At 40.8% G+C, this 288,358-nt stretch overlaps 13 protein-coding genes across 23 annotated transcripts in view; 2 read left to right on the plus strand and 11 right to left on the minus strand.

Moving 5' to 3' along the window:
* Positions 1–2,267: 2,267 nt before the first annotated feature.
* On the minus strand, positions 2,268–14,295 carry mst1 (macrophage stimulating 1). 2 transcript variants are annotated; one of them, XM_056436378.1, is made up of 18 exons: positions 14,150–14,294; positions 12,841–12,985; positions 12,205–12,320; positions 12,006–12,120; positions 11,086–11,222; positions 10,358–10,478; positions 10,119–10,237; positions 7,948–8,122; positions 6,192–6,322; positions 5,643–5,745; positions 5,098–5,234; positions 4,934–4,966; positions 4,726–4,840; positions 4,555–4,632; positions 4,147–4,293; positions 3,929–4,035; positions 3,490–3,629; positions 2,268–2,557 (listed from the first exon to the last, which is right to left on the minus strand). In XM_056436378.1, the coding sequence occupies exons 1-18, from the start codon at positions 14,196–14,198 to the stop codon at positions 2,396–2,398; spliced, it is 2,130 nt and encodes a 709-aa protein (XP_056292353.1). In that variant the 5' UTR covers positions 14,199–14,294; the 3' UTR covers positions 2,268–2,395. The 2 variants fall into 2 exon arrangements, with proteins under 2 accessions (XP_056292353.1, XP_056292354.1); XM_056436379.1 differs by lacking the exon at positions 4,934–4,966 and having other exon boundaries at positions 14,150–14,295.
* Positions 14,296–14,579: 284 nt separating this feature from the next.
* On the plus strand, positions 14,580–18,631 carry abhd14b (abhydrolase domain containing 14B). 5 transcript variants are annotated; one of them, XM_056436381.1, is made up of 4 exons: positions 14,580–14,789; positions 15,720–15,934; positions 16,138–16,379; positions 17,537–18,631. In XM_056436381.1, exons 1-4 carry the CDS (start codon positions 14,659–14,661, stop codon positions 17,714–17,716), a joined length of 768 nt encoding a protein of 255 aa, XP_056292356.1. In that variant the 5' UTR covers positions 14,580–14,658; the 3' UTR covers positions 17,717–18,631. The 5 variants fall into 5 exon arrangements, with proteins under 5 accessions (XP_056292356.1, XP_056292358.1, XP_056292357.1 ...); XM_056436383.1 differs by having other exon boundaries at positions 14,703–14,978; XM_056436382.1 differs by having other exon boundaries at positions 14,704–14,960.
* A 245-nt stretch (positions 18,632–18,876) lies between these two features.
* Positions 18,877–165,759, minus strand: cacna2d2a (calcium channel, voltage-dependent, alpha 2/delta subunit 2a). 3 transcript variants are annotated; one of them, XM_056436375.1, is made up of 39 exons: positions 165,384–165,759; positions 159,801–159,882; positions 125,034–125,150; positions 96,800–96,859; positions 75,674–75,718; positions 71,917–72,055; positions 58,336–58,467; positions 58,065–58,122; positions 47,305–47,355; positions 46,594–46,693; positions 44,697–44,858; positions 43,144–43,254; positions 41,640–41,718; positions 38,296–38,345; positions 36,122–36,211; positions 35,693–35,761; positions 35,021–35,095; positions 34,861–34,935; positions 34,641–34,712; positions 34,405–34,476; positions 34,169–34,230; positions 31,839–31,915; positions 30,705–30,719; positions 28,820–28,880; positions 27,935–28,032; positions 27,373–27,463; positions 27,226–27,288; positions 26,975–27,081; positions 26,755–26,853; positions 26,210–26,301; positions 26,070–26,117; positions 25,907–25,978; positions 25,667–25,819; positions 25,447–25,499; positions 25,253–25,308; positions 24,735–24,858; positions 24,289–24,398; positions 23,949–24,031; positions 18,877–22,760 (listed from the first exon to the last, which is right to left on the minus strand). In XM_056436375.1, the coding sequence occupies exons 1-39, from the start codon at positions 165,497–165,499 to the stop codon at positions 22,638–22,640; spliced, it is 3,342 nt and encodes a 1,113-aa protein (XP_056292350.1). In that variant the 5' UTR covers positions 165,500–165,759; the 3' UTR covers positions 18,877–22,637. The 3 variants fall into 3 exon arrangements, with proteins under 3 accessions (XP_056292350.1, XP_056292352.1, XP_056292351.1); XM_056436377.1 differs by lacking the exon at positions 75,674–75,718; XM_056436376.1 differs by lacking the exon at positions 30,705–30,719.
* Positions 165,760–222,014: 56,255 nt separating this feature from the next.
* hyal1 (hyaluronidase 1) lies at positions 222,015–227,000 on the minus strand. 2 transcript variants are annotated; one of them, XM_056436756.1, is made up of 4 exons: positions 226,699–227,000; positions 225,212–226,110; positions 225,034–225,123; positions 222,015–224,533 (listed from the first exon to the last, which is right to left on the minus strand). In XM_056436756.1, exons 2-4 carry the CDS (start codon positions 226,106–226,108, stop codon positions 224,204–224,206), a joined length of 1,317 nt encoding a protein of 438 aa, XP_056292731.1. In that variant the 5' UTR covers positions 226,109–226,110; positions 226,699–227,000; the 3' UTR covers positions 222,015–224,203. The 2 variants fall into 2 exon arrangements, with proteins under 2 accessions (XP_056292731.1, XP_056292732.1); XM_056436757.1 differs by having other exon boundaries at positions 226,694–227,000.
* A 1,000-nt stretch (positions 227,001–228,000) lies between these two features.
* Positions 228,001–232,932, minus strand: hyal2a (hyaluronidase 2a). Its single transcript, XM_056436753.1, has 4 exons — positions 232,705–232,932; positions 231,178–232,150; positions 230,524–230,613; positions 228,001–228,963 (listed from the first exon to the last, which is right to left on the minus strand). The coding sequence occupies exons 2-4, from the start codon at positions 232,105–232,107 to the stop codon at positions 228,571–228,573; spliced, it is 1,413 nt and encodes a 470-aa protein (XP_056292728.1). The 5' UTR covers positions 232,108–232,150; positions 232,705–232,932; the 3' UTR covers positions 228,001–228,570.
* Positions 232,933–236,272: 3,340 nt separating this feature from the next.
* tusc2a (tumor suppressor 2, mitochondrial calcium regulator a) lies at positions 236,273–239,873 on the minus strand. The gene is made up of 3 exons (XM_056436770.1): positions 237,737–239,873; positions 237,091–237,211; positions 236,273–236,998 (listed from the first exon to the last, which is right to left on the minus strand). Exons 1-3 carry the CDS (start codon positions 237,883–237,885, stop codon positions 236,915–236,917), a joined length of 354 nt encoding a protein of 117 aa, XP_056292745.1. The 5' UTR covers positions 237,886–239,873; the 3' UTR covers positions 236,273–236,914.
* LOC130207954 (ras association domain-containing protein 1-like) lies at positions 238,874–250,439 on the minus strand. 2 transcript variants are annotated; one of them, XM_056436760.1, is made up of 7 exons: positions 250,140–250,439; positions 248,694–249,048; positions 246,849–246,973; positions 241,024–241,128; positions 240,648–240,933; positions 240,438–240,553; positions 238,874–240,040 (listed from the first exon to the last, which is right to left on the minus strand). In XM_056436760.1, the coding sequence occupies exons 2-7, from the start codon at positions 249,013–249,015 to the stop codon at positions 239,894–239,896; spliced, it is 1,101 nt and encodes a 366-aa protein (XP_056292735.1). In that variant the 5' UTR covers positions 249,016–249,048; positions 250,140–250,439; the 3' UTR covers positions 238,874–239,893. The 2 variants fall into 2 exon arrangements, with proteins under 2 accessions (XP_056292735.1, XP_056292736.1); XM_056436761.1 differs by lacking the exons at positions 246,849–246,973; positions 248,694–249,048; positions 250,140–250,439 and adding an exon at positions 243,253–243,741.
* A 401-nt stretch (positions 250,440–250,840) lies between these two features.
* On the minus strand, positions 250,841–256,763 carry zmynd10 (zinc finger, MYND-type containing 10). Its single transcript, XM_056436754.1, is given in 12 exon segments — positions 250,841–251,239; positions 253,437–253,562; positions 253,643–253,764; positions 253,842–253,967; positions 254,376–254,548; positions 254,647–254,741; positions 254,857–255,107; positions 255,286–255,339; positions 255,425–255,478; positions 255,480–255,542; positions 255,730–255,838; positions 256,666–256,763. Coding segments are annotated over 12 exon segments (1,362 nt in total). The 5' UTR covers positions 256,755–256,763; the 3' UTR covers positions 250,841–251,139.
* Positions 256,764–257,642: 879 nt separating this feature from the next.
* On the minus strand, positions 257,643–261,564 carry nprl2 (NPR2 like, GATOR1 complex subunit). The gene is made up of 11 exons (XM_056436759.1): positions 260,850–261,564; positions 260,359–260,450; positions 260,066–260,234; positions 259,832–259,940; positions 259,516–259,652; positions 259,127–259,224; positions 258,902–258,938; positions 258,527–258,620; positions 258,321–258,438; positions 258,074–258,216; positions 257,643–257,989 (listed from the first exon to the last, which is right to left on the minus strand). The coding sequence occupies exons 1-11, from the start codon at positions 260,928–260,930 to the stop codon at positions 257,922–257,924; spliced, it is 1,146 nt and encodes a 381-aa protein (XP_056292734.1). The 5' UTR covers positions 260,931–261,564; the 3' UTR covers positions 257,643–257,921.
* Positions 261,565–261,728: 164 nt separating this feature from the next.
* hemk1 (HemK methyltransferase family member 1) lies at positions 261,729–268,337 on the plus strand. Of its 2 annotated transcripts, XR_008834349.1 has the most exons (12): positions 261,729–262,014; positions 263,315–263,488; positions 263,596–263,687; positions 263,770–263,863; positions 263,960–264,097; positions 265,692–265,750; positions 265,835–265,884; positions 265,975–266,080; positions 266,263–266,358; positions 266,606–266,716; positions 266,872–267,175; positions 268,249–268,337. XR_008834349.1 is itself a non-coding variant. In XM_056436763.1 (11 exons), exons 1-11 carry the CDS (start codon positions 261,952–261,954, stop codon positions 266,933–266,935), a joined length of 1,047 nt encoding a protein of 348 aa, XP_056292738.1. In that variant the 5' UTR covers positions 261,729–261,951; the 3' UTR covers positions 266,936–267,793. The 2 variants fall into 2 exon arrangements, 1 of the variants encoding a protein (XP_056292738.1); XM_056436763.1 differs by lacking the exon at positions 268,249–268,337 and having other exon boundaries at positions 266,872–267,793.
* On the minus strand, positions 267,602–270,540 carry cish (cytokine inducible SH2-containing protein). Its single transcript, XM_056436768.1, has 3 exons — positions 269,414–270,540; positions 268,710–268,873; positions 267,602–268,492 (listed from the first exon to the last, which is right to left on the minus strand). The coding sequence occupies exons 1-3, from the start codon at positions 269,431–269,433 to the stop codon at positions 267,996–267,998; spliced, it is 681 nt and encodes a 226-aa protein (XP_056292743.1). The 5' UTR covers positions 269,434–270,540; the 3' UTR covers positions 267,602–267,995.
* A 3,137-nt stretch (positions 270,541–273,677) lies between these two features.
* Positions 273,678–283,829, minus strand: LOC130207956 (twinfilin-2). Its single transcript, XM_056436764.1, has 8 exons — positions 283,492–283,829; positions 278,829–279,007; positions 277,293–277,388; positions 277,081–277,185; positions 276,618–276,743; positions 276,354–276,504; positions 274,913–275,034; positions 273,678–274,398 (listed from the first exon to the last, which is right to left on the minus strand). The coding sequence occupies exons 1-8, from the start codon at positions 283,586–283,588 to the stop codon at positions 274,231–274,233; spliced, it is 1,044 nt and encodes a 347-aa protein (XP_056292739.1). The 5' UTR covers positions 283,589–283,829; the 3' UTR covers positions 273,678–274,230.
* Positions 283,830–284,747: 918 nt separating this feature from the next.
* Positions 284,748–288,358, minus strand: part of wdr82 (WD repeat domain 82) — a 6,777-nt gene continuing 3,166 nt past the window's right edge. The window contains exons 3-9 of the mRNA XM_056436765.1: positions 287,291–287,357; positions 287,093–287,192; positions 286,846–286,962; positions 286,611–286,766; positions 286,243–286,312; positions 285,952–286,094; positions 284,748–284,968 (exon numbers count right to left, since the gene is read on the minus strand). Coding sequence (XP_056292740.1) covers positions 284,939–284,968; positions 285,952–286,094; positions 286,243–286,312; positions 286,611–286,766; positions 286,846–286,962; positions 287,093–287,192; positions 287,291–287,357 — 683 coding nt within the window. The 3' untranslated portion in view covers positions 284,748–284,938. The remainder of the gene's footprint in view (positions 284,969–285,951; positions 286,095–286,242; positions 286,313–286,610; positions 286,767–286,845; positions 286,963–287,092; positions 287,193–287,290; positions 287,358–288,358) is intronic.

Consider the following 288,358-nt stretch of genomic DNA (forward strand, 5'->3'; position numbering starts at 1 on the left):
AAGGGAGAGAGACGGGCATCAGACAGGAGGGTAGAGTCTGGTTCCGGGGTTCCCAAAGTGGGATCCGGGGGCTGGGAAGTTCCCCACAGACGAGAGGAAAAGGTTTCGGAGAAATTCTAGTGAGATCAGGCTGTCTAGACTGTTTCGAGCAGAAGTTTCATTCTCTCTCTCTCCTCACGCACCGTGTTAGAGATATCACTCTGAAGTCATGAGGCATATCAAATGGGGTTTCTGAGAAGAAAGTCTGCAGAATGATCGTTTGTTTTCGGGGACGAGTTGACCCCAGTTTGGTTAGTTTAATCATGCATTAGAAGTGAGTATAAAGAAAAGAACTTACTTTGTATTGGACCCAGTCTTTAATTACTCTGATCTTTTTTTCTGTCCTTTAGTTATTCTCTCTTTATTTGAGGAGATACAAACTTTCCATCCTCCATGTGGACCTGTACTATTTTTAAATATGACATATTCCCATTGTAGTTTATGTTGAATATTTTTGTGAAGGTTTACAATCCTTTTTTAAAAACTTGCCTTTCGTGATTTCCAAGGCGTAATTTTGTAAATTTGCACAAACTGATAAACATGGACCGACATGACTGAACCACACTGAGTACACATTCCAGGGGCGGCTGCATATAGTCATGTCAGGTGAGCGTGCTGGCAGGAGACCAACATATACAGCTTTAAGTTACAACAATGAAGCACATGGCTCTATTATAATTATTTATAGTTTAGGTTAAATGATGTCATTCAGAAATGCACAGATGAAATAACCCTTAAAATCTGACTGTTGCATTTGTAAAAAGAATCATAATCACATGTTGAATTCAAAGATACAACATGCTTATCTCATTCAACCTTCAAACCTAAAGGCATGAAACAAAAAAACTATTGGCATATTTCTTTGAAGGCATTTATTTAAAATGTATTCATGATTTCCCAGAACCATTAAGCTTTAACAGTTGGTGAGAACTGTAGTCATATTTGAATTTCATAGTCATCTACTATTAATATTACTATAAATGAAAGTGAATCGAATGACGCTGAAATCATAACTGTCAACCTGCCATTTCACCACGGTGTGCAGCAGGAGGCAATTAGTTAAATCTTCTACAACTCAGTCAAATATCCGTATATTGCGATTTTCGAGACAAAAGGACAGATATGGGGGACAGGGCAGAGCGGGTGAGGGTTTGCGTGAGTTCAGTGGCCCTCTGGTGTGTCTGAGATTCGGTCCGACTCTGATCTTGAGGTTTATTTAAGCTGAATTCCGTGGGCTCATCAGGACCGGGTTACAAAAATCCTCCTATAGAACTAGAAAGAATGTGCAGTGCATACAGTTCTGCATAAGGCACAAAGGCATGTCTTTTGAGGTGGGGGCAGGCATCAAAAGACATGGCAGAAGAGGGATTTCTTTAGAGGCTGGGGGCAAAGAAGGTATTTTGGAGCTCCATTCAATGCCAGGGAGAGGAGGGGGAGGCGTACCGTTTTGTGGTAAAGGGTGCATTTCCAGGGGATGTTCAACCTTCAAATGTGTGCAGTAAACCACCCACACCTCCTCCCTTGTTATCGGGAGTTACTTACTCTCTGTTATTCTCTTCTAAACCTGTAGGGCTACAATTAGATGTTATCTCTGCATGCCTTTTATTTAGAGAATAAATCCAACACTTCACTTTAAGTCCCAATGGTTAGCATTTCTAAGCAGTATAAACAAATTCAGTAAATGGTTTGTAACGCACTAAAAAGTGAATGTATTTGTCAATGGATATAACTCCCCCGGGCACGCAGCAAGTGGAGGCTGCGTATAAACAGATTAAGAATGACTGAATAGTAAAGACACAATATAAGAATATAAAATGTATTAGAGAATTTATAACCATGGAACAATATTCTCCACAAGTTAACAATGAAATGTCTTTATATCGGCTAACAACTAAATTATAGTTAAAATGTATATGCATTGCTTAGAAATGCTAAATGGGGAATTTGCTGAATTTTACTGAACTGCATTTATGTGATGAATTGTTTTGCATCTCAGCATACTTGATCATGTTTTGGAAATATAGATGTCTTCTGTGTTTTGTTTAAATGCCCCAGCTGATGCATCTCAAGTCAGTTGGTCTGTTTTTGAATATTTGAATCTAAATGCACGTGTAAGAAACTAATATGCTATCTTTACAATTTCACCATTAATTAATGATGATTTCTTATGATAAAGTAAAGTTTTAACTTCACGTTTTAACTCATAAAATCTGACATACATATTAATGTATTATTCACATTTTTTAATGTTTTAAAGAGACATCATAGAAGGAAAAAATGTATATGGTGAAGTAAAAAACTGGTCTTGAGGGTTGAGCAGATTTGATCAGTTCCTGTTGGATGTCAGTCTCTGGTTCTAAGCCATCTCCATGACCTTCTTGATCCAGTCAACATAGACGGAGACACGGATGAAGATGTTGGGCTGCCCCGGGTGTCCACAGCGCCTCATGGGGATGATCACACCCTCAAGTACCCAGCAGTCGCTGTTCGGACACACCAGAGGGCCGCCATAGTCTCTCTGCAGACACACAGGAACAACACTCTGGAGTCATTATTTGTCTCTGTTATGACTGACTGTCACTGCTGAGGCCAGAAAAACATCTTCCAGTCACATACTTGTCCAGTCCTCCTCCATTATCCAAATGGTGAATGTGTTTAATTTATAGGAACATATAAATAGCCCTATGCCCTTTACTTCAAGTGATTTTCATCATCAAAAGATGTTCTTGAAGTATTAATTCTCACCAAATACCGTTATACTTGTTTATTGAAATTAATAGTTTCGACATTCTGGGGAACTCGCATATTGGCTTTCCTACTGAGAGTTAGATGAGAAGAATGATAGGCTACCACTAAAGCTACACCCAGCAGCCGGTTAGCTAAAAGTGGGGAAACCAGGTAGAATGGTGGTAAAAAAACAAAAACAAGATAAAATGTTTTAATTAGTTAGCCATACAGGTTTTAGTAGGTAGATTGTGTATCCTTTAGACAAAACCCAGCTAGCTGTGCTAACTGGCTACTGGCTCTAGCTTCATATTCAGCAGAAAGTGGTATTGATCTTCTCATCGAACTCTCAACAAGTAAACGATTGAGTTTTATCCCCAAAATGTCGGACTATTCCTTTTCTTGTTAAGACATATACCATATTATGATTTACAATGCATCTCTTCTGGAACCTAATACATGCAGAAAGGCATACATAAAACATGTCCTTCCTTATCTTGTGTTGTTATTTGCTTTTGGTTTGTTTATCTATTTATTTGTTCCTTTCACCCTTTCTTTCTTGTCTTTTTTTCATTTCTTGTCCTTCCTCAACAGTATCTTGAGTTTTGGTGTTTACAGTTAAAGTGAATTGAATCTGCCGATTTGTAAATATATATAAATGAATACAAATAATCCAAATTGGATAATAAAGCTCTAATACTGTGAACACTTTTCATGGACACCTACCTCACAGGTGCCCACCCCACCCTGGAAAGAGCTGGTGCACATCTCATTCTCTCGAACACGACCTCTAAAGTATTTGTTGCATTCTTTGTTACTGAGAACTGGCATGTAGGCCACATTAAGGACAGTCTCATCTCCAGTCCCTTGAAAACCAACGAGAAGGAGGAATGAGTTAGCAGCCAATATGTTTAGGGACATCGAGAAAAGAGAAAAGGAAGGTGGACAGATGTTGAATGGTTCTGGAAACAGCCATGCCATCTGTTGCTCAATGGGCTGAACAGTTCTCTCATTTAGGTGCAACATTACTTCAAGGGCAGAAACAAGATGCCTGTTCTCAGGAAGTAATCTATTATCATTTACTGCAATTGAAGCAATTATAGTTGCATGAAGCACCACTTGTAGTCAGTGTCATGTCATCATTTTTCCAAAGGATTATACTTGCCTCTAGTCTCACCCCATCCTGCGATCTCACAAGTAGTCCCCTCAGCTACGATGTAGCGCTCAGGAGGGAGGCAGATCTGAGAGATACGCTCATTGAACTGTGCCGGGCTACAGAAAGAAGAGAGAGGCAGAGGGACATTATTATGTGTGTGTGCATGCATGCATGTGTGTGTGTGTGTTTGTTTGTGTGTGTGCTGGAGGGCTCTTGAAAGTACACACGATTCCAGTTGAAGCATGACCAGCTGAGACTCTGAGGGTCCGCAGACGATCTTGGTCAGAGGGATAGTTTGCACGTCAGGCTCTCCTTCTTGAGGATCACGATACAGTGTTCCCATCATGGCCGAGTATCCGGGCAGGTCCACGTAGCTGTGTACAAAGGCAGACAAACAAAATGCAACACTTTTTATTTCATGCTTCTAATTCTACAAGGGGACTGGATCTATTTTTAAAAAGCTGATCCATAAATGCTGTGCAAGAGACATTTTCAAACAAGTCTGCAGTCATGCTAGCAGCTCTGTGAGGCTGCAGTGAGGCACAGAAGGGCTGGGAGCTAAATGCTAATATGTTCACAATGACAATGCTAACAGCCTGCTTTACTCCACAAACTGTTAAATAAACAAGCTTTACCAGGAGGAGAAACACTGCTTGGTGCTGATCACCCATCTGGGGTTGACCAGGGATCCTCCACAGAAATGGTTTCCTTTCCTGCACACAAGAGGTCAGAGGTCACATAAAGCACAGCAGAGTGTATTTTACATTTCCACGGTGGGCTCAAACACCGTCAGCTTGCAGACTCACCTGTCTCTGAGGCTCACTGTCCACGGCGAGTTCCCAGGAATCCCGCCCACGATACGCATCCTCGACCTCTCGATGCGGTCCTCTCTCTTGCCGCACTCACTGAACTCTACTTTCTCTGTGTTCACAAAAGAGTGACGTATTATCGGGGAAAAAAACAGACAACAAGGCGTGTTGCAAAATATTGTTTCAAATTCTTTCAGAAACTAACCCACTGGTTCAGTCATGGACATTTTCTCTCCAGCTGTTTAAAAACAACCAGACACAGATGAATCGTTAAAGTCAGAAGACAGAAGCTCGGTTTGAGAGGTCAGCACACAGTGCATCAAGCTACTCGAGGATGTTGAAATACACTAAAAAAGCAGCGTTTTGTACCACACTGTTTGATGGCGCAGTAGTCAAACTCAGTTTTGGGGTCGGTGGTGTAGCACCAGGGTCCGTGCTGGTCCCCATCTGGGTTACGACAGTAGTTCTCTGTCAGGTTGGCCTCAGGATGCATCCTTGGGTTTATCCTGGGCAATCATATAGATTGAGAGTTATAAAAACTACTATATATACTAACTTGTATACATTATTCACTAAATACTAGTCCTGATGGAACTTTGTAATCTCTATAAAAATAATCAACATATTGAACTGTTGTAAAAAGCCACTGCTGATTACGAGTTAACAAAAAGAGTGATACACACTTCATTTTATTCTGTGATGTTTTCCTGCAGCTGTTTCACCAACATCAATAATTAGTTTGGATTTTTCTATCCGTGAGTTGCTCCCTCATTTCCGTGCTATGCATTTTGGATTTTGGACACAGCATTAACTCCATGTTAATGCTGTGTCCAAGCAGGACCCATTGCATTCTTTGTTTAGAGTCATAGATGTCATAGGCATCTGTTTTTGTAAGACTTAAACGGTCGCCGTACCTGGTCCGGTGAGGTGTGTTGACGTTCCATTTCTGGCAGGTGATCCCCTTACGAGTTTTGCGCACGATTCCTCTGTAGTTATTTCCATTTTCATGATAGCAATCTGAAAAAAATATTATTATGAAACTTTCCTTGATGAATTATTGCACACAAAATGAAAAAAAGAAAGAAAAAGGACTACAACGGTGAAACTCTCTCATTCTCACGCAGGATCATAGCTACCATTGAGGTTATATTCTACATATTTCTGGGGGGAATCTGGAGCTTTTAGTAACACTGAGGGAGTTACATTAGAAAACTTGGTGGGCATTATTTACACTGATCATGTACAATACAATATATAAATGAATAAATAGATCCCGATCCAGATATTCTTGGGTTACATTGGAGAAAACCTGGACTCATGACCTCAGTGGTTAAAGCCCTGCATGTCTCATGCAAATATCCACACAGTCTTGGGGCCTTTATAACATCATCTTTATCATTACATTTGACAGTAAGCTTAAACTGAATGAATTTTGTTGCTAAAATCAGAATAAGAAATCATACCTTCAGCCTCTATGTCGTCTGCACAGCGTTTGATCTGTAAGCAGAGAGCAGTCCTCATCTCTGGCACAGATGTGAAGCACCACGGAGCCTCCGAGCCATCTGGGTTACGACAGTAGTTCTCCTCCAAACCTCTGGATGAGACGTTGCACACAGTCAAACGGTTTGTTTTAGGTTTTGTTCTGCCATAGACAACTTACACACAGCACATTGAATACATATAATCTATTAAATATCAGACACAACTAACAAACAAAGTTAGAAAGTATATAAAACAAAGTATATTTTAGAAGGTTTCTTCCATTTTTCCCCCGTGAAAGGGTTGTTTGGGAGTTTTTCCTGATCCGATTTGAGGTTCTGGGACAGGGATGTCTCTGTGTACAGATTGTAAAGCCCTCTGAGGCAAATTTTAATTGACTACTACTACACCCATATTGATCTCTGAAGCGCTCAAACACCTGTAATAAACTGGTATTGGGCCATTTAGACATTATAAACATGACTTGCTGCAAGATATTGAGCGCTTTAACATTTAACCATTGTAGTAGTAGGAGTTTTCCTGATCCGATGTGAGGTCATCGGACAGGGATGTCGTGTGTGATTGTAAAGCAAGGTCAAGGGACTACAGATGCAAATTAGCTGCAGCAACAATCTAGTACAGTCCATCAAATGGTGATATTTATGTTTAACTGTACATGGTCCCTTTTAAATAAAGATATTAAAACATTAAATCAATTTTTTTTAAATGACCACATTACAAATAAGGTGAATATTCACTTCACATCCACATCGCCACTCAGTGCACTCAAAAAAACGATTCAAGCCCTTCTTAGAGGTGACACATTTAAATATTGTTTGATACATTTAAAAAATCAATTACAAAACGAAGATATTTATTTTGAATGGGTGTAACACAAAATGTATGAATACTTTCATTTATTAGATTTATTTAGGTTACACTCACAAAAACGATTCAAGCCCTTCTTCGAGGTGACACATTTAAATATTGTTTGATACATTTAAATAAATCAATTACAAAAATAGATATTTATATTTAATGGGTGGAACACAAAATGTATGAATTATTTCATTTATTAGATTTATTTAGGTTAGATGGTGTGCATATCAACTCAAAATAAATGTGTTTAATTGAGGACTACCCTTTGCGCATGCGCCAGCTGAAAATGAGTTGTTTACAAGGTGAAGACACTTTCAGGGCTGTACAGTGGTGTAGTGGCTTGCACCGTCGCCTCAAAGCCAGAGGTCCGTGGGTTCAATTCCCAGTCGGGGCATTCCTTCTGTGTGGAGTTTGCATATTTTCTTAGTTAGTTTATATTTTGAGTTGGACAAACACAAATTAATTTAATTTAATGAATATCGTTATTTTATTTTAGATGTATTTGATACAAATGAGTTGGACTAACTTAATTACATTGTATTGCACTGATGTGCTAAATTTGAGTTGGAGTTGCATATAATTATTGGATGGAAAACCTGCCAACAATTTAATTGAGTTCATCCAATGAGTCATTTCTTTGAGTGTGTGGTACCGGCTCCTTAACCTGTAGTTGCTGACCATTTATCATCTACTGTCTACTGTCAGCGGGGAAATACGATTGCAAGAAATGTCACTGTAATTGCATCTTGACACTAAAACATTCATGTGTGAAGCAAATAGAGCAAATAGAGCACTTTCAAACGAAGTGCAGAAAATAACCCTAAAGTACTCCATCATGCCGAATGTGAAACTTCTTCTTACTTGCATTCGTATGTGTTTGGGTAGAAGGGATGCTCATGAGGTTGTTGGGCATCCCACCGCTGACAGGGGATACCTGATGTTGTCTCGTTGACTTTACCGCGGTAATCCTCCCCGCGGCTGCGGAAGCAGTTAGTCGTGAAGCTGGAGCGCTGCCGTTTCTCCACCCGCACCTCAGCTGGAGGAAAAGAGCAAATTGAAGAGGAAATAAACGAGTTATAAAGGTCACTTCTGGGTTGCACAGAGGTGAAGTTAGAAGGATGAGACTGGTTTGTGAACAGAAAGTATAATTATTTTTTGTCTATCTTTCTCTTTTCCAGTACATTCAATGTGATGACAGAATGACCTACAAACTACAGATTAAGTGTTTACCTGAAAGCGTTTAAGTGAAATTATTCAAGCCCTTCACTGAGGGTGTATGTGCAGAGACACTGAAGGCTGTTTTTAAAGCCACCTGCTCAAGGTGGAGCGTTTCTATGTGCTTACAGATGTGTAGACGGAGTTTGTGACATCACAGCTTGCCAATCATTGAAAGCCATCATGTTTCAATATGTAATTTACACAAGTGTGATGTGGAAACTTGACGTCTGCTTTTGAAACAATTATCATTTGCATATTCCTATTATAAATAATAGATGCTGTTTATTAAGGTAGACTCGTGATAATTACACATTATTATTCCAAGTAGAGTATTTATCTGTCTGTTCATATGTCTTGAGGAGATCTTTAATTAATCTGATTCCAAAATCTTCTTTTCAATGAACATCAATACTGGATAAAAATCGACCAACTTTTCTGTTGAAAGTTTGAAAAGTTTAAATAAATATATATCTTTTGCTTAGATTTCTGAAATGTCAATATCTTGATGTAAAGATCAATGATTTATTTATTCCCTAGCAGGTCATTTTTAAAACCAGGAAATTATTTGCCAGACTTAAAGTAAGGAAACCTACATATCAGCTTCTTCTTTGTTTGTCTGTTGCAGATACTATTATAATATTAAATATTGAATAAATGCACTGGATGAAAGAAAAAGATTGAACTTAAATATGAATTATTTCTCTAAACACAAAATAAAAAAACGGATCAATGTGATTTTTTAAAATGATCTTTTTGTTAATCTATGATGGGAATGAGAATTGATTTGGAGCAGTGTTTATATTTTTGACTACGTTGCCTGCACCACTAGATGGTGCTATCTTATAGATGTTGCCCCAGTGAACTCTGTCCTCAGTGGAAACGCCAACACTGCCAGTGTCATCTTACACAACTTGTTTTGAAATTCTGGAAAAAACATCAATGCCCTGGTTGGGTTTATTTATTTATTCATCTTCTGAAGTTAAAGTTTAGCATGTGATTGCTTTGGCATATAATTTATTACACTGCACATGTATCCCAAACGGCTAAATAGTTAGAATCAGACCAGAGGAAAGAATAAGTCTAAAAAGGATTCATTTAGAATGTATAATTGTATATTAAACAAACCACGTAGTAAAAGTACAAAATACCTTTCACATTTTATTATACCTTTAAAGTTTATGAAGGACTCCCACTAATCCTAATGGAAACTAAAGTATATACCACAATAAATACTTATAAAAACAAATAACCTAATTGTTAGTTTAAAACATTGTATATAATCTTTAATTAATCTAAAATCCTGTTGGAAAATGAAGGGCTTGAATCTTTGACAAATTTTAGCCGCATTTACTCTTAAATCAAAATGAATCATTGTTAAATGTCACAAAATTCGGGAAGTAATTTGCACAAGCATCAAAACGGTAATTTTTCTAAATTTAATTACAGCGACTTAATGAGACTCTCTAATTTAACTGTGTCTCCTAACACAGCAGGAATCAACTTAATTTAGTTCATGTCTCCTCGATTTTGCCAGAGGAAACTAATGGAAACAACAAAACAGAAGAAACAACAACACTTTACATTTAGATCTTATTTCCGTATTATTTTATATAAATCTTACTCTCTCAATTAATTAATTAATTAATCATTTGATCACAAAATGTTGATAAATGCCTTTTATGGAGAGAAAAAAAAGCTGAAATTGATTCTTCTTCTTTTCATCGACTAACCAATGAATCAGCTAATCGTTCATCTTTAATCTTATCATGAGCATTTCTAATCAAGTTGTTATGTTTCAAAAAGCAACATCTTACTGCACTTGCTGATCTCACAGTTCTCCCTCTCCACCTCAGTGTCTGTAGTGTAACACCATGGCACCGGGGAGGCGTCGGGGTTACGGCAGTAGTTGTCATCTAAACTCTTATCAGGGTATCTGAAAAGTACAGAAATATTATTTTTGTCCACAATAATAAAACAAACGACTGAAACGGTTTAGAACACACCAAGTTATATGATCAATTAATTGGGAAAAGTAGTGATGAATACTGAGTACTTTTCAGGCTGGTAGATGTGTTGGTGAGGGTACTGCTGGTCCCATCTCTGACATTCTCTGCCAGTCACAGTGTGGTCAACCTGCCCTCGGTAGTCCTCTCCATTACATGTGATACACACCTCTGAAAACCAAGGTCAGAGTTGTGACCGAGAAATACAACATCACCCACTCAGAAACATTTTACAGGTTCCATAGTATCCAAATACTTCCTTTTAAAGGAACTGATATAATTGTTATTTGTTAGGAAGGTGTTGTAAGAATGTTATTCTGTGCTAATTATGGGAGAATAGTGTTCTATTGGTGCACTTTGAATTACAGCCTTCTTTTACCAAAATAATCATCTTTTAGTCAGTGTGCAACCACCAGCAGATCAGCTGACTATGCAAACAACGTGAAATTCGATTGTCTGTGTCGCTGTAAATTACAGGAAAACATATTCATCATCAAGGGAGTTAAGCATTTAGTGAATATTTCCTTGGGTTTGAATGGATTTGTGTGCTCTAATTTATTAAGAAATAAACTCTAAATATAATAAATTCTACACAACGATGCAACACAACCCCAGCTTTCTTTAAAAACTAAACTGAATGAATAAAAAAATATGTGTACTTTTTCAGAGTATTGTTTTTATTTCCTTTTTTGTGTTTTCTTTTGTTTTTGAGACCCACAAATGAGGACTTCCCTAGCACACTTTGTATCCAGCATGTATGGAAATGTGTTGGCGGTACCATCTTTGCACTGCGGGATGTTGCAGCTTTCATAGCGGTGCTCCGGGTCGGTGGTGTAGCACCAGGGGCCGATGCGATCCCCGTCTGGATTCCTGCAGTAGTTCAACTCCAGACCGTTGGTAGCTGTGGGAGTCCACCTGACGGGAACAGGTGGGAGAGTTTCACGGTGAGTGACCGACTGCTTCAGTCAGCATACAGTGCAGTCACAAATGTTATAGTGTCATATTTGTTTATTTTTTATATTGGAAATGTCACATGTTTAAGTGTGGACTCGCATCTTTGATTTGAAGGTGTTAACATTCACAAACGTAAAGCTTTATCAATTTATCTTTTGGCCAGGTGGCAGCAAAAAAATTCCATCATAAGCTAAAAACACGCAATGATATACCAAAGCATCTGCCACCTGCTATTGGAAACATGGAAGATAAGAGTATAATATTTGGGCCTAAAAAACTAAACAATGCTCTAAAAGACCAACATCCACCTGGACTCAAGGTTGAACTGATTAGATTTTGGTAATCAAGATCACTGTGACCTCATAAAACTCGTCTTTGGCCATAACTCAAGAATGTAAATGCTAATTACAACACTTTCATACAAATGTCTCTTCGAATAAAATGATGAATTGATGAATTGATGTAAACTACAACACAACTGGTTGGTGGAGGCATACTGGTGGTAATTCAAAGCTTAATAAGCAAGATAATTAACATTTAAACTGTTAAAAACATAGTATAAAACATGTATTGTTTGTTTGATGATTATCTTTACAAAGGCTATGAGTCCTTCACTGTTCACCCAGTATGGATGTTGATGTCAGTTGAGCTCATAATCGTCCTGCCACTTTCAACCCGATGTGCCTGATAACGCTGCGTCAGAGACAGGAGCCTCTACTCAGATCCATCAGAGGAACGTCTCACCTGTGATCATGAGGAAACTTGGACCACCACTGTTGGCAGGTGAGATCGCTCCTTGTGGTGAAGACTTTCCCTCTGTAGTCTTCTCCTTTACCCACGATGCACTGTCTGACATAGACTTCAGAATAGAAATGCACCAATCAAACAACTCCAGCATTGATCCGTCACATTGATCTCTGTTAGGTCACACATTGAGTCTTACCTTTCTTCTCGTAAAGGTCACAGTTCACGTTCCTCTTCACCTCTGCGTTGCTCCCGTCACCCACCCAGGGCAGATGTTTACAGGAAACATTTGGACGCGTCTCGTAGTTGAATGCTCTGATGTTGAGAAATATTGAGGGATAGAAACGTACAACAAGGTATATAAATTACAGGGTTTATAATTTTGAAATAAATCCCTTCCTAAATAAAAAAATCTGTTGGGTTGTCAATGTGTAAACCGAAAATTGATTGGACAACGTTCTGGCTTATTACAACAAGGCTGTGTTGACCATCATCTCTGAAAACCCTACATCCTACACTCCGTCATGGAGTGCAACAATGTGGCTCTATGATTATCTTTTATAGATATTGGACAACAAAAGAGCTCTTTATGGCCCAATGAATAAACTACATCAGGCTTTGGCTACACAGACACATGCTAGTATGATCATTCCATTATTGGTTTTGTTTGTTAAATTAATAAACAATAAGTAAAACCCAACATATCACCAGACGTGTCCTTTGATTCACTCCAGGGTGAGCCATCAACAATACAGGTCTAATTATGGGCTTGCTGGAAGAACAAGGTTGCCGAGTAATGCTGACAACCTGCCGTGTTACAGTAGAGGTCGGATACCTGCAGTCCAGAGACTGAGAGCAGCGGGTGGCACAGTCCTCCAGGTTCAGACTCGGTAACAACAGCACTCGAGCTGAGTTCCAGGGGGTGGGAACCAGCTCTCTGCCCTCTGAGCGCTGGAAGTCATTCAGGGGACTTCGGTAGCCTGTTTATGCACAACAGAACAATAAAACTAAATAAAAGGCATCTGGCAGGACTGTATCTCGATCCATTGAGTCCAGGTTTGAATGGGAGTGCAGCTGCTCACGGGTACCAGCTGCAACATTTGGGCACAAGCCTGCATACATATAACCTTTGGACCAAGATGCTGGTTTGTGAGGCCAGAGACCAGAAATAGCATTAAACAGCAACTCAGTACACCACTGGTAACTATCACCACTTATACTCATACGTATGTTACTATTACTAGTATACATTCATGCGGGGCTGAAATGTAACATAATAATCCTACTACTCACAAACAACACAAGATTTAAAATAACTGATTGTGTTTTAGGGATTTGTTTTTGTTGTTTACACACTAGTTTACCAACCCTCACACAGCGATAGTTACTCAACAGGTTCCTCGCTCTAATATATATAAAAAATAATAACGTTAGACTCCTCATAACAACACAGACAATGAAATATCATAGAGTAATTTACAGTAGTGAACTTTAACTGTACATTTTGTCAAGTGCTTTACTTAAATACACATTTTGAGGTAGTACTTCACTGGAGGATTTCTGATTTTGATTAGTTTAAACTTCAACTATGGGAGGAAGATATTGTTCTTTTATATTTTACTACATTTGTCTGAAGTTACTGGTTACAGTTTTTAATGCTCTTTCTTTTCCGTAAAAACAAAAAGTAAATTTAGGAATAAGTGTTCCCTTAGTAAAGGAATAAGTGTGTCTTCAATAAAATGAATACCAAAACATAATATTTAATATTAAAACAATAACAGGGACCCATTTATTGGAGAATGAGTAATTTTTACTTTTTAAACTATACTTTTCAATAAATTCTGCTGATAATTCTCATCAGTTCAGGATAATAAAATGCAGGACTTTTACTTGTAGAGGAATGTTAGCACTTAACTAAAGTAAAATATCGTAATGCTTCCTCCACCACGACAGGAGTTCAGATGTATTACATAATAATCCTGATACTCTCAAAAATATTCAACAACAAATATGGGAAGACTTTTTTGTTTTGTTACAAATTTCTTCATAAACATTTAAACTCTTCATAACAACAAAATGAATACAACACAATTAATATGAGTCATCTATAACTGAAGATATTGAGGATCATAACAGTTTCTTACCAGCAGTCAGTCCGACTGTCAGGAGAATAAAGAGCAGCAACAGTTTCATGGCTTGTGGTCTGCGGACGATAAAGAGTTTGATAACACTGCATGAAAGTCAGAGCGAGATCTCTGAAGTCCTTATTGAGAATTAAACATCCAATCATAGGTCGATCTGACACTGAAAACAACTCCCCCAACAAAAAAAACAGCAGGAAGTTAGAAATCCATGCAGAAAACATACAACATTGACTTGACACCACTCACACTGAGCTCTTACTCAAACAGAGGCCCTAATTCCCCAAACACGGTCGATCAATACTGCGCATCAATCATTAATGACGAGTGGCACATCAGTCCTCGTTCGTGTGCCTCCTTCCACGATACTCAACTAATTTCACTCAAGTTAACTGACGATAAAGCAAATATTTTACTGGGGGAAAACATACAGAAATTGCCTTTATAAAATTGCCGTCAGAACAAACGCAATTCTCTCCTCAAACACTAGACGTCAGTAGAATATTCGTCCAATGTTTTGTTTTTCTCTCCATGTTTTCCGGGGTGTAAGCGTGAAGCTGCAGCCGGTTACAGGCTGGACGGTCCTGCGTGACTTTGCAGGTTACTCGTTGGTTCAGTTCTGGAGGATCTCGGGTAATAAAAGGCGGGTTTATTTCCTCCTCGTGTTTTAGATGAAGTGCTGAGAGCAAGCTCGATATTACCAATCAAATGATCTAACCTGGACTTTGATCAGACTTTTCCGCGAACTCTTCGTTCTAGTCTGAACTGGACACACCGTCAGTCCGTCAGTCAGTTCCCTGCAGCGGACCACAGAGTAAGCAGCGCGATGCAAGTGTGTAACTAGAGAACGGAAGTACACTGTTGTCTGGTGTGTTGATGTCAGCAGCTCAGCTGATGAGCTTTGTTATGATAATGCATTAGTTTGTTGTCAAGTACAGTCTTGGGGTACTTGTAAGTATTTCCGATTAAAATTACTTTAAAGTCTCCTATTGCGCATTCAATAAAGGTGTATGTCCCACTTTAATGTGCTTGTAAACAGCCATAAGCCGATCCCTCCCACCCGGGTCACATACTCTTTGAGGTCCTTCCCTCCGGCAGGAGGCTGCGGTCCATCAAGTGTTTATTAATGTACAGTAGTTGTTAGCAATGCTTTTTATTCATCACAACGATTGGTGGAATGAATGTACTCAACTGTCCAACGTTGAGGTACATTTCATGCTGTTTTAAACAAGTACTCCACTCCATTTATCTGACTGCTTTGCTGATTCAACTCATTCACGTGTATGTAATGTTATAGATTTGAATACCCAGAAGCAAAGAAAGTAATTAAAAACAACTCCACCTTGACCAGCCACACTAGCTGTGATGCTTACTCATCTTTGTATCCAGTTATAATTTAATAATAAAATATGATTCTGAAAAGGATCATTCTGCTTAATGAGTAGTTTTACTTTTACAAGTAATCTGGAGTATATTTGTTATGCTTATAACTTATTATTTTTCTTTACCACAACATACTCATAGTGTGTGTACCATGAACAGTGTGAAGTTAAACGTCTTCTTTTCTTTTCAGGATGTCGGCTGTTCGGATAACAGAGGGGCGCGTGCAGGTGGAGGGCTGCAAAGCGCCGCTGTTCTACAGACAGAGTGAACCTACTGAAGGGGAAGTGAGGATGTCCGTTTTGCTTCTTCACGGCATCCGTTTCTCATCAGAAAACTGGCTCAGCATCGGCACTCTGGAGACTCTGGCCAGAGCAGGATGCCGTGCAGTCGCCATCGACCTGCCAGGTGATTCTGGTGGCCCTGAGTGCCATCACATAAGGAGCGCTGCTTCTGATGCAAAGTAATGCAATGGGTTCCTTAACGGACTCCATGAGCTAATTGTCAGAGTAGCTGGTGCAGCACCAACGGCTGACAGTGTCAGTAAGCTCGCCAAATGAGTGGTCCAACTACAATAAACAACCTCTCTCTCTCTCTCTCTCTCTCTCCAGGACTCGGCCACTCTAAGTCAGCCGAGGCCCCGGCAGCGGTGGGCCAGCTGGCTCCCGCCGGCTTCCTGAAAGAGGTGTGTGAGCAGCTGATCCTGAGCCCGGTGGTGGTGATCAGCCCGTCCCTCAGTGGGATGTACTCCCTGCCCTTCCTCCTCCAGCATCAGGCTCTGATACGAGCCTACATCCCCGTTGCTCCCATCTGCACCGAGAACTTCACAGCAGAGCAGTACCAGAGTGTAAAGGTACAGTCTGTGTGTGAGGTTTGACTTAATACTCCTTTGCACTCTTCATGTCCTCTTTTAAGGATAACTTGAGAGCGTGAATGTCAAACCCCTTTTTCCAGCACAACCTTCTCTCTCTTTGACATGTGGCTGTGAGGAGCAGATCTTCTGTGACTTTCACATTGGCTTTTATCCCACTCCCAACTACTTAAAAAAACTTTTTTCAAATGGCAAACCAAGAGAAGGCGGATTATCCAGGAAGGAGACGTGTTTGTCACTTAAAAGTAGTTCCCTTCCGAATCATTGTCGTAGCGTGGTGGCGGCTTGATGTTCAGTGATTTCGGGAAAATAACCAAGTAGAAAAGCAGTGACATGATTACAAAGTGAGATGTTGATATACAATAACTAAATACATACAGTAATTAAAGCTGATGAAAAGCATGTGGTGAGCGGTAACCTTGACGGCTATAATTACTAGTTACGTTGCAAGGTTGAGATTTTGCATACATTATATAAGCTTTTTAAATATGAATTTGTTTAAATGAGCTCCATCTTGACATTGTACAACCTTTAATTACCTTTTCACATTAGGGCAGCAGTAATTACAATGCGATTATAAAATAAGTAATAGTATGCCGCTCACCTTTATTTGTTTAACCCCTTGAATGTGATGTTGAATGTCATCAGAAGACAAAGGTTTTAATATCTCTGACAAACGGCAACATTCAAAGGTGAGTTTCCTGCAAGTCTCCCAACTTTATGTAAATGCATAACAACATTTTTGGAGAGCCCATTTATTGCAGAACTTTTTTTGTCATGGAGTGTATTTATTTCTATTGTGTGACTTTATTTAAGTCAATGGTATGAATAATTTCTCCGCAGCTGATAAAAGCTAATATTGAGGTCTGCCTGACTAGTCTTTTATACACTTTTATTTATTAGTCACACCAAATGAGAATAAAAAGCTTGCCATCTTTTTATGAGATTTATTTGAATGCTTTTTAATTTTTTTTACTTGAGGTAAAATAGAGGACAAATAGAAAATCCCTTTAGTTATGGATTTGACAAACAAAAGAAACAAACAGATTAAATACAAAGGAGAGAAAGGATTCTGTAAAGTATTCATCAGAAGGATCTCTTACCTTCACGCGTGTTTTTGTGTCCCGTCTCTCCTCCAGGTCCCATCTCTAATCGTTTACGGCGACCAGGACACTCAGCTGGGAGAACTGTCACTGAACAACCTGAGAAATCTGGCCAATCACAGCGTGGTGGTGATGAGAGGAGCGGGTCACCCTTGTTACCTGGACGACCCAGACACTTGGCACAAAGCTCTCACCGACTTCCTAAATACGCTGTGAAATCAGTGGAGATACTCATCAACAACAGTCCGACATAAAGGATTCAGAGGAGCCACACAAAAATACACAATATTAATTCTAGAGAAATTTAGGCCGCAAACGTCAACCTGATTTTGACTTTTTAAATAATACCTGTAAAAAGACTAAGATGTGAAAGAAGAGAAACGAGGCTCAAACTTTTAAATATCCTATTTAGCGTATACGAATAAGAGCGACAGCATAATTTACGGGGTTGGATAACCAGCATATATGACCTTTCAGTGACACCATAGCTCTAATCCCTTTTTGGCAAGAGAACAATTTCATTTTGTATGTTTTTATCTAAACATAATTAACCTAGTGAAAAAATCTGAGTTGGTTATAATCTAGGGCAGAGAGCAGTTTACCCCAGAGTGATTACATCTCCTACAATGTCACTAAAATGGTTATTTATGTCAAAAAATTACAAATGTAAAATTACCAGTTATATTATTAAAAACATGGTTGTGTTTTGTTCTTGTAGGGGTATCTGAAAAAACTAAAGCCCTTTTAGAGGATTTATGCCCTTACAAGTCAATAACTGTCTCCACTACCGTTGACATCTAAATTACGCCCCTGAACATGAATCGTGTTAATAGTCTCGTCTCTTTAACCCTTGTGTTGCCTTAGGGTCATTTTGACCCGAATCAATATTACACCCTCCCCCCGCCTTTGGGTCATTTTGACCCGATTCAATGTTTCACCCTCCTGTTACCTTTATATTTACTAACATATTTTACCCTTTGGGTTCAATTTGACGCCAGCAATTAAAACCTCCAGAAAATTATTAGAATTAATATTGTTTTCCAAGTTTAAGTGTGAGGCACTTTATGTTTGTTTGTTGACTACCGAAAGAACACCGACATTAAACATTGAATGGGGTCAAATTAATCCTAAGGAGGGTGTAATATTGATTCGGGTCAAAATGACCCTAAGGCAACACAAGGGTTAAGAAAGCCAATAAGTGTTTTTTTCGAGATTTTTAACTTTTCCTTTTATATCATGAAATCCAACTAACTTGTGTATACAAATAAAGGTGCAATCAAATATTTATACATAGATTTTATATTTTCAATGTAGCCGGAAAATAAATGAATCTCAACCTGCGTGTCAACGAAAAGACAAAACACCACACGTTGAAATGAAGTGAAAAATATGAACATTATTTAATAACTGATTCTCTGTAATAAACAATTTGAAAATATTTTACAAGGAGTCACAGACACAATATTTTACAAATTTTGCTCTCTTCTTTTTTCCTTTTGTTTTTTAGCTTCATCTGTACAAAAGAATGGAGCGACATGGACCAGTGTCCAGAAAAGAAGGAGCTAAATCTTCCAAGCACACAAACATTCACACTCACAGACGTACAAGAAGACAGAAGAAAATGAATTCATTTAAGACATTTTGACTTCAGATTTCAAATTTATCAACAGTGCTGTATTCCTATATTTTTTATAACTTTACTTAAAATTTGACTGATTTAACACTTTTTTTTTTTCTTCTCTAAATGTTGCCGTTATTTTTACACACACTTGTCAAACATGGTCACATAGCACCAGACTACAGACTACAGAATCACATACGCACGTATCTTTCCCACAGAGACGCACCAACACGGATGCAGCGAGGGTCGGGAGGGGGCGAGAGGCTTTCTGAAAACCAACCCATACTTATTTCAGGGTCCTGTCCTGAAGCTGACCCCTCCCTCTCATCGTTCCCAAGCTGGTCCAATTCTCAATTTTTTACGATTTTTTTTGTTGGCAAAAGTAAATTTGTCAAACCACAGAAATCAGACGTGTGGCCCCTTTCAGAATACTTTTTTTCTGTCGGGATGCACACAGACGTTACGATATGATTCCTCCATGACCTGCTGTTCGACCGTGCTGCTCTGTGGAGACCCACTCCCTGAGCTCGCCTCTGACATTCACCCGCTCACCAAAAACACACCTGGGAGGTGACATCCTTGGCTTACTTCTGCCTGGTGGTTGACATCACCCAGCTGGGCAATAAGTGTCATTACATGTTCGCTTATAGGTGTGTGTTGTGCATAATGTCGCAGTGCAAAAAAACTGTAGGCCTACATACTTAGTTTGTGTATGAGGATTGTAAGCGTACAGAACCAGGTAAAGAGAGGACGTTGCAGGGGGTACATTTCCACAGGCACGTGTAGCACTCATTTACAGACAGTGGAAATGGGGAAATACAGACAGATTTAAATGGCACAGGACAGAGACAAACAAATGCCAGAAAAGTACAACTGCATCGGCATCAGATGATAGATAGGGAAGTGAAAGGAGCCAAATTGGAAATACACATTTCTTAAATTTTGTCATTCTTTTGTTTCTGAGTCCGATTTGTTCGGAGCCGAACTGCAGTTAGTGTGCCAGCATGTTTGTCACATCAAATAGTACCAACAACTGTACACAGTGAGTAGTTAAGGATCAAATTGTCGTGTAAATCGTCCATCCGGAGCAATAAAGTGAGGTTTGGTTGTGTGTGAACATTGAAGGTCAGAGGCTTTTTGAAATGTAACACTCCCACTTGGCTTTCAAGCATTTAATCAACACATCAATCAGGCATCAATCAATAACGAACCATTTCAAGACGCAAAGATACAAAATTAGAGCTCACTATACTTACTGCAGAACACCAAGAAAACCCAGGGAGTGAATATTTTGGAGGATCATTTTGTGTGTGTGTGTGAGTGAACATGAGGGAGGGATACGCATCAGAGCTCCGTACTGTGTAACACTAAGGCATTTAGAGAGGCTTTGTTAACTATGTTGCATTTGAAGCAGAAAACACGGATGAACTACACATTCTTTTGGACACCTCTGCTCTATTAGATTAACATTTAGGCAGACTGATGGTTAAAGATGGATTATGTTTGTTTCAGTCAAATCCCTTTTTTTCCTCCTCCATAACAACACTGGGTTTTGTCCGTTGCAACACAGGAACAGGAAACACAGCTATGCTACCACAACTGCCGTCCCTCATACACTCCACTTCTCATTTTAAAGACATTCCCTTTGAGGGTTTTCAATGCAAATTAACACACACGCGCACACATCCAAACACAAACACATACGATTCAGGCAGAACTATAGAAGTCAGGTGGCCCTAAATACGCTCTATGGCCAGTTAAGTCGCTGTATACGGACAGTGTATCATAGCTCTATACATGGCTTTGTAAAGGAACGGTATAGTAACTTTATAGGATGACAGTCAGGTGGCTCTGGAGCAACCTCAGTCGAGAGGGCAAATACATGAAGCGAAAGCCACCCAGTGCCATGGCTCTGTAAAGCTATTTTTATAGCTGACAGATTCAGTCTCAGAAGCTCCCCAAAGGTAGTTGCTTTATAAAGGTACTATACAGTAGCTCTACTCTTATACAGCCAATGTGGTCCAAAACAAAGTGCATCAAGGCACTATGAAACAGAGCGGCTCCTAAACATCGTAATGATCAAATGATTAACGGCGACGGATTACAACCAGACTACTACGATACGTGATCACCATATTATGTTGATAAGCCCCAATCCCCCAGCAGCGAATGGTTTTGAAGTTTGAACAGCATCAGTCAAAGGTAATAGAAGCCCCCAAAGAAAAAGCCCATCCAGTACTACTACGACGAAACAGCCATGAGGCAGAGATCCTGGTGAGTCTGTTGTATGACCAGAAGTGAAGCACATATACAAATCGTGAGTGTTAGTAGAGGTTACTGGAGAAGCCTCAGGAGGATTGGCAGAGCTGAGCTTTCCTGTCAGAGAGCACAGGGAGTTCTTTTTTTTTTTTTTTTAAACGTCAGTCCAAAACCAGAGGTCAAAAAGGTCAATTGAGAATAATACACATCAACGATGTTCCGAATCTGCAGTCACCGAATAGTACTGATTCATATTTTACAGCTGTCATTAGTGTGTAAACCAGACAGCACTAGCCTTAGATTGTAAATATGAGAGAAAATACTTCAAGAAATGCAATTATTATCGTGTCATTACCATAATCCCCAGTAGACGTCTTTTAAAAACTTTAATCTGTAATTAGGCACTGCACAAAATGAATCTGCATTCAGTTTCTGAGTGTCTCCTCGTCCTCATGGATTATCCTAGATCTCAATCAGAAGCCATTTCCTCCTTGTGTTTTGGCTCGACAAAATAAAACCTCATGAAAGTCTATCTCATTTTGGCAAGTAGATATAGTGCATACATTAATTTATGTCTTTTTAGATAAACAACTGACAAGTTCCTCGTCAAATTAAACCTACATATACTGTTTGTCTGTAATACTCATCACTTCAGCGATTATACTTGACATTTTGTATACTTGACAACTCTTTTTTTCTGTTATTTTCTTTTATGGTGGCTATAACGGGCTGAATGGTCCACAGCCTCATACCAGAGGCAAATGACAGAGTGTGAGACTCTGAGATGGAGGAGAGAAGAAGAGGGAGAAGTCCCAGCGTCTGTCTGACCAAAGGCAGACGGACATCAACTCTCCAGTCTGTATGAGGCGGAGGTCTGTGGCGAGGACATCGGCCTGTCCTCTTTCCCCTCCCTTCCGCGGATGTTGGAGGTGGTGGGGGTGGTCATTAAGGGGGGTGGGGTTGTTTTCTCTTTTCTGACATTGCCTCTGAGGATCCAGGTGGTACAGCACAACCTACTCCTCTTGCAGATGAAGGTTAACTGGCTGAAGACGCAAATATCCGGCAGTTGTCACTAAACGACACAAACTGAAGCGAGCTGGGTAGCGCGGCACTCAGGGCTTCCAATGTGCCGTGGAGAGAAGTCCCATTATTACCTATGACTATATCATGACGGCATAGGGGCATGGATGTGGGAGGTGGGGTCAGAGGGATTTATGTCGGGAGGGCTAAAAGGAGGATTAGTCGAGGAACATTTAATTAATGTAGCAGAGAGCGACAGTGGGGGCTGACGGCTGGATAAAGCAGAAGCAGCTGAATGAGCAGTAAGGTGTAGAGGGACGGACGGAAGGAGTGTCCCCGTCCACAGTCGGATGTGTTCTCCTGCAGAGGGAAACACGAGCTGTCAGAACATGTCTGGTACATCAGATGTGTGTTTAATACCGCATGCTAGCAGACAACATATGAATTCCTTACGCTTTGTTACTTATCAATTTACCAAGTAATTTGTACAATGGATTAGGAAGCCCCCAGTTCCCGATTATTATTGTGTTTCAGTCTTTCTGTCAACATGCTGAACCGTTTTCTTTGGACAAAAACTAGGATGGTTGACTTTTTTCTCTCTTTGCATCCAAGTTTGGGAACAGTTCAACATTTTGTGAGAGACACTTATTTGTTTTTTTGCCAAAGGTTAGATGAGAAGATTGATATCACTCTTGATATCTGTCTGTTAAAAAACCAAGGTAACCAAATATGCCTACCATCCAACTAATTAACATGTTACATCTTTATTGATGGCAATCCATTTCTCATTACTGCATATTATTTCTCAAACTGCACTGCAACTTTTATTCTATTTCTTGCTTTTTGACTGTTTTTAATGTTTGAATTAATGTTCTTAAATCTTGATTTATTTTGCATTATGTTTTGATGCTGTTAATAGTTTTATGTGAAGCACTTTTAATTGCCTTGTTGAAATGTGCCATATAAATAAACTTGCCTTGCCTTTTCTTAAGTGTTACATCTGTACAAAGACACAGTAAAAGAGCAAGCTAGATGCTCATTCACTACTCTCATCAGACACTCAGCAGCGAGCAGAACATTGAGATCTCTGACACTTACTGATCATCATCATGTTGCGTCATTACTGACGCCCACTTATAACTTTCACATTGATACAATTCGGAGTGGGGACGTGACAAATGGTAGTGCACATATGATGGACTTCCATTGTTGAATGTGTGAGGTAACTCCATAGATGATAAACTCAAACACACAGTTTAAACACGTCAATAAAATAGTGGACAGTAAATGCATTACAGAGTGCTGTACATAATTACATATGAAACAGCTGATTATCAAAGTAATTGACTGTTTCACTGTTTTTGTCCTTTATATGTTTGAGTAAACTTTCATTTACTAATTACGGCTCAGAATCATTCATTTGGACAACGAAAAATAAAATTATAAAATTATAAGATCACATAATCAAAAAAAATATGATTCTCATGAAAACATGATAAACAGACTTCAAATAAATGTGCTTATTGATATTGTGTCTGAAAATCGTACAGAGTTATTGTTGTCAAAGCAGGTGGAGGGTCCTTTCCGATAGCGCGCCACAGTCAATTCTTCACATGGATTTTCCTCCTTGACTGAAAAAGTACTAAATGAAGGAAAATTTAAATATTGTTTGAATTTGGAGCAATGTTTCATCATCCGCCCACATAACAATTCCTTATGCAATCCAACAGATCTTAAAGAACTTGACACAATTCATGGCATCAGGTTACAAATAACCTTGAAATAAATGTGCCATCCCCCCCCCCCCCCCCACAGGTATGCTAATAAGGAGATACAATCTGGTTTGTCTTCCTCTCTGCCAGCTGGTCTACAACGTGAAAAAGGATACACTCCTCCTCCTCCTGGGACAGCTTTTCTATCTCGCAGGTGTTGCATGGCATCTTCTCTGCCACCACAAACAGCAAGTTGGTGTTGTTTATCTTCTTGGCATGAATCAGCCTGTAGAGAGATAGTGAGAGTGAGAGAGAGAGAGAGAGACAACTCTGTCACGACCCCCCTCTGCTCGCTTACATCACAGCCTCATTTGCTAATGGATCAGCGAGATTCATGAGACAGTATCGTAAGGCTCATTGCGCCAACGATAAAACCGTTTCATTAAACTGATGCAGTTTAATCATCAGCAGAGTATATTTCTCCGACAGAAAGATGAATCCGTCCTGCGAACTGTGCCACGGTCACGATGTGATCCTTTGTGGTGTGAATGTGTGTGCGTGTTTTTTAAAGTTTGTGTGTGTGTGTGTGCGTGTGTGTGTGTATTTTATTGTGTGTACAGACCTGGAGCAGTTGCCACAGTCTTGCAGGATGTTGTAGGAGCTGCTGAGATTACTTAAGTAGTACTGGGTCTGGATCATTACACAACTCCGCTCTTTGGAGTCCATTCCTTCTGCATTCACCTCATCTGCAGCATCACCAGAGCACAACGACAGAAGAGTTACTCTTGTCAGTTCAGTTGATTCATTAGATCTGGTTCTAAAAATGGGATTTCAAAGATGAACGACTATACTTAGTCTGGGAAAAGCTGTAAAACCTCTCTACTTCATTTCTTTATATAGTTTGTATTTACAGTTTGTTCACCGAGGCTGTTAGAGTGTAACTGAGTAAAACAAACTAATTTCAAAGGAAAACTGACTAATTAAATATAGACAATTATTTTTTAATGTCGTTGCAAGTGGTGGGAAAAAGTTGTAAAATAAAGTTATTCCTTTTCTTTCTGTGACTTTTTACTTTAAACTTTACATGCAGGCATGTGAAACACCAAGATAACATTCAATGATTGTCTTGTTTGCACACACCTGTGACGAACCAGCTGTGATAAGCCAATCCATATGTAAACTGTTGGAACAAAGACCTGTGGAGACAGGAGATGCTGCTCAGTAATACTTCCCAGACACGTGTTATGCAGTGAATATGGTACTGTTTCTATAACCAGGAGTATCCATCACATCTCTATTCTTATTTTGTGTGTACTGTATGTTAGGACTCTCACCATGCAGCCGCTGATGTCCACCAAGCCACGTTCACAAAATCTGCAATTGTGGGCTGCAGATACAGACAAACAGTAGGATTGAAGAACATTCATGTCATGCATATTCCAATCAAACACCCATCAGCCCTCACTACGCCACCAATTCAAAGTATTATCTTCTCGTCTACTATTTTAATTCATTACGTCTCGTTCTCTCTGGTGGTTAAGTTTATGTTCTTACCACAAACACTCCTCTGGGTGCAGCCCCAGCTTCACTGTTGGGTATCCGTTCACACACAGACTGGTAGTCAAATGACCGCTTGCTTTTGTAGAAGGAGTTATTGTAGAGCGCGTACATCAAGTAGGGATCAACATCACTGAAGAACATGCCGACCTGTGGGGAATCAGAAACACTGGTTAAGCTCAGTGTAATGATACACAAGAAAGCGTGCTAAGTGTGAACATTAATCATTAACTCCACCATGTTCCAGTCGTCCTTCTGATTAGACATGATGAGGAATCCACCATCGTCTACTAAATAACACAGGAGATCCTGCACACAGAGGCACAAATAGGCTGTTAAACAGAAGAAGTAGCTTGAGCTGAATACAGGAAGCTCATCAGAAATTAGCAGAAATATTTACCTCACTGTTGGCTTCACAATCCATTTCACAGCCCTTGTTTGGTCCACACTGGCACGGAGAAAAAACAAAATGAGAAGGTGAAATACTGGCGAAACCGTAAGCTTGTGAACATAAAATACTTTTCAGGTAGAACTTATTACCGTATTCGAGCCCTGACGGCTGTCTGTATGGTTGCTTGCAAGGATCTTAAACTTATCTGTCCAGGCTTCAAGGTCTAGTTTCACACCGACCACTGAGAGAAAAGAGAGAAAAATCCAAAACATAAAGACAGATGCAACCAAGAATACCGCCTTACAGTTATATGCCTCCGTCAACATGTTGCACTTTACATCCATGTCTGTCTAAAATGTCCTAATTCTAACCTTTATTAACTTAATCTATGTGAAATTGTCATATGGATTATTGATTCATGTTAAAACGTGTTTTATGAGGGCACAGTGACCTTTAACCCCCTAAATCTAATTATTACATCCTTGCGTGCCAGTGGATGTTTGTGCCAAATCTGAAGTAACTCCCTCCCAGCATTCCTGAGATATCGCGCCCAGACGCAGAGGCATAATAAAAGGCCCTTAAAATGAATGCAAAGCACAAAGATATCCACACAAAGTAACAAGAAACACAGACGTGTTTATGTCTCTTCCTTGCTGTAAAACAATTGTCTCCACTGTTTCAGAGCTGAACGCACCTGCAGGTTTGATGGTCTTCCCTCCAACTGTGATCTCCACAGCCGTGCTCACCAGGATCCCGATGGTGTCGTTCTCTGGGTTCTGCTGATCGTCCCGGGCTTTGAGAGGGAAACAAAAAAGAGAAACAAGCCGGGAGAGGGGGTTAGAAACAAAGAGCCAAAACACATTATGAGGCTCAGTGTGAGATGTATAACCCAAGACCAAGGGAGCATCATTCACGTGTTCGACGATAAGGCGCTTGGAAGATGTAACCCTTGTTGTCCAGACTGCGGCGGTAATAGTTGGCATTAAACGGCTCAGGGTCCTCCTCCCAGGATTCTGCAGCCCTTAGATTTAAGAGCACAGACACTGGAGCTGTAAGTCTCTAATGTACAAGCCTCCTGCTATATTGAACACAACTTACTTCATCAAAAGAGAATCAAATGAGAAACACAACAGACACACACAGCCTTGATGAAGGGTGCACTCACTTGTTTGGAAACACTCGTGTGACACCGCCATCTGAGGCAGCAAACACAGCCAGAAAGCCATATCTAGATGGATGGAGAAAAGAGAGAAATACGTTTGAAATCGTACTCAGAGTCAAATCTAAAACGTGGTTCTTTTATTGTACTCACGTATTCAAGTCTTTATTCTTCCACACTTTCTCGACCAGCTGCCTGATGATGCCAGTGTCCAGAATCAGGTTATGAAGGAGCAAATTGTCACCTAAATAGAATCAGATAGAGATGACTAGAAAGAAAGAGTGCACACAAATCACTTATGTTGACATCAGATGTAGCTTTCTCTCCTTATTGTAAAACTCCGTCTACTTTAGGTCAAAAGCAAACAAAACATAAAATACTCATTGCATAGAATTATTCTTTTGCCACATTCGACATTTTCAGCAATAAAACAGCTAAATTAATCTCCAAAACTCAACCTGTCGCTGTAGAAGATTTGTGTTGGTGCAGATGGTGGCAAAATTGAATTAAATTAAAATGTGTATATAGATTAGGCGACATAGACACTAATCACTAGTAGTATAAATGATTGTTGGTTTTTGGTCTGTTCAATGGATTTTTGTGTGGGATTAATTGACAATAATAAAAATAGATAACATCAAACCACATCAATTAAAGTCAACGCCTTGAATAAACTTATTTAAAATCAGTGCGAGTGGAAATAAATACAACTCACATTGTTTGGAGTCTGGTGTCACCTTCTCCATGAGAGCAATGAAGTTGAGCAGGAACTCAGTGTTGTTGTTGGACAGTTCCAGATCATTGCAGTATTCCCTGAGGAACAGACGAGGCATTTTAACTCAGAGAAAGAAGCTAAAAACAAACATGTGTGGACAATATTTAGACTCTGTCTTCATAGAGGGACACGCAGCACAGACTGGAGATGCATCATGTGCAGCATGCATTTCTTGAAGCTTAAATTCCAACATGCTGTCGATTTCAACAACATGCTGATTTGACTGCAGCATGCAAGCATCACAATGAAGGAGTGATTTTTATTTGTGTATTTCAGAAGTCAGGTTGCAGCTGGAGGCTATGAGAACAAAAGAGCACATGCAAAGATGATCTGTTTTTTCATACATACCGTAGTGTTTGTTGTTAAAAAAAACCTATCTTAACACATCAACCTTTTGTCGTACGATTTAACCGATAACCCCTAAATGTATTACTGTAATACAAACATTCAACACCACAGTAGTAGCATGCAAAGAAGATTTAAGGTGGCTTCAAATACTTTATTGTAATGAGGTTAATTTAGGGTAGAGAATGTAATGAAAAAAGAATCAGGGTTATCATGAATTCTATATTTTCCTCAAATTTGTTGCGGTGAGTTATCAAACCACTGAAAATAATGAACAATGAATGAATAAAACACAACCACTTCCACAGAGTGCAACTCATCACAAGACATAAGTGAAGAAAACAGATAACTGTTATAAAAAGGTTGAACGTAGAGCCAAAAAACAACAACAACAACAACACTCAAGAATATAGTGCATCAAAAGACAAGACCAAACACTGATGACCGTCAACGACACCAAGCATTCACACACAGGACTACCTGGGAGCAATGAATACATGTCCTTCAGACTCAAAACTGTTTGGCAGCAGTGATTCAAAATCTGCAACAGAAAGGGGAAGATTATCCGGGAAGAGCGGTGGGCAGGGCAGTGGGGAGTTGTGGGTAAACAGCAGCTGTTCTTCAGAGGTGCAGGGACGCAGAAGGGAGTTTACCATAGCAACACTGAGGTATCATGGGAACACTAGCGTTAGCCAATATGGTGCCGAAAATAGAACCCGACTCTAAATGGACGACGGCTTTAGTTTCACAAGCACTCACTTTATCTTTATCACTTTATCGTCAAACATTTTCTGATTAATTTGGTTTCAATCTAACACATTTTGGATGTCTGAGAACTGACTTGCAAGTCGTGATGAGTCAGGAAGCAAGTTCTCAGACAGATTATTCACAATGAGTGCTTTTTAGATCAGGCAGGCATCAACATGGCCAACTATTGCAGGGGAGGATGGTGAAGGTCCTGATGGAAGTGGTCACCCCTCAGACTGGCAGAGTGGAGGGCTCCGAGAGACTCATAATCATAGGAAATGCATTGCATTGTGAAGGGCATGTCGAAGGGCAACTTCATTTTAATCTATCACAGACAAAACCAAACAATATCAACCCTCATTACAAGCCACACCATCTGAGTCTGCGACCAATCCAAGGTGTAATCTTCTCATTATGTAAAGAGCTAAAATAGAGTGCCCAGGTAGTTTTCCGCCCACAATGCCGTGCACATCCGGGGTCAGGGTTACTGAGGAAGTGTTGGGCCGTGGCCCCGGCAGTCTGAGGGGTGAGGGGGAGGGAGACAAGCTGATGGAGACAGTGAGTACACAGGGACGACACAGGAGTCAGACGGCACCCTGACACCTGACAACATGGGAGGACCTGGGGGGCAGGACGCAGCTCGGCCCTGAAGGGTCAGTCTGCAGGCTGCAACATCTCCAGCTACAGTATAGACGAGCTACTAACAAACATTACAGAACCTTTTTTATATGGAGAATTAAGTATATCTTTGTAAAAATATTATGACCGCAAGAGATCCCTATTAATTCTACTTTAAATAAATAGCAGCACTTACATTCAATGCATGTTCTGATACATTATCGTAGCTCAGATTGAATATATCAGCTTAGTGTGTTCGTCAACCTAACAGAAAATGCTTAGAACTATTTTACCTAACGTAAATTAATGAAGCAATTGTTCTGACAAGAGGGAGTTTTAAAACAAAAAAATCTAATTAAAGAATTAGAATTAGTTTAAGACATTTCTAACTAATGACATTGTAAGAAAAACAATAGAAAGAGAGAGAGAGAGTGAGATAGAGAGAGAGAGAAAAGTACGGTGAAAGAGAAAGTGAGAACGATGACGAGGAAGAGAAAGAAGTATGGTGAAAGAAAAGGAAAAAAGTGTAAGAATGAGAAAGAGAGGGAGAGACAAAGGAGGCAGACACAACCCATTTGGAGCTATCCACAGAAGGAAAAGGATTAGGAGGGACAAAGGACAAGTTTTAACAGAGAACATGAATATTTGTCTTCCTTGGGTGCAGTAGGTGTTTGTTTTTGCTTCTGGAGCAGCGGGTACGTGGGGAGGAGGGGGAGGCTGGGGACCAGAGGAGCCATCGTGAGAGATGTGGGATCTGAGCTGCAGCAAGAAGGTGAAGAGAAGAAGGAGGGATAAAAGGAGGAAGAGGAAAAAGAGAAAGTCCTGAAGGCAAGACGGGCAGGAACAGAGGCAAGCAGGATGGGACAGGTGAGGGTAGGAGGAGGAGGAGGAGGAGGAGGGGGCAGCAGGAAGAGGTTAGGAACGAGAGGTGTGGGAAGGAGGCAGCGGTAGGGAGTAGGAAGTAAAGAAAGGAACGTGGACCAATTCGGAGTATACTTGCCCTTGGTGTTTGGCACTGTGAGGATCCATCAGAGAAGGAGAGAGCAAGAAAAGAAACAGGGGGTCGGGTGGGAAGGGGGGGATCACAGACAATATTTTATTCAATTACTGTTTGAATAAAAATATTGTTTTCTTGAAAGAAAGAAACCAATTTAAGTCAAACAAGACAAAAGAGAAAAAGAAATGAAGGGCAAACATCTTATTTGCAAGAGCAAACGAGGAAACAAAAAATCAACGGAAGAAAAGAATGGAATAAAAGAGAAAACCAGGAAAGGAAAAAAGTAAAGACAAAACCAGTAATTGTGAGAGATAATCATGGTCAAACAAAAAAAATAATCAAATGAAACAAGAAAAAAGGGAGAAAAAGGGTCTGGACAAAGGAAGAATGAGAGTGACAACAAGTGTCCCCATTCAGACCCACAGAAACCCAAACTCCCACATTAGACAGACCCTTGTCCCGGGCCATGTGGGAGTTTTTAAACACTGAATGATTCCAAAGCTGAGAAACATCTCACACGATCTAACAAATACATAAATAAAATTAGAAAATAAATTACACACATAACAGAAGGAACAAATCCCCAAATAATAAAACTCATCATAAGGAGTGAAAAGCATGCGTGTTTTCACAGTTTTCCAGAACATCAAACACTTTGAACACATATGCTTCAGAATCATTACTTAGTGGAGAAGAGGCGAGAGCATTTGGCAAAAAAAATAATAGCAGTCACCATTATTTTCACCTGAGTAATACAGTAAAACCACAGCTTTCACCTTTCTGTCAGTTAAGTTATTTTTTTCTTCAGCCAGTGTGAAGAAAAAACATCACCATTTTACAGCACAGCATGAAGACAGGAGGGAACAGGGGACAGAAGAGGAGTCGGGGGACTCAGGTATGGTCCTGCCTATCGTAGAGCGCAGAGAGGGGCAAGAAGGGGGACAGAGGGAGCGGGGCAGGCGACTCCGCTCGGACACTCCCTGCGATGATGTCGGAGACCCAGGGCAAAAAGGACTGGATAAGAGCATAAGGTCATATTTGGGAAAGAGAGAGGAGGAAAGAGTGGAGAGAGAGAGAGAGAAAGAGAAGAAGAGAGAGGCAGCGAGTGAAGGATGCTGGGTATTTCCAGGTACTTACACTGCACCTGAAGGATCTGGTCACTAAGGTTGGCCTTGATGTGGTTCTCGCTATATGTGGGCAGTACCAACCCTAGACTGAGGTAAGAGGAGGCAGACACAGAAAACCAGGAACACGTTACGAATGCACATAGAAACTCTCCGATATAAAACACACACAGTCGAGATCGCTCACCAACAGCCGCGACTAGTTTCAAGGTCTCGTCTTTACTGTGATGGCATTAGACAGGGGGGGCTCAGTCTTAACATCTCTGTGGTGTTTTTGACCTCTAGTGGAGCAATGGTGTCATCATGGCTGGTTTGTTTTTATGTGGCGCCGGGAACATTTCATACTCCACTGATTGTCAGGTGGCAGTAATGTGCAGAAAAACACAGCTACTGTATGTACCAGCAAAAGGCTGTGAAGTGGAAGACTGCTGACAAGTAATGTGGATTTAAACAATTCAGGCTTTCCCAATTTCTTGTGAGGAAGTAAATTAATCAACCAGCTTTGTTAGAGCTCGGAAGAAACTATGAAATCATAAAAGAAACATAACTTTGGTAACAAGTGACACTCCAAATGACACACATTTAAGCACTGTCTATTAGTTATGGATATAATGACATGTATTCATTTAATAGCACGTGAGTGTAGTCTTTTTGGGTTATACGTACACACACTCTTATGAAGCCACTACTAAAGTAGCAGTTTCAAGTTTCCAATTCAGAGGATTTTAAGCCGATTCTCATAAATCAAACATTCAGAATGCACATCTGCACATTCTAGATGCCCCCTGCTGTGAGCAGGCTGGTGTCTGCGTTTGGAGCGAGGAAATTCTGTGAAGTATCAAACATGCCTGATATTTGGGCCACATATTGTGTTTCTGATTCAATCGAGTGCAACTTCAAGAGGGCTCAAACTAAAGAGAAAAATCTGTTTCACTTTGAAATATGTCACTGTTGTATCCTGTTAGTTTGACCTACATATGCTTTATGTTCGTAAATATTTACTATTTTACCAAAACCATAAATCAAATGAGAATAATAAATACATGTCCCATCTCTTAATCTGTGGTGTCACACAAAGCTAAAATATAACCAAGTAAGAGGATTAATTGGAACAGATAGAACATCAGACAGTGACAGTAACAGGATCAGACTGAGCCTCAGCTACAGTAGACAAAAGTAGATAAGGCAAATTTAGATTTAAAGAAACATCCAATGCCAGTTTTATGAGTAAATAAAGTCCCTAACTGCTAAAATGTAGGACGCTTGACAGAGAAGAGCTTTGAATGTCTGGTTAGAGTTAGATTGGACAATTGCAGTCCACAACAGTAACACTTGAGGATCGTTAAATACACTGGAATGTCTTTGAGTTGAAATAAATAGAATTGCGCAGAGAAAAGCCTCATATGAACTCAGCCTGGCCCGGGCATACGCTGCCAGCCGATGTAATAAAAAACACACATCAGGCATTTGTGGGAATATTGAATATAATAAACTGTAATTTGCAAAGTGTTGCCTGGAGGAAATGTCATTACGATGCAACCTCAAATGTTCAACCAAGTTTTGAGATGAATAAACTATGCAATTATTTGGTGCTTAGAGTAAAGTGGAAGTTTGCTTTTATGAGAGAACAAAACAGTTTTTTAATATGGGTTATTCAGATGAATTATTTAAGTGCAAATACAGAAGGCAAATTAGTAAGTTTCCCTTATTACCTTCGCATTGAAAATGCGTTGAAAATGCGGAAGGTTATGTTTTGATCGCCGTGTATTTATTTATTTGTATGCGTGTTATTCGCAGAACTCAAAAAGTATTGAACCGAATCGCATGGAATTTGGTGGGATGATTGGTTATTATCCGGGGACCAGTTGATTAGATTTTGGGATCAATCGGGTCAAAGGTCAAGGTCAAAGGTCATGAACAGGTCAAATCTTCTTGAATGGCATGAAATTTGGTGGGATGATTGGTTATTATCCGGGGACCATTTGATTAGATTTTGGGATCAATCGGGTCAAAGGTCAAGGTCATGGAAAGGTCAACATCTTTTTTTTACCATAGCACGATACATTTTTGTCCAATTGGCATGCAACTAATGCCAAAATGTTCATAATTCAATGCCCAATCTTGTGATATGCGAAGGTATGCGCTCTACCGAGTGCCCGTTCTAAGTTCATTGCTGTGTTTAGTCTATTCCAAGAGCGAGATAGTGGCAGCTACACTGCCGGCTGATTAACGAGCTGTCAACCATACATCTGAGACTTTTGACTCAAACTGGACGAATCAAAAGTATCAAAGATGGACGTCACTCACAGTTTCAACTTGAAGCATGTTTAGTTTCCAACAGACCTGTAATCTGTGCCATCCACAGGCGTCCATGTGTACGTACGCATGGCCTCGTCTATGTACCTCTGTTGACAACCACAGAGAAATATGCAACACGGTCACATCCTCAGCACATCTCTCTTCCCATAATTGGAAGGAAACAACAGATCCTAAACATACTGATTCATTCAGGTTCATTACAACACCATTCAGGAAGGGGCTACTGTGGCTCATGATTGAGTCTCATATTGATGACTTGCCTCATCAACCGACTTAATGAGTGTCTTGATTTTCTTTTGCCCTGGTTTGCCATCAATCATCTGTCGACGGATCTGAAAGAGAGAGAGAGGGATAGAGAGACAGTGAGAGAGAGGGAGAGAGAGCACATACAGACACATAAATAGAAAAAACAATTGATTAATAAAATTATTATGCTAAATGCATTTTAAACACACAAGCTGAAAGTAATGATGCTGTTTCAGAGAGGTTGTTTTACCTCCTCCTTGTTGCTGTCCTCCAACTCTGCATCCAGAAAGTCCAGAGTGACGGACTCCCTGAAGTTATTGACCTGAACAAGAAAGAGAGAGCAGGGGAGGACGGAGGAGAAGGGGGAGGAGGGGGGAGGGGTTACATTAGTCAGCAGAAAAAAAACCAGTCAAAATGTAAGCATTATTTAGACTGATTAAACACTGGTCGGCGTTCTCAGCTGGACCTACTTTGAGTTGAAGGTTGGGATGCAGCAGTACGTAGCCATTCGGGTCAATGGCAAAGGTGTAGCCATTGGCTCCAAGCTGAGAAGAGCGAATGGAGGTGTGATTCAATAATGATCAATATTAAAGTGATATGAGAGTGATATTGAGTATACAACATGCTCACTCTGTATGTAGGTGTCTTCCTTTTGATTTCGTTAATTGCAATATCTACTCCCATGACTCCGAGGATGAGCTGGTTCTGCAGGAAGAACATGTGAGGTAATCATTATTATTTAATCCACAACCGCACTGACACCAGAGAATCACAGCTGTGAGAGTACTAAGAACATCCCAATGCCACCTTTGACTTATCACTTTGTGTGCATTCTGATTAGTCCACATTCTTACAGCCTATCTGAAACTGTGGAGGTTTGCACTGTTGCTTCAAGCCGGTGTGATAAGCTCACATTAAATACTTTGGTCATGGATATTGAAAGCTGGATGCAGCTGTGCTTTCTGGATGATGATAGAGACTACCGATGGGTGGCTGTTGTGTCTGTTTTCCCCTCAGGGGGGAGGTGTTGCCTCGAGCAGCAGCTGGGTGGACGCCATTACAAATCACTGATAATGGTCGACAACAGCAAAGGACAGAAATAAAACCTTAAGCATACCTGCTACTCAATCTCCTCTTGTTTGAATATCCTTGTCTAGTCTTAATAACAAGAATGGCGATGGAAATATTGTTCTTACATAATGAGAGAGGTAAAGGCTCATTAACATGACGGACATCTGTGTGCAAATATAAAAAGTCCAGCTATTTTAAGCTCCATGTCTTATAATGCAGTGTTGTTTTTACCTGAGAGCTTGCAGTATCAGCAGTGAGGTTGAAGACCGGCATCGTTCCAGTGATGACAAGGCCCAAACCCTGATAAAGCATATTATAAGTAGTGTGTAATTAAAAATCCAAACAATTTAATATTATAAGCTGCAAAAAAATCAACTGCAATTTGAAATCAATATGATAAGAAGTGAAATGAAAGGATCTTGTTGGATTTTGTCTTCAAGAACCATACACTGCATAATAACATGATATCATAGTGCCCTTAGAGGACAATGTAACAGTAACCATGCTTATATTTGGACAAATTAAAAAAAATCTCATCATCTGAATATGTTTGTATCTATTGAATACATGATTTTACATAGAATGATAAATATTTGGTAAATCCTACAATAGTTACTTTACAGTTTAATCAAATAAAATGTTTTTGAAGTTGTCTCTCACCAGAGCATCATGGTAGACGTTTGTCCACTGCACCTGCTTTGCTTTATTCCCAGCCAGCACCATGGGACGACCCATGACGTCCAAGTACTCCTGCAACGATAAGAAAACAATGCTAGTGAGACCAAACACCACAACCACGTACAATCAAACACACATTTATAGCACTTGTCATGTAGAGGCAGTAAAAGCAGAGAGCTGGAAGAGCCAACGTTAATCTCTCATAAAACTATAAGACCCTGACCGGCCTCCTCTCTATCACCACATAAACCAGTGGGCCACCAGCAACAGCCTCCAGTCCTAAACCACTCACGGCCGTTTCTCATCATTATGAAGGAGCTATTAAAAACACATTAAGGGTGTCAGCTGCACAACGTGCAAACAGGCCATTCTCCCAGAGGCACTACTGTCATCACTGCCACTATGAGAATGTCCCACAGCTATTGTGAATAGAGGTGGGGGGTTAAGTCCACTTGCAATACATCATATATACACAGTATATTCTTCCGTTCGCAGGAGCCACCTCTCACAATAGCTGAGATGTCATTTTGTTGGTTCACAATCTAAAGATTCTTGTCATTTTAGATGTGATGCATAATTGGTCAAATTATTGAGTGATTGACCTCCTGACATATGAAGCAACTGCACAGTCGGTAGCATCGCAGAGCCCTTAGTGTTTAGTTGTTATATAGACCAGACACAGCAACATTATTCTCTAATCATACAAAAACACAAAAATCCTCCGATCCCATTCAGCAGTTGGTGAGTTATAAAGCCGAATGTCTACCTTTATGTTACAACACAATATAATCAAGTGTAAAACAGGACAAGTGGAAATGCAGCTGCTATCACTGGGTCAAACCCATTTTGCTGAAAAAATAGAAACATTATGTCAAATTTCTGATCCTTGTGTCCACCCTCAATAGACAGGCACCCAGTGTAAGCACCCATCAATTTCAGTATTATGCTTTTGACTGTTTGTTTTTCCATCACCTGAACAGTGAGGTGCTGACAGGCGTAACCTATTCTATTATTAACTCAATAATAGTCTGGTTTAACGCGCCACAGGGAGATATTCCATCAGGACAATGACAGCCAGACCTTTTCACGGGATATGGGGGAAATGTTCCGTCTGGATAGAACAATCTAGGAAACATAACAAGTCAGCAACTGGAGATGCTGTCCAAAGGATCCAGAGCCATATAGACAACATCCCTACACGTTGATTAAATGCTATTGTCTATCTGGGTACCGTGCAAACCATGATGACGAAGAGGGGACTCTTCCAAAGACAAACATCTTAGTTAAAGCCTTATTGATGCTTCACCAAAAGCTCCTACACAAAGAAGCCGGAATGGATGATGAACTTCAGTCTCAGATAACTACGCAGAAACACCAAATATAGACATTTATTTTCAAAATTAGTCCACTCTTCCTACATAATCGCATGAGTCAGGACGGTCTGAATAATAATATACTTGCCATCTAGGGTCCATCTGTTATTTGAATGTTGCCATCTTAGTCAAGTGAGACTATGTGATGAGTGTGTGATGTTGAAGGGCAGAGCGTGATTAAATAATGTGTCTTCTGGGCCTATACAGAGAGCTGTAGTCACCCACCTTCAGAAAACCTATTAGAGTAAGTGGCAGTTCTTGGAAAATAAATATGCTGGAGTTAATGGAACCGCTGACAGTATATTCTAGGGCCTGATTGCTCACCAGGTCGGACGGGGGAGGGGATGTAGAGAAGGCAGGAGAGAGTGGGTGGAGGGTTTTGCAGTAGCTCCCTACAGAAACGTGTGGTGACTCAAGCAAGAGTGGAGGGTAGCATTCCCCTGTGTAAGGATCCTAAGGTGTGTGTGTGTGTGTGTGTGTGAGAGAGAAAGAGAGAGTGATAGTAAAAGACCAAGAGATCAGAAAGTCTTTACTTCAGAGCGTCCATAAATATTCTCAAAGAGACTACAACCCTATTTGTTATCACTCCATCTCCAACTCCGTCCCTTCCTGTCTGTAGTCACCCAGCTGCATCGCCTTCTGTCGGTTTGTTGAATACTTATCTACAATCTGTATAATTCTCATCAAAGCAACCATGATGGAAAACTGGACTAGCTTCTTGATTATAATTGCATTTCCTTTCTGTATTCATAAATGTGCATCTCAGTTTTCCATGTACTTTACCTGGGTGTTGATTCTGATGGCGCCGATTGATGGAATTTCAAAGTAGTAACCTGAAGATCAAGGAGGAGAAAATCAATACACTATTGTAACCAGAAGCTTTGCATACAACCTTTGTCATGGTGCCTGTCTGCGTCATATTCTGCTACCAGTTTCAAGATTTTAAGAGTCACGGTGTGTACAAAAGTGATCCATTTCTTGATTGGAGTCTAATCTCTCCCGTGCTATGATGTACATGTAATGCCATCATCTCCAGCTGATGCTGGTGAGCCAGGCAGGCATTGGTAGAGCTTGTGGAATGCTGAGCCCGAGGCACTGCTGCTGCTGATTAAGAATGAAGGAAAGTGACCGACTGGGTCAATAACCACGCCGCTCCCCGAGCTATTAAAGCCATGAGTGTTTATACAAAGAGCGGGGAAATGGAGACAGCATTACCAGAATGTTAAAAGGCTGAGATGACTCTCATTATTTTTTTACATTATGCACTGAGCCACAGCGGGCTGTGTCAAGATTTGCCTTCTCCGTCTCATTCATTTGCACATGCCAGCATTTTGCACACAGGTACACATCTCTGCACACACAATCTACGGCTCACATGCACACACAGGGCACACATACTTATTATAAATGTGTTCAGAGCAGTAGTTTATTCCAGTGCTTTTGGCAGTGTGCCAGAGAAGTGGGATCTGTGGGTGGAGGTCAAAGCACAGCAAGTCGCGAAGAAGGGTAAGATATATAGGTGTAACCAAAAAGTAAGATTGTAATGTGCATTTCCAAAGTACTGTGCAAGTTAACAACAGACGTCTGCTGTGTGAGGGGCAATTCTGAATTTAATCAATAACCTATTTTCTTTCTGAAAACTCATTACATAAGGCCTGTGTACCATTAGAGGTCAGTTATCCGCTTACATCATCCTAAAATGTATATAGTAATCTGAGTCTGTTTTGAGAAAAACACAACACAATCTTTTTGACTTATGACTAGCGTATAACATACATCACATCCATTCAATTAAAAATATATCACGCGTTCTACATGAAGCAATTGTGTTGTTTGTTCAGGGTTATGTACATAAAGCCAATGTTTTGAAAACTCCACTTTGGCCAGTATGTAAAATCTCCTTCAAAGCCCAGCGCTCTTACTGAGGGCTTTACAAAGGGTGAAATTAGGTTTCTGCTATAGAAACAAATGCGTTTTTTCTTTTGCTGCAAGGATGTATTTAATTAAAGTGACGTTTCTATCAGCAATTCATTATTGTGATATATATTATATATGCATGCAAATTAATTCACTTTGAAAACATTGGATTCAGTGTCCCGTGCTAAGTTATGATTCGTCTCTGATTTGGTTCTCACACACATCTGTAAAATAGAGATGCTTTTTCCTGCTTAAACAACCGCAGAACGGAACATTTGTATGTTTTTCAATTTTCGGACAATTTACAAAACCTGCCTCTTTATCTATGTTCCCTACTGACACCAAAAATTGTAGCAGCAAACTCTTATTTTGCAGAGAAATTAAGCACCTATCTATAAACTAGATTATTATAAACATGCAAGATTAAAAATACAGGATTATGGATAATTTAAGCACTGAATGTACTTATCCTGATAATGTTGAACATTATTTGATTGATGCAATTTGTTGGTTTGTTTGAATTCTTTCATCTCTTTATGCAAAATGTGATGATTTAATGTTAATTTTTTTCGAGTTTAGTTTTTATCTCAATGGAATTATCTTAAAGGTTGAATAAAAATAAAAATAAAGAGTGTTAAGTATGAGTATGCACTAATATACATACACATTCAGTATTCTTATCAAGCATGGCCTCGCCCACAGAGACACAGGGAGGTTACTTTATTCTTGAAATGGCATTGAAGCTCAAGTGAGACACAGCTAGCGTCTCCATGTGGCCAAGTGGTGTGTTCTTGTGCACGTGTGGGTTACTGTGTTTTGACAAATGTGTGTGACACAGGTGAAAGGTTAGGGCCTGAGAAAGTATCATGGAGCTGGCTCTGTTGGAGTGAGATACCAAAGAGTAATACGAGTTGAAGATATGAGAAGACAGCTCCATCGAGGGTGGTGTGTCAACAGTATTGTCTCATGTTGGCATAGACTTTGGTACCATGCTAATCGCTACAGTCGGGAACAGCAGAGCGCATGTTGGCACAGCATGTTGGCGTAATCCTGGACTTTTGCCTGCATGACAGGGAGATGGCACGGTAATCATCCTGCTACCAGACTCCTCCTGCTAATTAATAATAATTGATAGGAAGATACTTCTTAAGAACTTGGCTCCACTGGAAATAAGCCAATGAGCAGCAGCAGTTAGCCGAGGCTTCATGCAGGCAACTAAAGGCCTTAAAGGAGCAGCTTCAGACACACTGGAATACTGAGAAACAATATTAAATCAAGCCACAACAAGAGAGGAGGAGAAGAGGGGGATTAAAATATACAACTGTGTTCCAAAGTGAGCACAGAAACAGCAGTCTGAGTTAGGTTGGGATTTAATGTGGTGAGTCAAGATGAGATACACGCAGACAAAGTATCTAACAGGAAGAGCAGCTGAATCATATGGCAGAGCTGCCTGTTTGCTGGGTTATTTTAGGAACTGTGGCTGCTTTAGTTGAATACAATATTATGGTGACAATCAAAGGCAGTAAGATCAATCTTCGTCATTGTGGGTTTGTAATGGCGCAAGCAGGTTTTAATATATGATTCAATTCTGTCAAAATGTATCCGAAAACAGTTAAAGAGTAACTTAACACCAAGCTGGTGTTTTACTGGACTTTGGGTTGTTTTACATTTGACCACCACCGGCATCACTGAGAGGTGTGGTCAGAGGTGGGCTTTGTTACACCCGTAAAACCACATTCACCAGTGATGTCACAGGGTCCTGGAGTACGCCTGTAAGAGGTTCAACCACTGGAGATCAGCAAAAACAAAATTTTAGGGGGCTATAGTCACACCATTAGTCATAAGGTAAGCAGTGTGACCTCACAGCAAGAGGGATGGGGCTCAGACTGATTCCACAGGACACATTTGTTTTGTTTATAGTTCTTTTGTTGAATTACTGGGCTTTGCATTTCCCACTTGAGAATGACTTGACTTGAGACGATGCCATTCACTAGAATGATCCAAAAAATTGTTTTAAACAATGTATTGATCAGGGGTACCCAATAAATGTTAGGTATGATGGAGAATGTCTCTACCTTTTTACCTTTTTATCAGTGGCAATGTGGAGACAAGGAGACAGGGATCAAACCACCAACCCTGCACCAACTCATATCACTATTTTCTATTTACATACAAACATATGCTTTGATAAAAGCAACTTATCCACATACCTTTATTGGCACAAGCTATCCACTGCAAAGGGGTGACATCATAATTATGCTGGCCAACAGAGAAGGTGAAGACACGGACCTGGATGGAGGGGAAAAAAGAATCAAAAGAAGTCGACGTCAGAATGAACAGCCAAACAACGTCCTGCAGAGACAAAACACGACCACTCAAACCTTCTTCTGGATGGCAATAAGCTCAATGTCATGTGATAACTGCAATACAAAAATATTGAGTATGATACAATTATCCTCCCAGTCCACTCACACAAACATCTCCAACACAAGGATACAGTGAGAGAGTTTTCAAACTGCAGACTATTCCTGTATGACAGCAACTCTCATGAGGCAACAGGAGAGTAAACAGGAATACATATTGGTGGCCTGGGAAGTGTTGGACGGAGGGTGGAAGTGAAAGACACAAACGGAGTATCTATTGGCTGTAATTTAATATGCCCTGATGATAAAGTGGCTAATTAGTCAGCAGGTCAGAGCTGTTAACACCAGCAGCTACACAACAAAAGAAACCGAAGAGGAGAGAAAGACAGAGAAACAGACAGGGGGAGGCGGAATGAGAGAGTTGAAGAAAGGCCAAAAGGATAAATCACAAGAGGAAGAATCAAAACAGCTAAAATGAACGTGACGAAAGCTTGGAGAGGAAGTTATGCGCACCGATTGGAGGGCTCCTATTTGACAAGTACGGTAGCTCCCATGCATTTGCATTTTTGTCTTTATTAGTTGTTTATGTTTATCAGTAATGGCACGTGACGGAATTCATTCAGCGACATCTGAACAAAGGATGCGTGGGGATTAAGTGAGACGGTCACCGCCCACGGCCGACGAACCAGCCAGAGCTGCCGGACCGAATGCCACCAAACTGCCCACAGGGGAGAGATGGGAGCTAACCCCATAAGGTTACTCCCCTGTCCAGCCTGCTGCTGGCTGTCTGGTACCCGGTCGCAGTAAAATAAGATGGATGAAAGTAGCGGGAGGTCGGTGACTGTTGAGCCCACATCTTCACAGAGACTTGGCTCCATCGCTCATCAAGTTGCACATGACGGGCGGAAAGGAGAGCGGAGAGAAGGACTCTGTGTTTACATCATGATGCTTGTTTTCAGAGTTGATGAACATTGTTTTCCTCATGTTGAATAATTTTTTTAACAGATACAATAAGGTGTATTATCTGCCCAGGGATTGCTTTTTGTTGCTGCTGTTTTCATTCCATATGAGGAAAATGTAAAACTAAATGTACGACAGGAATGTTTGAATGTTTTCATTCTGTTTGTCATGTGTTTGCTGTGTCACAAATGCTGCTGCTGAAATTCGTTGTGCACCCGTGCTGCATCATGACAATAAATGATCCTTGACCCCTTGAATAATGAAACAGTCAGCTGAATGCGGTGGGAGGCGGGGACGGGAAAGACAGCGCAGACAGTTTCTGGCCATGCATCTCTTGAGACTGTAGAGCGATGTAGATGAATAGATAACAGCCTTATGGGGACAGACTCACCGTTTTGTTAGGCCAGTTGTACTTCTCAAAGATATCCTGTGCACGATCCTCCCCGCCATCTGTAAACATCATTATCATCTTATTGCAGTTGGCCCTCGGGGCGCTGCTCTCCTGTGGCAGATGAAGAGAGAAGAGTAGAGAATGAGGCAGACCGGTCGGGGAATACGCAGGAATGAAAGAGAGGAAGGTGATCATGCTAACACATCCTTTAAACTGTCTGGTGCTGTGATACATGTGGCAAAGCAGCAAACAAAATATGACATAGATTATATTTTAAATTTATTAGCACAGTATATAAACATGTAATGAATAGTTTACAACAAAAAATAATATAGTCCTAAGAAGTGCTTACAACTCATCCTGTGTGCATCCATATGTGTATTTAAAGGTATCTCCATCGGACAATAATTAATGATACTGTATTAAATGTTAGTATACTGGTTGTAGACGCTTAAATAGTATAAAAGAGGGTTAAAGTAAAGGGTTACCAATATGTTGATAGTCCATCCATTTTTCTTTGGAAAAAATTATAATGTTGAAATCTTGCTATATCGTATTTCTACATTATTTGATGCCTGATTTAAACATATGTCTGTCCTGAAAATCTTTCTGAGTAAAGGGAAGGATTTTCACATACTACATTTTGTTGCAATAAACTTGGCTTTTAATCAAACAGTTACACATTTCCTGGTTGGTTCTTTCCTTTTATTGACATCATTTTAGGATTTAATTTGGAGTATACAACATTAATCTAGCGGTACATTTGATTTAAGCACTATATGCTCAGAGCCAGGCACCAGTTTTTAGCATTCAGCTTTGATACAAACTTCCCCCACCTGTCTGCACAGCAGCTCACATTAATATGCAGGCCAGTGGCATGTCAATCTGACACGATTCTAATAAAGATACATATTATTGCTACAATTACATATTTTTATTGTGCTTTTGCCACCAATCATGGGAGAGAGTCTGCCACAGACAGCGATTTATCAGGCCTTTTTATTTCTCATTCTGCTGGCAAGAGAAGGTGGGGAGGGGGGCAGCTGGCACTTGGCTCTGTGCCTCCAAGCCCACCAGAGGAATATAAAGTGTCCGTGGCTGATCTCCTCTGGGCTGCGCTGAGCGCTCATCAATCATCCCATCAGAGCCCATTAGGGTGGCAGCCTCTTAAAATACACAGCAGCATACGGGGCCTAGGCAGCACCTGTGTCGAGAGCACGTGGACGCCTGCTGCTGTCAGGCCTCAACGCGGTGCTGGCTGCTGCAAACGTTAGTGTCGCCCCGTCGCAACAGCAGTCATTATCAGATCTACCTTCGACAATAACAGAACTCTGGAAATGTGTTACACAAACCCGGACCGCTCGCTGTCGGCATTGTTTTATCATCGCTACTTCAGTTTCTTTAACTGGATCTGACAGGATGTACAATAACATGATGGAGCTTCAGTACGCAGTTCCAGCAAGTTATTGATGACTTCCTGGAGGCACACGATTCACACCGGCAAACATTTACCCATGTGTTGCCTTTCCCTAAAAAGGCTGGTTGGCTCTTACATTGAGAAGCTGTTCAAAGGCAAATGTGAAGCCAGACTTATAATCGGTGGTTCCTTTGGCTTGCAAATGCCTGACGGCCTCTTTGAAGATCTTCTTGTTCCGAGCGTTGGCTTGGACTAAAGTCCTGAAGCACGGAAAGACAGCATCGGCCTTCTCATTGAACTAGGAGAGGAGAAAAAAAACACTCACATGAGCATATTCTATGGATACTCTCTTTTTCCAGATAAAAAAAAGAAAATTGTGTCCGACTGTTGTAAGACTGCGTGTGTTTCTGTTTGTTCATGGCAGCATGATGCAGACGTGGGTGTGCGCAGATGTGAGCTGCCCTTCTACTCTCTGGCTGGCAGTAAACACCGGTAATTACAACTTTCCACACAAAGAACAGGTGCACCTGAAACGCCAGTGCAAACCACTGAACAGAAACCCAGCCAAGGTAATATCATCTGTCTCATCTCATCCACCAAATTAGCCTAAAACGATGTGTGTGCAGGTTTGTGTGCAGTGGAAAATATTTGTCCTGTTTTCTGCTTGTATGCACTGTTTACTATTAGCAGCAATGTCTGGAACAGAAGGTTTTAATGCTGTTGTTCTTGAAGGTCAACTTCAAAATCAATTGACATTTTCAGGACAGATTGGTGTCAATCTTGATAAACAACTGACATTTCTCATTGGTTGGTGCTGTGTCATATTTAAATTGTCAGACATCGAAATCAAACACACAAAGGTATTCAGAGCCACATATTCCATATTATCCGTCTTACTTCTTAATATCCCATTTCTTGTTTCTGAAAATACTAGGTAACACTTTATAATAACTGCACACTATGAAGCATTAGTTAAGTATGAGTAAACGCTTAATTCATCATTTATAAAGCGTTGTTCTACACTTTATAAAACCATTTGTAACTTAGGTATTAATTCAGTGTGCAGTTATTATTATTATATTTATGTTTGTCTCTGTAATATTGAGTCATGTTAGAGGCACCAGTGGTCCTATGGCTCGGTAATACTTTATAATACCTGTACGCTATGAAGCATTATATTACACTTAATTCACAAATGGTGAATCCATCCTTTACAAAGTGTGGAGTAATGCTTTATAAATGATAAATTACTTAACTAATGCTTCATAGCGTGTAGTTATTATAAAGTTTTACTTAACGTTAGCATAGTAGCTGTGAAATAAGATTAAGAAAAAACAAGCTGGGTTACATCAACTATATATTTAAATAAAAGACTCAAATAAAGTCTTTATTTTTCGAAGTGAGACGACAGTTTCATTAAGAAAAGTGCTGAAGCATGCTGAGACCAAAGATGAGTGATTATTGTTATTTTTATACTTGATTTTTGGTTATTAATGTCTTTTGTGTTTGGAAATAATTCACAGCAAGCTTTTGTAAGCCCTCGCTTTCTTTGTGAGGTGAAATGAGATGCATTTCCACCCAGATTACAATGCTCATTTCTTGCTTATAGAGCTGGGATTTAGAGGCACACAGAGCAATGGATTATGAAGGATTACCGAAGGAAGTCTCCAAACAGAGCCACTACGCAGAGCATGTGGATGTGTTTGTGTGTCTTATCTGTCCTGCAATATAGCGTAACGATAATGTTTCCCTAAACATTAGTCCCAATAGAACATTTGGTGATCGGCAGAGGGGGAAAGAAAGACCGCGACGGACAACGGTGGTGCAGAAAGAGTAAATACACTATGATGAGGGAAGTGCAGCGTTTCCCTCTGAAAGCAAACAACAGGGAGGAGTTCCAGCACACTGCTATGCAGCGATACCCTGCTTGATTACCACCTGCTTCATGAATGCAACAAATATTTGTGTTATTGGTGCTTTCAGGAGTTATTTGTATCATTCATTTGCACATCATGATGCTAATTTCTACTTACCGTGGCCACATTCACATAGTCGTCATCTGACAGAGTGTCCAGCATCTTCTCTACAGAGGTTTTCATCAGTTTCAGAGTGAGTCCACTCACACTTCCACTCCTGCAGAAAGAGAGAGATAAGAGATAAGAGATATATAATTTATTAATCCCCAAGGGGAAATTAGTTCTCTGCATTTAACCCATCCTTAGTTATTAAGGAGCAGTGGGCTGCAGTGATGCGCCCGGGAAGCAACTGGGGGTTCAGTGCCTTGCTCAAGGACACTTCGACTTGCAACTAATGGGGAGAGCCGGGATCGAACCGACAACCTTGGGGTTGCAGGACGACCCTCTTACCCCACTGAGCTACAGCCGCCCCAGGAAAAGATGCAATGAAGCACTTACAGATCAGTTATAAGAAGACAGGTCCTAATCCTGCACATGTCCATTTACCTGACTTGTGAAGGACTGGTTTACCTATTTCATCTACTCACTAGACCTTTCATGTTTAGACATGCATTCAAAATCACATCGCCATGTTTCAGAAGATGATACAATGGCAAATAAATTTAAACTAAGGAAAATTAGCAGCGTTTGCCTGCCTCTAACTTTAGGCTTTCCTCAGACCAACAGGTGGCACTAGCGCCCTTTGAAGGAGAGATCCCCTCCCATCCGGGGAGGGGGGAGGAAATGTAGAAAGAGGCAGTAGGAGAGACTGGGGAGTAAGAAACTCACACATCCACAATGATGACCATGTCCTTTGGAGACGATGCACCCTGGATGTACCTGTACAAAAAACACAAAGAATGGACTTTTATTTGTTCCTAAAATCTTTGAGAATTGCTAGAAAGAAAGGCGCAAAAGTCACAATGAGCTGAGCCATGACAATATGCAGCGACCATAGCTGAGCCCACTTAAGCCACATAATACTGAAAAGGATTATGTGCTTAGAATTAATAAGTTGTGTTATATACTTCAGTGTTGGCTCCAGCTTCTGTCAGCTGACTTCAACAGAGATACTCCTCTTTACTGAATTACAATGCCCACTCTAAATAATTACGGCATAAGCCAAAGTAATTGCTAGTTTACGGTCTAATTATATAATAACACATTTACTAAAAGTGGCCTGTGCTGTTTTGTACAACCTCCTGAGCATGCACGGCACCGCTGTAAATCCTGGAGCCCTGGAGTGGTGCACAACTTAACATCTTGTGTCTAAACTGAGGATTAATACAAATGTTCATCAGTGCCAAAAATCTAATAACTATTTTTACAAGGGCTAAGACACATTTTCATTGACTAAGATTTGTTTCTACAGGGTTTTGAAATTTAAATATTACCATTTGAAAAAAATTATATCTTAGATCTTCTGTAAATTAGCTAGTTTCTTTTTTCTTGTATCATTATTTATTAGTTACACATTAAGGTGCACTTGAGACCTTATTGGCATTTCTTAACTTCAAATGATGTTTAATTAAAGTTATTGCTTCACCCTTTAAAAGTAGTTGACAATTAGTTGACGAATTATTTTCAATAGCAAATATCTTCCTAAATAAATAAAAACTACTTTACATTGTCTTGATTGTTCAATTATATTAAGATAAGGAACTTTTGGAAAGCAGCTCCTAAAATACAGCTGTTCATTGTGTGTGTCAACCTCAGCACAGTGTGGGCCCACAAGGCAGAGACAGCACTGAACTTGCAATGCCAGACAACGTGTGTCCTGGAAGAGGCACACACATAACATCTGTCCACAGTTGATAGAGAATGACATACAGAGGAAAATCCAAAATTCCCTCATTTTGTTCCAGTGGCAATTAAATTCACATTTACCCCAGATACTAAGAGAGCTGAGATTGATGGACATTGTCAGCGTTTCTAAACCATATTGGGAAGGGGGGTTTCAAATGTGAGTATTCTGAGGAGTGAGCAGGCAAGCAGTTAGCAGCCTTCTTAGGCAGAGGCAGAGTAATCATCAGGGGTCTCTTTCTGCTGATTATCAGCCGTTCTGCTGAGCATGGAGAGAAGCCAGCTGCCTGTGGGCCAGAGAGGCTCTTTTTTTTATTCTCGGCCAAGCTGATATGGAGGTAGAGCAAACAGAGCCCCGGTAGGCTTCGCCACTGCTCCCACAAGTCTCACCGCTCCCCCTCATTGGCAGGAGCCACTCCAACCTGCAGCATGACCTATGACCCGCGTTGAAGTAACGTCCCTCAGCCTGCCCGGCTGCTTAAATCCGTTTTTCAGACCCAACTTGGGACCCACTCCACTGAAAAACTGCCTGAATCCCCCTGATGGAACAGAGACTCTGCATCAGCACTTCCACGCAAGAGGTCGATCAACTGAGCATGCCCAGAGTGAACATGGGCAAAATGTATGTGTGTGTATGTGTATGTGAGAGAGCGCGAGAGAGCAAGAGAGAGAGAGAGAGAGAGAGAATCCAATTATTTTCAATAATAAAGAATGCCACATCAAAGGTAGAACTTCCGCAGCTCTCCAACTGTGTGGCGTATGAAATCAGGTCTGGAACCATGAGGTATATTGGCATGCATGACTTTTATCAATTTAATTCCTGAAATCTTAATTTGAGGCAGTGAGAGGGAGAGGGGGAGAGAGGTAGGACTCCACACAGTGGCGGCGGCTTTCTTTCGAGCGGATGGGATTTTGAAAGCGATCATGGATGCAGGACTCTGTCAAAATATGGCCCATGTCTTCACTCCCTCAGGCTCACGGACGGAGACACCCCCCCGATCGGGAGATTGAAAGAGGGTCATTTGGTGACGGCTGATGCCTATACCAACTGTAGGATTTCATTAACTTCTCTGGTCAGTCTATTTCTCATGGAGACGAAGAGTCCTTTAATACGACATCCAAGTTATTTTGAAGGGGCTAAATGTTAATTGTAAGGAAATGCAGACTTCTAATACCTGTAGTCATTATAGGTCATCTTCCACAGCCCCAATGTAAAATCTCACAACGGAGAACAATGCGAGCTTTGGCCCTAAAATCTGTGGAGAAAATATCACTTTCAAGAAGATCGTTTCTCTCCAACTGTGAAAGAGGCAGCATTGATCAGCAGTAATGGGGTTTAGGAGGAATGTGTGAGCAGTGATGGAGTAGACAGAAGTAACACATGAGCCATGATAGCGTCACTCACCACTGAAGCTATAGTGCTGCCATGGCTGATTTTCCCCACAGATTGTCTTGGTGTATCAGCACTCGCTCTCTTTCTCCCCTTTTCCATTGCCAAAAGCACAATTGAATTTTCTCCTGGCCTCTGAGCAGAGAACATCAGGATCACAGAGAGCGGGATGGAGTCAAGGGTTTCCGGTCTCCAGGCTGATATGCGGTTCTACGGTTCTGACAGATAAAAATCATGAATTGAGGCTGATATCTGTGTATAATTCTCCACATTTTGACTCATGGATCCAGATGTGTTTTTTCTGCATGGATTCCAGTCAGTAATTACCTCTCAGCTTCTGCCCACTGATGCCATTCTTTCCCTGTCATTACCCAGTCTCCTGCGTGCCAAGGCCAGGTGACAAGCAGATGGGCCTGGCTGGTGCTGAACTGAGCCCCGTCGCCCATTCTGTTCCACCACGACACCACCATCAGCCATCAGACACAACATGTCAGTCAATGGCATTTCTGTCCGTTCACTCAAAGATATTTGTACAAAACCAATGGTGCTTAATCATAACTATGAAAGCACTTTACTTTACTATTATATTTAAATATGACAATCTGTCAATTCTCTTTTATTCTGTGGGCAACTCATTAAAAAATCTATACTAATGGCAAAGCTTCTGAGTCCAACTGTATGATATTTAATGATATACTTCAACCTACCCCTCCATCATCTATATGTATCAAAGTGAAACCTTATATCTCAAACACAAGTACAGAACTGGCTACTTTGTTGGGTCTTCGAATACTACTGCCCCGTGCCAGTTTCAGACAAGGTCCAGCTGCAGGCACAATACAAATACAACATTCCTCCAAAAAGGTGGTTACTTAGTACATACACCAAAATACATACATAAAACATGAACGCCTTAAACAACACAAAGTGACCATGCTTCTGAATATTAAAGAGACTGTGACATGTTGCAATGTGGGAAAAACATATTTACATTATTGTAACTGGCATTATACATTTAGATTTATATCTTCAGGTCTTATAATGTATGTTACAACCTTAAAAAAGCACTTGACATAAATTATCAAGCAGACAAATGACAAACATTTGCTTTTTTAAATGTCAAGATTTGATTTGTTCCTGTTTTGTATAGTTATAATTTAATCTTTTGTTGGTTTTTGGATTGTTGGCCAGACAAAACAATCAATATCTACAGATCAATTTAAGCTCATAGAGCCTGTGATGAGAATGTTTATACACTGACTGATTTATCAAAAAGACAATTCACAAATATTCGAAAAGTAGAGGTTAAAATAGAGGTTTGGAATATATCACACACTTTTAGAAGGAATTTCAGATGTCAGTAGTACAAATATATTTGCCTATAAGGTTAAGTGGCCAATGCTTAAAAAAAAGTCTATAAATTGAATAACAGGTCTGACAACAGCAGCAGCAGCAACTTGTATGCTCATAAAAAAAACGTAAATCCATAATGTATATCATGAATGTCACGATATAAACATGTTCATACCATTACAATATGTACAATCAAGATAACTTGTGTCTGCGGAAGACGTGCTCTTTACACTGAGGCGGAACGTGGTCTGGCTCTAAATAAGAGCAGATTAAAACATTCACAGCCACCCCACCCTTACTACACGCCACCAACCGCCATCCATCTAAAAGAAATGCACGAGACAAGCAATGAACACAATGACATATTCTGCATTGTGTTGATTGTATTTTGGCTCCTTTGCAGCAGTCTGGTAAAGGAGTCTCATTGGAATTCATGAAATAGTTTTATCATGGCACAGCACTGTAAAATCAATACATTAACTGTGCCGGGGGGCTAACTCTCTCAGGAGATTGTGTTCATGCACCCTGACCCATTCCACAAAGTGTTGCGCATTATATTTAAATTGGAGGAATTATCTACTACATTCATTTCAGACACATGCAATAGATACATGGAGCATGAGACATGGAGTGGCTTGGGCTCATTTTAATGTGTGACAGCAAGTTTGCAGGAAAAGCTGGCTGTATATTTGGAGTTGTGTGTGTGTGTCCATGTTTCATTATTTATTTTTTGGTTGGGAAACATGTTCATTGTGCAGAGCATTCACAGAATGAGAGGCATGTATACGGTACCAGCTGTATTGTATCTGAGCTCTGATATGCATCCATCATGTACAGTAGATGTAAGCAGAGTACCCACAGAATATTGGGTGGGTAATATATAATTGTGTACATAGGTGTGTTTGTGTGCATGCTCTCATGTGTGGATTTTTGTTGTGGTGATGGGCTTATTATTTTATGGACTGCTGCTCTCTTCGTGCTCCTGTGGATGTGGCAGGTGAATAAAGATTGAATTAAGATTACCACAAAAAATAATATATATATATATATATATATTATAGGAGGACAGTGCCCAGAGAGCCTGCAAGAGAAAGAGATGTTGTCTGCCGTTTATTTATTCCACTTTCTGTTGATTATTGGAAGGGTCAGTACCGAGATTTACATTTCCATATTTTCGGAAAAAGAGCGAACAAAATGTAATGCTCAATTTTTTAACCACTTTCCCTTCAGGAAAAAAGGACAGAATATTAAATTAGTCATACATATTGGAATATATCAGCATCCATTTGTAGTAGACATGTACTTGTCTGTTACTATTGCTCTTTGAGATGGAATTAAAAGTCCCCAGCTGTGTCTCTCACATTTTGGTTCAAACTGCAATGTCGAATATTGGGACAGCTAAAGCCTGAGTCTCCCTTCAGACCGACTCATAACACAATATTTTTTCTTCTGACCCTGACGTAGAGTGAAGAGATACAGGGAATGGTATTTTTGGGATTCAAGGATTGAACAGCAGTCAAAATATTTACAAAGAGGTTAAATTGACTTTTTGAAGAAATCAATATGTGACATGCTGTTGTGAACCTGGGATGTATATGGGATCTTTGCAATGCTTGGCTAACAGGACTCCATGCCTGTCTCTGGTTATTTCTCTCCTCGCCCCTTTTCCTTTTCCCTCTGCTTCACTTCACCCCCCGCTTCGCTTCCCTTGATAACACGAACAGACGTTATAATGAACAAATGTTAATAATTAATGTCAGAGCAATTGGAGACAATTAAGTGTGTTGACTGGACCATTAATTTTCCTGAGGCTGTTGGTGGGGGAGCAGACTGGGAGTGAGCCCATCTGTGGAGGCAGGCGGCCCTCTGATCTTTTTCCTCAGAGGTGCACCTGGACAGCTCTGCCCAGGTTAGCCACGCCGCCATCCATCCGTCCCAGGAAAGCTAGAGGTCTATTACGCTACAAACTGGCCGTGAATTCTGGCCCCTACTTTGACTTTCCTTAGTAAATCACATATTTGACAGGGGGACTCTTCCCTGCAGATAGTCGGTGTAAACGTTACTGGAGCATGTTCATGCAATTGCATCCGTGTATTCCAGTTGCTATCAGAGCATTTGTGAATTCCAGTATCAATCTGGCAGACCAGCCCATATGGTCTGATGCATTTGTGAGTTTGTGAGGGGAGCAGTGGTATTGGGTATGTGGAAGGATGTGTTTCGTCTGTGCCTGTACATTATCTTACTGCACATGAATTTAAAGCAGTTTTTGCCTGTATGTTTTGAGTTTTGTACTTATTTGGTCAACATTAGGAGTACCATAAAATGACATTCAAATTATATTTATTTTTCTGCAGTGACATGTAGTGCTCCCTGCATTAGCATTTTCTCTAATACCTTGGTTTGGTTTAAATGTGTAACTAAATTGGTACAATATCTGTGAGGCCAGCCACTAAACGTGTTTGTAATATCAAATAATTCCTTCATCAGTATAATACTTTGAACGGAGTAACATACGTGGTGCTGAGGCAACAGAAGTTGTCACGCCCTGTTCCGTTTCTCTTCTGTGTCTCCTCTGTCTTGATTGTTTCATTCCCTTCACCTGTCCTCAGCCACTCCTCTGTCTTGATTGTTTCTTTCCCTTCACCTGCCCTCAGCGACTCCTCTGTCTCCTTGATTGGTTAATTCCCTTCACCTGCGCTCAGCCATTCCTGTCTCCCTGATTGTCTCATGTCGTACACCTGTTTTTCCCTCGATATATATTGTGTCAGTCTCTCCCTTGTCGGTTTGTTGTCTTTATCTCTGTCTCGTAGTGTCTCTGTTTCGATGTCTCACTCTCAGTCTTTGTTCGCATGGTGATTCCTAGAGTTTTTTTGTAGTTGCTTTCAAGCCAGAGTTTTTATGTTTGACCCTTTTTTAAAAGTAAAGTCCAGCCTATTTTTCTGCACCTGAGTTTTACCTTTACAGAAGTAGCTGTTGCTGTGAGTTTTGACAATATGGTCATTTGCCATCACCACACCCAGACCCTGCTATGGAAATTAAAGTGGACGTGCATGTTTTAGAGCGAAAAGTAACATTTAGTGAAAGTCAGCACCAGCTTCCACTTTCCAACATTAGTCTCCCTCGCTTTTGCAGTGTGTTTTTCAAACGCGGTGACCCAGGCTTGACCTCCACTCGACATCGTGGGTAGGGCTTTGGCGATGGTGGTCATATCAGTGTAGGAACACGGGGAATAGGCAACATCGCCTCTTGCATTGTCACGGTGGTGCTTATTCGTGGCCCCCCTTCTCCCAAAGTTGTTTTCTTCGCTCTCGACCCCGTAGCGAAGGTCTTTGAGTCTCCTCTGCACTGGCTGGTTATCCAGACCGAGGCGGATGGTCGAGGCTGGGCGTGGCACAGCAGTTGATCGAGTATTTGCAAGTCTTTGCAGCTTCATTGTTCCAGTGGCAAATGGCGTTAATTGTATGTTCCAACTCTTGAAACACACATCCAGAGGCTTGAAGCTTAGATGTTTTTTCCAAAAACAAATTCAAAGCTGATACACACACATATATATATATATATATATATACATACATACACAAGAGCTGGAGTTTATATTTCCCTTTCAGAAAGAAGTCAGGAGCCTCCGTAAGACTTATGTAAATGCTTGTGGTGTTGTTTGTGTTGTTTGTGCTACCGGCCATGTGATGGACGCTGCTATCTATTGCTGTCACATAAGCACACGTGACAGGCTTACCTAACCTATGTGGATGGTTTTTGGAACGTATGTGATTGGACGTCTCCCCACAGAGTGTCAGTCGGGGAGACAGCGTGTTAGACTCTAATAACGCAAGTCTGACCTGACATATCATGACACTCCCTGCCATGGCCCCGCCACTCAGCCAGGCTGGGCACAAGTTGCTTAGCAACGGGCCACAGCAATGTCTAACGCTCCCAGATGAGGTAACGCTCGAGAGGGATGACAAACATGGACGACCAGGGTGGGGACAAGGTGTTCCTGCAATATTACACCTCTTGCTCTGTCACATGCGCTCAGCAGTCTCCCTCGTGGTTCTCTCTCCTTGTTCCTCCCCGTACAGGGAGGAGTACCCCAGTCAAAACATGTGTAAGAGAATTAAACCCGGGAGTGCTTTGGTTGTAGCGCTGTCAGATCAGAGACAGGATCCTTGTGTAAACTTATCCTACGACACAGATGCGATGTATTTTACCAATTTATTTTATGTTTACACGAGCATAAGGGAGACTTCTGGTGATAGCTTAATTAAATTGTCAGCGATCTGATGAATGCAGATACGTTGAGGTAATATGCCATCCCTTTTCTTTTTTTTCTGTTGAAAGGCCAATACATGGTGTCGTCCTAATAGTAACTTGCTATCACTTCAAAGCGTATTGATCGATTAAATGCTTTAGTCTAAACATATCGTCAATTTACAATAAATTGTTATTATATTATTGACTTTACTGATTCTCTCTATTTTATCAAACACAACCACACATTTGGAGGATGTAAACCAAGGAGGTTGTAAATTGGGTTCTCAATTTAAAAAAATTTGTTTCATTCTTCTTTATATTAGGAGGACCACGCGACCGGTTACGTGTGTGCATACACCTGTGTCTGTGCGTGACTGATCTTGCATTCTGCTGCAGTAAATGGCATCATAGTTTGGTGAGCAAATATGGCTGCATGCTCGATGTTTCTGTGACTTTCTTAAAACACCTTTTATTGCCTGTTTTGTAGTGCCATTGGCTGGCTGCTGACTTCCCACTCTTTTATGGCCCCAGCTGGTAGGGGACGCTTGTGATAACATATGATTGACTGGATGGTCAATGGCGAGCGGCTAACGGAGCAACCAGAACACACACTGCTGAGTCACATTGCATAGCCATTAGCCACATGCTACGCAGGCAGACCACTCGGTGAATTTCGTTTTGTTTTTGAAAGATTGTATAAAATGTCTTACGCAAGACTTTGAGGCAACTAATTGACTGATTGATGAGGGTTGGAGCACTGTAATACCGCTGTTTTTATGGATGAGTAAACTGAGCATTGACTGGAAGGATCAACTGAAGTTATATTCAACTTACTCCTGAAGATGACCTGATTAATTCTCGTTCAGACGTGGCTACATCTTGGATCTTAAATTTCATGCAAACTTCATAAGAATGCACAAACTTATTTTGCTTGTCTTGTGTTTTGTTAAGTCTGCGCTAGCTGACTTCTTCTGATTGCCGGGGCTGACCTTAAACAGCCACTCAGGTGGAGCTGGATCCAGACGGAGATGGAAAACGGGGTCAGGTCTAATCAACATTGCTGTCATGATTATGTCCAATTCACTCCGACCTGTAACGAGGCAACCGGCAGGACTGCCACAAAGTCAATGTGACAGTGGCAGGTAGCTTGCAAGTGGAATGGGGGACAGGAAGCGTGGGTTGTTGGGTGAGGGGCTATTTGCCCCAACGCAGCCTAGTTCTGTCCGGCCCATCTCAGGCACTCCGTACAGGGATCGGCTGTTCCACAGTGAACCATAGGTCAAGGTGGGCACTAAAAACACTCCAACTGGCTCTGTCCTTGTTGCAAAAAGCAACAACATTATCACCTACTGAGATAAATATACGGGTCAGTAAAACATTTTTATGTCATTCCGCAAAAAAATATCCATTATTTATCTCCGGGATAAAAGGAGCACAAGATGTCTACAAGAGCCAGAGACAAAGCACTGTACAGGAATCCTAATATAAGGCTGCGTTTAGGAGTGAAAGCCTGTTTCTTCATGTGGCTACATTATGTTCAAATATTAGTGCAAATATGCCTTGAGCAGCCCGTTTAAGAAAATATATTACAAAATCCTAAAATTGTTTTTTATAAAAGAATCGTCAGAAGCAATTGCTGCATTGATGCTTCCATTTTATGACTGTTGTGGAGCAGTTTAGTTCAGAGATGGAAGTACATGTAATAATTAAAATAGTTATATATCATTAACTCCATTTCACTACAACACTGAGCAAATAATTTAAACGGTTTTGAAAAAAACTCAAATGAACTTACATATAACAACAAAAAGCACATCCAGTGGCTCAGTGCACGGACAGCTCAATTATAACACAGTGAAAATCAAATGGGGACTCACATCAGATCACAACGGTGTCTGAATTTTAAGACAGCATGACAGTGCTGCTGCGGACAGCACAGAGTTTGCAATGACAAGTTTAAAGCTTTTGCAATTTTCTGCACTTTTACTCTGCTGCTTTTTGTAGCTGGACAATCACCTGCACTCAACTGGACTCCCCTTGTTCCCAAAACACACACTTTCCAACAATGACATTTAGATGAATATTGTTAGAAATATGGCACATTTATGTAAGAATTTAACATATCTAGAGCTCCATTCTCCATCCATACCACTTATCCTCATTAGGGTCGCGTGGCGCTGGAGCCGATCCCAGCTGACATTGGGCGAAGGCAGGGTTCACCCTGGACAGGTCACCAGGGCACACAACCATTCATGCTCACATTCACACCTATGGGCAATTTAGAGATCAATTAAGCTGACTGCATGTCTTTGGGAGGAAGCCGGAGAACCCAGACGGAATCCACACTGCCACAGGGAAACCTCACACAGAAGGACCGGCCAGACCGGGAATTGAACCCACAGCCCTCTTGCTGTGAGGCGACAGTGCTAGCCACTACACCACCGTGCAGCCATATCTAGAGCTGATTTTGTAATTATGAGTGAACACTGTAAATGCACTTTATATCACTTAATGCTTAAATGTAAAAACCCAGTGAGTTAACAACTCTACTGCTTATATTTGATTAAAAGCAGGCATGAGCTATTGTTTTGGTGAGGTACAGTACAGGCATACCAGTGTTATTCTTTCTATCACTAATAATGCCCCAGCCAAAATGTGCCGATTTTGAACATTAATAAATACCTCGGAAAAATAATAGATTGTGTTGCATTACTTGTTTAGCACAACTTGTCCTGATAAAGATGGCACTTACCAAGGTCTTCTGCGGACGTCGTACAGGTCAATCTTTTTGGGAGCCTTCCATGGAGTGGCTAGAGATAGTAAGAAAATAATGCGTAAGCCATACAGTGCACTAGGATATTTCATATCAGATTAGATCAAAGTCATCATAATTTCATTCTGTCAATCGAGTTACCAGTATAGCCATCTGATAAGCGATTGCCAATGTTCTGCAGCTGAGGAGCCCTAGGGTCAATTTAGATTTTATCTTGGTGTGAGTTATAAGGCAGAGAGTTGCAGCCTACCTGGGTAATATCGAGTCACTCCTGTGGCACTGCCAAACACCTGCCAGCGAAGAGAGCTGTCCTCCTTGCGGTTTTCAATGAAGACCCTCTCCAGTGCCTGGGTCCAGTTCAACTCGTTTAGTATGACGGGGGCTGCAGCAACACACACAGACAAATACACACACAATAAGACTTACTCACTCCATAGTTAATTGGCAAATAGAGTTAAGATTCTTTCTGATTGATCAGTTTACACAGAAAAATGCTCATTATTTCAAAAGGAAACAATAAAGTTTAAACAGTCTGTGGTGGTTAAATTGTTTCAAATTGTGTGCTTCTACAACATATATACATAGTGTGTATTCAACTTTTCCATTGTGTTCTCTTAGGCTTAAATTACATCGACAAAGATGACTGAGAGGGCACACACAGCTCTCTCTCTGAGACAAGGTTCAAGAACGCCAGACATAGACAGACATAGCGGTCTTGTGCTGCTCCAGTATTAACTGGTAGAGAGGAGACTGCAGAGCGAGGACCGGGAGGCTTGGACACAATAACGATAAGAGAAGAGACGAGGGGGGAGACGTCAGCAAGAAACCTCCACATTCCTTAAAGTAACCGACTTGGACTGGGACAGAGGTTACACTGAGTGACGAGAACTAATATGTAATGAGGGAGTGGACGAAGGAGCACATGCATTGAGTGTGATGGTATAAATAATATGTCAATATGTTTGTTCGGCAGTTGTGAAAGACAGATGTGGAGGAAGTTCTTGTCTTTAATACCGGACCCAGCTCAGGTTTATTTGTGAAACTGTTGGTTACAAATAAATCTACATGAATTGAACTCTGATCCAAACTCTCTGTGTTCTGTGGGTGTTTGATTACTGAGGTCCAGAGGGTGAGTATCCTGTGGCGTCTCACCAGCAGTCAAATAGGAGAGAGAAACAAGTTTATAAGCATCAGGTTAAGAGATAAGTCAGAATGGATCAAAAAGGAAGAAATCCAGCCACAACAAGTCCTGCATCCAAATGTATTTTTGTGTGATTCTTGAAACCCCGATTTTCAGAAAAAAAAATTAAAATGAGCACAGCTCAGAATATGCTTCTGGTTATAGAAAATAAAAAAAGAGGGAACAGTAAATAAGTTGATGATTATCTGCCATAGTCCCCTCCCCTAAAAGTAAGTAATAAATGCCTAAACTACAGGGTCTAAAATTGTTTTTATAATCCAATTTAAAGCCAGTTTTGTATTGATTTTTTTTGCACCTGTTTTTCAATAATCATACTTAAATGCAAAACACCAGGTTTTCTCTGTTAGTAACCCAAAGGTCAACCTCGTCCGTGCCAGCAGCAGTAAGCTGAGTACATAAGAATGGATGGATGCAGGCAGCTCGGCCGATGGTGGTCGGGCATCAGTCTAATCTGAGTGATCTCTGTGGACTGAAGGAGGGGGAATCTGAGGTGACCTTGGAGGAGGTCATATGTCACTCGCAGCATGTGGAGACAGAAGCCACTTCAGAATTCTTGACAGCAAAAAAATACAAACTATTTCTGCAAATGTCCATCAATGTGTTTTGAGTTCAGAGGATTTAGGAAGGTTAGGCGGTGATGAAAAAGAAAGACAAATAAGCATCACCATGTGTGTTTTGAGTTCAAACGTGAGGTCACAGATATATATCTCAGCTCCTTGGTACACTGTGAAATTGATTTATGGTTGTGGAGGGAAGTATTTATCATCTAGTCAACAAGAAGTGGAATAACACAAAGCAGGTTGTGGTGGAATAACAATACGGACACATTAACGTGTGCTTTGTTTCCTCCCTCCCTCAGGTTCTTATTACTTATATTGTATTTACAATGTCTTTCTTTTACACACCCACACAAAGACACACACACAAACCAAACATGCTTTCAGTCTGTGTTTAATAGCTCAGCTGAAGTCAGAAGATGGGAAACGCAATCAGAGGTTTAATAGCCGCCTGATTAAAGAGGAAACAAGACGAGGCACTGAGCTGAGGAGAACTTCACTAGCTTCTCTGATTTAATTACTCAGCCAACCAAAACTAGACAAGCCTCTGAACTGACAAGTCCAGCTTTTCTCAACCCCTGGATTGAAGTTTAGAGGTATGATATACAGCAGGACCGTCTCCATTCACTGCTTACCTACAGTATTGTAAGCTGAAAGCATTTGAATAATCAAATTAAATTTAGGATAGGAATATATAAGCCTTTTTTTGCTTCTACCTATACCTTTTCAGTCTTTCTGTTTTGTATATTATATTGAATAATATTGTATTGTATTGCAATGATTGTCTGAATAAAATACACAACAAATACACAACAAGAACATTGCCTAAAAAACATGTTTTCACCTTAATTGTGTCAAACTCTCCCCAAAAATACAGGTAAAAGAAAGCCAAGTGTCATTACCCTTTAGCATTCTGTAAAATAAATGGATGCAAACAAACAATTACATGCACACACAGACACACACGCACACGCACACACACACACACACACACACACACACACACACACTACAGCAGCACTAAGCAGTGTCTGGAGGATAGGAATATATGAAAGCCAAATTGCTGCCATGACCAGCGGAGCTCCTCAACATGTTTTTCTCAATATTCGTAGACATGCCACAAAGGAAGAATGGAGGAGGATAGAGACAGCCCTACATAAGGGGATGAACATTAAAAATCAAGAGAGAGGGGCAGGAGAACGATTGATGGAAAGCAACAAAGAAATTAACACGAATGAGTGGCTGCTTTCACAGCCCGCAAGGGCAATTTCTCGCTCACGAGGGGACAAGAGGGAGGAAAAAACCCTGAAAATAAATGTCACTTTAATACTAGTAAATTGAAAATGGCAGAATCAAAGACGTAGAGGTCAAATAATTGATTTTTTTGAAGTGTTTTCATATTATGAAACAAATGACAAATCACATTTGTCCTTTGCTTTGTAGGTGAACAACCAGCTGGTGCAGAGTTATTAATCACTGTTGTTGGAGTTAGAACAGCTGAGCCTTCACCATATTACTTCAATTGATTTATTGGAAAACTGTATTTTATATTGTTATCAATCAAATGCCTTGTCAGTTGTTTTTGTGTGGATATTTGAGAACTAATTCCTGAAGAACGTGTACCGGTGACATTTCTGCTACACATTCAATTCAATTCAGTTTTCAATTCAGTTTATTTGTATAGCCCAATTTCACAAATTACAAATTTGTCTCGGAGTGCTTTACAATCTGTACACATAGACATCCCTGCCCAAAACAAACCTCACACCAGGAAAAACTCCCAAATAACCCTTCAGGGGGTGGAAGAGACCAGGAGGAGAGCAACAGAGGAGGATCCCTCCCCTAGGATGGACAGATGCAATAGATGTAATGTGTACAGAAGGACAGATTTAGAGTTAAAATACATTCAATGAATATGACAGAGTGTATGAATAGTTCATAGTAGGCATATTCCACGATGGAGACCTCCACGATCCATCAGGCAGATGGCGGTGGGGAGGAGGAGTGGGAGTCTCAACAGGACAGTGGCGTAGTCATGAGCAGAATTCCCCACGACACCCGATCCATCAGGCAGATAGGATCTATGCCGTCTCATAGGGTCCGATGACCCCATGACGTAAAGTCAAAAAGGACTTCCGGGAGAAAGCAGAGTTAGTAACGTGTGATTGAGATGAAAATTCATCCTTGTACTCAGTGCATCCTAAAACGTCCCCGCAGCTATAAAGCCTGCAGCAGCATATCAAGGGCTGGACCAGGGCGAACCTGATTCAGCCCTAACTATAAGCTCTGTCAAAGAGGAAGGTCTTAAGTCTACTCTTAAGCGAGGTGACTGTGTCTGCCTCCCGGACTGGGGGGGGAAGGTGGTTCCAAAAGGAGAAAGATACTAAAACTCTGGCTCCCATTCTACTTTTAAGACTCTAGGAACTACAAGTAGTCCCGCATTTAGTGAGCGAGCTCTCTAGTGGGGCAATATAGTGCGACAAGCTCCTTAAGATATGATGGAGCATCACCAATCAAGGCTTTGTAGGTTAAGAGAAGAATTTTAAAAGTGATTCTTGATTTTACTGGGAGCCAGTGCAGAGCAGCTAGTGCAGGAGTGATGTGATCTCTTTTCTTAGTTTTAGTGAGAACACGAGCTGCAGCATTCTGGATCAACTGGAGGGACCTAAGAGATTTATTAGAGCAGCCTGCTAATAAGGAGTTGCAGTAATCCAGTCTCGAGTAAATGACACGCGTGAACCAATTTTCTGCATCTTTTGAGACAAGATGTCCCTCATTTTTGAGATATTACGTACATGAAAGAATGCTGTCCTTGAGATTGGCTTTTCGTCCGGGTTAAAGGACAAGTCCCGATCAAAGATAACGCCAAGATTCTTTACAGTGGTGTTGGATGCCAGGGCAATGCCGTCTACAGAATCCACATCACCAGATAATTGATCTCTGAGGTGCTCAGGGCCGATTAAAATTACTTCGGTTTGTCTGAGTTTAACATCAAGAAGTTGCAGGTCATCCATGTTTTATGTCTTTAAGACATGCTTGAATTTTACAGAGTTGGTTGCTCTCCTCTGGTTTTATCGATAAATATAGTTGAGTGTCATCTGCAAAACAATGAAAGTTTATGGAGTGTTTCCTGATAATATTGCCCAAAGGAAGCATGTATAAGGTAAATAAAATTGGTCCAAGCACAGAACCTTGTGGAACTCCGTGATTAACGTTGGTGGTTATCGTTTTGATTACAAATACAAACTGAGATCGATCTGATAAATAGGATTTAAACCAAATTAGTGCCGTGCCTGAAATGCCAATCGACTGCTCCAGTCTCTGTAACAGGATGTCATGGTCAATGGTGTCGAATGCAGCACTAAGGTCTAACAAGACCAGGACAGAGAGGAGTCCTTTATCTGCTGCCATTAAGAGGTCATTTGTAATTTTCACCAGTGCCGTCTCGGTGCTGTGGTGTTTTCTAAATCCTGATTGAAATTTCTCAAATAAACATTCTTCTTCAGGAATTAGAAAGACGATTCGCTTTCTGTCCGGTCTCTCGTAAAACAGAGTTTACAACTGCCAACATTCCAGATGGTCTGAAAAACTGAAAACAGTGAAGAGAAAGTAGTGAGGCTATTCTGACTATGAATTCTCAAACTTGCTGCAGTCGCTCCCATGACTCAGATTTATTTCAGCAAGACCAGTGGCAATATGTTACTGATGTTTGTGTGGAGATAATCAGGGAACCAAACCATGCATTTCAATTTCATCTGGCCAATACTCCGTGGTCAAAGAGCCATCTGAGTAATGTGTAAAAAGTTTCTTTAAGCATGAGCTATCACAGCAGGTTGCTGCGGCGGCAGCCGGGGTGCTCTTATCTGGAGAGGCACTGGGTCTGTAATGATAGCTGTCCCAGACAGGCCAAGGGCGAACAGAAACCCTGCGACCTCTGGTTCAAACTGGCACCTCCTCTACCTCGACGAACATCAAGGCATCCACTGAACTGTGTCTATGCAAGGATTATGAGCTGCTCTGCTGCCCGAGGCTGCAGACACGCACACACACACACGCACACGCACTCACGCACAGACGCACAGACACACAGACACACAGAAGCTGCTGTGCGTTTTTGTGTTTTTTGTGTGTTCATTATATCTACTTACAATCTAGGGTTATTAAGACAGACCAAAGTGAAACTAAACTAGTCACATATAGATATGGGACACCTCTACTATCAGGCCAGCCCTGCAAACATACACACACACAAACAACCAACCACGCACGCACAAACGCGCTCACACACACATACACACACACACAGGCGATCTCCACAGAAAAAACGGCACATCAGAGATAAGAGAACAGAGCAAACTAATTATCTTTGATTTATTCATTTATAATATGCTGTGACTTCTCTGGACAGTTGATAAAAAGACAAATTTCCCCTGGGGGGAGGGGGGGGGGGGGTGTGATATGCTCACACAGGCGGACAGGGCCTCCGAGCGCTGTACTAGGTTTATCTTTCACATGAAACTCGCCTCTCTCTGATATCTTTAAAAGGTAATTCATCAGAGCGCCGCTCCTCTGACATTTAGAGCACCCTTGGCTTTGCCCCTTTATGGAGCAGGACTGCACACCAAGTAGGGAAACAATTATGAGAGGGATTTATGGAGCATCTCTGCCTGAGATCATTTCTCAACCCCCCAAACACCACCCGTATCCTATGACCCCCCCCACCCCCCACACACATTATTTACACTGATATACCCACGATAAAGAGCTATCCAACATCCAAAGAATTGCTGTCTTGTGCCCTGTATTAATCCAACATCATAGAAATAGGTGCATGCATTTACTTTACACACAAAGCAGATACAAAGGCCCAGTGGCCCAGCATATATCACAAGTGGTGCGACACCCATAATGGTAATGGAGCAGAAGCTCTTAGCTAAGTCTGTTGGAAGAGTCATAACCATTATCCCTGTCATCGGCAGGGAGGCTTACATATTGTGATAGTCCCGTACAGATAGAACAGTTTAATTCTACTCTCTTCAACATTACTCAAACACACGGGGAGCACAACTCTAAGTTATTACTTAAAGGGAAGGTTATTTTTCATACACGGTATCTTCAGATAATGCAAAAATAATAGGAGGAGCTAACACTGTTTATAAGTCACTGACAATTTACTGCATCCCACAAGTTTGTTGGCGGTAAAAGAGGTTTGGATTATATCAGAAAAGCATTGGTCATTTTACATAACAGATCAGTTCACTTGCACTGCATAAACATGCAGATTGTTGCACGGTTTTCCATATTTTGAGACATCTGCCTCCTTTAGATTGCTTCCAGTCGACAATAATGAAAATGAATAGAATTTATTTAATGCTTGCAGCACTGAAAAGTGACATTTACAAAATTCAACAGGAAGATGTATTGTATTTCCAGCAATGACATCCCAGTATACTGGACAAGTTAAGGAGCTCCCTGTGATCTGTTCTCAAGTAACACTAACAGTAAATGAGGAAATGTTTTGTTGTGATTTGGGTGATAAACCCACATATTTCTGCACATGTTCAAGTCTTTACTGCCCATCGTCTCCGCATCTGCATGTACCATCTTCTGCTGTGTCTCTGTATTGTCAACCCAATTATTTCTCCTTCTCCGACTCCCCTCTCTCCTGTTCCTTCCCTGTCTCTCCTTCTAGGGCTGCTTTGTGGCCTGAACATTAGGACTTTCATCCTGCAAAGGAAACCGGAGCCGAAACAGGAACTGGCAGCAGCTCACACAATCCACAAAGACACCCTAAAACAAAGTCTAAGCCGACCTAAAGAAAAATGTCTTCTTGTGGCCTTAGACGAGAAAAAGAAACGTCAAAAAGATAACTGTATAACCTAATTTGTATTCTTTGCAGTGTGCTATACCAAACAGGTTCTTTGCAGAAGTACTAACTAATTACAATTCAATATCATGTGTAGGATTGAAGCAGTTTCACTCTGAGTGTATTTGTCCTAAAAGTTCATTTTGCTAAATGGTAATCCAAAACATATTTCTAATTAAAGAAAGAGCAGTAAATAACAAACACATGAAATGTAATTTGTGAGCCTGGTGGTGAGTGAAGTGGAGTTGTGCTGTGCTGACTGTTCTAATTAGTGTGCTGGTAAATGATAGTGTCCCTTCACTGGGCACACACTATAGGGTGGATGGTGAAGGGCAGAGAGAGAGAGAGATGGAGTCTGTTTAGTCAAGAATGACAGAAATACACCCCACAGTGTTTATACACTCAAAGAAATGACTCATTGGATGAACTCAATTAAATTGTTGGCAGGTTTTCCATCCAATAATTATATGCAACTCCAACTCAAATTTAGCACATCAGTGCAATAAAATGTAATTAAGTTAGTCCAACTCATTTGTATCAAATACAGGACTGTCTCAGAAAATTAGAATATTGTGATAAAGTTCTTTATTTTCTGTAATGCAATTAAAAAAACAAAAATGTCATGCATTCTGGATTCATTACAAATCAACTGAAATATTGCAAGCCTTTTATTCTTTTAATATTGCTGATTATGGCTTACAGCTTAAGAAAACTCAAATATCCTATCTCTAAATATTAGAATATCATGAAAAAGTATACTAGTAGGGTATTAAACAAATCACTTGAATCGTCTAATTAACTCGAAACACCTGGAAACACATTTTCAAATGTTTGATTTTGTTTTGCTGTTATAAATATTTTTTTTAACTTGGTCTGAGGAAATATTCAAATTTTATGAGATAGGATTTTAGAGTTTTCTTAAGCTGTAAGCCATAATCAGCAATATTAAAAGAATAAAAGGCTTGCAATATTTCAGTTGATTTGTAATGAATCCAGAATGCATGACATTTTTGTTTTTTTAATTGCATTACAGAAAATAAAGAACTTTATCACAATATTCTAATTTTCTGAGACAGTCCTGTACATCTAAAATAAAATAACGATATTCATTAAATTAAATTAATTTGTGTTTGTCCAACTCAAAATATAAACTAACTAACTAAATATGCAAACTCCACACAGAAGGAACACCCCGACTGGGAATTGAACCCACAGACCTCTGGCTTTGAGGCGACAGTGCTAGCCACTACACCACCGTACAGCGCTGAAAGAGTCTTCACCTCATGTAAACAACTGATTTTCAGCTGGCGCATGCGCAAAGGGTAGTCCTCAATGAAACACATTTATTTTGAGTTGATATGCGCACCATCTAACCTAAATAAATCTAATAAATGAAAGTATTCATACATTTTGTGTTACACCCATTAAATATAAATATCTATTTTTGTAATTGATTTATTTAAATGTATCAAACAATATTTAAATGTGTCACCTCGAAGAAGGGCTTGAATCGTTTTTTTTAGTGTACTCTCTTTCTTCTCTTTTGGTTTAACTTTAAATCCCATTTCCCTTATCCCCCTTTCTCTCCATTGCTTTCTTTTTTCATTTCCCATTGCACTTTCACTCTTTTTTTTCTTCTTTCACAAATCGCTTTTTCTTTTTCTCTCCACACATTTAAATCTGGTTTGATGTTGAGAGGGGCTGAGTTGATCTCCAGCATGGCGTGAGTTGGTTGACAGGGAAGCTTCCTCCTCTGGAAGAAACCTGGGGCGTGTGAAACGAATACAGGCCGCATGCACTGTTCACACGCGCACACGCACGCACGCGCACATGCACACACACACACACACACACACACAAAGATGACATTTTACATTCAGCTGAAGCAAATCTCAAGACTCACAGCTTATGCCTTTAAGATGACACAGATGTAGTATGACATTAAAGATATCTATGGCAATAGCACAGAGTAAAGATGGAACATTCACTAATTGGAGCCACATCATATAATTTTGAACTGCGTAACAAAGAACTCTTATTCTCACTTCCCCTGCCTTTTGTGAACAGACCTGAGTCTTCCGTTCAAAAGTCACCTTTGTCCCTCTAGTACCAGGTGAGCTGAATTCTCTTCTGATACATTTGATGGAAAATGAGAAACATCAGAGGGGGTTTCACTCATACGAATCTCTGCAGATGCAAATTTTTCTTTTCCTTTCAAATTGTAGTCGACACTGTGCTGTTCCTCTATCTGCCGTATCTGTTGCACTTAATTGTCCACTGCACATTACATACACCCCATGCAATTAGCTCTTTAAAAATGTGCATTGAATAATTTTTTGCTCTGAGCTTCCCAGAGGGGATCCAACCAAAGACCAGAGAGTGCACTAGCAAAATGGAGGCTAACATTCAAAGGGCGTGGAGTACAAGCTTGCTGCTGGTTTCTGGTTTGTTTTCTCTCTTTAATCAAAGTCTCATAAATAATGTAAACGTTTTAACCAATTGCCTAGCCTACATATTACTGCTGACAACTCTCCAAAACATTGCATTATAGTCAAACAAAGTTAGCAACTATGGAGAACAGCAGGTAAAGAGACAGATACCTCCCTCAGGAGTGTGTGGAAAGCAACAATTACAAGGAGACCTAATAGTGGAATTACATCTATTAGAACAACAACAACTCCACTGGAATGCTAATATGTTGTCTATCTCCTGGTTAAGCAGTGTGCCAAATCAACTTAATAGTTATATCATTATATGTTAAGATATTGCAGGTGTCTTGGAGGTCATGTAGCAAGAGACATGGCAAACAATAGCTGCACGAATATAAAAAAAACAAAGCAAAAAAAATTATGGTGTATTTTGGATAAGTAGAACTTAGTTTTGTTATAGTAACCAAAAGCATGTGAACCTACAAGTTTGGATCTAAACCTAAGAAAGGAGCAACGGACAGTTAAGTACAGGGAAAGGTGGTAATCATGGCTGTCATGTGTTGTGTCTTTGAGTGTGTGTGTGTGTGTGTGTGTGTGCTGGGTTGGGCTAATCATTCAATGCAAAACATTTAAGCTCTGCTCTTTCATCTGCACACACAGTTGGCCAGTTCTCGCCATTCATTTCTGATAGCTACGTTTCCCGCTGTGCCTGACGACAATAGCAAACTGACAACATGACGTTAGTCTGCCATGAAAAAGCGCCGCATGCAGCGGATTTAAACTTCACATTCAATGAAAGGGCTTCGCACATTCACTGGTGATTTTCTTTATTCCCTGCTGGGTACAGTGGCTTCTTATTCTCACATAAAGACTAATGTGGCCACACGCCATGTGAACGTTGCACACGCATAATTGCTACATTAAAAAAAAGATATACAACCTTCGATATTTTCAACACAGTATAATAGACATGCAACTGTGGAATGACCCAATCTGGATTAATATCCTCTACCGTACATGAACTGGGTCCAATTACCAGGGAGAATCCGCAGAATCTACAAAATAGTCGCTAAAGAATAATTTTGCATATTGCCTCGCTGTTTTCATCTTTAATTTTCAGTGATTATTTTACATATTGTATTCCTGTAGCCCTTCCTCTGCAATTATTCAGCAAATCCCTGCCTCTTTTTCACCATTTCTGTCACATTCCATGGCAGAATATTATATTTCTCCATAGACAACACCACCCACATTCACGTATTCCTCTGTGACTGTGTCGCAATGTCCATTCCGTAATAAGCAATGATAATTAGAGGAAAACTGTATGAATGTTAGACCTAAGCTAATTAGAAAGTTTGCAGACTTGGCAGCAGGAATCAGCACAGGGATAATGAATCATAAAATGGTTCATTACTGCGCTCAAGGAACACTCTCAATCTCAATAAATGGACATGGGGCCTAGCAGACAAATCAAACCAGGACGCATGCACCGCCTCATTTAACTCCTGAAAGGATCACAATAAAAAAATGAAAAATATATATTTGTTGTTGCTCTAAAAGAGTCTAAATGGTTTCTATTATTAAACTTGCTCTCCTCTCACCCCTGCTCTTTCTATCTTTCCTTCTATCTGTGCCTTTCTCTCAGCCTATCCAAGGACAACAACTTTTGCTGTGACTGTCAATTCATGCTGCTATTTTCTGAAACACAGTCAATGTATTCAGTGCATTAACAATGTGCACAAATCAAAAAAAGCTACTCCAACAACACAATCAAGCAAGTGCTCAAAACAACTCTTGAGAATATCACACCAACTCTTGAACATTATGCTGTACTTTGGACCGGGCTCCATTCTTCTTCCACTTTTCTTTTCTCTGGCCTCTCCCTGAGCAATGAACACTGAATGTACCCACTCACACTGCTTCTCTTCTGCTAATCCTAAACCCACAGATATACTGTAGATCCAGACTTCTCCATACCTATCAGACAACAATCCGCCCACATTGGTTTCCTCAGACATCCTCTCCAAGGCACCCTGCAGGCTCCCACTATAACTAAAGAAAAATCAAGATAGATGAGGCAGAGCAAGACATATCTTCCTCTCTATACACACATTATTCTTCCTTGACAAAACTCAAAGCAGACATTACCCATAATGCAATGTGATAGTGAGGTCAGAGTTGCATGTGCGGTATGCGAGTAGCGGCTCACGTAGCCTCAAAGCATTAGCTTCAAGCCAAGATAAGGAGCAAGCTACGGGGGTCTGGTCAGCTCACTTCTTTCTTACACCACAACCCCAGATATCTTTTATTTTAAAACTTGTAGTTCTCAGTCCCTACCGATGAATTTACCAGACTTCCTGCAACTCCCTCTGCAGTACATGCACCAGTTCCCCTCAAGACCTATAAATAGACTTTGATGTGTAACATCAGTTCCCCATGAACTTCGTCTGCACTGCATTTCACATCTGACATCTCTAATGTATGTCTCTAATATCTTAATTTTTGCGAGGATGTTTGGTGGAAAAAAATGGTCTTTAAAAATGATTGTATCAGCAACAACGAAAACACCACACGCACAAACACACATGTGCATTATGGAGTTGGCACAAAATCTGCAGTTGGCAATCGCAGCACAGCAGACTACACAATGGGAGCCAACTAAACATCTAGAGTAAACATTTTCCACAGAAAAGAAGTGAAAGAGCTCATTTCATGCACTGTACCACTCGACTCTTCAAGTCTCCACCAGGCTCAATCAAGAGGCCTTTATTCTCTGACTCATAGCTTCAGACAAGCGAACCAGAGCTGGCACAAAATGGCACTGGGAACAATGTGCAGGCCTGATTGCTCTATTGTGAGTTAGCTGCAGCCTTTGACGTCTCCTCCTGAACCACGAGTGTCTAATTCTGACAAGATGTGTCTGGAGACACAGCTGGAGGGCATTGTCACAGACAGGTGCCATACAGTGGCTGTTCAACAAAGAGGGCAAAGAGCTAGATAATAACAGAAAGGAAAAATTGCCACTGTGAAAATGTCTGTCTGTCAGCACATGTTCTGGTTTTTGAGTCTCTAAAGAGACAGGCAGACAGTGTCCTAAAGGTTCGAGGTGGATAACAGAGGGAACATGCCAAGCAAAATCAGAGTCCCGCAAGATACATGTGTTCCCCTTTGTCCATTTGGCAGCTACAGACAAAGGAGGGTGCTCCGTCCGCAGGAACATGTTGGTGTGTTAAAGGATGACTGATGAGAAAGGAGGGAAAGATCCAGCTAACTGAGGGGAAAGGGGAAAGGTCAAGACTGTCATCTATCTACAGCCTAGCTTGTATAACATGTTGTGACTCACCTGGCCTTAGAGTGTACACATAGTAGGCCTATATGTATTCAGTTAATTATATTTTAGGGATATTAGTACTAGTACTACTGCTACTACCACTTTACCATCATATAGAACCAGTTTGTTGGTGGTTTTTAATAACCAGTGAAATTCATGGGTAAATATGAGTTGGCAAAAACGCGTGGTTTCTGGTATATTGTCCAGAAACTCGTGCTTGGTTGATTTGGTTTTAGATTTGACTGTGTTATACTTTTATTCAATGTCCACATAAAGTAACTGAAGTGTGCGCTACACAACAGTCAGTATGGCAGAGGTCATTTTTAACTGTTGCGGCTAATTTAGTACATGTGTTACCAGATACATGTTATGAAGCGTATCCAGTGCCACTCATTCAATCAGCTTTCCACCAGAACACGAATAGACAAAGTATTCTTATGTACTTACAGCCTTTGTATATGTCTGTAGGAATCTGGACCGCACTGGAAGAGTAGTTGACCTTGTTTTTAAAATTGGGATCGTCCACAAACTCCAGCTCCAAAGACGTAGCGCTCTCCAGCGGGTTCTCCTCTTCTCCATCCTCCGGCTGCAGACACACACACACACACACACACACACACACACACACACACACACACACACACACACACACACACACACATGCACGCATGCACACACACACACGAGTGAGCACACAATTAAAAACATGTGGATACAAGCAAATATAGGACATCATTCTGTCACCTCCCATCTTGTGGCTTTATAGTGCCTATCTGTGGCTTTAGTACAGACAGGAAAGCACTGTCTCTCTTTCTGACTCACACATAGAGTCGCATAGCATTTGAATTATGTTGAGTACAAGAATTAAGCACAATTATTCCACCTTCAGATGTAGGTGGTTCTGTAGTTTCCCTCTCCTCAGAGAACAACAGCAGGTATCAGAGCAGACATCTAACAGAGAGACTCATTAGTAACCGAGATGACTATCACAGACACATGAGGTGCCATACAAATGAACCCTAATAAGAACTAGCAACAATCACGACTTAATCACAGTTTAGTCTCCCACCATTCAAACATATTTTATAACAGACCGTCTTGCCTGTGATGGTTTAAACAAAGAAAATGGTACGAATGCTGCATATTTCTAATATGTGTTGGCTCTCTTAGAGCTGCTCAGTGTGGCCATTGTACATTATGAGAAAGCCTGACACACATATTGCATTAGGAAAGTGTCAGATATCAAAGAAAGACAGAAGATAAAAGAGAACTGACATTTAAGCTTTTTATCTTGATAAGTTATCAATTGAGTCCAATCTGTGGCTGTTCCCACAGGGGAAGTGATTGTGGGATAGGAAAAAAATGCAAGCTAGATATAACTCGACTATCCAGCTCAGTTTATTGGCTTATTCTGGATCTGATTTTAGCAATGCAATTACCTCCTTCGAGCGCTCACTAAAACCTTTAGACTAAACAACACTAAACTAAAACAAAAGTCATATCTCTGGTCATTCCGCATGTATTCTGAAGGCTAAGGAGATGATTTTACTTAAATACAAATATGTGAGTGGAGCTAATGTGCGACTGCAATCACTTTTAATAGGAATTAAATCAAAACTCCCATGTCCACAGCAGAAATTGATTGATGGGCCAACGTTAATTGACTATTCAAATGCAATTAAAAGCTGTTGTTGGGACAGTTAGTTGTGCTAAAGACCCACTGAAAGTCAACGTAAGGAACAATCATCGTTATGACAGAGACCCGACAGGAGTGATATTAACACTTAGACATATGTTCAGACTGAGTGCTGTGGGCTGAACAGACACACTATTAATTCAACCGATTCAACTGATACATTATTACTTCAATACTGATAAAGTATTACTTCAAAACTCATTAAATAAAATATATGTAGTAAAAGCAGTTCACTATTACTATTATTTTCTCACAAACGTCTTGGTAATCACCAGGCAGCTCTATTCTTCAATGCATTTAAGAAAGATCTAAACAGGGATGCAGCTTTTCTAAGCAATATAAAATAAATGGGTACGATCAGATCTTCCTTTTTGCTCCACAATAAAACCATACAATAATCGTAACGATGTGAAAGAATGCTCGCTTTTCAACAACACTAACTGTGAGGTTGAGGTGTTTGTTTATCACTCATTCTGACACCAATTCTGTCAATGTCGGGCAGGGAGTTCATTTTTTCTTTTCCTTCAGAAGAGCCCAATCATAATTAACCAAGGCAGTGTCTAATTAGGAGCTGAATAAATCCACGCAGCAAAGACTGATTGGTTCATTTTCCTCAACTATCTACCACCTGTTTTGTTCGATTCATTACCCAATTTGTTAATTTAATCTCTCCGTTCTCAAGGTTTAATTAAAGGATGAAGAGGCCAGAGATGACAGTTTGAAGATTCTTTCATTCCCGCCTCCAGCCAACCAGTGCTAACCTCAAACATGTCACTTAAGACCCTGTGTGTGTGTGTGAGTGGGTGTTTACTTGAAAGACGGCAGGCACGAGTGAGATAGAAGAAAAACAGTCTTTTTACACAAACAAGGAATCCCCACAAAAACAAATATAACATTACTCTTAGTAAATAGCTGCCGTAACTCATTAAACATATGCCACAACTTAAAAATAGCAAACATATAGATTTTCAATTTGGAGTAAACATCCGAACAATCCACCCTGTAATAATTTCTATATTTGATGGTTTTCTTCAAAGTATATTACGACCAAGGAACATGATTGACAATATATTTCTACCAGACGGATAAAAGTATTGCAGTGAAAGTGTAATAATGCAGTCCAGAGAATATCGACATTATTACTTTGCATGTGGGTGCTGATGTTGTCTGTAGTTTTAACTGATGTCTAATAAGACTTGAAAGCCGAATACTGTGTAACTTGCAGACAACAGACGACAGTGCATAAATTAAGCCATTAAAGGACAAAAATAAATAAAAATTCTAAATAAAATCAGAATGTGTAATTAATACAAAGAGCTGAAAGGTGGCTGGTGAAGAAACGCTTCAAACATGCTTTGGCACACATTTAAAAAATCACATTGCATTTGTATATTAAGGGAAGACTGACAAGAGGATACACAGGGCAAAGAGTACAGGATAGGGAGCACAGGAGAACAGCCTTGAATAAGAGACACTGCGAATCACTTACCTTTTTTTAAATGTGGGTTCTTATCATATCTCGCGGATAGTGCAGGATAGTATTACAAATATGGTTCATGTCTTCTCTCCCATGGTAAGGCCTTAATTGAAAAGGGCCATAGTGGGTGGAATCACGATTCAGATATGGGAATACTGTTGGGCTTGCAGGGATGAGGAAGGACCTCTGACTGACCTCTGCCAGTGTCGTTGGGTGGTTGTGAGGTCGGTGGCGTGGGGGTCAGGGGTGTGTCACTGGCTCAACCTCAGTGCGCCATGTTAATGATGACTGATGCTCTCCAATTAGATGTGCTGACAGGCCCTAAAGCGCTGTGTCATTAATCACAGGAGTGGCGTGCACAAAGAGAAAATCACACCATGATTTATTGCTCCTCCGCCTCACTCTCTATCTCACTGTCTTCCCATCTTTTGTGCTTTGGTGATCTAGAGGGGGGATTCTTGCACTCCTCCCTGAAACGTAACCATTCGGCAGGCATGGGCTCCAAGTGTGACCTATCCCAAGAAGGGACTGCAGCCGGTGGCACGGTGGCGGGGTGGCGTGGTGAGACCAAACGACTTTATGGAGGAAACTGCGATACCCAGCCTGCAGGTTGTTCCATCAACGTGATTCGTATTCTTTAGCATGAATGATACGCAAATGGCGTTCTCGTGGATGAAAGTGTGATATGATCTGTTTTTTAGAGGTCTAACAAACCCAGCTCCGTAGTTGACACAGTTGAAATCTATGGGGAGGGAGCAAACTCTGGAAATGAGACTGGGGGAGGACAGCTGAAGCCACTGTCACATGCACGTCGGCCTGCCCCGGCTCTGTCACACCAACTCACCACAAAGCAGTGCGCCCTCACTAACAGACACAGACATCCCAGGGGTCTGTGACCGGGGGGGATAGGGGCATCAACACCGATGAGGCCAGGGTAAAGACAGGGTGGGGTTGCAGGAATCGGAGTGGGTAGGATTTGGGGTTTGAGGCAGACAGACGGGGGAGGAGGGAGCAGTCCGTACTGTACTCACATAGTCTGAATCCGCTTTGGAATCGTAGTATGAAATGGCACTCTCCTGTGCAGAAAAGAAAAGTGAAAAGACAGGTGATGAGAGAAGATATAGCAGCGCCTATATCAGACCTGACCCTTCGCGGTGGTAAGCTAGAGAGAGTCAAGGTTATATTCAATCACACTGTTCAGCATGAGAATATAATCAGCATCACAGAACACAGGAGAAGTAGTGTGATCAGAATCAGAATCAGAAACAGGTTTATTGCCAAAGAATGAATGTTTTCACAAACAAACGAGGAATTTTTTTTGGTGGAAGGTGCAACATTTGGACATGACAAACAACAATCAACGCAAGGAGGAGGAGGGGGAGGAAGAGGGAGGAGGAGGAAGAGGAAGGAGCGGGAAGAAGGAGGAGAGAGGAAGGTGGAAGAAGAGGTGGTAGTCCTGGGGGTGACAGTCAGTCAGTCCCGGGTCCATTTGATGAGCCCGACCGCCGTCGGAAAAAAGCTATTGGTGTGGCGGGAGGTCGTGGTCATGATGGACCGCAGGGAGGGACTCGAACAGGAGTGTCCAGGGTGGGAGGGTCACAATCTTTCTGGCCCGCTTCAGTGACCTGGAAGTGAACAGGACCTGGAGGGAAGGCAGATTGCAACCGATAACCCTCTCGGCGGCGGATGATGCTCTGCAGCCTGCGCTTGTCTTTGGCTGTGGCTGCAGGGTGCCAGGCGGTGATGGAGGAGCAGATGATGGACTCAACGATGGCCGTGTAGAACTGTACCATCATCTTCCCTGGCAGGTTGAATTTCCTCAGCTGCCTCAGGAAGAACATCCTCTGCTGGGCCTTCTTGGAGATGGAGCCGATGTTCAGCTCCCACTTGAGGTCCTGGGAGATGATGGAGCCCAGGAAGCGGGGACTCTCACAGCGTCGACGGGAGTCACACAGGATGAGAGGGCGGGTGGGCTGCATTCCTCCTGAAATCCACAACCATCTCCACTGTCTTCAGAGCGTTGAGCTCCAGGTTGTTCTGGCTGCACCAGGTCACCAGGTGGTCAGTCTCCCACCTGTGGGCGGTCTCGTCCCGCCAGAGATGAGTCCAATGAGGGTGGTGTCATCCATGAACTTTAGAGCTTGACGGACTGGTGACTGGAGGTGCAGCTGTTGGTGTACAGGGAGAACAGCAGAGGGAGAGAACACAGCCTTGGGGGAACCCGTGCTGGTGGTCCGGGAGCCTGAGACGTGTTTCCCAGCCTCACGTGCTGCTTCCTGTCGGTCAGGAAGTCTGTGATCCACCTGCAGGTGGAGTCGGGCACGTGCAGCTGGGAGAGCTTGTCCTGCAGCAGGGACGGGATGATGGAATTGAAGGCAGAGCTGAAGTCCACAAACAGGATCCTGGCGAGGGTTCCGAGTCCAGATGCTGGAGGATGTAGTGAAGGGCCATGTTGACTGCATCGTCTGCAGACCTGTTGGCTCTGTAGGCGAACTGCAGGGGTCCAGGAGTGGGTCGGTGATGGTCTTGAGGTGTGACAGGACCAAGCGTTCAAGGACTTCATGACCACAGAGGTCAGGCGACGGCCTGTAGTCATTGAGTCCTGTGATCTTGGGTTTTTGGGCGGACGGGATGATGGTGGAGGCCTTGAAGCAGGCTGGAACGTAAGAACGTGGCCAGGAGGTGTTGAAGATGTCGGTGAACACCGGAGACAGCTGGTCGGCACAGTGCTTCAGGGTGGAGGGGGAGGAGTCCGGGCCCTGCTGCTTATGGGGTTCTGCTTTTTAAACAGCCTGTTGACGGATCTCTCCAGGATGACGAGGCGTCGCTGAGTTGATGGAGGGTGCTCCAGAGGTGTGAGCCCCTGATGGGCTGGGGGAGGGTGGGCTGATGGTCTGTGGCTTGTTGGTGGGGCTGTGGGGATTGTCTCAGGACTGCTCCATTGTCTTTCAAAGCGGCAGTAGAACTCATTTAGCTCATCTGCCAGAAGCACATTGTTCATGGAGTGGGGTGATTTGGGCTTGTAGTTGGTGATCTGCCTGAGCCCTCTCCAGACAGAAGCAGAGTCGTTTGCTGAGAGCTGCTGTTGCAGTTTCTCAGAGTACAGTCGTTTAGCATCTCTCACCGCCTTGCTAAACCTGTATTTGGACTCTGTGTACAGGTCCTGTCTGTCCCACTCCTGAATGCCTGGTCCTTCTGCAGTCTTAGCTTCCTGAGCTCCGCTGTGAACCAGGGTTTGTCGTTGTTATAACTCACCCTGGAGCTGGATGGAATACAGCTGTCCTCACAGAAGCTGATGTAGGAAGTTACAGCCTCTGTGTACTCATCCAGGCTGTTGGTAGCAGTCCTGAAGACATCCCAGTCAGTACAGTCAAAAGCCGCCCTAGATCCTCCAGAGCCTCACTGGTCCACTTCTTGAACTTCCTCACCACAGGTTTGCAGAGCTTTAGTCTCTGCCTGTATGAGGGAATCAGATGAACCATGACGTGGTCAGAGTTTCCCAGTGCAGCTCGAGGGACGGCGTGATAGGCCCTGCTGATTGTTGTGTAGCAGTGGTCCAGAATGCTCTTCTCTCTGGTAGGGCATTTAATTAACTGTCTATATTTAGAGTTCGTGGCTGAGGTTTCCTTTGTTAAAATCCCCGAGTACAATAACCAAAGAGTCCGGGAAGGTCCGCTCCACACGCCGTATCTGTTCAGCGAGTGTCTGTTGTGCCACGTTCACGTTCCCCTGCGGCGGCATGTAACTCGGCCAGGATGAATGAAGCGAACTCACGTGGGGAGTAGAAGGGTTTGCAGTGGATGATAAAAGATTCCAGGTCCGGCGAACAGTGCTGTAGAATCACCGTTACGTCGTTGCACCAGCCGTTGTTGAGGTAAAAGCAGATTCCTCCACCCTTTTTTTTACCGGAGAGCTCGTGCCCGTCCCGCGGAACACAAGGAAGCCAGCGAGCTGGAGCGCAGAGTCTGGTATCGAGCCACTAAGCCATGATTCCGTGAAACACAGAACGGAGGATGAGGAGAAGTCTCTGTCTCTCCCCACCAGCAGCTGGAGTTCGTCCAGTTTGTTGCACAGTGAGCGGACGTTGGAGAGAAATATGCCCGGCAGCTGTGCGAGAGATCCCCCGTCGCGTAGCCGCGAGCGCCCCGAACTCTTCCTCCTCCGCCGGTTTTTCACCACGTGAAGGTGAGCACCTTTTACAAAAATGTCCAGTAACTCCACAGAAGTTAAAAACGTTGGAAGTAAATCCGCTGGAGTTGTTCCCCTTATGTTCAAGAGTTCCTCTCTGGTGAAAGAGCTCTGGGAATCCCAGCAGAAAACAGTATTTAAAACGAAAACAATAAAAAACATCGCGCACCAACACACCGAGGCGACCTTTCGCGGCGCCATCAGGAAACGACGGTGAAGGTGAGCAGATAACTGAACGTATCTGGGCAATGATTTGGTTAATAAGATGCAATATGAGTGGCACATGTTCGAACTTGTGTTAAAAACACTGTCGGAACATTTTCATGTATTGTGGAAAACGATACAAAAATCTACTGTGTGCAAGCTCAATTTGCAATGAGAGAGGAATAAACTGAAAATATGACTGTCTTTGGGAGTCTTATCGACTTTCACAAGAGAAGAGAAACACAATAAGGAATAAGAATGTACAAGAATGCAATTCTGATGTACTATTTTGCTCGAATCAGCCCCAGATTCAACCTTTCACCATCACGCTCCCAGCATTTACCCCGAGCAAGGAACCCAGAGCCAGGCTGTTATCCTCCTCTCCTCGGAACTGGCGTCCTTATATCCCGCGGAGGCAGCCGTGAGGGCAGGCAGGAGTTGCATGCAGCGAGTAGCGTCTGTGGGGCCTGCCTCATTATCATGAGGAGGCTGGCCGAGGGCGCACTCTCAAGGGCACCCAGTGACTGAGTCGCCCTCACTGGAGGAGCTCCGGTCATGGTCTGATGAAGGAGGACGCCTGGCAGACGAAGAGAGACTCGACTGTACAGTTGCTCTGACACACAACTTACTCATGCCTCTCTCAATTTCTGTTTGTCTGTTTACTGGCTTTCACTGTTCTGCTCTTCCCTGTTTTTATCTCTCTTCCGCTGCCTCACACACATGCTGTGTTTGTTCAACTCGTACAGTATCTGTATGCACACGTATTCCCTTTCTCTGCCAGCCCCCACCTTTCGCTCAGCACCCTTCGGCATTAGTGCCTCTCTACACACCACGGCCGGGGTCTTGGCTTGCCTCCAGTGCTAATCAGAGAGAGTCAGTCATCAGCTCGGCTCAGTGCCTTACAACTCACCAAAGAAACACAGTATGATCAAAACTCACACTGACTCCAAACACGGGGCGGACCAGTCTGGACACAGCTTGTGTCTTTGGGTAATGAGCGTGGACAAGATGGAGTAGGAGCAGAATATGCCCCCCCCCCCCCCCCCCCCCGTGACAAATCTCCTCAACACCACAGCTCTGTCAAAAAGATCAGGAATGAGGAGAGGGGCTGAGTGGAGGGATCAGAGGGGATTGTTCAGGGAGTACATTGGGTTGAGGTGGAGGGTTAGTCAGGAGGCTGAGGTCAGGGTGATATGAAGGGATGAATTGGGAGGAAAGAGATGGGGGGTGGTGGTGGTGGTGGTGGGTGCAGTGGGGAAAGAGCTGCCAGGGCTAAAAATAGCCTGTGCCTCTGCAGAGAGAGAAGAGAAAGGGAGCGAGCGAGACTGTGGCAGAGCAACAGTGTTGTTGTGTCTGCCAGCAGGATTGATCTGTAGCCCAGTCCTGCTTTGAATGGCCCCTCGCTTCTGAGGAGTTTACTCTCACTACTGCGGCATTACAACTTATTATTCATGGCTGCTTCCTGTAAGTAAACGCTGAGTTCCTTGAACCCGACAGACAGTGTCCAGCAGCTTTACTAAAACAGATAATACACAAAATAAACATCCCACACAGCACTGAAGAGAGAGTTTAGAGAGAGGTCCAACACTGCAGCTCCCTTGCTTAATGCTTTATTGTTGCACGTTGTTATTTAGCACCTTATTACTTTTTTTTTTGGTGCAAATAATACAGTATAGAGGTGTAGGTGATACATCAAATGAAAAAGACTGAATAAATAAACAAAGAAACATCTATAATGACGGGCATTTCATACAGGGCACAATAGTCTTGCTGTGTTATCCCTTTAGAGTTCCACAAAGTATATATTTTACAAAGAAGCATTGAAGCTATTATGATGGAGCCAAACACCTTTCTCAGGCATTTAATGTTATTTTCTATTTATCTGTCAACACATCTGTCATCGGTATAATGTCTGTTTACTCAGCTGGACAGCTGTGTTTACAAGACTGCACCCTAATTCTTTACAAATCAGGTAATGAAAGGAGTCAGGAAACGATTGTGAAAAGGAAAAGACATTTACTGGATTGAAAATAGTATTCATGACAATACCTACAGTACCTACTGACCAACTAATAACACTTTTCTAACCATTACAGTCATATACCAAAATGATACGTTTTATATTGTTTGTATGTTGCAGTATGATGAAAATAAGATCTCTAAACATAACACAAGCACGACAAAGTTACACTGATCCTACTCATGAACGCATCAACCTCTGCCTCTAGCCACACACTCTGACACCTCACAGGCATGCACAGAAGAGGTGGCTCCATGTGGACGAGTCCGAGGCCACCATGACCCTATGAGCAGCCCTCAGGCGTGGCATGGTCATCTGCTGCGGCTGGTCAGGGGTCTCTGTGGGCTCAGAGTCTGGGTTAAACACACATCTGATACAACACCAGGCTCGCATCTATCCTACATAAATCTCCGCTCTGCTATTGCACACGGTAACAGGTATAATGCATAATTGAACGCTTACAGACCCACATATACAGCATGTACACTTGTGAATGTACACAGAGCGAGCGCGCAAACAAGGCCACGTGTTTGCGCTAATACACCGCAGACACGCACAAAGTCGGAGAAATTCGCACTGACTCAAAGTCCTATCAGTAAATTAAATCTCTCATGCTGAGTGGACCAACACATTCCAAGCAGGAGACACACACTGAGGTCAGGTGATGATCTCCAGCCTCTGCCTTACATCAATCTTCCTCCGCTCATCTCCTTGGCTCTCCTCACCCTTATCTTGATCTGTTTTCTCTCTCCTCCCTTTGCCACATCTCTCCTCTTCCTCCCTGCCTTGTCTTATCTTCATCTTTTCCTATCTCTCTCTATCCTCAATACCAGTCTCCTTTCACCAATTTCAGATTTCAGCAAAAGCAGCGGCGCGTAGGTTAGATGCCTACTATTGCTACAGAAACCGCCCCGCTGCTCTAGATTACAATGTGACTTTGTCTCCTCGCCAGGGCTACAATATCTGCTCGTTTTTATGTCTGACCAGATACATGCCTGCCTATCCTTTGTTTATATGTACGCCTGTCAGACTTTGAGGCTGTTCTTCTGCCACCGTGCTTTCTTGTCATCCCTGCATGCTGTTACTTTAATGTCATCCATTGCTTGTAGTTAAACATTTAAACTTCAAAATATTCACTGGAGTGAAGGTCGGAGCCTTTAAAGCCCAGAAACTTCCTCACATGTGCAAAGGACCTTGGCAGTGGATTTATCCCGTAACGCACAGGGTAACAATATGTTATTGAAAAATGGCTGCTCCATAAAGGCTGTCATATGTAGCGGTACATGTAAATGACGGACTGTGTTCGCTGGGACTAAATCTTTTGAATTTGCAGGTGTGAGATCTCTCGATGGAATGGCTGAGACAGGTTGACATTTGAGTGTGAGACAAGCGCTCCATCATGGGTGGGGACAGATTACAGTCATATTCATATCTCCTCTGGACACCTGCTAATGATTTTATAATTACAGAACACACTCTGTGCCTACGCCTTGCCCCGGGATGTGCACACAAGCACGCAGAAATGCACACGTACACACGCACACACACACACACACACACACACAAACACTGCACCCCTTTCCTGGCCTCGATAGTCTAGCAATCATTCGTAGCCCCAGTTTCCCTCATGGAAGCTGACATTATATCAAACACAATAAAGGATTTCATTTACTGCTCTTCATTAACCCACACACATCAGCTCATAAGGTGTATACACACACGCACACATACGCACACACGCACACAGCTCACTTAATGTGAAAATGTAACCAGAATAAAGGCAAAAACTAAACAATGTGATTTTGCTGCAGGGAATATCTGCTTTGTAAAGTTTGCAGCTCACCTGTTATGGAGCTATACGTTATAACTCCTTTTCTTATCTCCCCTACTCGAGTCTCTCCTCATGTCTCTACCTATCTCTCCCTCTGTCTTTCTATTTCCACAGCATCCTTATATCCCATCTCTACATGTCAAATGGTATGAAACTCAAGGCATTCGAACCAGATAAACACTCAGCCATATTGCCTTGTGAGACCTCTCCACTAAGAGGAGGGAATGAAATCCTTCATGGTAAGCACATACTCGTACACTTTGACTCCTTTGAACACACACACACACACACACACACACACACACACACACACACACACACGCACACACACACACACACACACACACACAGGTTCATTACAATCTCTGTATGTTTAAATGACTGACATTCAATTTCATCAGGAGAATAAAATTTAAAGGAAATATATGCACAAGGACATTCGTACTGAAAGGAGAGATGTCAAATTGAAATCACAATATGCCATCAGAAAACAAATGATTTCCGCTCATTTCCTTTCCACGTTAGCACAAGTGTTAAAACATGAACTTGTGAATAATGATTTCAACAGAGGTAAATTAATCATAGACATGTTGGAATTTGTCAGGGATCTAAAAACACTTTAACCGCTATGATCTTGAATGGTCGGGGCATACTGTGAATATAATATGATTTCTTGTTGTTTTTTTATCCACAGGATATTAAATCATATCCTTGTTTGGGCATATTGCTTGTTCACAGAAAGGTTAAAGAAGGTATTTTGACAACTAATATTTATACTAACTCCTCTCCAGACAGCACTAAATGACCACTTTCGGATGCTGTTCTGTGCGCATGTACGACATCCATGCTCTCTTAAGTGAAGGTTTGGAGATTAATTAAACCGGCGTGCAAAAGTAACAGGATTCATTATGTATGGAACACGTACTTCACATCATAAGAATTAACCAGTATATTATATTCAGTGTCATCTCTGTAAAGGTTCTCATTTGTCCAGGTCACTGAATTATGTCACACATTCAAGTGGCTTCATTAATTTATGAAATATGGATGAAACCAATTGCTGAAAAGTTCCAGTTTGCTTTAAATTGGAGGAAAGTCTCTCCTTGCTTTAAGAAGATAAGGAATGTCCTATTAATAAAGTATGCATTGAATTAATTTCATTATTTAACTTTTTAAATAATATGTTTGTGATAATGCCTTCAGTTATTACGTTATGCACTCTTACATTATATGCTCTTAAATGATATGCTCTTACATTATATGCTCTTACATTATATGCTCTTACATTATATGCTGTTACATTATATGCTCTTACATTATATGCTCTTACATTATATGTTCTTAAATGATATGCTCTTACATTATATGCTCTTAAATGATATGCTCTTACATTATATGCTCTTAAATGATATGCTCTTACATTATATGTTCTTAAATGATATGCTCTTACATTATTACACGTAATGTTTTGGCCCCTGTTATTGCACAATTGTTTTACTTGTACTGCACCTTGTGACACTTTGTCTGTGATAAGTGGAATATAAATACACTTTACTTACTTACTTAACTCAACTTCAGACCTACCTCTGGCCATTAAATCTACTGCATCTCCCTCATTTTCATGATCTTCATCATCATTGTTCAGGTAAATAAATTCATCTGGCAACAATTATGAAAGAAAACAAGAATATGAACAATTAGAAACTCAATTATAGTAACATAATTACCAAAGTTTACATAAACAGTGTTCTTTACTTTTCATAGCCAATCTTTGAACACACCTTGTTGCAGTTGATACCGCTTCACCCTTTATGGTGTTGTTTTTTTCTCATTTGAAAAGTTAACCACTGACGATTCCAATATGCCTCTTTATAATGTCAAGTCAAAAAAGAGCCAACCAGCACACTGGAAATGAAAACTGTTGGCCTGAAAGCGAGAGGGAAAGAGGGAGAGAGGGAGAGATGGAGAGAGGGAGAGAGGGAGAGAGGGAGAGAGGGAGATAGCTATTGAGCGAGAGTGAAACTCAGATAAAGGGGTGCATGATGGAGGCCTTGGGCGCGGCTGCCTCCCTCTCTCATTGGCATGCTCCGCATCTCCAGGCTTTCAAGCGATTAGGGAGCTGCTGAGATCATGGCGTCCAAGCATAGCTCCATGCAGATGTACATTTGTATGCCAATAAACAAATGTGCCCCCAGATTAAAGCTCAAATACGCAGGACAAATTCAGCAAAGTAAATTAATTTCTCCATGCACATCTCATCATTGTCTTGCTACTCTTCAGACGGAGCTCACGTCAAAGATTCACAAACATGCGCAGCAACTCAAGAGATGGAAGAGGGAGTGAAGGAGCAGAGAAAGAGGGAGGACAATAAAGAAAGAAGAAATTAGAAAAGCATTATTTAAGGAAATATTAAGGTTACGCATGCCATGGTTACATTTCATGCCCCCAATTTCACCCAGGAATCTGCAAGTCTTGCTCTATGAATGTCTCTGTAAACATCCTGCAGGTCACATAATCCTGTATTTCTCTTTTTTTCCTTCCTCACTCTTTTTCGCTCTCTTTCTGTCTGACACATCCTCTTGGTAAAAGCAGTTAAATCAGTCTGCGAATATTCCAATCCTGTGATAACGAAATAAGGCTTTGTCCTGCTGCACTCTGGGTAATGCTGCTCTCCATTGTTGGCTGACAGGGCTCCATTGAGGAGCAGGTTTAAATGCTGATAGAATCACAACACTGCATGGACACAGTGCCAGATAAAAAGCCTATCCAACACGACACACGCATGCCAACACCTCCCAAACAAGCCCCCAATCTGATCAACTGAGGGGAAGCAGGAAAGAGGTGCTGTAATAAAATACAGCACCTCCAAATAAAGACAAATAAGATAAACAGGCCGGGGCAATATGAACGCTATCATTGGATTCCAGAGGGATTTGATAAAGCAAATGCAATTACCCACGTCTAACATTTTTACAGCATTTGTAGCCAGGGTGACCAATCACAAAAAACTGGTATTCAGTCCCTGTCCAATCACACTGCAGCCTGGTAGACACTGGAGCTCCACATACATGTGTGAAAGGTTTCCAGGTTGCATTTTCCTCTAGGGTTTAATACAGCTTTTCATTTCACTGATGTTTCTCAACAATTCTACCACTGCTAGTCCATAGAGGCCTGAGAAGTCCCCACTCCCTCTTTACAGGCTGGCTGAGAGTGTCCAATCAACAATCAATGCCGACCAAAGGGTAACCTGTTATTTTCGACCCCATAATCATTTCCATCAGATGCGTTGCTGTCCCTCACAGTGATTTGAACATTCAAATGACAAAGGGAAGCCTGCTCTAAGATATCTGCGGACAGGCTCCAAGGACAACAGGGATAGAATAGACGGAGTAAACGCTATAACCAGAGCACACAACTCCCCTCTGCTACAGCAAAGCCCCCCCTCACAAACTGACGACCTGCCCACATCTCTTTAATTGGAACTCCTTGGTTGGCTGGAACACAAGGAAACCTCGGATAGGAAATATAACGTTTTTTTTGTCCGTGAACATCCCTTTTAATTGAACCTGGATGAATGAATAATCGGGACATTACATTTCTGACAATAGTGAAAAGGGTGTTTTAAGGCACAGGCCATGAACCACATTATCCGCCCTCAAGCTGGGAACCATTGCTTTTGCTCTCTTGTCATTTCCCCTCTCTCTCTCCCCTCATTTCCTGTCATATCTACTGTGAACTCTAACAAAAGGCACAAAATGGCCAACATTTATTTTCTGTCAATAAATCAATCAATGTATGGCTCAATGATTTAAAGCTATCAGCTTTAAAACAATATGTGTCAATGTCGAAATGATAATTTATTGAAATGGAGTAAACAATAACTACAATACAATAAACCAATCAGTTTGTTTCGCTTTCTGGTTTGACCAGCAGGGCCTTAAAAATAACATTTCATGGGTGTTGGCCATGTTTTGAAAGGGGAAAATCAAGGCCTGCTGGATTTCTTTCACTATTGATTCCCATCTCCTGTGAGGCAGGGGGATCGATCGGTAGGATTTAGACATGGAGGCTACTCTCTCAACCCTCCCGGCTAGCATGCTGCATCACAGTTGGCCAATCTGCTGCTGATTGAAGGCTTACTGACACACCTGCACTTTTCTTCTTCCCTGTGCTCTTTTTATCTTCGCGTTTCTCATTACCTGCTCCCGTACTTCAGTGATTCTTCCATTCTGAGTCATTTCAGACTTTACCAAAGTCCCCCTACTCGAAAGTAGAGATGCATGAGTCTTCAAGAGGTCTCTCTTGAAGCAGCAGAGTAACATTAGAGATGTGGAGAAAGAGGGAGCGAGAGAGAAAGTCGGGAAGAAAAAATACATAAAACAGAGAAAAGGACATTTCTACCTTGGAGAGCACCGCTTAAGCAAATTACAATGGTCTGCAATCAAGAAGCTGAAATTACCAACTGGGTCACCACAGCAACCAATAGCCTCTTCAAAGCTGTGAGTAGAGCAGCAGTTGATATAAAGTGAGAGAAAGCACCAGGAGAGGAGACGACAGGAGAGCTCAGAAGGGAGGAGCTGCAGTCCAGTTGAAGGTAAAGTCTCGATTGAAATAATACTAATGAATTAATTGATCAGATCATGTTTGATCCCCACAGACACAGACCTCCAACCTTTCTCATGTGTGTGTGAGCATCTATTACAGATGCGTTTCAACATTGATACAGGTAGAACTCAAGCCAGTTTCTGACGCATCCAATCCATCAGATACATTTGATAGGGAGGAAACTCTGCTAAATTTACACTGTAGGAATTATTTTTCACGTAGCCCCTCCTCATTTCTTTCCCTTCCAGTGGTGAGCAGATGGAAGTCCGCTCCATGGCTCACGATTCAATGATAACACTGTTTATGACTTTCATTACGTGCTCGGCAGTCTGTCTAAGCACAGCCATAAGGAATAGAAAAAAAATAGCTCACAATGAAAATATATGTAGTTTATTTGTGATTATACTGCATGGCTCTGCTCCGTGTTTGAAATAAGCACTGTGTATATGTTTTTTTTTAAAAGAGCTCAGATAATACCATATTTCCAACCTCTGCCTCTCGGGCGTACGACATGTAGATCCTTTTTAGTTTTGGTAGCTGTGGTGCTGACACATGATTGTGGTTCTGCTTTAGAAAGTATGCATATGCCATTATAAATAAGGGACGAATATATTTAATTTAGGTCATACAGAACAGATACAATTAGGTTAGTGATTGAAATGACAGAAGTCAGTACAGAAAAAAAAACTAAACCACTATGAATCAATTGCAGATAAAACACCACTTTCTTGCCAATTATTTTGAGTCAGTTTAACAGTTGGAGGAAAAAAACATTTCACAATTCAGCAAAAAATCCATGTACTTGGACAAATAGTCAATTTCTGTCTGTTTTAGTGAACCCAGTGAGCTGAAAATAGGGGTTTAGCAACTTTTCAAAATGACAAAAAATAAGTAATTAGATAAAGAAAGTTGTACATGTGCGAGATGAAACAAACCCCCTTCATTTCATGTCTATTTTACCAGAATCAGAATTTAAATCTGTCAAATGCAGCTCTCATAAGACTAATGTATTCTGTGGCTAATGGAGCTGGTAGCTTCGAGGGCTGAGAGTCGACACAATGATTCTCACTCATTTCCTCTGAAGGGCCAATTATCTCAAATAGAGGCACTATGAAAGGAGCCAAACTTGGTCAAGTGAACAAACCCTTGCAACTCTAGCTAGCACCCTTAGCACTTAAGGTCATGCTACACCACCTTGGGGACCTATTGGGACCTCAGGGCAGGGCTCCAGACTGCGACCAAATGGTCGCATTTTGCGCCTAAAATTAGACACAGTGCGAGTAAATTTTTCATCAACTCGCGCATGCGCGACCAGTAAATTAGCAGATTTTGTTGTTGTTGTTATTAAATATTTTTGTTGCTGACAAACTTGTTCTACACTTCAGCCCACTATAGTTAGCGGTAATGCCTGAATGACTGGTTTGCTAACCTTAACTCCAGAAGAAGAAGAAAGGAGACGAAAACCGAAGAAGAAGGCTGGCCTGCCTGTGAGAGCGGGGGGGGGGGGCCGCAGAGTGAGAGGTCAGAGGTCAGAGGGGATCCTCACCACCGAGCAGCGTCCCCGTCCCCCGAGTTGAATCTCTGGGTCAACTCAGCCGACACTCACATGTCTGCCCCTACAGACTGATGTTCACGGTAAACGCATTCGATCAGGAGCGCGCGAGGGTTTTGATAAAGTTAGCGGAAGGATTTATGTGACAACATCCGGTTTTGCAAAGTTAGCGGAAAGAACCACGTGAAACAACATCCGTTTTTCAAAATAAGATGTCGACAAATCATACACGAACATATAAAAGTAAACAATGAACTGATTTTGTATCTTTATAGATCGTTTCTGAGATTTAGCTTAAATTATGCTAACATTAAAACATTTTTACTGGACCAAGGAAGAGTTTATAAAAATTAGTCAGTCTATTGTATGTTAAGAAAAGTCCTGTATATAGATTTCCCCAAGAGTTCCAGGAAATGAATAATGCAGATGTGTTCCATACATATCTGAAATCCCCTACAATAGCAATCAAACAATTTTAATGTATCAATTAGGACATTTTTCAAAGTAAAAGTCCTAAATGTTTAAAGAAATCGGTAATTTATTTAATGTTTGAGTTGCTTTATATATGTATTTCCTCATAGTCCTAGGCAATAATGCTACACAATAAATAGAATGCTTCAATCAACACCGTGATCGGTGATCGGTATTATCGGATCGGAAGATACTGATTTCGGTGATCAGTATTATCGGTGATCGGCAGATACTGATTTCAGTGATCGGTGATCGGCACCAAAAACCTGATCGGTGCATCTCTAGAAACCAATAAATGTTTTGATTGGCCACATCGAAGTGCAACATGCACATGCTCACGGTATGTTTTCTCTTAAAATATGTTGAAACTCAATACAGTAACTTCTGAAGAGTTCTCTGTTGTGAATGTTTTGCAGTTCATGAAGGCAAACAGGCATAAGATTGTATATTGTCAAATTATTTATCAGTAATACAGTACAAATGATGGGAAAACTTTGCAAGTCGATTTATAGTGTGCGCCCCTAAATTTTCTGCTTGCGCCCCTAAAATTTTAAGTTAGGGGCCACTGTGCTCCGAGTAAAAAAAGTTAGTCTGGAGCCCTGCCTCAGGGCAATACATTTTACTGAAATACTAACTAAATGCAGCTGCAATTGATGCCAACTAAATATTTTACAGTATATATTTAAAGACATTGGCAGGATATGAATGAGAAAAACAAAAGTTGTTACCAGTGGGATGTCGGTTGTAAGAATACTATTTGTAGGTATTACAAAAGGTACCAAATGAGGAGCAAGACAGAGGTCACATGAATACTGCTGTGTTATGTATGAGAGTGGGTGGCTGAGTAGAAATGAAGAGAAAAAGAGACAGAGGGAGAAAAAGAGAAAGACAAGGAGAGATTGTGTTGTCCAATGATGAAAGGCTTGATTGATTAGGGAGTGATGATTGCAGTAAATGGCCTGGAAGATGGCTCCATCTCTGTTTCCCGTCTTCTCTGTCTCTTATGCCTTCTCCCCTCAGTCACTTGCTTTCTCACTTACACCTCTCTCTCCCTCCGTGGCTCTCTTTGTCACCCCCTCTCCCTGGTTTCATCATGGCAACCCATCAACAGAGTGCCTCTCTCCCCCTAATGGCACCGCTATTAGTACTAATGCATTTGAAACGTACAGCAGCTGCCACATCACAATCTGATGGAAAGTACAGGTCTTCCTCCGATCTCCACAATCTCGGTTCTTTCTTTCATCCAATCTTGTGTCTCTGGTCCAACGTGTTGCTCTCATGTCAACCGTCTTTCAGCTGAGAGACAGCGGTCATCATCTGTAGCCATATGATGAGAGAGATGAGTGGTTGAACAACTGATTGATGATTATGCAGCTGATAATATATTGTTGCTCTAAAATGTGTTTGAAAATGATGCTGACCATAAACAGTTTTCGAATCAGTAAAATTAGCTTACCGTAATTGGAATCGTTTAGGAAATGTGCCATCTTGCTGAGACTAAAGTATACAAGTTGATGGTGTTTCTATATCTCTTTGTGCAGTTTGGTGGTATTGTGTGTTGCAGGGGGAGATTACTCAACTTTATCTTAATGACTAAATGTTTAATGAATCAAAGGCAACTCTGAAAATGCATCTTTTGACCTGCAATAACTGATTTCTTCGCCACTTGACAGCAGCAGAAACAAGTTGCGAAAACAACACTGACACATTATTACATGTATATGGTAAGCAGACACAGAGCAACACTAGCATTCGTTTGGAGTAGTTTTTTTGGCCGCGTGATGAATTAATGTTCAAAATTCACCCTCATTCACTGTGTTTGGTCTCCACCAAGAGAGATACATATGTGTCTTAAAGCTACTAAATTCTCGACTCTTTTAGGCCAAGCTTACCATTTACCATTTATCAAACTGCATTCAGACATCTTAAAGAGGCATCTGTACAACTCCTCACCTGTCACCTTAAACAAAGCACGGCAACCCATTTTAACAGAAAATCCATAAGATTCTGTAAATTAATTTGTGAGTCATAATTACATTGTGATCAGTGAGAAAACAATATATTCACTGATATATTAACTGTAATTTACGGTATCCAAAATGCTCTTTCAGATGTATATCATAAAAAAGCTGAATGGATTCTAGGGATGCACTGATCTTTAAAATAATAATTTGGCAGGCAGCCAGTATTTATGTTCTCATGTATTCCCCTTTTTCCAGGAAGACAAAAAATAAAACTGAACTGTCAACTTAACTTAACTGCGTATTGTGTGGAGCATGTAGTCCCATGGGAGGAGGCAGAACAGCAGGGCTGGAGAGCAAGGGTCCTGCCAGAAGAAGTTGGATGTTGGGAATTCATGGCAACATTAACGGATGAGACTGATGAGGGACCTAGGGATAAGTGGACAAGCCCTCTGCCATGCCATCAATGACATATCAGGGGGGACTGAGCGGAGTAGCCATTGGCTCGAGCTGAGGATGAAAGACCCCATTGGGTCTAGCAATTAGGCTGACTAGGCAGATGCAGAGGAGGTGGTACTTCATATTCATGGCTCAGAGGATGACCAGCTATCTGGAGAGAATCAACCTTGTGGACACAATAGTCCAAAAAGCAGGCATCCCAGGGTTTTATGGATGTCTTAAACACACAAGCAGGATTTGGCACAAAATCCAGACTGCATGCCATTTTCCTTGACCTTGAGAACGTGTTCGGAACTGTAACTCACGTTTGACTTTTTCAGGATACCGGAGACCATTACACATCTAGTCATGTGCTATTTTCAAGATCTCCAGTTCTGTTTTACAATTTCAGACTTTACCACCACGTGACACCACACAGAGATTTGCTTAATGGCAGGGTGTACCATCTCCCAATTGGTTTTCACCATGGGGATTAAAATCATCATATGGGCCTCCAAGTGGGTAGTGGGTGATAAGCTGCTCAAGTCTGGAGTCCGTCTCCCACCCTTCGGGGCATATATGGACGACAACAACAGCACCTTGCTTCTGAGGTAGCTTGCCAGAGGCCAGAATGAAATGCAAGCCATCACATTCAAGAAGCATCTTACACAAAATGACAGAACAAAGGTTCTACATCAGTCCCAACAGCATCAGAGAAACCAAACGAGGAAAATAGTGCACCTCAATACGGAAGGACACTGATCAGGTACACAAGCTTAGGCAAGAAATCTACAATGACATCAACAGATCGATGCTGCCTGGCAAGCTGAAGATCTGCTGCCTGAAGTTTGGATGACTAACTTGTTTGACATTTCCCTCACAAGAGTCGAGAAATGGAAGGAACAGCTAGCTCTTATTTGAGGAAATGGTTTACTTCACTTTGGCTGGCTGACTGTGTCAACACAATTGTATTATTGTAAAAATGGTGTTTCTGTAAAATATGTAAGAGTGTAGACCATCTAAGTGTACATATATGTTGTTGCACATTTAGATATTACCTAAAACATTTAAAAATCTGGTAAAAGTCAAAGGACCTTGGTAACATAGAATCAAGTTGATTCCTAATCTCTTTATAAAATATAAAAAAATATAAATGAGTGATATGCTGATGCTATCCACAGAGCTCTGCTTTTTAGCTCCCAACTTTCAGTTTGATATTTGGCTCTGAAGTTGTTCTCCCTCCTACCGATGAGAAGAGCAAAGCAGCACTGAAACGACTGTGTCGCCTTGGGATGACTCTGTTGCCAACACAATAGTCGAGTGTCACAGAGGGATGGGCACCTGACCTTGAGAAATCAGCGACAATCCAACACTTTAATGTCCATTTCACACACCATTTCATGCCAATGGATTTAAAACCCTGAACGACCATCATAACAGTTGTTACGATTAACATTGTGACATCCATAATGTCCAGCAGTTGGGATGGTCAGAAAACTGGCTCTGCAGTTTAGGCAAGAAAAAGCTTGAATGTATGTGTGTGTGTGTGTGTGTGTGTGAAAGAGATCGAGGGGAAGAGTGAGGTCTTCCCATTGCTACGGTAACAGCTGTGATGGCAGCCGCTATGAGGAAAGGCATATCATTGAGTTTCTATGATGTCACTAGTTTGGCGAAGCGAGCAGATGGGCTGGGCCAGGTACTGAACCTGCCGTTAATAAACAGATGCAAATAAATACCCACTAAATAATAAACTACTCCCCATGCCCCCCTCCCCCGCACGCCCCCACACTCACTCACCCACTCAGAAATTCTATCAAATGCACCGTCACTCATGCATAAAAACCTATTCTCTTTATTTGACAGACTGCTTCACCCGCAAGTTTAAGATGCAACGCATTTCTCCTAATATGCGCAAAGAGCATGCTAATCTAATTAGAGTGTCAGTCAGCAGAGTGCTCACCTAAAAATAAATTAGGAAAGCACAAAATCTACGAACAGGAAAAATCTTTTTGCAAAGATGTGGCATATCTACCCCTACTAGGCCCCCAAACTCCCCCCTATTTGTGAGATGTTTTAATGGTTTCAGTCGCCCCTGCTGAGATTCATTACCTGGCCTGATTATAAAGGCAAATTAAATCAGCTCCAATAGATTATTAATAGAGAGAACCTTTGGGGTTATTTAGCAGTATTTGCAAAAATATGATATATTCCAACTCTTTTCATGCCTGATTAACCCTGTAAGACCCAAGCATAGAAATAATATCTAAATCTTTTTTTAAAAAAGTCAGATGATGTTGTAAGAGTCTTCTGATGCAGATAATGAAGGATTCATTTAAAAAAAATGTTTTTGTAAGTTTTTAGGGAAACGTTGTAATATTGCAACGTTGGGCCTAGTTGGTAGCAGAATTTCAGCATTTGCTCTCCTTGCTGGTGGCATTCTGAAATGGAAACAATAGTTAGAGAATGTTCAAGTATAACTAATTCCAATGCAAATTAATCCTATTCAGGCAATACACTCCACTGATGGCACACAATACTGTCTGGCTAGCATAATGTGCTCTCTACTTACATTTACACAAGGAAAATACAACCCCCCCAGAACTCTTACATCCCCATATTCCAGAACATTTACACCTCTCCCTGAACAGTGCATTATAAATGCAACCACCATATTCCAGAACATTTACACCTCTCCCTGAACAATGCATTATAAATGCAACCCCCACATTCCAAAACATTTACACCTCTCCCTGAACAATGCATTTCCCCCTGAAGGGTTATTTGGGAGTTTTTCCTGGTCCGATGTGAGGTTTTGGGGCAGGGATGTCTATGTGTACAGATTGTAAAGCACTCTGAGACAAATTTGTAATTTGTGAAATTGGGCTATACAAATAAACTGAATTGAATTGAATTGCATTATAAATGCAACCCCCACATTCCAGAACATTTACACCTCTCCCTGACCAATGCAAAATACATGCAACTCCCACATTGCAAAACATTTACACTTGTCCCTGAACAACCATCCTCCAAAGCATTCTACACACATTATCTGGCTTGTGTAACAAGGAGATATTTGGGCAAACCAACAAAGTCCAGATTTAAAAAACAGTTGACTATATCTCACTGCGAACATAGAAATAACATAGGGTTTGGGTTACCCTAACCCATTTAGAATTATTCAAATATGGTCTAACCTTAAAATTAAAACAAATAACCATTTTGTAAAGTGTGAATCATCAAATACATTATATTTATCCTGTATCTGAACATCCGAGAAGTGGAATGTCTCCATGTAGTGTGCAAGGTGCACCTGCTATTTTAGCTACCATTTTCACCCAACGTTGTAAAATTACAACAATGACATAACAAGCTGAAAATCTAATGTGATGCATTAATTCCACAATAACTTAGTATTTACATGAACTACATATTCTAACAATCAGCAAAAAAAATATTTCATGGAATTTACTTACTTCAATGTTGATATAACCAGTTGAATGAAACAAGGAGATGTGCTTCCAGGAAAGTTTGCAGGTAGAGTGAGTTCATGGCCTTATGGCCACACCTATATACACATTTACAATCCAATGGCATTGCAAGGCAAGACAATAGGACCCATTGACGATGTAAATATGGTCTTTCCCCAAAAAACGTTTTTGCAAATGTGTTTTTTAGAGAGATAAAAGTGACGTTGTAATATTACAACGAGGGGTCTTACAGGGTTAAAGCCACATGCAAATAACAAAAGAGATATATGAATGTGATGGAGGTGCAGAGGGTAATGGTGGGAGCGATCCGGGTGACTGGGGAGAAAGAGAGATGGAAACAAGAAAATAAAAAATAAAAACAGAAAGGAGGAAAAGAGAGAGAGAGTAGATTTGACGGGGACGATTGGATTAAAGAGAATGTTGGCTTTTCCACTTGAGGAGACATTGATACCATATTGGATGCAGCTACTTATGAACAGGTGTGCAGTGTGTGGTCACTGTGACCCAGGCTCCACTTCCTGCATGGCTGGCTACACATCCGATCGAGGTGCATCTGAGGCAGGCATCAACTTCCCTCCGGCCTAAGTTGAAGGGACAGCCGCACTGCAGCTCCCTCACTCGGACCAACAGGGAGGGAAGGGTGCAGCCCAGCCACCCGAAGACAACAGCTCCAGAGAGTAAGCAACCATGAAAAAAAATTGACTTTCCAGGGAAGTAGGCCTCATAATTATTCGTTTTGAATCAGTTAAAGCCTTTTTCTCAAATATCCCCCAGGAGGCGCTGGGTTAAAAATCCATTTGCGGCAAGTGTACCATGACAGCGAGCTCGTCTCCCTGGAGACAGAGGATATGACAGTAGGGATTGTGCATGTGTATCTGTCGGGTGAGGCTTTCTATATATATGTGTGCATGTGCATCAGTATGCATGCATGTTCATGGGGCATTTGAGTGTTTGCAAATGTGAGAGTCAGTTGAGCACGCAAGCTCCCAAACACACAGTGAAACACACAGACCAGCGTAATACCATTTCTCCTTTGTTTTTTTTCAAGAGCGGATCTCTTGTGTTTTAAAGGTCAGCTGCACGAGAATACAATGTTCAACTTGCTGTATCCTGTGAAACAAAACAGACAGAAGGCTCTTTAATAATAATGAGGATTATTAAAATAATAACCGCAAGAGTAAGCAATTATCGTGTGCGTGCATACATGTAGGACCGTGTTTGTGTGTATTATAGTTTTTTCCACTAGTCTAAAATTAGGCTTTATTACCACATTGTCTCTGTGATGCTGATCATATTGTCATCAAAGAGTTACAAATGAAATAGCCTGGAAAGGAAAAGGAAAAAAGAAGGAAGAGATCTCGGAGAAAGAGGGAGAGGAGCGAGTGTCCTACTTTACCGTTACACCGTCTTGCCATACATGTTCCTTCTGAAGCTGCTCCGCCTCCCTGGCCAGTTTCTACAAGGAAACACAAAACAACAGCGGTATGGGTGTCAGAAGTCAATAGGACAATGATTTGTGTGTATGTCTGTGCATATGTGAGAGAGACAGACAAACAGATGGGAATATGGCGGTGACCTTGTTCTTGACAAAAACTGGTACAGCTGTAAATGATCTGGATGATTCAAAGGATTAGGGAGCGCCAAACCAAAAAACACTGTCCTCCTTTATCAGTCCAAATGACAGTATCGCACAACAAGCCAACAACTGCTTGTACACTGCCACTAGGCAAATCAGTTACACACAATTGTTAAATGTTTGAAGAAGCTGCACATTATTTCTCAAAATTGCCTTTGGTTAGAAAGTTCCTATGGGAGGTATCAGCATTATTTAACAAAGCTATGGACTTATTAACATTTTAGACACTTGATCAATATATATATATATGTAATTAAATACGGGAATCTGATGACCATTGGCTGAAATGTTGTTACATATTGCTGAGGTGACATTATATATCAGAGTATTTGTTTGACTGACAGCAGAGCTGAAAGGGGTATGAGATAGTACACCAACGCTCAGGCACACAGCATTATCATCAGGGGAAGAAGATACACACCCGCGCAAATCCATACTGACTGATCTTGACAGTTGCAGGGTTGGTTTTTAAGCCATGTGTACTTTCTCCTGGCTTGTTTGACAACAAATTAGCATGATACTGTCTATACTGACATTAGCTAGCAAAGTAATGTTTGCTGATTTGTAGCTTTAGCTGCTGTCAAGTTCTAAGTGTATTACAATGACTTAATGTTGGCAACTGAATCTTCTTGCATAGACTGAAACTCAATATGTTCTACTCGTATTAGCATTCTCGACAAGTATCAAGCATCTCTAATCAATGATGTTGTCTTCAAAATGTGCTTTAGTAGTCAACAATTATTAAGCATGATGCAGCTTAGGTTTATCTCTAAATAAGCTTAAAGTATGTAGGCATCTCTTATAGGAAGATATGGTGAAGCCGTGGTATCTTTCTCCCTCCCTACAGCCCTCCCTCTCGTGCCTCAGCAGCTAGGGTGTTCTCGGGCCTTTAGGGGGCGATCTTCCTGTCCTGTTCCTGTTACCGAAAAGTGTGATCAGCCATAAAGTCCCAGGGGGCCAGGGCCCTGAAATTACTAACCCTATTTAGTGTCCTTCAACAGTATGAGCTCATTCATCTGTGGAGCCACACTGAAGGAACTAGTCCCCTTCCACTGGAGGCTTTTTATCTCCCAACAACACACACAACATAAACTTTCATTATGGTATTAGCTGTCCTATTTCTATTAAGAGCCCCGCCCATCTCAGTTAGACCCTCCCATTCATAGAGACACAAAAACACAACTGCTGCAGCTCCACCTCCTTTTAAACACATATGTACAGTGTGATATCAATAACCTAATTTGTGAAAATCTGGATTCATTTAAGTCCTCTATGTCATTATGTTTTGCATTGTTCTTCTAATCACCTGAACAAGCATTAAATAACAACGATACGATTTATTAGATTTCCGAATGAGATATTAGGCAACTGAAACAATGAAATGAGGATATAATTATCCCATTTAAATTATTACCAAAGAGTCCATCAGTAAAGACATCATTTTGTTTCATAAAAGAGGGTCAGTCTTCCTAAAGGGCAGCGCCACATGGTAATCTCTTGCTGAAACTATCAACACTACAGTCTTCAATTAGGGATAGATACTGAGCAGCTGAACAAAAATCTCATTGAATTTCCAGCTCTTAGAGATTAGTCCGAAAATGAAAGCCAGTTTTTTATAATATGCAAAGTCTTTTTGAAGACATGAAAAGATAAGTTGCATTTGATTGAACAGTTTCCACCATTTTTTCCCTCAACCCTCTGTCATGATCTTTGATCGAGCAAACCTTTCATCCCTTTGGCTCAGGCTTTTTCTCAGCATTTAATCTGTCAGTAAGAATCTCTACTTTTTCCCTTTAGAAAATCCATTTCTCTCCCCCAGAGTAACCCACGTGTCTTTATTTCCAGTTGTTTGTTTCTCCAGCTGCTTCTCTTGTGGTATTTTTCTCCCTCTCTCCCTGGAAGGCCTCAATTTCTCTGGGACCCTATCTCTTCCCTAGCAGCTTAATGCAGTCCCCCTGCTTCTAAACAGCCATGCGTCTTCATGTGTTGTTCCTTTCTCTGTGTTGGCCCAGATGGATGGGCAACACAAACAGCCCATGAATCAGAGTGAGAGATGTGGCAAGGTGGGGGGCAGGGATATATCATCTATGCTGGTGGCTGGAGCCCAAGCAGCTTAGAACACTGGATGAGCATAGTGAGATCAGCGCAGTACAGCACAGATAAGCTCAGTACAGGCCCACAGAACACTGCAAATAACACTACAGCACACAGGCACAAAGAAACGCGAAGAGTTGACAACACGAGTATGGCATTCTAATGTTATTGCCATTGTAACCTTGACACAAAATGCATTACATTGGGCAATTTGTCAGCGAGCCTTAAGGCAAGGTCACGATTCCATAAACACAACTATGTCATGGATAGGAGCAAACGAAGTTCCTCCATGTCTACACACTCAAAAAAACGATTCAAGCCCTTCTTAGAGGTGACACATTTAAATATTGTTTGATACATTTAAATAAATCAATTACAAAACGAAGATATTTATATTGAATGGGTGTAATACAAAATGTATGAATACTTTCATTTATTAGATTTATTTAGGTTACACTCACAAAAACGATTCAAGCCCTTCTTCGAGGTGACACATTTAAATATTGTTTGATACATTTAAATAAATCAATTACAAAAATAGATATTTATATTTAATGGGTGTAACACAAAATGTATGAATACTTTCATTTATTAGATTTATTTAGGTTAGATGGTGTGCGTATCAACTCAAAATAAATGTGTTTCATTGAGGACTACCCTTTGCGCATGCGCCAGCTGAAAATCAGTTGTTTACATGAGGTGAAGACTCTTTCAGGGCTGTACGGTGGTGTAGTGGCTAGCACTGTCGCCTCAAAGCCAGAGGTCCGTGGGTTCAATTCCCAGTCGGGGCGTTCCTTCTGTGTGGAGTTTGCATATTTTGTTAGTTTATATTTTGAGTTGGACAAACACAAATTAATTTAATTTAATGAATATCGTTATTTTATTTGAGATGTATTTGATACAAATGTGTTGGACTAACTTAATTACATTTTATTGCACTGATGTGCTAAATTTGAGTTGGAGTTGCATATAATTATTGGATGGAAAACCTGCCAACAATTTAATTGAGTTCATCCAATGAGTCATTTCTTTGAGTGCAGCCTTAAACAACACACAATGGAGTCTGTCGCGTACGCAAACACTGTACATAATGATGGTGATAGTGTAACTGTACAAACAGCAACAAAAAAAGCAAAACTAAGCATTAGGGGGGTTAGGATCTTTAATATTCCGAACTGTTCACTTTGCTCCTTTCCAGAGGGAAGCAGTTTAATCACTCGAAGTCATGTTATTTCTAGGGGAATGACAGCACACAAGGGACGGACGGCGTCATGCTGTGGTGAGTGCCAACTCGACACTGGGCCGCCTGATTGCTGCAGCCTGTTAGGCCCTTCCACTGAGCATTAACTTAAAGGGCACTCGGCACACCACACTGTTGTCTGTGTGATCTGTAGGGACACTCCACAACAGCCCTACAATGTGAGTGTTTGAGTGAGAGGGCACTTGAGAAAACGCGACGCAGACTGTACATGTGATTGGAGCCTTGAATCGAGGTACTCAACATGTTCCAAATGACCCTCTCAGCTCGCTTTCTGGGAACGCTCAAGTCACCTTGGGGTCCAAAAGACTGCTTCTTGATGTATGAAACCATATGAAGTCATATTCATCAAAGACAGTGCAAAGAAGCAAAAGTTCAATGCAAATTGATGTTTTTAATGGCTACTGACTTGTTCATTTTACATAAAAATGTCCCCACTGTGTCATGGCCGTAAGCGCCGCTCAGTGTTTTGTAGAAGTGCAGAGAGGTGCATTGTCATGCATCAGTTGGTCCATTAGGGGGCAGCACACTGAGCGTACCAATGAGTCCTGCAGCAGCAGCAGCACGAGCAGCCAGTGGAGCCTGTCAGAGTGAGAGCAGTTGCTTTAAGCTCTTCATTCTGTCTTCCCCACTCGGCCAGGATTAAGGCCAATCATAGAAATCACTGAGTCAGAACCGTCCCACAATAACAGATGGAGGGACTTTCCACTCCAGAATTTTAAAACATCACAGACAAACTCACTTTCATTTCGCCTCGCACCCTCGCAACTGCAACCGCCGTCCCCCACCACCACGACCACTTTTCATTCTCTCGCCATCCTTTTATTACTCCTCTTCTCTCGGCTGTTTTATCCTGCCATCATATGCTGTACTCCATTTCTCTCCATCTGTCTCAGTTTACTGCTCTCAAACTTTCTCCCTCCTCTAAAGAAATATTAATTCCAACAACACAGTCACAAACCAACTTCAAAATGTTTAATTGACTTCACATAGCACAGAACTCGTTAGGCATGAAATGGGAAGAAGCTTGAAACCCTACGACATGTTTGTTATTACTTGCATTATAACACAATCTTCTAAGCAGCGTAGATGACTTCCCATTTCAAGTTCAAGTAACAAACTACTATGTAAAAAGAATAGCCTCTCTTCTTCAGAGTGGCCAAACAATGTTAAATTCCACAATGAGGAGAAATAATGACCCTTAATTCCAGCTCCCTGGTTGGTTAGCTACTAGTAGCAGGGTATTGTTGTCCTTATGAGCCAACTCTGACAGGGGATCTGCATGGATGGGTGGGAGACCCTGTCTTTGTTCTGTGATCAAAAGCTCCCCGTGGCAGGCCCGTTTGCAGTTGCTGTGTGTGTAGTGCTATTGTAGCATGTGCTGAGATAATCCCTGCCTTTGTCCCCCCCTCCCCTGATAATCTTCCCCCTCCCAAATGGAAATGTTAACAATTTATTTGTTACTTTTCCAGAGCAGAGCGTTTAAACTACACTCTGCGGTTTCCACGGAGACTGGATCTGGAGGATGCGAGCCGTCACCTTCCCGCGGCAGCAGCAACTCACCATCTTTTATAAATCAAAAACCGTCTTTGTACACGCCACACTGGCCCACAGAAACACCATGTTTCCACAGTAGATTGCCACCATCGTGCTCAAGCCTGTGTAGTATAATTGGAGAAGAAAGGCGGCTGTCTTTACTTTGGAACAATATGGTAGCTCTCTGCAGCCCAACTCCCTCATTATCGGTCTTCAGAGCGACACTGAAAATAATCCACCTTGATCATAAACTCTTGTGTCTACTTTTAACTTTTTAGAAGGGACATAATCAAAATACTATTATGTTAAAAGCATTGTCACAGGAGCTAATTAGCTAATCTAATATGTTACTGACCGCTGACGTATCGCCATAAATACAATATAAATTTTCAGGGGCACTTTTTATTTAATGTGAGATACAAAATAATTTGCATTTAGCTTATTAAACCATAGAGCCTTTGAAGCTAAGTGGAAGACTCATCATCACAGAACAGGGCTAAATACCATTTTAATTCCACAAATATAACTAACACTGTCAATTCAATTAAATCTCCTTTGAGAGGAATGCTAAAAAACAACATTATCACATCATTTACTTTACCTGTACTCAGGTGTACATATCCAGCACACATTTAAATGACATAAACGGTCAAACAAGGTGACAGCGGGATCATCGTAGTGAGTCAACACCACATAGACATGCAGCCCGGACGTCTGTCTGGCAAGGAGCAAAGTGTCCTACATGCAGGGGCCAGCAGGGGGCCCAGGATGAGCGTGCAGGCAGGACCAGGACGAGCCCAGTGACACGTGGGTGTCTGGCTGGTTGGGCTCACTGTCCATTGTTTGACAGATAGTCACAGACATGCCCAAACTGCTTTCCGGCTGTCACTGGTATCAGTCAGACTACAGAGACCGAGTGAGAGGGGAAGGGAGCCTAAAGGTGCCATTTACAAAAAAATAAGATTCAGACGTCTTGTTTCTCTAGCAGCCCATGAGGCATTGACCTTGCAGGTGACTGAGAAGGAGAACATTGCGAACCCATTCTTTGGTACAAGCGATAGCTACACAATAAATAAGTGACATTCCACCAGAAAGCAACGGAGCAAATGACTGCTCTTTTAGTTGGTGCGTCTGTTAAAACGTGTGTGCGATTGCTTGGACGACCTGCTTGTTTCGTCCGTCTCTTCAGCAGACTAAGTGGGGAGTAGCAGAGCGAATGTCTCCTTGATCAGAGGTGAGAGTGATGTATGTACACAATCTGCGACACAAACACAACAGACCGACACTGAGAGCTGATGCTTCCTCTCAGCTACAACAATCTGTTATTTGTGTCACATCTTGACAAAAACTGTAGTTATGCCAAAAGCACACACATTACGTAATAACACACACACACACACACACACACACACACAGGGCATTAACAGGAAAACAAGGGCAGCGGCTGAAACGCCTCAGCATCTTGTTTGAAAAACAAGCGCATTTGTCCCAGCATATGTGTGTGTTTGTGTGTGTGTGTGTGTGTAGGTGCGTGCGTGTGAGCATTTGTGTGTTTAATGCATATGCACGTACACATTATGACACACTGTCAATCATAACTGGTCACATTTTACACCCACACAAACTTAATTCCACACACTGTACACTTGCAATCAGCCCTCACTAATCAACACGCAATCAATTATACACACATTAGTATTGTCTGTGCCCTTTCTTTTGACAGGCTTAAACTGTAGGCAAGTACACGGAGGGTCAGATGAGTGTTGTTGAGACAAATGAGAAAATTATTAGACTTATTATGGTGGGGGAATTTTAAAAAGGCATTATCAGCTCTAAAATAAAATTAAAAGTGTTTAAAATAATGTGTGATTGGTGATTTTGTCAATTTTTTTCTGTCATATGAAGTTCTCTACATTGGAGAGCAAAAACGGCCAATACTGATTCAGAGATCAGCGGGAGGGAAAGGGGGCGGTTGGAAAGAGAGAGATAAAACACCATAGGAAGGTGATTTTCTTTTTACACAAACCAATATAATCTCAGTCCATCAGTTTAGCAACCTTCCTTTCACCTCGCCACAGCACGGTCTGCAATTCAAGGGCAAACAGTTTATTTTTGCTGTCCATTATTTTTGCAGTCCATTTTTTGCCCTTTACTTTAATCATCCTCCCTCTTACTTTAGATTGCTGAATAATGGAATGAGTTACACATCCATGGCTTATAGGAGGGTTGTTATTCAACTAAAAGGTCATGATGTGTTACCAAACAGATATTTTATGAAGTCTTGCAGATTTACCTCGCTCCCGCCTCTCCTTTTACTCTGCTACAAAGAAAAAGTGAATGGTATCTGACAAAAACCTTGTCAAAGTGCCGGAGAGTCCAGTGACAGCAGCTGGTGCTTGACAAAGTGTATCATTGACATTGTGTGACCAGGCAATTGTTTGGGATTTACACACACATGCTCTCACATGAGTACACACCTTCAGTCATATTCATCCATGGACACACACACACACATGCACACACACACACACACACACACACACACACACACACACACACACACACACTTCCAGCAGATATAAAGGAGGAAAAACGTGCAGACACGGACGTCTCTCAAAGCAATTACAGCAGATTGAAACCAAATTAAATTTGAAGCCCGGAGCAACACCAGCTCCTGAACGTCTATGACAGATACGACAGGGGAGGGAAGGGAGAGCTGCGGGCCCAAAGGGTGGAGGGGATGCTGGAGAGAGCGGCAGGTGTGGGTCACAGAGGAAGAGAGAGCTACTTGGAGAGGAGAGCAAATACAGACAGAAGTTGGGCAGATAGCAGGCCTCATGCAGAGAACAGCAGGAGGGGTCTCTGTCAGGATTTGAAGGCCCATGCAGATGATTTAGCATGTTTTAGCCTATTAACTGGACAATTTGTATTGGATAGGTTCCTGTCAACTGATTTCGAAAGCGTACCATATGTTTTTGGATTGATTTTCTAGCTTCAGGGCAGCGCTGGTTTATTTTTATTTCAATAAGGAGTGAATTTTGAGAGCCTTTAAAGTTGCTTGATATTGGTAATCCATCACAGAAAATGTTTTCTCACCTTTATCATAATGCGCTGACATCTACTACCGGAGAGCCGTCTGGGGAACAGCAACCTCTTAAATGCAACAAATGACCAAAGAATTCACACTATCTATTTTCTTGACATCCGTGTTTGCCTATATTGTTTGTGTTGTAGCTCCTGAATATCATGTTTTTTTTGCAGCAGTGATCAGAAGACAATTAAAAAATGCACGCAATTTCCAATTTGAGGAATTATTGTGGGCGGACTTTCATACTGTATTAATTTCCTACAAATCCTTGGCTGAAAATCAATCTTAACCATGTAAATGTCTAGTAATACCTGGCTATTGCATGTAGTGAAAATACAATGCTTTGCATGAAAATGATGTTAAATATATATATACTGTATATATATATATATATGTATACATATATATATATATATAATTATACAAATAAAATGAGTCACTGAGGAAATAATACAACATGAAAAAACAGCAACACTACGTTCAATAAAAGTAATTTTTTTAAACTGGAAAATTATACGATGTGAGTAGCAACATACTGTTAAATGTAAAATGTCCACCATTTACAATCATAAACATGTGCATGTTACAGACACACAGATTGGCTCACTTTCAAGTACTCCAAGAGATTTTTCCATTTTCATTATTCTAGTCCAAGAAATGACAGGATTAGTTGTGGCGGCTTTTAAACATCTGATGTTATCTTCTTCTCCTGGGTGAACAATTAATCCCTCTCATTTCCCTTCTACTCATCATCCTCTCTCTCCTCATTCAGGCTTCATCTGGCCTCCATTTCACTGTTCCTCTCTTCTTCTCTCCCCCGTTCACAATGTCTATCTCTCCCAGAGGAGATATTTTTTCCCGGAGAGAAATGGAGCTAAGTGCCCCGGCATTTAAATACCCACATTTACAGTGTACTGTGGAGATATATAAAAGCACACAGTGATGGGGGTTCTGTAATCACGTGTCGCTGTTCATACAGTATGTTCACACACTTACAATTCAACTCTTCATCAGTACTTTAGCTGCTTTTTAAATTTTTCGGTATGCAGTTCCTGAAATATGTGATGTACTTTAGTCATCCAGATCCATACCAAAAAAAATCAGCTTTAGATCTGAAATATTTGTAAATCTATTCAATTAATTTTCCTTTAGAGAAAACAATATTAGATGGATCTACAATTGCAGAAACAGTATGATGACCTTTCAAGTGTCAATATGTCTCCTGACTAACAAATGAAGCCATTGTTTTCACTGTGTGGAGTATGACCAGCTTGCAGGTTTCATATGCTCATGCAAACAGCATCTGGTTCACAATGTAAATGTTTGATCCCTCTGCTGTGGCTCGTCCTCATCAAGTCTCTATTACTCCTCGGTCACAGAGGGATGGTTCTCTGAATATCCAACGAGGGCTTTGATGCTCAGCATTCACATGGGTTGAAGGTACCATAAAGTAGGATCTCCGATTTAAAAAAAATATATCCACACCTGAGTACACAACGGGCTAACTGTGATAACAAGGTTTGGTTTACAAATAATAATCTCATCCCAAATTATTGCATGCAAAATTTTAGCTCATTGCATCTTTTTCATTTTTAACTCTCATGATGCCGATTTTCTCCCTTCCAGTCCTGTCTAAGAAAATAATCCCACAGCTTTCTTTTCATCTATGTCAGATGTGGATTGAGCATGCTCTATTTTCTGATTTTATAATTCACAGGAGTGACTGATAACAATGTATATGATGTTGTATTTCATTTGTGAAATAGCATCTGGATTTTAAAGCACCATCCAAAATCCATATGCACTCAATAATACTACTCTTAATCTTTGTTAGGACCACATAATGTCTGAACATTATTGCTACATATTCAGAAAGAGTTTGAAATAGTTTGTTACTTTCAGGCCTTGCACAACACAGAACTCTCAACAACATCGATGCTGGCTCTAAGCTGTTTACACAAAGATGGAGCAGGGACCGTACACGGCATGTCAAAAGGCCTGTCATCACACACTGAGGCAGCATATTGTCATTGTAATGTCATTGTATTGTCATTGTATTGTCATTGTCTTGCAACTCGTCAGATATACAACCCAGCTGGCACATTGGTGACTCACTTGCTAGCTAGCAAGGTAAAACATGTAAATAGGACATATTAGGATGGGACAGAAAAGCTAACTCTCCAGCTGCATTCCAGTTGCACTAATTAAGTACTTCCTGTTTCCGCCTATTTTTTTAATGCACAATTCCATCCAAAAAGAGTGTGAGAAAAATTAGAATGATTCAAATACACAATGCAGTACTTCCTGTTATACGTCAATGCTAAAAAGACTGACAAATAAGTAAAGTGTAGCCACTGGGTCTCGGATGTACTGTATATGGATTAAGTGCAATGTACCGCGTCCTAATCGATCCAGAACATTATCATGTCATCCCTCTTTCCTCTTTCTTCCCCCCATGTTTGCTAAAAAGGAAAAGCTAAATGATGCATGAAGATGAGACAAATCCATTCAATACATTGACATTCATGCTTGCTAAGTGAGAAACATATGAAATGCCACTTCACACTTGTTTAATTCCCATGTGTGCATTTTACAACCTCTTGAAAATAGTCATATATTTTCATCTTAGAAAAGTGCTTAAAACATGTGCAACATTTGATTGGATGCATAATTACTGCTCCAATCGGTTAAACACATCAACCTATTGATGGAATGTATATGTTCATCTGTCCTCGGATGAATTAAATAAAGTTTAATATAGATAAAGTTGTTCTTACCCTGGAATTTCTTTTAATTACAGTTAATTTTTTTTATTCTATGAAATTGGAATTTAATGGAAAAGCTACACCGTACTAAATATCCCTCAGACAAGTTGCAATCACCAGAAACCAAAGACAACTGCATCATCATACGTAAACCCACTGACACAATAAAATGATCCTTTAGAAATCTTAAATAAATTGTAATTTGATAATTAAAAATGGAGCATTTGTGACACGTCAAGAGAGAATTGGACTTTATTAATATATATTAATGCTGACCATGAGAGCAAAGCAGTGCACAGGCTAAATGAACGAGAGGACAAGATGTAGAGCCCAAGGCGTACAAGGCCGTTCCCAAGTCTAATCAGCCAAACAAAACACACAGTCCAGGCATCTTAAACTCCATTTTAAACTGATGTAAAGACTCACTCACACCCACACCCACACACACACACACATATATGGCTTCACCCAGAAGAAATATGCAAAAAAGCCATCCACATATATCTATTTTTTTAAGTGCCCAGGCAATCAGCATTGTTGAAGGGCCGGGAATGAAAATGCCATATTTAAATCTGCCTGGTGTTGTATTCAGTATCATTCTAGACCAACATTGGTCAAAGATTATACTGTGCAGCACTGTCTGTGTCTATGAGGTCAATTTACTCAATGGCATTTTCAGTTTCTCATTACCTTAGTGGTAAACATTGAGGTCCTGTTATCTCAACTATAGCGTGCTGAACATATCTCCTATGAAGGGGGTTGTCACGAAGGCACATACATAATATAAAAGACCAACGTGGAATATGTAAAATTATTGAAAAACCCTGATGGGAGAGAAATAAATCGTGAAAGATAAAAGGAGGTAAAGTAGATGAATTTAAGAGGATGAAGAAAGCAAAAGTGTGACAGAGGGAGAGAGAGAGAGAAGGAGGAATCTCGGTAGCGCCGAAGCAGTCTAACCTTGACAGAGAGCATCTTCTGACAACCATCTGCCTCCTGTAATAATTTAGAAATAATCTCCATCCACAAAGGCCCAGCAGTCTGGCAGAGCAAATGCTCTGTGCCTGATCGATCCCTCCGATTCAGCCAGCTGTGTGCGCAGGACCAACATCGATCTCAAGCCCCCCCACCACCACCCAACCCCCCTCCCACCACCCCCTCTCCACACAGAGTAGGGTGATAAAGTGAGGAAGAGGGTGAGAGGGTTAGACTACAGATGGGGGTAGTGATGTCAAACTGAGAATAACTAAAAGGGATATATAAAAGAGATTTAAATGATTTCAGTTATACTAGTGCACAATGTAAATGTTATTTTAGAAAATGAAAAACAAACATTTTATAACAAACTGAATCTAGGTGATTATGCTGCTTCCCCATGGTGCTCTGCTTTATGTCAAATGTTCACCTGCAGCTGACTGCCCCTTTGCTGAGTTTTTGGAGGGGCAGGAGACCCCCCCCCCCACCTCTGACACGCGAAATATACACCAGCACACACAGGCACGTCCCATCAACACATCCAATTACTACTCAGAGTTGTGACAGCATTAACTGCCACCGTGCATTTGGCCCAGAGCAATTAATTTACTTTTAAATAGTCTGCCATTAGCACCAATTTAAAAAAAAGATGTAGTCCTCCGTGGCTACCCTTAAGAAGCAACTTCACGGATTCATCTGAAACGGCCGTGCAGCAAGTGAGGGTTCAAAACAACCGAGGACGAATGAACACTCTAAAATATCATATTAGATATAAGAATCATGCACATAGAAATACACATTGAAACACCTGTGTTCTGTGTGTGTGTGTGTGTGTGTGTGTGTGTGAGGTATATTTTAATCTTTTTAAGTTGTGTGTGATGCAAGGAAAATATTTTTAATGGAGATTCAAGAATTTACACTTCGGTGAGTAAAGGGTTTTTCGGCGAGTTCAGTTTTTTTGTGTGGTAAGAACTACCTAAATTTACAAATAATGAAAAGTAAATTTATTTGACATGTACTTTTTTTGTTTGCCTCATTTCAAGGGACAGGGCTAATTTACTTTATTGTAGCCGGCCACCAGGGAGCTATCGAGATGTTTTGCCTTCACTTTTGGGAAGCTGTCATGTCGTCCATCTATTAATACAATCTATGATAGTGTAAAGTATTCAGTATTATAAACTGTACAGTATGAGACGGGGGGGGGTAGGTCAAATGGTAGAGGCTTATTGTGATAAACTGGACCTGAGCTTGTAAATTGGTAATCAATGATGGGGATTAATGAGTATCAAAGAGAAGAAAAGGAGTCTGGTTTCTTTTATCTGTGGTTGCAAAGATTACAGGAGAAAAGGACACACATGAAAAAGAGAGAGAGCTATCAGAGAGTAAAAGAGCTGCACAGAGTGAGATCATTATTATCGTAGTGGTGGTTTTCCAAGGTCAATATTTGAGATTCTCCTCAACTGTCTCGCCCCTCCCAACCCTTCTTTCAGTACTTCCTCTCTCCACCGCTGCCTCCCGGCAAACTTCCATTTTCACGAATATCTTCTTCTCCCTTTCCTCTGTCAGTCATTTGGCAGAGGAAGGCAGTGTCCCATCCCCCTGGTCACTGCCTCGAATGAGCCAAAGCTGTAGCTGACAGCCGCCGTATGGCTTTTCAAACACACGATGAATTAAATGGGCAACAAACAAACAAACAAACGGGCCTTCTGTCTGTGTGGTTTGGGGAGCCACCTGTCAGTCAGCGGAAAAAACAAGTTAACTGTGCATCAAACCTCCGAGCCCCTACTTCCTTGGCCTGTATTAAAATATACGTGCCAATCATGAAAAGTGTTAGGACGTTATGTTTTGACAGGCTGTCAACGCTCAAGACAGTGGGTTAGAAAACAAGAGTGAGGAAGAGGAAGAGGAGGAAGGCAAAGGGATGGAAAGGAGAGGAAGTTTGATCGTGTAAACACAAAACTCCTCCTGAAGACTTAAAAGCACACAAGATACTGAGATAATGTAGAAGGTTTTAAAGTAAAACAGCAGGTAAAACAGTCGACTGTATGTGTGCGACATACAGTTGCGATAAATAATTTATATTAATCCAGTTAACATTTTTAATTCCATTAATTATTTGTCAGGAAAAATGTCAAACAGTATCTGTAACCAGCTTCTCCAATGTGAGAAGTTGCTGTTTTTCTGTTTTCTATTGGAGACTTTTGGTCAGGAAGAACCAGAAATCAAGATATCACATGCTGTGAGATATTTGATCAACTAAATGATTAATCACGAATTGCAAAAATAATCAACACATTCATTGGTTATTAAATCAATGAGTATATGCTCTAAAATGTGTGTGTCTAAACCACAAACATGCATTTAAAAACTGGTAAACGTCACCAAAAAAAACATATGATGTCCCCGAATAGCCCTGAGACTCGCGTGTGGGAGAAAGTGTTGCAGCGGGAACTTTTACACACACACACACACAGCATGTGTGAAACAGTGCCACCAGGGGAGCAAATGTGCTCTCAAATAAAAGTCCCATTTATTTTTCGCACTATTGCAGGCCAATGCCACAATGGATATGAGCCGATGCAACAAGCTAAGACAGACTCTGAACGGCTTCCACTTAAGAAACAAACACAACAGGAGAGAAGTGACAGCGGTCTGCAAATGAATCTTGGGTTTGGAAGAAATGGAACGGGGAAAATATTTCAATCTGCAGTCACCTCCTCCATTCGGCCTGAGAGGAAAGCAAGGGGAGGGAGGAGACGTGGGAGGAGAGAGGGCTGAGGCGACAGATAGATGCCTTTCTCCCATGGGCAGGGGCCAGGGTGGCAGGCCCCTAGATAAGCTGGGGCCGAGCAAAGATTAACTGCTTGCTCTGATGGAAGAGCAAAATAAAGTCAAGCCGACCTCGGCTTCCTTTGGCCTCTCTGCGTGAGTGTCCTTACTCTATGACGACAGGTGGAGGGGATTGTGCACATTAACCATGATAAGAATGTTTAAACATAGTCAACAGGAGGCCAGGCCAGAAGACACTGATGGCATTCCTCCTGTGAGCAACATAAGCTGCATGACCTTTCATATCCTGTCCAACACACGCATTTTTGTCTTTCGCATGCAGTCCAACTTTTCATTTCCGGCTGTCCTCCAGAGCAGACTGATACAGCAGCCTCGGTGGCAGCTCCTGCATATTGGCAAGCGGCTCCTCTGAAGATCACTTCTAATTGCTGGAGCAGATGTTACAGTGAGGATGAGCTGTTCTGCAAGAACTGTAGTGGTCCAACTAATCTGATTCTTTGGGTCATTTAAATTCTAAAGCTGATATTCTGATATTCTAAAGCACCTTTTTATTTACTGCCACAATTTTGGAGACAAAGTTTTTCTTTGTGTCGTGGAATTGTCAGCTGTAGCCAGTAATTGCAATCATTTATAAAAGGCTTGTGACAATTACAAGACCAGTTCTAGGGTTTTTAGGATAAAATAAGTACATTTCAAAAAGTTGCCTTTTGCCAATCAGATTACCAAATTGTTTGCAACAAACAGTTTTTTTTTCTCTGATTAAAACCATGAGTGTGTTTACACACACACACACACACACACACACACACACACACACACACACACACACACACACACACACACACACACACACACACACACACACACACACACACACACACACACACACACACTTATAGTGCTCAGACAACACAGAATAACATTTTGAAACCTGTCCAGTATTGAGGGAGAGTGCTGCAGTGAAATGGGCTGTAATGTAATCCAAAGGGAATGTCTGCACAGTTTCTTGTTTTTGCCAATGAGAGGATCTGTTATTAAAAGTGCCTGACAACATTATAGAGAGGACCCAGTATAGAGAAATAAAACTTATTTTACATTTCACTAGATCCAGTCTGTTTCGTACTGTGTTAAACAAAGTCTTGTCCAAGGACAAGACATCTCGGTTGTATACATACCCAACTGGGTTGATTTGTAAAGGGTTTAGGGGATTGTATGTTGATGACCTCAGACAACAAACATATCACTAAGAAAGCAGTGCAGCCAGAGGAAAGGACATTTTATTATATGTGGCTGTGCACCATCATATCCAAAATAATCACACACATTTGCACTAAAATAAAGACCAGAGTCTCCTCACTGCAGAGTTTAACATTTCCGGGTGTCGCTGATCTAAAAGGATGTAGCAGGCCTATTGTGTTGTGTTCACAAGCCTTGAAGTAAATGAAACCGATGTGTCTGTATTTTTGTATTCTCTGCTGTGGAGAATAACTTAACAAATGTAATATTTGTGCCCAAAACATGAAATACTGTAAAATAGAAACGTTGTTGATTGATTTGCATTTGGTTCCTCAGTGTGTATATGCATGTGTGCATCTGGTTATGTAAGAGCGGCATTCTGTGAAAACAACCCCTGTTGTTATGATCAATGGTCTGTCAGGATCTAACAGACCCTTTTCAGGACACAAGCCCCTTATTTGTCTCGTTCATTCCAGAAGGAAGGAGAAAGAGGTCAGAGGCAGACTGATACCAGGCCAGCTTCCTCACTACCAACAGCTACTTCGCCCACAAGCAACATATGGCCTCCCAGTGATCAAGTAAAAAAATAACAAATAATAGCATCAATATTTTATTATTGAACCAAAATAAAATAAAATAACAAATGTACACAGGTAATGTGAAATTACCACATATATGTATATGCGAATAACCCCTCAGGCAAATTGCAGTTGCTTTTACCGGATTGATTAAAAATAGGGAGGTTTCTCCATTTTTCGTTGTCTGTATCTACCAAATGTTACATATTGACTTCCTCCCATAGGAAACATTCAGTCGATGAAGCTGATAGATAATTGCTGGGATGAAGAGGAGGCAGCGGAGGTGGAGGGATCTCATAGGGTCAAGGGCTGGGCGATTGGAGGTTGGGTAGGTTTTGACATGCTTAGTAAACTATGACATATTTTATAAAAAAAGATTTTCCCATTCTACAAAACGTGTCTCACTCAGAAAAGCAGATGACCGCACTGTGCCTTTTGTTGCCCAAACAAGGCTCTATTTTTTGCGCAGAGCGTATTTCTTTTTTGTCCACCATGCAGCGGTATAACATTTATTTAATGTTTGATTGCTGAGCTGTTTTTCAAAAGCCCCTTTCATAACAAATATCTCTTTCAATTGTGCCCTCTAGGAAAGAAACAAGAGTCCTGCCTTGCAATTGAAAAAACAGAAAGAAAAGTCTGCGTTTTAGCACAGCGATTCCTGATTCAAGTGTCTCTATCTCTCTTTTTCGCTCCCCTCTCTGCAGATACAAGATCGCACATGGGAATCTAGAAATATATGTTTTATGCAGTTTGGAGAGACGTCTGCATAAAAGCACAAAGCAGTCATTTCCATTCATTTGTCTCTCGCTGACGGGGAAATGAAGGAGTGCAGCAGATGCTATTGCTACGTGAACAAGTTGCTTAAACACAGAAAGCATTTTTTTTTCCTTTCAAGAAGAAGTTGTATAATTAGATGCTGTATCAACCCCCCACCCCCTTCCTGCCTGGAACCCATATTGTCACTCAAATGAATGACTTTGTGCGAGGCAGGAACATGGCAAATAATACAAATCTTCTACTGACATTTGTTTAAAGGAAAAGAGGGGAAGCAGAGCATTCAGATGGAGGTGAAAATGGTATATTTAAAGATACAATAAATGTGTGCATTGACAATGTGAAGAAAAGTGCCCGAGGCAGTGCACGACTGCACGGCCATGAAGCAGATCAGGTTCTGACATTTTGTCTGATGTGAAACGCTGCCAAGAAACAGTGGGTAGAATTTCGTGACCTTTTATCAATGGGAGTGATAATAATATACAATAGTAGAGATAATATAATCTGTTCATACAACACAATGCTGCATCCTATGCTGCGTGCGTGTGAGCTCCGTTCTGACCTTTCAAAATAAAAGCCCTAAACGTATATACAATGCATCAAGAGGCAACTCAACAAAATAGCTTACTGCTAGCGGTTACACAATTTCATTTGTGTTGACACTCCAAAATCTTCTCCAGCCAAACACATGTTCGTTGTTTTTTCGTAACTCATGGAAAATGTTGCCTCGCCAGTGACTTCAGCAAGAGGATTTTTCAGTTCTATTTGTCACTTCGTCATCTCTGACTAGGCCAGTGGCCTTGGTGTCACGAAAGGAGGCCAACGGTAAACTGTGTTGTAGCTTTGAAGTGTCTTCATTCATTTTTTTCTTTGCATTGGTGGAGAGAAGAAACACTAGGAGATTGGTCAATCCTGCTATGATTTTTAGAGTCAAGATTGTAACACCCCTACTTATACTTAATGTATAGTCTATATACTGTAGCTTCATAACATGTCACTGATGTGTTGCTGTTTTTGTTCCAGCTCTGCAAAGATCTAAACCTGCCCTCAGACAGCTTTCATCTTTCTTAAGCGATTTGTGACCGGATCACCTAAAACACATAAAACACCTAATCCCAGGTCCAACCACCTAATTCCAGGTCCAACCACCTAGTGCCAGGTTCAACCACATAATCCCAAATCCAACCACCCAATAACAGGTCAAAACCCCTAATGCAAGGTCCAACCACCTAATCCCAAATCCAACCAGCTAATGCAAGGTCAAAACCCCTAATGCAAGGTCCAACCACCTAATCCCAAATCCAACCACCTAATACCAGGTCAAAACCCCTAATGCAAGGTCCAACCACCTAATCCCAAATCCAACCACCTAATGCAAGGTCCAACCAACTAATACCAGGTCCAAACCCCTAATGCCAGGTCCAAACAGGGCCACTGTCCTGCTGTTCTTGAGTTTACAAGTGGTTTATTCTTTGAAGGTTAAACAGGCGATGCTTCTGCAAATTCTCTCGAGGCTTAGAAGAAGTTAGTCAGCCATATGTTGAGTGAGGTAGGTGTGTCGAGTGTGTGTGTGTGTGTGTGTGTGTGTAGTGTAATAGCTTTGCTGCAGGTTGAAACAGATGTTTGCTAATGGAAGTTCATAGATCTGAATGACAGGGGCCAGGGGATTGGGGAGGAGATTATGGGAGGGGATGTGTGATTCAGTGCATGTGTTGGAGTGAATCTACCTCTGTGTACATATACACAATTAGTGAGTAGATCACTAAGAAATGAGACCAACTAATGCTTCTAGTCTTAGGGTAAATGAAGATGAATGTTGAACAGAAGTTTATAGCCACACTAGTGATTGAGCTTCTGGGTAAACAATATAGCGTATGTGTTGATCTGTGCACCACTTTGGTCCTGACTGAAATATTTTAACAATTCTTGAATGCATTATCATGATGGTTTGGATATTTATGCTCCCAGAGAATGAAAAAACTGACTGAAACATTTGCTATGTTATGTCTACTGCTGTGGAATACTATGTTTTTGTACATATGACAATATATGAATAATTCTCAGTTGATGTGTACCTCCTTAACCCTTGTGTTGCCTTCGGGTCAATTTTCTTGATTCAATGTTAACCCCTCTGTTTATATTTATATTTTAACATATTTTACCCTTTCAATATGACCCATAACCCCAAAAATTAAAAAAAAATAATTATTATTATTTTTAATTTTTTCCAAGTTTAGTAGTGAGTACTTTATGTTTGTTGTGTTGACGAACCGACATTAACATTTGAACACATTGAATTGAATCAAGGCGACCGGAGGGTTAAGGAGGGTTAGGGTTGAATGAATGACCACAAGGGTTAAACTGGTTGGTAATAGGAAACTAAACCGAAACTGTAATTTCTCTTGACAGTCTTGAGTCATTTTCAACTCAGTATGGGAGAAGTCTGATTAGGAATCTACTCTGTATTGTTTACAGAGATAATAAAACAGCACATCATGACAAAAATCAGATGCAAAATACTGTCCTTATGCTATGTCTGTTCCATTTCAGAAATCATTAGGTGGAATAGAAACACTGCAGAGACATTTCAAACATCAAACATTTTCCTCTTATATTGTATCTGAATTAACTTTTTAATGTTTTTTACAGTTGTGAAATAAATGCCAAACATCCTTCAAAACATCAGTTTGAAGGAACAGAACAGGACCCTAAAGGCATCGGAAAAGATATCACAAATGGTGTATATCCTCAGGAACCTGATGGAATCTCTCTGAACTACACCGACAGAAATTTGATATGCTTTTGCCAATCAGTGCATGCTGCAAGTTGGGAAGTTTTCTCTTCTATTTTTACCCAAGTAGAGCTCGGCCTACTTTCCTTGTACATCTCTTATGGGACCTGAGAGTTATAACTGCCTCTCCAAAGGCCTACAGGAAATGAAAAACCAAATTACTTTGTCCAAATCTCCCGGTGGTGGTGGGAAGGCTCGGCTTGTAATATTTAGCTATGTCTTCTGCAACAGCATATACAAAATGTTCCACGCATGTTAAAGTTATGACTGCTGATTGGGTTCATTAGTTATTCAAACCATCTGACCTCCCCACAGCACTGCTCAGACACACTCATTATGAAGCCCTTGTAATTCATTAAGCTCCCTAAATGAACACAAGCCGTATCGAGGGGTGCTCGCCGCTACTGAGTGGCTTTCTGTGCCTCAGGGAGGTTAATAGTGAGTGTGTGGATCAAGTTTTAATGCTATGATAAGGGCAGGGTTGGACTTTGACATACTAACAACAGAATAATTATGAGTTAGAGTAGGAGGGTGTAAGATAAAAAGATGTGTTATGAATTTGCAATTTTAAATAATAGATGAAATACACATTTATATGCTAGAAGAATACTTGGTATGGTATGACAATTATGATCAGAGCCCACTTCCATTTATTTTCACCAAAAAAATCACTTAAACGTTGCCCCAGAATCAGGTGTGAGGGGAGCGAGGCTGCAGGCAGCTCTCACTCCCTTTGAAAGTGAGAGACAACTCCTTCATTTGTCACTGCGTCACGCTAGCAGGAGGGATATAATCACTCGCTGCCGGTGGTGTAATTCACTGCGGGCACAGCAACTGCTGCCATACTGCTGCTGTTGGGAATGACAGAAACAATTCAAGTGTTTCAAGTGATTTAAAAAACTTGGCAGTATTCTTAAAGATCGCTTTTAGAGAGTTAAATGACAGCAGGCAACGCGCAACACAACTCAGCCCTGGATACCTGATTGAAAAGCAACACCAGTGGCTGTATTGAAATCAGGAACCAGACCCCCATTAGATAAAGGAGGGCTTCACTTAACTAATCCTCCAGCTCTAGTACACCACCACTGAGGGCCAATCCAGATCAGAGTGACAGCTCTCACTACAGCGTCACAGAGGTTTGTTAGCCGGAGCCTCATTTTTAGGCCGGTGGCCCTTTAAAAGACTGAGAGCTAAATTTAGCGGTTATAAATTGGTTATTTGTGCTGGAGGCCTGTTCAATTAAAGCCAGTCACTGAGGCGTCTGAGATCTCACTGGGATGACGACACAAGTCATCAACCACACACTCCAAGGAGGTGGTTCTGCTCACAAATTAAAACTGTTGATTTCTTGTTGGTTGTTGGTCCACCATTAACAGACAACTGTGCAAACTATAACTTATCATTCAAATGAACAATGCTGCTGCCTTTTCATGCATTATTAAAATGCTAAATGATCAATGCTCCCCCTCTCTGACGGAGACAGTTTTGTTGAAACATTGGTCTCGGTGTGGGCAGCTTCACTTCCTTGTTGTCGCGATCGATTTTGTGCAAGACAGCGCCTCATCAACAGTGTGTACACTTTCACCCCACTTCCGCTGATGAGACATTTCCCTGATGGGAACAGTGAAATTAATCATAAAGAAGTTATTCTTCTCAAGTGTGTGAATATCCAATGAATATGGGAGGTTTGTTTACAACTAATAAAGCTGGTTCAGCTCTAGGGTAGTCATTCAGAGATCAAAACTATTAGTAGTGTAAACTGATCGAAAACATAATAGTGTCACGACGACTGACTGGGTAATGAGGAAGGAAAGTGAGTGCATGACCGAGACCCTGCAGCGACTATTTTTTTAACTATTCAATATCAGCTACGAGTCTCTCAGTTTCTTAAGTGGAAACACGAGTGGCTATTTCAGATGTCTTTTCTAAACACTGGAGGGTGGATCAAAATGTTCAAACCTGTGCCAACATGAACATACTCACACTCCTTTTCAGAATGTATATTAGCTGTGTGTGATTGTGTGTGTGGGGGTGTGTGTGTGTGTGTGTGTTTGTATGTGTCCCCCATGTCTGAGTGAATTATTGATAGATGTAACGTAATGACAAATGACTCGGCGCGGCCTGTCCCTCCCCATCCCTGACCCGGCTGTGTCGTCTTGGTTTCCACGGTCAGGAGGAGACGGAGGCCCACGCAGTCTGATTGATTAATTCTGTCAAGCACACTTCTGCTGTCCCTGCACAGTGTCCGGTCCGAGCTCTCTCGCAATCTCTCACAATCACCATCGGCATGATAGCGTATTTCCTGAAGGAGATACTGCTCACTGTTCAACATTTTCTTACTTTGGATTTATATTCTTCTCCAATCAAACAGGCCAGCTAGTCCTATACAGAAACTGGATACAATAATTAGCGCCTGATTAGGCCCCCGTGGCTACCAGAGTGCCCCCCCCCCCCAAGTGTGCTTGAAATGTTCCAAAAAGAGTCGCAAATGAGAAAAGCTCCCCGCCTCCTTCACGTCAAATCAGGTATCAATGTCTACAACCTGCGAAGCTGAAGCTATCCCTCTGGTCACGAAAGGAGAGAAAGATCACAAGAACAGAAATCAGGTAAACTTGTGTTCTCTCGTCTCAAAGTTTGATGTCAGCAGATAACAGTCGCTGTGTTGGCTTGCTGCCCATTTCTTGACCGTCTGTGTGGCTAACCGAGCTGGGCCGTGCATCTCTTGGTCTGTCTGTGTTTGGCTTGCCAGCCACTTCCAGCGCTGTGTTCTGTGACTTTGTGCCAGAGGAGAATGGAATACAACTATCTTATTACTTTTGATGAAGTTCAACCGGCAACAGTGTTTGTGAACTGCAGCTTGGAAACGATTGCAGCGCACATGAAACTTGCGTTCATCTGTGCGTGCACAAAACCAAAGTCGCGCTTCTAGACGATAAAAGAGGACTAATGCAAGATGAAAAGCAACAGATTGACTATTGATTAAATATTTTAATTAAAAAGTTGATTGGTTGAACATACTCAGTGGGGTATATTCATTATAACTAGGTAAGTACAACTATTAATAACTTTTACATTTAGAGATTTGGTAACCTTCGAGCTTGCACAATCAACGTACACCAAATGTGGACAGTGAGGTAAACAGTTTGTGGTGGATTGAACATATATATATATATATATATATATGTATGTATATATATATGTATATATATATGTATGTATATATATACATATATATAATAGACAGATTAACTTAGACTAGAACTAACTGAATTCAGGTTTCCTTAAGTCTTCAAACACAATTGCATGTGTCTCTGTGTCCCTCAGGAATTTAAATGCTCATAAAAAAATGTCGGGTCAGCCTTGAGGAAGTTTGTATAGGTCATAAGACGGTTTGAGTGTCAAGCTTGACCCCGCGTCTTATCTTGAGTTTATCCAGACATATGTTAAGTCGAGGGTTCAAACACATAGTGCCATTTAGGTTCCTGAGAGCATTCTCTGGGCAAAGTTTATTAGTTCAGATTGCGTAATTTTTTTAACCATCAAATTTCAGTTTGATCAACTTTTCGCGGATGTTCTCTACATCCTTCTCTTGTGTTACTTTCCAGTACCTTTCCTTGGTCGTAATAGTGTTAGAATAATCAACCAAGCCTCAACCCTGAAACTATCACAAAAAGAAACCCATTAAAGTGTGTAAACATCAAGCAGCGAGTAGACCGGAGGCACACACACATCCGTCAGCCTTCAAGTGGTATTGGAATAGCAGTGAGATCTGTGTAATTGGATTAGACCAACCTTAGTCCCTTCTCTATTCCACCAGTTTCCTCTGTGAAATCATAACTTAAGAGCTTTGACAATGCTAGTTTTGCTGTGCTGCAGCTGATGGAAAATGCAACATGATCTCCGTCTCTAGCTCCTGGCCTCATCTTCCCTCCCCGAGGCAAGAAAATCCCAGCAGCAGCCCGACTGACAGCTCAACTCTTCCTGGCTTTGACTGACAGTGTACAGGATGTTGTGCAACCTCAGATGGTTCTGAGGGCTTCAACTGATCTCAGGTCTCTGTGGAAATCACATGGAGCATCACAAAGAGGTGCAGAGGAAGGGATTCGGATGAGTCTGGGGGGGTCTATCACACCTGTTTGGCTGTATACACATGACAGGGTACATGGAGGGCTGTGCGCTCTCTGGCGTCTCTGGGTTAAAAGTCCTGTCAGACCGACACCCCTGTGCCATCGCTCAGGTGGGAGCCTGTTGCTCGGGTAGCACATGCACATAGGAGGACAAAGCGAAAGTATAAAGAAGCACATGCAGACTGCTTTCCACTGACAGAGCTGCTACTACCAGCACATTATATTGTGACCTCTAACTAATATAATATAAGATAATCAAGCAAAAGAGTTTTAGACAAAGTCTACACAATATCCCAGTGTGTATCCTGACATTATTTCATACTGTGGCTACAGTGGAAGGGTCACCTATAAAACAGAGCTTTCTGGAAGAATCGACTGCAGACCAAACAGCCTGATAATTTATTATATGAACTTTTGATTGCAATAAAAAAGTTTTCATTAAAACGTTGAGATTTGCTATGCATGTAAATTGTTTCTGTCTCTATCAGTCCCACCCTTGGCTTATTGAATGAACACGTGAGTGAACTGTCTTTATCTATATTAAACTTTTAGAAAGTGAGTTGATTGTCAGTAGAGTGATTGACTTTTTGATATTTAGAGTAATTTTGGCATTTATTTTATAAATAATTGAATATAAAGCCATTTCATGAGATAGTAAGACATGACATGAAAATGTGTTTCCTCCTCTTTTGTTAATTTTTTGTTGAATAAGAGCGCATTTAAGTTTTTTGAAGAATACATTAACCATCATTGCAGAATGGCTTGATGAACCTTAGAGTGAAGTTGTCAATGAATAAATAAATAAAGTACAGATAAGCTCACATTTTTTTAATTGTAAAAGCTCTGATCAGTCAGTAATAGGCATGATTTCAAATATTAATAGTTATGTGTGGGCTAAAATGCAAAAGAAGCCTAATTGATCTTAATAATAATTTACTACATGTTTCCATGTTTACAGGTCAGTAATTAAAAAACTATCTCGATTACACAAGCAATCAATTGGAATAAATTGATTGCAAACTAACATTTTGTACAATCCGTCTATTTTGCTTGTAATCAGTATTCAACTTATTTTTTGGAAACGTCTTGGAAATCATGAGGATATTATTGAAAAATTATGGATCTGTATGAACATCTTTGGGCTAAAAGTCTTCAAAAACACACATTTTTGCATGACTTGAATATCACTTTATTTCCTGCTCAAATGTGCCACAATAAACGATATGTGTATTGGAAAACAGGCAGAGAACAACAAACATCAACACACAGAAAAGGAGCAGATATCTCACTGTGTGTAGCGGACTATAAACAAACCTGACTGGCTGCAGGTCGAGGTGTCAGCGACAGCTCACACGGACACTGAAATAAGCTAAACTGGCATCAGAGGAAGCTTTCATACTTTGCTTTGAAAACAAAGGTATACCCACAAAGTGTCCAGCGGCTACATGCGAGGAGGCTGTCAGCCCACCGGGGTTTGTGTTACACTTTAATGTTGGCACCTAGCTGAGAATCAGATCATTGTTTGAAAAGACGGCTGGAGCCAGAGACAAGAAAGAGAGAGCAGACAGGGACATGAAGTGGAGGAGATTAAGACCAGGCAAGGAAAAGAATAAACATTGGGAAGCTTTTGACAAAAACATACTCAGTTTACACAGCCTCCATTTTTGGGGGGCGAAGGGAACATTCAGTGTAAGCCACTTTGACTTTTATTGTTAAAGATACTGATTTTGATATTGGTTGTGTGAAAGCAAGTACACATCACTGTATTAGTTACAGCAAATGAGGATATTATAGCAGAATTGTAGGATATAAAAAGACTCTTTTTGTTCAATCTTTTCTGACTGTTGCAAGCCATAAACTGTATTTCATTCATTGTAATAACCCAAAGAGCGAGCACACACGTGTAAACAAATATAAGCTCACCTACTGGAGCCTTTTCAACCCCTCTCCAAATAAGAGTATTTGAATAATTAAAATGTGTTGCTAATTTGGAAATTAAGGCTAAAGCAACTAAATCCCAAGCGCTAAGAAATGCTTCCCTCACCACTTTATATCAGTAACTGAGTATTCAGTCAATGTGTATTTTCTCATTAGTAATATAAACATGAATTACAACGAATCACCCCAAGCTGTATTTAAATAGGTTGCAGGAGAATAATTTATTTTTGCTTGTACACACACATCAGTGCACAGATACACACACAATTCATTTTGTGTATGTGTGGCAGGGAATATTCAGGACTAAATAACCATTATGGGGTAGAAACCGGCAGAACTGTGCTGAGCGGAGTCTGAGACCTTCTTATCGACAGACTGTAATAAGACATGGCTTTCACTTTTCTCCCTGTATAATGAATAATAACTGCACATTAATGCATCAGCCTACAGTTGTGAATTCATAGTTTTAGTGGGAACAAATTAATCTTAACCTGCCGAAATTAAACATATACCTGGTTAAAGGTTGCATATAATAATGACTCCATATTTCTTAGCATCCCTCATTCCCATTTGCAATTTCCTCAACTGACTCTTTTCCTCTCCTCTCTTCTTTCTTCTTCCCCCCAAACTCTTCCCACCGCCACCCCCCACACACACACTTTTTCTCCCCTTCCCTCCCGCTTGCTGCTCATTTTTAAATCTATGAATTTCTGAACATCATTTTCTTGATTTTTCCACGCCCCAGGGAGACATTCTCATTCCAGCCCCTTCTCTTTTTTCACCTCATTTCCTCCCTCCTGAGTGAATCTCCCAGACAGGATGTGAGGTGACAGTGTTGCCCATAGAGGTTATGGTGGTGGTGTGTGTGTGTGTGTTTGTTTGTGGAGGCAAGTGCAGGGGCTTAAGGTGGATATGGTACTGCCTCCCCTTCTTCAAAAAACCAGGGTTGAAGGGTCAATGCCTTTCCAAATCTAATCCAACACATGACCACGGGAGACGCAGAGTAACGCTGTCTTTCCATTTAGGATCCAAGCTGTGGAATTAACCGTGACCTGGAGAAACTTCTGCTCCTTGGCATGATAGTCCCTAATCCCACAAGACACACATGCTCTTAAAAGATATATACTTTTGCCCCTGTATAAGACTTCAGCTGTCATGAGTGACCATATGTGGGCAGAAACTAAGGGAAGGAACCTGTAAATCAAATCTTTTAGTGATATGCATGTTTTTGAAAGGTAAAATATACATATAAATGCAGGGTAAAGTGATAATGATTTGTCTAAAGCATTACAGCCTAAGCAATTTCAGTGTAGGAGTGAAGATGATCACAGTGATTAAAGGAATAAGTGTGTGTATGGAGATGTGTGTGAAGCTGTATGTGTGTATGTCGGGGTGTGTGCAGCTGTGTGTGTATGTAGATGTGTGTGAAGCTATATGTGTATGTATCTGATTAAAAGTGCCTCACTGCCATTGTGTAAAGAAATAACACATTCAGCTTTAAATAGCAATAATTACTAATTCTAATCAGGTAATTTGGGAATTATATGCTCTCAAAATGTCCTGTAATTTGAAGTGTGAAAACTGTGAGACAGCCTACTAATCAGGGGACAACATTTGTTTTTTTTAATCAACATTTTTAGAATAAATACAAATGCTTCTGTTCTTTATCTCTGATTTTTGAAAATTAAAAGGTTATTGCGTATACTTTTCTCATTTTCCTCCCTGTCAATCAGCTGTTCTGCCTCTCAATCCCCAATATTAAACAAAGAAACAAAAATACAAACTAGTGTTGGGCGAAAACGACAGAGATGACTCTCCAACCATTAGAATTGTATTTAAACAATAATGAGGATTTACATGTACATCAATTTATTTATATGAGATATTATATAAATAAATTGAATAAATAAATAAATACATTTATATAAGATATTGTATAAATAAATTGATGTACATGTAAATCCTCCTTATAGATATTCTTATTGTGTGTGTTGTGCTTTCCAACAATTCTAGTGCATGTTAGTATAAAGGTGCGTTCTCTTACCTCCAGGGCTTTCCTCTTACTGTTGAGCAGCTTGGCGATGTCCCGGGCCACTCGATCCACCAAGTCTTTAGGGTTGTTTCTCTTGATTTCAAACTGGCTCTTCTTCTCATTATAAATCTGCAGAAGAAGAACACAGGGAATTACAGGTCAGATAACCGGAGCCATTAGATTAATTAAGAAGACCACAGAGGAGTGGTTTGATTATTCTCAAGGTAGGACACAAGATGGTACACATTTACTGCTGAGCACGCAGTACGTAGCCTGGCGTTATACCCATAAGCCCCAGCACTGCAGGAGAATTAAACACAGAACAGAGCCCTAATGGCAAAGCACTTAGCTAGCCAGCTGCAGTCTGGCAGTCAGGATCAAATTAAATAAATGCAAACTCCAGCGGATCCCCACTGCTGGGTGAACACCTTGTATCTCCACAATGTTAACTCTTTCGGAACTAGCCTTATTTACAGCGTTGCAAAAACACATTAAAGACTTAATTGAACCGGTTACGGAAGACAACTTTAAACCAAACAGGTCAGAGCATTTCTGCAACCTCTGAAGGACCATAACACCCTTGATAGTGCAAGTAGGAATTACAACAGACTGAAAAACAACAATTAATCAAGCATTCTTACTGGGACATTAGAAGAATTATATCAGGTAGGCCCCAAACAGACACAGCTTTTGAAAACCACAACAACAACAAAAAGTAAGAGAAATGGTTTTGGGATGGCACAAGGGAATGGGATGTTTGCAAAGCAGAGGCAAAACGACAGATGCTTGGACCGCTGACAGAGGAAGGTACTCGGGAGATTAGTCTGGTCCCCCTGGAAGAATTGGTAAGGCTGCTGACTCAGCGGCACCGCCTCTATAGGATCTGTAGTCTACAACAGAGCACCACCCGAGGGATTACCACTTATCCTGCTGCCCTAAGACACCGCAAGACCCAGTTTCACACCATAAAACCATTTTGTACAGTTCTTGTGAAGAAAACCCAGGAAAAGACTGTTGTTGTTGAATATTTTAAAGCAGATATGGTATTTTAAATCTTTTAATTGTGAGGCTTAAATGTTGCATTTACTTAGGTTGTGTGTAGGTAATTTCCTTTTTAGTTTGAGCTATAATAGATTTGCTTCCCCAATCAATCGTTTACTCAAGCAATTACAAACAGTTCAAACTCCACATGGTATGACACAATGTACTTCACAGTAAATAACTACAAAAACAACAAAGCCAAACAAAAAAAAGGATACATTTTGAGCCTTAGTTTAAGTCTGAATAAATGGAGTGTGAAGCCACAGCAGCTAAAGGAAGCCTGCGCTAATGACATTGTACTTGTTGAATGCATCTGATCAGTGTGCAAAATACACGGCATTGGGACGCGGCACATCAAATCTTATCTATAATGTCAAATGCATTTTCTTGTTTAAACTCAAATGAGAAGGAACATAGTAAATGTGACTGACAGGTAGTTGATGTAGCCTGCTGCAGGTACCATCGCTAGCTGTAAATCTACAAAATATACAGGTTAGATGTGTGAAAAAACACATTCTGAACTTCACAGTTCTTGGTTTTGAAGAACTAAGAATTTTTCAGATGTCAATTTCAGCTTCCTGTTGTTATTTCAGCAAGACCCGAGATTGTTTCTTTAATTAACAGCAGGCTGTTAAGGAGCAGGTTGGATTTTCAACATAAATCTGGTTGTGCCACTTCAGCTGCACAACCAGACTTAACCATTTCTTATAAAGGGCCATTCAAATGATCTAAATTCAGATTTGGGGCATACTGTAATTATTATTGTGGGATTGCCTCCACAGTGCTCTCACAATGGTAACGGCTGAGTCAGTGACTAGCAGCTAACGATGCTAACAGCATGAACACAGCCCAGTACTAAGAGATGGAGATTAGCTCGTGTGTAACACATACGGCAACATACGTGCACTAACATGCACGTGTGGCCGGACCGGCTACGTAGTCAAAGCACAGAGAAGTTCACATCCCAACACACTGAGAGGGAGTTATACTTCATTATCTGCTCAGGTACCTTCATATTGCAATGTTTTGTTTGACAGTATATTAATTCATAAATACCTTTCAAAATGTAGCACCTTCAAACAACTAGTAATGCTGGAGACAACCATTTATTTTGGATTTTCACAAATAAGTTCAGGATGAATAAGACAGACAACACATTTTGGCAACAAAGTTTGATGATTACGCAATGGAAAAACAAAATAATGGAGGTAAAAATAAAATTGCAGCACTGCAGTCAATGCCAGTCTCTTGCAGGACCCCTGTTATTGAATGCTGATCAGTTGGGTCTGTTCACAATGAGCAAATCATTGTTTGTGTTTATCATGTAATTAGGTTACGAATCAATTAAACTAGGCTATTATGGCCTTTCAATGACAATCTAGGTGTTTCAGATTCAATACACACTGCAGCACCCACTTCAATTAGATCCCACATGATTGAAATCAGTCTCATTATTGTTCATAAACAAAACATTCTTATACAGTATTTACCAAAGTACCAATGTCTTGATTTGGTATGAAAAATGATGTCTGTTGGATTGATGTGTCGGAGCAATTAGGAAAAGAAAACACCGGCGTCCACACGATCCGTCTCTGTCGAGCCGAAAGCTGGGCAGGCAGCCAGTGGCAGTTTCTCTGCACTGGACCACTGAGCAGGCAAACCTGGCCCCAGAAGCTCAGACCATGCCAACCGAGCACTCGGACGAGATTGCCTGGTGTCTTATTTTGGCCGCCCTCTGAGGGATAAGGCATCCTGCTTAGTTTAAAACAACACTTTAAACTACTTCTCAAAGTGAAACGTGAAGGTGTGATCTGCATACACAATGACGATGAAAAAAAACCATCAGGTGGTTAAATTCTTTTAGTTTTGTTTCTATCAAGTCCTCATGCTGAAGGAGCCATTCATCTGCAATTGAACACACACACACACACACACACACACACACACACACACACACACACACAAAGGAATTAGTCATTACCCTCGGTTCAGAATTATTGGTGCTCATACTTGAGACCAATCATCACATATAGTATTTACACACATGACGTTAATGGATTTACCCTCACATTTGCTCTCCGTTTGAGAGGGCTTTTTCCCAAGGTTGAAAAGGCCATAAATGGAATTTTATTAAACCATAGAACAAGAGCGACGGTTTCTCCGCTCCATTGATGGACGACAAACCCCTGACTCTTTTAAGCAATGCATTTTTCAAGTCGATTTAAAAACCATGTCAAATTTGTTTTTAAATCAATATTCATTCCCTTAATGTGAGGTAGTGCTCTCCGGGCCGGCCTCTCTCCGGAAGATTCATGGCTGTCTCCGGGACATTAAAGGCAGAGCATTCTCTACACTGAGCTTATAAACAAAACGAAGAAGACAAAGACAGAGATCAATAAGACTCATATTGTTTCATGTGTGGAATCCAAAACAAATGTTGTAAGAGAATTCTTTAGGGTAAAAACATGGAATAACGCAACTTCCATTACTTGTCCTGAATTCTCCCCGTATATTTAGGGATTTAAATTCAAATGTGCTGTATACTTGTGAGGTCTCTGCTTCTCTACAGCTTATTGCCCATTCACATGTATGGATCGTGTTCCACATGTTAACATCTTCTGCTGTTTGGACAGAAAATAAAACCACACAGGGCTGAAAAATAATTCAATATTAACATTTGTAATTTTTCAACTTTGTGCCATTTTTTCCATATTGAGATATTATGGATCTGATGTCTGAATGAATTACAAGTTAAATGTCATCACAATCTGTCACAGCATACCATCTTCAATATGTGAAAATATTAAGAATCTCTTTGACTAGAAACATAGAAACAGAACAACTACACACATTTAAATGTTTTACAACATATCATAACATACTGATAAAGATGTCAAAGTTTTTGGGATTATAAATTTGTCCATGTTGCCCACCACTCAATGTACATAAGTCTAACCGGTGAGAGAACGCTATTCAATTCAATTCAGTTTATTTGTATAGCCCAATTTCACAAATTACAAATTTGTCTCGGAGTGCTTTACAATCTGTACACATAGACATCCCTGCCCCAAAACCTCACATCGGACCAGGAAAAACTCCCAAATAACCCTTCAGGGGGGAAAAAAGGGAAGAAACCTTCAGGAGAGCAACAGAGGAGGATCCCTCTCCAGGATGGACAGATGCAATAGATGTAATGTGTACAGAAGGACAGATTTAGAGTTAAAATACATTCAATGAATATGACAGAGTGTATGAATAGTTCATAGTAGGCATATTCCACGATGGAGACCTCCACGATCCATCAGGCAGATGGCGGTAGAGAGGAGGAGTGGGCGGAGTCTCAACAGTGGGCGGAGTCTCAACAGGACAGTGGCGTAGTCAGGAGCAGGAATTCCACGACCCAGACCTCGATGATCCATCAGGCAGATAGGATCTATGCCGTCTCATAGGGTCCGATGACCCCATGAGACGTGAAGTCAAAAGGACTCCAGGGAGAAAGCAGAGTTAGTAACCTAGCAGTGTACTGTATCCTCCTACACAGTGTGTCCTCCTCTCCAGTGACCTGTGTCTACTGTATATCATGTACTGCAACATAAACAGCCCAAATATCAATTTATTTGCCACTGTATGAGAAACACTACGGATGTTTTATTCTTTTTATCACTACATAGACTAATAAAATACAAAAAGAGACAAATAACGATAGATAGTACTGTAGGGTCCTCATCTCTGTGACAGGTTGGCCCATTACAAGCCCCTGTAACGAGCAGATGAGGTTTCTGTCCATTCTGGGAGAAGATTGAGCTGTGCTGTCAACCAGGCAGAGCTCCAGCCCAGAAAGTAGCAGCCGGCCAATGAGCATTAGGTTGGAGGAGCGCTGGGTGCAGACCGACAGCACATGGCAATGCTGGCCACGATAGGAGCTTTAAATCCCCTTTCGCTAGAGGTTGGAGATGAGTGACCATCATCGCTGAAGGGCCACAAGCACATCAGCCTGCCGAAAATTATATTTGAGGGCTTTGGAGCTTGACTCACTCAGGTAATGGGGCAGCTACAGGAAAGGAAGACGAAAAAAGTAGTGCGGCAGGAAACTTCACTGATCATCAAATTCAGTTTTTGAGCAGAGGCAAACCACTTGTAAGTACTTTGGAGAAGAAAAAAAATGCAACTGTAAAAAATTTAAATAAATAGAAGAAATAAAGAAAGATATAATTTTGGTTAATTAAAATGTACAACATTCTTTGGGTAAATTAAGTCTGTAATTGATTATATATCTAATTACACAGTTGTTTGAATAAAAGTACCGTAAACCTACTATCAATTCCAACTACAACTAACTATCATTGGACCTGTTGTACTGCACCTCAAAATGTTACTCATATGCACTTCTTCATAAATGTACTCTGCCCAACTGTATCGCCATCGTAGTGAACGTACACACAACAGAGCAGACATGCTATTCTAAAGGAAACAAAATACTACGCAATGTATTCATTAATTTAGTTGAAAGCCTGTTTTTCCACTCAAAGATATGGTTAAGTCAGATTTACATTATAGAGAAACATCAGCTCTGACAGCATTTTACAATATGAAAAAGAGCGAAATTAAGGAAGAAAAAAAGGATTCAAATAAAATAATGGAGGCGACTGTTTCCTTTCCTTTCTGTAAAGACGAATGCTAATTCATGGATTGGAAAGGCTGCGGAGAGGTGGCTCCGCAGAGTGCCAATGACGACCAATCAAACCTTCTGCTGTTAACACTCACACAGGATACGACAGAAGCTACGATGCCAAATTGCGACCAATATGCTTTATCTGGCAGTCAGGACAGTCAAGCGCACGCTGACAAATCACACACACACACACACACACACACACACAATGAGACATGCAGATGCACACATGCGCAAATTCACATTCACACCCTCAAATACAGTCCATGTCACACAGTCACAATGTCATCATTAGCCATGATGACTGGTTCCAATGTGCCAAGCTCTGAGTGTCACTGTAAACACACAGATGGGAAGACAGAGGGTGGCGAGTCTCCAGAAAATAACTGTAAAATAGTGCTCTGCAGATTGAGCTGGCTCCCAAACCCCAGCCACCACACAAGTCCACTGTACTGCAAGTAATTCCCCGTATGCCTCAACTTCTGTAGCATTGTAAACAAAAAACCTAAACAAACATTGATGTTGAATAAAATGTGGAAAGCAACTTGTGTTATCGCACAAACGTTTGAACTTTTCAAAATGTTCTTCTTGCCTTCAGAGGAAAGCAGAGGAAAGTCAAAACAGTCAAAGCGATAACAAAGGAAAAAGGTTTCTGTCTGCTGCTGCCACTTTATATTAAGACTTATTTGTTGACTTTTTCGCCATTTTTGCTGGTAGTCGTTCGCGTTGATATGATTGTCCTTTCGTCTGGGTCGAAAAGAGGACTGTTATCTCTCTGTGAAGTCAGCCACAATAGGCCGTGTCTGGCTGCTGCAGCACGGAGGTTGACAGAGACAGATGCCACATCATATGGGAATATTAGTGGGCTCCGCAGAGCAGGCCCGGCTTCAACGGGCCCCGGGAAGAGCTTAATAAGAGAGAGCACATAAGGCTCGATAAGACACAAACGCACCAGAAGACTCTCATAGTTCAGGACTGGGAGCCTCCAGAGTCCAGTCAGACGCAGAAAGAGCAGAAACATTGACCGTGTTTACATGCATTCGAATAACTGGCTTAGTCGGACTGAAATCGAATTATCCGTTTCATGTAAACACCTTTGTTCGACTATGTGCGGTCCGACTACGATCCGATTAACACCCCTGGATAACTCGATCCGATCCGGTTGATAATTCGACTATCGCGGCATGTAACGGTGAATTGGATTAGGAACTGGACTTTGCGTCTTTGCGCATGCTTGAGATCCCGCCGCCCTCCTCCCTCCCTCCCTCCCTCCCTCCCTCCCATGTCGTGACCCGGAAGTCGAAAGAGTCGAAAGAGACGATAATGTCACGATTAACATCATGCAAGAATAGTAGAGGGATGTAGCTTCGCCTGGCTCTCTGTTCTCCATCTTTCTCGAAATGTTGATGTTGTTGGTTGTTGTTGGTGGTGGTGAAGAGGTCAAGCGGAAATGGCTGTATCACCACGAGTTGTAATGAAAACAGTGCCACCTATCGTATCGGATATGACATGCTTTCGGCCAATGATTCGAATTACTCACTGCCATGTATATTGGGATAATAGCAGATCCCCCAAAAGATAGCATAGTCCGACTAAAGCAAGATTCGAATTATACCATCATGTAAACGCACTGATTGACTTTTCTATTGTGAAGCTATGGTGTCCCGGGGAGATGTTCTGTCCCAATGACACAGAGGAGAAGAAGAGACAGATGACCGTGTCAGTAATGAGCAAGTTGTATACGGCTAATCTGCCACCTGCTTTGATGGCATGTGCGCACTGAGAGTCAGTGAGTACATGTCTACCACACTTGGGACTGCATCATGTCAAAAAACATAGTCTACAATCCATGTGATGTGTGACGTGTGATTCAGCAGCCAAAACAATAACTGATAGCTGCCTGATTTGCATTTTGCTTTTCTCAAGGTTTCATTTTGCTTTTTCTTCAGTGAAGAATTAATTGTCACTCATTAATTAATGTTAATGGCTCGAATGTGCAACTTAGCAACTGGAACTAGGCAAGTCTGTTGAGCTTTGGATTTCTCCACATGTCGAAGCAAGGGGATCTGCATTTTGAGTGGTGGTGGCGGGTGTTGTTTTCTTTTCTTTAGAATTTCTAAAAAACAAATAGCAAAAGTGTGAGATATGGATCAGCTAATTGTTAATCCAAAATCTGATTGTTAATCTAACATCTAACATGAACTGCAGTCGTGTTCATGTTCGGCTACTTTACGAACAAACTCGGTTACATTAGGTTACAGGTTACGTAACGCACACAGGTAGCATTTCCTTACAGTATTTTACAGCACATCCCGAGCCAGACTGTGGTCCGTGATAGTTTACTCTCCAGCAACCACAGCCAACGTCACCAGATATAATGTGATTGGTTAACCCATATCCTAAAAGCCTCTTCTCTTCTAACATTAAGCATGAAATAAGCTCAACAGAGTTATGTTACAATAGTCCGAGTATATTTGTTTTTTTAAATGGGTCATTAACTGGTAAAGATGCTGGGTTTCTTTACCGTACATGCCGCTTTGGCTTCAGTCTTTCAGTTAGGGCTGCAACTAATGATTATTTTAATAATAATTCTATTATTATTTTAATAATATCATGTAGAGTATGTTCAATACCAGAAAGGAAAGCTTGACATGCAACAGTGACTATGAGGTGTGGAGCTAAATGAACAGTTAATCATACTCACACACAACTGTGCCAGCTAGAACAACTAATTGCAAAATGACAACTATTCACAAGGCTGAGATATCCAAGTTCTTGCTGGTTAATCTTGCAAATATGGACTGAAAAAAAAATCAATAGAAAGCCACGAACAGAACATGTAAAAGACATAGACATAATTCTCTCATAGTCTCAGAGGCAACACAGAGTAACTCAGAGCTCGCTGCATCCGGGGACTCATCACAGAAAACAAAGGCTGGACTAAATATTTACATACACCCCTTGGGGAGAGTTGGAGATTAAAAGGGAAGAGAGAAAGAAACAAAAAGATGACATGGAGGGGGGGGGGGGGGGGGGTATGATGGGTTGGCTTCTGTTACATTATCAGAGGGATTGTCCACTGGTGATACAAACAGATCTGAACAAAGAAAAACATTATTTACATGTACACGATCACAAGCGCACACACGTGAACAAACGCCCCACAGAGACAGGACTTTGCATACACTCAACATCGTCTAATCTGCTCCTCTCTGAAATAGCGTTTTCACCTGCAGGTGCTGTATGGTCTCATTCAAATGTAATCAGTGAAGTTAAAATTGCTGTCTCCACTGCTTCACTGCAACTCACCAACATCCTAAGTGATGTGATTATCATCTTCTTCCAGATCTCACTTGTGTCACATTATACAAGATCTAGAGGCTGTTCGACGTGCTTGTAATTCTAATTTTAGTGATTGCCACGTCTTGAAGATTCGAATCAAACAGCCAGAACTGATTCATCCTCGTAGGCCAGTTTAACTGACCAAGTGACAATAAAAACTGACCTTGAACACTGTGTCTTACATCACGGATCCACCTCTTCTCCCAAACGAGCTGATCAAATAATCTGACTCACCTCGCAGATGAAGCATGCCAATCTGATAGTGTGAGGGGGGTATTTACTATGCCAAGCCACAGACGGTGCAAACCAACAGGCAAACAAGACCAGCTGGACAGATGGAACCCACAGTGATCTTTTAACTTCCCAGTTTCTGTATATATTCATTAATTAGACCTGTCAGCAGAAGCAAAGGGCCGTGGAGAAGTAGGGAGCGATTCCAGGATTTAACAGCACTAGCTCGATGAAATCCATCCAGAAGGTTAGCAACTATCGGAGAGAAGGATTCATAGTAAGGGACTTGTTGGTGAGAGGAAGGACCAAGGGATATGTTGGGCAGCCTCGCCCGGTTCCCCTCCTCCCTTCCATCCTCAGTCAGGGTATTTGTCTTTTAGACAGAGATAAACTGCAACCTTTGTCTTAACTTGCTGATGGTAGGGAATTGTTTTCCCCTTCTACTAGGTTTTGTCAAATAGGCAGCCGAAAAAATATCCTCCCTAGAATTCTTCCCCCTACTATGTTTCTTATTTTCTTGACTTCATCCACCCCTCCCCATCCTAGCGCTTATTCAATACTTTATGTAGCTCTAAAACTGCCCGTACAGAGACAGTAATGTCTCAGACAGTTAGCAAACAGACAGTTAGCAAATATACTATCAACCAAATTTCATCCCCCATCCCACCACATTAAATTACAGCAGTAGCAAAATAATACGTGATGAATGCTCGTCTATGTGTGTGTAAGTTTGTAAGCATGAATCTTATTTCTGGGGACATGTGTGCTCCTTGTTTCTGTATCTAAAATACCTCTAATGTGTGAAACTGTGCGTGTGCATTTGAATGGGCCGTGGAGGTCCTCCTGCTGAGGAGACAGAGCCCCAGGGGGTTCTCTCTCTGTGGCGTCTCCTCCACTTCCTCCTCATTTGACTAATTACTGCGCCACTTCTACGCGACTGATGAAGCCTTGGCACCTGTCCATCAGCCTAACTGTGAGCTTAGCTGTATTGATACACATGGCTAGCCAAACCCTGTCTCATCCTGTGCTCTTCTAGTTTTAAAAATGACATGACAAAATAAATAGGTCTTCAAAGAAGAACTCTCCTTCTCTTTGAGAAGCATATTGTAGAGTGCAGTCTCTTGAAAATATAAAAGCTAAGACAGTGTTTTCAATTTATTGTGTTTTTATATAATCAATGTCAAATTGCGTTACTGCCCACACTCATAATGTTGGTCGAATTCACGCGTGCCAGACAGTAAAGGCACGGCTGCTCTTTCACGCCATCTGTCTGTCTGTCCTCTTCATCAGCTCATAACCTCATCATCCTTTACACGGACGCTAAAGCTCTCCCACCCTCTCTGCTAAGCTTTAGCAACTACATTTCATGCTATTTTTGTCTTTCTGTTTTCACTGTGTTGGATAGGATATTTAAAAAATACTGCTTCTCCGGCAGCCTTACTACTCCTGTAAACTCTGTAAATAAGACGAGTCATCTTAAATCTCCCCCGCTAAGTTCCCTCTGGTAGAGCATCAGTAAATATAACATGGATAATGAACTCAGAGTAAGCAACGTGCAGAGCCGGAGACAGCCAAGCTTGGATCAGTTATAATTTAGAGAAGAGACTTCTTAGAGGTATCAGAGCAGCAACGGTCAATAAGGTGTTATTATATATTTCAAATGGGGGGGGGGGGGGGATAGCATGTGTAAGATGCACAGCAGTGGAATATAGTGCTTATTATCGAAACATGCTTTGTTGAACAGAGCTACACAGGAAACATACTGTCTTAATCCCCTGTCATCCAAATTAACTTGGACAGTGCATTTTTTAGATTCTAAAAGTATGTTGCTTTCCTTCAATTTGGGGTGCAGTGCTTTGCTCAAGGCCAGGTGAACCTTGGGAATTGGACCACCAACCTTCGGAAGAAGAGATGATCCATTCAACCGCCTGGACAACAGCAAACAAACACTTCATCTAGAAGCAATCTGGTACATTGCTTTTGTTTCAAAGGAGCAATGTTTGTTTTTGAAAATTCGGGATAAAAAGAAAAGGCCAGAAGTAAATTATCTAATTTCTAAAGGTAAATTAATATTTTAGGATTCAACTTTAGATATTCTAAAGCAGAAACACATTAACCGGTTAAGTTTTTCTCTCCAGTTAACACATTTATAAAGCAGAATCACATAGAATATATAAATGTTGGCTTTGAAGTATCTCTCAAATGTATATCAGATAAAAAAAATGTAACATGGTGTCTAAATGTAACAAATCACAAGTTGAAGTTAAGTCTGACTCTGCAAACCTGAGTGACAGTCGCTATGACAGCCATTTTGCTCTGGCCCACTTATCTCTGTCTTACTACAGGCAGAACAGAGCAGAGAGGGAGGAATCAAAAGACAATTTAAACCCACAGTGCAGATTACATTTCAAACCTCTCAGACTGAATATTTAACCCTCTTGCCTTTCGATAAGCGATAGGGGGATTTTCACTGACTCAGGAACTCAATTTAACCTCCCCTCTGAGAGATGAGGCTGCCGAAACGTCCTATAGGCTTGCCCTTGGTGATGGCCGAAGCCCTTCCTCCCTCCTCCCCACTGTCTGAAGCTAACAGTGGCTGTCTGCTTGGCCTGATAGAGAGCGGCTCCATGCTAAGTCATTACACACAGAGCACAGCCTAATTACACACAGGCAGCCCCCCCATGTCACCTGCCAACAGGGTCACTGCTCTTAGAAGTGACGGCACTAAAAGAACAGCTATACAAACCCTGGTTGAAAGATAAGGGACTAAGGGGGCGTCTTCCGGGTGCCATGTGTATGCTTTTGCCCTCTACAACCATGCTGAGAGATGTCGGCTTCATCCTCGTTCTTTACCTCCAAAGATGTGGAATCTCTAACAGGTTTGCAACGACACCCTGGACGATCTCTCAGTGGAAGGAGTGTTGTTCTCCATATTGAACATCACTGGGACACTTTTGCAGCATGCCAATTCCTGCCAAACTGGCTGTTTCCATGGAAACGTAGCACTTAATGACCGATAACAGAGAACGACCTGGAAAAAAAGAAAGAAAGCGAGAGTTGAGAGCGCGAGAGAAAGAAAAGGACACTGACAGAGCGAGATGGGGAGAGAAAGACGGAGATCTTGTGGAACAAAAGAAGCAATTTAGTATCAGAGGACAGCGTGAAGCCTGATTATGTCGTCAGTGTAAATGATCATTAATTTCCTTCTGTCCAGCGGGGCCAAATTAATGCCTCCCCATTCTGCGTGGTAGAAAGAGAGCCAGGGCTTAACCACTCCACTGATTACAACCACATCCATTGCCTTAATAAAATACCAAACATGAGCCACACCAACACCCACAAATGGATTACAAAATATATACTTTATTAGCACAATATGTATTATTGCTCAACTTCATTAACCCAAACAATATTTTGTTTTAAATAAACTCAACAATCAAAAATAAAAACGATAAAATAACATGAGCTTCCAGTCCACTTAACTGACATTATAAATTAAATAGGCATGTCCATGTATGACATATAATGTCAGGATGTATTAATCCCTAAAATTTTAAATGAAAACATGTATGTTTTTTTATGTTTAATGTGTATCTGTTCTATTTGGTAGTAAGCCTGTAATGTCTCCAATATGTGTAAACTCCTTTATTATATCAAACTGATATTCAATGCAACCATAGTTTTCATTCCAATGAGCAGCGTGAAGAAAATGAACAGCAGGAAAGAGAAAATACAATACAATTTCCCACATTGTGTTAAAGCAGGCTACTGTGTCATTCTCGTAACTAATACAATAAATTCAATCATATTAGATTTACAGCAAAAGTATTTTTTGGTTCAACAACATTTTTGAGCATGGTGTGTCCAAGTCTTGCTTGCCAAGGATAATACTTCCTCTAAGTGCAACTTTACTATTTAAATATGTTTCATAATTGGACAGTTGTGTGCAACAGATGTCAAACCCTCACTCCACAGACTCCAGATCAGAGGTCAAATGCCCTTTGTTATCAGACATCAGATGAAAACGAACACACAAACAATGTGTGGTGCTGCTTTGATGTCTCCCAGCAGAGCTTGCTGGTTTCCACATAACTGGGTCAGATTCCTCTCATCAGGACCAGCATGCTGTTTGGCAGCTGAAAGCCCTCAATTTTACTCCTCTTTGCATGCAGATCTGATATTCATAAGCAAGCAATTTTACATCCATTAAACCTGCAAGTAAAAACAGTGTCACATGGATCAGGTTCATTAACGAAAACATTATACAGTATATATATATATATATATATATATATATATATTTGTATATTTCTGTTTTTAAAACTGCAGAAGATGGTGAAACACTCATTTTCAAAATTTACCATTTCCTAAATCTAGCAGTTAACCAAGGAAAATATGTTAGCTAAAGGAGGCCAACTTAAACAAGGCTTAGGCAGCGATCTAAAATAACAATGTACTGGAGCAGTCGTTTTAGCTTATATATACACACACACACACAACCACACACACACACACACACACACACATACACCTAATAAAAAACATTGAAAAATGTGCACCCTTCGACTGTTATGGTAGTTTTGCATTTGAAAAAATGCAAAAAGAAAACTCTAATAAAGCTTTTCCTTTTAAGCAGTTATTTAATGTATTAAGTTTAAAAAATGATTTTCCAAAGATAAATTCTACCGTAAGATGAACATATTTTGCTTTGTAACAGATGATACTATAGTTGCCTTGACTACTTTAGATAAGTTCAAGGTATTGTAACTGATTACAGTGTAAAGGTACTCATGTTGGATGTTTAGTAAGTAAAACGAGTATTATCAAAGTATTTCAGTAACAAAATACTTTTGTAAAGCTGTCTTCCTCATTCAGTATAATTCACACTTCTGGCATATACACTTTAATGAGTCCAAACTGCAGCTAAACTCGTAAATCACTTATAATATATTCACATTTTCATAAATCTCCACACTCACATGCCTATAAATACAGGCTTCTAAAACCAGAAGTGTAGAATTGAAAGAAATAGTTATGGACAAACTAGTATTGATCATTTATTTAAATTCTGCATATCAACCCAATCTGAATTTTCTTTTATGAAATTCATGAGTTTACCAATCAGAAGCAAGCAGGACAAATATGGTGCTCAAACTCCTTGTTCGGAAAACCGACATAAGAGGCAACATCTCAAGCTCTTGTTTCCTTTTGTCAGCCTGACAATTTTGACACTACAGCAAAAAAAAATCTATTTTCATGAGGCAATATTTCTTGCCATATTCTTTTCAACCAAAACACAATTTTGACGAGAGACAGTTGAGAACAACAAATTCACAGCGGCAGAGACGGCTTCAGTCCTCCAAGGTTGTGTGGCATAAACAAAGACAACAATTAAGAAGGCTGTCAATCAGCATTTGTTTTAAGTGTGTGACTGCATGTTCAAGGCATTGATTGTTACACAGGCTGCTCTTTGAAAAGCTATACAATCACATTATTAAAATAGAGACCAATACAGAGCCTTCATACAACACACAAACATGCCAGGTCCCAACGCCGACTTCCTACTTGTAAAAAACAAGCAAAAACACATAAAACAGACCCTGAGTTATGAGTGTGTCTTCATCTGTAGTCTTATATTTCACAATAAAGCACTGCTGTAATTAGGGCTGTACCGAATGGTTGGAAGCTTTGAAGCGCCATTCATAACGTTGATATTCCAATTCTAAATCAATATTCGAATCCTGGGCAGTTTCTTTTTTCTTTTTGCATTTTTGATTCATTCTGTTTAAACCCAGTATTTCTGCACAACTCAGTGTATCCCCGACGTTGATTCTGCAGCGGAGAGCGGTAATCATTAATATCCTCAGCTCTAACGTTTCACTGCTTAAAGGCAGATTTATAGAACACGTAACTTGCAATCCCCCCGGGAAGCGTCTCTCCACAGACACCTGGCCGCTCCGAGTACAGGACAGATAGAGACAGGTATGGATAAGCTCATTTAGTCTGAATGACGTCAAACTCAAAAACCTCAATAGAAATGTTTTAATGTCTAATCGGTATGGCCTTAGAAGCCTGTATTATAGAATCCCATTTATTATAAATCATGAGAATTAAAAGAGTATATATATTGTTCTACAAAAGGCAAAATAATCCACAGCTATTTGAATTTGGGTCACCAAAACATTCACTATGAGAATCCGTGGATCAGAACATTGACCATAGTATGTATCATGAAAAAAATAACAACCCCCGTAGCTTGGCATAGAGCTGCAGAGACGTACTGATAAAAGATCGTCATTTATGCCTCATGCGTACGCTCGAGTGTTTGTGTCAAAAATATTTGAGGCAGAGGTACCGTGAACCAGTCTGACTGATGGCTGAAAAGAATGATCCTCTTTAGAGCGAGAAAGTTTCCGCTTCGATGCATACATTTGTAAAAAGCTACAGTACAAAGGAAACTGTTTCATAAAATTGTATTTTATCAAGCTGTAAGTTTCAATTTCCACTTTAGTGAGTCTGTCACTGTGGTTTCTTTATGTCTGTGAGAGAAAAAAGGCGACACAAAAGTCTGACTGTGGCTTTTGTACCTGAGTAGCATATTTCCATACACTAGATAAAGTCTCTCTTACTGCAGGATAATGGGGAGCAGAATGTGTCCATTTGAACACAATGAAGACTGAGGTAATATCAACCAGTTACGTGTCTCAATTGGTCTCCAGTTTCAGGCCAATTGACATTTAAAAGAGTTCACCAGCATTTCAGAGAGAACATAAAAACAATCAAGAACAAATAACTGAATAGTAGCCTGATGCTTTTTAGCATGTTTTTGTTTGTACATACCAGTTTGATTAATTGTGAGTACTCTGGGGGTTCAATTCAAACCAACAGGTCCATTTTTACAAGAATGTTAACTTCTATATTTATATGTGTGTGCATAATTCATATGCCAGCAAGTAAATGCAAAAGAACAGTATGAGTTACATCCATGCAAGAAACCTCTAATTACAGTTTTGAATTGGAATTTAAATGGATGCTAATGGGTTGAAAAGGTCCCTCAATTATTTTAAACAAGTAAAAATAGTCTGCTGGCAAACTATTGCTTTAGTGGGATTTATTTTAGAGTATGTCATTTAGACAGAAAGAGAAGTGCACAGTTGACCTCAGACTTGGCTTTAAACTCAGAGTCTGTAGAGTTTACTCATAGATAGAGCCGTGACTAAAAGCTGCTAATTTGAGTGCTGCAGTCCCCTAGATACAGAGAGACTCTGCGGACACATGCCTTTTGAGTCAATAGTGGACCATATCTTAAATCCCAATGAAATTTTAAAAAACACAATTCCACGGTTTTATTATGTGTCCTTGTGTTAATTGTTCATATATCTGTCATATAGCAATATGTATAAAATGAAGTATCGGAGTATATTAACATTTGACTCCTCATCAGATCTCCTTCTGTTCTATTCAGTTTCATGGTTTCAAATGTTTGATGACTCATCCTGCACTCAGGGGCCGTGACAACCGACTAGCTAGCCACACGGGTCATACAGAACTGCACTCTGTAGCAAACAGAGCAATGTGGAGGGATAAAAGAGAAGTTTGTTTGGGTACAAGTAGGCTAAAGGGTTTTTAGGGGTATGGTGGGACACACAAATCGGTTCAGAATATACCTCTGTTTTGGGGTCATGGGTCACCACGTTTTTAATACAATAGGGAAAGAAAAATCAAGAAAATTACTTTTTTTCATTTATTTTGAAAAGTCTAAACATTTAACAGTTGCTCATTGGCCATAATTCTTGCTTTAACAGTAAAGGCACACAAATCCTGGCATATTGCCAATAAGTAAAGTGAACAAATTAATAGAAATGTCTGTGCTGTTATATAATGTAACTCAATTCCCCCCGGGGATCAATTAAGTCTCTCTGATTCTGATTCTGTAAGGCTCCATCATCAGACTAAGGCCTGTTGGTAATTCCTAAACTGGGATGTAATCTATCTTGTGTATATAGGCCAAGAAAACAGGACTGACTAAAATGCTTGGAGGCACATTGTAGCGGGCTCAAGCACTTTGACCATATTATTTAATTCTGTATTGTCTATGATCAAGTGTATCCACAGATATACCCAATTTCAGTTGAATAGTCGGCACACAGTTTGCCACAAATTGTTGCCCATTGAGCTTAGCTTTAGGCCGGCTGCTGAAAACAAATGGTGCGCTGTTGTAGTCGACATAAACAACTGTATGGATGTATCGAATGGATGTCGCATACACAACCGACCATCCTGTACCTGTACAGTGTTGCAGTGAAAAGAGTCAGTTGAAAAATCAATTGGGCCAAGTTTCACTTTTATCATCATGAACAGGTGAGGGAGGTATATCAATATATATATATATACACAGGGCTTGTGTGTGTGTGTGTGTGTGTGTGTGTGTGTGTGTGTGTGTGTGTGTGTGTGTGTGTGTGTATGTGTGTCTGTGTCTTTGTGTGTTTGTGTGTGTGTGGCTCTGTATTGCACTTAATTCCAAACCCACCAACTCTTAGCAGTCCAATCAAATGCGAAGAATTTGTCACAGGACACGAATTCCATTTCACTGGATTTTAAAGGCATAAGAGCCTCAGAAAAGCCAGTGACTTACAGTCTGTTTGAAAATAGACATGTGTGGACATGGTTAGGGAAAAAGGGGCAGCTGATAATGCAGCTTATAAATCTGTGTGTTATGAGCTCATGTCGCCGTCATCCAAACAGAACTCACAACTCCAGACATTTAAGAGTGAATTTAATGACGTACCCTGAAGCCCCTTCAGGGGTTAACATCATCGAGAGATAAGACTGTTCTCAATACATACAAATCAACGACTGAGCTACCTTCGATGCCAAAATATGTTCACAAATACAGTACATTTACGAGCAAAAAAAAGATTTCATTGTCACAACCGAACATATTTCCTCCTTCTTTATGAAACAACCATAACTCAAACTTTTTCTCATACACCTAAACTCCACACAGGTGCACATGGGCACCAACACACACCTCCCTACACTCGTGTATCCTTGAGTCCGTATTACATTTTGAGGCTCAATCAGTCCTGGATGGACTGTTTATCTTCCTCATTTGATGCTAAATCCTATCCAATACAAACAGCTTTATCCCCTTTTCCCGCTCTGCAGACCTGTAACATAATCTTTATCTGGAGCAGCTACAAACATGCACACAGTGTACACAAACACCAAGATCAGTTCAGCTGAGTGCAACTGAATAATTCAAACAGGGAAAATGTACAGGAAGCCTTCATTATGGGCAGAGACAAATGTTCTTTTCAGGATGGTACGAGAACTACGGGACAGATCTGAACTGAAATGCCACCTTATAAGCAAAGACCAATACATAATAAATCACTCTAAAATCACTCTGCAAAGCTATAATTGCTTTTTGCCAGACTCTAAAAACATGTGATGAATCATTTGACAGATACAGTTAAGTTCCTGACCCAATGTCTCTTTTCATGAATCATAGCCCAATTAGATAATCCACAATTCTTATTAGTTTCATGTAGAAACTATGGTTGAAAACAATTGTTATCTCCAAGAGGCAACTCACACTGAAATGATCTAGATTCATAAATAGCATAACATAATGTCAAAATGTGTATTTTTGATATGTCAGTGGTCCCTTTAAGTTGAAAGACAAAAAAATGAACAAAAGTTGAACTGATGAGGGACCGCAAATGAAGATTATTTTATTAACTACATTTATAAAGTTTAAAAAACAGAACTGTGCACTGCGGATCCGTCCAGTGACAGAAAAACATTCTACAAATACACTTCATACATTTGTCAATGCAACCGTCAGTGACCACTGGATGGGTCTTTAGCCATTTTAAAGAAGTGGCCGATAAAGTCTAAAGCTCCAGATAAGGCAAGTAAGGGACCTTGAGTTGCGATTGCTTTGGTCAAGAACCGTCAGCCTAAAACTTCATCATTCAGTTTGTGCTTGTAGCGCCAACCTGAGGCCTAGAGTTATGTTTCATCTATTGTGGTTTGTGTGGACCTGATTTCACAAGCACTAGTGAAACAATGTGAAGAAAAAATTCAACACACATATTCTAGACATAACAAACTCTACTCATGTACAATGTGAAAAAAAATTAAGTTATATTTTGTTTAAAGAGCATCCACTTGTTTAAAGTTATTTAACCTCTATTTAACAGCTTTAACAGCTATTTTTGTGTTGTTGTGTGTGCGTGGGTTAATGGCTGTGTATATATGCTTACAATACTTTCCATACAAGTGCGAGAGTGCATAGACACAGTATGTGGGTATATTTGTATTACCAGTGGTCCTATTCACTTCAATAGACAATCATAGACTCAGATTATGTGTATTTCAGATGATGGTATGCTTAATAACCACAAGAAACTAGATCTGACTAGTATTTATACAGGAGAGTGTGTATGTGTGTGGGTGCAGGTAACACTGTATCAGTGGATTACTGAACAACCTCTAGAGGAGACAATAAGAGGCTGCTAGGGGGAGGAGAGAGGATAGGACAGATTAATGAAATATGAATGTGTTTACTGAATAGCTGTCATGGCAGCCTACTGATGACTGGAAAATGTTAAAAATAAACTCCGATGGCTTCCCTCACCTACACTGCAACGACCCCATCTTCAGACACCACTCTAATCAGCATACAACTCATCCCATTCACAATCACCCGCAGAAATGATCATCATCACGTTCTTCGTCACCATTCCCATCCTCGCCATCGACGCCTGTTCGTCTACATTATCGCTTTCATCGTGCATAAGAATCATAGCGCTGCAGGAAATTGAAGTTGGCCAGATCAATAAATACAATATAAAAATTAAATTAGCTGCCAAGATGAGGTGAACATGTGAAAATTTGTGTTTGAAGCAAAGGCAATGCTATCTCCTCAAAACAATCAAAAAACGCAATTTGGACAGAGCAAAAAACAATATGGTAAAGGTGGCCCCCGCTTCCTGTTATGGATTTGAAAGTTAGTTAAAAGAGGTGAGGCACATATGCTTTGATGTGTGTGTGTGTGTGTGTGTGTGTGTGTGCGTGTGTGGGTCTGGGTGTGTTTGAGACCATGACATCATTTCTGCAGTGTCTAATCAAGGAAAATTGGACCAGGCTTTTGCAAGAGGACTGTAATGGAAACACGATTGACCTGCTTTAATAAGAAACACATGATACCTGCCCTTTACCCACACTTTTTTCAGAGACACAGAACACTTTCACTACACCTGCGACAACAAACGTCTTCACCACCTGCAAACAGATCCGAATGTATTCCTGCTCTTTTGAAGTTGTATCTTTTCTCAGTGAAGGATGGCGATTCGGGGCATGGCAAAACTCCATCTGGTCGTTTCAATATGAATGGGCATGTAAGTTTGGTGCTGCTGGAGCAGCCGAGATGTGAAATTGAGGATGGCATGCAGAGCGGCCCCGACACGCAGGGTTAATTCAAACTGCCTTTGATGTCCGTCTGTGTGTGAAATGAGCTGCTGGTACAGAGTTCGCAAAAACAAACACATACACGGCCGCGCGCGCAGATACACGTGTTTTAATCATCACACCGAACACCTCACGAGACCACTTATGTAGCCACGTGAATGCAAACACACAGGAAACACCAAATACTGTATAACACCAAACCACAGATGAAAGCTCAACTTTACTGTGTCAGTGAGTCTTAAATCCATTGCACTATTCATGATTTTACTCCTGAGCATCCCCAAAAAAATCCCTTCCATGCCATCCACATCCACATGACAATGGAAGCTGAGCTGCCTGGAGGCAAAAACACACTGCTGGCTGACACACACAATACCTATGTAAAGCAGACTGGAATTTAAACATATCTCAATGATTGAAGTTCTCAGAAGTCGGTAACCTTCTTCATTGTTTTTTTTCTCAAACGCTAAAATGATTGATTTCTGCATTCCCAAAGTTCAAAATCCACCTAGTTTATACATATGCAGTCAATAATGAGAATATATGCATTTAGCTTGAATTAAATTAGATTTGACAGTGCCATTTACAAATAAATGCCGAGTGATAAAAAGTATAGTGCTGATGCTAATTTACCTTTTAGAACTACTAAAACAATGGAGCATCACATCTCAACTGGCAAAAGAAAAAAGAAGTCTGAGTGCCAGAATTATTAATAAACCAACTTGGATTACTGGTCAAGCTGTTAAATTAAAAGTCTGGCAATTATAAAAGGCCAAACCTACCCATGAATATCAACAATAAGCTTGTGTAACAATCAGTTATTGATTTGTTTTTTGTGGTAGCATACCTTTAAATAATTTGAAAGTTAAGCTATTATTAAAATCGCACAGCAGCATTAACAATATGCCCAATTCAGAAAAAGCTGCTCAACAGATTGACGAGGATACAAGTGATAACGAGCTTTAGTTTGAAAAAAGGTAAACTAAGGTATTGGGGTTGTTAAAATGTTTTTCATTATCTTGCAGTTTGACTTTAAAAGAACATCATTACCGCTGATTCTACATGTGTTTTGTGTTTCAGTCTATAGTCAGTCCAAAGTATAATATTGAGTTTTAGGCATTTTACTACAACGATCAATACTTTAATCATCTGTCTCCAGCCATCGATGGGAACGAATACAGTGTGGCTGTGTTTGTTGACTTGGCAAAGGCTTTTGATTCTGTGGACCACATCATTCTGCTTGATAGGCTCAAAGACATTGGTCTTTCCGAGGGTGATCTGGCATGGTTTTACAGCTATTTATCCGGACCTGTGAGAGCCAAGGGTTACCCATCTGTCCCTGTCCAGGGGTGTTCCTGAAGTATCCATTCTAGGTCCAACATTATAACAAATCTGCATAAACAACGGTACTCTTACATCCATTTGTATGATGACGACACCATCTTGTACACAAATAGCTCTTTCCCGAACACCGGTTCTGACTTCCCTGCAGCACAGCTTCAATAGTGCCCACAATTTATGCAAGAGCAACTTCATCAACATGGTTCTTCTAAAGGTCTGCACCGCCTTTGACTTCTTCTCTTTCCAGTTCGCTGCTCCAAGCAACTGGAATGAGTTGCAAAAGAAGCTAACATTCCACATCCTCATTCATTAGACACATAACTCATGAGAAACAATCTCACTCATCACTGCAACTGCTTATGAATTTAATTTTCCAGGAACAATGTTTGTTTTTATATATTGTACATATTATGATGTTGTAATCTTTGTATGACATTGCTTGAGATGGTAGTTTTTTGTTCCTTTTTGGCCAAGTTGTCATTGCAAATAAGAGCGTGTTCTAAATTGACTCTTCAAGTGAATTGAAGGTAAAAAATAAAAATTGGACACACTATTGGATGTACACTTATGCAACTCCTTTAAAATTACTTTTATATTCTATTAGTTTGTATGGCTGCTCTTTCTTAGTGGATTAGTCGGTCATTCTTGTCTTAGTCTACTAGGATTTCCTCAATTGATTTTTACAGTTTTTTCATGCTGGATGATATATTTTCCAATAAACGTACAGGTATATCTCTGGTAAACACAAGATTTAAAGTGGAAACTCTGTCTGTCAATGTATTCACCTAATCGTTCAGAGTGGTAATTGACGAGGAATTTCTTTGGTCAAGGTCAGCCCGACTGATTTGTTTTACCAAATATGTTTTGAGGGAAAGCTAGCTGATGCCTGGATTACTGTACATTCACTGGCATTGCTTTTTCCATGAAAAGTAAGCGCTACTATGTTGTACCATACACAATTAGTTGGGAGGTAGTTGGGGTGGGTGGTTGGTTTACAAACTACAGCACTTTGGCACTATGTTGATATTGGAGTTTACATCCTGAATCCTGAGTGTGGTTCTGTGAACATTTCCATTCTCGTGCTTCAACTCAAACGTTTAACTCAGACCAATGTTGTTCCCCACAGTGTTTTTGTTCTTAGACATTATCATAAAAACATAAATCATGCTTTAGGTGGTTTTATAAATAAATGAAAATGTTGCAGAGAGGCTAATACTTAAATTTCCTCATTACGTTTATGTTTCCATAAAATCCTCAGTCAGATAACAATACTGTTGAAAATTAGTGGTAAACAACTGTCATTTCCAGAAGGAAGGGTTGGTACACTGACTGGACGAAACTGTATGAGTTGGCAAATATATGTGTGCATGATTGCACATGTGTGAGTACTGTATATGTGTAATGCAGCGACTGGAGTGGGGGAGCACAAATCACATCAGACAACGAAGCCCTGGGAAAAGGGCCATAGGCAGAGATGAGAGTGAGTCTAGATCGAAGCCCAAGAAGAAGGTTGATAGACTGTGAAGGGGGGGGGGGGGTGTTTTAAATAAAAGATATGTAGGTAGCCCTTCCGAAGACCTCTCTCTGATGGCAGTAGAGAGATCAAAAATGTTAAAGTTTTTCTCGGTCTTCCATAGAAACGTGGCGTTTGAGAACCACCCACTGCTGAGTCAAGCCAATTAAAGTTTTTCAGAACTGTGACCAATCAAACGCAGACTCGTGCAGTTGGAGGAGGGAGAGAAGAAGAGGAGGACAAAACCTCTGAGACTCCAGCGCACCGAAACTCTCTCACATTCACAAACAAACAGCCATAAAAAAAAATTAATACATTTTGTTCACAATGGAAACTAAACGCCACTTCACACATAGAGAAGCACTCCCTCTGCGGTGGAATGAATAAAGCACTTCACACCTGGAAGTTTCTAGGGCATCACGCCACTCTACATTACCACTGCAACCCACTCAGGGAGCTGTACCTGTTTTTTCTCTCTCTGTCAAGCACAGATAGTACCAAAGACACACGTCATGCGCTCTTTCTGATACTGTACATCAAACAGAAGCCGACTGAAAGTTACACAAGGATGCACACACACTGTGAAAATAATAGCATTTGGAGACGGAGACAAGGAGAAAAGATTTGCAGCGTAGGCAAAACAAAGCATTTTCCTCTGACAGGGCTGAAGTGTTAGCAGACCTCGAATCTATTTTGAGACAGGGCTATCTTGCCTTCCTTTAAACATGTGCAAAATACCAATCGCATGAATGCATCTGCTTTTTGTTTTTCCTAAATTCATCAAGCAACAGTTAGTTTGACAAATACAACACCAAAAAGTACCACAGGGAATATCTGCGATATTCAGAAACTCTAACCCTCTCTGTTTCTTCTGTGCTCAGTTCAGTTCAAATCAGAATTTAATAGATTTATATTTTGGAGGTTTTGCAATGGTTCAATACCCCAAAAATGTTTGTGTAAAATGTAAATATAAAATATCTGCAGTGATTGCGGTAACCCATCAATACAAATAAATATATAATAACTCGAGGAAGGACACCAACACTATATCATCTGGTTCTAGTTTTTCTAAACTGTCACATTTTTACTGCAAAGCTGTTTCAAGTCATTCTTTCTAACACCAACCCTGGGATATCTACATGCAGGGCTGCAATCTGCAGATATATGTATTTTCATTCATTCAAGCACCGCCCACCAATACCAGGACATCAAGCCGGGTAGCTGAGGAATCCTTGTAACCTTCTCAAGTGTCAGAAATCCAATAAAAAGGCAGAAAAATAAATAGTGTGCATTTATGTGGCCTTCTGTTCTCCTGTCAGCTCAGGGGAGTGTGAGACTGGGAGGAGCGGTGGTGACCAGCTCTCACCCTGCTTAACGTTCAGTCTGCTACTGGTTTTATGTGTCTTTAATGTCCACAGTTATGTTGTTGTGTGTTTTATTTAATTTGGGGGGGGGGGGGGGTAAATACACAGTAAATGCTATACTAAACAGAGAAATGTGAGTTACACAAGGGTTCCACACACAATTTAAAAGTGTTTTTCTAACAGACGATGTCTGAGCTTTCATGACACTGATGGCTAACCCCGGTGACCTCCTTTTCTGATAATGGCAGATGCAATGTCTGAATTGGAATGAAGCCAGGTTTAAAAATGGAACAGAACACACACGAGGACACACAAATGAATAGATAGATAGAAAAGGCTGCACTATCTATTTGTGATTATCATGTATCACAATAGAGCTAGTAATTGAACTGCAAGGTGCTTTTTGTGTGCCCATGAAAAAATAAAACAGCTCACGCATTCATTTGAAAGTGGTGGAGGTGTCGAAGCAGAAGGCTGAACAAAAAGTGACGTCATCTGGGAAGGAGCCAATCAAATACATGCAAGTGCACTTTCCTTGTTGGTGACTTTGTGACATGAATGACATATTTCCACGGTTTACCTCACAATCAGAGAAATGGGTATTTTTCCAGAGCTGTGAAATCCTTTATCATAATATTCTATTCAGTCAATGTTTTGACATCTAATAAGCCTTCAGATGCATCATTGTATTACTCAAACTGGACTTCCTGGATGGCATTTCTCATTGTTTGCCCAGTACCTGAAGCAAGCCGCCCACACGGAAGCAACTCCTTGTGTTGTTCTGACACAGAGCTGTTTGGGGTCAGCACGCCAACCCAGCACTGAGTATCGAAGGTTGGCATCAAATGTTTTGTCAGATTCATGGTTTTATTTACTTATTCATTGACCAGATATAGTTCTGAATAGAAATCAAAATGTTGCCAGCGTTAGATTATTTTAATTGAAGCAATGTTTTGTACAGCTGCTTGTACTATTAGACAAAATGTAACATTTGAGATATTTTACTAATTTTGTTGAATCAAAGTGAGGTTTCAAAAAAGGATCTTTTTCCCCCTCAAAACCGTACCAAGCTCGAACCATAAATGTATATTCAAAGGGTCAATAATTGCACAATTTGACCAATGTTATAATTGGTGTGTTTAGTTTAAGTTCTGCTTCAAAGGGGTTATTTATCAAGTGCTAGCAGTGCACATTGCCATAATTGTAAAGCATATTTTTAGAAGAAGAAAAAAAAAGATATAAAAAAATATATATATATATATATATTTATATATGTGCTGGTGGTGTAGTAATTACTTATTTGTTGACGTTAACATAAAGACCTCAATAAGAGTAAACCGAGGTACGTATTGACGCATGCTCCACAATGACTGAGGGATACTTAAGACGAGCCAGCAGGAGAGAAGAAAACCAGAGAGTAAACTATCTATCCTGCAGAAATAGCCTGTGATGTTTCACACAGCCAGATAACAAGCTGCTGTTGTGTAATGTCCATGCCAGAAGATGGAGGGGAGCTGAGAGGGGAGCTCTTTCTCTCTCTCCTTTAAAGGGAACTTGTCAGGGTGGGAGGAGGGACCTTCAACTCTCCCTGTAAACTATCTACAGGCAAACGGTGCTATTAAATCAAGAAACAAATGGCACTCATCAGCCCCCAATCATCGTCCACTGATTGATCGACGCACTGGGGAGGGGGGGGGGGGGTGCTACTTCAGCCCTAAAAAAGTGTTTGTGCATGTGTGTGTGGGGGGGGGGGGGGGGGGGTTGGGGGGGTGATGTCTAGTAGCGCTGGGCATTGAGAGATTATTGCAGAAATGTTGTAGTCAGCGATAGTGAGCAAATCCACTATTGCACTTTAAAGAGATGTTTGCTAGAGCCGGCTGTCTTCTTTTTCTAGAAAGCAGGAGGGATGTTTGTAGTAGACATTTGGAAATGTGTTCAGCCTGCATGCAACATCTCCCTCAAGTCATAAAAACATACCTTTGCAGATCAGTTTGAACAAGAGGCTTCATTTATGTTGACGTAAGAAGAAAAAGAAAAAGAAAAAAAGACTTCCCGAGCGTGCACATACACACACAATCACACACAACCATGAGCATGCACACACACACACTGGAAGTACTCGAGGCAAAAAAGTCTGTGTTGAACGGAGATAAACCTGCAGCCAGCATGAGGTTAGCGGGCCGACGGATGTAGCGTTTGACCAATCTGTCCTCAAGTGGAATGGCCTTGGAAACCGCTGTATGCCCTGGTGTATATTTGGATGGCTTTTCTACCATCAACCGTGACCAATTATCTTCAACGGTTTCTACTTCTAACACATCTACCTGTCTCTTGGACCCCATCCCGACGAGGCTGCTTAAAGACGTTTTGCCTTTAATTGGCAGCTCTCTATTAGATATTATCAATCTGTCCCTACTAACAGGCCACGTACCACACTCCTTCAAAGTGGCTGTCATTAAACCTCTCTTGAAGAAGCCCACTCTGGATCCAGAGGTGTTGGCTAACTACAGACCGATCTCTAACCTCCCCTTCCTCTCCAAGATCCTTGAGAAAGTGGTCGCAAATCAGTTGTGTGACTTTCTACATCATAATTATTTATTTGAGGAGTTTCAGTCAGGATTTAGAAAACACCACAGCACCGGTGAAAATTACAAATGACCTCTTAATGGCAGCAGATGAAGGACTCATCTCTGTACTGGTCTTGTTAGACCTTAGTGCTGCATTCGACACCATTGACCATGACATCCTATTACAGAGACTGGAGCAGTCGATTGGCATTTCAGGCACGGCACTAAGTTGGTTTAAATCCTATTTATCAGATCGATCTCAGTTTGTATTTGTAAACGATGATGCCTCGATAAGCACCAACGTTAGTCACGGAGTTCCACAAGGTTCTGTGCTTGGACCAATTTTATTTACCTTATACATGCTGCCTTTGGGCAATATTATCAGGAAACACTCCATAAACTTTCATTGCTATGCAGATGATACTCAACTATATCTATCGATAAAACCAGAGGAAACCAACCAACTAAGTAAAATTCAAGCATGTCTTAAAGACATAAAAACATGGATGACCTGCAACTTCTTGATGTTAAACTCAGACAAAACCGAAGTAATTTTACTCGGCCCTGAGCACCTCAGAGATCAATTATCTGGTGATGTGGTTTCTGTAGACGGCATTGCCCTAGCATCCAACACCACTGTAAAGAATCTTGGCGTTATCTTTGATCGGGACTTGTCCTTTAACTCCCACATAAAGCAAATCTCAAGGACTGCATTCTTTCATCTACGTAATATTTCAAAATCAGGCACATCTTGTCTCAAAAGATGCAGAAAAATTGGTTCACGTTCGTTACTTCCGAGACTGGATTACTGCAACTCCTTATTATCAGGCTGCTCTAATAAGTCTCTTAGGTCCCTCCAGTTGATCCAGAATGCTGCAGCTCGTATTCTCACTAAAACTAAGAAAAGAGATCACATCACTCCTGCACTAGCTGCTCTGCACTGGCTCCCAGTAAAATCAAGAATCACTTTTAAAATTCTTCTCTTAACGTACAAAGCCTTGATTGGTGATGCACCATCATATCTTAAGGAGCTTGTAGTACCATATTGCCCCACTAGAGAGCTGCGCTCACTAAATGCGGGACTACTTGTAGTTCCTAGAGTCTTAAAAAGTAGAATGGGAGCCAGAGCCTTTCGTTATCAAGCTCCTCTTTTATGGAACCAGCTTCCAATTTCAGTCCGGGAGGCAGACACAGTCACCTCGTTTAAGAGTAGACTTAAGACTTTCCTCTTCGACAGAGCTTATAGTTAGGGCTGAATCAGGTTCACCAGGTCCAGCCCCTGTCACGGGGAGTGTAACAGGGTAAGGCTCAGGCGCAGACAGACAGGCTGGACAAAATATAAGTAACAAAAAGGCGCTCTTTAATGAGGCAAAACAGTTGAAAAATAAACAAGGTCCAAAAGGGGCAGGCAGAGGATCATTGGTCAGGGCAGGCAGGGTCGGATCGGCCAGGGCAGGCAGGCAAGCAGGATCGAAGCAGGCAGGATCAGGAACACAGACAGGACGACGGGAAAAGGACACGGAACAAGAGACGCGGAACCGGGTGTTACAGTACCCCCTTCTTAAGGGACGGATACCAGACGTCCCAAAGGATCAACAAGGGTGGGTGGAGGGGAGCCGGCGGAGGGACCATGGGCATGGCAGAAGCAGTCCGGGGGGTGGGCCGGCGGGCGATCACCAGGCGAAAGGCGCGCCAGAGGGCGGGCCGGAGTACCGGGATGGGTAGCTGGGGTACCGGGCACAGGAGAGGCCGGGGTCTGGAGCCAGCTGGGATGGTGACGGGACACTGGGAACTGGAGCAGGATGAGATGGCAACGGGACACTGGGAACCGGAAGCGGGCAAGGGGGGGACGGCGACGGGACAGTCTAGAGTGGGACGGGGGAAACGGCCGGGACAGCAGTGGAACACGAGGAGCCGGGACACAGGGAACTACCACCGGGCGGGAAGGGGACGGAATAGGAACAGGAGGGACGAGAGCCGGCCGGGGCAAAGACGGGGCACAGGGAACTGGGGCCGGCCGGGACGGAGACGGGGCAAGAGGAACTGGGACCGGCCGGGACAGAGATGGGAGAGGGGGAACTAGTGCCGACTGGGAAAGGGCATGGGGAGGTCGGATCGGCCGGGACTGAGACGGGGCAGGAGGAAATGGGACCGGCCGGGACGGAGACGGGGCATGGAGAGGTCGGATCGGCCGGGACTGCAGCACGGCCGAGGCGACAGCGGGAACCGGCGGGGGCTGCGGCACCGAGGCGGCAGCGGGAGCCGGCGGGGGCTGCGGCACCGAGGCGGCAGCGGGAACCGGTGGCGACTGCGGCACCGAGGCGGCAGCGGGAACCGGCGGGGGCTGCGGCACCGAGGCGGCAGCGGGAGCCGGCGGGACACAGGGAATGCCGGACAGGAATGCCGGCGGCTGCCAGGGGGCAGTGGAGAACGGCCGGGGCTCCGACAGGCACGGCGAGGGCTGCTGGGGCTTGGGCTGGTAGCCAGACAGGGCTGGCGGCGCCGACCCATCAGGCGACCGGGAACCGCAGCCGGCCCGACCCGGCTCGCTTGAGAGTTGCAGATCCCTCAGCTGTACGGTCAAAGAACTCTGTTGGTCGTGGAGCTGCTTGTACTTTCCAGAGATTAACCGCTCAATTCTTAAAAGACGCTCCTCTTGCGTCTGGAGAGCTGAGCGCACACTGTCCTCTGCTGAGCCAATCATGGTCCGATTGTTCTGTCACGGGGAGTGTAACAGGGTGAGGCTCAGGCGCAGAGAGACAGAATGGACAAAATATAAGTCACAAAAAGGCGCTCTTTAATGAGGCAAAACAGTTGAAAAATAAACAAGGTCCAAAAGGGGCAGGCAGAGGATCATCGGTCAGGGCAGGCAGGGTCGGATCGGCCAGGGCAGGCAGGCAAGCAGGGTCGAAGCAGGCAGGATCAGGAACACAGACAGGACGACGGGAAAAGGACACGGAACAAGAGACGCGGAACCGGGTGTTACAGCCCCTTGATATGCTGCTATAGGCTTATAGCTGCCGGGGGACGTTTTAGGATGCACTGAGCACCTATCTCCTCTTTTCTCTCCTTAGGGATGAATTTTCATCTCTCAATCACACGTTACTAACTCTGCTTTCTCCCCGGAGTCCTTGTGACTTCACGTCTCATGGGGTCATCGGACCCTATGAGACAACATAGATCCTATCTGCCTGATGGATCATCGAGGTCTGGGTCGTGGAATTCCTGCTACTGACTACGCCACTATCCTGTTGAGACTCCGCCCACTGTTGAGACTCCGCCCACTCCTCCTCCCCACCGCCATCTGCCTGATGGATCGTGGAGGTCTCCATCGTGGAATATGCCTACTATGAACTATTCATACACTCTGTCATATTCATTGAATGTATTTTAACTCTAAATCTGTCCTTCTGTACACATTACATCTATTGCATCTGTCCATCCTGCAGGCAAAAAAACATACTTGGTCCAGTAAAAAGATTTAAGCTCATGTGAAAACTGGATGAATACCACATTCCTTAATTGGCATTCTGTCTCTCCACCCTGCTTCTACATGTGGGTCTATTGATCGGGATGTGGGTCGTCTCAGGTTTCCAGTAATCAAGGGCAGCAAACAGCGGAGGAGAGGGCTGCGTGGAGGTGTGGCAGACTGACAGCGTGCAGAGTTGTAACGTGTCAGGTGGAACCGAGGGATTCAGGAGCAGTCATGTGCACCGTGCTAAATTATTCATGCCGATTAGACTCTTCTTATTGAAATGAATTTGAGAGTTCAACACATGTTGCATGGCATCGCCATTAAAGATGCTTTCTTAATTGAAGCTGTGACTCTGTGTGTGCGCTTTTTGCAAATTTGGAAGTAGAAAGTAACTAAGTACATTTACTCAAGTAGGCTACTGTACAGGAGTTCGTTGAATATTTTCTGAAACGTAATAATAATACTGCTCCACTACGCTTCAGAGGAAAATATTTTACTCACAAATACAATACATGCCATACTTTTGGGATGATGGTTAAAAAAGCAGCATCTAATTTGCGGCTCCCTGTCTTGTTTCCGATGCTTTTATTTAAAGAATTATTCATGGACCAAAGAGGTCAACTAATTTAATGTCTTATAAAAGAGCAAAGACTGAAAACACAATTAGTGCAGAAATGTTTTTCTTATCACACTAATCATCACTCAACCCTTTACATTAATCTGCTGGGGGCCTGAGCCCGAGGTAGGGAACCATTAGACTAACTACCCATCTATATAAAGGTGAATAGTTAAAACTAGCTCCACTTTCACCAGCTGCAAAGAAAAAATGCTACTTATGTGGCATTCTAATTATGTAATTACAATGATGTATCAGACAAAGTTTGTTTTATTTATGATGTACATTAAGCTGATAATACTTTTGTACACGAGCAAGACATCATAGATCTGCTACTTCTAAATATTTGTTCACTCAGCATATCTCTCTGATTATAGTGATCTTGCAGCTAGCACAGTGAACATGTGTGCACAGGTGTCTAAATATGAACCAAATCATATTACCTCCGATAAACCATCAAATTGCTGTAATGACAGCACGTGGGTGTCGGCGCTCACGCTCATGTGTGCCTATTTAAACTGTTCTGAAAAAGCCAGAGGATAGGGAAACAATGCCATTGTCCATCACCACATACTGTATGTAACACATCAAACACAGCAGCACACAGGATAATGAGGATAAAGACTATAAACAGCATCCGTCTGCTCACATTAAAATGTACCAATTCCTGTCCCTCTTCTCTATCATTTCATCCATCTTAAGTAGTTTGACTCTAAATATACACACAAAACCGCCTGAACATCCATCTCAATTGTCAAGCCATTCTTCATCCTTTTTCTCTCAAAAAACCCCTCCTCCGCTCTAAAAGCCGCCCACTCCCCTTGTCTATCTGGGCTCCACACTCTCCCACTCCAAACTTCCAACTCCTCTGATACATCACTCACCCTCTATCTTCCTTTCACTCCCCCAGAGAGGAGTAACATCTTAACCAACCCTGGGCCGACGTATGACATGGGATTTTAAACATTTAAATAGCTTCCGTTTTATGTATTTTTGGAGATACTTAAAACTTTCAGGATGCAAAAAACAAAAAACACGTCAAAACATTGTACATTTCGGTGTTTCTTCCTCAAGTGGAAAGATTCTTAAAGACATGCAGCTATTTTTGTGCTGCCCTGTCTTGGCCTTTCTGTCTCTTTCACCCGCTACCTTGCTTGTCGGAAAAAATAACATCTCAACCGAGAGGAACTGAACAAGACCACATTATATTCAACGTACTTCCTTGTCTCTTTCCATGTAAGACAAACTCGAAAATAATTTGCACACACATTGCACACATTTTTTTTGTCTGTGAAAATAAACTACGCATGAAGAGGAAGGGGGCGCAGAGGGAGGCAATCTTGTTACCAGCCGGCATAGCCCTGGGAAGATTTCTATCAGACACACGTATAGAGAGATGCATCCATTTAGAAAATGGCTTTTCTAGGCATGCTGGGCCATTTAGCACACCCTGTGACGACTCCTGTTTGGGGCCATGATAAATGTTCCTTTACACCCGCTCTGTGCACACTGTCAGACCTGCACGCACACACACACACAGCCATATGGGCTTCCTACACAAGACATAACTTGAATGGACTTCATATTTTTAGAGGGACTGGTTTCACTAGGTTCGGCCCACAGAGGAAACTTCAGCAACATGTACTGAACTCTATAAGTTTGAGTCCACAGAACAGAAAGCACTTAACGTCACGTCAACATCACATCTCAGCACCGGGTCTCCTTACGTTCAGGAGCGTTTAGCCATGTCCAAGCTTCACAACAAGCAGTCAAGAGACACAATAACACATTGAACCAAACATATCTCTCTAAATATCATAGTGCTGAAACAATTACTCAACTAATCGATGAGGTGACTGACACTGTTCCAGTTGCTCTTCTGAGAGGATTTGCTACTTTTCTTTGTCTTATTGGATTGGAAGTCGATATCTTTTGGTTTTGGACTGTCAAAACAAGCATTCTGATGATGGACATTTTTCCCTATTTTTTAAAAACATTTTATAGACTAAATGATAAATCAGCTAATCAGAAAAAGAAACAGCAGGGGTAGGAAGCTGGGGAAAACACTTATATAATCATGAATTATCAGTTGAGAACATGTTCCGTCATCTTAGGTTCTTAAAACTCTTTCAGAAACCCTAAAAAACAAGTATTTTGACCAAGATTGATCTTAATAGTAATGATGACATTTTGATAAAATCACAAAGCAACAATATGCCTTCACCTTTAAACCACGTGTCATTAGTTTAGAAGTTCACATCGGTTAGTAGTAATACTGTCAACCTTTTTGTACAAACTGGGAAATACAAATATTTTGATGGGTACACATTCTCTGCTGTGTGTGGTTTAAACTGGTGAGTGCTAAAAGTCAAGCTCTCTCTATCATGTCGTCTGAGTGTCTGATATCCACGACTGGTCACTAACCTTTACAGCAGCACCATCAGTCAACTCACTTTCTCCTCTCTGGGATCCATCATTGTCGTCACCACACCAACAGCCATCCCACTAACCACTGTTACTGCTAGCACTAAAGCCGCCACAGGCATGGTACCGGCTGGATGAATCACACTCACGCATACAGCAATAATTAAGCATTTATCTCAGGGTGCATTATAGACCCTGGAAGCACGGTGAACATGCGCACATGGCAGAAATATGATGAAACAGTGTCAATCACACTCTGTTCAACCATCTGCTCTACAACGAGACGGACACGTGTTACACACTGCCTACCAGCACCATATTCTGCTAGATGTGCCATTAGGTGCGAGAACTTTAAAAGTGTATGTTTCTTAAAAATAGTTGAGACGATTTGTTATGTGATCAAAAGCATTGTACTTGTTTTCCATCATATCTTGAGTGTAAAATGTAGATTAAGAAAGATCAATCCAGAAGTATCAAGAGTGATATCTGATTTTCAAAGAATAATTCCCAAAAGATAATTACAGTGGGAAAAAAAGTACAATCTAAGTCAAACTCAAATAGAGTTAATACTAAATTCAAATGTCTTTTTATTCTGAAATGTGGTCATACAAACATTGCCACGAAGACCCACATGCACAAAAGAAGAAGCGTACAACCTCGCCCAGTGAAATCTTTTCCGATTATCAATGCACAAAATAAAGTGACGTCAACTTACCGATCTCATCTGCTGAGTTCCGGTGACTTGCTGCAGAACCGTCTCCAGCTCCTTCTCGATGCGTCCTGCCCAGTGAATCATTCTGTAGTGGGGGGCAGGGGGGAAATTTAAACACATTTTCAATCTGCATCACTTCACATTATCACCTGAGCATGTCATCATCATTCATTTCTCTTGTGATTGGAGGAGAGTGAGTGCGTTAGTAAGACTGTGTCCCTCCCGGCCTTTATGTATCTCTCTTTCTGTTGTCAAGCTGCCAGTTCCTCCCCTCTTCATGAATCCATATCTGGACCTCTCCTCATGTCTGGGTTAATCAGCAGCAGCTTCCATCTTGCATATAACTGGTCGGCCCTGGCAGGACTTGTAGCGAACGTGCCTGTCTTGGCTCGGCTTGGATCAGTGGCTCTGCAATAAAACTGCTCAGGTCTGACAGATATGCACCCTAAGCAGGAGCTGATCTCTGTTAGACAGAGCCAAATTTGGAATTAAGAGATCAAACAGCTCGAGCTCATCACTGTATATCTCCCAGCAAGCAACAAATGACTTAATGGATCAAGATTTTCACTAGATTATTTTAAAGCAGCAGCGGGGGCTAACCTACCAACCTCTATTCAAGCTGAACACTCCACAAGTATGGCCAACAAGAAATGCTCACTCCAAAACCCCCCCACCCAAAAAAACCATTATGAAAGCTCATCTTTCAGCAATCAGATAAATACATGCTGGTATGTGTTTGCGAGCCAACCACTGACTCTATGCCAACCTTCCCCTTCCATCAGTCTGCAGATAGCTAATCACAAGCATCAACAACACAACATAGTCGTTTGTCTTTTAATATGATGACTAAAACAAAAGTCATCTTTAAATGTCAGATTTAGTCAGAAGACAAGAGGGAAGACAGGTTTATTTGATTGCACAAATCTGCCATTGACAGCGCTCGGCATTGTCACATAGCCAGAGCGGGCCTCATCTAGAGGCAGAGCAAACACGCCCGCCGCACTGGCTGTGTTTACCGGGGACAAGATGACGAGCAAGCAAGAGGGCCTCCGAAAGGACGGAGCGGAGCGGGACCGCTGGGGAGAGGCCGCTGACGATGAAAAGGTCACCTCGATATGAAATGAAAACAGGCTTACAGTGAGAGCGGAGCCGAGGAGGACCCAGTGATACTAACACTGAGGGACAATACTTCAGCCCAAAGCCACACAGGCTTCTCACATAACTTCATTAGGCTACACACACACACACACACACACACGCCCTGTGTAAATATATTTATTTATATATATACACAAAATGACATGCAGTAAAAGGGTCTTATTTCTTATATTTTAAATATATGCATAACAAAGAGCTGGGCAAGTTACGTAAAGTGTATATTTGATTGTACTAAATTGGGTATTACTGTTTTCAAGCCATTTGTAATTTAAACTAATGGATGATATTGTGTAGAATGTGGACTAGATGGCTAAGCAGGTGAAAGGTAAACCCTATTCAGATCCCTCAGCTAGAACTAGGGCTGGGCAATGATTCAATTAAATAATAGTGCCGCAATTCTCATATAAAAAGATATTTGACACAGATGCGTAAATTAGTGACAAGATAAAGTTTTTAGTTACGACAAAGAACTTTGTGTGTTGATGTTGCGAACAAAGGCGGAAGGTAGTGTTTCACCAGATTACTTTTAGAAAATTTCTCATTTTATTGTAGCAGGGTCTGACAGTCTGCTCCTCTCCGTTCTGGTTCTGGTTCTCCCATGCATCCCAACCCTCTAGCGGGCCAAGCAATACGGCCTGGGCCTCCAGGAGCATGGGGAAGCTCTGCTCCTGGCTGGAGGAGGAAACGCTGCCACCAGGAGCAGAGCTCTCCACCTCTGTGCGTCCAAGCAGCAGCAGCGAGGCCGGATATAAATCTGAATTATTGAAGGAACTGTTGTGTTCAAGTTCCTGCAAATTCAGAATAACATCACATAGCAGATGGAATATGTGTCTGATAAGAAATATTATGACTGCTCCTGAAAGTTTAGGTACTGCACCTCACACAAACGCAACACACACACACACACTTGTTATCATATTGTGACAATCAGAGAGGGGGACGAGGCCGTCGGAGGGCCCCGTCCTGTGAGGAGGGGTGGGGAGATGGAGCAGACGAGCGCCAATCCAAGGTCAGGATGACGTGACGAAATGTGGGCGCTTAGAGGGCCGTACTTGGCTTTGGGGAGAGAGATGTTTTGGGCTTCAACCTGTGTTGTTGAGAGAGGACTCCCGCTGTGATTGCAATCGCATGCGAGCTTGTATTTTACGTGGTATCAGTGAATACATTCTCCTGTTGAAAGGGAGAGAACGAGAGAAGGTCATGGGCTGAATTATTCCGTTAGCTCTGCCAGGCATCCAATGTTGATGCACGCTATCACAGCTAAAGGGGTTTCTGATGAAGCTGCAGGATTTCTTCATATTTAGCTGGAATCTGACCTGGTGGCGACAATAACAAGCATTAAGAATAACTATCTAGAAATAGCTAATCTTTTAGCTGATAGTCCTGTTTACTTATAGGTTGTTTAGAGGCTTTGGTATTGTATTGAGACTGTTTTGTAATCAGTTCAAAGTTCCTCATAATAAATGGGTTGAATATGAGTTAAACATTTCACGAACACGTGAGTACATAATATCATTAAAGATAATAAGGAGTGATAGTGACTGCAACAGAGATGTTGCCCATGTTGCCAACCTCAGTCAAACACAATCAAGGAAATTGAAAGTGTGTCAGCCACACATTAGCCTTGTCACTCCTTTCTTTCTTTTTTTGTATCTATTTCATTACGTTGAATACATCAAGTCTAATCAAAAAAAATCACTTAAATATGCAAACTGCTAGATAGGATATAAGTGACACGCAGCAAAAAGGCGACAATGGAGCCTGAACACAACTGACCTGCATTAAGCGAGATCACATACATGTGTTATTTAAAGGAACTTTTGTAAAGTGCTGTATGATAACTTTATAATGATGTTGTCTAAATTAAAAGAGAACAATAGATTACAGTCCAAAATGTATAGAACCTTCAATTCAGTAACAACTAGAGATATAAGGAGATGCTTGTTTGGTAAATCATATGCACTATTGAGGCTTAATCTTCAATGAATGATTGGAGCCGCTCTGTGTTGACAAAGCTGGGATCTCTCTTAAAAACAGAGACGTTTTTACGACATGAAAGCAGACTGATGCTATCTGGCTCTTTGGAGTCTGATGTAGTATAACATCTTTGCTATTTGGTGCCTGTGTTTTTGCTATTTGATGTGTATTATGATTTATGTTAGTAACAAAATTATGGGAAAATGTTATGAAATGAGTTTGGATGGACGACCTGTGTGTCAGCCACACACCGTCACCATTCGTTCTGCTGCAATGGATCTTGGTCCTTCCAAGTGCAATGCCGAAATATTTTTCAGAGCAATAGATGGACAGTTTAAAATGTGTGGAAAAAACTAAATGTGGTAGAAATTTGATCTGAGTTTAATAGAAACTCAGCTAAGCGATGATATTTTACAGTCCTGAAGAAGATTGTACATTAAGATTATAGTTATTGAAACAGGTTTCCGCATGCACATAATAGAATGCAGAAATAATTTCCCCCATGAAGACACTTTCGAACTCAACCCACACATGCACACACACACACACACACACACACACACACACAATACTATTAACATAAAACTGCAAGAAATTAGGCAATGCGTTTAGATGGCAACATGTAATGTAAATGTCCTAAACTATAGACCTTAAACACACACTTGCTCCCACTGGTCTGTGTGTGTGTGTGTGGGGGGGGGGGGGGGGGGGCGTGTGTGTGTGTCAGGCCTGAACACCTGATGGACGGCATCACCTGCTCCCTATACACTTCAACTAGATAACTGTCAACTAGCACATCGATGCGGGTGACACAATACCTAGTTTTTAAAACCCAAGTGATGCCTGAAAAAAATCCAGGTTGCATAAATTACCAGAACTATAATATTTCTCTTAACTAATGAGATTCACATTGTTATATTACAATGGGGACTGTATTCTAGAATAGGTCTAACAAATAATCAATGTACTTTGAAAAAACATAAGCTGTATTTGCAGGGGAAAGTAGAGGAGATATTACCATAAGATTATAAACAATGCATTTTATAAATTAATTGCAGGAATGAATGTGTTCACCGAACCATCAACATCACTTTTCTTTATGGTCCTCAAGCGATTGAATCAATGATGCAGCTAATTGTTCTTAAATGTCAATCAACAATATGCCTAATATAAGATTAGTGATTTTCCTTTGAAAGTCACCTTGGCCATCAGGAATAACAAAGAGATCCCCCAGTGGATGAATCAGGGAGGAATCAGTGAGATTCTCCATTTCTGAACCTGACTAATCCTCCTCACGAGGCGACATCATGCTCCCATCAGATCAGCACGTCATCGGGTAAATACTTGAGTGGGGAACTATTGCACTGGCTTCAGTGGGTTTAATACCACCACATCTGACAATGTAATATCAAACTAAGTCACATTCACTTTGAAAAGAAAAAAGGCTAAATATTGTTTGAATAGTTCGACAACGCAAAGCTGGTAAACGGAAGCGTTACAGGCGTTTTGTTTCAGTCTGCCTGCGTGTGTCACTCAAGGTGAAATGATTACAGTGGTCGCATTTTGGAAACAAATTGCACTTTAAATAGAAATGTGATCGCAAAACAGTTTCCCAACAGGTTGGAGCCTTGAACAAGTCCGACAATAGTTTACACAGCTTGAGCTCTGCTTGCTGTGACTGCATGCGGTCACCTGGATGAACCACCACTGTAATACTGGCCTCAAGTGCATCTCAATTTAAAATACAATTATTTATACAAGATAAACCTCTAGTTTTAAACATAGAATAAATTACGCTACATTGGATCAGAGTATTTACAAGTAGTTTGGGAGTTGTGGGATACACGAGCGGAAGTGCAGGTACTTCTGCTGAAGGTTTAAAGACCTGCTGCTCCTGCGGCATTAACTTATTGGGTTGTCTCTATCCTATAAACACACAAGTGTATATCCTGCTGTGGGATAGAGAGGAATATTGTTGCGCGTGCATCCAGTGGAGGACTTGTATGACTATATAGCCTCGTTGGAGCTCACCCTATATCCAATCCATCATGCGTAAATTGGATATTCTCCCCCATGCAGCGACGGCAAAACAACACATATACTGTTATTACCAGTTTATTTTGATCCCCGTGGATGTTTTATTATATTCTGGCTCGCGTGGCTTATTCGCCAGGGACACCTGTGCACGCTCCACGTAGCCTGCTTCCTTGTTGAAATTGAATAATGCTTACGGTATCAAATGCCACTGCCCACGAAACGACAACACCGGCTTCGTGAGAGCGACATTCATAGCGCGGCATCAGAGACGTCAACTGCGTCTCCTGTGTTCCCACATCAGGGACGGCGGCTCCTCGGTACGCGGCGCTGCATGTGCAGGCTTGGCGGGGGCCACCCGTCCTAGTTCCGCGCTTCGCACCCCGGTGTATCCCCCAAACGGTGCAGGGTACTTACGTGTAGTGCTGGGGGAAGAGGTGGGTCCCGTCCGTCGGCGTGGAGACGCATATGATAAGTACTGTTTGGATGGTGAAGAGGCAGAAGATACCGTACGATGGCGCGCAGATCGCCATTTTCCATTAAATATTGAAGAAACTGGGATAAATAAGAGAAGGACCGGAAGGACAGTCTCGCAGCTGTGTTAAGAATAACCGAGCTCCAGATAAAGTGTGTTGAGGGAGCTGATGGTTGGATAACGCTTCTGCACACTTCAGCCGGCAGTCAAATCTCAATCAGAGAGGCACCGAGGATTGGCAGCTGAAGACACCGCAGATCAGGATCAGGGAGATGCTCTGCCGCCGCTGCTGCTGATGTGCCCGTCTGCCTGTTTGCGCACTCGTTATCCTCCCTCTCCGCCGCCGCACATTTGCTCCTTTTCTCTCCCACTCTCTCCCACTCTCTCCAATGTAACAACCATACAGAGTAAAGCTCGCCACCACAGGAATGTTCCCATTCCGGTTTTCATAATAATAATAACAATAAAAATAAAAGTAGCGTATTTAGGGGAATATATAAGAAACGTGAAAGGAGAGTGTAAATGTGAATTTGTTACCGTTGTATTCTCAATAAAAGAGCCTAGTGAGAGCCCCGTTGATGACATGGAAATTGTCTTTACTAATTAATAATGCATTTTTTAGATATAATACCGGGGCGACTCGTAAAAGGACTGCTCTTGTAACATTGGCACATTTCTCGGCACACATTTGGCATTACATCAATACATTTGTTCAAGGACTTTTTTTGTTCTTGACGTTTTATTTTGAAAGTCCAACCTCTTGACTTCCTTTATTTAAACAGCTTATCTGTGGCACTTGACGCAGTTGAGTCAATGGTCGTTCCTCCGTTCACACATGCTATTCCTTTCGGACAGACGCATTAGGCCGGCTCCTCTTCCCCCTCATGCCCACTCTATGTGCACTGTGTCCTCCTCAAACTTGGAATTATGACCCGGAATCAAGCCTTTATTTTGTTAATTAGAGGCACAAAATCTAGAGGGGCGGTTAGTAAAGAGTGTACATATCCAGCAATCACCGTGAGCCTCCTCTCAAACTACATGTGTTCTACTTATTAGTGCAGCTAGTCCAGGGGATGGACATTTAAAGGAATGCAAGGATAATTAATAACCTACTTCTGGAAGAATTCAGATATTGTATATGTTGTCAGCAATTTAGACGAGGGGGCTTAAGGTGTTTGAAATGTAACTTTACAGGAAGGTATCATCGCTTCTTGTAACTGGGGGCCTCTGAATATAATCAGAATTATAAGTTTTATTTTAGTGGAGCAAGTTTTCCTCTGGACATTAGTCAGATTCTGTTCATTTTAACGGTAAGCAAGGAGGAGAGATGCAGGGAAACCTCAGAGTAAATCTAATTCAGCATGAAGTTACCCTCCGGAGAAGTGAATATCTCCTTCTATCAGGCGTGTGTGCGTTTGTGTCTCTCGCCCATGTGTGTGGCAGTGTGCGTATGTGGGGGGTGCGTGTGTGTGCAGGGTGTGTGTGTGTGTGTGTGTGTGTGTGTGTGTGTGTGTGTGTGTGTGTTTGTGTGTTTACCTGTACCTGTCTTATTACCTTTTCCTTTTGTTCTCTGATCTTTGTATTCCAACTGGAGGTCATGAAGGGCGAGCACATTTACTCTTATACAAAACACATTTTCAAGTTCATCCATGCGTTAGAGACCGTACAATAGAGATATAAAGCTTTTTTACGCAATGTGTTTCAGGTGTATTTCTGTCCTCACAGTCCTGAGCACAGAATAAGGGGTGATGGTGCTCTTCTTTTTTTCCTCCAGTTGTCTCCCAAGGCAATGCCCTGGTTCTCTCCAGGGCAAAGCCCTCCTTGGGGAGACTTACATCTCTCAGATAATTTGCTGGACACAAGTAGAGACGGACAGTCTTGTGGCGGTGTTGTCCTTGGCTCGTCGGTCAGTAGGGGACACGCAGGTGCTGTGCGAAGACAGCCACACAACAGTCGGCAGGGTTGCTGCACAGCATTTCTGTCTCCTCGCTGACAGGGAAGCAGGGTTTCAGTAGAAAGGACACACTGCGGGGCACAAGCCTCAGTAGGAGAGCGAAAACCCACTTGATGGCGGGGATGAAAAGACACAGCAACCGTCGCTTGCTTATGTACATGGATGTCATGGATCTTTCAGTGAGAACAAATATCTAGGCTTGTTCCTCAGGAGGTGAAAAAAACATATCCTTTTATTTTTCAGAGCTACAAGAGTTTGCGACTCCCTCTCATCCAGCCCTCCAAAAAAATCTGTGGCAGAGAGCCAGGAAACAGTGGTCTTTTGATGTAATATTATTCCCTATGCAGAGAAAAATAACCCCAATCGATGGCTACTCTCGCACAATAATGTACAGTGCCATACTTCCCATCATGACGTTAATGATAATAACAAACAGATACTGGTAGTGTGAGAAAGCATTGCTGACTCACACTCAACACGTCTGCTGACTCACACCCCTTGTTTTCTTCTTTCATTCAAACATACATTAGGCAAACTGATCTCAATTTACCTGGCTCGTGGGGCCTGGGGAGAGAAAAATGAATACAAATTAAATTTTGAGTTAATGCACAAATATGTAGTTCTCTCTAACAGCAAGAGCACAGTGGGGGTTGATCTAGACACACAACACATCAGGGGGTAGAGATGTTTCTCTGAAATAAGACGCCTCTGGCTGTTCTGCAATTGCCGAGACCAAGAGATGATCGGCAAGCAATTTAAGCAATAATTTCTGCTATACTCTATGGCCTTGTCACACTCGACTTCCTGACACGAATACCTTAAATGCAAATTAAATTTCACCTGCTTGAAAGTGTGTTGTGATGGTTTTGGGCTGAAGAGTGGCAGATAAAAGAGTTGATCGCCACCCTGGGGCCTTGGATCTTATTGAACAACCTGCGATGTTCATAGAGAATCCACTCATTATTAGAGCTGATCGATAAGACCAGGGAAGGGATCTGCTCAGTGGAAACACACAGATCAATGACCTCCAGCTCTGCTCATCCTCCAAATGGTCAGAAAGGCAGACAAGAGGTGGTTCTCAGCTGCTCAGGGTCTCACTCATTGGAGCTTGCAGTTTCTCCGAGATTGACCTGCCACACTGTTATTGATCCAGGGAGTTGAGAGGACGGACACAGGCCTCGCCGTTCTGTATCAGACTTTCTGGAGACTGCTCCCCCAGACCGAGGTCAAGTGAGTTAGAGTAAAATTAATCACACCTTGTTTCCCCTGTCTCCAGACCTCGAGGAAGTCACTAGTAAAGGCACCCCACACATCCAGACACACACAAACACACACACACACACACACACACACACATACACACACACTGGCTTCTTATCTTACTTTTCCTCTAGCGTATCTATCTTTCTCTCCCTCTCTAACCTCCTCCTGCGTCTCTTTCTGTTGCCTGTATGCTGATGTTTTGCTTCGCTGGACAGAAAAGTGAGGCTTCACACTCTGTATAACCCAGTTTAGTCAGCATGCTGAATGCTAAGATTTTATATTTCATATTAGAGAAGGACCACGCGTTACATTCATCGCAGATGATAGAGCCAGCTGCCCTTGAGAGAGAGAGTCCAGACGCTTTCAGAAAACTTCAATGATTCCCTCAAGTGCACTCTGTAAAAACAGTTGCATGATATACTGTCACTCATTTACTACGCACTTTCTTTGAGGGCATTTTTTCTTTCGAGAAGAGTCGGCGTGCTGCTGTCCTACAGTGATATATTGAAGAGATCGGCAGAGTGATTCCAGCAATGAAGGTTATCTTCCCTCTGTGTCCTTTTAAGCTTACTCTCCGCTCACCTCACAGCTTATCATCCTATTTAATTTCATCCACTCACCAGAACAGAAAGATCCAATCTGAATAACACACAGACCTCCAAGTTTACATAAATATTTGTATATCATCCCTCATTATTTGCTTTATCAACATTAACAACATGACCTTAACGCTTCGCTAATATCAACAACAACATCTTTTTCAGACCACAGCGCTCTGCATGGGGTCATCGGACCCTATGAGACGACATAGATCCTATCTGCCTGATGGATCATCGAGGTCTGGGTGGTGGAGTTCCTGCTCCTGACTACGCCACTGTCCTGTTGAGACTCCGCCCACTGTTGAGACTCCGCCCACTCCTCCTCCCCACCGCCATCTGCCTGATGGATCGTGGAGGTCTCCATCGTGGAATATGCCTACTATGAACTATTCATACACTCTGTCACATTCATTGAATGTATTTAAACTCTAAATCTGTCCTTCTGTATGGAGGACTTAAAATGACTTAAGTATAAATAAATAAATAAATGAATGCATGAATAAATACAAGAATAAATAAATAAATGCTTAAATAAATGTATAAATGAATAAATAAATGTATAAATAAATAAATAAATGCTTAAATAAATGTATAAATAAATAAATAAATACAGGAATGAATAAATATAAGTTATAAATCAACAAGACATCTTTAAATAAATATATTTCTGCATTTCTGTATTTCTTCATTTATGTATTTCTCTATTTATGTGTCCACACGTATTTCTTCATTTATTTATGTGTGACATTTACGTGTCCGTATATTCAAATGAGCTGGGCGGTCCGAACCTCTGTCTGAAGCATGATTGGTCACAGGAGTGTGATGCACCTGGTGTGTTATGCTCTACTATTTCTGCCTGGCACATGACGCTGAAGTTGACTCGCTCAGCTCACCGTTAGCAGAACTTAGCCTAGACAGCTTTTTGACTTCAGCCGTTTATCAATTCCAAGAACACTGAGTACAGACTCGTGTTCTTTTGTATGGAGGACTCAAAATGACTTAAGTATAAATAAATAAATAAATAAATAAATGCATGAATAAATACAAGAATAAATGAATAAATGCTTAAATAAATGTATAAATAAATAAACAAATACAAGAATAAATGTATAAATACAGAAATAAATACAGCAATTAATATATATAAGTTATAACTCAACAGGACATCATTAAATAAATGTATTTCTACATTTCTGTATTTCTTCATTTATTTATATCTCTATTTATGTGTCCACACGTATTTCTTCATTTATTTATGTGTGACATTTACGTGTCCGTATATTCAAATGAGCTGGGCGGTCCGAACCTCATTGTTGAACAGGATTGGTCAAGTCAGGGAGCAAGACAGAAGCAATCGATCCCTAGCACTTGGATCTGTAGACGAACAGCGTTTATTATGCATTCTTGTCTGTACATTCTAAATACTACTGTTGAGTCACGGAATGTAATTTAAGGATGTTTTCAGCCGAGAAGTTAGTTGTTTAAGCATCAAATCTGTGGTCGGTTTATCGAGATTCAGTCTAATAAGGATATGCGACGGAGATTTGAGGTCCTGCTCGCGGGACCAGTGAGCTCCGGGCGCTCAGCGCGCTGTGTGGCCGCCGAGAGCAGCCTGATCTCGGCAGGACTTTTTGAAATGCTCCGCTGGCTCTGACGTCTCCGTAGCGGCTAAACATGAGATATAATTAGGCTTTTGAGGATCTAAAGAGCACAACGAGTTTATTATTTACTAAAAGATAACGTTACGTCAATTTGACTGAGGGTTAAGATTCATAACTTCATATTGTAGCGACCCTGGGTCAGGAAAGCTACGAGACGTTGTATATTTATTATCGTTTATTCGTAGCCTACGCCAAACAACAGTGAACACCGCAACACATTCTACTCCACTGTAAATTATTTTACAGTAAATAATTTGAGTAAATTCATGCGCAAGAACAGTTGATGTGGTGACGTCACAAGACCAGAAAGACCGTCCTGCGTCCTCGAGAGTCTGGATTCCCAAGACCAGATTCCAAAGACCAGACTCCAAAAGTATGGAGGACTTAAAATGACTTAAGTATAAATAAATAAATAAATGAATGCATGAATAAATACAAGAATAAATAAATAAATGCTTAAATAAATGTATAAATGAATAAATAAATGTATAAATAAATAAATAAATGCTTAAATAAATGTATAAATAAATACAGGAATGAATAAATATAAGTTATAAATCAACAAGACATCTTTAAATAAATACCCTCCATCCTACCCATATAGTAAAGTGGCTGCAAGTGGAAACAGAGCAATACTCAGCAATCATTGACATGCTCTACAAGAGGCCTAATAGCCCCTGGGTAATGGCCTCTTTGGTCTTCAGGAAATCCTCCCTCATGCATACATCAAAGCTGGAATTGAGAAGGATAGAGAGTGGGAAATAGAGGGGAGGAAAGAGACATCAGTGCCACACAGGGTGAGGAGAGAGGAGGTGAAGTTAACACACTAAAGTAAGCTCTCTTACAAGTTCAGTTTTGTTTATAAATGTCATGGCAAGGTCAATTCAACATGGTTGAGATGTAAGGTTTGCTTCAGCATGGTACACCAATGCTATCCCTCTTCCACTGGCTGAATGAGTCTATGCCTGGTCAGATGTGTTGTTGTGTTGTCATATTATTTGGTCAGATATTTCGTGAAATAGATCAAAGAAATGTCCGTCTGTATATTTCTTTAATTGTAATTATTACCCCTGAATTATCAGTGCTAAAAGGATGGCAATTAACCGATTTCTTTTTTCTTTAAAAAAAATGTATGTACATTTCTGTTAAATGTGTCAATCAAAATTGCAAAAAATATTTTGCTTCCAGATTCAGAAATGTGAAGGTGTTCTTTTATGTCCTTTTCATAGCATATTTTATATCCTTGTTTTGGACTGTTGACCACACGACACTGAGATACATTACACTATTCTGACTTTATATTGAAACAATAGTCATTAGTTTCAGTCTTTTCCACGATATAAAGTAAGATGTCTTCATCCTCAACCCACTCCTCTATTTCTCTGTCGTTTTTTTCCTTCCACTCCATGTTCATTTCTCTTCTTCTGTCTGTCTCTTCTTTTCTTTCTCATTGCTGACACGCGGCAATGAGAAGAGAGTTGTCAGCCAGCTGCTATAACAGGCAACCTGTTCCATCACCTCGTGCCCCCCCTCCCTCCCCCAACACCCCACCCCCTGCCTCTTTACACTGTCCATGAGCCATCTGCTTAGTCTGCATATTGCAGATCTGTCAATGCTACCTCATTATAATTCACACAAAGGTATTCCTTATGACCCTGACTGTGTTTGCAAAAGTTTTGTTTTGCTCCATATGTTAGGTACACAGAAGGCACCTGTCTTTGTGTAGCTATGTACGCATCGATCGATCTATATATGGTCTCTTTCAGCGTATTGGTCAACCACATTTAGAAAAAGCTGTGACCTCTACATGTCCTACAGCATGCAGCGGAGCATGTGAATTCTGCCCTTCGCAATGATTTTCAACTCATCCCTGAGTAAAAGCATGACTCGGTAAGCCTCTTCTTTTTTCCGAATGCTTTTGTACAGTAGCAATCCCATTGCTACAATCATGACATGGAATAAAGCCATCTGGAATTGATTGAATTTAGGTAAAAAAGAAGCAGGAATAACTTATGCTGGAACGCCAACATAAAAAAAATAGACCTACAATGTGTTTGCAGTGAGTGAAGGATTAGGTGTCGCTATATAGAGCATATTAAGCAGCGTCAGTGTTAAAGAGGCACAACTAACAGGCCTGTGGTGCCTTTAGTGCCTTGATAAGGCGAGTGGGTGGTCCTGTCTGAAAGTGGTCTGTACTCTACTTCTCTTGTCACTGTGGAGTGAGAAGTGCAGCGTCGCTTTAATGTGACGGCAGGACATGCCGTCACATTAAAGCACATCTTAATTGGCATTAAAACTGGTGATAAGGGCTTAATGAAGGAATTAATAGATAACACACATTCTGGAGCTTATTCTCCGCGGTCACACTCTGACAGACACATAAACACACAGCTGTACTCAAACTGTCAGATTTTACAACCACAGACAGAGCAAGACTTCCCGGTGAAATAGGTGGCCTGAAGTGAGATGAAGGACCAAGAGTGAAAGCCTCTAATACGTCACATCACCTTGCATGATAACCGCTAACCTACTCAGAGTGCAGATGGAGCATGATAGGAATAACCTTTTAAAGTAAGCACTGCATAAAAAAAGGATCTTAATGTATATGTATAGAGTTTATATGGTTTATTTATGTATATGATGTTCATCTTGATATGGCTAAGTGCATAGAATGGAACCCTCACTGTCACATATCACACATAAGCCCTCAATTAACACTTTACTCTAGATGGGCCTTATTACACAACTCAGCAGGAATACATGATGTGGTAACAATACACAACACAAACAACTACTAAATATTGGTTAAATGATTTGTCAATAATTAATTGATTCATCTTTTGGTTTGGACTGAAACAAACCGTTAAAAGAAATCATCTAAAACGTTTGGGTTTTGTAGCATTTATATGATCAATGGTCAAACCAATATATACAGTAATCTAAATACACAATGCCAATCCTTAGTTTTGTTTTAAAATAAAATACCACATAATACTGTTTCAAATTGAGTTTACATGTATCCCATTAATGATCCATTTGGCTTAACTTGTAGCACTGATCATCATCATCATCATCATCATCATCAGTGATCTCAATAGCATTTGTCGTGAGTTTGTAAATACTGTTCAATTTAAAGCTTATATTTAGGAGTAATTGATGAACCTGCGGCACAAAGCTTCAAAACAAGCAAACAGACATATTATTGTTTTAGCAAACAATTACGTTAGCTAATGTTACTTAAACATCAAGCAGCCACCTGCAACGAGTCCGAGTCTTATTCATGGCCACCTGAGGAATGTAACCTTGCTCTTCATCAACTCTGCTGTGCTGGGTAGTACTTCACAGTTATCACATCACTATGCAGTCATTTCATTTGTTTATATGATAACGCAGGTATATTTTCGAGCTGTTTTAGCTTACTGTTTTATGTTGCCACAGTTTGAAGAGCTACTGCAGGATGAGATGGAACTAGGCTGTATGGGACCTGGAAGGGATTGGTGAATGCCTGGTTCAGTGCTTGACCAATCAGGATCCTCGTAGGGCCATGATCACGGGTCAAAGCTTTCTGTTTAGGCCCCAAATGCAATCGTGTTGCTTTCTTATATACAGACTATATATGCTTCTTTTACACTGTTATATGAGAAAGAATAAAGTCCCGATAAAGTATTAAGATTTTTAAGTGTAATTACCACAATGTATGATCCTCTGAATCCTATTGCTATTTGAATATATTAGGGTCACAAATTGCTTGACAGACTTAAATGGGGAAATATTTTTACAAAAGCTATGAAAATAAAAGCGCGATAAAGTATGATTAAAACAATTATGGCAAACAAACTGAAATTGCGATTACAAAACCTGAATGGTCACAGAATTGGATCTAATTATATAGCACTTATGTTTATAACTTTGATTAAAGATGCTGGTGATCTATCTGTTAGCGAAATTGTTCTTGTGTTAAAGTCCGTCAATATAAGAATGATGATTCATAAATTGTGTGTCCAACATTTACAATAAAAATTATGCCCATGGATGAACTTTACCTGGTACCAAGGTAAACAAAGGATTCTGGGTATTAAATCAAACACTGGCAGAAATAAGATTGACGACATACATAATTACAGAGAGCTCATGACATTGAACTATCGCTATCAGTTTTGAATGCCAGTATTTACAATACGCCAAAGGCTGGTCCCACTAAATTATAGTGCATGGGCAAACAAAGGAGCTGTTAGGGTGTATTCGTTAAACCATGCTATGTATAGCTGTAAAACAAAAAAAATTATAAATTTACAGTGCATCCGGAAAGTATTCACAGCGCTTCACTTTTTCCACATTTTGTTATGTTACAGCCTTATTCCAAAATGGATTAAATTCATTATTTTCCTCAACATTCTACACATAAAAACCCATAATGACAAAGTGAAAACTGTTTTTTGCAAATTTTTGCAAATCTGTTAAAAATAAAGAACGAAAACATAACATGTACATAAGTATTCACAGCCTTTGCCATGACACTCCAAATGTAGCTCAGGTGCATCCTGTTTCCACTGATCATCCTTGAGATGTTTGATTGGAGTCCACCTGTGCTAAATTCAGTTGATTGGACATGATTGAGAAAGGCACACGCCTGTCTATATAATGTATCACAGTTGACAGTGCATATCAGAGCATAAACCAAGCCATGAAGTTCAAGGAATTATCTATAGACCTCCGAGACAGAATTGTATCGAGGCACAGATCTGGCGAAGGGTACAGAAAGATTTCGGCAGCATTGAAAGTCCCAAAGAGCACAGTGGCCTCCATCATCCGGAAATGGAAGAAGTTTGGAACCACCAGGACTCTTCCTAGAGTTGTCCGCCCAGCCAGACTGAGCGATCGGGGGAGAAGGGCCTTAGTCAGGGAGGTGACCAGGAACCCGATGGTCACTCTGACAGAGCTCCAGCGTTGTTCTATGAAGAGAGGAGAACCTTCCAGAAGGACAACCATCTCTGCAGCACTCCACAAATCAGGCCTGTTTGGTAGAGTGGCCAGACGGAAGCCACTCCTCAGTAAAAAGCACATGACAGCCCGCCAAGAGTTTGCAAAAAAGCACCTGAAGGACTCTCAGACCATGAGAAACAAAATTCTCTGGTCTGATGAAACAAAGATTGAACTCTTTGGCCTGAATGCCAAGCGTCATGTCTGGAGGATACCAGGCACTGCTCATCACCTGGCTAATACCATCCCTACAGTGAAGCATGGTGGTGGCAGCATCATGCTGTGGGGATGTTTTTCAGCGGGAGGAACTGGGAGACTAGTCAGGATTGAGGGAAAGATGAATGCAGCAATGTACAGAGACATCCTCGATGAAAACATGCTCCAAAGCGCTCTGGACCTCAGACTGGGGCGACGGTTCATCTTCCAACAGGACAACGACCCGAAGCACACAGCCAAGATAACAAAGGAGTGGCTTCGGGACAACTCTGTGAAGGTCCTGGAGTGGCCCAGCCAGAGCCCTGACTTGAACCCGATTGAACATATCTGGAGAGATCTGAAAATGGCTGTGCACCGACGCTCCCCATCCAACCGGATGGAACTTGAGAGGTTCTGCAAAGAAGAATGGGAGAAACTGCCCAGAAATAGGTGTGCCACGCTTGTGGAATCATACCCAAGAAGACTTGAGGCTGTAATTGCTGCCAAAGGTGCTTCAACAAAGTATTGAGCAAAGGCTGTGAATACTTATGTACATGTTATGTTTTCGTTCTTTATTTTTAATAAATGTGCAAAAATTTGCAAAAAACAGTTTTCACTTTGTCATGTGTTGTGTGTAGAATGTTGAGGAAAATAATGAATTTAATCCATTTTGGAATAAGGCTGTAACATAACAAAATGTGGAAAAAATCAAGCGCTGTGAATACTTTCCGGATGCACTGTATATATTGACGGGGGCAACAGAGAATTATTTTTCATTGACTAATCTGTTGACTCTTTTAAAATGTATCTATTATAAATTTGGTCATTTAGCAATACATGTGTGAAAAATGTCCATTCTAATTTCCCAGAGCTCAAGGTGACCTCTTTATATTCTTTGTTTAATCTGACAAAAACTAAATATATTAAATTTGCAATAAAATAAATCTGAGAAAATCTGCATATTCTTACATTTGAAAAGCTGGAACCACTAAATGTTACTAAATGTTGGTTGATAAATGATGAATTATAGATTATCAAGGTTGTTGATTGCTTTTCAGCCAGTCAGTTCATCGACTGATTGTTGACACCACAGCGCTGCTGGAGCTCCTGTATCAAGACAATCATTGAATACATCAGGAAAGAGTATCCACCTGGAGCTGGCTCATGTTTGTGTGATTTAGTTGTGATATTTTAGATTAGATTAGATTAGATTTTACTTTATTCATCCCCAGGGGGAAATTACGTGAAGCAGCAGCAAAAACATGTTTACAAATATACAAAACAAGATATAATAGCAGAGCATATTACAGTTAAGAATTTTTATAATAAAGAAATGAAAAAGAAAAAAAAGAAAGTGTATACAGTGTATCTAAAGTATAAAGTGAAAACAGTGCAAGGTTTATTGATGTTCATTTATGCACGGCTCTCCATGATCCAAAGGGGCACTTATTCCCGACAGCACAAGAAAAAACAAAACACTACACACAGCAGAATTAACCAACCAGGTGAGACAGAGAGCTGCTTCCTATTGGGGATCCATCTTCTGAGCACCTAATGAAGCCAGCCGAGCCTCGGCTTATTACAGCAAATGGTTTATTTATGTAGCTATTTCTTCGTGGGCTGAGACACATACATTAATCGTCAATGTTATAAGTGTTATTATAACATCACTTCCAGCATGTAGAGATAAGCAGAAGTATAGCAATGCAGTCAAATCATATTCTCTCAAATATACGATGGGAATTATTGTCAAACATAACATATATATTTTCACAAATGATTGTAGTTTTTGTTCAGGCATATGAATGTATTTCTGTTTGTGTGTGAGTGTTTGTGTGAGTGTTTGTGTGAGTGTGAGTGTGTGTGTGTGTGTGTGTTTTCTCTCACTCCTCCTGAGCTGCAGGTTTGGGCTATTTTCCCAGAAATGTGTTAGACAGACAGAGGGAGGCAGATGCTTTCCTGTCCTCCCACAGGAGACTGCAATACATGTGGAGAGCGGCTGGGCTGGTCATATTAAGCACACCATGTGCACCCTGCATGTGACTATGTGTGTGAATGTGTGTATCTGTGTGTGTGTTTGTGTGTGCATGTGTGTGCGTGTGTGTGTGTGTGTGTGTGAACGTGTGTTTGTGCGTGCAGGCAGAAGTGTGGCCCATAAACAAGCTTGGAGTGAGACATCTAGTGGCAGATGCACAGTACTTCAACAACAATGATATAAATCAGCCTTACAAACTGTGACTTATTGTATTTTTAAACAATAAAAAACAAAACTTTATTTAATCTGCCAGATACAATTTGTATGGCGGGGGAAAGTGAATTTATCATTTTATAATTTGTTCTGCGGCTTGTGTGCATTTGCAGTTACAGTACGCTTGCGCGTGCGTCTGTGCATGCCTGTGTGTTTGTATGATTGTGGATATTGCTGCATTACGATACCATCTTTCCTGCTGTCACAACAATAGATCTTGCAGTTGATGGTGATGTATCATCTGTCAAACTATCATTGCCAGGATATGGTCCGCTGGTCCAATGAGGCTGCAGACATGATTCACCGCGGTTTTTATGGTGGGTGTCTTCTCTCACCTGTGGAGCTGCCTTTGGGCTGCTGGGCTGTCGGCCTTAGCCGGCCCGAGCAGGACGTTGTATTACCCTTGCTCCACTAAGCTGATTATTTATACAGGGGATATTCAGGGTGTATGAGCGGCATGGTAAAGCTTATCTCAATTAATCTAATGGCTCAGTAATCAAGACATCTGCACACAAGTAAACAGGCCTCGGCAATCCCTCCACGGTTATTAGTAGCAAATCATCAGGCTTTTACATTTTGGATCAACGTCAAAGTCTGGTTCATTTGCTCAATATTGCATAATCCAATATTCAGTCAGCCACACTTACTGCATGGCGTGACGACCATAACTAGGACAGTCACAAGTTATCAGTTGTACTAAAAGTAAACATTGTACTGTTGCTTTGAAGCAGCAGTGAGATTTAGAAGAGATATATTTTAGGGAGTAAAATATGAATTATTTCTGTACGTTTTTGTTTGTCAAACAAAAAAATATGTTTTTGTTTAGAACGAGCCCTATAGGGATATGGTCATCTTCCACGCATTGTGTTATTTTTCTACTGTAGTCCAGAACGAACAAACCCACCCTTCCGTGTTTTACATTCGCTGAAGGCTACCCAAGGTCCTAGCAAGATTTGTCTGGATGAATGTTTAATGGTGGAATCTGTAAATTCACCTCTACGCCACTAACTTTAACTCAACATTTGGCACCTCAACATTTGTTCACAGGTCTTGAGGCGATCTACTGCATATGTGAAAACAGTTGTAAAAAGCCTTTTGCAACTCCAGAGGGAGCTGCAGAAGATTTGCTAAATTGCCTCAAGTGATTGGGGCTGAGGACTACAAATGAATAATGACAATCTGGTATTGTGGTTAGAAAGACGTGAGCTCACTAAATCTTTGCAGCTCCTCATCTCTGCGTAAGGCTCCATTAGCTGTGTCTTGGGTATCACGCATGATTTCCCACTGAAGCATCATTATAAGTCTCGCTGCTATTCTTGGAAAGCCTCACATTGCGAAGCATCAACACGCTACGTTGAGCCAGGCGTCGATGATCGAGCAACGGTACATGTTCAGGCCTTATGCACTGACCAATGGGCTATCCGGACCTTAACCTCTCAAGGTCAGTATCTAACCTCAACCAGCTGTGGGGTTCATTATTACCTCAGTTCAGTTGTTTTTAAGGGTAATGTGGGCCTCAGCTTTGGACAAATAAGAATGTCTGGACCAAACTGATATCAAAATAAAGATGATATCTCTGTTTCTGCAGCGTCAATCTTGCAACTTTTCTTTTCACTGTGCATCATGAGTCATGAGTTTCATTGTAGTTGAGTGCAAAGATTTTTTATTTTCCACCAAAACTGAAGCTCAACATGTTTCTAACACCTGTCTCTGTACATACATGCATAGGCAGAAAGGTTATAACACAGATACACAGGTTCCATGATGCATGCTTTGCCTGTTTGAGCCTCTTCGTGAATCAATTTTTCTTTGTTGATACTAAACTGGGAGGCGGGACCTGCACATGGAGTAGCAGACCGGAGATTAAGGACTGAATCAGAAAAGCAGATTAATGGGCCTGTGTTTGTTTGTGGGGGGTGGATGGGTAGGTTTGTGTATGTGCTTCCATTCTTTTGTATGTGTGTGTGTGTGTGTGTGTGTGTGCTCTTAACCTACAAATCATATAATTGACTAATTGAGTATACGTATACCTGATGCACTTTGCTAGCAGCAATATCTAGGTTAGGGATGTAATACACACATGAGAGACCACTTCTACAAGTCACACACATAACACAATCCCCCAAAATGTCCTTCTAAAGCTTTTAAAGCAGATGTAGAATAATACCCCGGTCCTGTAGATAGTTTCAATCATTGCAAAAATTATGTCACCGGTGATTGTTGAGGGAATTAATGCGTCATCCCTCGCTCTACGGCTCGGGTACCTGAATCCTCCCTTCACACTCAGAATGTGTGTGCCGTCAGCGTCGTATCGCAGACCAGCCTCTGTAATCATCCCAACGTGATCAGCAGAGATAACATCAAGGAAGGCTCGCTCTGCAGGACGGCAAGTTTGCCACTGAAATTGGGCAATAGAGCTAAAACAAAGGCACACCTCAAATTCAAATCCTTCCTGCGATGTCGTGATTATTCAGTTCAAGTCCATTGAACAAGAATAATGATTGTGGAAGAGTGCTTATCAAAAGCCCATCTGTCTCAACCACCTGAAGCATGGCATGTGCGACAACGAACACAGGAACTCCAGCTCCACAAGAGTCCTCTGCCCTGCCACTGTGACTGTGACTGTGCATGCAATTATGATGATGGAGTAATACAATGCTGTATAGTTTGTACTTAAAGATAACATTCTTAATTTTCAACATGTTCTTGTTTTATGTAGTTTATTATATTTCTTCATCTGTAATTTATGACAGTATACTCAGCTGAGATCTTATAACATCAAGCAATCGACCTTTATCTAAATACCACAAGGCATACACCAAATGCAACTCCATGTGCTGAACAGTTATACAACAAATTATTGAAATTAATATTAAGGTAAATAAAGTATTCATGATAAAACTAGTAACTATATAAATACAGGCTAAAAAGGCATGCTGTTCCACATGCCGGCAGTGGCTAAAAGCGGTCTCACTCAGACCAGATTGTGGAAACAGGATTCGAAAACCGATAAAAGAATCTTAAAATCAATTCTAAAACAAACTTATGTAACATGGGGGCTTTGCTACAGCAAAATGAAATAAGGCAAATAAGCCAACAGCTAAGCATGATTATCTGCTGCACTTTGTTTTGAGGTTAAACCAAAATTATCATAAAAATCCCTGTTGCAAAGGAAAAGTGTGTGTGTTTGTGTTTGTATGTGTGTGAGATACACAACTGACAAATGGGTTCAATCTGAACCAGGGGGTCAGTTGGAGGATTCTTGAGCGACCAGCTTCAGTGATGCTTGCACAGTTGTATCGTCGTTCTCTCCTCTGAATTAGTAGTATGTTGATATTGCCAACAGGAATGATTGGCATAACTAAGACAATAAGACTCTGGTAGTATGAAAGCGTAACTTTCCTTCCCTCAAGTGTTTTTGTGTCGTGATTGTTAGTTTGTTGTCCGAATTGAAGGCCGAGATATCCTGAATTTTAGTGCTATGAATCAAGATTTTCAAAAACATTGTATACATGTGTTTCCCAAAATTCTTCTTGATAGCGTCTTTCATAATATATTTTATTAAGTGTGGTCTATCCAGAGCAACTGAAGACATTGAAATGAACTGACAGTGAAAAGGTGTGGCGTGTCCCTTTAAGTGGTGGAGTGGTGCAGAAATAGAATGGCATAGTAACATAATTACGGTTTACCTCCCACAAAGCCAAATTTAAAAGATGTAATAAAATTAGAATAGATTCATTAGAATAGATTCATAGTTTAAACACCCATTACTCTGGTAAATAACATACAGAGAGAACAGAGTCTGCAAGTGCAACCAGGAAGTCATTCTTCCTTCAATTTAAATAAACACCGGACCTGAGAGCGTAGGTTAGGAGTCATTAATCCACTTAAATTCTCTACATGTCACCAGAGTATAGACGCTGTTGTCAGGGTGCTTTTCTTAGATGTGAGGCTTTCCATCTGTGTTTCTGAGCTTGTGCTTGTGCGACAGTGAGTGAGGCTGATTTTATTCATCGACTGTATATCACTGTGAATAACGGGGAATATCTGTCCAGCTGTCAAATCTGGCAGACAGATGAACAGGATGTGGACAGCGACCGGTGCTGACTGCGCTGAAGATAAAGGGAAGAAAACAGCAGGATTTATAATAGGATGAGAATTAACTGGCTTCTTTTCAAATGCTGTGTCGTTTCCAGAGGAGATGGGGGCATTGATTTCAGGTTGGAAAAGAGGATACAGGGCGTGAATTGATCACCATAACATCTCTGGCCATGTATGGAAAGAAGGATGGCAGTTTATACGTGCAAATATTATGTTGAATATATTGAAACAGAAACATCTACATCAGCATGTGCACGTGTTTACAAATATACCCCTGGCCAGAAAATGAGCTAAAATAAAGAGACACTTTTACGTTTTCCATCTGCTTTGTCCTTGACTTGTCCCAGGAAGAGAGACGAGATTTCCCCTATTTGTTACTCGAGAGACAGCGACTGGCTGAGACTATAGCAGAATTTAAAACAGTAAATAAGGAGGTAATGGGCTTTGAGCCTACTGTCATCTCCAGTCTAGCTCAGGCTATCACCTAGGATATTAGCAGATAAATCTGAATGGCTTCCATCTGAGGCAATGCACAATGGTTATTGATCAGACAACTCAGAGCAGAGCGGGGGGAGAGGAGCAGAGTTTATTAATTAGGGATTGACAGCCAATTCCCTTTTCTTATTCACAGACGCACCGCTTAGGAATCCTGATGAGCTGTGCCCTCTATGCATTCGTCAACGCCGAGCTCCACACTGCAAACACAATAACACTGCACCGCTACAAGAATACACAGAGGGAATTGGGCCGATGACGCTGCTCATACGCTGTAAACCTGGGCACAAGGAGAGATCAGCTGGCTATTCAGCTGTAAAATGACCAACCAGACCTATGCTCAGATCTTCATTTCCTTAGCCTTAAGTGCAATGTGACAATGAATGTTAGCATAAAGTTCATCATGTTTAGTTTCAAGGCTTCAAGAATTTGAATGTACTTGTAGACAAGTTACTCATGGGAAGTTTTTTTTTCAAAACATATATATTTTTTTCATTTATTTCTTTTCTCTGCATTCTCAGTGCCTTTTCCCGTTCTCTGTTCTGATGGCTATATAAATGTCTTAATGGATGTTCCACAGCAGCTCTGCGTCTCCTCTGTAAACGTGGCTCTAATAGGATACAGGGCTTTTCCACTGATTGGGTTGCTAGAGAATAAAATTGTCTCTTAACTGTACCTCGGTGCTGAGTGGCACCCTAATCCAGCCACCCCGGGCTGCCGGGCTCCGTTGTTCTCACTCAGCTCTCCCGTATGCTCCGATACAGATCTGATCCCCCGCACAATTTCATGCCTGCTTTGCTCTCTGCTCTCCTGCAGCAAAGCATCAATTACCCTCATAAAGCAAATTCGGCCCCCTTCAAAAGCTTCAGCCAAACTCGCCGCCCCAACCCCCACGGCCATATCTCCAAGACGGCCAAACATTCACGACTCATTTACTCGTTGCCACTTTTTAACCGTTTACGAGCGCGACAAAAATAAATGTTGAAGATTAAAAAAGAAGCTACGAATTTCAAGAAATACCCACTATGCACTCAAGCGATGTGAAGCACGCCTACAAAGACAAACACTTACTCAAGTACCCTTGAGGTATGGAGATATTTTTTCTTTCTTTCACAAATATAAGAGTGAGTTTCAACTCAGGACTTAGAAACCAGACTGTGCAGCAGGGTGACTCACTTACTTCCTAACTCTTGACTTCCATCAGTGCAAGGCTAATCCCAGGTTAATGACGAGGCCGAAGAACATCAGTAGGGGACAGAACAGTCATCTTAAAAACACAGCCACACACACATTCATGAACTGGAGCAAAACCACTGTTAAACATGGTCTGTCTGAATTATCCGGAGCTGATCTAGAGTGGAGGAAGAGGTACCGAGATCCTCTACTTAAGTACAAATAAAACAATGTAACAAGTATTCCAAATACTTGGCTAATACTAGCTGTATTTAATACTCAAAAGAACTAATACAAATATAAAATACTACGCCAAAGTATTATCAACTAAATGTTCTCCTGTGATGGATAGATGACATTATTAGATCGTTAATGATGCATCATCGTGTATGCAACATTTTGTGTTAGCTGGTTATAAATAATTGTGCAGACAGTAGTTCAGGTCCAGTCCCTCCAAATGGACACAATATACGTCCAAAGGGTCATGAGATGAATAATTATGTAGGACAGCGAGAATTATTATAATTTGTTGAGCTTTTCACTGCTCTTCGTTTTTTAATTCAACAGTTATCCAGATGAGACTAGAAAGGAAACTGTTTGTTTATAAAGGGCCAGAGTCCAAACACGGGAACATTAATCTTTAGCAATTCTTTGTTTTTGTCATTTTGTGTTTTCTAATGTAATTTCTTAATCTGAAGAGTTACGACCTCTGTCTCATGAATACTGAAGTAAAATGTATAATATTTTCCTCAGAAATATTGGTTTATTGGTAAAAAGCAGGATAAGATGCATAAATACTCAAGTACAGTACAAGTATGTTATAATGTTTGTTAACTTCAGTAATTGAGTATGAATACTATTTTGACAGCTTTTCTAGGTGCATGTGAATGTGACACACACATATGCACAAACCAAAAAGAGACAATTTATTTAGCTGTTGTCCCTTGCCTGTGCCCTTGCTCACATCTCAACAGTTCAACATAGTACTTATGGGAGAGGCTGCATGGGCACAGAAGAAACAGAAGTCTTATCTCAAGGCTGCAAAAAGAGGGAAGCCTGGCATGAGAAGTTCTTCAGTGACCCGAATAGCAGCCGGGTTGAGGATCGGAGGGCAGTGGTGTTAAAATGTGAAAATAACCATCCACATATGGACTTTGTCAGCTTTAAACACGGCTTTATCACTGGTGTTTAAATACATTATATTGTTTAATTTAATGGAATTTTAAGCTAAAAGTAATCGATAACCACCTACAGTAAATAACCAACAGGGCAGCATGTAATTTAAATTAAACTTCACTGACTTGTGTGTCAAGGTCAAAGACTATTCATTACTTCTCTCATTTAAACAGTCAATATGTCTGCAGTTGGTAATCAAAAATTAAAAAGAACTCCACATGTTTAATGCACTCATTTGGTCAACATTTTCTTTTAGGTTTCTGTTAATGACTTATTGAGTATTTTCTTTCATCAGTTAATTAGCATTCAAATACAAAAGGTTCTTAAATTCAAAGCAATTATCGCCTGATTGGCTGGACCACATGAAACAGTTGCCCGCCCTCCGCTCTGTAAAACCCTTGTGGATTCCGGCATGAATTGATTTACCTGTGTGTGTGTGTGTGTGTGTGTGTGTGTGTGTGTGTGTGTGCATGTGTGTGTGTGTGCGCATTTGTGTATGCGCGCTTTTTTCACACATGGTTCAGTCTGTCTAAATGTATGTTTATCTTTATATATAAATATAAAGAAACATATAGCCTTGACTGTATCAAAGTAGGTCCTTGGTTGTTTTATGTTTACTCAGTCAACAGGCAGATAGAAAGTAGCAGGTGGACCACATCTGCTGTGCAAAGTGAAGCTCTAAATGGAAGGAAACATTGCGAACACAAGGTATTCCATCAACATAATTACTCTCACACAAATGCACAAGGGTGCACACACACACACACACACACACACACACACACACACACACACACACATACGCTCAATGAGGATGTCTAACATTAGGCCTTCTGAGGGCTCTGGGTTCATGGTCTTTCTTGTTGTGGGAAGAGATAAACAAGAAATGTGTTCTGCAGCAGTCAGCTCCTTCGTCCTATCAGCCCCCATTCTGAATATATCTGCAAAATATCCTATGTACACATGCCGCAAAATGCCTGGAGACTTCCAAAGTTAATTACAGCATTAAATTAAGTGCATGACAAGTGCCAATAGAAGGCCAGTGGAAGGGTCTTTAATCCCCTTTGCTCCGCCGACTCTCCTCCATGGCACCTCAAACGTAACCTCAGCCACTGTTTACTAAATTAAAAAAATCCCAACAGTAGAAGGCAATCAACACGCATGTGGATTTACACGACTCCATCCCCCTCATTGTTTGTTTGTATGTTATTGAAAAGAAAGTGATGCATGATTTAATTGAACGAGGTCCCTTTCTGCAGCCAGTTTAAGGGGTACATTTGATTGCAATTTTAATTAACCAGCACAGTTCGCCCATTTCATCGGTCTAAGAGATTGCAATTATGAACACAATGAAGCAGCAGTCATGTGGTGATTTGGTAAAGGTGGCTGCACTGGGGATTTATGGGCACTTTAAATCCAGAGTATGAAGACGTGCAGTTCAATCTACAAGTTGTCACAGAAAAATATTTAATAACACAATTGAATGTAGTTTCTTTGCGGGATATACTGTCTGGTGTTTAGTTATTTATACAGATGCGTTCTGTTTTATTTGAATAATAATTATATATTTAGAATGCAATGCGGACGTGGCTTAGATGTGTGCGAGGCGACACAGAGAGAGCTCCTACGTAGCTTCAGTTATTGTAGAACTGGAGAGTATTGATTGATTGGAAGAAGAGCGAAGAACGAGACTGAAGGCTTTTCTCAATGGAGAAGATGTTTTCGCTCTTCTCACAACTCGGTTGGGTTAGAATTTGATTGACAGATGGTTCATTCAATCACCTTCCTCGTATTGTTTGAAAGTGTCGGCAAAAACAGGAGTTATAGCAAGGTGCGGAAAACACAAAGCAGACATCAAGACGAATAAGAGCTGTCTCCAATATCTGACACATTCAGGTGAGCTGCAGTGTACTGGTCACAAGGTTTTAACAAATAATACCAATGAGGTAGTTGTCTCTGTTTCTCCTGTAGTTTGTTCAGAGTTTCCAGGGAACTTCAGAGGACATTATTAGGAATGTACGACGGAATTACTTATAATAAACTGCACCTTCTATCTACCTTCTTGATGGACAGAAGTCTGAACTAATTTAATCCAACTATAACACAATGTCCTGACAAGGCTGGTAAATTCCCTGTGCAGAAACACACTTCCAGAGTCCTTTAGTAATGCAATTTCACCACTTGGATTGTATCTCACGAGTGCTAATAGAAAGCGTTCCCTTTATATGAACGGTGGCCAGCCAAACACTCTTTGTTTCCCTGCATCTCTTTCTTTATCTTGTTCCTGGAGCAACGAGGAGGGATGTGGAAGCAGAAACGGGGATCCAGGGTATGTGATCTTGATTCTTTCAATGATATTGCCTCATTGAGATTATAGTTTGCAACACTGGAAGTTTAATATGACTCATGACACAAATAAACAGTCAGTTTATAGTGCAAGTGATAACAATCATGGCCACTTATCAGATGAACGAGGGCTTCCGTGATACATAGGACAAAAAGAAAGAGGCCTTTTCAATTTGTACTTATTTTGTAGTTCTCTACAGTTAGTTTCTTAGTATATTGACTTAAATCACAATACAAATATCTAAAATTAAATGTCTTCACCCAACAACATAGCCACATTTGACATTTTTTATCATACAATACTTGTTAAATATCCAATATTTGAAACACTTTGCTTTATAGTGCTTTACAATGAAACAACAACACAAACTACAAATTACTATAGAGTAGTTAAATCAACACCTTTCTCATCTTAAATAAACATTGATTGACTGAAACATATATCAACTATTTCATGCACTTATTTTCATATAAACAGAGGTGACATTTGTAATGCCCTAATATCATATAATATTTTTTCATACATTAAATATACATGCAATGTGTATGTTTTTCTTGTTAACCAGAAAGCTTGAAATATACCTTCTATATTATATAATCTGTCTTTTATTAATCAAACAATGTCTCTTGGTTTCTTCTCAAAATGTTAGGATTAATATAGAACACAAATGTAATGATACTTTACATGTCTTTGTGTATATTCTGTATTTGTCCTTTGTGTAATTAAAATATATGTTTCAGTATTGCAGTGTTGTACTGCAATGCATTATTTTCAGAGATGTTTGGATTTTAAAATGTGCGTACTACGCTTTATGATATTAATTTTTTGTAAAGGGGGTTGAAGATTTGGTATACAACAGAGATATTGGTTGATTTAAATGTGAGAGATGGTGTGATGCCCAAGTTGTGACCTCCGTCTCCACCTCTCCTGCTCTCTCTGCTGCTAATAGCTAATACCCAGACAAAGACGTGAGGGTGAGGCGGATACAGACAGCCCTGACAGGCTGACTTTCTTTGAGCACTCACACACACACTAATGTATTCTCACTGAGGCACACATCCAGCATGTTCCTTCCTAAGAATGATGCACCACAAACAAAAAAACACAAATTGGCATAGATGTACCTTCATCCTACTGTCAGTACAGGTTTGTGATTCGGCACAGGGCCCTGGTGACCGTGCTAGTTTAATGCCACACTGATGAGGTCAAACACAGGGAGTCAGGTTAATTGGCAGCTGCTCAGCACATCTCAGGTTGAACAATGATAACAAATCCTCCAAATAAAAGAAAAGGAAAATAAATATAGCTCCCAGTTCAGCTGAAAGGGAATGTGGAGCAGTGTGACGACAGGAAGAATCTTCCCAAGAGATGTTGTCTCTCAGGATACGGTTATACCACACACGAGAGGAAGAGACAATTATTGCAACTCCTCCAATCTAAACACACTGAATGATTAAAAAGACTCCCTCTGGGCTGCAACAGTTGTCCCCAGGATCAGACAAAGTCAATGGTGAAAGTAGCATTCATTCACTGACGCAAATTAGTAGTCAATACATTTGGTCATTAAGGAATTGTGAATACGTAATGAGTGAGACAAGCATTCTCGGGTGAATAAAACATGTAATGGTTGTAACATTTTCAAATAACCTGAAACATATGGTGCATCTTTGGCATACTGCAATGTCTTGTTAGTAATTGACTGACATGCTGCGTGTGCTGAGCAAAGTTTTTGTGATGAACGACCTGGTTCAAGTAGCCATGATGAAAGAGGTCACATTCCTCCTGTATTAGCTGCTCTGCACTGGCTCCCTGTAAAATCAATAATCAGATTTAAAATTCTTCACCTACAATACTTTATTGGTGATGCACCATCATATCTCAAGAAGCTTGTAGTACCATATTGCCTCACTCGAGAGCTAAGCTCACTAAATGTGGGGCTATTTGTGGTTTCTAGAGTCCCTAAAAGTAGAATGGGAGCCAGAGCCTTTAGTTATCAAGCTCCTTGTTTATGGAACCAGCTTTCACCTTCAGTCCGGGAGGCAGACACAGTCACCTCATTTAAGAGTCGACTTAAGACTTTCCTCTTTGACAGAGCTTATAGTTAGGGCTGAATCAGGTTCACCTGGCTCAGCTCCTAGATATGCTGCTATAGGCTTATAGGCTGCTGGGTTACGTTTTAGGATACACTGAGGTCCTCTCTCCTCTCTCTCCTTATGGATGAATTGACATCTCGCCACTAATAACTACTTCTTCCAAGGAGTCTTTGTGACTTCACGTCTCATAGAGTCAATTGGACCTGGCTGTGTCTAAAGCTGGTCCTGACCCCTTGCCCCTGCTTCCTGCATCCAGCCTCTGGCCTGGACTTGGTCTCCTTCCCAATGGTCCTGCCTCCTTCGTTGTGCCTCCTGCCTCAAGGGCCTGGCCTTATTGGTGCGGCCTCTTTCGCGATGCCTCATGCCCGGTGGGCCGGCCTCCTGCCTCTGTCGCCCTGCTGATGCCCCCCTCTTCTCTTTCTTCTTCTGTTTCATTGATTGTCGGAATCTGGATCATGGTCTCTGCTCTAATACTCATTATTTATAATTTCTGTTCTATTCATTGAATGTGTTGTAACTTTGTAACATTGCTCATTTGGTATACATGACATCTCTTGCTTATGTCCATCTGGGGAGCGGGATTCTCCTCTGAAGGTTTCTTCCCTTTTTTCCATGTGAAAGGTTTTTTCCGAGGGTTTTCCTGATCCGATGTGATCCGGCTTTACAAAATAAACTGAATTGAATTGAATTGAATAACAATTGGGAGACACACCAAGATGAACACTTAACAAAATAAGCTTTATTTAACAAATTAAAATAAATTAGACCAAATTAAAGAGTAACTGCTGGTTTCACGAGTGCTTTTGGGTGCAAGAAGGAAGAATATGTGTGGGCGGATGTTTTAAAGGTGCAACACAAAGCATGAAGATAAACTAAAGCAACATCTGACACCAAACCAATGGTTGTAGCAGCAGCAGCGAATAGATAGTAGGAGACTGACAGTTATAGTCCAACCTCATCTCATGGGATGGAAAATAAATAGCACAGCATTTTTAGGACATTCTCCGAGTCATGATAAACCATTTTGGGCTTTTCGTGTCATTTAATGCAACATTGTTGCCGTGAAATATTCCATTTCAGGAAAGACTTCACAGTTTGGCTAAATAATAAATATATATTAACTAAGTAAGCAACGTGACATGATTACAAAATAACTCAACAACACATTGGGACCCAGACACCAGTCTAGAATGCCGGCAGTGGCAGCTGGTGGAATTTTTTTTGGAAGGGCCATTCAATCAATTTCATCAAATATCCCAGAACACGTATTTCTACTTTGTAGTTAAATATTTAACATTTATTCAAAAACTGACATAATAAGGACATCTTATTCATATATATATATATATATATATATATATTTATATATAGAGATATTTATATATATATATATATATCATATCATAATATTCAGTATAAATACCATACAATGTAAATTTACAATATACATATCATAAATATATTATAACAAAATATATATATTGTAGATTATATTATAAATCACATTTATAAAATATGAAAGAACAAGATTATGTATTACAGTAAGAGGGCCCTATGAACCTTGTTAGGGTTCAATAGTGGCTGTTTTTATCCAACTGTGGGTCCCGACCAAGTCTTTGGGAATGACTGATTCAAACACTCCACCATTATGATAAAGTTCTTAAACCTCCAGCTATTCTGTTCCATCTGCAGCAGAAACATACTGCTTACATTTTAAACACTCTCAAAGGGAACACTCTTCACTGCCATTTTATATTGTAATGGGATATGTGTTAAGTGGCAGTGTTATGACTTACGTCCAAGTTGCATTACATTTTTGGGGCCACTTGAAGAGAGAGCTTCATAACAATTTTAAAAAAACTTTTACAGTGACAGAAAACCAAAACAATTAAGTTTTGAACTGTTAAAGTGACAGGCTAAAAAATGCTAAAACGCTTCGCCAAGTGATGGTGATTCTCTGTGGCTTCCACCTTGAGTGACCCCTTGCATTAGATGTGAGTGATATGAGCTATACTGAATACTGCAGCTTTGAGGACTGGCAATTTTGTTTTCACTTAAGTAACCTTTTAACAAGCGTTTCACATAATGAATTCACATCCATTAAGCGAAAACATGTTGTCGATTATCTGTACCCACTGGAAACACAATTGTGAATCCATTTTCAATCGAAGGTTACTCAGCAAAGAAGATAAGTAGAATGTGTATTCACTTCTTTAGCACCTTTCATTTTATGGCTCCCAGTTGAACCTGTTGGGTTGTAGAAGTTTGAAGATCATTTGAAAAATATTCTTCAAAATTGTTGCTGCCCACAGTCAGGTGTAATCAAATATTACATGAACATTACTTTTTTTTTGTAATGCTGTATTTGCATGTATTGAACCCCATTATTAATATAACAATTTGATATATAATCTGGTACTTGAGAACTCAAATGCCCAAACGCCCATTTTGGAGACATCTCCTAAACTGTCTTTACTAACAAGGCTCTAATCTGATCACATTATAATGCGCAATACTTCAGGGCCTCTACTTGAGTATAATCATTGCAGTATTGTATCCTCTCTACACGGTATAGTTATTTATTAAAAAATGAATGTTGTACTCACTGGTAGGCTGCAAAGGTGCATATATCATTTTAATGAATAATATGCAAAGGAAGGTCTTCTCTACCGAGTGTTGCTGTTGCTGCATTTTCACAGAATCACCCATAGAAATGTTTGGACCTCTGTCCAAAAGCTCCCATGTCCTTGCAGCGTCTGAGAAACTCAGAAAACAGTCTGCACAGTATTTTCCAGGCTGGTCCTGCAAGTCACACTGTCTAGAGATCAAACAGAGAAAAAATCAAAGAGAAAGTGTCAGATGGAGAAGACAGGGGGAGAAACGAATACAAATTCTGAATAATAGTTATTGACCTTGCGTACATGCTGTGTTTTCTGTACAGTGCCTTTCAGCAGGGTTGTGTTACTGAAGTGAGGATTTAACTGAAGCAGGAATACACAAATATATATATATTTTTCACAAACATAATTTTTTCTCGCTGTACATTTCACACACACATACACACACACCTACACACACACGCACACACACACACACACGCCCACAACTCAATTCTTCCCACATCTCTCCATCCACATTCCCTTACACACAGAGATAGCAGCACATGTATAATTGCAGTGTGCAACAGTGCGCACCTTAGAGGAAATAATTACAACCATAAAAAGAGCAATTACTAACCTGGCAGAGAGTTGCAGTGGATTTTAATGCTTCTGCCAGTAACGTCTGCTCACATCCCACTCTTTGTTTGTTTGACTAATGGTTTCTTTTGAAGGATAAACAAGCCACATTTACCAATACCAAAATGCTCTCTGTTTTGCATAAACATTTAGATGTAAAAACATGGCTTGCTGGTTTTGTGACAATCAGAGTGAGCGTTGAATGCAGGGAAGAGAAACAAGGCTAAAGGTTAATGTGAGTTTGATTCATGCAACCAAATATTAATGAGCTTTATATAAATTGACTGTTGAGAAAGACCTGCATCAAATCAATGCTTATTATCCAGTTTTGATAAGCTCATGTGTAATTGCCCTTTATTGTGAATAAATGCTTGCCAAACCGTCTCTCAGTGTTGGTCACTTTCTTCATGAATGTCATTATGAAAAGATCACTAGAATGATAGTTAGACTGGAGTGAGTTTAGGGTTTGCATTACAATCTCGCCGCTCTGCATGCAGAAATTGAAAAAGATGCACATACTGTTGTCACATACACCACTAACAGAGAAAAGGGGAAATAACTGCAGCAATTTATTTTTACTACTTCCTCAAAATCCCTTTGTTGGAGATTTAATCACAAACTGTTTCTTTACCTTCTTCAGAGAATACAACCATCTATCAAAGCCCATCTGACTTCACCACAGCATTCAGCCATCTCACAACTATTGTCTCTGGGCTTCAATGGTGTGATTGATTTTACAAGACAGCGACTGGGGATTATCACACGGTATCATGTAACTGTAAACAGTAGTATTGACGAATGCTAATCCGTAATCAAAGTAAGAATGAGTAACCATCCCTCAGTCATTACTGGTCATTTCGTAAAAGTCAAGAGTAGAAGATCAATGTATCTCACAAACTAAGCTAAAGATTAATGGCCATTTTGAAACAGGGTTCCTTTTTAGGTAAGTCATCTTTAATAATGAGCTTTTAAATCGGAAATAATGACTTTAAGAATGATAGAGATTAAGAGCCATTGAGGAAATTAAAAGAGGAAAAGGTTATACAAAGGAAATGGTTGATTTTAGACACACTGAGTTTATTAGAGATACAATGGTACAGTTGTAAAACATTTGTCAGGTATCAGATCTACAATATATTAAAAACTATATTAACTCAATATATTTAAGACACAAGCTGCTTCAACAAATAAGAAATCTGAAATACAGTAATTACGTCAATACCCTATATGTGAAAGTCGATAGAATATAAAGTAAAGTAGAAGAAATAAATGGGAAAATGAGTTACAAAAGAAATGGGCTTTACTAAATAAGTCTTTTTTTGTACACTAAATCAGGAGCAGGTCAGATCAGACAAAACCCGACAGCTCCTGACGAAAACCAATGGCTCGTTAATAATGAAATTTCTTCAACATTTCTTTAACATGTGCAACTGCAGAGTTTAACGTTTCAATTGCCTCTATTAATTCACTAGCAATGACAACATAATGAGTCGTGATACTATACACAAAGAAGCTCCAAGACTATTGAGAATTAATAATAATACATATTTAATGGTCACAACTTTATACATATTTTAATATTTTCAGTGTCTGAGCATTAGAGTCGGAATTCAAGAACAATAATGTATAAAGACACAAACATAATTATAGATACATATATAGACATAAAATATTAAACAGAATTAGAACAGAGAAAAGCTCAAAAGATTACAGAAAAGTTATAGTCTAATAATGCATTATGACAGATGCCAATTCAAGATTAATTTACAAACAAAAATATATAAGTTGTGTATTGAAATGGAATTAGGATTGGAAACAGACGGCCATTTACCTGAAATTAATGTACTGGTATGTTGTTATGCTCAAGAGAGGAACATGCCAATATGACAATTAGAATACCTCTTTGACCAAGAGTGAACTACCTCAGCTACTATTACATGATTGCAATAACATTTTGTCCAGACATTCATGGTCAGGAAAGGAAGTATCCTAATGACTTCATGACCTTTCCTCTAGCCCCACCTTCAAGTTTGAGGTGTTAACAACTATTGTATGGATTAGTGTTAGCAGATGTGTGTAATGTAAAGCGATCCTGGCTGTATACCCAGTGTTAACGGAAAATATAAATATGAAGTAATGATAGAACGTGAGGCATCACTTGGTTTCAGTCAAACTTTCGTTGTCACATGTCATCTTCAGTACCTCTAATTGGTTGTTCTCTTTGTCCATCAAAACAGTGACAGGATTAACCCTATAAGGTCTGTTTATGACATACAATATATATATACTGTATACACATCATATAATTGAGAACATATCTTCTTGTGTATGTTAACAATTATCATGTACATTTTGTTCAGCTCACATATTTTGCCCTCAGCATGAATTGTAACAACTCAGGTTAAAAATGTATGACTAAATATGTATAAAACTAATGATGTACCAAAACTACCCATTATCCTCTGTTGTACTTTTTATATACTGCTAATTAGCAAATAACATCATGCTAGCCTAGCATACTAAATGAAGATGGTTTACGCTGTGAGCATTAGACCTGCTGCACATCAGTGCGTTAGCATGGTCATCGTGAGCCTGTTAGCATGCTGACGTTAGTGTTTAGCTCCAAGCACGACTGCAGACAAATCTTGCTCATGAAAGGAAAGACGAAACAATAGTGTGTCATTAATAGCAAATCTAACTGTTAGCATGTGATAGTTCTTCCAAAGACTGCTGCTAAAAAAGTCCCATTGCTATTCTATCCAGTGTATTTCAGTAGCATCCCTGCCGACCTATATTTTCAAGCGAGTTTGGGAAGGAGGCCAGGCTTTAAATACTACAAGAACGCACTCATGAGCACATTCCCACGATTCAGCACACTAACAGATTGCTTGCTGGGTTAGCGAGCGATCAGCATCGCTCCTGCTAGCGGTTTAAGTAACACAATCTGGTGTCTAATTTCAAACAGCTGGCTGCTCTGCCACAGGACAGGAGCGGGGGCGGAGGGCCAGAAACACCTTGATGATTCACGGCCTGCGAAATGAAGATGAATATTTGATATGAAATGGCATTAAGAGGTTTCAACATAGTCATCCAGATCAAACACAACAGCCTGGCAACACAGTTCTCCGCTGTCTGTCTGCGAGACCGCCGGCTGTAACACGGTCAATTATATCGTGGGTCGGTGTCGAGTTGAGGTTTAATATGCATGAGTAGTGGAAGTTAATGACACACACCGACTGATACCTGTCGGCCTATTTTTAATCAGTAGTGGCTGGATGCATTTGAAGACGCTCTTTTTTATGTTACATTTTATTTTGACCACATTTATGTGGTGTAATGTCATTGCTTGACATACTGTATAATTTCAAATTATTGCACAAATGAGAAATTGGATTTTGTCGTGTTTTAATGTTCTTAATCCTGTTAGCTAATGTGGAGTGCATGTTTTAACGGATGCATGCGTGTCAGCGTACATAAGCACCATCCCACAGCATGTGTATGCCTCCCTGTCTGTTCCCTCCCTAACTAGGTTTGCAGGGATAAATTGAGTGTGTGACTGCATATAATTCACTCTCAGAACAGCCCCATTTCCCTCAGCTTGCCTGCTTGGTCACACTGATTCAATGCACCAGTAAGCAGCACAAAATCCATACCAATAAATGTAACCTCCGAGGGGTTACGTGTCCCATCAGCCGGGGAGGCCCCTGCTAGAAACCGAACCATAGCTGGTTAGCCACAAAGCAGGCTGCAATTGCCCCTCGGTCCTGATCTCAGGGTGCTTTTACCCTTTTTTTTCCCATCATAGTTTATTGTTATGATACTTAACCTGGGCCTGGACTTTCAGAACACATCCACACTCATCCGCCACTGTCCTCAGTGTGATTTTAATATGTTGTTAAATCAAGGCAAACCCACAGGGCTGACTGCGTCGGCCATTTCATGTGGTCTGTAATGGCCCAACGCTGTCTCCAAGATTGATTTGGCTTATTCGACGTGCATCTCGACGAGGGTCACAGGCCAGACTTAGATCAGCCACAGCAGTCGGACTCAGATGTGAGGCAGGCACCATTTCCACAAGAAGCAATCTGGATTTTATACATAACAGTCTCTTCACACGCCATTAACCTGCCCAGGGTCTTCATGTCATTATCGATTCTCAAAGGCTACATGGGCTGTAAACATTTCTGATGCCCTTCAGAGATGTCGCTCGTCATCATCCTGGGACACCAAATGTGCAAGAAGAAAAGGCAGAGAGAGATAAACTCTAATCTCATGCCATTTTACTGTGTTCCTTCATGTGTGTGTGAGTTTGTGGGCCGCGAGGGTGTGTGGCATTTAAAATGGCGGTTTGTTGATAAAAAACTACTCCATGCTGTTACGGAAACACAGCCATGTTCTGCTTTCACACTGCAGAGCCACTGAGGACACAAAGGCGGCCAACATGAGAGCTGAGGGATTCAACAGTCTGTCAACAGCTTGGCCATCTTTCAGATTGGAGCCTCAAGCGCTCCCTTCAAATATCCCTTAGAGTCCTTATAAATATTCACAGATGAGATTATAGTTTAGCAAAACATTATCACTGATTAACTGAGTATTGCAGCGAGGAACAGATTGTCCCTGGCATTTCGTTTCATGTTTTGATTTTGCAAGCATGTTGAACTCTCGATATGGTGCCTCACCAAGGCACTAATTAATGGTAATGACTCTAATGGCACAGATACCAGCAATGTCCCTTTCTCTATATTACCCACATAGCAGAATAGGCCATAATAAAATATCTGGCTATATTGGGCCATAACCAAGACAGTACCAGAAGTTTGACAAACAACATTCTGTCTAATATCCTTTATTTGGCTGCTGTTTCTCCCATTCTCTCACTCCTATCACCAAGCACTGTTCATGTTGCTCATCACACCAGATGTGATTATACGTAAACCTGCAGTGGGTAGTTCTCGGTCACTAAACCAGCTAACACTAACATGTCCTCCCTTTATAAGTTGATATGCCGAACTGTATGCTGTTGGCCATCTGATAAAAGTAAGTCTCCTCTATCCTTTTATATAGTTATTCAGGTGGCGCGAATTTTGTCTGTTGACTCTTTGATAATGCGCAGGTAGCGGGATTGTTTTTAGAGTTTTAAAGCTGAAAACAACGCTGATGTGAGAGTGAACCAAAACAGTAAAAATGTGGCCCAGAAGAAAAAAATCAATGAGCTGAAAGACATAACACGTATAGAGTGTTTATAATGTGATCCATTTTATTGGTTTTACTAACTTCACTGATTACCTTCTTCAGTCGATAGCAGATGAGCCAATAAGGTGACTAGAAACGCATTTCGGTGTCTTTATAGCTCACCGGGTGTTCGGCCTTAAAAAAGGAGCTTAATTCAGAGCTAATGTTAGCAGGACTCCTACCTGGAATATTTTCTCAGTAAAGTCAACTTTTTGGTTTTGCAGGCTCGTTGACATTTCAGCTGTGTTGTTTGTTATTTGATCGGCTATTCTGTCAATATTCTTTCAGTTTTCCAGTTTATTTCTGCATCTGTCTCCCTTCTTTCTGCACTTACTGATCCTATCAAATATTATCAATGTTTTTAATTAAAATATTGCAGTACTTGAGAATCCTAATCAAAGTGTTTGTTGTAGACAATGATGCACGTCAATGTCTAGCGTTGTTAATAAATATATTTATTAAAATGTTCCATAGCCTAATCAATTAATTATTTAGCCCCAAACCAGCCTTCGCAAGAAAGAAAAGAAAATCTACTGGAGGCTGCATGCTGCCTGAATTGTGCTACCCTTGTAAACTTGACCTTAAGTCTAATGACTGTTTTAGGTATGTTGTCAACTTCTGGGAAATCAAAAATTATGGCAAGTTGCCTTCCAGCACAGGAAGTGATATACTTGATAGATATCCATATGTTTCATGCTGTCACTTGGTCACTAATGGACCAATAAACAGGATGATGGGAAGAGATAGAAGATGATCGAGTACATGTCTCTTTCTCTCTCTCTCTCCTGCGAACATGGTCGACTGTTATCACGCCTCACTTGAAATCCATACTCCTGTTATGGATGATATGCGTAATGCCTCCAGAGCAATGGCCCACCTAATAGTTAATGTGTATTTTAAGCTGCAGTTAATATCTCAATATAACATTATCAGTAGCCGTATTATATAAAACTATTAATGCTTAAAGGTGTATGATAATAGATGATAGCCTTAGCATTAATGCTGAAGTCCACTTGTCATGCATTGATTCATGGTGATGACTGTCTTCTATTCAATGAGGTTTGACCACACTGAGGTGTGTGCCTTTATGTTTGTGTATTGTGTGTGAGTGATGCAGCAAATTGTCCATTTGCAGTATATCCGATGGGCTCAGGGATGTCATTAGTCACAGCGTGCTCGTTCTCATTAAATGGCCCAGTCGCCATGGCAGCCCCACAAAGGCCAACCCCTCCCTCTCCTACAGCGCATGGAGAGTGACAGGCCAATTAGAACAGGGCGCTGTGACATGCAGTCTGCTGTGATTATGGCTCTGAGGAGAGAGAAGCCAAGCAGGGAACACCATAACACCGGCAAGGTCCCAACAAGATCCATCTCCAACTAAACGCGATGAGCCGGGGCCCTGGAGGTCATGTCTGCTGCAGGAGGGCGACATCTTCATCCCTCCATTACATGTGGCACCTGCCATCAAAAGCAGTTAGCTGCGATTCCAATGGAGAGAGCAGTATAAACGACACCCCCCAGAGGGCTTTGGGCACACATCAGACGCCGACAGGTTGATTGTGCTGCGTTATTCTGTGTTGGAGATCTTCATCACCTGTCACACACTGCTTTCAAGTCTGCATCTTCTGGGGAGTCATGGAGACGCAGCAGGAGAGTGAAGGAGGTATTTTAATCTGGGCAATGATGACATCGAGTGTGGCATTGAACCTGTCAGCTTTTCTCTCTGATGCATTCAAGGTATAACATACACAATAAGACATACAGTCAGGTCCATAAATATTTGGACATTAACACAAGTTTCAAAATGTTGGCTCTGTACACCACCTCAATGGATTTTGAATGAAACAATCAAGATGTGCTTTAAGAGCAGACGTTCAGCTTTAATTTGAGGGTATTTACATCCACATCAGGTGAACGGTGTAGGAATTAATACACATTTTATACATGGACCCTCCTTTTTAAGGGATCAAAAGTAATTGGACAAACTAACATCATCATCGTTGTAATTGTCCATTTTAATACTTGGTTACAAATCCTTTGCAGTAAATGACAGCCTGAAGTCTGTAACCAGAGACATCACCAGACGCTGGGTTTCATCCCTGATGCTCTGCCAGGCCTCTACTGCCACTGTCTTCACTTCCTGATGCTTCTTGGGGCATTTCCCCTTTAGTTTGGTCTTCAGCAAGTGAAATGCAGCTCCATTGGATTCAGGTCAGGTGATTGACTTGGCCATTGCAGAACATTACACTTCTTTGCCTTCAAAAGCTCTTTGGTTGCTTTCGCAGTATGCTTCGGGTCATTGTCCATCTGCTCTGTGAAGCACCGTCCAATGAGTTCTGAAGCATTTGGCTGAATATGAGCAGATATTATTGCCCGAAACACTTCAGAATCCATCCTCCTGCTTTTGTCAGCAGTCACATCATCAATAGATACAAGGGAACCAGTTCCACTGGCAGCCATACATGCCCACGCCATCACACTCCCTCCACCAGGCTTCACTGAGCAGGGGCTATGCTTTGGATCAGGAGCAGTTCCTTTCCTTCTCCAGACTCTTCTCTTCCCATCATTTTGGTATCAGTTGGTCTTTGTCTCATCTGTCCATAGGGTGTTGTTCCACAACTGAACAGGATCTTTTAGATGTTTTTTGGCAAACTCTAATCTGGTCTTCCTGTTGTTGAGGCTCGCCAATGGTTTACATCTTGTGGTGAACCCTCTGTATTTACTCTGGTGAAGTCTTCTCTTGATGGTTGACTTTGACACAGATACGCCTACCAACTGGAGAGTGTTCTTGATCTGGCCAACGGTTTTGAAGGCTTATTCTTCACCAGGGAAATAATTCTTCTGTCATCCACCACAATTGTTCTCTGTGGTCGTCCAGGTCTTTTGCATATTGCGAAAGCAACCAAAGGCTTTTGAAGGCAAAGAGTTAGCCAAGAGGTTATTTTTTCAACTATAATCCCTAGACAGATGTTATAAAGTCAATTTATAGACAGAATATAGGACTACAACGTTATGCATTATTTACCATTTACAAAGCATACAGAAACAATAAAAGATGAGAGAAAATGTATATAAGTAGAAACATCATTCAGGACAATCTTATAGTATATTGTCAAGTATGAATTCAACAAAGACATACAACTGCACCTTTTTGAACGTATCCCACCACCTTCTTCAGCCATTGGGATTGCTCAGGCGTCAGTCGCATGTTAACGAATCAGATGGACTGGAAAAGTATACTTAATCATCCACATTTAATTTGTTTAGGGCCTTAATTAAATTGACCAAGTTCTGAAACGAAGGTTAACATAAAACAATCAATGGAGTGTGCACATCATCATCGGAACAAAAGCAGTGCATGTTTGTGTGCCATGTGTGCTGATGAGGTGTTGACGGTGCAAACCCGAATGCCGGTCATGCAGAGTGGATGCCTGCTGAGGTTTGACAGCCTTCCAGACAAATGGCGGGTCGCAACAAGTGTCACTGTTTGAACCAGCGGTGTTTCGCATTGGAGCTCACCTCACCTCTGTTGCAATAGATGCTTGTGCTGTATGTGTCTACTTTCGTACTTCCTGCTGCAACTCAGTAGTCCTGTATGTCATCTCAGCGCTGTAACATCAAGGCGTTATGAACTGGAAGCCTATTGATGTGCTGAAGAGCACTTTTTGATTTTTTATTTATTTTTTTGGTTTTGTTTTGGGGGGTCCACAGTGATGTATACAGGACTGTCTCAGAAAATTAGAATATTGTGATAAAGTTCTTTATTTTCTGTAATGCAATTAAAAAAACAAAAATGTCATGCATTCTGGATTCATTACAAATCAACTGAAATATTGCAAGCCTTTTATTTTTTTTAATATTGCTGATTATGGCTTACAGCTTAAGAAAACTCTAAAATCCTATCTCATAAAATTTGAATATTTCCTCAGACCAAGTAAAAAAAAGATTTATAACAGCTGAGTGTTTGTCAAGGCTCAGGAAACCCTTGCAGGTGTTTCGAGTTAATTAGACAATTCAAGTGATTTGTTTAATACCCTACTAGTATACTTTTTCATGATATTCTAATATTTAGAGATAGGATATTTGAGTTTTCTTAAGCTGTAAGCCATAATCAGCAATATTAAAAGAATAAAAGGCTTGCAATATTTCAGTTGATTTGTAATGAATCCAGAATGCATGACATTTTTGTTTTTTTAATTGCATTACAGAAAATAAAGAACTTCATCACAATATTCTAATTTTCTGAGACAGTCCTGTATGTTGTGAGTGTTGTATTGGTTTATGTAGATATAAATATGTACGGATGGGTGTATGTAAACTGTGTAGAGACTGTGTAGATGTATAAATGAAAGGAAACTGAGAGTCATACAAGGGGAGGGGTGGGATGGGGAAAAGTTTGTGTAATATTTTTGTTTTGTTTTGTCTTGTTTTTTTCTCTCTCCTTGTTTTCATCTTATGTTAAAAAAAAACCATCATCCTTGTGTGGTGTTTTCTACAAGGTTATACATTTGTGTATTTTCTTTTTGTAAAATAATATGTTCAGCATAACAAACTGTAAATGCTGGCTATTTCACTACAAATATCCTGTAAAAAAAAATGTGTTAATAAAAAATCAATCTTAAAAAAAAAAAGAAGAGCACTCTGACGTGATGGGACAGCTGAGCTAGGGGGCAAAAAAACTGACAGACTCTGAATTTGAATCTTTAAACAGAATTGAAGGAAATATTTCAAATCAGAAAAGTGATTGATCATTTTCATCTTTAGAAACATCAAGGAGGCCATTCCCATCCAACACTGAATGCTGTCTTTAAACAGGAACCAGAAAATGTGAGCATCAGCCGTTCAGCAAATAGCCAACAGCAACATGTGTTTCGACTGGTGCTTTTTCCGGTTTCCCACTGACAATAAATGTTGGTTTCTTTTAACTAAGACCAAAAGCTTTCCTCCAACTCTAATCAAGTGATTCAAAAGCTTAAAGCCAACCAAATGTAAACCCTAAGAACAGTTGTATTTGGTTCGTTGGACAAGCTGCTACTATACCCTCTGATATACGACGGCTTGTTATCACATGACTAGAATATGGGGCTTCGATCACAAGACGATGCAGAAGAAGGCAAAAGGATTTGATCAAACTCTTCAGAAAAAGCAAGTGAACTTTGCGTTTAGAATATCAAAAATGACAGAATCGCTCAAGAAAAGAAAATAATAGGGATGCAGGTATACGTTCTTGCATATAGGAAGAGAAAAATAATAGAATAACTGCTGTAGGCCATGTCTGCAACGAGTAGAAGAGTTAAATGCCACTTAAATCTTTTTCTGTGAGCCACAATAGAGAAAAGAGAAAAGGGGGAGAAGAAAAGAACACTCTGGGCAGATCGAGCCATTGGCCTCTCTCACTGCACATCTTTTGTGTTTCTGAGAGAATGGTTCACTGCCTTTTGACAATAAAAACCATGGGAGGAGAAAAACATTATTTTCTTAAGGCAATACTGCCTTCCATTGCTAGCTGCTACATGAACACCTTCACAAAAAGCTGGAAATGTGCATTTCAGTCGCACTTTTGTGTGATTTTCATTTCTACTCAAACATAAACATTTCGTCTTCCTTTCATCCCAAGGAGGCGGATACGACAGAAAAGCTGTGACAGAGTAATGATTTAGTTCCTGGCAATAAGTAAATAGAAGCAACGGCTTGGATTCTGTGGGACAACATTTATCTAAAAAAAAAACACAATCACAAGGTTCTAACAGCCACCAAAGACACAAAGAAATCTTCAGTTTTGCTTTTGTATGATCAATCGACAATCCCAGCATACCATTAAACATACATACAGACGCCTGAATATGACGCCTTAGGTGATTGTTGAACATCTGATTCCAAACATGCTATGATTTCAGGCTCTTCTCTTCCTGCATGATTTTGAAACTTGGCTGCAGCGATTTGCACCCATTCAGTCACAGGAGTGTTGGTGGTGTTGGGTGGTAATGCCGGGCTCAGAGCCGGCCCCAACTGGTCCTACAGGTGTGAGATGGGGTCAGGGCTCTGTGGGCCGGATCAAGTTATTCAACACCCAACTCGCTTTGGGCTTTCCACAGACTATTGCCACAAACAAACACAATGATTTACAATAGTAACAGTACTTACTGACAGATATTTTGTTTCTACATCCATGTTCGGGGTCTAATCCTGGCTTATAGGGAACACAGGTATTGGACAATTCTTAAAAAACTAGGATTATGTTTAGCTAAAAGCTTATTTATATCAATGTTAGGGATACAATGTGATTACAATTCATGAAAAAAACAAAAACATTCATTGAAAGTCTGTGACTATGAATACATGTAATGGTTAGGTTGAATGCACTTATTGTAAGTCGCTTTGGATAAAAGCGTCTGCTAAATGACATGTAATGTAATGAGCCTCAAAAAACGAGGCTGGACCAAGGGCCTGGAGGCGGGCTTAAAGAAAATGCTATGGCGCTTTCTCTATGGTCCGCAGAAAGCAGAAGGTCGCCAGAAGGTCGCCAAAAAATGGGGTCGATTTTATCTGAGTTTTTTACTTTGTTGCTTAATGTGCATCTGAGCAACTTTCAAGACCGTACAGGAATCCGCCTCCAACGCTGTACCCCGTTATCTGTATAAATCCATGAATGTGTCACATTTCAAGATCACTAGTTTCTGTAGCCTACTGGAATTGCAAATGTCTACTGGATTTTATATAACAAGTCAAGGTACTCACAGTGATGTCACCCATTGGTTTGACTACAACAGACCTGGCCATAGACGTTGGGCTGATGTTGACCGGCCCCTCAACTTCGCTTTATTGCTGAACTGCAAATGGTTACTGCCAGCCCTAACCCCAGCAAAATAAAAATGTAGGCATTCCGTTTTAAGCAGCCTATTGGCTGTTTTCCCGCGCCATCCGTTCTGACACGCACACAATCACCTCTCGTGTGTGTCCTTCACGCCTGACTCAGTTCTGAAACACATTTCAATGTCACACAACAGTGGGAAATTACACAGCATCTGCACAGTAGGCCTACAGCATTTAACTTGAACATAACAGCAGAGCTGTTATAGTATTTTCTAATTTTACCTAACGCGTTGACTAAAACTTAGTTGCTTGTATATATTTGTTTAATTGTACCGAATGACACGATACGTGGCGTTAAACATTGCGTGATGAGGCGAGTGACTTTACGTGTCATTACCTGACATTATGTCACAAGATAGACAATAATGGCCGCTCATGCTAAAAAGAAAGAAAGGTTGTTGCCGAATGCAGAGTTTTCAACAAAACATGAACTGATATCAGTGATAAAGCCGTGTGTTTAGTTTACGGAGAGCAGATTGCCTTTTTTAAGAAGTACAATTTGAATCGACATTACGATGCGAAACATGCGGGAAAATACAAGAACTTGACCGATGCTGAACGGGCACGGGCATCAGAAGCATCGCTAGCTAAGCTACAGAGGCAACAAGGCGGTTTTACCAAGCTATACACATCCAGTGGTGCAGCAACCAAGACAAGCCTTGTGATATCCCACAAAAGCGCCAAAAAACGCAAGTCATTCTCTGAGGGGGAGTTCATTAAAAAGTGCTTGGTGGACTCTGCGGTGCTAATATGCCCCGAAAAAAAAGAATCATTTGAGAAAGTCGTGCTGGCCAGGCGAATCGTGACGAGAAGGATCGAGGACATCGCGGGGAATCTGGAGCTTCAGCTGCAACGTGAGGCGGCAAATGTAGACTTTTTCTCCTTAGCTTTGGACGAGAGCTGTGATATCTGTGACACAGCCCAGTTACTTGTGTTTTTCTGTCGGTTAACGAAAGACTTCAAGATTGTAAAGGAGCTGGCAGCACTGCGGTCAACGAAAGGGACGACGACAGAGAGCTATCTGTTGACGGACTGCATGCATGGACGAGCTGGGGCTGAGATGGGAAAGACTGGCAGGTGTCACAACCGATGGTTGTCCAAATCTGACTGGGGAAAAATGTTTGACTTTTGAAACGGATGCAAGATAAAGTTACAGAAATCAACCCAGAGCAGAAATTTTTATTTTTACATTGTATTATACATCAAAACGTGTTGTGCAAGTCAGTGCTAAAAGTGAGCCACTGATGTAACTAAAATAGTAAATTTCATCAGGGCATTGAATCACAATAGAATGAGCATTAAATCACAAACAGTTTGTTTCGATTTGGAGCAGCGAGACACGGAACATGGTGACATTGGTTACCATTCAACTGTCAGATGGCTCAGCCTGAGCAAAGTGCTGAAAACATTTTGGGACCTGAAAGCAGAGATTCGGGAGTTTTGAGAGAAGAAAGGAAAAGACACCTCAGAGCTCTCGGATGGGGACGTGATGCAGATTTAGCATTTGCTGTGGATGTGACTGCACTGATGAATAAACTGAACACCACACTGCAAGGCAAGGGCCTTTTTGTTGATGAAATGCACAGCCAGGTGAAGGCTTTCATGACAACGTTGCAAGAAGTCACACCATCAGCTGATCACCTCCGCAAGTACTCGTCCAAGTTAGGAGCTCTGCATGGAAAGTTTTCAAGGCGATTTGAAGATTTCAAAACAGTTGAAGATGAAATGCACATGGTCTCCTCTCCCTTTACCTGCAGTGTGGATAATCCACCCAGTGATGTTCAGCTGGAACTCATTGACTTGCAGTCTGATGTGGTACTGGCCGAGCACTTCAAGTCAGAATCCCTGCTGGATTTGTACTCCTCTCTCAAGGAGGAGAACTTTCCAAACATGAGGAGACATGCCCAAAAAACTTGGTTCTCTTTGATTCGACCTACACAAGTGAACAAACATTCTCAGTGGGTCAGTGGTTAGCAGGTCCGTCTTTCAATCAGGGGGTTGGCGGTTTAATCCGCGGCCTAGTCGATGTCCTTGAGCAAGACGCTTTACCCTGAATTGCTCCCTGTAGCTGTGTCTACAGTGTATGAATGCAACATGATTGTAAGTCGCTTTGGATAAAAATATTTAATATTAATATATTAATATAAAATAGTATTTAATAGTATTTAAGTAATTAAAGTATAGATCCTCTCTCGCTAATGATCATCTGTCAGCTGTGCTTCTCATAGATAACTTAGACATTCAGCCTGACTTTGATACACTTGTTAAAGTCCAGCAGAGACTAGATTTCTCCAACTAAACAAGAAAAAAGAGCTGAACCCTCCAGACAGCAAACGCAGCTCCTCTCTTGGGCACAAGTTGTATTGGTGCATCTCTGTCTCTCGTCGTTCCACCTGCATCGTTCTCTCCATTTGTGTATGTAGTTTCTTCTTGTTGTGATAGTGGGCGAGCTGCACCCAGCATGCAGTTTGCCGGTGTAATTTTATATTCGTACAATTATTGGTGTTACAAATTGTTTGTGTGTAACAAACTGTTGTGTCGTGGTGTTTTACCCTGTTAAAGAACGTTAGGAAATTATGTAAATTTTAAACCGGTAGGCCGATACCGCCCAGCCCTAAAGCAAATGGTAAACACATTCTTATTTTGTGTACTATTGTTCTTTTTTTTTTTATAGAATAAATGACATTTCTTGTAAGGCAATCTCACTTTTTCATTGCTTCATAATCATAACATTTACTCTAACCAGTCACAGCTTGTCAAAACAATGCAATTTAATGCGTTTTACAAAGAAATACAATTGATATAATATGAGTTCAGGCTATTGGCCCCGCCTCCACAATATTGTCTGTTCCTCATTTGGCCCCCTGGGGGAAATAATTGCTACCCCATGACTCCAGTAACCACCTGTTAATCACAAGGTAGCCACGCCCTAAACCCTACCCTGCTTTATCTTCTATTTTATTCTAAATGGGACTATCATTTACAAAAATAAACATCATGCTGTATTGAAAAAGACTAACTAGCTATTGAGTTCATAAACATATATATTCAAATATTTCCTGAGGTGATGAATCAAGTTAGAAGTAGGGTCATTTTCTTCCTTTTTTTTTTTACAACCAACGCCCCTGATGGCCATTTGAAATATTGCGAGTTGAATCACTTCTGTAGTTTTTATCTGACACTGAATTTGCACCGACTGCAGTGGACATAACTTGAAAGGTGTGCAATGGAGTGTATTTCTTGGGGATACTTTGCTGTGGACTTTTCCCAAACTTACGACACCCCTGCATACAAATAATCAGGCACACCTACAATATCATGCACATCGTCCATTATGTTTGGCAACTTATTGCTGTAAAGAACATCTCTCCCTTTTATCTTATTTTCTTTTCATCTTCTGCCCCCCCCCCCCCCCCCCCTGAGGACACAAAACTGAATAAAATGTAAGATGACAGGAGAAGGTGAGTGAGAGGAGAAGAGGCTCTAAGTGACTTAAGAGTAAAAACTTCAAGAAAAAAAGAAGAGAGAGAGAGTAACACAGTTTGAGAGAGTTGTAAGAAATGTCTGTAAGTGGCAATAGTCTAAGGCTTTGAAAATGAAAGGAAAAGTGCAAAGAGAGAGAGAGTGAACGAGACAAAGAGAAAGAGAGAGAACACATGGTCGAAGGGTTAAGGGCGAAGTTGGAGTCTATGTGACAGTATCAAAGCCACAGGAGCAGCAGAGAAAAGCTGTTAACGGGAGCTCACCGTGCCTTAACCGATTGTGAACTGTGCTGCATAGCACAGCCAATCACAAGAGCTCCTGGAGACTTCTCTGGGTTCGAGCACTTACACGCTGTCTGCCGCCCGATCAGGGAACGACACAGGGAGAGGAGAGTGAAAGAGACAGAAAGAGAAAGAGAGAGAAGAAAAACTAAGAGATGAGGAGCGAGGGGGACGTTAGTCAGGGAGACGGAAAAGTGGGACTTCAAAATTATGTTTTTTTTTATCTTGGTGACCTTGAAAGTCATTTTGAGGGGTTGTTTATCCGAGTGAATATGCAAGTGTCTTTTCTTTTGCTCCATTTGTCTATCTTCTCTCGATATGCCTGATTACTTCTAAGAATTCCTTCCCTAACTTCACAAGGGCCTTTTTTTCTTGATGAAAATATGCTGTATGCATGACCTTTAAAGGCACGTTGCACTGCATTAAATGGAGATCTGAACATTGTAACAGCACATGACATTTTGTAAGGTCTTGAATTCGTCTTGAATGGACAAATCCCTTTGACGTGAAACTTATGGAAAATCGTGCTCTCTGAGAATATTTTAAAAAGCCCCGAGATAGGTCTACACTCGTCACAAAGAAAGCACTTGAATGAAATCCTATTATTCTGACACAAAACCAATGAAAATGTAAATAGATGCAGCAAAGCACAGCACAGCACTATGATAGTTCTGTCATCTTCTGGTATTTGTATGATCTTACTATCCCTGTTCTGTACATTATAACCTGCCTCATTCGTTGAAATAACTCACAAAGCATCCATTAAACGCAACAATTCACATACGGATGTGACTTGAGACGACAGCGGGACTTATTTGTTTTTAGCTGTAAGTCTTCAGTGTAATTAACAATTTGCTTGTTGTAATTTTAAATGTGTAAATGAGCGTTGTTGGAGCTCAGAAGCGACTCATTAAAATGTGCCTTTCTGTTTATCTTCGCTGTGTTACAGTGACATCCAGACAGATGTGTGCCGCCTGATGTCTGAATTGTCATTTAAAACCATGAGTTTGCACAAATGAAACAGCACCAACTAGTCTCATGGCATAATCTACACGTGATAACGTAATAGCAAGTAAATATAAGTTTAAATCATCTGCTCAAAATTTGAATTAAGGTGAGCTTTGAGGCACTAAAAACACCTTTTCCTGCAGATATTTCACAGGAATTTAGGAGTTCAGAAAAAGAATTGGGTCCAGTCTATTTAATCACAATTCTAAAGCCTCGATGGAAATAACTCAAATAATAAAAGAATGGTCTCTTCTCTTTGTTCTTGTGTCAAGCATAACCGTTGTTTGATTTGCATGAATGAAAAATAATAGAAAAATGGAAATTGTTTAATTGTAGTTCAAAACAACTTTTCAAGTCTGGACCAATAACAGTGTGTCCTCAGTCAAAGTCATGGAATTATAAACATTGATTGATATTTATAGATTGATTATCTTGCTCCCGATCCAGCTTCTCCGGTCAATAAATCTGTGTTTCAACAGCAGAGCATTAAATATAAACCACATCTGTGGTGACACTCGCATCCTGAGATTTATTGTGGTGCGTTTAGATGAGAAATAAGAAAAGACTCTTTATAAGCTGCCACACTGAAAAGATATGTAATGCACATTATTAGATTGTGATCATAGATCATTCACGTAATACTTTAATTTAATCATCTCCCAAACACGTGACTTTCAACCACAAGATCAGTGTTTGACCCGGCGTGTCTCAAAGTGTTGTTGTGGTTTTGTTACACATGTGACAGTTTTCCTAAAACTAACTGTAGGCCTACGAAGGTTTTTTAAGCCCAACCTCAATGTTTTTTACAAAACCATTGTAGGAGGGGTTTTTCCGCATAAACCTGAAAAAAGTTGTTCCAAGCAACACGAAGAAAACTAGAACATTCGTGTCTTGATTTTGAATTTGTTAATTGCATTTTGTTACTATTTCACGAACTGCCGTGAGACTGTGTTGACATCAACATGTTACAATTAACATGTTGGAATATTGGTATATTACAGTTCTCTCTTCTTCTTCTTTTTATAAACTGAACAAATCTTTACATTCACCGCTCACTTTTATGAGTCCCGACAGGGTTTTGGACAGAAAACTAATGTGGCCTTAATAATAATAAGGACTACACCTGTATTTATAGGTCTGCGTTGAGGGTTACGGTGCAACTACATTGCAGCTGACACACAACTCTTCAAAATGTAACCACACTTAGTGAGCTTGTTTTCTCCCACAGGCTTCAGATGTTACTGGAGGTTGTTGATAGTGAAGACAACATAAGGCAAGTTGAAGAAAGGCTCAGTATTCTGCTCGTTTTCTGTAACACACATCGAGCGAAGACATTTCCACTTCAAGCCCTCTGCTCGCTGCGATCAACTTGCAGTGAATAAAACGGCATAAACCCAGTTGTCAGGTGTCCTTTTCAGTAGGCTAATGTGACGAGAAAGAATAAGGCCTGAACAATACCGACTTCTAGCGTCGCAATAGTTCCATCAACGGGGGAAATCTGACGGAAAACCAGGATCTCTGGACTGTGCTGCTTCAATTTGTATTTATTTGATCAAATCTGTCTCTTTTGAGTCCAACGGTCTTACAGAGGTGTGATACTAAATCCCTGAAGAATCCTTTACAGATCTCCCTGTTTAAAATATCCTGAGGCCAAACCTGTGCTGCTATTCTGAGGAGAAATCCCATTATTTGTGCTTGGCTGGTTTCACCTGTTAGTGACTAATTTCCACCATAATCATGAGTATAAAACATGAGATGGGTTGCCAGATTGAGACATCAGGCTCTGTGTTGAAGGAGAAGGAGGAGAAAATGTCCTTTCGTTCATATTCGGTGGTTCCATTTTAATTTGGTGTTGTGGTGGTTGCACGGGAACGTGGCAGTAACTACATGAACCTGTTGTCCTGTTACTTAACTGATTGATATATGGCTGTTCATTTCAACCACACACACAAAATATGACTCCAATCAATCCATGGAAATATTTCCCAGAATTAAAATGTATGCTCTCCTCCTCCTGTTGCTCCACCCATGAGGAAAGGATCCCATGGAGTTTGCATCCAACGTTAATTATTCTTCTACAACATCCGCTATCAGCTGCTATGAAGCGACAATGAGTTTGCTGGAAGCTTCAGGGGAAAATAATGAAACAGTCACGAGTTGATTCAAACAGTTTTCAAGTACAAGCAGAGTGCTGGTCAAGGGCAAACAGTCAATGACCAGAGCCGCCCCTTTAAATGCCAGTTGTCTTGGAAACAGGTGCAGAAATGCAGCATTTTGGATGGTGGCTGAGCAACCGCTGGGGAGCAACTGTTTAGCAACGCCCAAGAACAACAGCATGCCGAGAAAATGTCCCTCCATGGAGCCACGCTGCTCCACTGAAGCACTGAAGGATGCAATTCAGGCGGTCTGGGGGGGGGGGAAAGACCACCTGATGGTATAATGCTCATTTTCAGTGTGATTTATAGCCAAAGAATAACTGTGGGACTCACAAAACATGCAGAAGTAAATAAGTTTGAAAGAATGGTACTTAAATTGGACATTTCACACATATTTCTTTGATGAAATATTCCTGCAGTTAATATTTATTTTAACATGTTTGTCTTTAAGCATGGATGAATAATGAGGGAAATGAATGTTGAATTTTTTGACTTGTGAACTCGCCCAGAATCACTGATAGAATACAGGCCTCATGGTTTACAATGTGTCACTGTGACTCTCAGTGGAAACACTATTCACTACTGCCCCCTGCTGTGAGCATGCGGCTAACCTGCAGCCCAGTGCAGTCACATGGGAACTCTTTCACCAGAGGTCGATCAGATTATCCTTCTGATGTCGAACTAAAGTTACTTCACTTCGATAACAATGGATTGAAAGTTACTTGTGTTCATATATATTCAGTAGAAGTACCATAGCAGCTCATTTGACCACAAATATAGGTCCTGAAAACGGATGTGACATAATAGTGATTGTTCTTTCCCTTTCAGTATTCTCCTACTCAGTGACACTTTCACGATGTTGCATTTTTTTTTAAAGAAAGTACATTTTATATCCACCTAAACTACATACCTCTTTAATTTGTTTAATTCAGAGAAGTATGGTTAAAAGAAATCATCAACAATGTGTGTATGTGAAAATAGAAAGAGCTTGAACGTAGTTTCATTATTTATGATGTGTAATTTTTAAGGATAATCATGTCCTATGAACTACCTGATCTGTCTCACATATTTTTCCTCACCATCCTCCATATGAATATAATATCCTCCATATTGCGTTTCGTATGCAATCCCCTGTTAAATGTCTAGCAGTCAGATTTGATGTTGTATTATCACGTGTGGTTCATTGTGTTGTGTGTCCTTATGTGCTGGTTTGGTTACATCCACCACTACATCATTTAGTGGAGCGCATTTCAGTCAAAGCACCGCTGTGCCTAACTACAGTGCATCCTCACAAGGCTGCTAATGTGTCTGTTGACTCTTGTTATTATATGTTTTATGTATCTTGTTATGTTTTATCTTCAGGTGCCTGTGTGTGTTGTGCTTCATCTGGCTGCAACAAAAATTCCCTCTTAAGAAAAAAAAAGTTGAAAATAGGACACAGTGATGAACAAAACAAATGAATTATTTCTGCAATGCAGAGCAAAGCGGTTCCTTACTCTACCTAAAGCTGTAATTATCAACATGTCGGAGGAAATACAGATTTAGTTAAGATGGAAGAAAGCATCCCTGCAGCTGCCTTTTTTTTATGCACCATGGTTTATGGAATGCAGATCTCCATTTGTCTATCCAAGCTGACATCAAGGACAACCTCTGATCTGCGTGGCTTGAGCAAGGCGCTGGCGTTGTCACTTTCATAACTCATGACCCGTGGTGACAGATACACATGTCAGCACTTGAGCAAACACATCTGCCTCTAATACCACATCCATCTCTCCTCCCTCGTCCCCCTCATAATCCTCTCTACCATTTAAGCTCAAATTCAAATAAAAGAGCAACTGAGACGTAGCAAATGTACTTTATTTTTATTTTTGCATTACTATCTGACTCTGTGTCGTGTTTCTTCACATCCTCCATCCTCTCCCAACACACAGTGACCCTGCTCCTATTCTCCAGCCAGAGCTCATTAACTGAGGGCAGGGAGATGCAGATTCGGAGGGACAGATCCGATCCTACGTGCCGTATAGTGCTGGTGTTGCTTAACTGTGGAGGCCAGATAGCCGGTGTGCACGACTTGGATGGTTGACCTTTCAAATCAAATCGCATCGCGTTTGGTCCCGGCCCCGGCCACGCCATATCAGAGCAGATAACGTGCTCCGGTAAAGGTTACGACTCACCATGACATTTGTGTTGAGACCCAGCAATCCTTGAATCCCGTGGACTAATCTTGAATTCATACGATTGTGTGTGTGTATGTGTGTGTGTGTGTGTGTGTGTGCATATGCTGCATACTGTAGTTGTTTATAATAAAAGTTGGTAAAATAACAACGGGAGGAACCGACAGTCGATTAAGATACTGGAATAGGAGTCAAGAATCCCATTAAATCACATTCTGCTGATATGTTTTTCAGTTTCAGAGACCAAAACACTTTTAAGAGGCAGGAAATGGCTGTTGCACCTCTGTGTTGACCTTATTCAAACATACAATAATACAAAGGCGTGAAATCATCAGGGAAAATAACATACTTTTTTAAACGTTTTTTTCTTGCTCTCTTTAAAACAGTTATTATCCTGAATATCTAGGATTCATTTATGAAATAAACAACGTATTAGGTCTTCAAAAGTGAAACCCCTTAACGACACGCGTTCAGAAAGGTACTTTTGTTCCTTTTTAGCTTCATCTGAGTTAAAATGTAATTCAATTTAAGATGAATACGATAATAACATAAATTGTTTCACGGCATCTTCCATCTTTGTGAGTGTGTGTGTGTGTGTGTGCGTGTGTGTGTGTGTGTGTGGGGGGGGGGGTCTAAAGTATATATAAATATAATGATGTCGAAAAGTTGACCCAATGTTACTTACGAGAGCTTGAAAGTTCCACTGCTGCGTGGCCAAAAGTATAAGGACACTTGATCATCAAACGGATGTGATTGTGAGCAGATACAAGGTTTACAATATTTTATATTATTACAACTGTGTTTTACAAAATAGACATTAGTTATCTGTTTATACAGCAACCTCCAATTGTGGGTGTCCACAGGAGGCTTTATGGTTGTTGACAAGTAGTGGAATGTAATCAAGTGCATTCACTAAAGGACTGTATTTAAGTATAAATCCAAGACTTGCATTTACTAGAGTATTCTAATGTAATGTAAATTTATAGGTCGACTCATTAAATCTCAGAGGCAAATATCGTACTATTTCCTCCACTTCATTTATCTGAAAGCTTGTGATATTTTTTCAGGTTACAGTTTTTCCAACTCCAATTAAAACCATGTATCTCAAAATGTGGTGATTTTGAATGCTAAACGTTTTTAATATTTAGTATTGGTATCCTCAACCCGTCGTGTTCCTCTACTGGTTGAGGATATTCTCCTATTCTGCAGCTAAATAAATAAAAATTAATCTGAAAACCGGGTTGTTTGTATTTTCTTTTTTTAGAGATATGTGGTTCTTAACAGCACGCCAACATGTTATAGAAAAATAAGCATTGTAGATTAAATTTCCCAACAGTATATACAGGAGTTCAAATTCATAGAGCAGTAAAATGCTACATGCATTTGAATATAGCAGTAATACTAATACATACATAAAAACTAAATATATTATCGTCAAACACTGTGGTTGCCAAATAAGTACTTTTCTTTTAAAATTGTAATAACAATTTGCCAATCGTACTGACATACATTTACTTAAGGTGTTGAATACAATACTTTTATTCGTAGTGGACTATTTTGAAAGTGTGGGAATGATATGTTGTTTTTAACGAGGAGGTTTTATAGATAGGAGGGATTCAAGTTTAGTGTTGCTCAACTCAACAACTTGTTTGTGCTTTGGGGATAAAACCCCACTTTCCCATTTCTAAAACACCAAGCTCATCGCTCTAGAGTCTAGAGTCTACATTCAAACTTTTTTTTAAAGAAAAAATTACAAGTAATTATTAGTATTCTGTAGGGCTGTCAGCGTTAACGCGTTAATCTATGCGATTAATTTGGCCGCGTTAACGCACTAAAATATTTTAACGCAATTAACGCAACTTTGTTTACTTCCGGTGTTCGTTGAAGTTTTTACACTCAAACCGAGTGTCAAACCGCGGCAGTACGGTTTAACACTGTTTCCGTTTTTAAAACAATTATTTTTCCGCGAAAATAAGAAGCAGAAATCAGTTTAAACTCGTGGATGAATCAGTCGGGTTTCCTCCTCCGCTCCTTCCTCCCGTCTCCCCCTCTGATACACAGAGGAACGAAGGGGCGACGTGTCGGGTGACGCGGCGCGGAAAGAACTCGTCACACGAAACCTTCAACGTGATTGGTCAATCCGTTTGTCTGTCAACATTTTGGGAAAAAAACAACCAATGAACACTCAGTAAATCATAAAGGACCTCCCACCTCACGGCGAGGCTCTATAGCAGCCTGTCAGTCAGAGAGCAGAGAAAACGGCAGGAGGACACCTGAGCCTCATTGAATAGAGCTGAGATTGTTCTGGAATGTTTGATGTAGAACACGTGGGGGTGTGTCATATGCAAACGCCTTTAAAAGGTGAATTTAAATTTTTTTGTAAAATGGAGAAAATGCCCCCAGCCTCCAGAGGGTGAACAGGACATATTTGAATGTCAGTCAGTTTACCAAGGCCACTGGTTCTGCTGTTGTTCAGCGTTAAAGATGACAGGACCAATGGGGTCTCAATATAGGCCTACTTCTTTTTTTTTACTAATCTGATGTTTCACTGAAGAAACAATTTATCATCCACAATATTAAATACCTCGCTGGCACTTTATAGGTAGGAGCCTCTTTGAAACACAGCTCTGTGTGAAGTTTGGTCTTTAAAAAGAATGAACTTTTAACTAATTAATCGCAATTTCAAAATGTGCGATTAATTAGTTAATTTTTTTTAATCGATTGACAGCCCTAGTATTCTGTATTAAATTGAATCTAGTATCCAATCAGCAATTTCCCCGCTGAGGTGACCAGAGTGACACCGCACTCTCCCCCCTTGTATAACAAAAGCATTTTTCTTCTGAGATCCACTTCATTACCCAGACTAATACGGAGCAAAATGTTTATTCAAATGAGCCAAGTTCAAATCCTTTCAAATGAATGAGAAAATGCTGAAATGGATTATATGCTTGCAGAAAAGAAATCACATTTTAATTCATTACAAACTGAAAGGGCGTCTGGGTTGAAAAAAGAAGGGGAAAAAGCGTTTTCTTTTCCCATTTCCTTCGTTATTTTCTTATTGCATTATTAGCTTGCATCTATTTATTCTCATCATCCATTACCGCCCAATGCTATCAAAATGTGTCCATGAAACAGGAGAATAATTAAATTGTATCAGAATCAACATGACAACCGCAAGCATTATAGGCCACTGATTGGCCATTGTTTTAAGGACAAGGCTCACAGTTAGCATTGATTGGCCGCAGCTGGAGAAAATACCTTCTATTAGCAATTGATTGGGCAGTGTAATTTTCCACTTGAATGGTTCTCGGGGGCACACGCGCAGTTATAGTATGACTTTGGCAGGCGCCACCTTTGTATCACCAGTATGTGTGTGAACGTGAGTTGCTTTAAAAATGGTAGACCTATATTCTCTGAGCTCTGATGGGGTCTTGAAAGAGGGAGGGGGGGGGGATGTCACATGGGACAGTCTGTCAGGTCACCTCTCATCAATAGGAATACAGCAGCGAATGCAAATCCTCAACAGCAATAACACACAAATGGACACTAGAACAAAAAGATATGTTCTTATTTAGCACATCCCTACGACCGGACTTGTCTACAATGTATTGATAACCATGACCTTGTCTGCATCCAACATGCAGCAATGCACTTGTGCAAGATGTGGTCAGACTGCTGCTGGTAGTGTCTTGCTGGTCCACAAACCGCCTCTTAGTGCAGACGTATCAGAGCTCAGTCTCTTCAATGCCGTGCTCTGATTTCATTTACGTACATGGAGATATGATAAGAAGTGATTCAAGGACCCTTCTCCATCGGTTTTCAGCCCCTACTCACTCACAATCAGTTGCTGTAAGAGTGAATTAGTGGCAAGTTATTCCTGCTCTTACAGAAAGGGCAGCTTACCATCAGACAGATTCATATAAAGATGCATGCTTTTCATGAATTATTTTACTTCCAAACGGTCAAATTGAATTCGGGCAACAAGAATATTTAAACAATTTGGGACAAAGACAATAAATCTGCCTAAAGCTCACAAATCAACATGTAACATTGCGTTTGTTTGTCTGTACAACAACCGAAAGTTGTACTTTCAGGCAGGACCAGAAACTGTGTCTGTGGATCTCCACTATAGGATGCAACTACACACAAACACACACCAACAAACAGGGTTATTGGTTATTCTGAAAAAACAGCTAACAGGAATATTGGTCTTAATTAGTTTTGACTATTTTTCTATTCATACATAAAGCTCAAAAGAGCAGAACAAAAACTGACATGAGTTGACCAATCATACTCGACTATGTCGGAGACCCCCCTAGTTGACTGATATGAAACAGAAAACATCCTTTAGACACAGCCAGGCTCAGAGTTTCCCCGTTTCCAGTCTTTGTGCATATTTAGCCACAGATATTGAGCACATACATAGTGTATATCGAACTATTCCTCGAAGTTGCATATTTAATAGCCCGATCGATACCCACCACCCCGGCTTTGGTGACATGTACGCACATAAATCATGCAAACAAGTGCACATCAGATCTTTAAGAAACCTGATCAGAGAGTCGAATCCTCTGAAGGACAAAGACACAGAGCGTGACAAAACAGTTATTAAACCAAGAGCAAGCGAGACAATCTCCAGACCGAGCAGCAGGGAAAGGGGAGACGTGACCATGGAGGGGTGACAGAGCGAGATGCCAAAATGAAGAAATTCAGAGATGAGAGGATAGAGAAATAGAGGACCTGCCACACCTGACAGAGGGTGGAGAGGGGAAAAAGAGGACCATTCAAACAGGATAAACAGATCGGACTGGCTTCAGTTTGTGTGGTATATTATGACGTTCAAAGTTAATATTATTGTTTGCCATTTAAAACAAATTCACTGTGTTATAATCAAATATTACATCAATTTAGGTTTCTACTTGTTGTAAAACGTCAAGGACAAGTTTTGCTTTTGAATGTTCATGGTATAACTGTGCAAACACAGGTGGAAAAGTGCATTTCACATTTTTTATCCGATTTAAATCTTGAAAACAAAACAAAAACTTGCATTAAAACACATCGTTATTATAATTCCTTCCCTGTATTTGGAGAGAGGGAGTTGGATTTTAAGCCGCCTGGGTGAAGACAATAATAATAATAATAATAATAATAACGAACAGACTGACAAGCAACATTTATTGTCAATCATTATGAGAGCCTTGTTGTGTTTTTTCCTGCTATTATCACGTAATGGCAGGTAAACATGGTGGTTTGGCTCGGACATTAAATTCTGTCCTCGTCCTTTGGAAGACAATTGAGCACTTTGTCAGTTTCAAGAAACTAAACAATCAACACAGAAGGAGAACATTCTATCAACGAAAATCTCGCCGGCTGCATATGTCTCTACACAGCTTTTTTTTTAAGCGTCTATCTCCTGCTCATTTCCTAACAATCCAGCGAGTGATGATAAAGCCGGAAGTAGGAAACATCGGGGCCTCGTGGGAGTCTGCCCTTCCAGCCAGCCCGTCCTCAGGGAACAGAGGAGGGAAATTACTATCAACGACACCTGTTTGGAGCAGCGGTGGTTGTCAGATAAGACAACATTGTACCCTCCACTTGTAAATGAGTCAAGGTCACCTTGTGCTCTCTCGCTCTGTGTTACAGTTTAATCATCAGGAACACTTCAGCGGCTGCAGCCTTGGGGTATAAAGTTATCAGAATCTGACATACTAAGTTAAATATGTGTTTTACTTGACAGTGATTTGACTCTTCTTGAGATTACTATTAACAGCCAAAGCTCTGACCTTGATGGCGCCTCCATCTCTTCTAGTTCGCTGTCCAACAGCACCACCTGCTGGTCAACACTGTTACACAAATATCTGAAATGAAAGCCACAGAATGTGGAATACATCCCAGTGGCGTTTACTGAGCTAGATAACAAAACAAGATGTTATTTCCATCATATAGTATACAGATCCTTTACTTTAGTTAAAGCAACAAAACCGCAACATAAACTTTGACTGCATTAAAAATGGTACTTCAAAAGTAGACTTAGTCATGTGTCAGTCAGTATAGGTCTATATAAAGATTGGTTTCAATAAAGATTGATTTCAATAGAAAATATTATTGCATAACTTGTGTGTATTTGTAAAGTAAGTAGTATTAAGAGTACACTATGTCACACTGAAATGTAGTATAGCAGAGTTATAAAGTAGCACAGAGTGGTTGAACCAACACTCAATAGCTCTGATGGGCATAAGCAGGCTGAGGGTAACTGTTAGCATCGCTTCGTGTTGAGTTAAATAATAAAAGTGAAATGCCTGAGTCTTTGTCTTTGATGGAATATCTTCAACGACAGTATACCACAAATGAAAATTCTAGATCATAGGGTTAAATACTTTTATGGCATGTCAGTGGGCAGTTGGCAAGTGGAAAGAGTTATTTATTTAGAGTTTATGTTCAAAGTTGTGATGCAAAATTAAGTGTCGGGTAAGATAAGATTATATAGTTTTGAATTATGTTTTTACTTTTGCAACAGATAGTAACCATATGTAGTATATATATATATATATATATATATATATATATATATATATATATATATACGTGTGTGTGTGTGTGTGTGTGTGTGTGTAGTTGTGTGTAGAGTTAAAAGAGGGCCCTAATGTTTGTGGTTGAGCAATTTAAAAAAACTGTTTTAAAATATATTATATTAAATAAAATATAAAATATTAATATTAAATGCATCGACCAGACATGATTTAAGACAAGGAAATTATGTGAGAAATATGATTTTTCAAAATCAAATAGTTTAATTAAATAAAAAAATCATTAAAAGAAATCCAGAGTCTATGAATGTGCAAATATTGGTCATTTCACAAGTTCAACTGCTGGACAGAGGATGCTGTGATGGTAAAACACAGCATTACTTATGATACTGTAGTATATTTTCACCTACCCTGTAATATCAGTTTATACGAAACATGCAAAGTCAGAGCTCAAAGGTTTAAGAATCTATATGACATGCCTCGACTTTGGAAGACCACGTCTCTGGGAGTAGAAAAGAACATATGTAACAGGCCTGGGCGCGGGGACGTTAGTAGATCATTTCTAGAATATTACGTGATTCTGTCTTTAACTTTGACAATACAAAGGTAGATCATACATTGCATAGAGAATTGGCTGCAGTAGACTCATGGTTATAAAGAAAACGGAACTGAGTTCAGTTTCCCACAATAACTAAAGGTCAGAAGGCTGACTTATCTCGGGGAGGCATCGATAAGTTCATAACGAGAGGCACCTGCATTTTAGCCCAGAAATACAACACACACACCATTGTTCCAATCTGATAGTCTTTGCTGGGAGGATGCGGTTGTCCTCCCTCATGCCAGCTAGGTCCAATTAGATTGCAGATTCTGAGTCAGATGAGGTTAACCTATAAAAAAGAGTTTCTTTCCCTGTATTGTCAGAATTCCACTTCAACCTGTGAGTTGAATGGACCTCTCACCTGCTCTTGCAATTGCAGTGCCGATACTTTGCCTGTGACCAGAAAAATAAATCATCTTGAATTTAGAAGTTGTTTGACCGTTATCAGATACACCACTGGGCTTACAATCCTTGTATACGCTTCTCGTAGTTAACATATATGAGAATAAAATGCAATCTGCATGAAAAAGAGGTTCTCTATGATTCACAGTAACTGGTTCAGACCAGATTTACATTGTCTTTTCATGATTTTTTTGGCAGTGTAACTTGTGTATTTATGAATATGATGCCTTTTCAAATGTTGAGAAGCTTATGCCACAGACTACCCTGAGTAGCTGTCTCGTACTTTTCCCTTGCAAGCATTAAATGGACAAAGACAACTTTGATTTCAGAGACTTTATTTCTCCTTTCCCGATTGACATAGAACATCTTCCACCACAATGTCTCCCACAACAAAAAATATGTTATATGTCCCAATGTCCCAATACATAGTATTTCCAATGCCCTGTGACCAGGATGTTTTATGTCCCAATGCCCCAATGTCCCAATACATAGTATTTCCAATGCCCTGTGACCGAAACACCAGGATGTCTGTCTCCATCCGGTTGCATTTTGCAAGCCAGGAAGCCGTTGTGGCCACAATCCTTTGTGCAGTACATATTTAAGCAAGAGGTCAAAGTACAGGGTGTCATGTCATGAGGAAGAAGTACGTCCCAAATAATTGCAAACTACACACAACAGTATAGGCACTTTGTAAGGGCAGCTGCAGTATATACTTAAAGTCAAAAGAAAAAGACTGACTTGTGTAGCAGCTTCGACGTTTGTGTAGTGTGGTTGTTGTTAAACTACATTACATTACATTACATGTCATTTAGCAGACGCTTCTATCCAAAGCGATTTACAATAAGTGCATCAACCATGAGTACAAACTCAGAACAACAAGAATCAAGAAAGTAGCATAACTACAAAAATACCATAAGTAATACCATAAGTGATACCATAAGTGATACCATACTTGATACCATAAGTGATACCATACTTGATAACATAAGTGATACCATAAGTAATACCATAAGTAATACCATAAGTAAAACCATAAGTAATACCATAAGTGATACCATACTTGATACCATAAGTGATACCATAAGTGCTACCATAAGTGATACCATAAGTATTACCATAATTGATACCATAAGTGATACCATACTTGATACCATAAGTGATACCATAAGTAATACCATAAGTAATACCATAAGTGATACCATAAGTAATACCATAAGTGATACCATACTTGATACCATAAGTGATACCATACTTGATAACATAAGTGATACCATAAGTAATACCATAAGTAATACCATAAGTAATACCATAAGTAAAACCATAAGTAATACCATAAGTGATACCATACTTGATACCATAAGTGATACCATAAGTGCTACCATAAGTGATACCATAAGTATTACCATAATTGATACCATAAGTGATACCATAAGTGATACCATAAGTGATACCATACTTGATACCATAAGTGATACCATAAGTGATACCATAAGTAATACCATAAGTGATACCATAAGTGATACCATAAGTGATACCATAAGTAATACCATAAGTGATACCATACTTGATACCATAAGTAATACCATAAGTAATACCATAAGTGATACCATACTTGATACCATAAGTGATACCATAAGTAATACCATAAGTAATACCATAAGTGATACCATAAGTGATACCATAAGTGATACCATAAGTGATACCATAAGTAATACCATAAGTAATACCATAAGTGATACCATAAGTGATACCATACTTGATACCATAAGTGATACCATAAGTAATACCATAAGTAATACCATAAGTGATACCATAAGTGATACCATAAGTGATACCATAAGTGATACCATAAGTAATACCATAAGTGATACCATACTTGATACCATAAGTGATACCATACTTGATACCATAAGTGCTACCATAAGTGATACCATACTTGATACCATAAGTGCTACCATAAGTGATACCATAAGTGCTACCATAAGTGATACCATACTTGATACCATAAGTGATACCATAAGTGCTACCATAAGTGATACCATACTTGATACCATAAGTAAGTGCCATTCAAGTGCCACTGAAGTGCTTATCTGTTTTTATTCAAGATATAGTCAGAACAGCCTCTACAAGATGTAGAGACTTGTGAGAGTTTGCTCTATGTACACAAATTCAACTCAGATTTAAGTTGAGCAGACACACTTCTTCAGTGTCTTTGAGTGTCAAACCCTGCACACACATAATTCTGCACAGTGAAGCTCAAACATCATAGTAAACAATAAGCAACATGTTGAGTGGACTGAGAGTGAAATTTCAGACAGTCTTTAAGCTGAGATCTGGACACATTTTATGCAATTAAACAACATTCTTTACCCGTTTATAGTATTATGTTATTAGTATGCTTACATTGTTTAATGGGGATTTAATCTAAATTATTTCCCATTTAAAGCAAAGAAACATAAAAAGATTTGAGTTAAGAAAACCCTTAATTCTCCCTCATGACAAGTCTTTTATCCATGAATTGGTTGGGAGCAGCTCTCACCGCTCCACCCCGGGAAACACCTGCACAGAAACTCAGACATCATGAACTTTACCCCGTGTGTTGTCATCTGTCCTAAAACATTGTAGTTCTGCCGTCTCTTTGCCGTCTGCTTCTTGGGCACCACCTTCCACTCGGCAGGGTCCAGGTGGAGGTAGGCCCTTGAGGTGGGGTTCTTCCGCTGGCATCTTCCGTGAGAGGAACAAATGGTCTGGCTGCAAAGGATGGCCGCCGCTGTCACGTTCACCAGGTAAGGACCCATAGTCTCGTCGATGTAGGATTTTATAGTATTACAAGAGGCCTTAAAGAAGGAAAGAAGCAAGGCTCAACAATTAAGCATTTAATAAGAATAGAGTACGAATAAGAATAATACACAGTTACAGAAACAGTGAGAAAAATCTCCAAAACATATTGGTACAATATAATTGACTAAAATGGATGAAGTTGCTGTTCTAGTATATACATTGTCTAAATGTAGGAATGAACACAACATCAAAATTAAAACGTTGTACAGCTCTTCTCCAGTACACTAAGCTTTATGTTATTGTCATTTTTTTTGTCTACCTTGCCATCGACGAAACAACTTCACCATCACTTTTTTAGAACAGTTTTTACAAAATATTCTTTATCAATAAAGAGATTTACACAAGAAATATACACCATTGTGAACACAAAACGAGTTGGCAGGTATTGAAACATACCGTGTGCATGGTTTCTGTATAAGAACCAAAAAGTGAAGATCGGATCACCTTGACAACCATCCAATCGACCACGGTAACAGGCAAATTACTGTTGGCCTACCTCAGACTTGGCGAAGGCAATGTCGCCCCAAAGCACCACCCCGGCAGATCCTAAAGCAGCGCTCTCTCCGATGGTGTAGACCAGGTGCTCCTGCAGGAGAACAAGAGGTTACGCAGAACGTTCAGATCAAGTCACGACAACCCCAAACGTGCACGGAGTTCCAACATCTGCCACTTGCCTGAGAGAGGAAATCTAACGTGTACGTGTAAACGATGCGAGCGTACGGGAAGACGGCCGATGTTGATGGATGTCTCATGGCCTCCATGATGCGGTGGTGGGTGTAGAGGAGCGCTTCTCTGTCGAGGTGTCGCATCTCGAGGCTCAGGTAGATGTCAGGAAAAAGAGCAGAGGACACGTTCCACAACCACAACAGCTCGTTGTTCCTCTTCAACTCCACAGGAGGGCACTCCCCCGTGTAGTTTTTGCTTTGTTTTTCGTTGAAGTAGTTGTAGCAGCTGGGGAAACCATAATAACCCCACAGCCCATTTGGTCTCTCTTGCTGAGCGAGTTTCAGTGTTTCCTCCATGAACTTCCTCCCACCGCTCTCAAACTCCAACTGAGCTGCAGCGTCTACCTGTGGAGGGCTCCAGTCTGGATGCTTGGACCTCACCAGTGCTTTCGATTCCAACTGGTACACCTGCTTACTGTCCCAGTTTCTCTCCCATGCAGGTCTCCAGCTCTCCCAGTCCACCACTGCCAGACCCTGAAAATCATTGTCAGGGATCAAGGTGCGGATATTTTGAGAGGCCACTCTGAGATGTTCATCAAGACTGGCGTTCTGCGGCACCCCGCCATTGATAGCGACTCCTTGACCGGTGTACCTGGGATACAGACCAAGCTTTTCAGAGTAAAAGATGGTTATGTTTTCACCCATAAAGGTCTGGTTCTTGTTCTGGGCAATGTTGAACGTGCCCAAGTCGAGGTCCACGCCAAATTTAGAGAGACAGTTGGTGGTAGGAGCGTTCCACACAGTTAGGAAAGGCACCCGGGAAAGAGGCGGTGTTGAAAAGTGCAGTCCTGAAATGAGGCTGATCAGGTTTAAGAAAAGCGGCACCTCATGAAGAAATGGATTCATCTCTGTAAGTAAAAGAAAACAAAGCACTGCTTGAATCCTGTTGCACAGATACATCCAGTAGCTTAGTGTAGGGACCTATAACGTTATTGTTCTGCTGTAGTGTCAGCTAAATCATGAGTCATACTCATAAGTATGATTTTGTATTAACTTTTTGTTGAAATCTTAAATAATTTTAAACAAATGTTTTACTTTGGTGAAACTATTTGGGCTAACGAAGCAAACTAATTGTTTATGTTACATTAACATGTATTTGCATCAATTAGATCTTCACAATGGTCATAAACGTGTACTTACTGCGTCATTACACATGCATAAAGCTTAAATCGTTGCAGTCTGCTGTCACTTTGTCTTTACAGCAATAGGATATTGAAAAATTGTTCATTTTCAAAAAAAAATGTTTTAAAGTTGTGAGGCAACTTTTGCTTGCACGATAGAAACTCGAAGCACATTAGTTGTTGTTTCAAAATATTGAGAAGTCACCAAGAAATTCAGCTTTTAACTTAACATGGTTTTCCAGCTACATGGAAATGAAACATTAGCGTCTAATGTTGTCTGACACAATGATTATGGACAAAATGAACTTACCGTACCTGTTTAACCAGTGGATGAGGATTTAGATTTGAAAGAGTACTTTGTGGTCTGGACGTGCAGGAAAACTCAACCGCGGCAGTCTCATGATCTGAATGACACTTGAAAATGGGGAAGTAACAAAAGTGACCGCTTTCAACTAACCAATCAGAAGCGAGCAAATGTTTCCAAGCAGCCAATCAGAAGTGCGCATATAATCTCTGTCAGCCAGTTATAGAAGCTATGCAGATCGTTATAAGGAACCGATTTAAAGTCACAGGTACATTTAAAGTCTGATCACAGTGTGAACACAGAGTTGTTTAAAAGAAATTATAATAATAAACTGAAAATAAACGGTTTACTGAAGAGACTTGTCCTGGAAAGGCAATATAGTTCCACTCTAAATAGCTGTCAACAAGCCATTATGAACTCTTCCTCCTGCCAATTTAAATGTATGCCTTGCTTAACTCTTAAACGTGGTAAAAAATAACTCTTGGCTTAACGGCACCCTACAATTACATGGGGAGGGGGTATGAGGCAGCAGCCTGCAAAATGTGTCCTTCCCTGAGGCCTAGCTGACTTTGCCTTAGTGGACAATCATGACATGTTTCCCCTCCAGATGCTTGTCTTTTATTGACTGCAAACAGCAGGGCCAAAATACATCTGTTCACTAAAAAAACAAATTCAAGTCAAGGATTGGATTTTAAATTCTATTACTCATCTATAAAGCACTAAATGGTATACATCTATGATTTACTTGAATGCTATGAAGCATCCAGATCATCTGGGTAGGAACAAGAAGTGTTCCCAGTCAAAACTAAGCAAGGTGAAGCATCTTTTACTTTCAATGCTCAATATCAGTGAACAAGCTTCCTGAATACCTGAGGTCTGATACAACTGTCATCTTATTTAAATCCCGGTTTAACACTCTGGCTTTTTAAAATCATGAATTGGACGCCAACTTTATTCTGCAAATGTTAGCTTTCTCAAGAAGCAATTTCTTCCTAATGTTAAACTAATTTGCTTGTCCTCACGTTCCGTTTGTGTTCATTGCCTTATGAATGCAATGTTAATTGTTTCTTAAAGTATTATGTTCAATAAATGTGTTTGCCTCAGTAAAGCATGTTGATATATTTTCTATGAACAGCACTCTTTAATTAAAATTGCCTTGCCTTTACAGCTGACTCTCCCCTCACCATAGTGTAATGTAAATCTGTAAAGAAATTACAGAGGGAGATTAAAAAAGAAATGTATTTACTGGGACGAAAGCCAAAGAACACACCATAAAGTGAGAGGTGGTCATGGAATTGAAATTTTGGAACATATAAAGTGGCAGTACTTGCTTTATACATGTAAAATAGCTCCTGAAATACAGAAAATACTGTTTTAAGAGAAAACTAGTAGTCATGTTTTGGACACAAATATAAGAAAATATCATACAAATCACAGAAAAATACATTCAAATAAATAGTAATACTATTATGGCCTGCAGAAAAACATCAGATGTCAGAGGTCATGTTGAAAAAAGATAATGCACTTACAATCTATTGTGCTATTACCAGACTTAAGTGCATCAAATGTCCTCTCCATGAGAAACATGGAATTTGACACGTTGGGAAACAGAGACCAAGAGGAAGCTGAGAGCAAAACGTAAACAAGTTCATTTCCAGCGAGCCCTCCATTGTTTAAAAAACAGATTAAATGTTCTAAACAAATATAACTTTGCAATTCCAACAGTGTTTATTTTCCAATTTCACTTAGTATCTTCTATATTTTACAGGAATTAAACTTTTCTTGTTGTTGAAAAGGACAGTCCTCAACCCTTGAAGTTCTCACGTTATCCTGTATGCTCTCGACGTATAAAACACAGCCATATCGAGAGTATTTATGGTGCGTTAACAGAGGAGCAGAGCGATGATCAGTAAGATTACACATTGCAATGCCGGCGCCGTGATTTGAGACGCCGTCCCCCTTTGGTGTAGAAGGTCCGTCTGATCGCAGCCCTCTCCCCTGTAGCCGCTGTAGCACTGGCACTGAAACTGGGTTTGAAAACGTCTCTTCTCTCCTTCGCCGAGCTTACCGAAGACCGCCAGCTTGCCGCGCTGCGTGGCGATGGAGTGGCTGGCAGGGTTCAGATGCAGGTAAACATCGCTGTCTGGATTTTTGCGCAGACAGCGGCCGTGAGAACCACACAACGTCTGGCTGCAGAGCTCTGCTGCCGTGGAGACGTTGAGGAGGTATTGAGTCAGGGAACCCCGCAGATACGAGTCCAGGTCAGAGCAGCTGTTCTGGAGAGGACACAAAGCAAATAAACAGTCATCGCTCACTTGAGTCAATAAATCATCTTTCCGTGGAACATTCAGCGGTGGAAGAAGTATTCAATGCCCTCTTTCAGAAAGCCGGTTTAACAAACTCTGAGCCGACTTGAGCTTGAAGGAAAAATCATCAAAGGGGCGCTGTTACCATGATTTACCATGACAACAGGTAAACAGTCGGGGCGGCTGTAGCTCAGTGGGGTAAGAGGGCCGTCCTGCAACCGCATGGTTGTGGGGTCGATCCCCGCTCTACCCATTAGTTGCAAGTCGAAGTGTCCTTGAGCAAGGCACTGAACCCCCAGTTGCTTCCCGGGCGCTTCACTGCAGCCCACTGCTCCTTAATAACTAAGGATGGGTTAAATGCAGAGAACTAATTTCCCCTTAGGGATTAATAAAAGTGTATATTTATTTATTTTATTTATAAACAAAAGGCAGAGCCTCCATTTTAATCCAGTTGTCGTAGAAATATCAATGCAGGTGTATGTGGAGTCCACACATTTATCTTGCCTGAGTCCGAGCAGGAAATATGTCATAAGGTTAATACAATTGGATTCAGTATTGTACATTAATTCAACATTTCCTTAATGGATGATGAAGTGGTGTAATCTGTATGAGGCTGTAGCCTACATTACACTTTAAATATACATTTGCACAGCTGTAATAAGATGTGGACCAAACTAAAAAAAATTAAAACATTGGAGATCGAAAACATATATAAATCAAAGACAAAGACAGATTACAAAACTGATCCAGTAATAATGTGACGATACAGTTTTAAATATAGTGGATTTCATATTCTACATCTATTTGGAACTAGGCTCAAAAGCAAACTTCAAGAAAGGTAGTACATTTAAACCTTCACTGAAATGCTGCTAAACCCCTTTTTGACCAGCCTATTTTTTATTTTTTATTTAAAAAGTGCTTTTAAACTATTCTGCACCTGCACCACAATCCTGCTCACTCAGAGATATTAACATATAACCGCCAATATTACATGGAATTATATTCCATCAGTGACGGCTGATATTACAGCTTCATACATTTATATAAAAGAGAACTTCCACTCACAAGAGGTAGTACATGCAGAGTTCTGAGCTGAGGATGACTTGACGCTGTGTAATAAAGATGGATGTAAATTTATATATTTATAATATCAAAAGATGAGGATGACCCTGGTGAAGCACTGCTATAAAACATAACAAGGGTTTATTATCATAAAAAAGTAGAATGTGAATGGGAGATACGCTGCAACAACTTGTTCTTCATAACTGGTGGATTTTATGATCATCTGGCAGCCTAAATGTGAGTGAAAAAACAAACACATCTCCCGTGTATCTGAAAACATCCATGTGACTCAAGATGCTTCCTTTGAACTGGAGACTTGAGGACTAATAATTAGTTATCAGATGACACATTGCTGACAGAAGCAGGAGAGTCACAATTTGGTAGATGATGATGTTTATGGTGAAAGATGTGCAAGTAGTGTCTGAGTGAATATTGTGTTAGTTTGATACTTGGCGTGTGGATGCTTACTCTGCTGCTTGCATACGCTGCATCTCCCCACATGATGATTCCAGCTGCTCCCAAAGCCACGCTCTCCCCGATGGTGGAGACGAGGTCGGTCTGTAAAAGACAGTACAGCCCTTCAAAGCCCCATCACATTTCCCCTCATATGTGTCCAAGACTGAACAGCAACAACACACTGTTCAGTGTCACTATAACAGGGTCAAGACATCAGAGCGGCATAAGCGACTGTGTGTGAGGCATCAGCTCTTATCTCTTATCTGTTCATTCCTCCATAAGGAAGCAGTCAATCATGCGTTTCCGAGAGTTTCAACTTGACCAACACCCTTCCTGCATACTCAACATAAATTAAAGGTATGTGGGTGTCTGTCTCCTAGCTCCCAGAACAGGAAAGGGAGCCGATAAGGAAAAGCAAAAGCTATAGCTCCGTGCAGCACGCACTAATCAGAGCGAGCGGGAGCGTGCGTGCGCTGACTGTTAGAGCTGCATCGTCACAGAGAGTTGAACTTCCTAAATGTTATCAGAAATCATTTTTATACATGACCAAACCTCCACAGCAGGTCATCTTAAACTTCACCAGGATTGTAATGAAATGGAGAAAAAAAGTTTCAGGAAAAGAAACACAATTCAGGACTGGCAGTGTTTCTGAAGTTAGAGTATCACCTCTGTCAGCTGTTCCAGGGAGTTGGTGTAGGTGGGCCGGGCGTACACAAAGACAGGACGTGCCAACCCGTCGCCTGACGACGCCAGACGCATCCCCTCCTTCACTCGGTTCCGAACAAACTGACGTCCGGAGTCTGAGGAACGCAGCACCGTGGCCATGTAGATGGAGGGGAAGAGGGCCGTGCTCTCAGTCCACAACCATTTCAGCTGCTCGTTGCGGGCCACCTCCACATCCGGACAGCGGCCCGTGTAGTTCTCCAAAGTGCGCCTGTAGTCGTGGTTGTAGCAATCGGGGAACAGGTAGAACCCCCACAGCTGGTTCGGCCTCAGGTTCTTGGCGTTCCTCAGCGTCTCCAGCATGAACTTCCTGGCAGACATCTCAAACTCCTGCTGGGCCACTCTTCCCACCTGCTCCGGAGACCACGTGGGGTTCTTCTGACGCACCAACTCACGAGAATGTCTGCGGTACACGTCTTTGGTTTCCCAGTTACGTATCCAGAGTGGGCGCCACTCCTCCCAGTCAATAACGGCCAGACCCTTGGCCCCTGGTTCCCTTATGTATTTCTGCACTCCCTCTGGCATCTTCTCCAGGTGCTTGGATAGACTGGCCACCTGTGGCAGCCCCCCGTTCATTGCGGTTTCATCCGATTTAAAGTAGGGGTAGAAGCCTAAGCGGTCCCCATAGAAGATGGTGAGGTTCTGCCTAACAAAGCCCTCATTGGGAGAGGCCACAATCTGGAAAAGATCCAGCTGAAAGCGAATACCATGCCGCGGGCCACAGTCCTCAGTCGGGGCATTCCAAGCGAGGAGCAGAGGCTTTTGTGAATACAGTGGCAATCTCGTGGGTTTGAGTCCTGAGGCACATATGCAGTCCCACAGCAGCACAATCAGCAGCAGTACTTTCCAGTGAGGCAGAGTCCAGGACAACATGTCTTCAGATGTCAATTGACAAACAGGACTGTCGCTGTCTGCTCTACAAGGTTCAGAGGAAATGGAAATTTAGTATTTTCAAATAAGTAGCAGTCATTACATTCCTTCATTAAGTTAGCCACTCAAAAGGATAATTAAAGTCTTTATTGGCGATGCTTTAAAGAAAGCCAATGCTTCAAATCACAAACTGTGAGGTCGTGTAGATAATGGCAAGAACCTGGAGATGTGTTTGGGGTTTTAATGCATTGAAAGCATCTTAGTTATGTACAGAGAATCTGGACCTTTACATTATATCACCTGACAGAAAGTGACAGTCTACTGTTGTGCAACTTGTCTTTTCTTTTTCATTTTCAAACCCAGCTTTGAAAAATAATGAGAAAACTCAAAATCAAGCTGGTTTTCGTCTATAAAACAAATGAATCATCTTTTACATATATCATTATATGTGCGAGTTCCTAATGCTCTCCCAACTCCTTCCGTTATAGTTACTATAAGCTGGCTTCAACTAAAGTACAGTTCTAGTATTTATTTTTAGCAATGAATGACGCCAAATCAACAGCAAAGTTACTCAGCCTCGCAGCAGCTGGACAGACTTACCTTGCTAGCAAACTGAGGAAGCATTCCCAAAAACAGAAGCCTGCGACTTCAAGTCGCGGTTTTGTGTGTGTGTGTCCCCTCAAAAGAAATTGGACAAATTCAAAATGAACCTTGCTTTTAAGTAAGAAAACTACGGCGAGGTGAATGAACAACGGAACCAGCAGTAGGTCGGTGTCTCACAACGTCTGCTGTCTGTCGGCGAAGTGAAGAGAAGTTGCCCCCTGCGATGTTGTCAGTTGCAACTCTGTTGCGCCGCGAGCCAAACCACTTTCAGGATGTTCCATTCATGTCCAGAAAAAGGGGGGTGGGGGGTGTGGCGAAACCAACCGGACATCCCAGCAGCTCCGTTAGCGTGTCTTGTGTTACAGCCACATGCTTCTTTACCTCAACTCGACTCGTTAACCTCAGGCAACAGAACCGACGCTTTGATTTATTGGTGCTTTGTTAAGTTTTCTCGCGGCGGCGCGAATACTTTCTCCGAATAAGTTCTCCGCCGACACCATGAAACGAATATACTGTAAAGAACAAAGTCAAGACTCATAGAAGGTCACAGCGGGGGCCATTGGCCACATCCCTAAAAATAAGAGCATGCCCACAAATGACCACTGTGCTCCCGTGACCTTTCCGCTCCGTTATAATCAAATATAGCTTATGAATACTACGACATTTACTTTATAGTAGTTTAAGAAACACAAGTAGTCTGTTATAGCTTTAAAGCAAGAGGAGTTGTTCAAAGTGTTCACTATGATCCCATTGTTTATATTAAGCAGATGATTTAAAAATGTTTTTAAGAAGCTTTTACTGCACTCTTCGTTTATGTAATAGCTGTATTTACTGTGTGATGTACTTTTTTCATTTTTGCAGTACACTAGCACCACCGTGGCTCATTTTAAGGTTGTAGCTGGGCAAGGCATCACATTTGAGCTACTTTTTAAATACGGTTTGGTTGTTTCAGCTTTAACAAGATATGTCCTATTTATAGGTTTTATCAGAAACAAATCTAAATATGCAAAGCAATTTCAGTTCTCTATAAATATAGTACAAGTACATGTGCTTTTGAAACATAGTATGGCTCTGGTATAAAATAGAATAAACATTAGGACTTGGTGAAATATACTTGAATGAATGTGCTTACTTGTATTACAGCAGTAAAATTCATACATACATTACAGCGTCACTTCACGATGTAATAGGTATTCATAATGGGTCCTCGATATTTCAAAAGTTAAATCCTGAATACAGCGTGTGTTACTTAACATGCTTCTTTAACATCTTTGTGTTGCTACTTGAGTGAAGTGATTTTAATGTTTTTTTCCACCAATTCTCAGAGCACACTTCAGACAGGGGCATCTGGTATGCAGATGTCCCTGCTGCCCGAGGCATGTGATGACAGCCACTGGCAAGGGCTCAGTGAAGTAACCAAGTACCACATGCCATCCTGTTGCCAAGAACAGCAGATAAGACGGTGCTCAGCCAGGCTTAGACTTGAGGGATGGCGAACATGGGAGAAGAGGGTAGTGACACATCAGTTTTCAAACTCTGTGTAAATTGGAAGAAGGAAATCTGAGTTTGGAGAGCTGTCAAACGTGTTCCTGTCAGTAACGGTGTTACTCTGAAAATCAGACCTAATCTTTGCGGATACTCGTGAGCTGAAGCATCCCTTAGCACATGGTTGTGGGGCGAGGTCACGGCCTGGAAGGGAGATGCTTTCCGGTCACAGCCCGTTCCGCTGTTTGTTTTCCGAGCTTTGCTGACTCACCTCACCATGTTACTCTTTCTGTGTGTTTAAGGAAAATGTAGAGCATGAACAAGCTCTGTGAATGAAGAGGGGAGGGAAAGGAACAAAGGCATGGCTTTGGTTTCCCTCATTTCAGCTTGCCTTTGACCTCTGCCTCCTGAACATTACATCAGCAGAACTCAGGGACCGTCAGGAAGCAAAACACAATGGCAGGGAAACTGGAAGCACGCCCTGCCACCTTCACTTTGGGGCCCAAACACTTAATGCTTTGCGATGCATTTGGGTAATCGTGGGAATTGTAAAACTGGGTTATAATAAATTTCTTGGGTTTGACTTTAATAAAAGTTTACTACCTCATTACCCTGATTGCACTGACCAAAAACAAGATCCAAAACACCTCATTTGTATGTGAGGAAAAGTAGCTATGTGAACTATAAGGCCCTGAAAAGCATACTGTTATTCCACTGCACCATCATTATTTCTTATCTTACATCAACTCTGTTCGTTACAAGCACCGTGTGTGTGATCCCATTATTCCTCAGTAACATGATCCAACTGTGGATAGAGATAAAAACTGTCTAGACTGCTGTTTTACTTCAAACGCTGCAGTATCATTCGTGATCCCTGAGAAAACCAGATATCTCTTCTATTTTTTATAATTCAAAGCATGTTTTACATCTTTTTAAAGCCTGCTGATCATTTAGAATGACTATATCTCCCAGCCCGTCACATGGACAATGTATCCCTTTCATAAAACACCCTGTTTACATCACCAAACACATTGTCAAGATCAGCGGAGCGTTATAGTCTCATAATCATTTTGTCTTTTTTTCATGGCTTTTTGTGAAAGGGGTTCTTCCTTATAATACTTGCTGTACTTGTAGCAAAACATCAGAGACCAGTGGAGAGGAAGCACATCAAAGGGACACACCCAACTACATTCCACACAATTGCAGATGCAAGAGAATGAATCCAAAGGAAGTCCTGCCCCATCTATCGTGGGGATTTGTCAGATATGCCTGAATGTGTTTACATTGCTTTAAAAGTTTCACATTCTGCCAGCTGGAAACAGAAGACTTAGCTGGTCACGCTTGGAGTCTTTCAGCGTGACGGTCAAGCAACATTTAATTCAATCTTGTGTACACCTAATATAATTTGAGTTAGTACAGGTATAGATTTTTGCTGCCATCTAGAGGTGGATTACCTTACATGTTGTGGAGATGGAAATGTATTGTAATTATCTCTATCTTTGCATAATAACTAGGTATAAATACATCACATATGGCTTTAGTTGCACACAACAGCCGTACGGATTAGCAAGGAAATTCAAGAAGGTATTGAGGAAACGCTAAAAATAACTGGAGATATCAGGGTTATAATTACAGCTGTCGTGGAATTGCTGACATTTTTTCAAAGTGACCACTTGACTGAATGCGATCTCAACGTGTCCATTCATTTCCAGCAAACTGAAGTTATTGTGCAGAGCAGTGAGTTTTCTAAAACTGCGGCTCTTTGTGTAGTTGGCAACCGTTACTTCTTTTGTGAAAATGGTTTGAAATTGATACAACTTTCATATTTGTGCATTAAATATGAATGTAAACCGGGAAACAGGTTGTGTGGGTCTGCTCAAAGGTAACAAAATATACCTGCCAGCAACTGTAAATCACTCTAATAAACACATTTTACCTGGTTTGTTCAATCCAAGAGTGGTTTACATTTTCTAATCGAACTTTTGTAAAGAAAGGAAATATGCTTTCCCTTCCTAAGATGTAAACAAAATTATAGTGTTATTTTACATATCTCAATATTAATAAGAGACAATAGCCAACATAATAGAAAAGGTATTGAGTCCAGATCCATTTATTCAAGTATTTCCAACTAAGAAATCTTATATTATTTACAGTACATTATGTTCACTAGTGCAGGTCTGAGCTCCGGTTACTGAGACAGTCTCAGACGTGACAATACAGAACATGACCATATATATATATATATATAATACATTTCACAATCCTTCAATATTCTACCCTGTAACTAAATCTTACGTCCCGGTCTCAAACACACTCAATCAAACAAACCTAAGTGCACACATGTACACACAAAGACAGACACAGTTTCACTCTACGTGTCACAGAAGGCATAAACCGTTAACGCCTTTTCACATCAAGGAGAAATACAACTTAATTTGATGTATTCTCAAAGACTGCTTACATATCAGCTGGGTAGCGGACACACAACCTGGACCAACGCTATTTCTGTGAATATCAAAATATGGATTTTTTTGAACAGGGCACCCTCTGACCAAAGTTGAATTCAAATGTATAACATTTCATTCAGTATATCAGTTTTATACGACAGTTTGAATCTTCCTTTTGCTCTCCGGACCACGGCTGCAGTCTTGACTTTGATGCTTTGACCCTGGGACAAAAAGTTGCTCTGGGAAGAGGACCAGTTGCTGCACTTCATAGTAGATCAGTCCTGCACAACTTTTACCACCTCACAGAGGACCACGGGGAAATCTACATGTATACAGGGGTGGTCAAGCTTCACAATTCCCTAGAAAATAAATACATACATATTAAAATCAACAAATCATTCGGAACATCCTTCATTTAGATCAGCATGGTCGAAATGTGGCTCTCGCTCACCTGTGGGATCAGATTTTTCTGAATCCTCTTCAACTTGGACTTTTTTCTTCCGTTTTTTGTCACCACCGTCTCTTCGTAGAACTCATGGGCCAGGTCGCCGTCCTCGTCGTAGTACAAAGAACTGCCAATACAGTAAGTCAACATCAGTCTAAAACCACAAGTCAGGAGATGGAAAATTGCTCAGTTTAACCTAAAAACTAACACCATCTTATATTTTCTCACATACCTCTAAGCTAAGTTTAATGTGGAGAGGTTTTGAGATACTGACCTTTACAACTAGCAGTTGTAGCTGTTACTATACAATGTCAAGTATTTTACAAATGTATTGTATCGTTTTGTGTTCTTAGTTGTGCTCTGCTGTTGACTGTTTTTAATTGCCCTGCTCAGGATGAATAAAGTTGATACGTTTAACAGCTCTGCCTCTGACTAAAACTCAGTATCATCCACTATTTCTATCTGAGGCGTCCAGGTTAAGTAGGGTTTAGGGTGCCGACCATGAATCCCAGTGTCCCCAGTTCCATCCACCATGAGACCGATATTTTAACGTCAAACCACAAAACATGTTTTACTTTTTTTGTATTCAGGAAAATAAGTTGTGATTTGGGTGAAGCAAACTTTTACCATTTTCCAATCATGTATTATTTACCTCCTCCTGGTAAAAACAAACGGTGTGGCATTTCTGGAACCTTTGAGGCGAGCCACAGACTGCTCGCTTCCATCACTGGCTGAATCCCCTCCGACGCCATTGCCTGAGAAAGGCCAGACACCTTTGGCTTTGGACCCACTTCCTCCCATTCTCAGAGATAATACATAGTTAGTCTCCAATTAATGTTTTCAATCTGGTTGGTGGCCAGACGCTCTCACTTCCTTATCAAAGCCAGGATCTGAGAAGAAAAACACACACACATCAGACTTGACTGCCTGGTATTCAGGTAGTCGTGTGGTCACTAACTCAGCTGCCTGTTGTAACACACTGTTTATAATTGAGCAAGTGACGTGTGACACGGAGAACATAATATATTGATGAATGGCTCGTACACTACTACTTAATGCACAGCTATTATCAATATGATACTTGATAAAGTATGAATCGATTCACTCAACGAGGCTATGTCGGAGCTAACGTTACATTGTCACCGTTCCCTGACGCTAGCTTCACATGAAGTTAGCGCACTATAAGACTACCGAACCTTGAACGCGAGCTAATCTGGTTCTTAACGTTATTTACATTGCCATGTTAGAGTATAACATCAACCGTCCGTTTTTCCTTAATGCAAAGAACATGTCTCATAAAGCAAAAGCTGAGTATTGGGCCAGTGTAGCTAACAACACGTAAGCTAGCTGAAGCTAACGCACATTTAGGCGAGTTAGCCGGTTAACTTCCGCCGCTGACGCAGGTTAGCTCCAGCAGCTCCGCGTCAACCAGCCGAAGCAGCGACGCCTCCCAGACAAACACGAAATAATTCGGGCCCTATACTGACAAACGCGGTTTAGGTTTTTCTACCCATTATCTTACCTTATAATACAGAATTAAATCGTCATGTGCTTTCATAACTTTTATCCCCGGCTACGTAAAGCTAGCGTTAGCTTGTTTTGGTCCTTAGGATGGCGATCAGCTGATCGGACACAAGCGGGACCGACAGCGAGAGGACGTCATTGTGCTTTCTACTGTGAGACGGTCATCTGAATGATGGTCACATGCATTCAATTCTATGGGGTTCGGGTTTTGTTTACATCTACAGGGCATATTTAAACTTTTGTGATATCCAAGAAATACAGAAACTTATTTGAACTGGGGAATTATTTACTTAACGTGCATATTTGTCACATTTTGAATTGTAGTTTCAACATGTAAAACGTGTAAAGCCGGATACAATGATAGTGGAGTGAAGAACTATAGACAAATACTTTCTGAAAAAAGGACAGAAAAAAACAAAGATATGAAGGAAAGACAAACAGCTTTCAGTGAAACACATGTATACCAATATTCATCCAAGGTTCCAGTCAACCAGTGACACTGCACTCTCTGACATTCATAGTTGCATACAAATGTCCATACATCAGTCAAATTCACAATTTGACCGTAAAATAATAAATAGAGTTGCACCCATCAGGGGTGTCGAGAGGACACGGCAGATTTTTGACTCGGTCAAATGAAAATCCAAATACTCTTCAGCCAATAATGTGTATTTAACTTTCTAATATGCTAAAATAATGTCAATGTGGAAGTTATGGGTTTTCATGGTTAGGTTGTTCAAAGACCAGATTAGGTTCCTCCAAATTTGGCACTAATGTCATGATTGGACATTTTACCAAATTTGTAATCTGGAAAAATAAAAAGCAATTCTACTTCCAGATGTGTAATTATCAGCTCAATTACAACATGGGGTTTAACTTTAGCACTGCATCTACAAATGTATATTAATCACATTTTTAAACCCAAAAAATGCAGCAACAAATAACTCCCTGACATTTTCTTCAAAGTTAAAGTGACACAGCTGAGGTACATTACTGGATAAAACCACTGCCTCATCTGCCAGTGTCGTTTCTCTCAACTCAATCTCTCAGGCACATCAGACTCTCCAGGTGTACGGCACTTCTCATCTCTTGCATCATTTCACACGCACATTCGCGCTAGCTCTCTCTCTCTCATCGTCTTGCGCCCTGTCTCACTCTCTCGTTCACCCAAGAGGCGTTTAGAGTTGTATTATCTGGGATCTTCGGATGCAGCGGTGACTGGTCATCTTCAGGAGATTGTCCAGCCAAGACGTGCACGTTTAACCCGCCCGAGCGCGGAGTCGTCTCAGCCGGGGGTCGAGCCAGCCAGAGCCTCCTGCATCTTAGTACGGGCCAGAGCGTAGCGCCGCACTATCTGCTTGACGTGCTCCTCCTCTTCACGCTGCAGCATGCGCTGGAAGTTCTTCAACTCGGGCATGGAGAAGGCATGCCACTGCAAGAACATAAAAAAATAATAAGTAGTGTCTAAACCAGTGGTTCTCAACTGTTTTCCAGTGATGTAATATTTACCCCCGAACCAGTGCAAATTATTTTTGGTTGAAAAAAAGATGTAATGGACAGCGCTGTGCCACTTTAATGTCTGATTTAATATAGAATATATACAATTCAGTTTATAAACTGAAACTTCTATTTGATTGGATATTTCTTAAATAACTATTTTAAAGGATTTTTTAATGGATGCCAATTTTAAATAAATAAAAAATGTTGATCTCACATGCCCCCTGGAGTGGCTTCACGTACCACCAGGGGTACAAGTAGCCCCATTTGAGAACCACTGGTAAACTCAACACATGCCCTGTCCCATATTCTGAAATTCATGTTTCACTCACATTGACTTCTCCAGTTTCATTCTCTTTCAGAACAAAGCTGAGGACTTTCTCATTGGGCCCAGAACACAGACGAAGGCGCAAGGGACTCTCATCGTCAGACACCTTGCGAACATAAACTGAAAGAGCAGGGGGAAAAAACTCAAGTTGCACATTTTGGTTTAAAAACACTGCAGAAGGTCAATGTGTAAACATAACGAAGTGGAGTGATACCTTGGTCATGACGCTCGCTACGCTCAAACAGGGCAAACTTGGCAGGATTGTCAATCACAGTAAACTTTTTCAACAAAACCTCGATGACCTCTCGAGCAGAAGTGCGTGAGCTGATATGCAGATGCTTGGATGCATCCTTTGGCAGGTAGAAAGAGGTGCGACGCTTAACGCCGCTGGCCTTCCTCCGTCCAGCATCTTGAACCCCTTTCTTCGGAGGTGGAACTGACACAGGACGGGCCAACTTGAACTGCACTTTTATAAAGCCAGTGTAGGAGCCATCCTTGTTCTGTTGAGTAAAGTAAAAAATGTTTCACTGAATGAAAAACCCTGTCGCTTTAAAAAATGCATGCATTTGTAGTCAATCATCACTACTCACCATGTTCATGAACAGATTGCTGTTGATTTGAGCGTTGTATTCCTTCACCTTCTGCTGAGTATCTACAGTTGTCAACTCTTGCTTTACCCATTTAATGTGTTCATCCTGGAGGGCACAGTGAGGAGTTACAGTGTTAAACCACCAGGTGGCAGGGCTCATCTCCAAACCACAAATATGGCCAGAGGAAAGCCACTGGTACACGAATGAACACCGGATACAGTTTAGTTGTGCATTACGTCCTTAAAACATGTCATGTTTTGTAACAATTACAAGCATTGTGTCCAACTTACACTTTTGTACCAATCCCAAACACATAAAAGATGTGTTGAAGACCCTCTTGAGTGAGGATTGGACTTTTAAAAAGGGGAAAGATCTTGTTTACAAATACTGCTGTTGTATTAAAACATTGTATGTCTCAAAATAAGTTTTTAGGAATCGAGAAAGGTTGAAGAAGGTTTGACACTATCATGTAAAAGCAACAATGGCGTGATCCCACATTTGATTGAAATAAGTTCCTCTTCCAAAACTAATATTGTCCAGAGGAAGATTACAAAAAGGCAAACTTTGGTAAAGCTGTTGTGAATTGACTTCCTGTTCGGCCAACGGTATTTCTAGCAGAGCACCAGTTGCATCAGCCTCAACTTCCTGACAACGCAGCAAAGGGTGAAAACGATGATGTCAGTTCTAGCCAATCCTGTCCGACTGCTCCGACTCCTCGGCCTAGAGGAAGGAGGGCTAGAGGAAGGAGGGCTATGTGCAACTTGCAGCTGTTAGTAATGAGTGCAGACAAACGGTTCTGCATCGCATTCTTCAACTTGGTAATCATGTATAAATAGCCTCCCCTCTCCGGCTTTCCCAAGTGGGAGAGACAAAGCCCTCCTGTGTTTCAGAGACACATCCTGTGAAGTCAGCTGCCTCATCAACCGCACTATCACAGTCATGTTTCAGTCATGCACATTTGGCTTTCACCATCTGCATGACCATCATCTCAGTTAGGGCTTTTCCTGAGTGAACTGACCAATAGGTATTTCCTGTATAACATTTTTATAACAGAACTTCGACGCAGCAATAATTTATTTTCCACACTGTGCTCCATCTCATTCCTTGAAGTTCATAGGATAAAATCAATATTCAGTATCTGTGGACGCTGCATTGACACAAACGCAGATTTCTCCGTTATTACAAACAAGCACTACTGCTTGAGTTTCTGTTACCCTCAAAATATTGTGAAAGTGTATCCAACTATACCGTGCCTTTCTATATTATTATGGATTGTCTGATGAAAAACAAACCGGGCAAAGTTGCAAGCTGTAAATGAGCTGGGTAGCTTATAAATCAACGTCAGCAGAACAAGATCAACAGTGGCAATACTCATGCAGATTGCAGACTCAAGTGCATATAACTAGTAAATTAATCAATATGTGGGCCAGGTTGAGGAACAACATGTGCAACAGCAGCATTTCAACAGGTCCACCAAAGGAGTGTCATATCAAAAACAGAGTTGACAGTGTCAACATGAATAAAAATGGCTTCTGCACAGAGACACAAAAGGATAAATATCACAGATTTTTCCAATAAACATCTGTTTTACAATAAAGAAAGCCGAAAGCTGAGTGGGCGTGGGTGACTCAAGGAAAAGAAAAAAATAACAAATCCAAAACAACACATGAATCATCTGTGATTGAGAAATAAGTACGAGAACCTTGAATAGTCAATGAATGGTGGGCGTTAGGCTGGAAACTTGAGAAGCCGGTGTGCGTCACAAAACATGACATTTGAGTTGTTCTCTGCAAGAGTTCAACTGTGGGTGTGCTTTGACACAATTATAAAGATGCACAACTGGATTGCGACTATTCCACCAGTACTGACAAGCCTTTTAATATAGGTTCTCAATCCATTGTCTATTATAAGTCTCAAGTCTTACTCAAAACTGGAAGAACCAAAGCTCCACCCTTAACCGGTAAACTCACTTGGCAAGCATCATCTCTGCTGGATTGCCCTTAAACAACAAACAATTGCATTTAACTCCTAAACACATAAATAATATACCCAATGTAGGCAGAAAAACGGTCAAAAAAAGAGAAGACTCCTCAAATAGCGCGACAGAAAAGTTAGCTAAGACGAACCACCACGTCACCATATTTGTGTTCTCACTTCTCCTTTTTACACTGACGACAGGACCTTTTATTTTTACTCTAACTTAACGAGTTTTTGGAGTTTACATCTCACCTTCTTTACGTCAGCATTAACGTTATCTTTCCCGGTTTGGGGGAAGAACGACGTCCGGGCGGTGAAGTACTGCTCGAACTCGGAGTCGGACTCCTCCTCGCTGCAGTAGCCGCTGCTGGTGGAGCTGCCCCAGGTCATCTCGAAGGAGAGAGTTTTCTCCGAGCTGCTAGCCGCGTTTGTCATGCTGACTACCGGTAAAGCCTTTTAGCACTAAAGTCAACAGCCGGAACTTAAGATATGAAGACTGAAAGTGTGAAATTAACTTACACTAAGTTCTCTCAAAACAAAAACCGAGCGATACTGAAGCCTGACTGAAATGTTCTGAATAACGGTGAACTAATCTCTCTAGGACGAAGTATCTCTGTTACGCCTTGATAACAACTGTCTAATCGAACAAATACTACTATCTTTTCGTCTTCTTCTAACTTCAACCCGGCCACGTTTCCACTGTACAAACTCAGTCTGTGTGAAACAGGATGCGTTCAGGCACCCGCCCTAGCTGCCTCGCTTCCTTCCCCTCGCCGAGGCCCCACCCAGGTCCGTTAAGCCGGGTTTGGAAAATACACAACCCACCGAAGCCGGTCACGATTGGACAGCGAGGGGAAATGCCAACGACCTCATCCCCCTCCTCCCCCTTCCTTTTGCCGCCTCTCCCACGGTTGATCCCCCCGCTGAGTGTGTCATGTGATAAGAGGTCGGCCTCGTCCCACAGTCTATGGTCTGGTCACACGCGGCCAGAGACAGCGTGTAAACCTTTTTATTCTTCAATGTACGAGCTGCATGTAAATATGTTGAATTTATAAGCCCCAGACATAAAACCTAGAGTGTAGACGGCCAAGCTCGCTGACATTTTAGTGGTAGAAACCATGTTTTCTCTCGGGAAAAGAGGGAGACAACCCCAAATCCCCCTAAATGTCACCATATGCAAACAAGATCACTTAATTGATATGGATGTTTTGCTTTCAGTTTTACATGTTGACATTAAATCGATAATATTCTATTTTATTGATAGACATTAAATCGATCAATAGAAAACTAGGATCAGATTTCCATACAACCAGGGAACTAAAGGAAGAGAAAGGCAAACAATAAAACATAATTAAGCCTCAGAGGCCGAGATGTCCTAACTTTCAGTGCCAAGTAGTGTTTAAACTGAATTCTCAGAATGCAACTCATCAGGATCCTTCATTATGCTACCTTCAAGTGGTACTTGAGTTATTGTAAAATTACTCCAGCTCCCAAGTTCCAATTGTGACTGAAAACTAGTTATCTCTTTTGGAGTTTTGGACAGTTGGTCAGGGGGGCAAAAGAGCAGTGAATTTAACACACTTGTTTTTGTGCCACCACAATTATCCTGTTAATAAAAATGAATTCCACTGAATGAGATAAACAGATTTTAACTTCGGGAAAAAGACAGCTCTGGTATCAGATCAGTACTCAACAGAAAATAAGTTTTTGTGTGTTAGTGTGTTTCAAGTTGTACATTTCAGCTGAAAAAAAACCCTACGAATCCCTATTTTTCAGTATGCTGCAACATGAACTCCTTTTTAACCATCAGGCAAACCAATACTATAATTTGACTAAAGATGACTAAAGACTCTGTACTGAGAAAAGGCAGATAAGTTGATCAAATTGTCTTTCATTTCTGCATTTAAAGCTATAACTTCGAGACGGATAAACAATCAATTTTGTTCCTTTGTTCATCTGGAACAGTTTGCCATTTTAATTGGTTCAAGTAATAACACAGAGAACATAAACACTAAAGGCATGTGTCCAACTGGTGGAGACATTTGTAAACTATCCTCAGTGTTATTCTCACATGCTGAGGAGTTGGTCATATCTTTTTAGACACTAGCACAAGCACTGGCCAACTTGTATGGCAGGAACTACTTTGGAGCCTCCTCGTGTGAAGTTAGGAGTTCACATATTGTCATGTCTCGTCGGTTATGTTAAGTTTTAGGTTTTAGTCCTGTTTTCCATGTCCGCTTTTATTTTGTAGTAACTGTCCTCTCTCGTTTCATAAACTTTATTTCCTGCCCCGGTGTTTCCTCGTTAATGTGATTGCCTGTTCCACCCCTGATTGTGTCCACCTGTTCCCCATTTCCTCATGTATTTTAAGCCTGTGTCTACCTGTGTCTTGTGTCAGATCGTCTAGTCTAAGTAATTGTTGTTCATGTTAGTGTAGTCTTTTGTCCTGGTTTGCAGTTTCCAGCATAGTTGTGATTTTGTTTATACTTTGACCAAGTCTTTTTCCCAGCATAGCTGTAATTTTCTGTTTGATCTAAACCCAATCTTAGTTTCCTGCTCAGCACCAACTTTAAGTTGTACTTTGTTTTTTTGCAATTTTTTTATGTTTAAATAAACCCTTTTGATTGCCCTGAACTTTGGAGTCGTGCTCTTGGGTCCTGTTTTTGAGTCGTGACACATATGTGGACTGCTCCGCCCAGAAACTGTCCTGCCGTTCTCACATTAAACTCTGATTGAACCATCTCTGATTTTGTGGTACGGTATTCATTGCAGATGTTTTAGGTCATAGGAGGACGAACACAGGTGTTTTTTAATGACATCAATTCTGTCTCTGGTACTTCGCATGCTGACTCCCTGGCACTGCTTTCTGGTCCACACAACTGTAACGGAGCCATGACCAATGGTCTGTTAGTTCCACCTGTACTTTCTCCTGCGTTGTCAAGTGAAAACGTCTGAGTAAAAGGCCTGTGCACACAAAAACCCAAGCACCAAGACAATATCTAGCAATGGCATCATACTGTTCATACTGTGCTGAAGTTTTTACATTCCAGACATCCTTTAATAAGCAACATGTGTTGAATAGAGAGGGAATAAACCCCCTGTTACCAAGAGACCAAACCCAGCTGCCTTGAACGACTATGGGCCTGTAGCCTTGACTCCCCTCTTTATGAATAACAATGTGGCAGAGAAAAGCCCAGTGTGGAGTCTTCTAGTAAGATTTAAGAGCCGTTAAGACATAACTTTATCTCTCTGTTTATCTGAAAAGAGTATGGTACAATGTTTTTGGCACTTGTTATGCCCCTATAATAAACAAAGCAAAGGCACAACTAAAACATGTAACTCTACTATTAAAGTGAAACATTTTATGGTACATGGTAAAGGAGAATCATGCAAAAAAAGCCTGTTGTTGAGTATGTTTTCTTAAATGTATACCACAGTCGGGGGGGAACAGCTTTCTCAGGGACTGATGTTTCACTGCAGCCCTTAAATAAACTGAACCAGATCGTGCAAAAGATGTTACCTGTCCCGTTTTGTGTTCCTCAGCAATAACAAACTTCCCCAATTTGCAGTAAGTGGAACTGGATTGACGCTGTGTCTTTATATCCATGTAAAATGGTTCCCATTTTTGACCTTGAAACATTTTGTGTTGTTCCTTAAAAGCAGTCCAGCAGACGTATCAGGTAGCGCGTAATGTAACATGCAAAGCAGCGGCTGGTTGTCTCATTTTTAATGGTAACCATAACATTATGGCGACAACTTCTTGATGTTGTGATCTTTGATTGAGAGCATGGCTGCGTAACCAGAGAATACCAGGCCAGTCATAATGCCAAATACAAAAGGTCCTTTACCACATTGGTGTCTGTCTCTATGGTGTGCTCCACTACAAATGTGTGGTCAGCCGCAGAGCCTCTGTCCCAGCTGCAGTCCAACTGGATCAGAGCCCGACAGCGGTAGTGGCACGTGAATCTACAATCTGTAAGTGTAGAAAGTCACAGGTTTATACACACACACACACACACACACACACTGCCAAACACATACATTGTCTGCAGTTAGCATGCATGTGATAGTATTGGAGAGAATCGTTCTCAAGGGGGGGCTGCACGGTGGTGTCGTGGCTCATAGCACAGTCACTTTACAGCAAGAGGGGTCAGCCTTTGATCTCCGATCCTAGGCGGTCGTATTGTGTGGAGTTTACATGTTCTCCCTGTGGCAGGGTGGGTTCCCTCTGGGTTCTTCAGCTTCCTCCCACAGTCCAAAGACATGCAGCTCCGGTTAATTGAAGACTTTAAATTGCCCGTAGGTGTGTATGTGAATGGTGGTATGTTTCTATATGTGCCCTGCGATAAACTGGCGACCTGTCCAGGGTGAACCCTGCCTTCACCAAATGTCGGCTTGCATCGGCTCCAGTGACTCCGCAACCCTAAATAGAATAGGCAGTTTGGATAATTGGGTGGAATGGAAAGTTCTTTATGTGAGATCCTCTGGCCATTTCTGGTTATTGCAGTACCTTTACGTTTGATTTCCCATGCATTTCTGTTGGCATGGTTGTAGATGTGTACATTAAAATGTGTGTTTATTATTGAGGTTGTGGTTAAAGGTGGTTGTGGTGGCTGGGGCATGATTACGCTCAGCTGTGGAGGTGTGTGGGGGAGTGGCTCATGGAACAAGTGCCAGGAAGAGGCCTAATTGGCCTCAGCTGTAGGGAATCAGGGTGATTGACTCTTTCTCCTATATCAGCACTTTTACTTGAAGGGGCCCCACGTTGGGCTCCGGTCACAATCCCTGGGTTTTTTCCCCAAACACCAAGGAATGAGCACACTTGTTGTCATGTTTGGCAAGATACTTTAGTTGTCGCTCTGCCCTGCCAGTCTCAATCTCCCTTGCATCTAATATAGAGAGAGAGACAATCACCATACAGCTGAGGCCAATTAGGCCTCTTCCCGGCACCTGTTCCCTGAGCCACTCCCACACACACCTCCACAGCTGAGCGTAATCACGCCACAGTGGTGTTATACTGGACAACATGATGAGAGGTATCTATTTGTTCCTTTTTCATTTTTATACATACGGAGGCAGAATATTAGAAATACCACTAAATATATAATGCAGCTCAGTTCTACAGCACCTTTATAAACTATGACCTCAATTATAAACATACTATATCATTAAAATTACACATTACTGTTCATGGCACTAACAACTGAGCATTATATACACATCATAAAGGTATACTTTATGGTGGAACAGTTATATTGGGTGGCATTAAACAAACAAAATGTCAGATGACTGATCTTCTATCAAATTCTAGCAAAGAAAAATGATATTTTGTTGCTTTTTATTTTTCTTATGTTATGATCACTGATGCATTGCAACTAGGTGTGAGTATTTACATATTTGAAGTGGAAAACAAATCTATGTTCAAAACAGTTCCACTTATGAATGTAAAACTTCTATATTTGTGTCACTCTTTCTTTGTGACTTAACTGCGGTTTAATATTTAGATCACTGTCAGAAAGTGTTTTCCTTCCTGCACACTTAATGCTTTACATAAACCACAGCTAGATTTCAGTGTGTTTCAGTTGATGAACATTTTTCCCTGTTTGAGCCATTTTCCTCCTCAGTCGTGCTATAACTTCTGCTCCTGTAAATCACACATGCACGCACCTATGTGCACAAACCACTATACTCACTGACACACCGCAGGCTCTGCTTGTACAGGCCCCAGATGAAGTCTCCACACAGGTCACACCATGTGGGCTGAGCGTGGCTGCAGGGCTGGAAGTCGTGTCCCTCGCCCTTCTCCTCGGGGAGCTGGGGGTCCTGGGTGCTGCTCAGGACTCTGATGATCCCTGCCCGGCTCAGAAGGTCTGGCACCTTCCCCGGGCTGATCCTCAGGGCGTTGGCTCTCTCCAGGCGTGGAGGTGAGCAGGGCGAATGTGCGCTCTCGATCAACTCTATCTGCTCTCTGTCCGACCTCAGGTCACGGAGCTCGATGAACTCGCCCCAAGACATTGTGTCATTCAGAGCCGGCTGCCTCCATTGTCACTGTCGGACAGAAAAACACACGATAACACACTGGGACGACATTTCAAAGCCTGAAACAATGTGATCATGACATTATAAGATTATATTTCAATTTAAGATCTATTTAAATCAAAACTTGAGACTGCTTCATCGCACTGAAAACTAAAGGATCATTATTGTGAATAATCCTTGTTCTCAGATCTCTATTCAAAAAATGAAAACTAAATATCAACAATTTCCTGATCGATAAGGATTAAATAAAAATATATTCATGTAGCAAAGCCCCAATATAAAAAGATTCAACTACAAGTACAAATACTATTAACAATGTTACCCAACTAAAAGTACAACGGTATAGTGGTTAAATGTAGCCTACTTGTATTCACGTTTTATATTATTGGATTATGATTGCTGATGGTTCAAGATGTAAACAGCATGTTAATGTTAAAGCCTGTCAAGGTGGAGACCGTTTTGATTTAAACAAATGTATACTGTTAGGCAGATTGTTTTGTATCAATAAACCATATTTTATAAACCAATCTTATTCTGTACAGATGTCAAATAAATGCAGTAAAAAGTACAATATTTCACTTTTGTCATGTATTATAGGCTAAACTTAGTAGCATATAATGGAAATAACCAAGTAAACTGTACTTACGTAACGTTACATTGCAAAGGGTACATGTATTTCGTTACATAAGAGTATCCTTTTATACTATGTTTGTTTAGTTTAGGCTGTTTTCAAACAGCAGATTTCAGACATTTTATGAACATACTCTTTTCTATACGCTGGTTTAGTAACCACATTTTGAAAATGACTACTTAGTTTATTATACATAATATTGGCTTCCTCCATATGAAACAAGGTAACTAATATGTTTCTATTACAGTCATAAGTAAAGCCGCGCATGAAAGTAACCAGCCTGTAAACCAAACTACTTTAACATGTTAATGTATCAGATGACTTCTCTGCGCCTTAAACACGAGTTAAGTCATTCCTTCCAGTAAAACAATTATGAGTGCTCGGACTATGAAAACTAAAAAGTTTAGTTCCGAACAACAGGCGTGCTAAATGAAGTCTGTAACTTCAGAGTAAATCTTCTGTAGTTTACCAACACAGTGGAGAGAAACCGTCTCGCAGCTGCCGCTTTGTCTCCAAACGTCCTCCATCCGAGGAGAAAAAACTTTACGCAGAAAAACTCCGGGGGCTTCCGAGTAACGGAGGAGCGCGTCGGCGGCTACATCTCTGGAAAGAATCTCATCGCAGGCCGGCCGGTCACCGCGGCGACGCAGCGCCAACTTGTCCCCGTAACCTCAACGTGTCCCGGTAACGTCAACTTGTCCCGGTCGCGTCAACTTGTCCCGGTAACGTCAGCGGCACCGCGGAATCCGAGCGCCTCTCAAGATACGGAGCATCTCTCGTTTTGTCAGACTGTGTTGGAGAAGGAAGCAGCTTATCGTGCAACAGTAAGATGATCATGAGCTGCAGCCACATCCGGAATGCTTTCACATAGGGGGTGCTTCTGAGTCCAGAGGCAGCTGTCTCTGTGATGGATATGCGTTTCATTCACACCACTGAACTTCGAAGGAAGATGAGCCTCTAGTTCAAGGGGAAGTGTGGCTCCTCTTCTTGCTTAACACTGAAGGTTGGATTTCTGACTTGCTGTCAGTAAAAAGAAAAATCAAGATTGGCTTTAGCCGTATATTTATTTCTAGTTTAAAATATAAATACAATGGTGAGGCTATAAATAGGTGACTCCAACGGTACTGGTCACATTCTTAATAACAATGGGCAAGAAGACAGGAAGAGAGAGTCATTCAAGTCTTTTATTTGTTGCCGTTGTGTAATGAAGAAGGTCAATTTTCCTCAACTTTGTTGAATGAGAGTAAATATGAAAAGGGAAGCACTTTTTTTAATCAAAGACACACAAAAACAATATACCATAAGGTTATTGAACAAACAAAACAAAACAAAAAGGAACAACACAATTATGTAACTGAGAACATGTTAAAATAACGATTTAAAATGTATAGGAATCCAAATTTGGATTGTGCCCATGCAGATCTGTTCCTCCCATCTGTTCTGCTGACTGCTTCCACAGTATCTCGGTGTCAGCAGTTCTCCAGCAGGTCCCTCTGGATCTTCTCTGTGACCTCAGCATAGAGCTGACAGGCTCTCTTGTGTTTGGACCAGTGCCTCACCTGACATTCTCTGTGAAAAACAAACAAGACCAACAAGACACAGAAACACAACACACATTAAAGTAAAATTCAAGCATGTCTTAAAGACATAAAAACATGGATGACCTGCAACTTCGTGATGTTAAACTCAGACAAAACCGAAGTAATTTTAATCGGAGCCCTACAGAAGAGAATTATCTCACATGTGGATTCTGTAGACGGCATTGCCCTGGCATCCAACACCACTAAAAGATCTCTGGCGTCTTCTTTGATCGGACTTGGTTCTTAACCAACTCGTAAATCAAAAAAACCAAATTCATCATTCATCATAATATTTCAAAAATCAATTTCAAAATCAGGCAAATCTTGTGAAAAAAAATGCAGAAAATTGATTCCTTTCGCTTCTGCTACTGGACTTATTTAACTCAACTTCAGGCTGCTCTCTGCTCTCCTAATCTTAATCCAGTTGATCCAGAATGCTTTCAGCTGCAGCTTCCTGCTAAAACTGAAAAACTCAACACACTCTGCAACTGCTCTGCACCAGCTCCCAGTAAAATCAGAATCACTCAATCCTTTTCTCTCTTTAACCTACAAAGCCTTTGATATGATCCATCATATTAAATAGCTTGTCGCATTATGCCCCATAGACTAGAGAGCTACTACTACTAAATGGGACTTTTTAGTCTAGAGAGAAAGAAGTTAAAAATTTTAAGAGCTTTTCTTATCAAGCTCCTTTATGGAACCAGTCTCCAATTTTCAGTCCGGAGGCAGACAAGAGTCCTCTCTTAAGAAGTTCAGTTTAAGACCTTCCTCTTTGACAGAGCTTATAGTTGAATCAGGTCTGAAGCCTGATATGGTGGCTTTATGCTGCTATATGCTATAGGCTTATAGCCGACGGATGCACTGAGTACCCTGCTTTTTTCTCCTCCTTAAGGATGAATTTTCATCTTTCTCTCTCTCGTCATGCTTTCTCCTCTTCTCTTTTCTCCCTGAAGTTCTCTTCTTTCTCCCACTTTCGACTTCAGATAGCATCCTCATGCCTGATGGATCGTCTGGGTGTTCCGTCAAATTCCTGCTCATGACTACTGTCCTGTGCCTCCTGCTCTCGCCTCCTCCTCCTCCCACCTCGCCTCTGCCCTCCCGATGGATCGCCCATCATGGAATCGTGCTATACATATATTCATACACTCTGAATATCTATACATATTCATATCTATTGTCTCTGTCATTAACATAACCTGTGATTGTAAAATCTGTCCTTCTGTACCTCCTGTTGTCCATCCTCTCTGTCCTTCTGTCTCCCCCTTTTCCCCCCTTTTTTTTTTTTTTTCCTTATCCTGGTTCCCCTTTTTTTTTTCCTGTGGGGGTTGTTGGGGGCAGGGATGTCTATGTAGCAGGATTGTAAGTAATTTTGACAAATTTAATTAATAAAATTGTAAATTACACACATTAAGGGTCTGATACAACAATCCGTTTATTAGGATATTCAGTATCACAGGAAAGTATTTCTAATGCTCATGGATCAGATGTATTTTTATATCTGATGTAGAAACACAGACACAGATATATAAAGCCATCCATCCATTTTATGGATAGTTGCCGTGGCAGCAGGCTGAGCAAGTTAATCCATATGTCCCTCTACCTAGTCAAGGTCCTCTAGCTCCTGGGTGGTTCAAGCCATCTCAGATATGTTATCCCTCAAGCATGTTTTGGGTCTGACCCAGGGAGGCATCCTCATGAGAGCCCTAAACTACTTCAGCTCCTGTCAGCCGGAGCGAGCAGCAGTTTTACTCTGATCTCTTCCAGGATGTCGGGGGAGAAAACTCATCCCCCAAAAGCTTGTGATCGTAGGTGAGGTTTGGGAAATACTTCAACCACTAAATCCCAAGCTTTTCCCTCAGGCTCAGCTGCCTCTTCACGACAGTCTGGCAGATCGGGCTAACTTACTTCTTGTGGCAGCGTGGTGTGGTTAAGTGCAGCTGCAGAGTGGATGGAGTGGGTGGGTGGTTTAGGGAACAGTGCCGGGATGAGGTCTAATCGCCATCAGCTGGTGGGGATGGTTAATCAGCCCCAGCTGTGGTTAATCTGTGTGTGTGTGTGTATCTCTTCCCTATAAAGAGCAGTAGGAACCGAGACACAGGAAGAGGAGCTTGAGGCTTGTTGCCGCCTCTATGTTCAGGTCGAGACTCACAGGATAACAGAGAAAAGCTGTGACTCTTCTGTCTTACCTGTGGCAGTACCATTCTCCCTGACACTGAGAGCATTTCTTTGCTGCCTCTTTCCCACAGAATCCACACTTTGGCTTCTCGGGGAGTAAGCTCTCCATCACATCCACATTGTACACCTGGTTCAACCTGGTAAAACCATCACAATAATACTCACACAGATGTTGGATTGAGCTCTTTGCATCTCAGACTTGTGTTTTCAGCATTACCTCTTCGCCTGCAGCTCCAGTTCACTTTCAGATGGGCTGAAAGTTTCTTTGACTTGATACTTTGCGATTGCCTTCCACTTCCCAGAATTCTCTCTCACAATGTAGTTCCATATTTCTGGGATCTATACATAAAGCAAAGCTGAGGGTAAATGCAAAAAGGACTAGTTACACATATGTGTGTGGATGTGTGAGTGTGTACCTGTTCCAAAAGCAGTTCTTTTTTTGGAGGGGCGGGGTCTGTAATGGCGAGATAGGCCAGGAAACGCTGCAACTCCAGTAGGTTTGGCAGCTGATCAACCAAAACCTCTGTCATGAAACGTCGAAGCTGTGGCATATGAACGATAAACCCGCAAATAATCCTCAGTAACAAAAACAAGTCAACTTCATCAGAACTTATACAATGAGTTACGCAGAATGCATAAGAAAAGAAACGCCACGAAGAGAGGATGCACAAGGCTCTCTGGTTAAATAATCAATGCAACAGGAAGAGGATACAAAAGCGTATAATAGGAGGAAACATCTTAGCCAAAACAACCCCTTGGAAACTGAATCTGTGTTTTAACACTTCCTCAACTTCAGTTTACAGCTAACATACAGTAGCCACTTAGATTTTGGAGGAGCAATTGATTGATACATTTTAAAAACATTGATTAAGTAAAATACAGAACGTGGAGAACATAAAGGAATGATGAAAAGCAGTCAGTCAACACGCAACATTGAATTTTCAGTATACCTTTAGAAGCTGGTTCTTGTTGTAATTGTTAAATTCATATTTCCTTTGGCAGTTTTCCTTCAGCAGCAGATTGTAAAGGGAAATCCAGACCTGACCATCTAGTTTTGTCATCGTTAAATGGTTCTCGACAGAAATCGTCTGCCATCTGCCATTGATGTACTTTTCTACCTCACCTACAGTAAGAGACAGAGAGCGTACCATCAAATGAAGGGTCACGTATTAGCCAATATTCACACAAGGACACATTTGATATGCCAGCGGTGTGATCTACCGTCTTTACAGCGACTCCAAGGACAGCAGTCAATCAACTGAACCAGCACGCAAGGCATGTTATGGATGCACATCATGCGATTGATGACACTAACACTGTAAAAGAAAAACAAGTCATTCTGTTAGGTGAAAATAATGGTACATTATTAAAATAATAACAGAAAGCTAACTGTGATCTTCTGATCCCCAAGCCTTGTTGGTGCTGCGGTACCTCTCGGTGTGATCAGTGATGAAGCGCAGCACAGAGACTGCCTTCAGGGAGATTTCAAATTCCCGTGCAGCACACTGCATCTGTAACTCTGTCATCACGTCAGTGGAGGATACGACTGCTGTCCCTTTCGGGCTGTGTTGGTCATGAGTCGTCGCGGTTGCCCCGGTCGCTTTGCCGACCAGCAGGGTGAGCTTGCGGTGGCAGTAATCCACCAAGTCAAGGACAGCGTCACCAGCCGCCTCACAGGAATCCTGCACAAAACACAACCTTTTTCAACATGTCCCATTAAGCTTAAGTTATAACAATATTTACACAGAGAAAGAGAGAGAGTATGAACTGCCTGACCGCATGGTTGTCATGCTTTAACACATTTAAAAATATGATGCGGATCAATATCATTTGGAGCTATGTATTTGTGCACACACTAACCTTGTGATACATTATCGTTTCAAGCAGGTTCATGATCGAGGCTTCATGGTGGATCTGAGGTGGATACATTAAAGTACACACAAAATCAGTTGGGAGCGCTGCAAACTGATTATCATTTTACACCTCATTTGACACTCACCACCATGTAAAGACTGAATGTGTTCTTGGGATTAAAGTCCTCCAGCTGACATAAAATTGGGAAACACTTTATGCTTCCAGATTTCGACAAGGATCATTTCATGGACCAGAACAGGTATCTAGAAAGGGGGAAGGAAAAAAAGATACTGCAGATTAAACTTTTGTTGTGTGTTCATTGAGATATCATATGCAATTCTAAGCAATAGAAACAATCAGCAAACTTGTTTCAAGAGACTTCTTATTAGATTTTTGCAGGGCTTCACTAAATTTCACTGACATTTTAAAATCACGAGAGGGAGCAGTCACCTTTACATGTGACACCAGGAGCTCCTGAACATACTCATCTTGCATGGCAGAAGCGTTCAGTATTGCTTGCATGTTAAGTTTCTCGATGTGCCCATGTTGTCTGAACCACCTGGTAACACACAAAGAAAACAATCATTTAAAAAGCACAGGTTATGAACAGCTACTTTTGTATGAACCATGCAGACAGGTTTCCTGTGACATGTCTGCTAACTATCCAATAGAGTAAAGGCATCCTTTAGTTTCTATGCAGCTCATATGTCTGCTCCAACTCAACTATTAATTAATATCTGGCTGGGCCATGTCTTTCAAATATGATGTAAAACACTTTGAATTGACTTGCTGAAAGGTGCTTTAGTAATAAAGTTGCTTCACCTTTTGATAATATTCTGGAAACTACAGTCCAAATGATGTAACTTACATACATCACGTGACCAAAAGAGCTTGTGTTGAAAGGACAGTTACTTTTAGACATTTCTTTATTCTACGACTACCACTCAACAGTACTCATAAAGTCTAAGCAAAAGAGTTTTACACGGAGAACATGAGGAAATGAAGAAAACAATTATAAAATATACTGACTAATTTGAGTGTTTTAAGGTTCTGACTGGACATGGATGTGTTTGTGATGAACTGAGCAGACAGTCCATGCATCTCTGTTAGGAGTATTTCTTTACATTTTAAGATGTATAGCCTACTAATACTGTGATGTGAGTACTTCTGTGTGTTGTTTTTTTAATGTCCCGAGATACTTTCAACCTTCCAGTTCCTACTATTGAATACAACGTTAACTTCCACGCCTTGTTTTGGTTTGGTCAGCTCCTGCTGCAGTGACCTTCACCCTCCTCCTGGCTGGACTAGCCAGGTCACTGAGTTCAGGTAGCTCGCGTAGCATGTGAGCTAACGTTACTTTAGTGCACGTTAGCGGGCTCCTCCTACCTCTCAGAGCCGACTTCCTTGAGAGAGAAAGTTTCCAGACTTTGAACAAACCCCTCCGCTTCGACGGGTATAATTACAGACGTGTCCATTTCGTTGTAGCTAACTACTCAACACATAATGTTACAAGTTGTCGCTTCAGTAAAGTTGGTTTGGAGTCGGGAAACTAGGTTGTCATGGTGAATATTCCAAACGAACCCAGGCCAAAGCGCACTTCCTCCCTACAGCCGGAAGGGGGCGCTGCCTCTCAAAGTATGGAAATGTCTTAAATCCCGAGAGAGGGATAATGCATTGTAAAATATGGAAAGGTATACAATCACCAGAGAGGGGCGGTGCATGTTATAGTATGAAAAGGTCGAAAATCACCGACAGTTTCAAGTAGTTTCAAAAGCCAGAGCTGTAGTGCCACACTGTAAAAAAACACAATGCCAACAAAGTATTAATATTAAAATAAATGTAAAGTTCCAAGCACCGTGGCTAAGTTAATAATCGTCTCCAAGTTCCTTTATAGAACAAATGCTACTTTTTTTCTGAAAGCCATTCCTGAATTTACTTGAGTTGTAGTTTCTTCAAACTGTCCTTTATTTTCTAGGATTTTAATCACCATTTTTGTTTCATCTGCTTTACTTTAGACCTGACATTTCTTGCTGCCTTTGTGAAGCAGATTGTAACATGGTCTAAAGATTATCATGATCAATATTAAAATGTAAAAGTACTGTGCAAGTAACATTTAACAGCTGCTTATATATTTGTTATGCAAACATTTGATCGTAAAGCAACCTGGCAACTATGGCTTTCAAATAAATGTAGTGGTGTCTAAAGTCAAATGTCTTTGGAATTTAAGACTTTAAAATATACAAGTACAAATGCATTTTAATTCTAGAAGTTACAAAAACAGATATTGATGTTTCTTATTGTAGTTAGAAAAATATTATATTTCAGTCTGATAACATGAGATCTTCTGAATCTACTTCTGTATCAATCTGGGGCTCAATTTTTAATGGTTACAAAATGACAGAAAATGAAAAATTCTTGATTTGTATGCACTGTGATTTAGGACACATTGTTAATTGATAATCTCTTTTATTAATCAAATATTCTCTTTTGTACAATATCAATGAATAGAACCGTCCTCTTGACCGAAACAGAATGTGAATTCTTCAAAAGGAGACTTGTAAAAACAAAAACACACTAATTTAACAAAAAGGCATCGTTGGGTGAGGCATCTCTATATCTTTCAGTCCGTTTAAAGATGCATGTCACTTCCAGCACACCACGATGTTGGGATCATTTTCCAAACGTTCGTCCAGCTCCTGATAACTGATCCCTGTCAAGTTACAACACATACTGTAAGCAGACTTGTTTGCGAACACAAGTGTTATTCTTACTCAACAAACAGAGAGAAACCCGCCTGTTTTGCAGCAGATCTCGTCATAACTATGACAACCGGTAAAGAGTCGAGGCAACCTGCTCCTCTCATCGCGGATCACCTTCACCGGATATTTTTGTAGCCGTCGAATAAGAGACTTCATCAGGCCAAATTGGATCAGCTTCCTGAAAAGCAACACATGACATACAAGTAAATAAAGGTCACTCTGACCTAACTCTTCAACAGTCATTAAATATTTTCAGAAACTGATAAGGTGATTGACGTCGACCTCTCGTCAACCCTTTGAAGCTGCTGCGAGTAGCGAGAACAAAGGTCTCGGACTGTGGTTCCTGGACTCAGACCACAGTACAGCTGGAACACATCTCTCAGACTCGCACGCTTCTGACCTGAAAGACAATCAAACAATGAATGGCTCAAAAGAAGAAATTATAAAAAACACTCATGTAATGTTTGACCATCATGCTCCTTATTTACCTTGCTTGGTGACATAGTTGAGGCACTCCACCTGAATGGACTTATCATCGATGATGCTCTGGACTTTCGGTGTGGTGCAATACACATTAGAGTACTGAAAGGAGGTAAAAGACAATCACCAAACTTAAACGCTCAAATTGTTACGAAAAAGAATTAGGCTGCTTTTAGGGAAAACATTTAAATATTAAAAGATTGTATAATAATATTATTTAAAAATGTTAATACTTTTAAATAGATATGAGCGTTGACGTATCAAATGAAAGATGTCGATGAAGTCCCAAGTCTTTTAAATAAAATATTAGGACTTTCCTCTTAATATTTAGATTGTTCTCTCAAAATCACAGTGGCTTAATATCAAAAGTAGTACCGCCATACCTGAAATATTGACACCAAGGTCACAACACCGTAATACCTGTGGAGGAAAAGGAGGATTTTTAGCATCTTTTTCGTTTTGTTTGGCAATAAGTCTTGCCGCACGCACGCGTTGGTAGAATCAACCCTCAGGCTCACTGTACACAGAAAACAATGGATGAGGGTGTTTTGAAGCACATTAGTCGCCGCTGGTGTGTGTTGCCCTTTCTCTCTCTGCAATGTACTTACAGAAGATTCTGCACCGCAATGCGAACTAGATTCAGCTCTACGTCCGCTTCAGCAGAGATTTTCTGGATGTGTCTAAATCCATCAATACAATGCAGGATCTGCAGTAAACAAGAAGTTGAACATTATTGCCTTGTACTAAACACTATGGCCGGAATTGTTCGATTAATATGATTCATGTAAACTACTTTAAACCAGCAATTACAAAATTGTTGTGCTGTTAAATGGCACCAATGACTCATTTTCATTGATAAAATATTGGATGTGAAACAAGTGTACACTTCATGTACTGCTGATAACTGGCCTTTAATAACTAATCTTTCTCCTCTTCCTAGAATTTTGGCACATCTTATCTTATCACAACGTCCCTTGATACGTGCCAAAAGGCCTACCTGTTGAGTGGTGAGATCCCACTGAGATTTGATAAAATGGTCTTTGCACTGGGTGAACACGGGCACATCATACTCCTGAACAATTGGGGGGTCCTTTCGCAGCTGGATCAGCTTTAGGTGTATGGTGTTTGACTCATCTAAAAACAAACACAGAACAGAAAAGGAAACGAGAAAAAAATTAATATTTACAATTCAGCTTGGCAACAAGTAATACTTACTTGAATATTAGTGCTCAATTCAGCTTGTATTTTAAAGAGATAGATGTTTTTTAGCCAAAGATAAAACTTGAATATACATAGTAAAATACAAAATATACCTATGGGTAAGGTACAGGCTCCTGTGGCATTAAGTTCTTCTAACAAGGTCGACATAATGGGTAAAAGTTTCTGCTTGCTCTCCTCATTGGATATAAAGCCACTCTCCAGCTGCAACACAACAAGACAAACAGATTTAAGATCATTTCTGAGATTTCTTATTATTGCAAACTATGCAAACGCCAATCAGAGCAATTAAGTCACAAGCACAATTATGAAAATGTATAATCCACAACCTCCAGAGTTGTGAGGTACCCGGACAACTTCTTGACAATGGGCTCAAGGGCACAGGTGTTGGTTTGGGCGTCACAAACAAGGCCAAGGTTAAACAGGAGGGCATTTCTGCTGTACTTTTTGTTTTCGATGCACACAGGACACCCAATTAACTTTTTTCCCATGGCAGTGCTAAAATAGATGAAAAGAGCAAATAGGATAGTTTGGTAGTGCAAAGAGCAACACAGGCACAAATGCACAGCTCAAGGGCAAGGAACAATTAATTGTTGCAAGGAGAAAGAAGCATTATACATACACCGTTATCAATTTGTTTTGCAGTTCTGGCTTGGTGATGATATAAACTTGAACTGTGTCAAATAGCTCTCGTGAAATGTATTCCTCTGGGACCTATCATGAGGGGACAAAGAGGACACTGTCTGACATAATGCATTCTATATACAAGCTTTAGGAAGATGATGCACTTTTCAATCCCAGACAATACCACACAAATATGTAGAGGGGCCTGCTAAAATCAAATATTATCATTTGTATTCCCTTAAACAAGTAGTCAAAACACTATTTACTGAAACTTTTGGCAACTTCGGATACTATTTCCTAAAAGCGTTCCACATAATTATCAAAATGAGAAACAGCATATTTAACGTACTTGTAATTTCTGGCCACAACTTTACTGTCATAGGGTTTTTTAAGCTATGTTGGTAATTGCTATGGTAATTAATAACACAGTTGTGGTCATGTTTCTTACCTTTCACCTTGTTAAAAATATAGTCTTTGCATTAAACTCACCTGATATGTTATCTTGGGACCCAAGGTGGGGTGAAACTCACTGAAAAATATACACTCTATTCGAGAGGTCATGCCCATCATATACCTTGTTGTCAGGGCAACCTTACTGCAAATAATATATACAATTTTCAGTTGAACAAATGTTAACCAGTCTCAGATGACAGCGTCCTGTGTGAGGCTGCCTGCTAGTTAGCAGCTGAAGCTAGCTGCTAGCTTCTCGTTGTAACGTTGAAAAACCAGCCTGTGACCTCATGTGAAATACATGTAGCTGTTCTCACGTCTAGGCAACGTCTGGACTAATGTGTTATCACTGTACTTTGACAAGAATGCTGTCAACCTAGTCGCAAACTATCCACCAACTCTTCAGTCTCGACACATTAATGCACACTCCACTTTGAGGCACAACAATACCGATATATTCACGAGCTCCTCGTTATTTACTAATGCAGACAACGGAAGTCGTAGCTAAATATTCCGCGGACAGTCAAGGACGTGTCTATGTTTTAAACAAACACAAATAATAAGCACAATCTATTTGTTTCGACATATTTGCTGTATCTGTATCTGTTAGTTTCATTATTATGTGGGCAGAGTATATTACATATTATATGTTATCCACTTAAGTTCGAGGTTTAAATATTGACTACCAGTTGCAAACAGATATTTACAATCAGTTGTTCTCATATATATGATCTCAGCATAAGAAATCTACAAACGTTCCAAGTCTCAGCGATTGTCACCCCTTTGCTTGGTTTTTCAGCAGCTAGGTGCCAAACAATTCATATATTCGACACTCCTTAAAGGCAACACTACTCATCAGGATCAGTGCTGCGCAGTGCGCGCAGTGTGTGTGGTCTTGTATCATGTCAACAGTTGAAGAGGACTGCTGCGCCATGTGTAGGAAATACGATCGACAGTAACTTCCAGCTTGCCATGGGCCACATACAATGTAGCTTTATGACCAGATAAGGCGGTTTGTATGGTACACATGACCTAGAAAGTGTACATAGAGGACAACAGAATAGCAAAAGATGGCTTCACAAACGATGTGTCCCTCTAAAATAATAATGATGTAAACAGAGTGTGTTCGTTTAGCTGGATCATGTGGAGATTCTCTCTGAGTGCAGGCTACCGAGGCTTTGTGTGCAGGATTGTTGGACCAAAGGTAACTAACACATTTGTTGTTGTTGTTATTTCCAGACAGTCCTCTCGGTAACGATTCATTCTGCTTTGATCTGCATGCTGGTAAAAATGCATACATGCAAACCTACTTCAATGTGTAGCCTATGACTGTATGTTGGTCTGGCACCGTTTCTAATTGGTTATAAGATACGTTTTAATTTAAGCTTCCGAAGGGACACAATCTTGATATAATCTACGTTAAATTTCACACATAGTCTTAGCAGTCAAGGGGCAAGATTCCATCTATATCCGCAATTTCTGAAGGGCTAAAACTAAACTCTTCAATATTGACTAATCTATAGGCCTACATCATATTTTATAAATTGTTACAAAGGCCCACATCTTAATTATACGTCTCATAATTGATGATTTACTTCAACTAACAGTCGAAACCCGGTATTGTAATGGCTCATAAACACTACAAGTGTGAACCCAAAAGTAGCAACCGTCAAATAAAAGTTCTCTTTACCGATGTCCGAAGACAGGCAACTGTCAATAGGTACTAGGTCCAAATAGGAAACACTTAACAGCAGGCGAAGTATCAACAATCCCTAGCCTGCTGTCTACATGTCAAACTGCTCTTGGACAAGCTACTGAACACCAAATTGCATGTGTTGATGTGCATATTTACCGCCTCGAAGGAACAGGCAATAAATATGACACACGTTATGGTATCGTCTCTTCTCCCATCAGTATGCGTGTCTGAATGTTCAACGCTGACTCGTGTTAGAAAGCACTTTGAGTGATTGCTAGTTTATTTATCCAGAGATCAAGTTCCCCAAAAGATGAGCGATACACATGTATAACAATAAACTCTAATATTGCTTATAATATTGATCACAATATTATTAATTCTATCTTCAAGTACATTTGATTCATGCTTTGAATAATTACAATTTCCCCTCTCTGAGGATACATCTGCGGCTGGTAAGGGAAATGGAAAGAAGGTAAATATGTGAGCGCAGTAGGTCAGGTGATGAGATGTGAATATTCGTAGCTGGCTGGAGTTGTGACCTGTAAATATGTTGTAGGCTCACACGGAACAAATTATCTTAGTTGTCCTTTCCTTGCATAAATCCATTGAGAGAGACACATAATTAGAAACACTACTGAGAATCATGTAGTCTTGTATGGGACTGCATTAGAGTGTGACGGTAAATCTAATAATCTCGCATCATTTTGTTGATCTGCAATTCATAAATATGAGTTCCTGTTAAGCCCCAGCTGGAAAGCAGGTTAGCTGTTTATTTGTGGTTATTTAGAAGCTCGCTTAAATCTTTTAGGGACTTTGGGGCTCCCGTGTGGTGCATACATGCAGCGCTCCGGCCATACCTGCAGGCCGGATCACAGCACTTCAGGCGGTGGATTTGTGGAAGAAACACTTCGCGGAGAGAGGCGTGATGGAGCCCGACCACTCCAGCCTCTACATTATTGCTCACCTGCTCGGTGCTAAAACTGTAAGTGGGAATTTCTTGAGCTCTTTCAACAATGCCTGATGTAATGTCTGAATTTACACATTAGCATTTGAAAACATACCTTCCTTTTCTCACATGACGTAATACAGATAGAAAGTCTTGGGCAGGAGAATTTATCAGAGTTTTTAAGCCCAGAAAAAACCGAGCAGATGTGGAAGCTCTGCTCTAGACGCCTATCCAGGTATAACGTTTATATCTCCATATAATTAAGTCTACATGTTTCTTTCACTGAGGATACTCATAAATGTGTGTGTTTGATGCAGAATGCCTGTGCAGTATGTGATTGAGGAGTGGGACTTCAGAGATCTGACACTGAAGATGAGACCTCCTGTGTTCATACCAAGACCCGAAACCGAGGTTGGAAACATGCCACGCATACGTACCGCGTACCGGGGAATCCCATCGATCAATCGCACATGACCAGAGCAGTGCTTTCTCTGTGTGTTCGTGCAGGAGTTGGTTGAACTCGTGCTCACTGATCTGGAGATGAAGCCCGGCTCTGGAATCGGTGCAGACGGCCAGCATACATGCTTGGAAGTGGGATGTGGCTCTGGTGCCATTTCTCTGAGTCTGCTGAAGAGTCTGCCTCAGGTTCGGTTTGTCTTTATTGTTACTAATTGATTCTTAGCCACGCTAACCTCCAGGAATGGCACTGTTAATCCATCAGTCCAACATATTGATCCAAGCTGAAGCATCTGTTGGATGGTTGCCATGGGATTTGGTACATACGTTTATGGTCCCCAGAGGAAAATGCCTGCTGACATAGGGGATCCTTTAACCTTTCTTTCTAGCGCCACCAGCAGATCAAAGTTTTCACTTTTTACCATCTGATAGATATACCACATTTTGTATTTTCGGACCCCAGAGTCCAAATGAGTTTGTTATCCATAATTTTTCATTTAGCGACATCTTGATGTTGACATTTGACATTCAATGGATTTATTGTTCAGCCATTTATGTTCCCCTATGGGGATCACCAAAGTTATATAGGTTCCTCCTGACATTTAATATGGTGCTAGATACTAATGGGACTCAGGTGTTCTTTGTGTTAGCCAGACGTTCAGATGCTAACACAGAAAACTAATATTTAGTTTGGTTTAGATTAGGAACATGTTAAATATGGCACATGCTAATCATAAGCATGTTAGCATTGTCATTTTGAAAACGTTTCAATGCTCACATTAAAAGAGTATTACAACAATTTAGCAATTTATCATCGTCACAATGTCTTTTTTTTATTTCAGACATTATTCTTCCTTGTTAAAACATGGTGCCTACATTACCCACAATGCAACACAACCACTAGTATTCCAGTTGTAGATTCGGGTGTGTTATGATAGTCGCCGCTAATGACGCCTCGAGCCTCAAACAGAAATGAGGAGCCGTCTTCAGAGGTCTGGCAAAGCTGAGCTCACTTCTTTCTAACACCACACTTCCAGATGGTTTTCCCTTTTCAGATTTGTAGTCTCTGTAGCCATAAAAGGCATTACCAAATGTTTCCCATATAGTCCTTCCCAAGACCTGTAAACCGACTTTAATGTGTAATATCTGGAGTTCTCCGTCAACATTAAGCTCGGCTGGAGACTCTTAGTTTTGTTTAGTAAGCACTGAAATGATTAAGCCAGTTAAGTGATCAGTAGGTTCAGAGGGAATGCATTTATTACAAAAAAAAAAAAACACTGGCTGGTATTGCTATTAAAGTAGTTTGTTCGCTTTTTATTCTAATAAATTAATACTTCACACTAGATTTTAGGCTGCTGGTCCGACTATCCAAGTAATTTGGTTTTGTTTACAGGTGATGGCCATGTTTCAATGTTGATGTGTAGGGACAAAATAATGAATCACTTAATAGAACAGTTGTATAGTCTGATGTAAAAATGTAATTGATGAGGACAACCCTCATTAGTCCCAGCTGTATAGATACACATGGCGGATAAAAGAGCGCTGCAGGAGAATGCACTGTTGTCTTCACCTCTCGAAGCACAGGGCATAGTTTCAGCTCCCTGCTCAACAAAACAAGTGTTCTACTATCCCGTCATAAGTTCAGCTATGTCTGCTCATTTACTTTCCACACTTTTAACAGATCGTAAAATTTTCTTGCCGAGAAATAAATTATTTTCTCTGGGGCAGTTGCACCCAAACAGTAAACATCACTTTTAATTGCTGTATTTGTTTCTTTCACAAGCTTAAAGTTACCGCTCTGGATCAAAGCCAAGATGCAGTGGATTTAACAAGAGAGAATGCGTAAGCAAGTTGTAAACATCCTTATTGGTTTACTTGCAATAAATTATTTGTATTGAATGTCTAATAAAGGATATTTTTCTGTAGGTTGGGGCTTCAGGACAGATTACAGGTTCATCGTTTAGATGTAATGAAAGGTAAGTGAAAGCTCTGCAAATAGTCGTAAATGCTCCTAAACAAATTGCTCATAAAAAAAGAATTCTGAATAAAAACATCTGTTTTGGCAGATGCAGAAACGTTGTTAAGTCTTTGTCGCCATGTCTCAACTTTGGTCAGTAACCCCCCGTACCTGTTCTCAGAGGATATGACCACGTTGGAACCTGAAATATTTCTGTGACTATAACACATTCAGCTTTTTATTTTTTTTACAAAATCGTATTTGGTAAATCATATGTTTGTATCAGGGTCGCAAACACCAGATCAGACCAGAACATTAATTGTAATGAGTGCATTAGGTGTATTTTGGTGTATTTTCATTTTTTTTAAATAAATTACATGTATTTAATTAATTAAAGGTTTGAAGACCATGCTGCTTTAGATGGAGGTAAAGACGGCCTGAAAGTAATCAAACAGATTTTGACTCTGGCTCCTCAGATTCTATCAAATCATGGGTGAGAAAATCCACTGCCGACACCCACACTCACACACACTCACACACACACTCACACCTGGGTTTAATTCCCACTGGCTGCGGCTTGTCGCAAAAAAGAGAAAAACACACGTCTCATGTTGCCTCTTTAATGGGTTAAGCTTTTGAAAAGACTTCCTGTGAAAACAGTTCCATGGTTGCTTCTAATAATTGTGTCCTGTTCATCATACATTTGTAATCAATTGTGTTCTCATTCTCGTGAATAACAGGCGTGTTTACTTGGAGGTGGATCCCAGACACCCCCCGCTCATTCAACAGTGGGTGGAGGTGAATGTGGAAGAGATGCGTTATGTGGAGACTCGGCACGACATCACCGGCAGGTCGGTTTAAAGAGCCTCTCGGCCTTCATGTCTTCCATCTTGGCCTCATGTAATCAGTTGGTCATCATGTAACCTGCTCTACATGCTGAAGTGTTGCCCACTGTCACTGTTTTGGACAAGCACAAATTCAGGGTCTGTTTGTTTTCGTCTGTTAGGCCTCGATTTTGCATCCTTCGGAAAGAGACGTCAACCGAGTACCACAAGCTGGATCTGGATTGAGAAACTGAGATCCTATTTCACTGGCTTTAGCCTCAGCTCCCCCACCCCCACTGAGCCGCCCAGCACAAGCCCACACCGATTTCATTACTCCAAATTCACCATTTGCAGAGGCTCAAATCATTTGCATGTCTCTGTTGCACTTTTAACCTGGTAACATGTGTGATCACATCCTGCGCCACGGATAAAAAGAAAAAAAGAAACGGTGTGCGAGGCGGCACAAAAGCAGGCTGAAAGCTGAAGGTAATTACTGAAGCTTTTCTTAGAACCCTCCCTCTCAGAATCTCACCCTCCTCCCAGGAAGCATTCAGCAGTTCTGTGAATCCGCTGATGAACGGTCCTCCCATTCGCTCGTCGACTCGCTGAGTCAGATGCAGGCTGTACGCATTGTTGAGCAAAAACACACACACACACACACACAGACACAATGTGGCTTTTACTTCCTCACACAATCTGCATCTCTTACACACTTAAAGCTCAAATTCTTTGTGTTTCAAAGGTGATTTGAAGGCGGAACATATTTCGTAACAAGTGTCACAAGAGCAAGTCATCATGTGCCATTAAATAAAGATGAGGATGATGATGATGATGATGATGGACAGCCCTTCTCTTTATCCTGTGAATAAAATGTGCTAGTTGTAAAGAGAAAATGATTTTAAGGACAGCAAGTTGGACTCCAATCGATTATTTTAATAGAAAATGTACACATGTAAAAGGTAGAAAAAATAAAACGCCGTGAAAGATGTCTCAATGGAATCAGTGTACTTGTTAGGAACAGTATGCACTTCCAGAACTGATTATGGTAATACAGATATGGACAATTTCCACATCCATCATGAAATAAAGATTACAGTACTTAGATTTGTCGTCATCTTCTTCTCTGGTAATTCATCACTCAGTCCTCGACAAATTCAGTCTGAAACCAGGCCCGTCAGTATTCAGCGAAGACATGTCCCGGTTCAGTATTTTCTGGCCTCCAACTGCTTGCGCGGCAGTCTTTGGAGGACAGGACCTGTTTAACAGTTTGTTTCCTTTACGTCGTAATAATAGACTTGAGGGGCCCTTATACCTTGAAGGGATAGTCCTGTACGTAACGCAGCAGAGGCCTCGGGAGTGGTAGCTGGTCGGGGTAGTCAGAGTGTCTGTTAATGACGAGGCGTGTGAGGTGCTGTAAAGAGGGGAGACCCTGAGGCTTGAACACAGCCCGCTTCAGTTTTAATACCACAGATGTCTCCTGAATTGTCTGTTGAGAGGGTTTTGAAGGAGCGTCCTCCACCACCTTCCCTTCCTCTGCTTTCCTCTCTGGTCCCATGTAGTGCTGCACCAGACTGGGCACGTTGGGGAAGGACGACAGGCTGGGCCGGGCCGGGGAGCTGGAGTCGAGCAGAAACTGGGCGCCGCTGTACTGTATCCGTATACTGGTGGGTCCGCGCGCAGTCCTGACCGAAAGGGTCAGCATGTACAGAGGGTGGCTGCTGTCTCGGACCAAGAACGCTCCTTCAGATGCCTCTTGAAGTGCAGCGTGGGCCTGAGCTGCAGTTACAGCCCCCCAGTACCATCCTACACACACAGATTCCTGAATGTTAGTCACTCTGAACAGTCTGCTCTTTCATTGTTGTGTATAATGCTTTATTTTACAGTTAGCAGTCCACAATTAGACCTTTAACCCAGAAGATAAAGCAGAAGATAAAATGTGCCGAACATTCCCCGGAACAGTTTGTGAATTTTCAAGAATCGTATTTGCAGATGTAAATGTGAAACAATTGTTTTACTGTACCTGAATTTTCTAGATAGCAGAAGTTGCTTGCAATTGCCCGTAGGTCCTTTGTGGGGTCCCATAGTGGAGGGGGGCTTTGAAGGCACAGGGTGGAAGGTACAGTTCCTGCCCGCATACCCCGCGGGGTTTCAGTGGACGGAGCAGTGGGCAGAGAAGATCTCGGACTACAAATAAAATGGAAAATATGGTTTTAAAAACAGTTCCAGAGGGCTTTCTTCTTCCACGTCATACTAGTAGTTATGTGTTTATTGTTGAATTTGGACAAGAGGAAGACATTTACTTCACAATCGAGTTTCAACTTGAGAACCACACAATGCGAATAGTTGATCTTAATTACAATTGTATAATAATATTTTAATTTGATTCGGATTTTGTGTTTCTTGTGTTTTACTTTTAATGATGACAAGGATACAAATGAACCATTGTACCACAGTCAGGCTTCAATAAAGGTTAAGAACAAAATGTACAGTATATTCATTTGTGTTAGTATCAAGAAGATTATTTGCCATCAGTGCAAAAGGTCTTTGTATTGTGAGACTTCATTTAAAGACCTCACCATCAGGAAAAAAACATGTATCATGAACAATCTCATTTAAAGACTTTAAAGATAAATGCACACTGAATTACTTTAACAGATATATTGTTTTTGTTCTGTACACAGACAATAGAAGCGAACGCGCACAAACAAAGAAAAGTCAACTCACCCTGGTACACAAAGAATCATGCTATTTCTTGAATCCTCTGGGCTAAGATCCGGTCGGTATTTCTCCTTCAAAAATTAAGGAAAACATATAGAGACTGAGCTCTAAAGAAATGTTAAGGAAAAAAACTTGTCGAGAAAATGAGTTTTCACATCGGAGAGATACGAGTCGGACAGTAAAGGAGCGCCGTATATTCAGTCGGGTTTGTTCCTGTCGCTTATAAAACACCGGATACAAAATGTTCGGTTAAAAAATGAAATCAATACATTTAAAAACATAAAAATCTCCTGAGCGGCGGGTTGGAGTGCGTTGTCACCAGAATGGGGTCCAACATGTGTGGAGGACAGAGTGTAAGGGCTCGGCTTTTAAAAATTACGGTTTCCTAGAAGTCTATTCTGAGAACAGCACCGGCGGCTCTGACGTCACACCGGCCGCACCAACTCCCATTCCGCACCACCGCCGCTCGTCTCGCGCAGGGGAAGACAGCAACTGCTTCTTCTTCTTTTAGCGTGTTTGCTGGTTGAAATGTTTTTTTTATTTTGTACGCTCAATTCTCCGGATGAAAGCGCTTCGTGCCCGGTGTTGTGAGACTCGCCTCTCGCCCGCTCCTCAGCCGCCCGCTCCTGCCTTCGCAGAACCGACGCTCGCTCCCAGGAATCGCGCGGCAGCTTCTCCCTATCTGCTTTCCAGGAATTATCGCAGGGCTTGACTCCACCCCGCCGGGCGGCCCCGGCAGAGTCTTCTTTCTGGGAATTCACCGCCTCAACATTAAAGATAATAGGAATGCACACACGCTGTTTCCAGTAATATAGATTTCCCTTGATCCTGGTGGAAAACACGGAGAGAGAGAGAGAAGGAGAGAAAGAGGTTCTCGGAGGTTTGTCGAGTAATACGTGCTGGAGAAAGCGAGTTGTTGTTGTCACAATAAAGCCCCAAAACGGGTTAAGTGTTAGGCCACATAACAAGTCATGTTGCTCACGGTGTGTTGTTTTTGATTGATTCACGTTATTCATGTCTGAGGTTCATAGGCTACGGTAAAATCCTACTTCTGTTCATAACCTCTCGGAGAGATAATCTATCTCGGAAATATGTATTTTATGTATTGTTTTTAAAGTCAAAATAAAGGCTGCCGAGCACATTACTGATGCTGGATTTACACCATTCCCGTTTTCAAGAATACTTTTTCCAACACTAGTCTGATCTGTCTCACAACAACACAGACTATATGATTTGAGCATATGATCTGAAGGCTGCAATTAATGAACACACACACACAAACACACACACACGCGCGCGACATTGGAACCAAATAAACACATGAAACTAATATGTGTCATAATCATAACCATATGAGAGCCTGCTGATCCTGGATAGCCACAACTAAAACTAAATTCAAAGAAATCCTGAAATGTATTTATTTTTCTCAGAACCTCCGTGACTTGTGACGGCTGCGGTTGAACAAAAGGTTTTTGAGTTCACGAGGAAAAAAAGAGAAACAACCTTTATGTTAATGAGATGATCTCTGTTGCCAAACCTGAGCCACTTCAGGAAGAACAGGCCGTTTACAACGTGCCGCGCTTTGCAACAGGAATGACAGACAGGGGAGGAACGTAAAGGAATGAATGTGTTGTTAACGCGTAAGGCAGTGGGTGTATTAGCAATTTAATGTTTTCTTAAAGTGTAGAATGAATTCTGAAAAGGCAGTTTTGCCAGAAACGGTTGCAATGTTAGACACAAGGAATTTAGCTTGGCTTGGTTCATGACAATAATGCAATAGTAAAAAACTAATATATATATATATATATATATATATATATATATATATATATATATAAACACATGTACATAAGAAGGCCAACACATTAAATATGAGGAGAAGATTTTGCACTAATCCAAATCCAGGGTAAATTGGGTCCCTGGAAAATCCAATGTATTTTGATTACGGTTAAATTAAATGATTTCATTACAATTTATTTTTTCTTTTTAAAGTGATTACTCAACAGATAGCCAAAAGAAACAAGTTCCCACAGTCCAAAGTGACTTCTTGTTAGTGATTTCCGATTGAGTGAAGATTTTTTACGCTTATAAATGATTAATTGATCAGCCTATTGCTGATTTATTATGTTTTGATTATAATATAATTAAGTAATTGATGAATACTTTCAGCTGTTGTTTGGACCTTTGGAAACTCTAAACTCCATTCCCATTCATGAAAAAGTGTGTTGTGCAGCTTGTTGTCATTAAAGACTTTGAGTGTTACCTAATATGTCAATGAACAAATGTTTGGATTTATTACAAACGCATAGTGGTGAGCAGGTGATCCTTTTTGAATTACAAAATAAACTCCATTCTGGGATTTGCATTTGAGCTGTGTTACACTGAGACATATGTGGATACAAAGACAGTCATGACATTGATTGTTTTTGGTTATAGAAGCATAATTTGTGGACACAATTTCGAAAATATTCGCCATGGGCTTTATTCTGTTTATCCAAAGGTTTGTTGCTGGTTTTGTCTTTTCACAAACACTGAACAGTATGTTGACTATGCAGTATTTATTTGGCTCAGCCTTGTGTCCTATGTGTTCAGGTACAGCAACATATACATATTGTGTATCAATGCAGAGGCACTATAAAAAACTATAGATATTCTCCTCACATGCACCTGTAACCAGTGGAACTCTCTTGTACTGAAAAACATACATTCTCAAGTGGCAAAAAGTATAGAATACAGATACAACATATCATTATTGTTCCTATAGCAAGTTATTACTGTAATTGTTTACAATAATACCAGATTGTTAGTTGTGTTTCAAATACAGCCATTGTTTGTATATTACTGTAATTTACCTTCTCGTTTTTTTGTACAGCTCCATGAAATATTCTTCAAAATATTAATTCATTTTATTTTCCAAGATCCTACTGAAGATGTCTCACCGCCTCTGTGCACAAATTCAATTAACAAACCTCTTTATTTCCATTATATGTTGGATTGCAGCACAATAGTGCCTCTCAACACACACACACACACACACACACACACACACACACACACACCCTCAACCACTCACGTACTGATCGTATACTCATTCCTTTCTTTGTGAAAACCCAAAATGCTGGGAATTGGTAAATGGATTGATGTGTGGGACAATGCATCACTGTTTCCAAAATATTCTGAGAACATTAACTTCAATGGCAACCAACATTGGCAATAGCATTATTGATTAGCATAACTTTGTTCAAAGAGAGCAATAAATCATATGGGTACGGCTTTCCTTCAACAAAGAACATTTTAAACAATTTCAACTCCTAGTTAGTTGAATTAATTTGCATATCATTGTTGTGTTGCAATATGCATGATGTTTAAAAAGTGACCAATTTGTTCCCCATAATAGGTCAGTTGGTCCACTGCTTTGGTTTAGACTGTATTCTGGCTTTGGTGACCCTCAACTTTATATATAGCGCCACCATCAGGTCGACATTTTACTTTATTCAAACTTTGTTTCTAACCCAATCCCGGCTAAACTGATATCATGTCCATCATGCTGTACTGTTGCCTGTTGCACTTTGCGATTAATGATAATGAACAAACGTAAAAATACACGTTTAACATGCTAAACTAAGATTGTGAACACGGTAAATATTAATCCTGCTAAACATCACCACAGCATTATCATCGAGAGGAGCTGCAACATGGCTGTGGACTATTCGTTTATTTCAGTCATGACTGAGCACACTTTAATTTAATTTGTTGTATTGGCCATGAATGCAACTAATCAGTTTAAGATTTTTGTAGTCAACCAAGACACTTACGGCCAATTAGTTGACAAAGGAACTAACAGAGAGCAGCCCCTCTACTGTGCGTGTGCATTGTTAGTACCAGTCTAAAAAGGCGGCCTTGTTTCGAGTCGGCTTTGCAGAGGCATGTGGAAGAAGTTTACAACATGTACACACACACGCACTCTGTAATCTGAACTCCTGATGAATTGATTTCCATTCAGTTGAATCAACACAGTGCAGTCTTTCAAACACTGCGACCTCACTGCTGTGACAAGAGGCAGTTGTCTGGATGCCTGAATATACTGTTGTGGTCTAATTTAAAACCACGATTTAATCATTATCCCGTGTTTGTCTCAACGTAACAGATAAACAACACGATAGATTCATCCTCACGATGCAGCACATGTACAGACATGTAACAAGACGTATTTCCATGCATTAAATATTGCATTGTTGATTAAAAAAACACACAAATCTATACCGAGAAGTTATAACACCACAGTATAAACAACATTTATTTGGAATTTCCTTTCATATTGTCTTACCAATGCTATTGGTACAAAACTTGTATTGAAGGCCAGACACGAGGACTGAAACATCTGACAAAGCATGTACAATTCTTTACACATCCATTTTATGGTCAACTGCTGACCTATTTTATAAGCATGGAAGACACAGACACATATAACAATAACAAGGCCATCTGCCAACGTTTCCAGCTTGACTCTTTTTTCTCCTTTTCAAACGGAGGAAGTTATCAATAAACTTTTGTATGTTTATATATATATATATATATATATATATATATATATATATATTTGCATGTAATACTTGATTTGTCTGTGGGCGAGTCAGATGATTTCTCAGCACATTTGACATCCAAAACATATGAGTTATTCAGCACAAGTGTTTCAGGACACAAACAGCAGAGGACGCCCATCACTGTGCTCGGTCCTCTGGGCCTGACGAGGTGTGAGTGGGTCCGGGGAAAGACGGAGGGCTGGAACGGCAGACTGGACTGTGGGAGGACCGTGTCCCCCTCTAGCTGTCCTGTATCTTCTCTCCTGTCCCTTTAATGAGGCGCTTGTGTCCTCTTTCCCCGGCTGGGCCTCGGGGCTTAGCAAAGGCCTGTTTGTGAGCGTGCTGCTTGGGATGAACCTCGTCATACAGAAACTCGTCTGTCAGTTCATCTCCGTTATCAATCTCCAACTGCACATAGATGGAACATATATAAAGAAGCATGTAGGTGAATAAAACATAAATAACATACATTTGTAGATATAGATTATATACATATAATGTATATACATATATATAATATATTATTCAGTTATATTTTCCGAACAATGTTTATACCATGAAGGTCTGTGTCAAAGCCACACAGCTAAAAGAACAATTCTGGGGAAGGACACTGACAATCCTTTATCTACTTATTTATACAGAGCCATAAGTCAAAGTTAAATATATTAAGTTAAAAAAACATATTAATCAGACTTTAAAATTAGAACAAACAGAGAGCATGACCTTAGTGTCAAATATTCCTTTAAAAAAATTATTATAGTTAGTTTTAAACATGTACTGGCTCTGTGGCACTGAGATTATTGGATAAAGAGTGCCTTACAAATAGAATCCATTATTATTATTATTATTATTATTAGTGTTCTTACTGGTAGCTACAACCCTGTATGGAACTGTGATATGTCCTTTTCTGTCCATTCATTACCTTTTTAGCTATTTCCAAATCGTAATCTTTCTCCACATCCTCCAGTAGTCGACTCTTGCAGCTGGAATACAACATCCGCTCCTTAATGCTACAGCTGTATCCCGGCATCGAGTATATGAACACTGCAGACATGGGGAAGAAAAGAAGACGATTCATAAGCATTATAAGTGCATATTTGTATGTTTATGTAGTGGTTTGAAATCTGGGGATAAAACCTCCCAGAGGCCCAAAGATCGATCTGAAGGGTGACGGGATGATTAAATGAGTAAAAAAAAACAGAAGAAGGGCGGACATCAGCTGTAAGAAGAGAGAAGCAGTGAGCACATGAAAGTCCTTTTTGCTTCGGAAGGTTCCTAACGGAGTGAAATTACCTGGAATATCTAAGTGTCCGCCATTACGAGAGCTGTTTGAATCCTCTAAATGCTCAGGAAAGGTGCTTCGATGCTTCCTTTCTTAGCTCTTTTAGCATAGGATACATTGGAGCTTGCTTTACCAAAGGAAAGAAGATAATGCCATCCCACAATTCCTTGCGGCGGCAACATTTAAAAATATAACCGAAACATTGCATCTCCTATATTGCACAAAGGAAATATTAACATTGAACAGTGTCATATATATTTCAAGAGTGAACTGTAAGTTCCTACTGGAGGCAGTGTTCCTGCAGGTTCTCTCCTTCACACGCCACAAGTGAAGCACCGTCTCATAAAAGAAGCTTTTTGTACAACCTGCATGCAGCAGATTATTTTAGTTTCTTAGGGTCATGTTTTAGTTGCACTTTTTGGAGACCTTCTTCATTGTTGTTTCACTATGGCCGACCTGCGTCAGTGACATCCACCGACCCATCATAACGACAAAGTGAGAGTGTAGTCGGCTTCCCTGAGCATTACGCTTGTCTTCTCCTAAATCGGCCCAATCCTCAAACCCTGAACCCTCAGATCAGGGACTTACTGGTTGAGTGTGAGAGGCTGTAAGGGCTTGACATGGTGTAAATATGAATATAACTTTGCCATGACAAAGTCAAAGAAATATTGCTTACAATTTTGGGTATTTATTTTATACTTTTTACTCCCTGATTTGAACGCCTTCAAGGCTCTTTCCTAACAAGACGTAAGGACATTTCAAATAATCTATTTACTCTTTACTTGGTCAAAACGTCAAGAAAAGAAGTAAAAATCAAAGACTGAAGCATGGCGCTTCCATTTTGTATTAACTTCTCATTTCCAAGGTCAATGAAAACAAAAGAGTCTATTGCTTCATTTTAGGGGTCACAAAAGGAACCGCCAATCTAGATGATATATGATCTTATATTAACATGTTATATATATATATATATATATATATGCAGGATGTGACATATGAAAGATGTGTGATGCCTTCTTATAGATCTTATAAAGATGAGAGAAAAAGACGAATATCAAAATATAAGAGATCGGTGACATACCGACAGATTCCAGGTAGTCTCCTTCGTGGGAGTGTTTGTAAAGGAAGAAGTGGTATCTAGGAGTGTCTCTGGGAACTCTGCGGGGCAATTCACGGGTTTCTGTCGGGTTGGAGTGGACCAGCTCGATCGTCTCCTTCTCTACATCCAACCTCTGAAACACAGTAATAATGCACATTTGCTTTTCTCTCAAAGTAAAACATTAGTAGTTTAACATATCAACGCGGAGTAAGAAAGCTCAGTCTTATATTAACTCCTTAGGCTTACCAGTTGTATGTAGTTAATGCGTTTTTGGGCAAGTTGTTGCAGGGCTCTTTTGGCTGTTTCCTGCAGTGGGAAAGTGAGGCCCTGAAGTGTCTGGTGCTTACTCTCCACGCTTATCTCTGTCTTCACCTGCAGGGGGCGGCAAACAGACACACACACACACACACGTCTCTCACTAAAGGAAGATCCAGGAAGTGTTTCATTGGATAATAGCTTCACATTTTCCACACTGTCGTACACATTTTCATAAAGTATGACTTTTAACAACCAATAGATGTGCAGATCAAAATTCCCCTTTGAAATCTTAATTCATAGAAAACAGGAACAAGTGTATATCATTTAACTCGGCCCTGAAAAGGAAACCACAACAAAAAGTTACATTTCAAATAAAGGAAGTCATATTACATGAGCAGACCTTGGCACATACAATGATGAAAACCATGCGGAGGTCCCGTTGACCTCTCACCTCTGAGATTTTGATCCTCTGGAGCTCCTGCTCGGCTAACGTGAGCGGGGCAGGACCAGAGCAGGATGACACATGATGGTGGTATCCCATCAAACAGACGTCCTCCTAGTGCGTAGAGCAAAGCAGAAGAACCTTGACAGGCAGAACAGGACCAACGCCTCGAAAACACCTCATCACATCTGTCACAGTAAATGAATTTTAAAATGTCTGACCTCTGCTGTGCCGAACATCTCATACTTCAAATGGCCACCGCCAAACTCTTTCTTCACTGTGGCACGGGTGGCGGCATACAACATCTTTTGTTTTACCTGCAGCCAACAGAGTGGAACATATATGAACTGTTTGTATTTATGTTTGTATCTATGCTTCTGTCAGGTGGACGCCGTATTCCAGCAGGATCAAATTCAAGACCGAATTAATACATTGCTAAGTAACACACAGCAGTGGATTCTAAGTAACATTATGCCTTTAATTTTAATACAATAAGCAATGTTATGGTAAAACAAATATTCTGTTCCAGTTAGTAAAAGTCCTGCCTTCAAATTCTTGCTCAAGGAAGAGTACAAATGTATTAGCATTACACAGGAAAAGATAAAGTACTGTCTGCGCAGAAAGGCCCATTTCAGTATTCTATCACCGGTTTATAGTTAGGAAAGCAATAATGTTTCCAACATTGTTGCAGCTGGTAAAGATGGAGCTACTTTTTATTACTTTATATATAAATGGGTAGCCGGGTATTTATAATAAGTAACTAAAGCTATCAAATAAATGTAGTGGAATAGAAGTATCCAGGTACATAAGAATACCTGAGTAAATGTATTTCGTTCTATTATATATCAGTTGTAATCACTTTGAAAATTGAACAGATAAGTTTAATTTGGTATATATCAAGCTAAAAACAAGAATGGTTTTAACCCTTGTGTTGCCTTCGGGTCAATTTGACCCGATTCAATGTTTCACCCTCCTGTTACCTTTATATTTACTAACATATTTTACCCTTGAGGTCAATATGACCCCAGCTATTAAAATCTCCAGAAAATTATTAGAATTAATATTGTTTTCCAAGTTTAAGTGTGAGGTACTTTATGTTTGTTTGTTGACTCCCGAAAGAACACCGACATTAAACATTGAATCGGGTCAAATTGACCCGAAGGCGACAGGAGGGAGGGGCACAACAACTATTTTCTTCAGGTGACATCATCACACACCTCTTCTTAAACTCATCTTTTAAACAAATCTTTGTGTCAGGCCTAATGCAATGTTATCAAGATTTACATATCCATCTCTTGACATGTACATTTCCTATTGTATGATACAAATATTTTGACTGCATCCAACTGGATGATGCCAGTACGGTTGTGTTCATGATGAGAGGACCTCATTCATTTGTATGGATCTTGGGAGGAGCTGCTGGTGCAGGTTAGAGGTTTTCCCCTTGGCTATGTTTAAACACACATATGGTACTGATGCTGTTTGCCTGTATTAACAAAGTGAGTACAAGTGATCGACAGAGTGCCGGATTCTTTGGTTTTTCTAAAAACAGGGTCTAGGGGCTTAAAGTCAGGACATCGTGGTCTTTGCTGCTCTGATTTAGACCATTGTTAATCAGACTCTTGTAACAGTTTAAAAATGCAGATACGAAATGATTGACTTAAAATGTCTAAATGTGAGGCGTTCACTGTCGACAGCAAAGTGCGCATGTAGCTTTAGTATGTGGTGCTGAATGTAGAATATGTGGTACGACATACTGGAGACTGATCAGGAGACCACGATATGAAGATCCACTCGTAGCCCTGTGCATTCTGGGAGTCGAGGCGGTATAGGATGTAGCAGGGCTCCTGGTCGTCCAGGAGAGGAAGCAGGAAGTGATCATAATCCTGGTCCCAGCTCTTTACTGGCTCTTCGTAGCCTCCAAGCACCAGCTGCTCTGAAAATCAAAGCACCACTCATCACATACCGTAGCCCATATATACAGCACGCCCTTTATAGAGCACATTGACACTCACAGTGGAAGTATAATATTTATATTTCTAAGTACACAATAAATAACTTCAATATAAATTCAGGTTGGGGCATTTAATTACAAACTACCAAACTGGTCCATGTTGTCAAAAAATGAATGTTTATTTCGATTGCCAGCCTACAAAATAATTACGGAATATAGTATATATAGTATTTGTAACATTTCAATAGCTTATTAGTTAAATTAGTGTAAGAGATTTCCTATAGGGTATAAGTGACACTTCATGAACATATTATCCTTAAATTTAGTTCAACTTAAACTCAACCTTTGCTCTACAGGTTGAAACAGTTTGTTGGCAGAATACTACTTGCTAAAAACAGTTATCAACCTTAATTCTTTTATTTTGGTAAAATACAGGTGCAACTAAAACATATGTTCATGTTGATTAAAGAGCAAATAATTGTATCCATAATTATAAATATATTTAATTATCTTAAGTTTGAGGGGAAACCTTGAAATATCTCTGATGTGTCCGGTCAATTTACTGTGTTAACAAAACAGAGAAGAGAAGTTAGACCCTGAAGAAGTTTGGCATTTTTTGTTGATTATGAAAATATTTCCTGAATGACTATTAGTTTTGGCACCATTTCTCATCTAAACTCTTGAAGTCAGACTGAGGTCTCACTGTGCTGCGGTGCAAGAAGGAATAGACTAACTTCTGATTGATTGTTGACTGCCTTGACAGAAGGAGGTTAAACGTCTCGATGGAATCGACAGAACCAAACAAGAAACGACCGAACTCATCGAGCTTGGAAATCACAAAACATACACAGAAGTCTGAAGTCCTTGTGGGGTTTCCTGACCATCTCTTGGGGCTTGTTGCTATTCTGAGCCACAACACATTCCAGCTGCACACACACACACACACACACACACACACACACACACACACACACACACACACACACACACACACACACACACACACACACACACACACACACACACACACACACACACACACACACACACACACACACACACACACACACACACACACACACACACACTTTCCATCAGACATTCTCTCTACGCCCCTGTTTTTATAGGTCTGTATTACTCTTAGACTGTATGTAATGACTCATCTTTTTTTCCTTCATGTTCAGAACTATAAAATAAAATCATAAGTTCACCAGCTTGGTGAGAGGGAACCAAGTGGCATGCCAAAGCCAGCGGTGATGAAACTGACCAGAATGATCTCGTGTCTCTTTTGACATTGAAAGGAACACGAGTGTCACTGGGCCGCAGCGAGCAAACACCGCCGCGTCACACGTTGCTCAAAATAGCCGAGTGACGCCTGGAAAGACCACAAGGCTGCAGCGTGGAAGTCAGACAGGCCTGCCGGTCTTTCTGCTCTGCGACTGCGTGTCTCTGTAGCGCCGAGCTTATCTCTGTTGACATAAATACTTCAAATATGAGACTAAATATTTGAGATGAGAGGCACAGCTCACAAAGATAGCCCCAGAATGCATCTGTCACGAATCAGATACGTGTCTGGTACCAAAACAAGACAACACCTTCATAATCTGCTCCTTAGAGTCTTAATGCCTCACGGACCATTTTCCACTGCTCAGCTGACACACTGATGTCTGCTCTCGCTCAGCTGTTACGTCCTCTTTTCCCAGAAGTTCGATAAAGTCCATCGCAGTGGTTGGGCAACTTTATTTTGGGTTTGTTCCTGAAAACAAAGCTTGTGATGCCTCGACAAAAAATGAACATGTTGATATGTTGTCTATGTCCTGTACACACATCGGTGTTCTTTGGGGTCAATTAGACCCCAGGCTGTTTTAGCTGTATAAAGCATAAAAAGAATTATCAACCTTTTACAAACATTTGCTGTTGTTGTTTTTGATGATATTGAGGTCACTTTACCATGACATTTTTTAATCTTCAAAGAGCTTTAGAGACCTAACATAACCGTAGCTGTAGTAGTGCGACACTGATAGTTCACATGACGTGAGGGAGAGGGAAATATGGTTCCTATGAAGATATTGATCATTTACACGGCATGATATGGAGCAAGCATAAACAAGGTTTGCAGCCTTCTAAACCATTTATCTTGGTGCTCTGTGTGCTCTTTATTTTTGCTCTCTCTCCACTCTAAAGGTTTTCTATCAATGAGGTACTGTCACATGTTTTTGACCATGAAAGTGCCAGAGAGGCGAACGTGTCTGAGACGGAGGATGAGGAGGAGGTCCCTGACTATGAGGCATCCTCCTCTGATGAGAATGAGAGTCAGTGTTGATCCTCCTGTTGTCTCTCAGACACCAGCAAACACAACCTTCCAAAAATGGAAAATTATTATGGTCCGTGTCCCCACTTGAACACCAGGGTCGACTTAGTGCTGCTAATGTCATCAAAATGGATCCAGGCTGTCATCCATGTCAAAGGCATGACGTCAGCATTTGAGCTCTTCATAACACCATGTATCGAAAAGGATATACTTGGGTCGACAGATTTAGAGGGGTGCATGGGGACAGTTAGTTTGCTCAGGGTAAAAGTCAAAAGGTGACGCAACCTTTGGGCGGCTGACACTGGAAGGGTAATATTTCCAGCCTTTCCTCCTACGCTTTGATGACAGAGAAACAAGTCCGGGCCAACGAGAGCGTGACAAACTCACGTGGGTTCAGCGATTACCCTGAAATTAACTATAAAATCCTTCTACTTTTTTTAAATGTTTTTTTTTCTGGGGTCAAATTGATGCTGAACATAATTGATGTTTTACTATTATTGATAATAGAAATTGTTTTCCATTCCAAATGTTCTACATAACAAAAAGATGTACGTAGAAATAATATAAAGTCATTAAAACACCAAAAATATATATTTTTCCAAATGTAGGTCAATCGGTGAAATTTTATGGTGATCTGCATATTTCGCCATAGTCACAAAGTTATTTTGGATGTATCAAAGAGGGGGAAGGGGGGGTAGGTTTTTTTAAATTTAAAGTGTTATTTAGATAGTCAACAAACATAAAGTAGCTGACACTTAAACAATGTTAGTAAATGTGAAGATACAGGAGGGTTAAGGCCACAGTTCATGTTTTCAGGATGAAAGATAGTGTTGAAGAGGTGCTGACATCGTCACACACTCGTAGCCACAATGCAAATATTTGATTATCTACCAACGATTCGATGTGACTGTCTTCGAATGGCCTGAGGAAGACAACATTGTTGAAAACATTGTTAAATTCTTAAATATCTTTTTCACCGTGGCTATGAGTGTGTGACTATTTTCCTGACACTGCTCATGTTTACCACAAAGGTAGTACCACAATCTTTCACAGATTCTTCTGAATGGATGAACACTATTGTTGTTTGCCCCAAACAAATATGGTAGCTTGAAATAACACATTCTTGCTCAATTTCTAAGATGTGAAACTTGTACAATCAGTTATCTTAGTTCAAAGTGAAGTTACATTGTATTTATATTTAAAGGTAAAAAATATTGGTTACAACAAGCATAGTAAAAATATTTACACAGAATATATTCCTACAACATATATTTTTGTTTTATAGATAATCAGTGTTTTATCTTTAGCTTGGTGACTTAAATGTAACGGTAACATAAGAGGCACAAACGAGGGATATTTTGCAGTTATTATTGTATAATAAAGCATATTTTAGAGGTACAACTAAATATAACTATATTTATACAAGAAAAAAAGCAAAGGTTAAAAAAGATACTTTAAAGTAAACATCATTTGGTATTTTAGTATTTTCTATAATCATCTTGTGACCCCTTGAGGTCACACTCACGACCCCTTGTGAGGGTCCCCACCCCCATGTTGGAAACCATCAGTCTAAGGTTGAAGAACAAAGAATTTACAGCTCATTGAAATCGGACACGACTGGTTTGAAAACATTTTGAGCCACTGAAGCCAGTTTTAGATACAGAGTAAATTATAAAGTTTCCACAAGGGGTCAACAAAATCTGAGGGGGTCAACGCATCAAATCAAAAATACTAACATATTTCTCTCTTCTACAAAACTGTCATTTGTCATGAATCGTTACTGTTCTTCTTCTTCTTCTTCTTGTGAACACTGATTACATTCACCTCTAAATATCCTTTAAATGAAACGGAAGAAAGGAAGTAAAAAAGGAATAAACGCTCCTTGACTGAACTGTTCAGTACATACAGAACTTGTTTTGGCCTCCGACAGTGATTTATTCAGTGACAATTTTTTACATGACAAGTTCTGGAGAGCTGCCCAACACATTGTGCAAGATGTTTTGTTCTCACTCTATAAACAGTCGGTGTATGCTACGAAACAAACGGGTGCATTAAAACATACGGAAAACTAACATGATGGAGGGTGTATATCTCACATCCCGCTGAGACCCGATCATCCCCACGTTGGACTGCTCCACCGTCCCGGGTCACTCACCGTCTTGGATGCGCACCTTGATGAGGCGCACCGATCCACCTCTCGCCCTGGCCAGGAAGTCCCTCAGCTCCGGCGTCACCACTAGTGCGAGAAACATGGCGGGTCAGCAGTCTCTTCCTCCCGCCAAGCACTGCAGCAGGAGAGGGGGTGGTTTGTGTGTTGAAAGACAGAAGACGAAGCAGACAGGACGAGAGCTCCAAATATTCAGTCCAGCCAGGAGACAGTGAAGTCCAACCAGAGAAACCTGTTGACCAACGCCTTCCTTCACTTGGGATGACCTCACTTGGTGCAGCTCTGACTGCTGGAGGAGAGGGTCGCTGAGAGAGTGTGACGGTGTGTTCAGGGGGATCACTCAAGTAACGGGGACAGTATCACGTGAGCAGACAGGGAACCCGATCCCCTCGCTCCCAAATTTAGCTCTCAATGTCTGACAGGCCCGTCACACCCCCACCACACCGGGAGCTGGAGGAAGAGACGTTGACCTGCAAACCTCATTCCCACATTTCGGAGGCGAGAACAATTCAAGTTGGCTGTACTGATGATCGATTTCTGGGGGGCAGACACCACCACTGAACGTCTGTTTTACTGTCAGCACCCGGAGGTTGCACACGCTCATCTTTTAATAAGTTTTATGAACAGTTTCAAAGCAATCTCTAATGATTCGAGCTGATAAAAGAAGAAAAAGAAACAGTGGAAAAAAGCAGACGTTAGAGATTGTGTAGTTTTGAGAAGTTTACACAATTTTGTCAGTCAATATACACATAACTGTGAAGGTTGACCGGTTGTGTAATATGTTTTTGCTGTTACTAATCACATGGCCCAACCTCAAATCCACAAACTTACAACTGATGTTGTAAAGGTTCCTACTTATTCAAAATAGTTTTAATAAAATGACAACTCATTATAAGCAAGATTTTTTTTTAAAGAAAGTAATATGAACTAGATGAAAAAACTAGAAATGTTCTTAAGAGTTATTTTTTAGTCTTACTTCTAAAATTTCAAAAGTATTATATAAATGTTATTCATATAGTAAAGATGCTGTATATGTTCACGGTATTGTCTCCAGGATTTGGATATTTTAAACTGACACCTCTGTGAATCAGGACAAACACAGAAGACACATTTCAGTGGGTTTGGATGCATTCATTCTTTAAAAAAAATCTGTGGTTAAACCAGATACATGATTTGCATCATCGCATCTCTCTGTGACTTGTGTATAAACATATACACAATAATAAATTGACAAAACCAACATCTTACAAAGAAACAGTTTAATGTTAAATAGAAATATAAAAAAAGAATAGACAAATGATCTATTTCTGAACACTACTTATTTACAATTAGAATTTAACAGCAACAAATCGTGTGAACTGTACATTTGATGTGAGTGCTGAGCCCCGCTGCTCCCGTTGCCTCCAACAGAAGCTTCACCTTCACTTTGTCGTCCTCAGTCATCGATGGTCGGGAGCCAGAATGCCTGAAAAAGAAGAAAGTCTCAATGTTTCGTCGCATTACAACTATATTGTAATTACTGTTTTTTTGTGGGCACTCAGTGCTGCATAGTTTCACACTTAAAGTATGTAGATCTAATTTACGTTCATGTTGTCTTGCGCACATTTAGATACAAGAATCTGACAGCGGAAAACTGAAACGCTCACTCAAGTTGCATCACGTGTGTCCAGTTTCAGATGGGATTTTTTTAAAACAACAAGGGTGTAATAAAGCGATGAATAAGTTTGTTACGCCGATTGTTACTGTGAAAGGCTCCATTTAGTGACATCAGATTACACATTTATTGACACTTAATTATTATAAAACAACTTTGATGTCACGTTAAACCGCTATTCTCTGGGCCCCGGAGCTCCACCTAGTGGGAATGCGGATGTACAGCCAAAGGGATGGATTCAAATAAAACTTTATTTGTTCAGGAAATTGACAGAGCAAACTATTTTTAGAGTTAAATATGCTCAAGAATTCACACAAATAAAAATAAAAAGGACAGTAATTCAAACAAAGCATTATTTTGTTGACCAGAAACATTCGAGTACTGCCATGCCAATCTCAACACATCGTCACGCAGAGATAAACGTTAACTTTATGATGCTGCCTCAGACACAACATTTATTGTTTTTTTAAACAAAATAAGTGAGACAGGAGATCAACCTGCACCAATAAAAGCTCCAAAGTGTGTGGTGAGGAAATATGACCCCAAATACAGCATTAATTCTAGAATCACATCGTCTGCCAGTGATGTGTGAAGGTAAGGAACATATTTTTGGGGGGTATTCGGGTCGAACACAAATTTACAGACTAATTTAGATTTTATTTTTTTCTCATGTTGAATGTTTTGTTGATAAGATACAAAAGGCTGACCCCTTGAGTTTACTACTTAGTGCAGCTTCAAACGTAATCATAAAGGAATCTACTTGAGAAACGCTCCTTGTGCACAGCGCCACTCACCATGTTGGAGCAGGCACTCGCAAACGTCATGAACTTGGGGTTGAACTGCAGGCAGGTTATCGCTCCTGCGTGCTTCCCGTCTAATACAGCCACCTTCATGCCGCTCTCTGCATTCCACACGTGGATCTTTCCATCCTCAGAACCTGAAATACATGAACAAAACAAAAAGAAATATGCGATGAAAATTCTTCTATATTTGAATTCAAAATCGAATGACTTGTGGCTTTTAATGATTGTGATGAAACTTCTGAAGTGAAATAATGAATGAATTCGCAAAAGTGAGAAACTTACCGATCATTACAAACTGTGAATCCGGAGTGAATGACGCCTCCAGGGTTACACATTTACTGTTATTGTAGCCCTGTGGGGGAAATATACAGTCTGTATGAGCAATTATTTAATACATATTAGTACTGCAAAAGAGAACAATTTGTTTAAACGTTTTCAGATCCTCCTCATTTCATTAAAAAAAAACATGAATGACAACTCAAACACATTGGAAAGTGTCATTGAACAGTTGGGATTTGACTGTCAGGGTTTTCCAAATTTGTTATTTTCTCTGACACAATATCCTGACCGGTCGATGTAGATGTGACGTCCGTCTCTGTGTATGTTTTTCAAGCAATACATGTTTTCACACAGTGCGTTTCATCACTTACCCCAAAGGAATGTAGCACAGCACCCTTAAAAGCATCTAGGACACGAAGGGCTCCGCCATTTGTCGAAAGAAGAATGAGTTTTCCGTCATTGCTAAACTTGAGTCCTGTCCACTCGCACGTTCGGTCGTACTGAAGCTTGAAGGTTGCAAAAGGACCCTGTTGACGAGAGGTGCTGTGAATATTTGGCTCCCATTAAATTAAAGCTATTTTATTTAAAGTTCCTCATCCAACTTACTTTGTCAAAAGACCGCAGATCATAAAGTTTAACAATCTCTGAATTTATTCCTGCAGCAAAAATTAAACCCTCTGGATCAAAGGAACACACTGGCTTCCCCTGCAGGTGCATCAAACCCTAAAATTGACAGATGACAAGAGACTGTCAATATCAGCTATAGCCCATGTTTTTTTTTTTTTTACAATTTCACATTACATATTAATGCAACAACAGTGGATGTTCACCAAATTAAAAAAAACAGACTCACCTGGCAGTTAGGAGACCGCAAATCCCACAATCTGATCGTTTTATCCGACGAGCCAGAAATAAATGTGTCGTCCACAGGAGACATGGAGAGAGATGTGACTCTGGTTACACAAAAGAAGAAAACATGAGAACCAAGGAACTTCCAACTAAACACATTAAAATCAAGGTTCAAATATACCAGCATGAATCCAGTTCTCACCTTTTGTTATGCCCAGGAAAGTAGCGGATGTATTTGTTGTCATGAAGGGAAAGGTATCGGATGGTATCTTCAAGAAAAAAAACAGTATTACCATGTCAGACATCAAAACCTGGTCGTCAGCAGCAGCAAGAAACAAGCAGTTGATGACAGGCAGGTCTGATGAGTTGACTCGACCGTGGGCAAGGCAGTCAATTGTACAGTTAGCTCCTGTATGGGGCAGAATCACAGACCCTCAAACTGTACAAACAACTACCTCAGACCAAAGTGAGTAGTGTGTCCCGCAATCCAGCACCGGTCCATAGGAGTTGTGTACACCAGCAGACAAACCAGTATAACACTGTACCATAAAGCTCATAATGTAGCTAGAACAAGTCAAGACTAGACAATGTTAACAACTTAGATTAAAAAAAATATTGTGACATAATTTAAATGTTGTCTTCTTCTGTATTACATTTTCTGGATGTATTTGAAAGCTCTAGAAAAGTGATATGCACAACAATATTTCTACTTGTTTTGCGAGAGAGGGCGAGTGCAATCACTGGCACCGACAACTCAATGGCAACTCACTGGCAACTCACTGGCACCTCAGTGGCAAGTCTGTGGCAAGTGCCACAGACTTGCATAGATAATGTATTTTTTTAGACTTACTTACAATATGCAATACGATATTGCTGTACAATACTGCTGTACTATATTGAATATTGTTTTGCTACTACTACGTTTCACTTCGTAATATATAACACTTATATACCATGATATGTATAATGTACCCGCCTTTCTTTAATAATAAAAATATATAATTAATTTTTTTACCATGTCATACTGTTATACCTCCATGAAATTCTCCTTTGAGGAGATGCCACTGTTAGTCTAAAGTTTAAGCACTGGCACTCAGTGACACTTGCCAGCAGTTGCCAGCAGATGCCGCAGCTAGTCAAAAAGTGCCACGACTAGTTCAAAGGTGCCACAGCTAGTCAAAAAGTGCCACGACTAGTTCAAAGGTGCCAGCGGACGGAGGGTCGGCCAGGCGCGTCTGAGGCATGTCTGCGCATTGACGAGTCTGCGACG

This window comes from Pseudoliparis swirei, chromosome 18, assembly GCF_029220125.1.
Source record: "Pseudoliparis swirei isolate HS2019 ecotype Mariana Trench chromosome 18, NWPU_hadal_v1, whole genome shotgun sequence".
NCBI lineage: Eukaryota > Metazoa > Chordata > Actinopteri > Perciformes > Liparidae > Pseudoliparis > Pseudoliparis swirei.

Coding starts and splice junctions, on each gene's coding strand:
- mst1 (XM_056436378.1), bottom strand. CDS start 14,198: ATGAAACTGTTGCTGCTCTTTATTCTCCTGACAGTCGGACTGACTGCT. Junction 12,986..14,149: donor GACAGTCGGACTGACTGCTG/GTAAGAAACTGT, acceptor GTGCATAAACAG/GCTACCGAAGTCCCCTGAAT. Junction 4,633..4,725: donor ACAGTGAGCCTCAGAGACAG/GTGAGTCTGCAA, acceptor TCTTGTGTGCAG/GAAAGGAAACCATTTCTGTG.
- abhd14b (XM_056436381.1), top strand. CDS start 14,659: ATGTTTTGTTTTTCTCTCCATGTTTTCCGGGGTGTAAGCGTGAAGCTG. Junction 14,790..15,719: donor AGGATCTCGGGTAATAAAAG/GCGGGTTTATTT, acceptor TTTTCTTTTCAG/GATGTCGGCTGTTCGGATAA. Junction 15,935..16,137: donor AGTCGCCATCGACCTGCCAG/GTGATTCTGGTG, acceptor CTCTCTCTCCAG/GACTCGGCCACTCTAAGTCA.
- cacna2d2a (XM_056436375.1), bottom strand. CDS start 165,499: ATGGCGATCTGCGCGCCATCGTACGGTATCTTCTGCCTCTTCACCATC. Junction 35,762..36,121: donor ACGTCTACCATGATGCTCTG/GTGAGAGACAAC, acceptor ATGCTTTATCAG/GGTTTGGGCCTTGTCATCAC. Junction 35,096..35,692: donor CTGATACTGCAAGCTCTCAG/GTAAAAACAACA, acceptor TTCTTCCTGCAG/AACCAGCTCATCCTCGGAGT.
- hyal1 (XM_056436756.1), bottom strand. CDS start 226,108: ATGAATCCATTTCTTCATGAGGTGCCGCTTTTCTTAAACCTGATCAGC. Junction 225,124..225,211: donor CGTTAGATTTCCTCTCTCAG/GCAAGTGGCAGA, acceptor GTTCTCCTGCAG/GAGCACCTGGTCTACACCAT. Junction 224,534..225,033: donor TTGCCTTCGCCAAGTCTGAG/GTAGGCCAACAG, acceptor TCCTTCTTTAAG/GCCTCTTGTAATACTATAAA.
- hyal2a (XM_056436753.1), bottom strand. CDS start 232,107: ATGTTGTCCTGGACTCTGCCTCACTGGAAAGTACTGCTGCTGATTGTG. Junction 230,614..231,177: donor CCCTGGAACAGCTGACAGAG/GTGATACTCTAA, acceptor TGTCTTTTACAG/ACCGACCTCGTCTCCACCAT. Junction 228,964..230,523: donor CAGCGTATGCAAGCAGCAGA/GTAAGCATCCAC, acceptor TGTCCTCTCCAG/AACAGCTGCTCTGACCTGGA.
- tusc2a (XM_056436770.1), bottom strand. CDS start 237,885: ATGGGAGGAAGTGGGTCCAAAGCCAAAGGTGTCTGGCCTTTCTCAGGC. Junction 237,212..237,736: donor TTTGTTTTTACCAGGAGGAG/GTAAATAATACA, acceptor CTGTATTGGCAG/TTCTTTGTACTACGACGAGG. Junction 236,999..237,090: donor AGAAAAATCTGATCCCACAG/GTGAGCGAGAGC, acceptor TTTATTTTCTAG/GGAATTGTGAAGCTTGACCA.
- LOC130207954 (XM_056436760.1), bottom strand. CDS start 249,015: ATGTCTTGGGGCGAGTTCATCGAGCTCCGTGACCTGAGGTCGGACAGA. Junction 246,974..248,693: donor GCAGAGCCTGCGGTGTGTCA/GTGAGTATAGTG, acceptor CTACACTTACAG/ATTGTAGATTCACGTGCCAC. Junction 241,129..246,848: donor TAGAGACAGACACCAATGTG/GTAAAGGACCTT, acceptor TGTGCCCTCCAG/GATGAACACATTAAATGGGT.
- nprl2 (XM_056436759.1), bottom strand. CDS start 260,930: ATGATGGGCATGACCTCTCGAATAGAGTGTATATTTTTCAGTGAGTTT. Junction 259,225..259,515: donor GGGATCTCACCACTCAACAG/GTAGGCCTTTTG, acceptor TGTTTACTGCAG/ATCCTGCATTGTATTGATGG. Junction 258,439..258,526: donor CAACTATGTCACCAAGCAAG/GTAAATAAGGAG, acceptor ATTGTCTTTCAG/GTCAGAAGCGTGCGAGTCTG.
- hemk1 (XM_056436763.1), top strand. CDS start 261,952: ATGTGGAGATTCTCTCTGAGTGCAGGCTACCGAGGCTTTGTGTGCAGG. Junction 263,864..263,959: donor TACCAAGACCCGAAACCGAG/GTTGGAAACATG, acceptor GTGTTCGTGCAG/GAGTTGGTTGAACTCGTGCT. Junction 264,098..265,691: donor TGCTGAAGAGTCTGCCTCAG/GTTCGGTTTGTC, acceptor TTCTTTCACAAG/CTTAAAGTTACCGCTCTGGA.
- cish (XM_056436768.1), bottom strand. CDS start 269,433: ATGATTCTTTGTGTACCAGG. Junction 268,874..269,413: donor ATGATTCTTTGTGTACCAGG/GTGAGTTGACTT, acceptor TTTTATTTGTAG/TCCGAGATCTTCTCTGCCCA. Junction 268,493..268,709: donor CTGCTATCTAGAAAATTCAG/GTACAGTAAAAC, acceptor CTGTGTGTGTAG/GATGGTACTGGGGGGCTGTA.
- LOC130207956 (XM_056436764.1), bottom strand. CDS start 283,588: ATGTTTCTCGCACTAGTGGTGACGCCGGAGCTGAGGGACTTCCTGGCC. Junction 277,389..278,828: donor GGTCTCCTGATCAGTCTCCA/GTATGTCGTACC, acceptor TGTTGGCTGCAG/GTAAAACAAAAGATGTTGTA. Junction 276,744..277,080: donor AGAGGATCAAAATCTCAGAG/GTGAGAGGTCAA, acceptor CGCCCCCTGCAG/GTGAAGACAGAGATAAGCGT.